Below are 218,367 nucleotides of genomic sequence, written 5' to 3'. Positions count from 1 at the left end.
TGTGCATTGAAGTCAACAAGAAGACAAAAAGGAGATGGTATTTGTTTTATAAAACCTTCCAATTCTTTAAACTTGTAGATATTGTTAGGTGGAAGGTATAATGAGACTAGAGTTATTGTTTGTCCCACTGCTGCACGTACTGCAACAGCTTCTAAGTGGGTCTGAAGTGAAATGTTTCTAGCTGGTATTTTACAATCCACTGAATTGCAACGCCTCCATGTGCACGGCTTTAAGAATTTTTGTTTTCTGTAGGCTGTATAATTTTTAATTGTATAAACTACCTGTGGATTTTAGTCTCTTGTAAGCAAATGGCTACAGGGTTATATCGTGAAATCAAATCGGAGATATCATCAGTGTTACTGCGTAAACCTCTGCAATTCCATTGTACAATGTGCTGCATTATTTGGTTTTAGAGAGGGAAGATGAGTCTGTCTGTTTCTTGTGAGAGGGAGCAGTTTGCTTTTTACGATCATATTTGGTCTTTTGCTTTCTAGGAAAAGAAGGAAGGGCATCCGTAATCTGTACTCTCTTCTACATCATCGGTTCCAATAGGTGCGCATCCGGTCTCCATGTCGGCTTCTGCATGAAGATCAAGGATTGTTTCTTCTTGTGCATTTACATCTTCGTTGTCCATGTTCCTTGAATTTAATTGTGGCGATTCAGTGGCGCGTTATCTTTGCGGTTTCTTTTATATTTTATCACATGATGTAATTTTAGATGGAACCGACATTGGGGTATTGTTTGTTCATCAACTGAAACAGGTTTGTTATTATTATTATTATTATTATTATGTCTAAGGTGGCACCTAGACTTCCGTCTATCTCCACCTGATAAGCTGACTTTGTTCAGAACCTCTGCAAAATAGACCTGTATGGAAGGTCTCTTTGCCACCAGGGAGCAGCTGGCACCTGCACAGCCGCTCCCTGGTGGCGAATATACCCTAATGGTCGCCCATATTCACTTGGTACTGGGCCTGGTCTTCTATTTTAAGTGCCTCATGCACAAAAATCCCGCACCCACAGGAGGTAGTGCTATACCGGTGGGTGCCAGCAATCCCGCTCCCACACTTGAGAGCCAGCAAAAAAAAAAAAAAAATAATAATAATAATAATAATATAAAAAATATATATATAAATAAATAAAATAAAATAAAATTATATACATATATACACACACATATAATATAAACAAACTAAAAATAAAAAAAAACACAGATAAAATGTATGTAACCAAATCTTAATTAGTAATCATTAGATTATTCCAATGTCTTCTCCGTTGAAAAACAGTTGCACAGAACTCTTGCAGTGCTTGAAATTTATCCTGATTAGCAATAAGATCACTTTCACAGCCTCTAACTAAATTACCAATCTTCACTTTTAGCCTTTCTCTAAGTTGAACATACAAACTACAATCAAATAATAAATGACTCCAAGTCTCAGGTTGACGGCAAGTACATAAAGGAGAGCTGACTAGACCAAAGTAATGTAGTTTAAAATTCAATGACCCATGGCCAGTTAAAATAAACGATGTTACCATAGAAGGAAAAAACCATTTGTTGTTACTATCATAAGTAAATGTAACTGTTGGAATGAACAATCTAGTCACCTCCCCAGTCAGACTAAGATCCCATCTCTGTTGCCACATACCAATCAACTGTGTTAGAACATTTTTCTTAGCTTTAGCTATCTCTATAGTGACATTAGATGTAATATTCATGAAAGAAACAACTATGCCTTTTTTAAGTAATAACAAAGGGCCCGATACACAATGTACAAGTCTAGAGGCAAATGCCCGGCCAAAACCTGCATAGCATTCGTTGAGACTGTTCTGCACAAATTAGAAATAACATAAAGCATTGAGCGCTGAATCGATAACAATTTCTGTTTAAATTTAACGTTAGTAACTCTGAAGTACCATGCTGATGCTCCGTACGCAACTTTGGGTAAGAAGACTGCCTTGTAGTATAAATTTAAAACTTTCCTTTTCAACCCCCAATTTGACCTAGTTAAACGAATTATTGCTGCACTAAATTTTTTTAACTTTTTCGTGTAAGTAATTTAAATGCGGGAAAAACGATAATCTATCATCAATTCTTATACCTAGATATTTCACCTCAGATACTAGGGGAATCTGCCTCCCCTTAATTAAAGCTTTTGGCAGTCGCGTATAATTTAGTTTCCCCTTAAGAAGCATCATAACAGTTTTAGTTGTAGATATCAATAGTTTATGCAGATCAGCCCACGACACTAGACTTTCTAATACCTGGGCCACTCTTATTTCAAGCACAGACCTGGATTTACCAGTAACACATAAAACCAAATCATCTGCATAAGCAATCTTATGCAGATTTTCAACTGATTGTTCTAGCCATAAATTAAGTACTAAGTTCCAAAGAAGTGGGCCCAATACAGACCCCTGAGGACACCCTCTCGAAAGATTCCTATTAAACTGTAGATGCTTAGCTTTCAGTATAATTTTCCTACCATACAAATAACTCTGTATGGTAGGACATTGCATACCCCTTAATGCAGACAGAATACTCTCATGCCACACCATGTCAAAAGCTCCAGTAAAATCTATAAAGATGGCTAACACATACTTATCCTCCACCTGGTTGGTGAAATTCATGAGATCATTAATGGCATCCTCCGTAGAATGCCCTCTCTTGAAACCATACTGATAAGGCAGGGTCAAACCATTTTTATCCATGACTTGGTTCAATCTTAAAAATAACAATCTTTCAAAAACTTTGCCAAGATTGGTCAATAACGAAATTGGTCTATACCCTCTTGGGTCATTTGGTTTTTTACCCAGCTTAATTAACAGCTTGATCAAACCAACTTTCCAGATCCCAGAAAAGGTACCTTGAAGTAAGCATTTATTATATAAGTTTAATAGGCGCCTCCGTAGCCAGGGTGGGAAGGAGCAGTAGTGCGTAGCACACGCTTCTTGATTAGACGGGGGTTCGAGCCCGTCACCACCAAATACGGAGGATGCGGAAAGGTCAGGGAATGACCACCGCATATCCCGGAGCAATATGGCCTTAGTTGCTAATGCTCCTAAAAACCAAATAACAAACAATAACCATAACCTGCATAAAAATTACAGGTGCATTGTAATCCAAACAACAAACAAACAACATATAAGTTTAATGTTAGGATAAAGCTCAATCACTTTAAGAACAGCGATATTCTCTACTAAATCGATCCCCGGAGTTTTGGAAATGTTAATTTTCTTAGAAACGGCTCTCAATTCCTCTAAAGTAAATAAGCTAATATCAACAGACCTAAGGTATGTTACATTAGAGTCCTTGATACCTTCTTGCTCTGTTGTCTTCCACCCCTTCTTCCTCATGAGGAAACAACTCCGATGTTATTGCCTGCATTGTTGTAATCCAATCAGTTGTTTCCACACCATTGACGATTACGGTATTCATTATCTCTCCAGATCTTACTTTATTCATACGTAGTTTATAAATTAATCCTCAAGGATCTGTATTGCCCACACTACTAACTAGATTTCTCCAAGCCTTTAATTTACTCTCATAAATAGCCCTATAATAAATTTTCTTTTTATTCTTATAACATGCGTGATAAAATTGAGCCTCATTCAGCTCCCACCGCCTATATCTCTGATATGCCAAACAGATTTATTATGTGGACATGTGTATATGTAATGGGCGGCATCTCGAACGTCTGTTCAACTCCGCCTCGTGTCTCTGTGAAGAACAGTATCACTACAAATGGGCCAGATATGTGTGTGACGTAGGTTTGTGTGTATTGTGTGTGTGTTCTGTTGTTATTTATGTTCTGGCCACTTTGGCTACCCAGAAGCATCAGTCACCTGGACAGATGATTCTGGGTACTCGTTCACACTACGGGAAGGTGGGCCAGTTCCAGTAGAGCACGTAACGCCTCAAAAGAGACTCTGACCCACCTGATGTTGCCAAAAGGTGAGTCAGATTCCTCCGGGGGCCCATTCCAGAGGAAAAAGGGAGGGAGAGAGAAAAGAAAAAAATAAATAAATAAAATAATAATAATAAATAAATAAAAAATAATAGTAATAAAAAAAGAGAAAATAATAATAAAGTAAACACAACCCGTGGTGCTGGTAAAAAAAAAAAAAATCATTAGCGAGAAAAAAAAAAAAAAGACACGTTGCAATAAAAAAAAAATACTAAATAAATAAAAGAATAAAATAAAATAATAATAAACTAATAGTAAAAGAAAGAAAAAAAAACCATAGTCTTCAATAAATACTCTTGTATCCAGAATAATTCAGATGTGGAACTGATGACCTTTAGGATCAGTGCAATGACAATTCATGCAGACATGAACCATAGAAGAAAATAAATCAGAGAAGCAAACTATTGTCCCGCTTACACAGTTGGATTTGGTGGATTGTTCTGGTGCGCTAATCTGGCGTTGATTTTTTTTTTTCTGCGAGCAAACACCTCGGAGGCAAAGTTCTGAAGAGCTGAGAGATGATTCTCATTATGCAGAAGCATTTCCTCTTTCCCCGGAGAGAGATCTGAAACGTCAGTTCGGAGCTTCACCCTAAGATCGTCGTAGATTGCACAGTTAAAGAGCAGGTGACTCCAATCTTCTGTATACCCGCAGCTGCAGAGATCGGTGTGATGCAACTGAAACTGAAAGTTTTTGATTGAGAGAGCCATGTCCTGTTATCAGAAAGGAAGTTTGCATAGTTAAAGAGCACCAGGTTTTAACCGATTTAGAGAGTAAGAAGGTCACATCAGGCAGAAATTTTCTTGTCATCGCTCCAAGTGCGGTGGTGTCCCATCTGGTCTGCAGGATGCTAATTAGCTCGTTAAACCATCTGGATTTCTCTTTTTTAGGATCTTCATTTAAATTTAGCTGGATACCAAGTAATTCTGAAGGTATTTGTTTTTTGTGTCGAAAGCAGATGCCACGATAGATGACAAATAAATCCAATGGGAGGGACCCCTCAATAACTTGCACTGCAGCGGTGGAAACTGTTCTACAGACTCTGAGAATAGAGAGGAGCATGCTCTGCTGGATGGAATTCAGTTTTAACCTCATTTTGGAATTAGTGGCCCGATGAAACCAAGCTCCTGCTGCATAGGTGACTATGGGCAGGAAAACAGCATTATAGTAAAGAGTGACTTCCTAGAGAGACTCCACTCCCCTCTGGAAATTCGAATAATTGACCCTGTGAACTTTTTGATTTTGGTACTTATGTGAATCAGATGACGATAGAAGGAAAGCTTATGGTAAATAATGACCCCAAGGAGTTTTGCCTCAGTGACTATAGGAAGTCGCTTGCCAAAAATGTTGACTTGGGGAGGCCGCTGAGATCTAATTCGGATTTAAAAAGCATCATTTTTGTTTTCGCTGGATTAATTTTAAGTTTGTTAGCCAATGACCAGGTGGAAAGGTCAGTTAAAATCTGGTTTGCATTCACCTCCAGCACTGCCCGAGAATTGGCTGAGACCACAATTGTCAGGTCATCGGCGAAAGCAAAAATTTTGCAATTCTGGAGAGAGTGGCCCAGCCAGTCTTGAAGCACAATGTTCCAGATAAGATGCCCCAGGACTGAACCTTGGGGGCACCCTCGAAAAACCTTCCTAGAGACTTGGAGGAATTTGGACTTGACAATTATTGAGCGGTCAGAGAAATTGTTTTGAAATAATTTGTACGCATGAAAGGAGCATCTGGCAGACCGGAGACGTTCAAGGGCGCTGTCCCACTAGAGAGTGTCTTCGAGGGCGCCTTTGACACCAGAGAGTGTTTTTTGATAAGATGATTTATCTGGTTTTTTGATAAGATGGAGCAAAGAAACCTTCCAAACAGAGGGAAAGATGCCTTCCATGAGGCATTTATTAAAGAGCAAGAGCAAGTACAGAGTCTTAATTTTAACAGCCGGAGAATGAACACATATTCAATCATATCCATTCCCAGACACTTCTTCACATTGATCGTCTTGATCACCGAGGTAAGTTCCTCTAAAGTAAATGGCTCGGTATGTTCCTCAATGGTGTATTTGTTATTTGCCTCCCGAATTGCCATATGTTCTGGAGAATCTTCAGAAGGATTATCCATAGGGAATAAGTTATCAAGAATTTGGTTGATAGAGTCTGTCCAGCCAGAGGTTTCATGAGTCTCAGTGGTAACAGTACGAAGGACATCAGAGGTAAATGTTCTCTCCCGAGCTATCTTGTACATGAGGCCCCATGGGTTTTTCCTGTTGGATTCTTTTACAAAGATGGTCCAGGTTTCTCTTTTTCTCGTTGCAATTGCTTTACAGAAGGCATTTTTTTTTGCAATGTAGTCATTATATAGTAGCATAACGTCGTAAACAGGTTTGTTAGTAAGTTGATTGATTTGCGAACAGTACAGATCGTGCCCATTCTGCAATGGATGTGTTAAACGGCATTGGCACCTCTGTTTGAGTCGCGACTGCTAGACAATTTTGGGTTGCAGAAGCATAGTTCCAATTTAGCATAGTTACCTTAACTTGCCTTCTTGTTTCTGGTTCTTGGTATGGTACTTTATTATCAATCTTATACTTTTGTATCTTTTTTTCCATTTTCCACAGCTTGCATGATTTCGAATAAGCTGGGTGATCCCTCTTGCAATTCGAACATTCAGGAGACTTTTCTGTACACTCTGCTTGAGCATGATTTTTTTTACCCACAATTAGGACATGTAATTTCGCCTCTGCATGTTGTTTGGGAATTTTTTGGCATTTGAAACATCTTAAGGGATTCGGAATATATGAACGAACTCCGCAGTGCAGATACCCTGCCTTAACCGAAGTTGGCAAATTAGTTGTACTAAAAGTCAAAATAATATTTCGTGTTGGAACAAGTTTATCATAGTTCCGGATCATAATTCGCCTTGCTTGCGTTATTTTCTATTCGTGTAATTCCACAAATATCTCCTCTTCGGTGATATTCAATAGATCCCACTCACTTATCACTCCTTTTGAGGAGTTCAATGTGTTATGTAGCGTCACTTTGATTTGGATTCCGCTTATACAGGACATTTTTAATAATAATTCTGAATGCCTTGCTTGCTTGTGCAGTTTCAATTAATACGTCTCTTGGCTGAAGTCTTTTTTACCGTTTTTGGTGTACCTGCCGCATTTTCGAGACATCTCTGGATAACAAAGGGTGGGAGTCTGCTTACTGGTTGAGTTGATAACGAATGCATTATCAGAAAAGTTGGTGGTTCTGATTTGTTAGAATCCGTTCTCGTTCTTTTTGAAAGACCTATATCGTGTTCCCTTTTACGGGTGTCAGTATGATGAGAACCTGTTGGCTCTAGTGGTGGATAATCATTTCAATACATTGTTGCTCCTTTTAATCCCCTGGGAGAGGGACTTCCTTCTCCGAGGTTACCGGCCTCGCCACGTAGAGGCAGGAGCGGTGCCAACCAGTGACCAAGCGATCAGAAATATAAGAAAGCAGTAAGTTGCTAGCGGAGGTAGATTGGGAGAATTTTTTGACTGGCGAAGCGTTCTATTCAATGACAAGTCAGGATTTAGAAACTAAAGCTAATTTATTGTCCAAAAAACACCTTGAAATTAATCAAGACCAATTTAAAATTGAAATTAATGCTTTAAACATCAAGTAATTGAAATATTAGAAAAAAAATTACCATTCAGTATATCAATTTAGACATTTAAAATATATTGGCTAAATGGGAGTAGCAAGAATCCTATCCCATTATTGAAAAAGCTCGTAAAATATTCCTTACAATGCCAACAACAGTCATTGTCCCACAGTAGCCACTGCCGAAAGAAGTTTCAGCAGGTTAAAACTTGTTAAGAATTATTTGAGATCGGCATCAGGCGAAGAACGCACATCACATTCTTGCTACAAACCGTAGCAAGAATGGGGAAAACGAGTAATCTAACGGAATTCGAACGTGGCATGATAGTAGGTGCAAGATGTGCTGGACGAAGCATTTCTGAAACGGCAGTTCTCCTGAATTTTTCACGCACCACACTTTCAACGGTGTATCAAGAATGATGCAACGAACAGAAAACATCTTCTCAACGGCACTCCTGTGGAAGAAAATCGCTTGTTGATAAAGAGGTCAGAGGAGGATGGCTAAAATTGTGCAAGCAAACAGACGGGCCACAATGTCGCACATCACGTCAGAATACAACCTTGGTGCGCAGAACAAAATATCGCAAGGACCACTAGTCGCACTTTGTCGAGAATGAGCTACAACAGCCGACGGCCACATCGCGTACCTTTGTTATCAATGAAGAACAAGAGAGCACGCCTCCTTTGGGCACAGAAACACCAGCACTGGACTATTGAGGATTGGAAAACAGTTGCTTGGTCTGACGAATCGAAGTTCCTGATGCATCATGTTGATGGAAAGCTCAGAATTTAGCGAAAACAACATGAATCCATGGACCCGTCATGTCTGCCGACTGCTGTGGAAGGTGGTGGGAGCAGTGTTATGGTGTGGGGAATATTTTCTTGGCACACGTTGGGCACACTGATACCCATAGATTCACGTCTGAATGCCACATCCTACCTAAACATCGTTGCTGACCAAGTGCATCCGTTCATGTTGACAGTTTATCCTCAGTCAGATGATTACTTCCAGCAGGATAATGCGCCGGTGCACAAAGCCCGAATCACTACGGAATGGTTCCAGGAAGATGACAATGACTTTTCTTTGCTGCAGTGGCCCGCTCAGCCCTACACCTCCGTCGAATCTCAAGGAACTGCGTGACACACTTATGTCTGCATGGTACTCCATTCTGCACGTTTTCAGCATCCTGTTCAATCCATGACGAATTCAGGCTGTTTTGAAGGCCAGCACGGTACTATGTAGGTGTACCTAATAAAGTGGTGGCAGCACAGTGTATATCTCCTTTTAATTGAACTTGCTAGCAAAATAGACTTCGATGAAAATATTACAAACTTTGTTAACACTAAAGCAAGAAAAATTAAGCTTTGGTAAAATTTTATAATTTTGTTACTATATGATAACTATTGCCTAAATTTCTTGAAGGCCAGAAGTGTGAACAATGCATACCCAGTTGTCTCGTAATCCATCGTTATAAGGAAATTTTTTTTTGTTCAATGGAAACTATTTAAAATATAATTACCAAGGGGAATTTTAAAAAAATCGCTAAATAGAAAAATTCGCTATAAAGAAGTTCATTAAACGGAGGTACTACTGGACCGCCCTCTACTTATTATTATTTATTATGATGTTACCATTTATCGAAAAAAGGCGTATAGCCACGAATTTGCAAAGGGCGCCAAAAATCTAGCTATGCCTCTGATCACAGGGATTAAGATCTGCTAATTGGGCTGGCTAGAATTGCGGAAAGGCTCTAGAAATGATTTCCGAATGTTGAACGGAGCAGTTCCTTCACTTGTCCTCCAACGTGGAGAGGGGCACTATCATTCATGAGCACTACGGTCTCCAAGCATTGCCTTTCTTGCAGAGCGGGAATAATGTGATCTCTTAGAAGAGCGCAGTACCGTGCACTAGTTACCCTAACTAGTGCACGGTACTGCGCTCTTCTAAGAGACCCTGCGAAGAGTCTAACGGTTACCTACGAAGAGTCTATACTTCATGCCCCCATACACCTTATGGGGGCATGAAGTATAGACTCTTCAAAGAAAAATGGTCCGATTATAAACTCTGCTGTGGATCCACACTATGTAACGTATGGACTTTGTAGTGTTCTTTCATGCACAGCAGATAGACAAGAAGTTCCCCATACACGGCAGTTTTGTGCATTTACAGCCCCATGAAGATTGAAATGTGCCTCATCAGACCACAGGATCATTCGAGCCCATTTATCGTCAAGTTCCACACGAGCCAGAAATCATAGAGCAAAGTCTATTCGTTGTTGCTGATCACAATACTTTAGTTCTTGCACTACGTGAACCTTGTACGGGAACCGGCGTAAAATTATTCGAAGCACTTTACGTACAGTAGGCCAATTAAGGTTCAAGTCTCTTGACCCACCTCTGGCAGCCAGAGGTGTGTCAAGAGACGCTTTTTACCTACGCTTTTTTTTTCTTTTTTTTTTTTTCATTATTTTTCAAATGAAAAAGCGTAGGTAACTATTTGTAGTTAATCGACGAGAGTTCCGGTACTATATTTTTTAGCAATACACCTCTGCTCTGGCACTACTGACTGGTAGTGTTTCGCATTCTGACCATTGCAACCGCCACTACATCCATTACCTCCGTTCCGATATGTGGCTGTCCCCTGCCTAATTACACCTAACTCCCCGGTCGCTTCAAATTTCTTTATTAGTTTTCGAAGCCCCACTGACGTCAATGGGCCTTTAAGTTTCCAATATTCACGTAGTGCTGCATTAGCGTTACTACACTGGTATAAGTATATTTGGGTCTAGCGGCTCCCGGGATTTCTCCCATCTCCACGTATGTACGTTGTATCGGACAAGCCAGGGATTTAAAAGTATATGGGTCATGTGGTATGTAGCATGTTGTGCCATTTGTTCATCCGGCCTGTTAGCCGCCGGGCCCCAAATGGGACCCGACGTTACCATACCTCACCATGGGGAGGCCGGCCCTGTGTTACCTATATAGTACTCTGGCGGGTCCTGCCACCTACTTTCCTGGGATTTCAGTGGCTAGAACCTAAAAAAAAAAAAAAAAAAAGTGCTCGCAGTTAGTTATTAGCGTCTGGTCTGGGCGGGTATCACAGTGGTATCGTCACTGTCCTCCCCACACCGGGTGGAAATGGCCCGGGTTCGAATCCCGTCGATGACGCGAGGAACTTTAATAGGCTTTTTTCACTCCGTGGCTGAGTTAGTCGGTCTCATGCGTAGATAGCAAGATTTTTCCCCAGAAACTGGGGCTTTTCGTCCAGCAAAACAGACAAATCGACCATAGTACGCATGCAACTAACAGACATAAGACACAGCACGGCAGATGAATTTAATTATTCGGGTGGCCTAAATATAAAATAAATAATAGTTTGGTGTTTTTCTACAAATCGTTTCCCCATACCCTAAATGATATACCCACTAATTTCACAGCGCTATAACTAACCGTTTTGGCACTGGGGTCTCCTGAATATGGAAACTTATTTTATAACCACCCAGTATAAGAAACTTGCAGGCTGATAAAATATAAATGAAATAGAAGGAAAATGATGAATTCAGTTATATGAACTAAGCAGAAAGAATGAATGAGATTATAGAATAGGGGGAAACAGTATTATAAAATAAAGACAATCAGATATAAGATATAATAACATCATGTAATCAAAGAGTTCAGTCCCAAGTCTCAGCGTCGGATTGGAGAGAGAGAGAACACCATCGAGAAAATCTTTTTCTACTGCTTGCTAAGTAAAACCTTAGTGAGGTCCCAGAAGAGGCAGATACCTCCTGAGAATTTTCTCACTCTCCGGACTCTGCAGGTACTCTTATATTATACATTTTTAAGTTTATTTTCATACTCTGATACTGTTCCAAGGTGGCTAAAGTTTACAAATCTATTCTAAATGCTAATTTAAGGCAGCTGCTGCTGTACCAGTGAAACTGTCGAAAATGGACTGCGCATTTTTGAGGCAGGGCACAAATTCGACTATGTATTATGCGTGTGCATAATCAGAGTCCACATACTTTACCTCAGGACCACATGCTAATGTTCTTGCATTAAATTGTTTTTAACGAGCTTATGTGCGCAGTGCGATAATAGTGCTGTATCATGCGTGCAGGTTCAGACTGAAAATAAAAGGCTCCTATTAATAAAAATATTTTTATTCAGATCTATAAGTAGGCATATTGAAAGTCTTAGCAAGACCCCAGAGGAAGTTGAGGGTTCCTGAAATTTTTATCTGTCTTCTCGGTCCAGTGAAGCTCGACGCATTTGATTAATTCTCACTTACAATAAATAAAATTTCCTGTATCGAGTTAACATAGCTGCTAAATATGTCTACGGTTGCTTGTTTTTAAGCTAATTTGGCTATGATATATCGGTGTATTGTCTCTGTAAAGTGTGTGTGCATATTGAATTCTACGATCGATTTGCCCTTTATTTTTAATGAAAATCCTGAGGTTACGGAAGGTGAAGGAGAGCGGTGCAAATCGCCAGATATCACCTAATTCAGCTGAGGTATTGAAAATTGCCCAAAAAGACTGTCTCGGTGTATGACTTGGTCACGTCCAGCACATGGAAAGTGCTAAGAGAATTTAAGAGGAATAACAGTTGAATGTCATGTGAAGAAAATACAAGGGGTAGACAAAATAAGTGACAAACTTGATACAAAAGTAATGGTTTTTCTAATGGCTGTATGCAGTGAATTTTTTTTTTTTTTTTGTTTTGTTTCTTGCAGGTAGTAATGTGAAGGAAAGACAATAAAAGCTGATGTTTATTTAAAGTTGATATAAAAAGCTACTTGAAGTAGCTTTTTATATAATGACTGACCTATCTGAATTTCAAAAGGGTCAAATTGATGGTGCACGTTTAGAGGAGCATCGACGACTAAAACTGCTGATTTGTTCATTGTATCCAGAGCAACTGTATTGAAAGTTATGCCTGCATTCACCAAGTATGGAAAAAATCTGACAAGACAAACTGTGGCAGAAAACCGAAGCTGACTGAAAGAGACAGCCGGACATTGAAAAGGATTATATCCCGAAAACATACAACTACTGCCTCAAAAATAAGTGTACTTTTTTTTTGCGCAGAGTGGAAAGTTCAGCTGTCCACCATGGAACTGTAGTATGCTTGCTAATTTTCTTCTTAGCGGAGCGTTCTGTAGCACGAAGTAAGGCAGCCTGTACATAGAATGCATATTCTGAGGAATTGAACTGGTTCAAAGACCGGCGAGTGTCAACGTTAAAATCCTGGTGAATTGAAGACATAAATAAAGGCCATTTGATGGTTTTGATAGAAAATCTTCTGAGATCTTTTGGAGGAGGAGAAGGAGGGGGACCTGTAGAATTTGGAAGGAGAGATACCTTAAAAGTGATTGCTCGGTGGTCACTGTTTGTGTAGTCAGTATGTATGGTCCAATCAGAGATCCTCGACGACATGGCGGACGTTGAAATGGTTAAATCAATGTTTGATTCTCCGTGGACATTTGAGAAGGTATGCGGTTGGTTGGGTAAGTTGTGCAGATTTAAATTGTAGGTGAATAAAAATTCCTCCAAAATCCTACCTCTGTTGTCCAAGACACTGCTGAACCATAAGAAAGATTTTGCGTTTGAATCAGTTGTAATTATTAAATATGTGGGATTTAAAATAGCAAACACCTGTTCTAGATATCTTTGTGATAAATTAATATCTGCTGATGGTGGACAATATAGTGACAGTAAGTAGAAGGAGAAAGTTGATGTAGAGACTAAAATACAGGTGGAATTTTGATTACATAAGCCAGAGATAACAGTGATATCCAGCTTGTTGTTGAATATGACGATGGCAGATTTAGGATTTGTTGCAGAAGACTGGATGATTCTTGTAGTCATGGGATATCCCATAACTTTGGAAGATTGCCCATAAATGTGCTTGGAGACATAAGGTTCCTGAATGCATATTATATCAAATAAATTTTCTGTTGCAATGAGCCTGATCTCATCAGCAACGCATCTAGAGTGTTGTGCATAAAAATAAGTGCAAGAGTCTCAGCAATCCCATTTCAAGCAAAACAATTTGGCAAGAACGTCATAAAACAAATTTATGGCAGAGCCGCTATTGCCAAACCATACGCTAGTGATGGTAATGCTAGAAAGCGGTTGCAACGATATAAAGAGCATAAAAAACTGGACGCGTGACGATTGGAAACATGTCATATTTTCAGAAGAATCGTCATTCAGACTTTTTCCAACAGCAGGGAGCGTTTACTTTTGGCGAATGCCAAAGAAAGTGCACCATCCTGACTGTCTTCTTCCAGTCATCAAACATGGAGGATCAACAATGGTTTGTGCAGCAATATCTTGGTATCCTTTAGGTCCGATCATCACCCTGAATGGACCAATTACTGCCATTGATTACTTTGATATTCTGAGTGACCAGATTAATCCCACGGTGCAAACACTGTTTCCCCAATACGATGCCATATTTCAAGATGATAATGCTCCAATAAAAACACACAGCCAGATGTGTCCAATCTTGGTTTTGAGGAGCATAAAACTGAGGCTAAACATCTCCCATGGTCTGCACAATTCACCAGACTTTAACGTTATTGAGCCACTGTGGGCATATTTGGAAAGGCGAGTGAGAAACAAATTTCCTCCACCTTCATCACCAAGGAGCTGGAAACGGTCTTCCATAAAGCTTGGTCCAATATTCTAATTAAGACAGTTCAAGATTTATTCAAATCTATTCGACATAGAATACAAGCTGTTTTAAAACAAATATTGGCCCAACGCCATATTATTGCACACCTGTCACTCTTATCACAGTTGTTTCCATTAATTCGACCCCCCCCCCGTAACTGTGCTGGTGATTGCTCAAGAATTAAACATTCCCAAGTTGACCTCTGGCGAATCAGAGGAATTGGAAGTACAGCGATAACATCGAGCCTTAGAAACGACCAGGTAGGCGTAAAATACTGACTGAGAAGGGTCTGTGTGCCTCGAAAAAGAATAAATGAAGATAGCTGACTAACACATATCGTTAGCAGAGCGTAGTATACTTAACGAGTGGGGATCCCAATGTATGGCTCATGGAGATATTATCAATGGCACGCAGAATCATCTGAAGCATTTCCTGACTTCTTAAAGGTTTCCCTAAAAGTACAGTATTAACTTTTTTTGACCCTCTCGGTAGCACAGTGGATATGTAATCACCGTCATCTCACAACGGCCGCAAAAACGTTAGGGTTCGAATCCCATCAATGACGAGAAGAATTTTAATGGAATTTTTCGTAATGTTATTATTATTATTATTAGCCATATAGTGCAAGGAAGCCTAAGGCTTATGCTGCACTAGTTAAAAAAAATTTCCAAGTTACCCAGAGAGAGAGGAGTAGAAGGATCTGTAGAGAGAGAAGTAGAAGGAGTACAGTTTTCATCTCGCAAACGGACTATATTTTGACTCGGTGATTCTTGTAGATTTGACGTTGCTAAATTCAAATATAGTAACCATATTGCTGTAACACCCACCAATTTTAAGGGAGAAGGGATTAAAAATCAAAAAATAAGTCTCTAGTAAAAACGATTTCATATATTTTAAGGAAATGTAGAAAATGTTAAACAATGGGTCTATTAATCTTATTCTATTTACAAAAATGTTTAACTGATAACAAAACACTTATTTTGTCGTTTTTTGCCTTTTATAATCGTCGATTGGTGTCTCCCGTACGAGATTCCAACTGAGTAGTCTGCCAACATATTTGAACTCCACTTTCCCTGGTAACTCTTTTTTCAGGTTTTCAGGCTCCCAAGTTTTCAGGGGAAAAAAAAAAATCTAAATGAGAATGTAGGAAATGAAGCTTTAACCACATGTTGCCAACTCTGTACGCTAAATTAGCTCATCTACAATTTCACTGTAATTTTGTGATTTTTCATTAAAACTGATCGTAAAGGCTTCGAAGGAAACCTTTACGATCAATTTTAAACTTCCCTGAAGGGGATTTACCTCTCATTGCCTAGAAAGTTCTGTCAGACGTTTTACAATGCCTTCCAGGCTCTTATTTCTGTAGCATTTAATTTTTTAGTGAATTCCTCATCTTGGAACAGTTTCATTTGAGCACCCACAAAAATTCCCTCTTTTATCGAAGAAACTTTTTCCTCAAACAGAAAATCCTTTTTTGTCCATCGCTTTCAAGTATTTTTTTATCAAACCTAGCTTGACGTGCAATTGAGGTAAATAGATTTTTGGCTTATCAACCAAAGGAGGATGCGTTACATTTTTCTGGCCTGGCGTAGTTTCTGAAACGGTCTGGGCATTTTGTTTTATCCTGTAGTAGCAATCCTTTGCTTGGCTATCCCATTTGCATAAAAAAATGCAGCAGTATTTAGCATATCCACCTTGCAACCCAGTCAGCAAAGCTCCACTTTTAGGTCGGCACAGATATTCCATTTGCATATTTGATAGCATAGTTTTTCAATTGTTCTCGTTCGTTTCTTTCACGTTAACTGCATAGGCCAATGGTATAGATGGATATTTATTTTCATTATGAAGTAAAACTGCTTTCAAACTGAACTTGAATGAATCAATGAAAAGCCTCCACTGCTCGGGGATGTGCTCCAGATGTAACTCTTTCATTAATTTCTGGACATTGTTACAACAAACCAATGCCCCATCCATGGAGTAACAGGTCGTTATGTTATACTGCCTCTTCCTATAAAAAAAAAAAAAAAAACCTTGACACCCTTTACAAGAAGATTTCACTGCTGGAGCCGTGATCCTAGTAATTGAGCCTTGGTTTTGGAGAAGTCAAAATCTCTGACCAAATTGGTAAATTATGCCTGAGTGATTATATACGGTCTTGCAGTATCAAGAGTTGAAAAGTCTAGATCTGTACTCATTCTGGGTTCTGAATCTCCTGGAGACGTTTCACTCCTTTTCCGATCCTGAATCAGAGTCAAGTTCATAAATTTCTAATGACTTTGGCACTGGCATTATATCATCTTGAGGAACTGGCCTTAGAGCAGAAGTTATGTTGGGATACTCTATTTTATGCTTGGATTTCCCAGAAAAACTAGAAATATTGGTCATGCAAAAATTACAATCCTTTATGTGGTCTCGAGGTTTCCGCCATATCACCGGAACAGCAAAAGGCATCGATTCACGACTACCTCTAAGCCAGCCTGTTAACATCCTTGAAAATGAGCTACAGGAAATCTTCGGAGCCCATACTTTATCATCTTGATCTCCGATTTTACATCCAAGACAGAGTTCATAACAGAGAAGTCACTTGTCAATTTGTGACAGTGGCTTCAGCTGCGATTTTAATACCACTTCTCCGCAAATGTAGCAAAAGCTATCAGGGCTATTTTTGCAATTTCTCAACAGTGTATTTCACGTACGGTTGAGGTACGTGCACAAAGAATCTACAATTAAAAAATTGTAGATTTTTATTTCTAATTTTAACACATTTCACTATTTACACTTATGCACACACTTGATTACAAACACTAATTCACTAAAACACTTGTCCATCACTCGCTCTCTTAAAAACCCATACACTTTTTTGAAATACGAAAATGCTTGCTTGGTGCGGAACCCACTCGTATATATACGTATAAAGAGGTTTCTAGAAGACTCAGAATGTTTCTAGAGAATTCTGTCGAAAGTTCGAGAACTTTCCAGAAACATCTCGACTTTTCTCCGCACATAACAATATTCTAGAACCTTCCGGAAATTTCTAGAATGTTGTAGTAAGCTCCCGAATTCTCTAGAAAAAAAAAAAAAAACTAATAAATATATAAAATACTGTAGTTGGAAAAGAGGATCAACCAACTACAAAACAGGTCTTGTGTTTCGGTCATTAACCTAAGACATTTGAAAACTGAAGGTGATGAGAACTTTTTTAAGCACATATCGGAGTTTTTGAACATATTTCCTACGAGAATCTGTCGAAATTATTTCAGTGAGGATATTGATGCCGATCAGTCTTATTGTGATTATCAACATTTTATACTTCCGCATAGAAAAGGGAGTTGAGAACTTGCAACTATTTGTCCTCCTTTATATGAAAGCTGACTTCATGTTCATGGCTTCGATGAGTCTTTATCGGTATCATATAATCATACAACTCGTTACGCAACTTTCATTTAAGGCAATTCTGCGACCCATCTTATTCGGAATGAGTGAAATTTAATTCACTCTTTCAGCCGTTTTATTCTTTTACTCGTTCTTCCTTTGTCTTTTCAAGGAAAATATTAATCTTCATGGAAGTGTTGAGACAACACAATGTCAAGTAAGATGTAAACATCAATCACTGTAAATGAAGTGTTGAGTGCTGGCTTCGAAGGAAACCATTACGATCAGTTTTAAACTTCCTTTAATTTAGGTCCAGAGTGCTGTTCGAGGTCAAAAGTAATTCCGGCGTTATTTATTCACCCATTATATTGTGAGTAATGTTTTGCCTCTTTTCCGCCCTTTATGAAGGGATCTTTTTCCGCTTATGATTGCGCAAAAATTTCTTTGGCAACCACCGTCTTGTTTGTCTGCATGTGATATAAGCGCACGCAACGACAACAGGTGGTTCATATTCCTGTTTCACATTCAGATTTTGGTCGCTTCGTGCCGCGCTTGTCATGCTTTCGGGTGTCACATTCCCTTTCTGAACACTTGAAGCTCGGTGGCATTAATTCTTACCACCGTCTAGTTATTACAGTTGAATGGACTGATCGCAGAAGGACATCAACTAATCATTAAAGTTGCCTTCGCTAATATTTATTGACTCATAAACAATGGTGACCGCCGATGAACTTGTTGCTCGTTTCGGAATTGCCGATTATGTGGTGTTTGTCCTGATGCTAGTCATTTCAACGGCGATTGGGATTTATTATGCTTGTAGTGGCGATCGTCAAAAAAGTACCAAAGAATTTCTTATGGGAAACAAGCAGATGTCGACCTTTCCGGTTGCTATGTCCGTACTGGCCAGTTTCATGTCGGCTATCACATTACTAGGAACTCCTGCCGAAATTTATCGATACGGTACACAGTATTTTGCAACTTTCCTCAGTTATTTTATGATGATTCCGGTATGTGCATACTTATACGTCCCAGTATTCTACAACCTCAACGTAACTAGTGTTTACGAAGTAAGTCATTTACTTTTCTTTGCTCCATTCCAATATTATCACCCCTCCCCAATTTTCAGTTTGAATTTGGAGAAAGCGATGTGTTTTGTGAAAGATTAAACAGTTCCTCTTCCTGTTAAGCTACTAAATTGAAGGGGATTTACCTCTCAGAGCCAATAGTTTAACAAATTAACTTCACAACACTCATGTAAATCGAATGGAAGACGATTTCCATGGAAATCGTCTTCCATTCTGAATTTGTACGTACATTTTATTTTAAGAATTAGATTTTTTCTTAAAAATTCAAAAAGCCAAGCTACAATTAGTTCTTTGTAGCTTGGCATAATTCTTATTTATTCTCGATTTCTTAATAGGATGTATTATATTACTCAGTGAGCAACAGCTGGAGTTGAACATCCAAGACTAAATAACAATGCCCTGGCAGAATAAAAGGAACACTCGGAGTTTCCTACCTGTAATAAGCATTATACGCGACATATTTCTTTAATACTACAATACTTAATCGTTGATTTTGATTGACTGATAGCATGGGATAATACTAAATAGCTGCTCTGAAATATAACCAAAATTCTTGTAAAAATATGTATTGATGGCTAATGTACAGCGTGTACCAGACGTCAGGAGCCAGAGGGAAAGTGAATCGGTATACAGTTAATTCATTTATTATTCAACTGATCGCCATTAACATACAATATACATATGAATTCTGGTACGAATCTTTCTTGAAGTTTCTCGAGACAGAAACCCTAATCTGAAAGCACGCATCCGAATGCTTTCCTTTAGTGTTAAAATACTCTTTCGTTTTGAAGCTATAAACCACGGACTTGAGGTACATCCATAAGAAAAAGAAGAAAGCCATCAGGATACTCCAATTCCTAAAACATATTTTAATCAACAGACATTAAATGTGTGTCTTTGTAACTTTAAGAAAACGCCGCATGAGTACAGATTTCTGGTAGACCAATACCAATATATATATTCAATATATCGAATATATATTGGTATAATAATAATAGGTTTTCCCAGAGAATACCTACAAGGAACTCCAGAAAGTTTTAGCTTATTTCCGTTTATTTATTTTTTTTTTTCATTCCTTTATATCAAAAATTAAACTAACATTGCGATGGAGAAGAATTACAGGTACTTTTTGTCTGCATGTTGAATTTCTAAGCTATTTAAATTTTAAAAATAATTTTCAGGAAATTACAGGCTATAAGTACGGCATGACAAATCGCTGTTTCATTATTCCGAAGGAAAGCGAAACCGCAACTGTGTATCCAAGTAAAATGAAATTTGAATAAACAAATGATACGTGGTAAAAAAATAACCGATTAAACATTGTGCTTTGACAAAATTAAATTTGAAGGTGAATATAACTCCTTATAAAGCACATCAGCAGTTTTTACTATACAGGTAGAAACTCATAATGCACTTATTCTGTTCTTTTAGAACAATGTACAAAAAATTAAAAGTTGAAAAAAATCTCAGATAAGGGATTAATAAGCCCGTACAAGGCAAATAAAATTTATATTACAGTATTAAGTATTAAGATATTCTTAATGCCTTCCTTCAGACAATAACTGAAGTTCTCTTTTCCTTTGTTTTATTCATAAGAATTAAGTAAAGTGTAATATCATCTTAGTCTATAGAACGATGCAGGCTTTTCTATTCTCAGGTAGGAGGGCCTTCTTACCTGAAACGCGAGTTGGAAAAAGAAAACGTTTCGAGAAGCAGTTAAAAAATCACATAGAAACATAAATATTTAAAAACAGAAGTCTGTAATTCAGTTGGGTAATATCCCATTATCCCAACTGAAAAAGAATAAGTAGACGAATGACGTACTTTCGTCTGTGATCACGTCGCCAGACTGATAAATGTTCACGTATTCTACTGTAACATAGGACCATAGGTATTGGATTTCCTTTTTACCCAGTATCTGTTACTGTTAACTTGTAAAAATACCATGTGCCACATTTCGGAAACAGCGTTGCACAGTAATTATTTCAAAAATTCATAAAATTCTGGTAGGCAAACGTTATCCCTCTTCCTGGTATTGTAAAAGAAAATATAGTTCATTAACGGTTATGCCTACTATAATACTGCACTGTCGTTCATTAAAATATCCCATTATTTTTATATTATAGCAGGTACATTGCATTGTCAAAAATAACAGCACACCGTGCAGGGCCGGATTAAGGATGAAACAAGTCCCCGGCCATATTTAAATTTGAGGCCCCTTTAATATATATACAGTGTATATATAGCACATACATATAAATACTACATGGGTTTTTATATTTATATTGTGAATAATAATTATCTGATAAAAATGTAAAATAAGAGGTCAAAAATATTTTATGCTTTTTGACTTGAAAAATAAAGTAACAATAAAACAATTTTAATAGAAACTTTTAATTTAATTATTGTGCAATAAAAAGGTATAAGAATAAAATTTAAACACTTAACAAGTTAAGTTTAAGTATGTTTTTATATTACACGTTTTCTTGGTTAATTATTATTATTATTATTGGAAATTTTTACACTGAAAATGAGGTTACTCTTCGGGTGAGGCCCCCAGCCATGGCCAGTTTGGCCGTAGCGTTAACGCTGCCCTCAGCACACCTATGTTTCAAATAACATTTTATCGATACAATATTTAAAGTTTTACACGCATTTATATTCAGTTTATATTTAATGTTTTGTAAATTTCCCCTAATACGATGAGGTGAAAGCTGGGTATTAAAGATTATGCGTGTGTTAAGCGACCAAAGCAATTAAAGCTAGGAGGCGTCAGTATATTATATCTGTAATTGCAAGTTTTCTTCGATTGGCTTACTGTTAGCTAAACGAAAAACAGGAACTGCCGGGAGAAAAAAAAAAAAAAAAAAACAGAAAGCTATGCCACCTTCGTCTGAAACCAAATACTAGAGCCAGTAACTAAAAAAGCTCATAAAAACTCCTCACGTCATTGACAGGATTTGAACTAAAAAGTTTTTCCATCCAGTACGAGAGGACCTAGGACGGTGATTGTATCCGCTGGGCTACTCATAAACTAGTAATGGAACAAAAACAATGTAATTTCTTTGTAGTGAAAATTATTTCAAGGGGAATGATATAAATTTTTAGCTTAAGCTTGTTTAGATTAGACTACGAGAAGTCTAAGGACACGAGGCGTCGCTATATTAGTATTAGTAGACGCATATGATACAAGAAAGTAAGCTTATACAGCATCAGCCAAAAAAAAAAAAAAAAACCCTTCCAATTTTACCCATCCATTCGCTCCAATTATTTGTATAGTTCTGCCTTGAATTTATTTAAGCTGTCCACTTCTATAATTGATAGATGGAAGTTTGTTCCAGTAATCAACCACCCGCTAGCTAAAGGCCAATTTCCGCACATCTATTCTACAACTGTCTTTCCTCAATTTGAATTTATGTCTCTTCAGGCGATTAATCTGGGCAAGAGGCAGAATCCCATCAGCATTCAGCTTGTTCAAACCATGCAAAGCTTTATACACCTCAATCAGATCACCTCGCAGGTGCCTAGTCTCCAAACACTGCAAAATTTAAGTCATACTTGGTAAGAACAACAGCAACCCTTTGTTCCACTCACCAATCTTGTTGTCCTTCTTTGTACTCGGTCCAGCAGCTATACATCCTTCCTAAAATAAGGCCTCCAGACCTGAATACAGTACTCAAGTTGTGGCCTGACAATTGCCTTATACAAGGGGATAATCACCTCCTTATCCCTGCTATAAAAATTCCTGTAAATCATTGACAAGACACCATGAGCTACTTTTGCAGACCGTCTGCACCGTTGAGAAAACTTAATATCTGATTGCCCAATTACCCCCAGATCCTTTTCATTTTCTATCACCCTGAGTGTGGTACCACACAGTTGATACGTTGCTTTGGGGTTACCGCTACCCGTATGCAGTACTTTACATTTGTCAATGTTAACTTCCGTTGCCACCTCTCAGCCCATCTGCTCAACTTTTCTAGATCATGTTGCAGTAGCGTACTGTCATTAGTGTCATTAACAACCCTGCCAACCATCGTATCGTCTGCAAACTTAGACATTAAGCCTGATATACCTTCATCAATAGCATTAATAAATACAGAAAACAACGATGGACGCAACACTGAACCGTGGGGGACTCCACTAATAACATTAGTCCACGAAGAGAAGCCTTCCTAAGATCGAAGTATATGATATCAAAATTATTCCTTGCATCCAGTTCCTTTGTGACCACATCATAGTATCCAATCAAATTGGTCAGACAAGACTTCCCCTTAACAAACCCATGCTCTGTCTGAGCTATAACTGAAGTCTAGTTTAGATGGTCCTGCAGTGCTTCTTTGACCAGTGCCTCCATTAATTTCCCCAGAACAGAAGTTAAACTAAACTGGTCTGTAAATACTTGTGTAATCCTTTGATCCTCCTTTGTGAATTGGGGTCACATTTGCACATGTCCAGTCTATGGGTACCTGCCCTGAGTCCAAAGAAGCTCTCATAATTATGGCTAAGGTTTTCCTTACTTCCTTTGCTGCCTCCTTTAATATAACTGGATAGATCCCATCCACCCCAGGTGCCCTTCTTATGTTCATCTTCAACAGTTTCTGCTCCACTTTGCGCTCAGTTATTACAAAATCATTAGCTCACTGCAAGAATTTGATACACCTCTGGCATTCCTCTCCCTGAATAACTCCTCATGTGTGAATGTAGATGCAAAATACTCATTCACTTTGCTAGCTACCAGAGCAGGATCATCTACGTCCAAACCATCGATATCAAGTGGACCAATCTGATTCATCTCCTTCCTTCTAGAGTTTACATAAGTAAAGAACTCTTTGCTGTTTTTATTTGCATCCTTTGCCGAAGATTTCTCGTAATCTGTCTTTGCCTGCCTAACGTCCTTTGTGACTTGATTACAGACCAGCTTTTATCCACCATAGGTTTCTGTGTCACCTGTTAATTTATATGTATACCATGCATTTTTCTTCTCTGCCACATGTCTCATTAGTTCATCTGACATCCATTTGGGCCTAAACCTTGAACAATATTTCTTAGTTGGTATGAAAAGCCGAGTAGCTTCCAAGATTAATTTATTGAATGCTTCCCATTTAGAATGTGCTGTTGGTAACATCACCAGTTCGTCCAACTGTATAGAATTTAAAAACTGTCTCAGACCACCGTAGTCACCTTTACGAAAGCAAAATCTCTTCCTTTTACCGCTAATGGTAGTTACCTCTTTGAGTAAATCCCACTTCAGCACACTGTGATCACTGCCACCTAGTGGTTCCTTTATCTGAAGATTCTTAATGCGTGAAGAATCATTACTGATAATCAGATCAAGAGTATTACTCCCTCTAGATTGTTTTCTACATATGCTGTGTAGAAAACAATCATCCAATAAATCCACAAAAGCCTTCCTAGTGTGTGAGTGACCAATCCACAAGTTCCATTCAATATCTGGAAAGTTAAAATTCCCCATTACAAGATATTCTGATTTACTGGCCCACTCTATTTCTGTGTACAGTTCTTCATAATACTCATCCGAGTCATTAAGCCTATGACACACTCGCAATTTTGCTTTGCCAGTGTTTATGTCACACCAAACTGACCCAATACTGAATTGTCCGCCGATATCAACTGGCTGCACTTCCTTAGATTTTGTGTTTCTTCACTAATAGCATAACCCTTCCTCCCTTCCTTTACCGTCTATCTTTCTTGTACATATTATACTCCCCAGATTCCAGTTCTGCATTCCTTATATCTGTGTGACACCACGTCTCTGAAATCCCAACAATATCTGTCTTTGATGTTTTGAGCAATACCTCAAATTCATCAAATTTATTTACTATACTGCTAGCATTGGTGTACACGCAAGTATACAACCACCTGTTCTTATTCTTAGCTACCTTAACACAGCCCATGTATTTACTTGTTCCATGATGACTCCCAGCAGTCTCTGAAATCCCACACTCCTTGTTTTCTAGGCTTCTGCTAGTTCCAATAGAAGCAGTGCAAGAATCACTTTCACCTCTGCCAGCGGCTACTGTTAATATATTATCTCCGTGTATCTCCCCCAAGCTAGCAATTTTCCGACCCACCTAACACTGCCTCGATAGCATCAGCAAATATTCTTGCGCCCTTTCTATTTAAGTGTGTCCCATCCCTGTAGAAGCAGTCCCTTCTGTTAACAGGAGAGACTGCTTCTACAGGGGTTTACGCACATATCGTGTGTGTAAACGGTATATAATTTCTGGCAAGCTTGGATGTTTTTCTGAATAAGAAAACTGTACTTTTAGGAGGTAACAACCATGGAACGTCTGCCCGAAACCAACTAACTCCGTTACAGTGTGAAAAAAAAATAGTTCCTCACATCGAAATGGAATTTATACCTGCTCCTTTTCGATAGGACGTAGAAGATCGTAATGGTGTCTATGCTAGCTGTAAATGCTCAACTGAAGATAATACCGAAAGTCGACAACAGGAAGGAAAAATACAGTATAAATACAGTATACTCTCTCCGTTCAGACTCTGTACTTACAGGCTGCCTCTGCCCCATAATTGTGGATCAGAGGAACGTCCTAAGATACCGCCTTCTAAGGGATCACTGTCTCCCGATAGCCGAGTGGTCAGATAACAACAGCACCACACAACTCAACACTATTCACAGAACTAACACACTTTAGTGATTGTTTTCTCGATGCTTACTAACTTCATAGTAGAATACACTGAGTGGACAGAAATCATGGGATACCTACCTAGTAACGGGTAGGCCCATCTTTCGCCCAGATAAGGGCAATCACACCACGAGGCACTGGATCCACTTGTTCACGAAAGCGTTCCACAGGTATTTCCATCCATGCTTGCTGCACAGCTGTCCATAATTCCTTCACATTCCTTGGTGGGGGATTCAAAGCTCGAACAGACCTTTCCGCAGCATACCAAAGATGCTCCGCAGGGTTCATGTCTGGTGAACGGGGAGGCCATTCCATGGTGGTAAAATCTGCGGAATGCTCTTACAACCATGTTCTAGTAACCACTGCTCTGTGGGGAGGCACATTGTCCTGCTGAAAGAGTCCATTGCCCTGTGTGTGAACGATCACCATGAAGGGATGCAGATGGTCTGCAAGGATGGACACGTAACCTGGACCATTCAGAGATGCGTGTAGACGTACTAGGGGTCCCGACGTGTGCCAGTTGAACACATCCCAGACCATTACTGACCGTCCACCTGCCCGAACAGTTCCTTGTTGGCACGTCGGGTGCATAGCTTCGTGCGATTTCCGCCAGATACGCACCCTCCCGTCCGCTCGAAATAACTGGAAATGGGATTCATCGGAGACCAGGAGACCCGTCTCCAATCATCCACGGTCCAAATCCGATGTTCTTTCTCCCGGTTGAGGCGTCAAGTCCTGTGTCGTGGTGTTAGTATTGGGACTCTGGTAATATGTACGGCGGCTCCCATAACATATTGCGGCTAATGATCGCCTGATAGTCTTGGTGGAGACTTTTCTGGCACTTTCCTCGCTGAAGTCGGCGGTGATTTGTGCCACTGTCGCTCTCCCGTTGGCTGAAACAGTACGAGACAGACGTCGACGGCCACGTTCATCCAGCTTTCTCCGCCCACAGCGCTGTCCACGATAAGATATTATTTTGGAAATGGCGTATTCCCGATACGCTCTTGATACTCTATAACGGGGATAGTTCAATTTCTGTACCACCTCTGATAGAGTGGCCCATGCATCCTTACCTTTTTCAAAGTCGGTTAATTCACGACGTTTATCCATACTGACATCGAATTACCGTCTACGTGAATTCAGTGAATCGATATACCTGCCAAGTGGTGAGTTCGTCCACTAGTGAGGGAGGGGGGGGACAACGTTGAGTTGCATAGGAACCAAGTATCCCATGAATTCTGTCCTTTCAGCGCACTGCGGCTAGTACTGGAATTCCCAGGTACTACGCTAACACGAGACACATACGTAACATAACACCCTGAACACCACAAAGAAAATGCAACAGAGCTCAAATAACGCCAATTTGATTAGAAGTGAATGGGAGGGAGTGTTGGGCCATTTGTACGAAAGGACAGATGGCCCAGCATTTCCCGGTATCCTGTAAAGTGCTCATCATCGAATTAAAGGCATTTACAGTGGTATTAAATAAAAAATAAATATATATATTTTTGTTTATACTCTGGGTCGACCACACAAGGACAGAGAGAGAGATTACAAAAATATTCTACCGCATTTAGTAATCATGCGGCTTGAACCAGGGTCTCTCAAACCGTGTATACGCATTTTTGTATTCTTGTGCTCGACCACTCGGCTACGGAGACCGTTTCTGATTAAAATATATTCACTGATGTTTTTCAAGCGAAAACCTATTTTAAAGCATGAACATCTCTGAAACTAAAAATTTACTTTTACATCACAACAATCCATGCTAGTGCAAATGTAATGCATGAAGTGGAATAGAAATTCTACACTCACATTATAGATTGGGCTTCCAATAATTTTTTTTCTGCCTGCCCAAATGAAAAAAAAAAAAAAAAAGCGTAAGTATTCATTTAAGGTCGGATGAACAACTGATGAACAGCTTGAGGGGCATATATGAGTATAAAACTATGGACATATCATATTGTAGCTCCAGCATTACAAGCACTTTGCAAAAAATGAATAAAAGTTGTTTCCACGTATCATTATTAAAATTAGATATTCAATTTCATTAATGGACAAATTGCGTGATTAAAACCCGAAGTCAGCACTATTCACTTTTTGTATAGTGTTCCTTTTTAGCCTAAATACTATTTTTATGCCTCCAAATGCATAAATTGATACGAAAATATTATTAGAATTAGTCGTATGGTGCAAGGAAGTCTGAGGCTTTTGCTGCAGCACCCAAAAAAAAAAAAAAAAAAAAAAAAAAATGTAAAATACCAGGAGTAACTGCGGGTAAGATTTAAAGAACTGCCTTGTAATGATTTCATTTGGTAATATATGTGTCTGAAAAGGCGACTGTATTCAAAGATATTTGAAAAGATAATTATAAATGTTAAGAGTAAGTACGAAGACCGTTCAATAAAGAATGATAATTTTTCATGAACAGCTGTACTGTTTTGCTATTTCTAGCTGGGCTGCGGAATTCAAGACCAAACCAAGATCAATCACATAGCAACTGCGCAGTTGACTCGTGAGCATGGTGTATCCTTGGCGCGGTCAAGTTTATGCCTGTTCAGTTTCGCCTACGTAACAATGTACGTGACACGCGAGGAACCGTATGCTGCTCTCGAATATTCTCTCAAGAAAACATCAGTTGAAGTACATGAAACGTTAAAAGACGCTTATGGTGAATCGAGGCTTCCATATAGCATAACTCGCAGGTGGTTTAGAAGGTTTAAAGATGGACGTGATTCAATCACAAAAATCGGCGCTCCTGGAACTTCAACCACTGCTGTCACCCCAGAAACCAAAAACACTGCTTCTGTAATCATGCGAGAAGATCGTCGTATAACAGTAAGGCAACTGGCAGAGATGTTGAGAACATCAGTAAGCTCTCACGGTATTCTCTATGACATTTGCATATGACACGTTTGTGCATGCGGGATTCCAAGGCTACTAACACCTGAGCAACAGTAAGTTCGCATGGAGGTTTGTCAGCTGCAACGGATGTTAATGAAGATGATGAAGTTCTGCACAAGGCGATAACGGCGGATGACACGTAGCTTCATCATTTCGATCCAAAGAGTAAGCAACAAAAGTCTGTTTGGAAGTCTACGTCATCGCCAACACCAAAAAAAAAAAAAAAAAAAGAAAAAAAAGAAGAAGCAAAAGTTGTGGCTTCTTCAGGAAAAGTTATGTCATCTATTTTTTGACATTGAAGAGATGGTTTACCAGCACGTTCTGCCACGTTTTACAGGACCTTACTACATAATTGTAAAGCGCACATTTTGCAGATCACATTCGTCGCAAATGACTACAACTGCACGTAGGTGGGTGGATGCCGCATCCTGACAATGCAAGACCTCACATTGCTCATACTGTCATCGAGTACTTAACCAGCATTAATTTCAAATGTGTTTCTCATCCGCCTTATAGCCCTGACCTTGCACTCTGCGACTTTTTTTTTATTTACAAAGTTAAAGGATCTGCGAGTAAAATGTTTTCAGTGTCAGAAGAAGTTGTAAAGATATCGGAGACGATTCTCAAACGCATGTCAAAAATTGGCTTCCACCATGTTTTTGAAGAATGGTAGAAATGTTGGAGTAAGTGCATTTCATCAAGTGCAAACTACGTTGAAAAGATGATTAATAACGGTATGTTGTGAAAAATAATTATTATCATCCTTTATTCAACAGCCCTCGTACTATGATTACACATTTAGTATACCCCTACAACACATACGCAAAAGTAGTTATTTTACTTTAGCTAAAAGTATGCTGAATTCGATTGTCTGTGATATCTGTGATCCCAAGCGGATCGCAGAATGCTGTCGAAGTTAGTTATAAAAGTCAAAAAAAGAAGGTTGCAGTTCAGTGTTCAGTGGTAAATATGGTAATGTTCTAGTAACTCTGTCTTATAAATCTTCTGACACTTCTGTGGTCGTCCCGGACTTTAAACAGAAGCTAGGTTACTCTAGCTTCTGTTTATAGTCTAGTGTTTTACCCACTACGCTATTGGTTCAACTCTTATGGTGCTTATAAAACGATAATGAACAACCGATTGGGCTAGCTGCGTGGGTAAAGTGCCTGCCTAACAACCCAAAGGTCGCGGGTTCGAATCGCCCCTCGCGCTTGGTACTACAAAAATCTTCGGAGGTCTATTATAGCCATAGAAGCAGATTCGCCAACAACTACAAGAATAAAAAAAAATAATGAGCAATATCAGTTGAGTCATTCCACAAATTATTTAATTCCATATTTTAATATGGCCTCATTAATTCTGGTTTATATTACAAATCCCATTCCTTTTTTGAGACTTTTCAATGATATATTATTTATCCTTGTAGATGCAAAAATCGAGGCTAACATTTTGAACAAACGTATATCAAGAACGGTTTTGATAATGTTTAATGGATTATCTTATTTTCATTTCCGCCTTAGGATCTCATTTCTACTCCTAACACCCACACACACATCCCATCTCCCTCCTCCAACTTCGACACTACTTCTCTTTTCTAAAACGTGTCGATATCCACACGTACTACTAAATTTGAGCTCAAATAAGATTTTCTTACTACAAAAAGATCCGCGAGTAATAATGATATCATCTTTGTGTTTACTCAGCCTTGCTATAATAAGCTCTAGTAACTACGGGAAAATACTAAGAAAAAAATCACTTTTTTTTTTTATTCTGATTGAATTTGGATTGATTTCTTTTTTCAATTTTAATTGTTTTTCCGTAACAATTAACGGAATGTTTCAAAAAACCAAGTAACGAAGTTTAATTTAAACTTAGTGTTAATTTTTAAGATACTAAGAGAGCTACTCATGGTACGCTAAGCCAGTGAATTAAAAACATAGCAATATGGAATAAACTCCATCGTTATTGCCATAATTAGATATCCGTTTATTGAATAAATTTGTTACAGGATATGAATTTGATCCGGACAGACGGCTATTTGAGTTTAATGTCCGGTAAACAAATTGAGCATATACCGAACAAGTAAATGTCCAGTAATTGCTGAATTTGTTTGAGTATAACTTTTGCAACTATTGTTGTTTGTTGTATTTCATAATCTTTATTATTCTCAAATAGTCGGAGTAATAGTTTCAACGAAATTACAATTTCTATGGACGGATGAACATAAGTTTCTGCATTGAATCTGTACGAAGTAACTTTGTTTTTTCTTTTCTTTTTTAATATACTGTACAGTACTTTAAATTATTTAGGACTGGAAGACGTTGTTTTCTATATAAAAACTTAAAAGTTGCTAAAAGATGCGCAATCAAACGCTTCAATCAGATTTAAAAATTTTATGATTGATAAAAGCAATCAGATCTAAAGATTTTAAAATTGATGAGGCCATGAGGCGTTAGTGTATATTACCTATAAATTGCGTGTATTCTATGGTTAGTTTAAATAAATAATAAACAAATGTCACACTAGTGCCACCCGGAATATCATTTCAACTGCCCAAGTGTATGTTCGTGAAGTACGTATATTCTCTGTTTTGCTGTACGAAAAACCCCAGTTTCCGGGGGGGGGGGGCTAGCTATCTATGCCTGAGACCGACTAACTGAGCCACATTGACGGGATTCGAACCTGGGCCTTTTCCATCCGTGTGGGAAGGACAGTGACAATGCCACTGTGTTATGGTTAGTTTGCCTGTTTTCTGGATTAAAAAAAACATGAGTTTCCAGGAGGGGACGAAACTGTGCATCCTAGATCGAGACCAAATAACTCAGCCACGATGTGAAAAAGCCTATCAAAATTCCGCTTGCCGTCTAGACGGGATTCAAATCCAGTCCTCTTACATTTCACGAGCGTGAATCAACAGCAAGTGCAACGGCGATGGTAAAGCAATTATGAATATACTATCTCTGTCATGCCTTAGAAATACGAAATGCAAGTATAGTATTATAGTGAAAATGTCAAAGTATAAGAATTGTTTAAATATTATCTAAATTGTTTAAATAATAATAATAACTAGGAGGCTTCGCCCCCTGCTCGCTTTGCTCACCTACTCCCGCGCACGCTTTTCTACGTAAAATGTAAAGGTATGACGCAACAAGTCAAATCTTTTCTATGCAAAAGACACACCTGTCGAAATGCACTGATCGATATCTAATCAGGAAATGACCTATGTAATTACTTACCAGTGCATTTGTAGTGACGCAATTTTCCCACCCACTTGTACCACGTGACCCACATCCCTCTTCTCCCGTTGGCTACCTTACCCCTACCACACGGCATTCTCAAGGTAAAATAAATATCACTATTTAATTGCTTACATAAGCCACTTAGGAAAAGGCCTTTTATTTCGGGTTCCATAATGCATGAGGAATATTGTTGCATCCGAAAGAGCAGCACTGAAATATTTACAAACTATACAAATATTTAAAATATTTACAAAATGCTAAACTATTTACAAATATACAAACTATATCGGGTCCCTTCATCAGCTAACATTACAATGGAACATCAAATGATGCCTGGTGTGGTCTTGAATTAGACAGTGACGCACGTGCACGAGGTTGGTGAACGTTATGGAGGCCATTATGACTCGAATAAGTGACGTAATTGCCCCGCCCTCTTCTCCCATTAGCATGAATAAATATCACTAGGAGAAAAACTTTTTTTAATGTATTGAGATATATCTAAATTGTCTAAATAATATCTAACTGGAAAAATTATTATTTCGTTAGACAACTTTTAAACTTTCTGATTACGATTATTCATCTTAGATGATAAAAGCTACTTTACTGAAGTTTACAGGGTATTAATTTAAAAATAAAAATAAATAAATAAATAAAAAACTAAAACAACGTTCATAATCTTAGCATTCACTATACAAGCAGCTGCGTTATAATGTAGTCAGGAGCGTGAGTGCAGTAGCACGCGGTGTTTGAGTGGACCGGGGTTCAAGCTCGTGACTGCTAAATACGATTAACATTTCTATTAATGATTTAGTGTGAACTCCACTATACTACAGCACGAGTCGTAGTATAAACAAGAAATATTATTTTTTTATCTGTGGTTCCCTTCCCTTAATTCTCATAGCAGCCTTTCGTGTCTATTCATTTCTTTTCAGAAATTTTACTTCATATTATTGCTCCTGGGTGTTTCTCCATTTTTTCCTAATAAAAGCATACAAAATATGATTTTATAAGTGAAAAAACAGAAACCAGAGCTTTTTTTTTCCGTAAAAATAAGTTTCTAGAGGAGATCGATAATTATGGAATAGCCCCCACCAGAGGGAAACGTGAGATTCTTCCCCGGCGGATTTCTCTTTATTTATTTATTTTTTTTAATTGGCGCCAAATGCTCAAATTTAAGGCTATTTTCATATTGCGAAAGTACAGTATAGTAAAAAAAGGTAGTATTTTGAATTGGATAAATGATATAAAACTTTAAATTAGTATTATTTATATACTCTCTTACGACAACAAAAAATAAACTAGCACGCAGTTTTACTTTAAATACAGTACAGTACAGTATACTAATTTTAATTTTTAACTACCGTTCCGGAAGTTAACAACCCTTGGGAAGGCATTTCGGCAGAAAAAAAGCCCTGAAAAAAAAAAAAAAAAAATACGCTACTACAACTCACGCTGAGTCATTGACAATACCCCGTGACATGCTCTGGCAGACAGGCTGCCAGAGGAGGTCATAGGGTATTGTCAATGATATACAGGAATTTTGCTAGTAGGGAAAAGGAGGTGATTATTCCTTTGTACAAGGCAATGGTCAAGTCACGCCTTGAGTACTGCGTACAGGTCTGGAGGCGTCATTTTAGGAAGGATGTAGAGTTGCTGCAACGAATACAAAGGAGGGCAACAAGATCGGTGAGGGGAACGAAGGGGTTCTCTTATCAAGAAAGGCTTAAGTTCTGCAAATTGCAGCGGCTGGAGACTAGGCACCTGCGAAGTGATCTCATTGAGGTGTATAAGGCCTTCAATGGGTTGAGCACGCTGAATTCTGATGGGATTCTTCCACTTGTTCAGATTACGAACCGAAGGGGTCATAAATTCAAATTGAAGAAAGACAGTTGTCGAATAGATGTGCGGAAATTTGCCTGTAGCCAGCGGGTGGTTAATTGCTGGAACAAACTTCCATCTATCGTTGTGGAAGTTGATAGATTAAATAGATTCAAGGCAGAACTAGACAAACGTTTGGAATGAATAATGTGTGAAAGAGTTTTGTTTTTGGCTGATGAGCTCATACGCTTCCTTTATTGCATCTCATGCCTCTATTACTATTAGTATTTACCTGCACCACACAAAACGGTTCGTTCTTTTCCAAAAGCTTTCTTTGCAGAAAATTGAAATAGCAGCCATTTCTCTTTGTCTTAGGATCCTAGAGTCAAACATATCTTCACTGGATATATTTGGGTAGATTTTTGATAAAGGATTCTTAAAAATTATAAAAACAGAAATGAGGCTTCGTAAATACATCAGAAATATCTTTAAAGCTAATTCTGGTGTATTTAAAGCTGTTAACAGGATCTTCAAAGCAATACCTAGATTAGGAAACAAGTCTTCACTGTACCAAATTACAATTTTAGCAAATATAATGGCACTTCCGGAAGAAAAACGTTCTGGTTTCTGTTACTTAATCGTATATTGTACATAATTACCTGATGTAGCTCCTGTTATGTCATTTTTATTTGCCAGGTGTGTGCATTTTCGTTCATCTCCGAAATAAATCAAAATTGTGAAATTGAGTTTAGCAAGCAGAAAAGTGATTCGTCATTTTTGCTACCAAATTGTCAATCACACTTTTTATGGTGCAACTAAGTTCTTCCTCGGCTGTCGTACCACCGTCAGATTTTTCTCTCCTGATATCCGTGTTATTCGCGTAATTTTATTGCCACTTTCAACCCCATGATTCACGTTTCCTTTTACCTGCATCACAACAAAACTTCGTACTCTCTTTGTAGAAAATTCAGGTCATCAGCCACTTCCTTGAGACTCACCTTTGGAATCTGTAAACGTTTCATTACGAAATAGATTTTGGATAAAGAGTGATGCATCAAAAATTCTACAAAAGCAGAAGAAAACAGAATGTGGGCATACACTGGAGTAACTGGCGAGCTCCTCCTTTTGTTTCAACTATGACGTCCACGTTTGCTAACTCGTCCTGCCGTTCTACCGATTAAGTTTTTCCTAAAAATATATCACGACTCTTTATCTCTCAGTTCAGCGAGTTTCAATTACTTTTTTTACCGTAACGTTAAGCCACTCCTCCCACTGGATCGAATCGATTTCCGCTTTTCTCAAGTAAAAGTTAATCCATTACTAATAATCTAATTAGGTTATTAGTAATAGATAAAACAAATTGTCCAGAGATATATCACAATTCCATTTATTCTTTCAGGTTAATTCAAAATGATGTGATTAATATCTGATTCATTTAGTCTTAACATCAAAATATATAATACTGCAATAATATCCATTATAAATTTGCTCATAATACTATTCCCTAATCATATCAAACAGCTAATTTTGACTAGAGAGTGATGTTTGGTGGCGTAGTTCAGAATATGATCTAGGATATGATCTTTAAAGGATAAGTAAAAAATAAACGAATTTAATACTACTAAAAAATAGACTATATATGTCAGTGACAGAGTGGCGGACAAAAAAACTACATCACTTGCGATTTTTGCAAATAATGTGTTTTGCGCTCAAATGTGTTCTGCAACTCAAATAAATGTGAGTTGCAGAAATGTTCGAAATACATTTGGGATATATATCTCTGTGAATGAAATCCAATAAAAAGACTCCACCTGATATACCTAATTGCCATAAATATCTTCCCAAAGGGTAAAATGCGTAATTAATGAAAATATGAGAAATCATGCAAATGGCAATCGTGAAAACGAAACACATTTTAATGCACTTACGTGTACAAACTCAAATGACAAGTTAACGTAATAATATTACGTACTGTAAATCAGCAAAATAACTCCTTGATATTTGGTAGTTCTTCCTCGAGCTGCAATTACAGCCTTGCAACGATCTGGCATAGAGTTAATCAACTTCTGGATATACTGTTGCCCAATTTCGTGGGACAACACCCTTACAATGCTCTCCTGCAGCTGAATCTTACTTGTTGGTTAAGGGAGAAAAACGAGGGAAAACATAGGTGTCTGTTTTAAGCCTTGTGAGACAAGAAGACAAACTCATCATTAAATCTAAATAGCATAAAACTTATCAATTTGCTGTGGGCCAAGGTGCTGAGTCCTGTTGAAAATTGCAGTTTTGGACGTCTGTGTGGTGATCCCTAATAACGGGTTTCAGGCACTCCTCCACGATAGCAGTGTAGGTTTCCGCATTCACCGTTCTGTTAAAAAACTTAATTCGCCCCACCCCTTTTGTTTTTATGCATCCCCAGACCATCTGACTGGCGGGGCACTTTACAGTCGGTATTATGCAGTCAGGCCAGTATGCCTCAGATTTTCGTCTTCTGACATATCGCTTCCCATCCGAGCCATGCAGGTTGAATTTCGATTCGTCAGAAAAGATGACGGCGTCCTATTGCTCTTTTGTCCACGAAACACGCGTTTTAGCCCAAGAAAGTCGCTTCCTCCTCATTTTTTGGGTCAACAAAGGCTTCATATTCTTCTCGGGCCGATAGGCATGCAGACCACATTCCGAAAGCCGTCTTTGGATAGTTCGTGCACTTGTTTCAACACCAGAGGCCATCTGAAAGTCCAGTTTTAGATCAAGAGCATTAGCATGGCGAGTACGAAGGCATAGCTGTTTCAAATATCGATCTTGGGAAGGCGTAGTCACTCTCTTACGGCCTAATCCAGGTCCTCTCTTCACATCACCGGTTTCAAGCTTTAATTTCAGTACACGAGATACTGTTGACTGGTGGCAGCCTATTTTATCAGCGATGGCACGGGTAAAAAGCTCTTCCTGGAACAGAGCAGCAGCTACACTTTTTTTTCTTGGTGTCAACTAAACATATGGAGCCATGCTTACACCTCCGCAAAACAGGATACTAATGAGCGTGTATACCCTTCCAACGCCGTATTTATAGAAACGGCTGATGCAAACCTTGCAATTACTGTCTGATGCAATAGAAGCGTTATCTGACGCAATACCTTTGTTTTGCAACAAACAAAATTACTATAATCAAAGAATTTCTTATACGTTTCACTACAAATGTTACTTTTTTTAAGGTGATTCAGTTTTTTTTGTCGGCCACTGTATATAGTCTATGTCTCCGGTATAAAATATTTTACAAAGATAAAACAATTATTAAATAAATAGATTTATTCTATACAAACTATAGAATGCTGCAATGTATCCAAAGCAACTAGACATCCGAATGGTGATCCATCGTGGTGTATAAGACCATAAAGGGAATCAGCAAAATGGCTAAAGGAGGTATCTTTTGTGTTGCTTACTCACTGCGCAGCTACACAAAAACCAGAGAACAGCAAACTGACCGAAGAATACACGCAGTTACAGACACAATACACTGAGGTTTTACAGCCTTAATTGCTTTGACTGTTACCACACGCCCTTAGAGTACTGAATTATTTGATCACATTTTTTAAAGACTGGTAACCATACCTCCGTAGTTGAGTAGTTAGGAGCGGGAGTACAGCAGCACACGCTCTTTGAGTAGACTGGGACTCAAGTCCCTGACTGCTAAATACGGTCGATCTACTAACCAGCACTGGACCAGGGTGGCAGATTATGGTCCATTTCCCTCAACTCAATTGTTGAGGAGGCTTCTGTCCTGCAGTGGGTTGATAATGGCTGCAGTTCCATTCTTCTTCTCAGTAGTGCTAAGAAAATTGGTTATTTTCAGGGATTAAAATAAAATACAGGCAGTTCTCGCTTTACGAGGTTCCCGGATTTACGAGTTTTTTATCCTCAAGTATCAAGTATCAACAAAATCGAAAATACCAACATTAGTTGCAAGAAATGAATGTTAAACATTCATAAATACCGCATTCCAAACCACGTGCGTAGCAATACAATACAGTGTACCCCGCTTTACGATATTAATCAGTTCCAGAGACACCATCGTATCGTTAAAATATCGTAATGTGAACCCAATAACAGTGTTTTTTTTAATTCGTTTCAAGATCTCGCAAGTTGAAATTTTCGCTGTATAACTAAGCTATTTATCTCTCTAAAATGTCATTTTTTAGATCACGAGCGTGACCTTTTAAAGTGCACTACCCTTTCATTGTTATCATATGTGTTCCCTTATAAGAATCAATTTTAAACGCCTTCGTCATATTCTTCTAAAGCACATTTCTGGAGGTCGCGACCATAAAACAATAAAAACAATTTGCACTTTCCGGTTTCTTGGCTTTTCTGTTACTGCAAGCAATTATAAACGGATACCAAACTCGATCTTCTTGCATTTGCAAAAATACCGATAGCTGGAATTGTGTGGGTTTTTACGTTATTACGGTGAAATGTGTTTACCCTTTACTGAAATCTTTAATCGTATAAAAAATATAAATAAATTTTCAGAATCTTCTCTTCATTCCTTTTTTAAGCTTCGTAAACTTGTTACTCCACGCGAATCGTGTTAGTTGCAATTTGTGTATGCCGTTAAAAAATGCTTATGCATGCAAAAGTTAAATTTATAATTAAAAGAGATTATCTTGGAAACAAACGCCTCTTGAAACATTTCTGAAGAAGACGATTCCTTGTGCAACAAACCAACGAGTGCCGAGCCAATAATGAGTGATCAACGAGTGTGCATTTAGTCGATGACGATGAAGAATAAACATAATCTTTAACATCTGTAAGTCGTAAATAATTTCACTCTTATTATAATTTGCTTGATTTTACAGGCTACATTTTCATTCCTTTGGATAAATCAATCATTGTTTAAATATAAACTAATTAGCTAACTAATTTCATTGTTGAGAACGTAACCCCTATTTTTAAACTTATGTCTATGGGAAATAAATTCCCGCTTTACGATTTTCGCTTTACGAGCGTGCGCTAGGAACGAATTAACTCGTAAAGTCAAGAACTACCTGTAATGTACTGCCGAAAAATGTTCGGCAATATTTTAGTTCTTCAGCGGAATACTATTCAGTGAAAAAAATAAATAAATACATAATATTTTTAAGGTTATGTAACCACTGCCCATGTGTACACACAGGTGGTGTTTCTCAGGGCACCAAAATAATAGTTTCGCCACCCCTTTCATATAACGAGAGCTGCCGTTTTCATCCAGGTGTTGCGATGGCTTGATACGATCCTGCATGCAGTAGGAATTTTTGCAGGGTGACACTACAATACCAGTTTATGAAATAAGTGAAATATGGTTGGTCAATACCACTTTATGGTCCAATACGGTTATTAAATAACATAGGACACTCCCGTAAAACCGACATAGCCGAGTGGTAAACAAAAGTGTGCGTGAGTACACGCTTTTGCAGTGACCGTAATTTAAGTTCTTGTGGTTGCTAAATATCATGCTATTTCTTTATTCTCTCTTTATCTTGTAAACTCTTCTGACCATTTGATTTTGATCATTCCGGAGTATAATCAGAAATTTTATTTATTTGGCGGTGGGGAAGCCAGAACTTGCAGTTTTTCGCCTTTGTGCATAACGCAGTTGGCAGGATCGCCGGCCTCCCCACACCGGGTGGAAAAGACCTGCGTTCGAGTCCCGTCGATGACAGGAAGAATATTTTTATGGGCTTTTTCACAGCGTGGCTCATTTAGTCGGTCTCAGGCAGGAGTAGCATGGTTTTTCTCCCGGAAACTCGAGTTTTTCGTCCAGAAAACAGAAAATCGACCACAGAACACGCACATTTACAGATAGTATACACGGAGCAATATGACATTAGTCATTGATGCTCCTAAAACCTTACAATAATAACCTGTAGTTTCGCCTCTGTAATTTTGCTTTTTTTTCTTTATTTCATTTAAGTATTTATATTAGCACGACCTCTATGCCATTATTTAAAAATGTCACGCACATTGTATAATCGACATCAAGGCGAACTTTTCATTAAATGTCCATTCCTTTGAATACTGTTCCTTATTAACGCATAAGCATTTTACTGAATAAAAATAAAATAAAATATCGGATACTCTCTTTTATCAATCAAATTATAAATAGCTTTCTTTACTTAACTGATTATTTAACGCGTGAAAACAAAACAACACGATGCCAAGTGCAAAAGCAAGCAGAACATACAGTTCGTACTATCGCTTTATTATAAGGTCCTCACACTCGGCAATGTTAGATGTAAAATGTACGCCTATTGCTGTTCATTACTATAATAATAAATGCCATGCTACATTAACAAAATTATATATTATTAATTTTAACATTGTTATATTTAGTTCACAAAAACAACTTTATATGAAAATTGGGACAGAACAACGTTCCCAGAATGTTTCTGGGGACACCGAGACATTACACACAAAATCAGTAAGTCTAGTCACCATACTTCGGCAGCATGTTGTAGATCAATGGAATCAGTGACTTTCCAAGGTAGTTCAAGAGGAGAGTTTTACAGTATTCAAAGCGGAACTGGATGGACTCTTTCTCGCATTGGAAATAAGTGATTGAGTTTTGTTTTTTTTAACTAAATAAATAAATAAATTTTCTGTTTATACTCCGGGACGACCAAACGGTCAGAGGAGTTCCAGCTGACGCAGAATAAGTTTGCTTCTTTTTTTTAATCTTTCAGTCAATGTGATACTAATAAGCGCTGCTGCAATTGAAAGCGGCGAATGTTAACGCATTGGTATGTGGCTTCCACCTTGTAATATCTTTTGCGTTATTTCTTCTGTTGAAATATCAGAAGACTGTTATTCGTGGAGCTTAAAAAATACAACATAATTGCATCGTTACGTACTGCAGATCCGGAAATAACCCAATTAGATAGCAGTACCAACTTTCGCACTGAGCTGCAGTGACGTGTTACAAACTAATCGAGAAAAAATTCGGAAAAAAACGAAACGGATGAAAGTAATGTATTTTAAAACACCGAAGTAATTAATTATCTGGTGGAATCCAATAATTTGTAATGCCATTATAACCTTGCGCGAATGTGTGCGTTGTTACCGAATGAGGTCAAAAGCATTCGGGAAGACAATTCCTTAGCCTTGTTCTCTTGGCATTTTCGTATCGCTTGCTTGAACTCAACAGCCTTACTTTCTGTAAATTCTGAAAGCATTCGCTTCTAAATCTTAACTGTTATTATCATTATTATTAATTTATTTATTTATTTCAATGTGACTAGAAACTACAGTATAACTAATTTAACTGTGTTATCACAGTTAAATTAGTGCACGTTCGTTCAGCTGTAACAGGGTATAGAATTCATAGCAATAATCGTCCTCTTTTTATTCATATAGGTATCAAAAAACAATCTGATTCGTTTACTGCAAATATTATTAGTTTTATATATATATATATATATATATATATATATATATATATAAAGAACATTTGCACCCAAAGACAGTAGATTATAGTGATTATAGTCACCGTCCTCCGACACAGAATGGAAAATGCCTAAATTCGAATCCTGTCAATGACGATATGAATTGATGTTTTTTTTTTTTTTTTTTTTTTTTTACGTAGCCGAGTTGTTTGGCTTCAGTCGAGGATGGCATAAAAATTTTCCTGGAAACTTGAATTTTTGTTCCAGAAAACAGAAAACCAACCGAAGATTACACGCAATTACAGAAGATGGCTAAAAATTGTTGATCTTGAAGAAGAAAAGGGAGAAATCAGCTTTTTTTTTATTGCTTATCCATCTAACCTGTGGTAAATTCCATCATGAGCACGGTATTAAGCTGTCATCTACTGCAGCGCGCACGTTTTCCGGTTGTGAATGAAAACTTGAAAGTATCGTCTGTTACCTAGAAGTAGTTTTAGGTTGTATCATGTAACCTATTCACACAATATCTTTTTGACCAGGCTTCGCACATTCTTTTAATAAAACTTGACGTCCTTAAAAAGAGTCAAAGGAACTTTGACTTTTTTCGTAAATTTAACTAGTAGATTTAAATACGAGTGCCGCGCATAAATAATACATCCGAACAACAAACAGGGCCATCAAAAAAAGCTTTTAGACTGATTCAATTTCGCACAAATGGAATTACACTATTGGAATGTATGCTTTCAAATTAGTCTCCTCGATTGAACAATTTTATTCCAGAGATAATGACACTTATTGAAGTATGCTTGAAACTCTATTTTGGAGTTTCAACAGCTCTCAGTATTCTCGTCGTGTTTTCAATAGTGTTCTCCACGTTGTAAAATCTTCCCCTAAGGTGATCTTTAAGATTAGGAAAGAAAGAAATCATACAGAACAAAAAAAACGAGGGGTAGGAAGAATTCGTTTCAGAGGAACATCCTTTCGCCAAATACTGTATTCAGTTACAGATAGGGCAATATGGAGGAAAAGTAGACTACACAATATTTTGCTGCCTTTTCCACCTATTCAACCAACTGTTTAGCTTCTGGTTAATCGTATTTACAATCTGATTAATCAAGGAAGTTCTTTCAACAGAACATTTGGGCATTCTTTAAACAATAAAAACTGTAAACTGAACATCCAGCTAAATATAATTTAATTAGCGGGGTAAGCGATCTTTTAAAGAAGAAGAATCTGGGGAGAGCAAAATTACATCATCTATGGTAAATGATATTGACACATTCGCTTAATAATAAATACGTAAAAATTTATTTGAAAACTGATTGATTCATCCAAAAAACATCCATAATGCACTGTTCAAATAAAACATAGCTAGAAAAAACGTTGAACAGCAAGTGCTAATTCTTGCGGATTGTGAATGTACCCTACCGTTGTGCACTTCTACACCAAATGGGTCCCCTCTAAAAATGAGAATTCCAGAACATTTTAAAGAAAAACTAAGAAAATTAAATATGAAAGCACGCATATATTTGCAACTTTACAGCAATGGCATCTTTAAGAGGGAAACGGCAAGAAGCATTTACACTAAAAGATAAGCAGGATAAACGAGTAATATTATGAGTAATACTACTCTTAATTAGCGTCTGTTTAAAAAGTAGCAAAAGTTTTGGAGACGAAATAGTGTCTTTCCGAATAGGGTGCATCAATAAAGATACATTTTTGTTTCTGGGTATTACTGCTGTTTTCATAGCTCCAGACCTTATCTTTGTATGAATGAAGATGGAAACTGCGTGAATTTCTTTAAAATTTCCAACTGGTATTAAAACCATTAAATATTTGGTTGCTACCCTAGAATTATTTTTATAATATGATTTCCTGTTAATCAAGGTATTATTTTGAGACATTAATTTTTCCAGTCCCTATTTCCCTGGGATACGCATGCGGATCGCAAGCTAAGGGGGTATCAGTCTTTGAAAGTGGCTAAGCCTTATTGCAAAAAATAAAATAAATAAAATGAATTTCAATTGTTCTAGAAATGCCCCACTCTTCTGTTGTTTCTTATACAAGCCACAATCCATGCTTATTTATGCTACAGTATCATTCATCTTTTTACTGCTCAACATCGTTTTCGTGACTTTCCCTGAATAATTCCCACTTTACTATAACATTTTTGTTTATTCAACGTTTTTTTTTTTCATTAGAAAGTAAAATAAAGAAAGCAGTAGTTAAATAAAAAGTATGAAAATAATAATAATCGAGGTATGCATTGTTTGACAATCACTCTACTGTAAAATCAACTTCTGCAGTCCTGCATACACAACGACACACACACGTAATTCCCGATGTAACTCCTGAATAATAAGAATTTGAAGATAGTAATACAATACTGATCTGACCTTGGCCGTGTACACGAACGTTCTACATGAAATGACATGGCGAACATGATGATACCTCAAACAGACCTTTGTCTCCCAGTGGAATAGAGCTTAAAAAACATTGCGTTACATTCCTACCTTTCTGACACGCAGTTTTTCATACTCTCCGACTTGCAATTCATCATGTCATCTGGCAACCGACGAATAATAACACCTTAGGGGAAACAAGTAACAATAGCAATTGGCGAGACTTATGCCATGGTTCTAATGGAAAGAAAGGAAGTGGCACAACGCCACTTTGCCATGTCCTCTTGTTCCCCCTCATCAAATGGATATGCTGTGTTTACTTTTCTTTCTTTCCTTGTGCGGTGCCCTCGTACAAACATATATACCGGATATTCTTCCTTCGCCTTTTCGTGAATTATTGTATAACACATTACAAAAAGTTAACATTCTGTTACCAAAACAGAATCTAAGATGCATTTCTTTGACAAGCGTTATGCGAAGTAATTTGACTTATTCCCTCTTTCATTGAGGAGATTATTGCGTGGAGTATTGTTTCCAACAAAATCACATGATCAGAAATAGATTCTTCCTTCTCCTTTATCGTATTTATTCTTGCTGGTTCCAAGAATAATTGAAACCAGCAAGAATAGCATTGAACAATTTATGTAATTATCCAATTAATATTATAAGCTATTATTTAAGATATATAAAAAAGGGAAAACCGCCAAAGTTGTTTTTCCAAGATGTCCATGCAGGCTCTCGATACGACTGGTGGTTGATTAAGTAAATGATATTAAACAATTTCCTGATAATGATTTATTTTCATCAACCTTAAATAATTTCTATAATAAAATTTCTGACTCCTTTCAAATTTTTTTATTGATAGGGTTAACAGAACATGACAATTTAGCCTAACTTACACTAAAGCTTGTTCCCACAATTCTTGTCAGGCGCGCTAGCAAATATACTCTTCGACAAAATTAACAGAACAAAAGGTTTTCATGAATACTTCACTGTGAACAGTGTCGCCAAAGACGATATGTAATAGGCATCCTGGGCTTAATAGGCTTCCGAGCATCCAATAGAAATCGATCTACCACCTAAAAGAGCCGCATATTATGCAAATTATTCATGCCTATAAAAACATGGATTGTGACCACATTACTTCGTTCACGGGTTTTTTTTTTTTTTTTTTTTTTTTTGGGATAGCCACATCCCCAATACTCAGGATGGCAAGTCATCGTCGTTTAGATGGTTCTTTGAAATATCGGGCAGTAGCAGGCGGAGGTGTCACGCTGGCTTAATGAGTTACGCAGAGTCGTCTCGGCACTATAGAAACAATTTCAGGAGACAGGAACCATTACAAGAAGAGCTGACCAAGGTTCCCCCGAGGCTACATCAACAAGAGCAGACCGCTATCTGGCTCTGACAGCAAGGCGGAACCCTATAATGTCCTGTCATAAACTGTCTGTTGAGGTCACTGCAGTCACACGTGAAAACATTTCCAACTGGATTGTGTTCATCATCATCATCATCAGTCATTTTCAATCCACTGCAGGATGAAGGCCTCTCCAGCAACTTTCCAGTTCCTTCTGTTTTGTGCAACGGCCATCCCTTTACTACCCACAAACTCATGAATTTCATCTATCCATCTCCGTTGTTGTCGTCCAGGTTTTCTCTTAGCTCCTCCTGGGTACCATTCTGTTATTTTCTTAGTCCATCTGTCATCATGTCTTCGAGCTATGTGTCCTGCCCAAGACCATTTTAGTTCTTTAGTTTTGATAAGAATGTCCTTTACTTGAGTTTGCTGCCTAATCCAAGTGTTTCTCTTCTTATCTAACAGTCTGATTCCCAGTATGATTCGTTCATTCTTCGCTGTGTAGTTCTCAGCTTCTCTTCCATTCTTTTGGTGAGTGCCCAAGTTTCACTTCCATAAGTCATGGTGGAGAGCATACATTGATTCAATATTTTACGTTTCAGACAAATTGGGATATTGCTCCTCAGTATGTGACTAATTTCCTGAATGCTATCCATCCAAAATTTATTCTTCTCTTGACTTCCAGCCATTTATCATTATTACAGATAATGACTTGTCCTAGATAAATATATGACTCCACCTTTTCAATTACTGCTCCTTCAATCATTATATCCATTTATGTGGCATACTTGTTCATCATTACTTTTGTTTTAGCCATATTCATCTTTAGTTCAAAATCCTTTCTAATTCTGCATAAAGGATTAAGATTTTCCTCTAATTCTTTGGGATCGTGGCTTATGACCACAATGTCTGCAAATCATAAATGGTTTAGGTACGCTCCATTCACATTGTCTCCTTTCTGCGACCAGTCTAATCTTCTGAAAGCTTCCTCAAGGGCAGCAGTAAACAACTTCGGAGATATTGTGTCTCCTTGTCGAACTCCTTTCTCGATTTTAAATTTCCTAGTGTCTTTGTCTAGTCTAATAAAGGAGGTAGCGTTCTCGCATATTTTCTTCAAAATCTTAATATATGGGTTATCTATGCCTTGTCTTTCCAGTGCCCGAAACATTGCCTTATGCTGTATGGAGTCAAATGCCTTTTCATAATCCACAAATGCCAGGCATAATGGTGTTTTATATTCATTTGCTTTCTCCATTAGCTGTGATATTACGTGAAGGTGATCCATAGTTGAGAATCCTGTCCTAAAGCCAGTTTGCTCTTTCGGTTGATTCTCATCAAGTATTCTTTCTAATCTGTTAGTAATGACCCTGGTGAACAACTTGTAGATGTGGGATAACAAGCTAATTGGTCTATAATTTCCAATTTCTGATTTATCTCCTTTCTTATGCAGCAAAACTATGATTTCATTATTCCACTCCTTAGGCACCACACCTTTCCTAATGTATTTTGTGAAGAGTCTTGCCAGTTTTTGTGTCATGCCTCTTCCTCCCAATTTTAATAACTCTACAGTAACTTCACCTTCCCCCGGATCTTTCTGATTCTTCATTTTCTTCAACGCATGTTCTACCTCATCAGGAAGGATATTAGGTATGCTGTATTATGTGTTACTAATATGCGATCCATCTTCCCCACTTCTGGCATCATTCCCTCGCTCCTTGTATAACTCTTTATAGTAGTCTTCTGCTATTTGAGTTATGCCTTCTCTGCTATTCATTAGTACACCATCGCTATTCTTCAGTTTCAGTATCATTTGTCTTTCTGTATTACTGCTCATGATTGCTGATTTAAATCTTTTGTTTTCCCTTAATGCTTGTTCTACTTTTCTTGTGTTAAATTTTCTTACTGGATTGTGTTAAGAAAGCTCAATTCAAGTGGATTCTACCCAAGGAAGCCAGTGGTTTGTGTCTTATTAATCCCAAACCACCGCAGAGTTCATCGAAACTGGTGCCATGAACGCGTGACTTGGAGCCCTGACAAATGGGCTCAATGCGTCCCGTTTAGCCTACAAACAGATTCTAGACGTTATTTCATCTGGAGACAACGAGGAATTCGGTACCAGATGGTCAGCACGATCACCAGACTTAAATCCGATCGAACATGTGTGGAACGCCCTTGGGCGTTGCATTGCACACCAACAGCCAACTCCTCGTTCACTTGGTGAACTAAGGTCTGTGCTGCGAAAGAATGCGATTTGTTGTCACAGAATCTTATAGACACCCTTATATCGAGCATGGTTCACCACTCTCTGGCCTGGTTAGCCGTTTGAAGGGATCATACGCTGTACTGGTGTCATGTGACCATATTTTCGAGCATATTGTATTGACTTCTGTAATGTGACCTTTTTGTAATTCTTAGACAACCCCTATAAATGTGCCTTACGCCTGTCCGAAGTTTATCGTTGTCTCCTCATTTTATAGCATCTGCCATCTGGTTAAATTCTATGGTTCGCCACCATACCAAAATTTGTCCAGCTTCATCGCAAGCTACATGAGTTATACCATGTTTTTTATGTCTGCTGCAAATTTTGTAGAGCAGTGTATGTGTAATGTGCCTATTGTCTTTATCATGTTCATCCATCTTTCCATAGATCCGCATATAATAATTTAACTCCTAGTTGACAAATCTTAAAATTTTTATATTTGGCTCTTTTATAAAGCTTTGCCTAGCCAAAATTTTCATTTAAATCCGTGCAATAAAATACGGCAATTGTTATTTCTTTTTGTCATATACTTGTTGGTCACATAGGCTATCCTTAAACCTAATACAAAAACACTGTAGCTGAAACACTTCATGTTATGTTTGTTTCCGTTCTTTGGTTAGAGGACTGGGCAATACAGCCGATGCGGAGAAACGAAATGTTCTCAGACTTCGCGTCTTTGCATTTTGCTCTTTTTTTGTTATAAATCACGAATTATTACTATTTGTTAAAGCGTCTGAAATGTAACGCACTGATGCATTTACTAATTTGTTAAAATGTGCTTTTCGAAAAACTTTTGGCGCTATTATTCGTCTTCTTCCGGCTGAAAGTTGATCTCTCTTAAAATCTTCCTGTTTCCAACAGTTGGGAGGTTACATATAAATTTCAATGTTTTGATCAGATTGCTATAGTACCGATAGATGTTGCAAACTCTCCATCTAGAGTCCTTTTGTTAGTGATGGCAGATGCTATATTGGACCAAATTATAAAGCACAAGATTTTAAGTGACACTAAGTTTACATTACATATTAAGCATATTTTGGAATGCCCATGAGTGACCAAGACAAGTCATCACCTTAGTTCTGTTGTGGTAACTGTCGATCAACATTATAAAGATGGCGACATGGTACCTGGAGTCTAATGCCTTTTATGATTCCTCAGATTGGAAGAGCTCTCATTAACCACCATGATGAATGCTATTTTTTATGGTGGCCATTTCAGTTATTGTTCCAGTTCTCTGTTGTTACAGTTGAAGTGGAAAAATCACCTGGAGAACAGGACGAAGTTTGTTATTAATAGAAGCAAGCTCAAGAAAATCTCCACATTTCATTAATCAGCGCGATCCGGATGACTCAGTCAAGGAATTAGGCTCCTCACTAGCTCCAATGAAAGAAAAAAGAATAACACTTTTGCATCTTTATAGGTCGTTGCTGATTCTTTGTGGTGCTGCTCATGTGTGGATGGTTTGTTTGAAGAAGTTGTTACTGATCAAACTGTAACAACTGTTACTGTTAGCTCAACAAGAAGTGCGAAGACTGTTTTACTTTTACTTCACAGCAGGTATACATTTCATTAATGAACGTGAGGCATTTGAGTCTGTGGGAGATCTCGAGATGACAGGGTTCCTTGTTGGGTGCAAAGTGATTACACCAATGCTTTCTCTGTCAGCAGAGCAATAGGCTGGCAAACACTAATATCAGAAGAGAATGTCCTGTCAAAAAATTAAATCCTGGTAAATAGATAGTGTAGTAAACGACACTCCGATCTAAATAGACAAGCCCTTACTGCTACCATTCCTCATTACGCTAGAGGTAAATAAGCAGCTGGATAAAGCTTTTTAGATACTCAAAGTGATACCTTCCAACACGTTTAATGTTTCCAAAATATCTGAAAAGAAAGTGAAAAGAAAGTGAAAAGTGACATATTCAGTTGAACAAACAGTTAATCAGATGCTGAAATTTAAATTTAGAGGAAAGGTTTCCGCTATAAAAGATAATGCACGGTAGGCATTAGGCCTGTAGGGAATGGGTTTTTAAGTAACAAGAGCGAAAACTACAAAAAAGCTAGTTGAAATTTTTTGTTTGAACAGTACGGAAGAGTAGAGTGCAACATAATCCTAAAGTTCCACTATTTTCATTGGCACCATACTTGGGTGATGTTAGTGAAAAGGACGAGGAACATTTCTAACAGATGTATGAAAGCTGTCAAAGAAGTTGGGATAAAACTATAACGGTTTGATTTTGGATACAAAAGGAAACACTCTCGCCGCAGCACAGTGGTGGTCATAATCACCGCATTCTCACAATGTGTGCAAAAAGGCAGTTTCCTGCTTCATTAAACCGCTATGGTCGTTAACGAGCCTGAATAATATGGTGCTGGTTAGGGTTGTAATGCTACAAGAACAGCATTTCCATTAAAAATTATTTTAACTTCATCTCGAAAAAAAAAAATTTGATCAGTTTGTAAACTTTCTTTTCCACTGCAGATTCTTATGTACGTGCTTAAGAATGTGATATCTCCAAACAGAACCTTTTTTTACACTCCACCTCACGCGAATCTATAAAATGTCGTTTATTGGTTAACATGTATCCAATGCCGTAGATTTCAAGTTATAAACGACCACGTGCTAGGTTCATCGGTTGACTTGTTTCGCGTGCTATGTGCTGCTCTCGGAATACATTTAAAATCTCAAATTTACAATAACTAGAAACACGGTTCTCTCTTCTCAGTCTATCTCTCTCTCTTTCTGGGCCGTTAGGCTTTTTTTTTTTTTTTTTTTTTTGAGTCTTGTTTAAAGAGTACAAAGAAGTTTCTGTCAAATGGAAACCGCAGAAATTGTTGCTCGTTTTGGTATAATCGATTACATAGTGTTGGTCCTTATGCTAACCATCTCAGCTGGAATCGGTATTTATTATGCTTGCACGGGAGGTCGTCAAACGACCACTCAGGAATTCCTCATGGGCAACAGATCAATGAGTATTTTTCCGGTGTCGATGTCAGTTTTAGCTAGCTTTATGTCGGCAATAGGCCTGCTAGGGACACCAGCGGAAATTTACCTGTACGGTACTCATTTCTTTATCATGGGGTTATCGTACTTCGCTATGATTCCCGCTGCTGCGTTCTTCTATATGCCGGTGTTCTACAATCTGGGCCTAACTAGTGCTTATGAGGTAAGTGATCCTCTTGACCTCTTTGGTTCTTTATTGTGATCGCTTCTGAAGCGCTGATGCGTTTCATCATGCTTTGAAAGAGCATGGAAAAGCATAAATTATGGGCGGCTGGATGTCCCCCCTCCCCCCCAAGAAAATACACTGATATTGCAATATCAGTGTTTTTATAATAATTTGTTATATAAGTATTTATTTAGCAAAAATTTACTAAGTTCACTAAAGTATTATCAAACATCTGTAATTAGACAAAATGTGCGATTTTAGGCACATTTGACATACGACACAAGAACTTATTTAGGTATTTACAGAATAAATAATATATTTAAAATATTTATTGCTTGTGATGTCAAAATTACCAGTTAATTTATTAGTGTCAGCTTCTGTTTTTTATACATACACATACAAAGGTATCAAGTTCAACAGAGATGGAAAATACTGTATTTAAATATCTTGATAAGAGTTATAAAATTAGCCAAAACTGTTAGAAAACTGGCCATGAGCGTGGGAGAAACATATACATATGTTTTTGTTACCGTGAAGGGGCAAAAGTACAACTGTGGTTCAAGATCGCGTAAGTACGGTAATGTTCTTGTATTATTCTGGATTCTTCTGTATTGTGAACCCTCCTGATTTCATTATTCCTTATGATGTGGTCGTCCCAGAGTATAAACCGAAATTTTATTTTTTTAACAATAAAACAAAATGTAATGTGTGATATGTAAATGAACAAAAACATAAAAACAGAAAAAGCATAAAACTTTAAAAAATATATATATAAAATAAAATCAGTTAAGAACTTGCAAAACATGCAATTTAAGAGTTAAAAATAGGATAACGAGAAGTGTTCAGTGCAAGGTTCTTCTTCCTCATCAGCTCAATGTGTACGGCAGTGCCGGCACAAAGCATTTAGGCACCCTGGGCGAAAAAACTTTTATGCGCCGCGTTTCGGAGATTTCCGAGGGGTACCACGCCTGGCGTATTCTATGACAGGGCACACCTCTTGTGGGTTAATTTTTAGACGACGAATCAAACAGTCATATAGCGCCCCCAAATTTCCGCTCTACTGGCGACCGCCCAGGTCGCCTAGTGTTCGGGCCGGTACTGGTATACGGCACCCTAAGCACTCCTCCCACGGGATCTCCATTTTGATGCGACCTTTTTTCTCCCTCGCCAAGTTGCTTGCATCAAGTCGCAAGCAACTTGATTCAACTTAAATGATTGGAGTTCCGCACATTAGGTCTGACTGGGAGACTGTCTTCAATCAGTCGTGAGTAACATGACCGGTGAGGTTTTTGATATTGTGAGGAGGACAAAATTGTAGTAGTAGTAGGAATTTAGGAGCAAGCATCGGTGACTAAGGCCATATTGTTCCGTGTATATTGTCTGTGTTCTGAGGTTGATTTTCTTTTTTGCTGGACGAAAAACCCGAGTTTCCTGGAGAAAAAAACCATGCTACCCTCGCTTGAGACCGACTAACTCAGTCACGTTGTGAAAAAGATTCATAAAAATTCCTCACGTCATCGACGGGATTCGAACGCAGGTCTTTCCACGAGGGCGATTCCACGAGGGCACAAAATTATCATTGCTGTGTTTTTGAAGTGCTGTAGTTGAAATGAAATACAATTTAAAAAAAACAAAAAAAAACGGCGATTTCATCCATACTCGTATATTAACTGTAAAGCGTTTACTGCTGTTAAGGAACTTTCATAATATGAGCGGTTTAAACCATTTTAAAGCATCTTCAAAGAAACTTTTTCCAATTAATTCCAAAAGTAAGTCCACGTATACAGAAAACAAAACGTATACACAAGCCCGGTCCTTAGGGAAGGGAAAGGGGTGAAGTAGGTCACTGCACCCTGTCCCTGAAAATGAAAAGGGTTCCAAATTCCAAAAATGTCACCTCCCCCGTCCTAATTCTATTGAGAATTGTATGTCCTTTTCCCCAAAATTAATTCTCGCAACCGGGTTCCTAATCTCGATCCTGAACACACACTGATCACATGACCGATCCTGAACATACACACACACACACACACATCATAGCTAACAGCTGGATGATAATTTCGTATTAGAAATAACACGTCACTAAAAATTATCGAAATAAAACGTTACAAATTTAAATTTTTTCTTTGATTTGTCATATTTGTTGAGAAGTTGAGAATCTTTATTTACTTATACAAAGGTTACGAGATTAGACTACAATGTAAATCACTGCTCAGTAATATTTGTTCTTTCGTGTTCAAAAGATAAACATCCCACAGTTTAGAAACATAAGAAATGACGAATACTGTTATTTCTAGGTAAACGCCAATATTAGATGGTTCTTGCTGTTGCTTTATTCATATAGCACATTAGCATCAAAAGCAATGTTGCGCTGTGTGCATTAGAGCTGAATCGCGTCAGGTGCTCTAATACACACAGCATATAATCAATTAATATAATACGACATTTAATATAATAAACATTATATTAAATGTAATCAATTTTATACACAAGGTCTGACTGGGAGACTTTTTTTTACTAAATTATCAGGTGTATCGTGTTTTTTATTTATTATTATTATTATTATTTTATTTTATTTTTTTTTTTGTGTGTGTGACTTGAATTACGGACAGCACTACTCCACTACTGAGATCTTTATAAATTGCGTGCATTCATTCGCCTAAAAGGTACGATTAGTTTTCCCGATTTAAAATTATTACTTTTAATATCGCATTTCGAAGCGTAAAAAAGTAAAGCAAACTAAGAGATTCGTAGACGTCCTTTTTTGCTTTCTGAATTATCTCTTTACGATGTTATTATGATGTTACATTATATTGCTTCTAATTATGCAATTTGCTCCATATGCGTCAAAATTAGAAGTTGAATCGATACGAAAAATAAAAACTTTCAGCACAAACCTAAAAGAAAAACATCAAAAAACTGTAGATTAAAAGACCACAAAATTAGAATGGCATTCATCGCGGTCAATTCAAAATTACTGTATGATTTACCAGCTTATCGTCATACATAGAAACACATCTGCATTTTCATTTTTTAGTATTTATTACAATTATTTATAAATAGTGCATATTCGATCTGAAATTTTATAGTGCATCGCCAACTTAGGCCACGATGCGCCAAGTCGGAGGACATAAAGAAGGCGCGAGATATATGAACATATAAAATAATAGCGCATATATTTAAGGAAAAAAATTGATTACAATATATAAGGTGTACAGTGGCGCATTATCCTATAGGCAAAAAAGACATCTACCTAAGGCTATCAGAGTAGGGCCACAAAATCACTGTTTCAAAAATTCATTGCTGTTTTTCGCAGATGTCTGTGCGCGGTAGCACAGTGGTATCGTCACTGTCCACCCACGCTGGTAGAAAAAGTCCGGGTTCGAATTCCGTCTATAACGCGAGGAACTTTAACATAATACAAACAATTTTTTTTTCGGTAATTAAGAAATTACCGGATGACTCTAATGTAATAGTTTTTTTGGTTGTTTTTTTTCTACTAATATTTTAAAGTGATTTTTATTGGAAACTGAACTTTCTACCTGCCAAGGTCAATGTACTTTACTTGAAGATTAATTTGAAAATTACATTTTTTTTTTCAAAAATGGTTTTACCAATTTTGATTAAATTTTATATTTAGTTCTTATGTCATATAATTTTTTTTTTTTTTTGTTGTCACAATAAATGAAATCGAAAATGTTCTCTATTGGTTTTTTCTTTAAATGGGGCCCCGAAATTCCATTTTGCCTTGGGCTCATAAAGGTATAACGTACCACTGTCGATGGATTGAATTGATCCATGTATACACCAACGCGCCTACGAAGTGCGTGTCAAGAACAATGGAGCTTTTATGCAGAAGCGCGTAGAAATTGCACGTCTCCCATCTCCCAGAAGAAAACCATCTTTCCCTCTCCCGACTGAACTCAGTTCCCTGTTTTCAATCTCATATGTGTGTAGTCAGGTGTGCCTTGTACAGTGTGAACATCACAATAATGGTTGAGTTGGACATGGAACGATTGTTTGACGAAGTTAGAAATCGGCCATATTTGTGGGATTCATCGTCAGAGCATTATAAGGATCGCCAAATGAAGAAGGATGGCTGGGTTGAGATATGTGAAATCCTCATCCCTGACTGGAATGAGAGGCGCAATAACAAAGGAAAACTCAGTTTTCCTTTGTTATTGCTTTGAAATGGTTTATTTTCATCTTATATTTAAGAGCAAGTCATAATAATTATTATTCATTTTAAAACAGTTAAGTAATAATATTACATTTCACGGGAAGGCGTGAAAATTATATGCGTGTATGCATACGCGTGTAAAATGTGTGAAAAATAAGTACATAAACACTGGAGCAAACAACCGCAGGTTACAGTACGCGTGTACATAAACAAACGCGAGCATAAATCAGTATATCATATCTAAGGATATGATATGCTGACGCTCCATTGCCTTATGCGCTTGGCGATTAATATGCACTTAACCGAAACGAGCTTAATTATTCTTGTGCTTTCTTCTTCACTTTGCGAAAAACATGAAGCACCCAATGAAAGCTGTGGTCCTCAACTTTTATTGGTGACTATAATGTCTCAATGTGAAGACCGCTAGTATTGTGGCACATGTCCTAGTGAAAATCATTATACGACCATTAACACCTTAAATCATCGGTCTACTGATATCCCTGTGTGTGGGGGGGGGGGGTTTCTGAAAAGAAAATTTAGTTATGTGTGAAACTTTATTCTTATTTTTACATACAGCGGCGGACAAAAAAACTCTATCATCTTAAAAAAAGTAACATTTGTAGTGAAACGTACAAGATATTGTTTGATTACAGTCATTTTGTTTGTCGCAAAGCAAAGGTATATCGCGTCAGATAACGTTCTATTGCATCAGACAGTAATTGCAAGGTATTGCAGCAGTCGTTTCTACAAAGTGTCTCAAAAATATTGGTACAAACTTTAGGGGAGGGAAGTAACATCTAAAGGAATGTGAATCGCATAGGAACCCATAACCGTAAGTCGGTACACGGCACTGTTCATCAGTTCGCGAGAGGGAAAATTTCTGGTTTACTCAATCAAGCAGTAGTCGCCGCACGAAGAGCATGCATCGATATACGAAGTGTGAGCTGGCAGACATGCACCTAATGTATAGATTAGCAGAGAGCCCACACGGTGTGCGCCCCCATGCGGCACAACATCGCTTCGCAATAAATGTGTGGGCAGGTATGGTCGGTGACTGCTTGGTCCATACCTGTTACCATCCCGCATGAACTCCGCTAAATATTGGATCTTTCTTGAACAAGTTCTACCAGGGTTACTTGACGATGTTCCAGCAAATGTGAGACGCAATATTTGGTTTCAACATGACGGGGCGCCTGCCCATTATGGAAGGTGTGTTCGTGACCATTTGATCAGGCGTTTTGGGCGTCGATGGATTGGCCGTGGTGGACCCGTTGCCTGACCCCCACGCTTACCTGATTTATGGAGCCTTGATTTCTTTCTGTGGGGGCCCTCAAATCTATCGTGTATGAATCGCCTGTGGAGACGGAAATGGATCTCGTGGCGAGACTCGTCTGCGCTGCTGCTACTGTCAAAGAAACTCCAGGTGTGTTCGACCGTGTCCGCCAATCCATGCTGCATCGGTGTCATCGCGTCTCATGGTGGAACCTTCGAGCATCTGTTATAACATCATGAAATGCATTCATCTCGTACTCCATTGTTAATATTATGCCAAATAAATGTTTGCCACTAATTACTGTCTTGTGTCATTTCTGCTTCTTGTGCCTCTGTTACTACTTTCCCGTGACGTTTCCGGTTATGGGTTCCTATGCGATTCACATTCCTTTAGATGTTATCTACCTCCCCTAAACGTTTGTAGCAATATTTTTGAGACACCCTGTATAAATACGGCGTTGGAAGGTATATACGTTCATAATAATCCTGTTTTGCGGATGTGTAAGCATGGTTCAGTTGGAAAAAAAAACAAAAAATTGTAGCTGCTGCTCTGTTCCAGGAAGGGCTTTCTACGCGTGCTATTGCTGATAAAATAGGCTGCCACCAGTCAAAAGTATCCTGGGTGCTGAAATTATAGCGTGAAACAGGTAATGTGAAGAGAAGAATTGGACCAGGCCGTAAGAGAGTGACTACGCCTTTCCAAGATCGATTTGAAACAGCTATGCCTTCGTACTCGCCATGCTAATGCTCCTGATCTAAAACTGGACTTTGAGATGGCCTCTGGTGTTGAAACAAGTGCACGAACTATCCAAAGACGGCTTTCGGAATGTGGTGTGCATGCCTATCGGCCCAAGAAGATGAAGCCTTTGTTGGCCCAAAAAATGAGGAAGAAGCGACTTTCTTGGACTAAAACGCATGTTTCATGGACAAAAGAGCAATGGGACGCCGTCATCTTTTCTGACGAATCGAAATTCAACCTGCATGGCTCGGATGGGAAGTGATATGTCAGAAGACGAAAATCGGAGGCGTACCATCCTGGATGCATAAAAAGCAAGGGGTGGGGCGAATTAAGTTTATTAACGGAATGATTAATGCAGAAACCTACACTACTATCATGGAGGAGTGTCTGAAACCCGTTATTAGGGATCACTACAAAGACGTCCAAAACTGTACTTTTTAAAAGAACTCAGCACCTTGCCACAGCAAAATTGGTAAGTTTTATGCTATTTAGATTTAATAATAAATTTGTCTTCATTTGTGTTTACAATTACAATTATTTATTTAAATTAAATTATTTCCTATTACAGTTATTTATTTAACTTCTGGCCACGATTTTTTTGTCTTGGTAATACCGTTGTTTCCTTTTGCACAGTCCTTATTTAAAACTCAAAAGTCGTAAAAAAGACTTTAGGAGGTAGCGTGGCCGAGCGGTCTAAGGCGCTGGTTTTAGGCACCAGTATCACTGAGGCGTGGGTTCAACTCCCACCGCTGCCAAAATATTGTTTTACCTTTAGGTTGATTCTTGGAACAAACTTTATTTTGTCACTGTACAAGTTGACAGCTTAAATAAATTCAAGGAAGAAGTGAACGAGCGAATGGATGGATGAAATGGGAAGATTTTTTTTTTTTTTTTTGGCTGATGCTGTATAAGCTTGCTTCCTTGCATCATATGCCTCTGCTAATGCTAATGCTAATGCAATCAAAAACAAAGAAATGTGAAATGAGTTTATATTTATTTAAAGTCCCACATTTTAAATTATTCATAGATATTTAAGCATAATATTACTGAATTATATAAGTTGTTCCTACGTTTCTTTACTAGGCTTAAAATACACTTATAAGGCTTAAAACATACTTACACCAATGTTTTCCCTCGTTTTTCTCCCTTAAGGTGCATTCATACCCCAGAAATGCTAGCATTACAGTTCTGATTTGAACCCTATTGAAAATTATTGGTACATAATGTCGTCTAAAATTGTTCAGAAGAAGAAGCCAACAAGTAAGATTCAGCTGCAGGAGAGCATTGTAAGGGTATAGTATCACGAAATTGGGTAACCGTATATCCAGAAGTTGATTAACTCTATGCCAGATCATTGCAGAAAAATAAGTCCTCAACAAAATATTGAGGACTTATTTTTCTGATTTACAGTACATAATACTACTACCTAATACATTACAGTACATAATACTATTACGTGAACTTGTCGTTTCAGTTTGTACACGTAAATGCAATAAAATGTATGTTTGGTTGTTATAAATGCCATTTGCATGATTTCTCATATTTCCGTTAATTACGCATTTTACCCTTTGGGAAGATATTTATGGCAATTAGGTATATCAGGTGGAGTCTTTTTATTGGATTTCATTCACAGAGATATATATCCCATCTAACAAATGTATTTCGAACATTTTTGCAACCCACAATACACGCAAAACACGTTATTTGCATAATTCACAAGTGGTGCAGTTTTTTTGTCCGCCACTGTACTAACTTTATCATCAATTTGCTATACATAGAACGAATTATTTGAAATACGTATACAATTAAAAGCACTAGTAGTGGGGATCGAACGCGCTCTGTTAGGGAAGCGACTTGTATATATACTAATCGTGTCGAAAATAAGTATTGTTCTATAAAACTCATTGTGATTCTATCAGTATATTATTAGGAACATAAACACATATTGCTTGATACCCCTTCTGAACGTTTCGTGGACCCTCTGGAACTGGTTTACGGACCTTAGGGGTCCGCGGATCCCAGTTTTGGAAACGCAGCCTTAAGTGTTACGCCGTCAATAACATCCCTGATGATGTTCTTCAATTGGTATAAATTTTCTGGTAATGGTTGCGAGATAAAGTCCAACGGGGTGATTTAGCGGATCACCTGCCCACAAAACTGAAGCACCTCATTCCACCTACAGATTTAGAAACTTCGTACCAAAAATTCGCAGACATTAAGAGAAAAATGAGGACATCTATACGAACAAAATTATGTGCCAGTCACAAGTGGGAGGATGTCTACTAGGAAGCATATTATGTGCAAAGAATTGCGTTGCAGCTGCGATTTTTCAAATAGAAAAATGCAGTGAGCTACTTGTACTCCACTGAAGATTGCAATTTTTTTTTAACATCTACCGAATAAAATTCCCGTATTACCTAATGCGCAGCCTAGTAACTCAGAAATTTTCTGCCTTAGTCATGAAAACAAAATTCTACCTTGATTTCGAGTAGTAACTGCCTGAGGATCGCCACTCCAGATCGCTCCACACAAGTTACCAATGCTGTGACCACTACCAGCACCCCTGACTGATAAGTGATAGCTAAAAAGACCAGTACGGCACGTTAGCACTGCTCTTTGCTCTCATATTTTACATTCCGCCAGCGTACAATTTTCACACATTGACGGTGGTCGTGACTGTCACTGTCTGAAAACTTGAAATTAAAATATATTGGCTTACAATAAAAGATGTTAGTCTTTTCCTAAGAAATAAAAACTCCGGATTCAATGCAATTTTATATGAACAAAAGTTAAAATAGGTAATATTAGTATTATAATGACTGAACGATACAAGGAAAAAGTCTTTTTGTATATCTGCCAAAACAAAAACAAACAAACAAAAAAAAAAAAAAACTCCACTCGCACTTTCCCCAATCAAAAAAATTATTAACCAGTCCCATTTTTCTACTTTATTATTATTATTATTATTTGTTTGTTGCTCGTTTCTGAGCCACCCTCTTGGACATAGGCTAAGGGGTGATATTTACTCTCTAAGGTTTAAAGTAGGGCATGTGTCGTAAGAACATGTATACTTGACTAGAAAGACGTTTGCATAGGTAAAATTTGCAGAGGGTATCATGGCACTTTTCGCTAATATGTACAATCGTAAGCTTTTTGTACGTTATTTACAATTACAGTTATTTGTTTAAATTAAATTATTTGCTATTCAGTTATTTATTTAACTTCTTGCCACGATTTTTTTTTTTTTTCCTGGTAATACTGTTGCTTTCTTTTGCACAGTCCTTATGTAAAAATAGAAAGTCGTAATAAAGGATTCAAGAGGTAGCGTGGCCGAGCGGTCTAAGGCGCTGGTTTTAGGCACCAGTCTCACTGAGGCGTGGGTTCGAATCCCACCGCTGCCAAAATTATTATTTTACCTTTAGGTTGATTGTTGGAATAAACTTTATTTGTCGCTGTAGAAGTTGACGGCTTAAATAACTTCAAGGAAAAAGTGGACAAACTTTTAGAGTTTGCCTGACGCTGTATAAGCTTGCTTCCTTGCATTATATGCTTCTGCTAATGCTAATGCAATCAAAAACAAAGAATTATGAAATAAGTTTATATTTATTTAAAGTCTCACATTTTTAATTATTCATAGATGTTGAAGCATAATATTACTGAATTATATAAGTTGTCCTTACGTTTCTTTACTAAATTAGGTTGACATTTTCTCTTCTATATATATATATATATATATATATTTATGTTCAATAACAATGACTTGTTTCCTCCTGCAATCTAATACCTAAAAGACCGGTGAACAACCTTTACAAAGGAGACTTTGCGGCAATTTGCAGGAAACAAAACTACCTGTAAGTTGTAACTTCCCATGTCGATCAAGTATGAATGACTAATGTTTAACGTGAATCACCGGAACATAATCAATCACGTAGTGCTTGATTACTATACTTAATAAATTATTATCTATGATTTCATATTTTTCAGAGATAACAGAAACCGTTACTTATTATTATTGCGGTTAGATTATCAGCTGAGAAACAAGATTTGCTCCACCGTAAGTCAAGGAGTTTTGTGCATGCACGATGGCATGTATTGTGTAAAGAATAATTAGGAAATTCAGAGAAAATCTTTTTTTCGCATTTGTGGTTGTACCATTTTGTATAAAGTACATTTAAAAAGAGCAAATTCATTCATTGGATGAAATATTAAATACATTTTCTATTTAAATGTTCACTGAGTCAAAGGAGTTTAAAAGATAGAGAATACAAGAACGGTACCGTATTTTGTGGTATCACATGGATTCAAACACGCAGCGTGAGTACTTCTGTAGAATATTCTAAGCGCAACCAAAACTAAATACCCTTTCATTTTTATCAGTTGTAATTTTAGACTATCCTTTATTAATTTTTCCATCATTAACATAAAGGGCCGATAATCTGAACTAGAACGAAGAGAGAAAGGTTTGTATTGGGGGTTTAGTGGCGCACGGTCATAATGAGCCAGTTAACATGGTATAGAGAGAAAGGTAAAAAATGTTACATCGATTAATTTTGACAGTAGATTTAAGTAATATATCACACTGGTATATATATGATTTTTAACATTTAAAAATCCAACTTTTTACAACTTCAAATATTTTGTCAAAGAATGTAGATAAAGTTCACAAAAAACATTCAAAAAGTGCCATCAGAACTGGTAACGCTATCTATCGTATAATTAAAAATAATCGACCATTTTCAGATATAAAATATTTAATAGAACTATAAAAAAAAAAGAATAATATCAATGTGGGCGTATCATTGCAATCTAGATTCATGGTCCCCCTTGTTGATATATGATACATAATCTACTGAAATGACAAAAACAATTTTTTGGAAAACTTATAAAACAAGGAAGTAGAATTTCAATCATTATCGACGAAGCTTCAACTGTTTCACATAAAAGTGTTTTCATCAGTTAATTAAAATGCGAAATTCAAGACTCTGAAGATAGTTTAATGGCTTTTGTCGATCTCGTGGAGCTGGAAGGAACAACAACTGAAACAATTTATCGAACTTTATGGCCGAGGTAAATGGTTATGCTCCGGATAAATGGTTTCAATGAGAAATATTTACATTAAAACCTTATAAGATTTTGTACAGAAGGTGCTAGTGTAATGCTGGTGAGAAAGTCTGGAGTTTCAGTCAAAAGTTTAGAAAACTTTCCCGATGTTTCAAATTGGCACTGTCTGAGTCACCATATTCAATAATCTCTGGTTGATGCAATAAAATATGGAAATCAAGTTAAATATTTTCTCGATAAACTTTGTATTTACTACCATACGTCAAATAAACATCAGAGGGAATTAAATAACATATCTGGAGAGCCAGAAACTGAAATAATGAAAACTGGAAGAATATTTGGACCTCTGTTGGCAGCGTGTAGTGCCAGAGCTGCAAAAGCAGTTTGGAAATCGTATCAAGCCTTGCATATTCACTTTAATAGAAACTGTGAAATATAAATAGTTAAAACATTTAGAAAGTGATTTTTTTTAGAGATTTGCCTTTAATAAACGACATGATAATAGAGACATCAATACTTTCTTTAGGTTTACAAGAAAGAAATGTTTCAGTTATTAAAGCTGACAGATTAATTCGGCAAACGATAAAAAATTATTGAACATATAAAACTAAATAAAGGAAACTATGAAAGGAAAGCGGAAGATATTATAAAAAACGAATAAATATGATATACCATTAAAAACAAAACATAAGAAAGTATCAATTTCAAGAGAAAAACTAATTAGATTGTCTTATAAAGTACAGTATATGAAAATACGTTTGTTGTTTGATGACAAAAGTGAAAAATATATGAACTTTTAATATGTGCTTGGATTGAATGTGAACAAAAATTAATAAAATTAGTCAACTACTTAAACACGACATTCCAATAAATGATTTTCGTGACATTGAATATATAAGTCTCAAGCAGTATTATAAGGTGTAGAAAAATTTTGAATGTAATTGCTGTTAGTTCAGAAGAAGCTGAGAGAGGATTCAGCACCATGAACAATATCATTGATGTTAAGAGAAATTTTCTACTTATTGAGACTAAGTCATCTAATGACTATCAATTTAATGGGGAAATCGTTGAAAGAGTTTGATGCAGTTCCCTATGTCAAATCATAGCTCAGACAGGGGTATCATTTAGCCAGCGACAGCCACGTCAAACAAAAGATCACACCAACAATTTCTAAAAATCATTTTAATAATTTGGAAATTATTAGAATGATTTTATGAACGATTACGCTACAACTTATGTCAATTGGTAAGCAGTTTTATAATATAACATTTATGTAGTTTAGTTTATTTAGAGAATAAAAAGGAAATTTTCCATATGCATATTCCTTACACCCACACGCACTCATATATATATTTTTTAATATTTGATTTATATATATGTAAATATATATTACCGTACCGATTATTAAATATTTTGAATATCAGCCCTGGCTGCACCGTCGAAATGTAAGGAAGATTGTATCTCGCCATAATGCCCATTATAACCTCAATAGACATTAATCATGCTGCATGATGGAAGAGATGGGCGGTAGGGGGTTGCTGGCGCTTCGCTCTGGAGACTAAACAGGTGTTTTACCACTTCAAGCTTCCAATAAGCAAAGTGGTGGTATAGGATCAGCCCATGAGTCGTCTACCACGTAGTATTGATTGGTAACACGGAGGGGTGGTGCCTCTGTGTCGTGTGCACGCCATACCTCGACCCCTGCCCTGCTTACTTTGGTTTACACTGGGTGGTCACCTCCTGTATAAAAGTTCCATCATCATGAAGGTGCAAGTAGAAGATTTGGTTATCGCAGAACGACCAAACTTCACCGAAATTCGGTCACCTTGAGTTCCGTGAGAGTTTTAGATTCCCTGGTAGCAAGCCCTAGCTTGTGATACTTGAGAGAATGTCTGTGCCAAGCCCTCACGTCCCGAAATGATCCTGTATTACTACTGTAACCATTGCCTCCATTATTTTCCCAACAACAGAAGTTAAGCTTACAGCTCTGTGATCACTCATTTCGTCCTTTGATCTTTCCTTCCCCGTTCGCTCATTTACAGTCTATAGAAGCCTCTCGTGAATTCACACTGGAGTTAGTGCACATTTTATCCATAAACCAGGTTTTTACACTGCTTTCGGTACATGAATGAAGAATTATTATGCTGTAACATGGAGGGCCTATTTTTACAGAACTGCCAGAGAGAGACACCACGAGAAGCAGCACCACACCACAATCCCTCCTCCCCTTAACTTCATTATTGCCACTATACACTTTGGTAGATAATATTAGTATTAGTATTAGTATTAGTAACGGCCGTATGGTGCAAGAAAGCCTATGGCTTATGCTGCACCAGCCAAAAAAAAAAAAAAAAAAAAAAAAAATCCGAACAAAACAATGATAAAAACAAAAATTAAATAAATAAATAAATAATAATAATTAATAAATAAATGAAAATAATAAAATGAAATTAAAAATTAAATAAAAAGGAAATTAATCCTATCATCCTATGCGCTTCCCTTACCCGAAAGTACTATCCAGATGACCTTTGAATTTCCCCAAACTGTCGGCCTCTACCACCCATGAAGGCAACTTATTCCAGTAATTTATAACTCGCTGGCTAAAATAAAACTTCCTGCAGTCCAATCTAAACATTTCCCCGCGTAACTTGAATTTATGTCCCCTAGTTCTAGCATCATTTATAATCTTGAAAATTTTGTCCTCATTCATTTTACTGATGCCTCTCAGAGCCTTAAACACCTCAATCAAATCTCCCCTAAGGTGTCTAGTTTCCAAACTCTGCAACCCACATATTCGAAGTCTTTCTTCATACGGACGCCCTTTTGCCGATCTCACCAGGCGAGTTACCCTTCTTTGCACCCTTTCAAGAAGCTCGATGTCTTTCTTTAGGTGCGGTCTCCATACTTGAACACAGTATTCCAAGTGTGGTCTAACATAGGCCTTATATAATGGGATTATCACGTCCCTATCTCTACTTGCAAAAGTTCGATAGATCATCGATAGGACACCATGGGCCTTCCTTGCAACCTGTTTACAATGCTCAGAGAATTTCATGTCTGACCGTATCGTAACACCCAAGTCCCTTTCCTCCAGTACTGGGTTTAGTTGAACTCCACCAAGTGAATACGTTATTTTGGGATTACTGTTTCCCAGGTGTAATACCTTACACTTTGTTGGATTAAAGCACAGCTGCCATTTTTCTGACCATTCTTGAAGTCTATCTAGGTCTCTCTGAAGAAGCTCAGCTTGACAGTGATCATTAACTACTCTACCAATTTTAACATCATCTGCAAATTTAGACATCACGCCCTCTATCCCTTCATCAATGTCGTTTATGAAAATTAAAAACAACAGTGGTCCTAATACTGATCCTTGGGGAACCCCACTTCTTACATCAACCCAATCTGAGGAATAGCCATTTATCACAACCCTCTGCCTCCTGCCCTGAAGCCATCCTTCTATCCATCTAAGGATTTTTCCAGTGATTCCAACCTGTTCCAGCTTATAAAGCAACCGCTCATGTGGGACTGAGTCAAAAGCTTTGCTGAAATCTAAATAAACAATGTCGAAATTATTCCCTAAATCCAGCTCGTGAGTGACCCTTTCGAAATAGCGAACCAGATTTGTTAAACATGATTTTCCCTTTACAAAACCATGCTGAGTATCCTTGAGAATTTCAATTCGATCCAAATGATCCTGAATTCCACCCTTGATCAATGCCTCCATGATTTTCCCTACTACTGAAGTCAGACTGACAGGTCGATAATTTCCCACTTCACTTTTAGAGCCACCCTTATGTATGGGAGATACATTTGCACTTTTCCAATCCAAGGGAATCTCCCCAGAGTCTAGTGATGCTCGCATAACCAGCCTCAGTGGTTCAATGCACTCGCTTGCCGCCTCTCTCAAGATTATAGGGTATATTCCATCAACTCCAGGAGCCTTACTAGTCTGTAGGCTTGAAAGTTTTTTCATTAAATAATCTTGCGAAATTTCAATATCATTAATTACATATTTTTTAACTTCGCTCCCACAATTTCCCATTGCCACAAAAGGCTTTTCATTTGTAAATATCGATGCAAAATAACTGTTGAGTTCATCTGCAACGGCAGCTGGTGTATTTATTACTATCCCCTTTCCCTTACGTAAAGGTCCGATCTGGTTTGTCCTGCTCTTCTTGGCATTTATATATGTGAAAAATATCCCCCAGAAATTCTCCACACTCATATGCGACCGTCTGATCCGAAGACTAAGTAACAAGATTCGTTGCTTAGCACATTTTCACTCTCCCATGTCCCAAGTACAATGGATTACATACCACGGCAAATAATGTCCCGCGTTAATTAGTAGAAATGGAGCTTGGGATGTAGGTTATTGCTACATCACACGGTGCGCTCGACATTTTCAGGTGTATCTGATCCACAACGAAATCGGATCTCATTGGACCACATGACCTGCCTCCAGTTCCCTCCCTGCCCAGCCTTTGCGTTGCTCGCACAAACGCAGCCGTATTTTCATGCTGCAGTCAGAGATCCATGGCTTCCGTGATGGCCTCCTACCCCCATATTGCATTCTTTGCAAGGTTCTTACACATGCCATGCTAAAAAACCTGCATTCTTTGCAGGGTTCTCAATACGGCGTGGGTACTGATGTCTTGTAATGTTCCTGAATTAAATCCAGAAGTTAATTGTTCCATCCTTTGGCAACAATTACACTTGACAGTTCTCTCCAGACATAAAGTTCCTAGCTTCGTCACCTTACATTTTCGTCCACAATGCATCTGTTTACGGTTACTTCCGGACGTTTGTCTAGTCGTTAAGGATTCGAATGACAGTAGTCTTTGAACACGCGACAAGTTCATGCTGTTGTTATTGTTGTAACTGTTGTAACAATAACAACAGCATGAACAGTTGTCTGTAACATACATGTGTTGTATGGTCGACTTTCCGTTTGTTTGCTGGACGAAAACGCTAGTTTCCGGGAGAAAAACCATGCTACCCTCGTTGAGACCGACTAACTCAGCCACGTTCTGAAAAAGGCCCATAAAAATTCCTCACGTCATCGACGGTACTCGAACTAAGGTCTTTTTCACCCGGTGACAAGTTCATGCATCCTCTCTGATCATCTGTACAACGCGCGCCGACAATCATACCTCTTCGAATGTGCTTGATATCTATCCTTTCCCCATTTCCGGAGATTTTAGTACCACCTGGTCACATAGATTTATAGCTCTTTCTATGGGCCTATGTGACTCCCGTGGTCCTAATAGAGTGGCCAGGAAGTAATTATTAGCTACTATTACACTCGTATAATAGTAGCTATTCCTAAAAGTACGTTTTAATGAAAAATCAAAGCATAAAATATTTACACGATAATTCCTAATATTCATTTTATGTTTTAAATCAAAAATTGATTTTAATTACTTGTAATCTTTTTTGATTTTTTAGTATTTGCAAAGACGATTCAATCGCTTTGTCCGATTTCTAGGTTCCTTCGCCTTCTCTATGCACATGGTAAGCTATACTTCAGATTTTATTTCTAAAATAATTAAGTAGGCTCTCTGGAAAGTAATTATTTATATTCAATAACGGCTGTTAATTATAAAATATGAATAATTATACAATAAAAAATAAATGAAATGTTGTCATCTGTGGCCGCACCAATCTCAACAGGCAGTTGATGACGAGATATCATAGGGTTCCGTCTTGCTGTTAGAGCCAGATAGCGGTCTGTTCTGGTTGGCGTAGCCCTCGGGCGACATTGGCCAACAAACCTCCTCTAGATTTCTTCTTGTAATGGTTCATGTCTCCTGAAACTGCTGCTTCCATAGTGTCGAGACGACACTGCGTAATACATTAAGCCAACGTGCCACCTCCTTCTGCGACTGCCCGGCTACATCTGTCCAACGACCCGCCATCTCAAAGAATCATTTAAACGACGATGACTTGACATCCTGAGTACTGGAGGTGTGGCTGTCCCACTGAACAAGCCAAAAAAACGGGAATGAAGTGATGTGGTTTTATTCATGCCTATAAAACAGGCAACCCGTGTTTTATAGGCATGAATAATTTGCATAATATGTGGCTCTGTAAAGTGGTAGATCGATTTCTATTGATTACTCGGAATTTGCATGTCATGGTACCTGTTACATCAAATATTCCCCTTGGGCGACACTGTTCACAATAAAATATTCATTAATATTTTAGTAAACATTTTGTTCTGCTAATTTTATGGAGCAGTGTAATTTATTATGTCTATTGTAAACTGCTCGTATTGTCTGTTCAACGAAAAGTCCTGGCTTTCCGGGAGAAAAATCCATGTTATCCTCACTCAAGAAACTCATTCTCAGTATGAATAAAGCTCATAAAAATTTCTTGCGCCATTGCCCTGACTTGAACCTAGACCTTTTCCACAAGGAGTGGGAGGACAGTTATTTAACCACTGTACTACTGCAAGGGTCGACAGTAGTTATAATGGATACAGCGTGACATTTCTATTCTAAATTTAGTTGTGAATAATGTCATCAAATGTAGCAATAGGTTTTCCGAATTTTTCAAATAGTGTTTAAATTTTTCCCGCCTTCACAAAGCAAATGCCATATACTAGACTTAGCGCTACGCAAAGTCATTAAAAATGGATTATTAAGAAGACTACTAGAAGATTAAATATGTGAATAAATTCGTATTGTGAATGTTTATGAGAATAATTGTTAAATTCATATGTAATGGAATACGATGAGAAGTAATGAAAAATCGTATTTATAATTTAACTGTAAAACTATTATTATTAGTAGTAGTAGTAGTATAGTAGTAGTAATATTAGCCATACGGTGCACGGGAGCCTGGGGCTTTTGCTGCACTAGCCAAAAAAAATTCTGAATTACTCTGAGAGAGAGAGAGAGAGAGAGAGAGAGAGAGAGAGAGAGAGAGAGAGAGAGAGAGAGAGAATCATCAAGAAAGGAAAGACTGATGATATTCAGCTCAGGACCTTGGGTGTGTCAAGCCCATACTCGCCAGGTTTTGTCACTCAGCCGTATCATAGGTAATGAAGCAAAATCCTGATTTTTTTTTTTTTCTGAAACAAATTCAACAGTATTCAACCGCCTCTGATTGCGCCCCTACAGTCATACGTAGCCTCAATTAACTGGAGTAATATGACCTAAGTAGCTCTTGCTACAGAAACTCCCATAACAACAACAGACAGGAACGAAAACAAATATTCATACTTCTGAATTATCTGTATGCTTGAGAATCCACTTAACTGTCGAAGTCTCTATTGCCACTGCAGAATGATCTTATTCAAAATCGAAGATAACTAAATCTCCTTTATGACTGATTATTAGGCTGTGAAAGGCTTGCTGGACTGTCTCAAATAGTTATAATACAAATGATATTTTGATGATATTAATGTCGATTATATCATCAAGGCGCCCAAAATTTTATTTGCTAACGGGAGTTAGTAACCCAGCGAGCCGTGCCTGGATGTTTCGGAAGGCAAATTAAAATCGGACTGAGACGCCGAAATTCTGTGAATGAACTAGCGCGGTGGTGAAAAATTCCCGTCTCCGCGCAGAAACCTTCGGGAAATGTACCCACAAAACAACTGTGGTCCTTAACTTATATATTCTTGTTTATACTCCGGCACGACTACCAAGGTCAGTGTAATTTACAATAAATCAATCAATGCAAATATTAATCGTATTTAGCAGTCACGTGCTTGAACCCCGGTTCACTCAAAGAGCGTATGATACTGCACTCACGCTCTTGACCACTCGGCTACGTCAGGCTTTATGCTTCTCAAACAGAATGTGTTTTTCTCGATGTTCGAATGCGGAAGGGGAATAGTGAATATTCTACATATATCACAAGGATGTCATGGAATTTCCTTTTCTAGACACACTGTATTACCGAAAGCATTTGGACACTAACGAATAGGTAATTTAATATAAATCGTTATTTATACAATACTGTCATAAATACTGCCACATGTGTTACTACATGTAGCCACAAAATAAAAAGACACAGGAACTCAAAACTCTGTGGGTTTATTCTTTAACATCCAACAAATGAAGCAACACAACACTCACTCAAAATGCTCCCCTTGTTTTTTACACAAGACCTCAAACGTTCCGGCCATTCATCAATAGAAGTGCGCAAACATCCAGCGGGAAATTGGCCACAGTATGCTCCAGTGATCTCTTCAGGCTCTCCAATGTGGCATGCCTTTTACCACAGACCATCCCTTCCAAAATAGCCCACAAACGGTAATCAAGTGAATTAAGATCTGAACTGGCAGGAGGCCATTTGTCATGCTTGAGGAACTCAGGCACATTCTCTGTCAGCCATGTTTGGGTGATCTTTGCCTTGTGTGCAGGCGCTGAGTCCTGTTGGAAGATCCAGTGCTGACCATCGAAGAGAGTTTGATTGAGGGGTCTCACATGCAGTTCCAGAATATCATTTAGATACGCCCTTGCACTGTTTCCAGTCCCCCCGAACACAAAAATGAATCTTTGTTACACCGTAAGAGACTCCCCTCCAAACCATCACTGATGCTGGATGATGACCCCTTTCAATCCTTTTAACGGCCTGACATGCCTCTGCAGAGTTATGGGCGTAGACCTTGTCATTTTGACGGTTTTAACGCTCCTCATTAGCCTGTGAAGAGTATCTGTCGATGCTTCCATTTATGTACCGACGTGCAGTGCCTCTGATCTTTTGCGCCTCCGTTCCATCAGAGTGCAGTTGGGAACTGTCTTGTTCTCCTGCGGTAGGCACTCATCCCTAGATCACTTTTGATTATGCATGACATCGATCTTAGTGATATTCCCATTTCTCTGGACATGATTTTCTGTTTTCGTAGGGGATTCCTACGAATTCTGTTCTCTACCGCCTCGATAGCTGCAGGGGTCCTCACAGTTCTTGATCGACCGGACTGGGGCCTTGTCATCAATTCTCTGTTGTTCATTGTACCTATCAATTGCCCTGTAGACAAATCTTCCGCTTATTCCAAGTGGTTTCAGAAGTTTGAAAATTGTAGGTGCATCATGTCCTGTCTTATGAAGACCTATGACAGTAGTCCCGTTTTCTTTGTCTCCCCATTCCATTTTTACTGGCTTCTTTTACTAGTTGACGATACCTGTTAAAGAAACCCATACATTAGTACTACACAGGATGCATAACCCAGCTCTGAGATATAATATTCAATTTTTACGGGAGTCTTACTTTTGTGACAGTATTTATGGCAGTACTGTGTATATAGAAATATTATAGATGACAGTCCTGTAACAGTACAGGGATATGAATGACGCTGAAGAAGACAAACTTATGACAGTGTCAGCGTATAACAGATTTCGGAGCCTTACAACATTCCGGGAAATATCCGCCTGGAATATTGTAGGCAAGCTTTATCGTTGCAAGGTATACTGCAACGATAGAACTTAATCGATGTCGTATGCGAAGTCTTGTCACAATTATGGCATCTCACTTACTTACTTACTGCATGGTGTTTGGGCCACGAGGGGCCTTGACAGCTAAATTCCACAACTCTCTATTATGTGCAAGCTCTCTCCAGTTCACCTTTCCTCAGAAAATTAAACTAATATCTTTCTTTATACCATCCTCCCATCTTAGGGGCTGTCTGCCAGCTTTTCTTTTCCCAGTTGGGATTCTTGTGAGAACTTTATGGAAGTCTATATTTTAATTTCTTTCTTTTTCATCTTCTATTTCTCCTTTAGTTCATTGTTATGTATCCTTCTCCAGCGATTTCATCTTGTTTTGGTCTGGAAAATTGTTCTTGGAATTCTATTTTCGAATGATTGTAATCTGTTCTCTGATTGTTTCGGAAGTGGCCAGGTTTCACATCCATAGGCTACAGTAGGTAGTATTACCGTTTTGTAAATCTTTATTTTCAGGTTCCTAGATATTTGTTTTGAAGTTAGGATTTTTTGAACCGCATAAAAGCACATATTTCCACTCTGAATCTTAGAATTAATTTCTTCTGCGATATTACTGCAATCATTCAGAATGCTTCCCAAGTACTTGAAGCTTGACGCTTTCTCGACTATTTGATTTCCAATGTTGATGTTGGGGTCCTCGTTATTCTTATTTCTACTAACTTTAAGGTATCTCACTTTAATGTATGGCATTTCACTATCTGTACAAATTTGCTGAGCTGTTATTCGCCGGACACGTCAATTGAAAACAACTCCTCTAGCTTCTTCGGGTTCATTTATATCTCTGTATCGTTAGTACACTGTCATTCACAATATTTTTATAATTAATAATTTGCATAAATTATTAATTTGCTTACTATTTGTACAGAAAAATTTCGCCTTATCGGTGATCTTTACTACGCTGTTATGATTCAAATTGATTTTTTCAACAATTACTTATTTTGTATTTTCAATTTAACATGCAAAGTAACAGCTGTAAATCACAACCCCACAAAATATAAATAATATTGCCTGTAAATATATTTTGTTTAAAATTTAAGAGTTTCTGATAAGTCAAGTTCAGATATTAAATTACGTTAAGCACATTATTTAAATAAGACAGATTTAGAGACCTTAAATGTTCTGCCTCTTTTTCGTTTCTTGACTAGATACTGTATATGGCTATTGTTCTGTATGCTCCTGCCCTGGCACTATCTCAAGGTAAGTAAACCTTTTATGTTGACCAACCTAATTTCTTCGGAGAATAGGATTATACTTTATAAGCGTTGTGAATCACTCTCTCTCTCTCTCTGTTTTATATGCTATAGTTCAGCAGACTCGTAATTACTTGGGTTGTTTTGAAATAAATTATCCCAACTAATCGAAAGCCCAGATAATTCGCAAAATGAAAGAAAAACAAACTCATAAATGTAACAATTTTTTTTTATATTCATAGTGCAGTCATATTCATAAAAGTACACTATGGCATGATTGCTGTAGCCTTTTAGGTGAATTAGGCTATGTTGCACCATTGTGTATTATGTCTGTACAAATGTTGTATTTATGGGCTGATTTGCATGTCTTGCGCGCTGAAAAAAACTAAAATAACTCAAGGGAGAACTCTAATCCCTCACCCTGAGATCGACTAACTACAGCCTCCAACTAAAGAAGTCGAGTCAAGTCTACAACGGAACTCAAACTCTAATGCAAGGTGGCAAACGACTCTCATCAACCAGTGCAATACCACCACTTTGCCTATTGGAGGCGTGAAGTGGTGGAATTCATGTTTAGTCGCCACGGCAAAGTTCGTGCAACCCCTCTCCATCTCTTCCATCATGCAGTACGATTGGTGTCTTTTAAGGTTATGATGGACGTCATAGCGAGATCCAACCTTTGAACGGTGTTCGAAGGCCGCCCGCTAGATGATCCACCGGACCGAACCTATTGGTAACTCTCTAGGAGGCTTCCGGATCAGATAGTATACAATCTCGCTGCCTCTAATCTGCCAGACAGTGTATGGAGGTAGTCGGAGTGGTGCGGGGGAGAGGCATTGTCGAGGCTACTATGTCAAGGAGCTGGGTACATTCTTGCCATGTGTACGCCATATTCAAGAATTTCATTACTTCATACAGCATAAATCCCCCACCTTTTCTTACTATTGAATACATCATGAATTGTCAAACTAACAGAAAACTTATCTGCGAAACGATCTAAGCCTCCAAATACTTCCCCGTTCATTTCAAAAATATACGTAGTCTCAGTTCCAATCTCAGTTATGTCCATTTCCACTTACAGACTGCCAAACTCTTTTCTGACAGAATCTCAATTATCAGTTGATTCAACCACTGACCCATCTCAGTTGTCCAAATTATTCACTGTATGATTATTTTCACATCCAAAGGTGGTACTTGTGCATATGTCTGTTTTGATATTCCCTGTCAGAGACTTAGTAATTTGCAATCTTCTCTTTTCAATCTTCTTTGGCTTAAAATCTCTCTACGACATTCTCTCAAATTCATCTGTTGTCTCTGTCGTTCTCCCAACTCCACTAACCACATGGCAGAACTCTTTGACTTCTTCTCTTTGAAAATTAATTTTCTCTAATCCAACTTTCCTAACTGTGAGGTAATTTTCCTTGGTGATTTTAATGTTCACAACTCCAACTGGCTTCCGATTTCTAGTCACATGGACCCAGCTGGTCGAGATGCTGAGGCTTTTGCTATTACTAATGACCTCGCACAAATTGTTCATTACCTACCAGAATACCAGACAATCATAACCCCGCAGCCAACGCGCTTGATCGTTTTTCTCACAAACAACCCTTCCTTAAACGATTCATTAAATGCTGCTCTTCTAGTAATTCTTCAGTGGGGCAAAGAAAACTTAGTTGATTTCAATCCTTCTAAAACTCAGTCTTGCCTTATATCTCGCAAAAAGGATTCTTTTGCTCCTATGCTTATCTTCGATGACGCTCTGATTTCTAGGCAAGATCACATATCTCTACTGAGGATTACCCTGACTTCTAATCTCTCTTGGCAAAAGCACATTACAAATATTGCTTCCTCTGCATCAAAAAAACTGGGTTTCCTCTTTCGCTCTCAGCGTTACTTTTCTTCCAAACAACTGTTCATCTGCACAAATATTGTTCCCACAACTAGAGGCGGCGCCCCCCAAAACCTCTCTCAGGCTTCTGGATTCCATCCAAAAGAGGGCAATTAGGTTAATTAATTACTCGTCTCTGACAAAGTCGCTCCACTCGCTGTCTCATAGACGTACTGTTTCTTCTGCATGCCTTTTCTACAGATACTTTAATGGGCACCGTTCTTCTGAATTCTCTTCTATAATTCCCGCTCTCTTCCAAACCAGTCCGAACACGTGCTGTAACCAGTCAACATCCTTTTACTATCCAACTTCAAACTCACAGAACCAACTTTTCTACTTCCTCATTTATTCATCCAACTTCTGTTTACCTTCCTTCATACGTATTTCCTGAAAATTACAGTCTACAGAAGTTCAAGTCTAATGTCAACAAATATCTTCTTTCACCTTCTCACTCTTCAACCCAAGCACGGTACTAAGTACTATAGGTTCTAATACCTCTCGTGTTTGGGGTTAAGTGGCGAATCCACTATGTTTTCAGGGAGAATCTATAACGTGCTGGGAAGATGGCAAAATTTAATATACATATTTTTTTGAAAAAGAAAATAACAAAATCGCCCGTCTGGGCTCTTCCCTTCCCCACTCCTGTGAATGGTATTACATAAATTTCAAAGAATTATCTTCTCAGCGTGAGCAGTATCTCCTTGTTATTATGTGTAGTCGATCAAAAACCACGCATAAGACAAAGCAGGATTAACTGGATCGTAGAGACCTCGGTTAATTAGCCCTCAGATAATCGGAGTCTAACTCCCGAATTATCCGGGAACGGATAATTGCAACTGTACTTGACTGTTAACGAAGTTGGTCAGTTCCATGAAAGAATTTTATTTTTAGCTACCAGGTTAAAATTAATGGATTTTAGAATTTTAGAGAAGGAGAGAGTTTAAGTTGCAAAATACATTAATTTCGCGCGACATTACAAAGACCCATATTAGAGTTCAAATAATAGAGAAAAAGTAATGAAATTATACTCTGAAATATGTAAAAAGAGATTTCAAAATAAATATTAAGTAATTTTCGGACGCATGTTTCGATTGCCACTGCTTTGGCTATTACTGTTTCACACCATAAAAATCCGAACAGCTTTACAGGAATATTTCTGAGGACGTCTCCACACATCTAGTGGAGTACAGTATTGACTAATAGCCGGTATTAGTCAATGCCTAGACTAATACCAGCTGTTTTCCATGAGAACAGTGCCCAACACGGTTATTAGGTAGGTTTTCATAATTCAGTGATCACTCAGTGTATACGAGTATTTATTGTTCTTCACCGGTGTGCGACCACTGTTGTAACCATGCCGTTGTATGGAAAAGGCCTTGGTTCGAATCCTGTCGAGACGAAAGAATTTTTATAGGATTTCTTCACGCCATGGCTGAAACTGAGTTTGGTCGGTCGTGGAGGAGGCTCACAGATTTAAATGAGAAGAAGTAGTAATAAAGTTCCAACTTAACATAAAGGAATACAAATTTCATCGGGGGGGGCCTCCGGAACCTCTTCATAACTCGGCGTTGTTCGTAAAGTCTGGAAAGCCTGATTAAGTTATCAGACACTCCTCTTTTCATTTTCTTTTCATTTTTTTATTTATTTTATCAAGGCATATGCTTTAATTTTAACGAATGAGAGGGGGAAAAGATTTCTTAAGCAGGGATATCTTTTAGTTTTTTTGTTTTTAATTTCGCTTCACTTCAGCTTTCATCATCGCAGGTAGGTTGTGTAAATACTCGAAACATTCTCAGCTAAAACTTGCCTTGCGCATTCCTTACACTGAAATTTCCACGTAGTGATAAATGATCACAGTTAGTGGTGTTACCCAACCAGTTTCCATCAGTCGTTGGAAACTGGTTGTTAATAAAATGTTTTATACATTAAATATGATTTGCTGACTTACTGTTTGCGAGCAAACAGTTCTCGCTTTAGTAGGTTCGCACGTCAATAGTTCGCGCATCAAGAGTTATGAAAACATCGAAACTTAACACAAAATGCAAAACTAGAATAAAATATAGTTGAGTAATAGTTTACAGGGCTATTTTATCCTGTCATCAGTTGCGGATTAAGATCGGTTGAGGCCCCGGGCGCAGAAGAAAATATTGGGCCCCTTAAAAAAAAGAGAGAGAGACAGGAAAAATAAAAATACATGTTAACCATTTTTTTAAATAAATAAAAATATTATGTACTATTAATGTTTTATTTCCAATAAAATTTGAATATAATATATGTATAATATAATTAATAATAGCATAATAATAATCACAAAGTTTTGAACTAATAGTTGAACATATTAGTTCAACTAATTTGTTGGGGTTTTGCGTATAAAGTTGGGGTTTTGCGTGGGCCCTTCAGAAGTCGGGGCCCAGGGCGCACGCCCGGTGAGCCCGCCGTTAAATCCGCCTCTGCCTGTCATATGTTTTTTGAGGCCAGTAGGATTTGAAATGCTTAGACAACACAATGGTCTTAACGTTCACAGCACAACAAACTTGATCTTTGTAATGAGTCGCCCTTGTATTGCACTACCGCTAGTGTAATACCAGTCCAGAAAGTTCTCAGGTTGAACACACAGATTATTAACAACGCACACATGAAGAATTACTTTAATTACACACAATTGCATATTTAGTCTTCATGAGACTAAATAGCCCTGTTCCAGCGATGCTGCCTTTTATTGAGGTATGCCTCAAACTATTCTTTCGGAATGCTATATCCATGTGTTTTAAATAATGATCTCCGTGTAGTCAAATATTCTTCCTTTAAGCGAACTTTCGGTTTATTTATTTTTATTTATTTATTTCAGTTTAAAAGTACTTATAGACATGTCCCAGGGCAACAACATGATAGAAGGATAAAACAACTGCAACCATATAGTTTTAACAAAAATTTCACATATAAATTATACAAAATTAAATCTATTAAAGAAGTTAGAGAAGTGTTAAAAAGAATTAGAAGTATTAAAGAAGTTAGAGAAGTATATAATTCAAAAATCACGAATGAATATAAGCCAATGTAGCTTCAAGCATTTGCATCCTGTATTTCTTTTGTGTACAAAATGTGAGTGAGGCGATCAAGCTATTAAATATGTCAAGGTATTATGTGCAAATATCGTGTTAATATATTTGTAATTTGCAAATAAATAAATATTCATTTATTGCAAATACAGCAAGCCCATCACATCACTTGGCTAGGGGCAGAAATTCAGTACAAAGGAAAAATGTAAAAAATACACAACAGAATTCATATATACATTAACAACGGATAGAAATTATACAACGAATTAATAAAAATATATTTTACAGAATAACACATTTGGCTCTCGGTTGCAATTACTGGGTTGAAGGAAGGCTGCTGTTTTCATTTTTATCATCTGATTGGAAATCAGACTCCTGTAGGCTTCACTTTTGAGTAACCTTTTGCAACCAATGTTGTTATGATTTATGAGGTGAAGGAATGCATTGGGAACTGGATCTAATACTGGATCCTTTTGAAGTAAGCCTTCCATTAGGACTGAAGGAGACAGTTGTGACAATCGAAGGGGCATCGATTCTATATGAATTGATTCTAATATGAAATCACAAAGACCGAAAACGAACGAATAGGGAAGAAAGATGTGATGTCACAGAAATGCTGTGTTTAAACAATACTCTTTTGTGGTCAATACTCTGGTTATGTTGTTAGTTAAGAAACACATAAAATCTAAGGAAGTGCACTCGGTTGACATAGATGGACAGTGCAATGCTGTGCCAGTTTGGTGTGACATAAGAACTGGTAAAGCAAAAATGAGGGTAGGAGTGTGTTATAGGCTTAAGGACTCTGATGAGTACAATGAACAATTACACAGAGAAACAGAATGGGACAGTAAATCAGAATGTCTTATAATGGGGGATTTTAACTTCCCACATATTGACTGGAACTTGTGGGTTGGTCACTCGCACGCTAACAAGGCTTTTGTGGATTTATTCGATGATTGTTTTCTACAGCAGCATGTTAGAGCGGCAGCCAGAGGGACTGATACTCTTCATTGATTATCAGCAGTAATTCTTCAGGCATTAAGAATCGGCAGATAAAGGAACCACTAGGTGGCAGTGATCACAGTGTACTGATGTGGGAATTACTTAAAGATTTAACTACCATCAGGGGTAAAGGTGACTACAGTAGTCTCAGACAGTTTTTAAATTCTATACAGTGGGACCAACTGATGATGTTACCAATAACAAATTCTAAATGGGAAGCGTTCAAGGAATTAATCTTGGAAGCTACTAGACTTTTCATGTCAATTAAGAAATACTGGTTTAGGTTTAGGCCCAAATGGAGGTCAGATGAACTAATGAGACTCGTTATTTTATTTGTTATTTGGTTTTTTTTTAAGGAGCATTAGCAACTAAGGCCATATTGCTCCGGGATATGCGGTGGTCATTCCCTGACCTTTCCGCATCCTCCATATTTGGTGGTGACGGGCTCGAACCCCGGTCTAATCAAGAAGCGTGTGCTAACGCACCGCTGCTCCTTCCCACCTGGCTACGGAGGCGCCTAATGAGACTCGTAGCAGGGAAGAAAAATACATGGGGTGCATATAAATTATTAGGCAACACAGAAGCGTATGGCAGATATAAGATATATAGTCTGTAATCAAGTCACAAAGGAGGCTAGGCAAGCGAAGACAGATTACGAGAAATCTTTGGCAAAGGATGCAAAAAAAAAAAAAAACAGCAAAGACTTTTTTACTTATGTAAAATCTAAAAGGAAGGGGATGAATCAGATTGGAACACTTGATATCGATGGTTTGGCTGTAGATGATCCCGCTCATATAGCTACCAAACTGAAGGAGTACAGTATTTTGCAAATGACATCACCACCTTACAAAACTGTGTACGACAACTTAACAACCAGTCAAGAGCGGAATCTAGACCCTGCCTGGCAACAACTGATCAAGCTACCGTGAAGAGATTACTCTCCACAAATGGAGAGTAATCTATACATGCTGCTCAGTGCCATATTGGCGATCTCCTGAGCCCGCTCCCTTGCTGGGCTCACCACTTTCTTCCCACCCTGCGACGGGGGGAGGCGACGTCTCCCATCCCCTCCCCCACTCGCCAACCCTCCCTCTATTTTTCCCTCTGGTGGGGCATGGCATTTCCCACTGATTTTCCAGAAGTTATTAATATCTCTATTGCAAGCAGTGAATGGTTACATGATTGCCTGATGCAATACAAATTTTCACTGGGGTCGTCTCCACTATTGACCCCATTCTTCCCCCAGTCTTCAGTCTCCCCCTCTCTACCTGCAACCTAGCGTACTACCCCACACGTCAAAATTTAGCCCAAAACCAAATTTTCGCCAACTACTCGGCCTCTTTTATACCTAAGGCTGCCCCCCCCCCCCGCAATCGAACATAAACTGCTCGCGTATAACAAATATCTTCTTTTTTTTTTTTTTTTTTTTTTTAGGTCCTAGCCACTGAAATCTCAGAAAATTACATGGCAGGACCTGCCAGAGTGAACTTAGAGACTATTGGGTACATGGTCTGCCTCTTATGAGTTGAAAGTGGAGCAACGTCGGTCCTCAGCAGAGGTCTGGCGGCTAAATGGCCAGAGGAACAACGGTACAAAACACCACACTTGAACATTATCCATACACTTTTAAATCTCTGGCCTTTACAATGCAAACTACGCGGAGATGGGGGAACCCCTGGAGCTGTTTGACCCTAAATACACTTTACACTTTACCTAAACATCATTGCTGACCAGGTACACCCTTTCATGGCAACGGTCTTCCCCTCTGGCGGTGCCGTCTTCCAGCACGATAATGCGCCATGCCACACTGCCTGGATTGTTCGAGACTGGTTCGCGGAACATGAGGAAGACTTCCAGGTATTGCCCTGGCCTCCAAATTCCCCCAGACATCAATCCTATCGAGCATCTGTGGTTTGTGTTGGAACAGCAACTCCGATCTGCGGCGTCTCAACCACGGACCTTACAGGAGTTAAAGGATCTGTTGGTTACATGTAGGTACCAGATACCACAAGACACATTTAGAAATCTTGTAGTTTCCATGCCTCGCCGGGTACGAGCTGTTTTGGCTGCACGTGGAGGACCAACATCATATAGGTAGGTGGTCATAATGTTTTGGTTCATCGGGTGTATTTCGATTATAGTGAATATCCCTTCCCATGTCCTTGTTTAAAATTAGAAAAAGATTTTACTCTTTTCTGATTTCGATTATTAGAGGCATAAGGGGTTGCCTGGCTAATATATTTACTGGAGTTTTATTATTTATAACGCCTAATGTATAGGGTGAGTCAAAAGATGTGGGCACCATGGAGTAAATTATTTTGATTGTAATAAATATTCAAAATGACAGCCTCCCACTTGCAAACACTGAACAGTACTTTAGTCATAATGGAAATGATTTCTCAAATAAGATTATCAAAAGTTCTTTTACCAATGCGAATTGCTAAATACAGTACTAGGATTTATTAGCTCAGAACAGTAACAGTCCGAAAAAAAAATGAAATGTATTAATATTTCCGTCTTTCACTGAGCAAACTGGTAAACCCTAGGATTTACTGAGTTCCGGGTTTTTACAGCAACATGCGTACAGCTTGTGAAGAAATACATAGAACGTTTTTGAGAGAAATCTGCGAAACGATTCTCTTAGTATTTTATATTATTATATTAAACCTTAATTCACCACCTACGAATCAAGAATTTCGTGAAATGAAGCCATACACAGCTAGCTCCTTTTCAACATGAATTCAACATGAAAGATTTCAACATTCAACACGAAAGATTTCCTCAGAATAAACAAGTACGTTGAATATCGTTTTAGCAGCCGCATGTTATAATTTTAAAAAAAAGAGTCCAAATCTAGAAACAAAAATGTGTCTTTGTGCTACGAGTTCGTACTTTTAACTTTGTCATCCTCAGAAAGCACTGGAAAAATGCCAGAAACCACCTGTCATCAGGTGGCCCTTAAATTATAAATGACAAGGCACAACTGGGAAGGTTAATATTATGTAAGGACTGCTGGTAAAATCTTTTTCTGGAAATCGGAAAACGTTATCTTCAGGCGTGGCGTGGTGTGGTCTTTTATGAGTTGAATAACATTTCTGAGTAAATAATTTGCAATGCACGCTGCGGGCAGAAAGATCCGTATTTAAATAGGATTTAGAGATTACTAAGAACTTCTAACCAGCTTTTCATGTTGCTGCATGACATTCAACTTCTACATACAGGAAAATTTTCTTGAATCCTGAAATAATACCGTGGAATAATTTATGAACGCAGACTTGCAAGACTTACTAAGAGTACAAAACAGCAGATATACTGATTACCTATACTATTACTTAACTTCACTTTACTTAACTCATCATACTGTGTTATTTCCGCACTGGCACGTATGTTATATTTATGTTTTTTTGTTTGATTATGCCGCTCACTGTAAATAGTCGTGTAGATGTGAACATAGTTAAATGTTACTTTAATTTCTTGTAAAATTAGAAATTATGCTTTAAATGAAAACAATTACTGTATAATAAGATAATGATATGTATAAATTATAAGTGGATAATGATATATATATATATAATATTATATATATCATTATATGTTGATATATAATGCACATAGACAAATATACAAATATGTGGTCCCCTTAGTCAGCAGCCGTAACCAGGTGTCTCTTAGGAGAAGATAAAGATAATAATAATATTATTATTACGAAAAAAAAAAAAAAAAAAAAAAAAAAAACCAGTAATACTACAAACTTTCTATCACTTTGATGATACTTTTTGAGAATTATCTCGTAACAATCATGAAAAAGACTACAAAAAATTAACATAAACGTGAATATTAAACATCATTTAATGTTCCTTTGAGCATATGCCTGCATTTAAACTTGTTCTAAAGTGGAGTTGGAAAAGATCAAGCCAAGAGATGGCGGTGTATTGTCAGTTAAAATCATTAGAAAAAAAATGCTAAGCTTGGGCTTCAGACTGACTAGTTCAATCCCTCTTGAAAACAAGGCAGTCAGCCTTGAAAACATCTCAAATAGGTTTTAACGTTCTTGACAGAATTTTTACCGAGGCCTTTAAAAACGAACAACAAATTAGGTGGTGGTGGTCGTGTGTGTGTGTGTGTGTGTGTGTGTGTGTGTGTGTGTGTGTGTGTGTGTGTGTGTGTGTGTGTGTGTGTGTGTGTGTGTGTGCCGACCGGGCTAGCCAGGTGGGTAAAGTGCCTACCTGGCAACCCAAAGGTCGTGGGTTCGAATCCCGCCATGGGCTTGGATCAGAGTAAAATGCAAAAACTTTGAGGGGTGCATTATGGCCACAGAAGCCGATGAGCCAACAATTAACAGAAATAAAAAAAAAAAAAAGTGTGTGTGTGTGTTAATAATCGCCAGGCTCCCGCGGTTATTACAGTGGCCATGATCAATATCCATCAATATCCTTCTACATCGTATAGAAATGGTCCCAGGGTTTTCGAATTTCATTGGTAGGGGAGGAATTTCATGCTTTTTTATAGACAGTGGCAGAGTTAGTGGGTCACGGGCGAGAATTTCATGGTTTTTCCTTCCAGAAAAGTCGGTTTTTCATCAAAAAGAAGAGGCAACTGACTACAGAATGTCTCGTAGTTTTATCTGCCTCAGTTGTTGCGGGGTTTCGGAAGTTATGTGGTCGATTTTCTGTTTGTTGAACGAAAAACTTGAGTTTCCGGGAGGAAAACCATGTTACCCTCCGTCCAGGAAGCTCAGGTTTTTGTCTCCGTCCAGGAACCTCAGGCGACCTTGGCCGAGACAAGCCAGAGAATAATGGGCAACCTGGCTACCTCCTAGCGATATATGCGGGCAACGTGGGGTTCCACCAGGAGCCCTGCGGCCAAATGCCATGACACACAACAGAACCCAACACAGAACACTTTTCTGGCATTTACAGTAGTATTGTATTTCTTCACAGCGTACATATGGCGCAGAGGGTTTGGCACCACCTGGGAAACCACAGGTGGCGCCAAACCCCTAACAGAATGCACATTATGCTACCCTCGCCTGAGACCGACTAACTCAGCCACGTTTTGAAAAAGGCCCATAAATATTCCTCCCGTCACCGAAGGGACTCGAACTCGAGTCTTTTCCACCCTCTATGGGGAGGACGGCTTTTCTACCAACTGTGCTACCCACGAGGGCTATCTGCCTCAGCTGAAATACTAAACATATAAAGACAGGAGAGCACTTCTCCAATCGTTTTGATCTTTACAACATTCTTTGAGAATTTTAATAGGTTTTTTATTCCACATACACAAACACATTCAATTTACAGATAAAAAAATAAATAAATGTCACAAAAGGATCACCCGAAACATTAGTTCAAATGCCTAAGTGTATTATGTTGGTGAATTTCGTGTGTTCTCTGGTCGATTTGCCTGTTTTGCTGGACGAAAATCCCCAATATCCGGTGGGGGGAACCTTACTATCTACGCCTGAGACCGCTTAACTCAGCTACGGAGTGAAAAAAGCCCATAAAAGTTCCTCTCGTCACTGACAGGATGCGAACTCGGGACTTTCCGTAGGATATGGGAAGGACAGTGACGATTCACTGTGCTACTCGTGCAGCCTCTTCAATTTACAGATACGATAAACGGACGTGAAATGGCCTGAGTTGTCATGAGAAGAGCCCAGCCCAGTCCGATAATGAGTTTAATCTAACCAATAGCAGGTTTCTGTTTTGATACCAACCACAGCAATCTATGAAAATGTTCCAAATTTTCCCTTATTTATGTTTTAGAAATTCTTATTTTGAGGCTAGTTCTCATGGAGTAAAAGGAACATATTTACTGTTAGGCGTTAAGTCATGGAATTGCTTAAAAACAGTGCAGATCTGTTGTATTGTATTTTACGATATTCACCATTAGCCATAGCGTAATTGTAAATACGTCCCTCATTGCCTTAGTACTCGCCTAGGGGGTCTGAAATTGATAAACAAAGTACAGCTCTATATTATCGCATGTGATAGAATAGGGAATTACCCAAGTTCTTGTCTCAAGGAGTGAATAAAGGAACAGAATAAAAAACAAAAGAACAGACAAAGCTCCATTCTGAAAATCAAACTGAAATTCCTACTGCGTAAAATATTTTCAAAAAATATCCCCAAGGCAGTAGAAGGAAATGAACAGGAAATGTAAGGTAGATGGTATCCACCTTACATTCCTGTGTCAGGTAGATGGTATCTACCTTGCACAGCCCTCACCAGGATGAACGGAAGAGAAACCAGACGCCAAAGGAAAACAAAACTCAAAGACACGAAATCACGCCTGGGACAGAAGGCTACAGCAGAAAATAGAAGAATAATGATAGGCCAAATGACCCACTACCAACGGGGTAACAGAGGAAGCTGATCAGAAAAGTGAAGATCGTCTTCAAGAAAGACAACATTTACAGAAACACAAGACCTATAATCAGAGGGTCGAAGAAGACCCTGACACTCTCAAGCAGAAACCAGTGGCTCTCAGAGAGAAACTTCGCCGATACAGGGAGAGTATCCAGAGGAACACAGACAACTGGATATTAGATCAAAACCAGAGAGTCTTCTACAGGAAAATAAGGGTCCGTTTGGGGAAACCCGTGGAGCAAAAAAGTTAGCCAAAGTTTTCTGTGCCCCAGCTTTTTCTGTGTCAGACCTAGAACGGAAGAAAACCAAGGGCATACAAGAGATGACAGAATGGGAGATTCAGGAAGCAGTAAAATTGGTGAACCCCAGGTATAGATAACATCCACAACTACTGATACAGGATTTTCAGCTGCGCACACATTCACACAGTGGAGCAGTTTACCCAGATGGTAAGGTACCCTAACACAATACCAGAATCTCTGAATCTGGGACTGTGTCAAGGGATCACTAATCCAAAGACTAAGGACAAAGACACAACAAACCCGGAAAAGTACAGACTGATTGCCTGTCTCCTAACAATGTACAATCCTGATCAGCTGCATAGCCAAGGAGATATCAGACCACTTGGAGAGCCAGAAATCGTTGCTGAGCAGTAGAAGGGATGTAAGTAGATAAACAAAGGGTGCAAGGAGCAATTGACCATTGACGCCCACTTATGGAGCAAGCCTGCAAGAAGCACCTCAACCTGTACACGGCCTACATCGACTACCGCAGAGCCATCGACTCCGTACCACATAGCTGGCTGATAGGGACACTGAAGATCTACAAATTCAACCCAACACTGACACACACTCTCTAGAAACAGCCATGACTAAATGGAGGACTACTATTAAGTTCGAGAACACCACGACCAGATCAACTGGCATCAGAAGAGGAATCTTCCAGGGATATGCCCCAGGACCACAGTGGTTCTGTCTAGCACTCAAACCACTGTCCCCCATGCTCAACAAGAACAAGTACAGATATATATCCTAAAAGAAGGGAAAAAGAACCTGTACACTCTCTCTAATCTGACGTACAAGGATGACATCAAACTCTATGCGGCAACCTAAAATTAACTCTAACAGTTACTCCGGATCACCCAAGAGTTCAGCACTGGAATCCGGGTGTAATTTGGCCTTGACAAATGCAAGACCCCATGGATACATCAGGGAAACCCGGTCAGCCAAAACTACCAGCTGAAGACTGGTGAAGAGATCGAAGAATATCTGGGGATAATGCAGGCTCAGCAGCTAGAACACCAGGAGGCCAAGGCCCGCCTAACCGAGAAATGCCATCAGAGACTGAGAAGCCTGCTAAAATCAAAGCTAAATGGCGGGAACATGGTCACATCCACAAATACCTATGCTGTTTCAGTACTAACATACTCCTTTGGGGTTATAGATTGAACCAACACTGAGCTACAGGAGATTATGAGATCGACAGAATAATGATGACCAAGAACTGCCAATAATACCGGAAGTCAGTCGACTATCGAGAGACTGGCCACAGCTCGGAAAAGAGAGGATAGGCGTTTGGCGGACCTCACTGAACAACAGAAGAAGGTGATTAAGAGCCTGAGGGATTACTTCAAGGAAATTACAACGCCAATCTACCAAGCCATAAGGAACACAGACAAATAGCACACACTGCTCAACCTTAACAAGGCGACCCCCACTCACATAGACAACAGAAATAAAGACAGAAAGATGGGCGACCAAGGCGATACATAGTAGACTCTACAGTGACCTCCATCAAGACTACATAGATACGTTGCCTTCGAACACATGGCTCACGAGCAGGAAGCTCTTCCTCGAGACCGAAGGATTCATGCTCGCTATCCAATACCAGGTAATCACCACCAATAACTACAAAAAAAAACCCATTATATTAGGGTCACCCGGTAAGTTATTACACATGTGTATTGTGTCTGTAAATTGTGTTTTCTGGTCTATTTGCCTGTTTTCGAAAAACCCCAGTTTCTGGGGAAAAACCTTGCTATCTACGCCTGAGACCGACTAACTCAGCCAGGGAGTGAATAAAGCCCATTAAAGTTCCTCGCTTCATCACCAATAACTACATAAAATACATCGCCAAGGACCGCAGAGTGACAGATGACACGTCCCGATAATGCATGGTTATCACAAAGACGGAGTACACTTGTAGACACGACATGGGTAATACATTAGAGCTAGCGCAAAAATAACCGTTCATTAAAGAAAGTTTACCATATTACAAGTACGAACCTTAGTCCATATGGTGACTCCTACTCACAAACTATACTTCGACCGTGCCATAATAACATATAAGATGATTCTGCACGAGAGACCAGACATAACCCTCATCCACAAGAAGGAAATGGCTGCCTGATCGACGAAGAGGTGCCCAACACCATCAACCCCGGAAAACCTACGAGGAAAAGATCAGGAAGTACAAATACCTAAAACACGAAGTCAAAGAAATGTGCATAAGGATCAAGTAAGGACCATACCAATCACCGTGTCGCACGGGCATGGTGCCAAAGAGCCTCCATAAGAATTTGATATCAATAGACCTCGCAGAGAGATTGTAGCTTTCTGGAGTTCCACTTACGTGGAACTCCAGAAAGCTACAATCCTGAACACCTGTAACATAGTCAGAGAGTTCCTTGACCAATAATAATAACCACCCCACGCACCTGGTACCAGAACACATTGCAAGATGGGGAAAACTCATTAGGAGCGTGGGGTGGTTACTATTATTGGTCAAGAAACTCTCTGACTATGTTGTAGATGTTCAGGATTGTAGCTTTCTGGAGTTCCACGTAAATGTTATATAATAATAATAATAATAATAATAATAATAATGCAATTTATTTTTATCAAGAGAATTTGTTTACAATAAATGAACTTGTTAAGAAAAGTAAATTTCTTGACAACAAGTTGTAATTCTTCATTTACAACAGTTTTTGCATACAAATGTGTTATCTAACAGAAAAGATAATGAAATCACAACACATAGTACATTCCGCACTGCAAACAGAGATAGCAATTTATTTGCATAGCAATTCTAATGTACTGTATCATTGAGTATCAAAAATTTTCTTATTAACAATTTTAATTTGGAGCTAGAATAACAATTGCTTTTGGGTTCCTTAAATTATGTGAGACATTTCTTTGCAGATTCTACTCTTCAAAAATAGTGTTAAGATTTTTGAAGATTAAATTTACCTTCAGTTTTTGAACTAGATAAAAGTGTTTTATATTTCAACAAAAATTGCCTTCTATTCAGGTCATTCCAAAAGTTTGTCCCGGTTAAACGTCCACTAATGCATAATATAAGGTAACTTTTGTTCTAAGATTTAACTTATTCTTAATGTAGTAAAAAAGTACACATAAAATCTCATTTTTTTCGTACAAATTTGTTATATGCATTGCCCAACTTAGACTGTAGTCAATCCATAACCCACGGTAACAATGATTTGAAACTTCTTCCACAGTTAGACATTTGCAATTCTGGAAATTCTGATCATGTAGGCATTCATGTTTATGTAATTTAATAGAGGGATGAATGTCCAAGGTTTGATGAGGAGGTCTAATTACCAAAAATTTTGTTTTTTCAAAGCTGAGTGCTAATTTATTATCACGCAACCAAGTTTGTAAATGTATTACATCCTGCTGTAAATCTTTGGCCATTTTTGTCAGGTTCTTTCCAATTGTATATAAGATTATATCATCTGCATAAATTTTTATAAAGGAGTTCTTTATTACTTCGAATATGTCATTTATATAGATGTTGAATATGATTGGCCCAACATGAGTGCCCTGTGGTACTCCTCTCTTTACATTATATGATTTTCCTTTTGTATTTTCTACTTCAACTGTTTTTTTTCTTTTGGTTAAATAACATGTTAAGATTTGATTGATTCTTCCCCTTATACCATATTTCAGTAATTTCTGTTGCAATATTGGGATATCAATTAAGTCATATGCTTTGGTCAGATCTATAAATAAAATCATTATGAAGTTATTGTTGTTTACATGTAAGTTAAAAGAGTCTACTAAATTCTCTAATAATGTCTGTGTGCTCTTGCCCTTCTGATATGAGAATAGAGTTGTTTAACAGTCCATATTGATGTAAATATTTGCTTATATGGGAAAAAATATAATTTTCTATTATCTTATTTATAACTGACTGTATTGTTATTGGACTATAATTGCAAAAGTCATCTGGTGATCCCTTTTTATAAATAGGAATTACCTTAAATGAAAGTAAATTTGTAGGATAGCTTCCCGACTCTAACATCCGTGGTATGAGCTCCACCAAGAGAACAGAGAACTGTTCTTTATTTCTCTTTACTTCGGTTACTGTAATATAGTCCAGTCCATAAGATTTCTTGTTCTTTAACTGTTCTATAATCTTAAGAATCTTAGTATCTTGCGGAGTTAAGACTACACAAGAGTTCCCTATCTGAGGAAGACTATCTTATTGATTGAAGGAATTTTGGCAATAATGAATATAATATCTGTTGAGATCTAATATAGCTTTGGCAAACCTATTTGCAGCCTCATATTGTTTGTTTGTAGCAGAAATCTGTTCTAATAGTGTTTTAATTTGATTTCCCCTTGATAATTTCTTCCTTGTACTTAACAGGTTATTTATAATGTTCCATTTATCCTTTTGAGTTATCTGCTTATCCACAAAAAGTTGATTGTAATAAGTGTTTTTTTGTTTTCTAATCGTACCTGTCAATTTATTTCTGAGTGTTTTGTAATTGTGATAATGTTCAATCTTTAATGGACAATTTCTATACTGCCTGAAGTATTTATCCCTTTGTACCATTAAATCTTCTATTTCTTTAGTCATCCAAGGTTTCTTAAGCTTAATCCTGCTACTCCTAGAATTTATGTTGCTAGCTGAGTGATTTACTTTTCTCTCTGTATTAAACCTCGAATTGTTTATCATTTGTATTATCTTATTTGAAAAGACATTTACATTTGTTGTGTAAGATACTTGCTCTTGTATTAACATGTTATCTATGTTCTGTTTCAGTTTCCCTGTCGATAAATAATTTTTCTTCGTAACATTTGTTAATTTTATATCTTCACATGGATGTTGTTTTGAGTACATATCCACTATTAGTATACATGTTCTGTGATCTGAAAATTGATTTAATAGTATGTAAGAATTAGCATACTTCAACTTTATATTTGTTATAAGGTGATCTAAACAGGAGCTTGCTGTTCTATCACTCTCCATCCTTTGTTGCCTAGTTATTCCAAAAGGTATGTTCAAATCCATAATTGTTTAAGATTGCAGAGTATCTGAGTAACACATTATCAGTTTCATCGGTTAATAAATTAATATTAAAATCTCCTGCAAGTATGGTTCAGTCTGTATGTCATCCCATAGCAGAATTGTGTTATCTAATTCAATTAGGAAACTGTTTATAGAATCTGATGGTGGCCTATAAAAAGCACAAATCATGAATGTGTTTTCTGGATCTTCTCCTAATAATTTGACACAAGACTGAGTTCAGTGGTAAACCTGTACTGCCTTAAAGCATATTCTATAGTATATTATTATTCCTCCATCACTTCTCAAATCTCTCAACATATAGACCTTATCATAATCTTGTATGTTATAATTAGAAATTTCATCACTTTTTATGCTAACTTCTGTTAAAACTATACATGAAAAAAATTATTTCATTGCATTTATATATTGCAAGAAGTTAACCAATTTTTTCTTAATGGCCTGATATTTAGAGCTACAAGAAAGAACTGATTTTTATCAATTATAAGAGCTTGAATATTCGGATTATTTAAAAATTGTAATGGTGAATTAAAAACCTGTGATTCCTCAAAAAGCATACCTGACGTCTTAATTTTACCTTAGCTCTAGATTTCAAGAAATTTCAATTATGCACAATAAAAGAGTCTATTTTATATACTGCAGATCTTTTGTGCTCAAAATTCTTATGGCTCTTGTTGATTCATTCTTCTTCACATAAATCCTTCCATGTTTCAACCATAAAAATTTGTAACTGTGAGTTTTTACTAATTGTTTTGTTTCCCAAAACAACTGCTTGAGGTGAGTTGTTAAGTGGTCATTTATGTACATTGGAATATTTCCATTGTTCTGATAGATATCATTTACTATCAGTCGGATCTCCTTTGCCTTTCTAATCCATTTTTCCTTTACCACATAATTTGAAAATTTCACAATTAGTGCAGGCTCGTCATTTTTTTTCTTATTGTTAGGTATATAATAGTGTACTACTTCTTCTTTATTGTGCTGTAGCTGCTAATCCAGTTAAACCTACTATTTCTACATTATTTGCTAACAATTGTTGTTCTATTGAGTCAATCCTTAAGTTAATTAAGTTGGAATTTTCCTCATTTTGCTTGAATGAAGCTTCCAAATCATTATTATCCAGATTAATAATAATAATAATAATAATACAATACACACTTTATTAGTACCCCAAAGGGGAAAAAAAACTTATTAAGAATAAACAAAATCCTTGTCAACAAGTTCAATTAACTAAACAATCATTATCATCAAAGAAAACTAAATAATACAAAACATATTTTTTGCTTCCATCGAACTAAGGAAGTAACATAAAAGAAAAATTATGCTTTTCAAGGTCAAATATTTAATTTCAACGTATTTATAACTTTATCTCAATTGTAAAATTTAGATTAGCCAAAGTTTCTTTGATTAATATCAAAGTATATCTTGCTCCATACTTATTTAAAATAACAGGATATTCACAGAATTTAATTCAGAACGCACATCAGATTAATTCTGAACGTCCATCAGGTTCTGGTCTTCAGAACCTGAAAACGAGAACCTGATGTGCGTTCTGATAGCATTGACAAGCAGGAATCTCTCAACAGCATGATCTGATGATGGATATCGGTAAGATGCCTGAAACGTCACCTTAAATGTATAGTGGTTGGGCTATAAGCTTAATAAACTATATCATTAATTTCACGTGGTATAACAGTGGTTATTAAATGTAGTACTTAATCTTCATGGAAAACAACCACGTAACGTCCTTCCCTAACTATATTACTCTCTGAGAATTTTATTTTTTCTATTCGGAAGATTAATTGCTAACTGCAGGACTTACGAAAATAAATAAATAAATAAACTGAAACTGTTTCCTATGCGTCAGAAGAACTTCCACTTGCTCATCGATGCTGAACTATGTCAAAAGGACAGGGAGATTAACGAACCAAACCCTCCGTTTAGTTTCGCATCATTAGAGCCAAATCAAGGATGAGGTTATCAGCTATCCAAACACAAACAACGCTAAAAAATCAGAGTACTGAGCAACTACTGAGAATGCAGATAATCAGGCAACAAAGTTGATGCACCAGAACGTAATAATGCTTAAAATACAGTGTTGCGGCCTTTCTCTAAGGTCATGAATTCAACATATATAGTAAATAAATGTATTTATTATATATAAATATAAAAATAACTTTATTATATATAATATAATAAAGTTATATTAAAGGAGGCGGCAAAGCAACTAAGCAAACCCTTAGCCTTAATTATGAGAGCATCCTTGGACTCAGGGGAGGTTCCCACGGACTGGAGATGTGCAAATGTATCCCCTCACAAAGGGGGATCGAACGGTGACGAGTAATTACAGACCAGTTAGTTTAACTTCTGTTCCGGGTAAAATAATGGAGTCACTAGTTAAAGATGCATTGCTGGATCATTTAGACAAGACCGCAGCAATAATTCAGACACAGCATGGATTTGTTAAGGGAAAGTCTTGACTGACAAATTTGATAGGATATTATGATTTGGTTACAAAGGAACTGGATGCAAAACATAATTTTGGTATCATATATTTGGATTTCAGGAAAGCTTTTGACACCGTTGCGCATGGAAGACTATTGTACAAATTGGAGCAGAATGGTATTAAGGGTATGTTGCTACAATGGATAAAAGGATGGTTAAGTGGGAGAAGACAGAGGGTGGTAATCAATGGGTGCTGCTCTTCGTGGACTAATGTTATTAGTGGAGTCCCACAGGGTTCGGTGTTAGGTCCACTGTTGTTTTGTATATTTATCAATGATATTGATGAAGGTATATCAGGCTTAATGTCGACGTTTGCAGATGATACAAAGGTTGGCAGGGTTGTTGATGACAGTAATGGCAGTGTGCTACTGCAACAGGATCTAGATAATTTGGGCAGATGGGCTAAGAAGTGGCAACTGAAGTTTAACCTTGACAAATGCAAAGTACTGCATATGGGTAGAAATAACCCCAGAGAAACGTACCAACTGTGTGGTACTACACTTAAGGTGGTAGAAAATGAAAAAGACCTGGGAGTAATTGTGCAGTTAGATATGAAGTTTTCTGAGCAATGCAGACAGGCTGCCAGGGCAGGTCATGGGGTTTTGTCAATGATATATAGGAATTTTGCTAGCAGGGAAAAGGAGGTGATTATCCCTCTGTATAAGGCAATGGTCAGGCCACGCCTTGAGTACTGCGTACAGGTCTGGAGGCCTCATTTTAGGAAGGATGTAGATTTACTTGAGCGTGTACAGAGAATTGGTGAGGGGAATGAAGGGATTCTCTTACCAAGAGAGGCTAACGTTCTGTAAATTGCAGTGGATGGAGATTAGGCACCTGCGCGGTGATCTGATTGAGGTGTAAAATGCCTTGAATGGGTTGAGCACGCTGAATTCTGATGGAATCCTTCCACTTGTTCAGATTACGAACCTAAGGGGGCATAAATTCAAATTAAGAAAAGACAGATGTAGAATAGATGTGCGGAAATTTGCCTTTAGCCAGCGGGTGGTTAATTGCTGGAACAAAATTCCTTCTGTCGTTGTGGAAGTTGATAGGTTGTATAAATTTAAGGAGGAACTGGACAGGCATTTGGAGGGAATGGTGTGATTTTTTTTTTTTTTTTGGCTGATGCTGCATAAGCACATACACTTGCTTTCTTGCATCAAATGCCACTACTACTACTACTATTGCTACTACATCTTCAACGTCTGCAAGTACATTATCACATACAGCTGAAAAAGGTTCTGGATTTTAGGCTGCATTTAAAAACATAAAAAAGGAAGGCATGTATTCAAAAATTTTAATAATTTCTTTCTTTTTTTCCTTTCAGTTACTGGTCTCCACGTGTGGTTCTCTGTTCTCTCCATTGGTATCGTATGTACTTTCTACACCACCATAGTAAGTATCTTCTATATAAAAACGACTCGCTTATTAAAATATTTCTGACTTTCAAAATAATTTAATCCCATTAATTATATGCAACTAAATATGTATACAAATACATAAAAAAAAAGAATGCTGAAGCATGCATATTAAAGGAAAATGGTTTTTAAAACCAAACTTATTAGTTTTGTCAGCGAGCTGTTTGAATATGTTTCTGTTATGGTTGCAAATTATCAATATATGCCCTAGATTTTTGACATCCTAGGGAAACGATTCATCATGTCCCCATAACTGAATTTATCTTTGTATAGTATAAATTTTTATACTGTTATTTAAAACACGAAAATGTTTTTTTCAATTTGCAATGAATTTTAATTCTTTAATACATACGTTTTGAGTTGAATTAAATCTTTTATATTTAAAATCCTTATTATATAAACAAAATGGTAAGTACACTCCCGCCAAAACGTTTGGAATAACGTTTCATTTGTCTTAATTTAAAAAAGAATAGAACCAACTTGTTTTCCAATTTTAAAAAAAATATTTCTTTATATATAAAAATCAAAAAAATTAAATAATATTAAATAATTAAGAAATATTATTTAAGAAATTTCTAGAATACAAACTACCATTCGACGATTCAAGGAGGCTGGCAATTTAAAGAACAAACCACGATCAGGACAACCTCGCATAACAACGGAAGCACAAGATTAGCATTAGCATTAGCATTAGTAGAGGCATTTGATGCAAGAAAGCAAGCTTATGCAGCATCAGCCAAAAAAAAAAAAAAAAAAACCACTTCCACTTCACCCCTCTGTTCGTTCAAAATACCTGTCCAGCTGAGCCTTAAACTTATTTAGGCTATCAACTTCCACGACAAGGGATGGACGTCTGTTCCACCAACCAAACCAACACTCGCTGGCTAAAGGCAAATTTCCTCACGTCTATCCTACATCTGTCTTTCCTCAATTTGAATTTATGCCCTCTCAGGTGATTATTCTGAGCGAGAGGAAGAATCCCATCAGCATTGAGCATGCTCAAACCATTTAATGCTTTATACACCTCTATCAGATCACCTCGCCGGTGCCTAGTCTCCAGACACTGTAATTTGCAAAACTTAAGCCTTTCTTCGTAAGAGCACCCCTTTGTTCCATTCACTAATCTTGTTGCCCTTCTCTGTACTCGTTCCAGCAGCTCTACATCCTTCTTGAATTGAGGCCTCCAGACCTGTATACACTCTAGGTGTGGCCTGACCATTGCCTTATACAAGGGAATAATCACCTCCTTATCCCTGCTAGAAACATTCCTATATAACATTGACAATACACCATGAGCTACTCTTGCAGCCCGTCTGCACTGCTCAGAGAACTTCATATCTGCCTGCACAACCACCCCCAGGTCCCTTTCATTCTCTACCACTGTCAGTGTAGTATTACAGAGTTGATACGTTGCTCTGGGGTTGCTGTTTCCCATGTGTAGTACTTTACATTTGTCAATGTTAAACTTCATTTGCCACCTCTCAGCCCATCTGCTCAACCTTTCCAGATCCTGTTGCAGTAGCATAGTGTCAGTAGTGTCCTTGACAACCCTGCCTACCTTCGTATCGTCTGAAAACTTCGACATTAAGCTTGACATACCATCATCAATATCATTTATGAATACAGAAAACAATAATGGACCCAACACTGAGCCCTGAAGGACTCCACTAATAATATTAGTCCACGATGAGCAGTGTCCATTGATTACCACTCTCTGTCTTCTCCCCCTCACCCACTCCTTTATCCACAGCAGCAATTTGCCTCCAATGTCACACTGCTCCAATTTGTGCAGCAGTCTTCCATGTGCAACAGTATCAAAAGCCTTTCTAAGATCCAAGTATATAATATCAAAGTTATTCCCTGCATCCAGTTCCTTTGTGACTGCATCATAGTATTCAATCAAATTGGTCAGGCAAGACTTCCCCCTAACAAAACCATGCTGTGTCCGAGCTATAACTGAAGTCTGGTCTAAATGATCCTGCAGTGCTTCTTTAACTAGTGCCTCCATTAATTTTCCTGGAACAGAAGTTAAACTCACAGGTCTATAATTACTTGTGTCAGCCTTTGATCCTCCTTAGTGAATTGGGGTCACATCTGCACATCTCCAGTCTGTGGGTACCTCCCCTGAGTCCAAGGAAGCTCTCATAATTATGGCTAAGGGTTTGCTTACTTCCTCTGCTGCCTCCTTTAATATAACTGGATAGATCCCATCCACCCCGGGTGCCTTTCTTGTGTTTATCTTCAACAATTTCTCCTCCACTTTACTCTCAGTTATTATAAGATTCTCTAGCTTACTGCTAGAGTTGAATACACCTCTGGCTTTCCCCTCGCTAAATAACTCCTCATGTGTGAATGTCGATGCAAAATATTCATTTAGTTTGTTAGCTACCTGAGCAGGATCATCAACAGTTGACCCATCGATATCAAGTGGACCAATCTGATTCATCCCCTTCCTTTAAGAGTTAAGAGAAAAACAGCAAAGAGTTCTTTACTTATGTAAACATAAGTAAAGAGCTCTTTGCTGTTTTTCTTTGCATCCTTTGCCAGGGATTTCTCGTAATCTGCCTTCGCCTGCCTAACCTCCTTTGTAACTTGGTTACAGATCAACTTGTATCTATCATAGGCTTCTGTGTTAATTTGTATGTATCCCATGCATGTTTCGTCTCTGCCATATGCCTCATCAGTTCATCTGATATCCATTTAGGGATAAACCTTGAACAATATTCCTTGGTTGGTATGTAAAGCCTAGTAGCTTCCATGATAAGTTCTTTGAATGCTTCCCATTTTGAATTTGCTGTTGGTAACATCATCAGTTAGTCCCACTGTATAGAATTTAAATACTGTCTCAGTCCATCGTAGTCGCTTTTACGAAAGCAATAACCCTTCCCTTTACCCCTAATGGTAGTTACCTCTTTGAGTAAATCCCACTTCAGCACACTGTGATCACTGCCACCTAGTGGTTCATTTATATCTGCAGATTCTTAATGCATGAAGAATCACTGCTGATAATCAAATCAAGTGTATTTCTCCCTCTAGCTGCCTCCCGAACATGCTGATGTAGAAAACAATCATCCAATAAATCCACAAAAGCCTTGCTAGTGTGTGAGTGACCAGCCCCCAAATTCCAGTCAATATCTGGGAAATTAAAATCCCCCATTATAAGACTCTGATTTACTGGCCCACTCTATTTCTCTGTACAGTTTCTTATTATACTCATCAGAGTCATTAGGCCTATAGCACACTCCTACTTTCAATTTTGATCTCCCAATGATTATGTCACACCAAACTGACTCGACACTGCACTGTCCAGCGATGTCCCCTGGCTTCACTTCCTTGGATTTTATGTATTTCTTAACTAATAGCATAACCCCTCCCCCCTTCCTATCCTGTCTATCCTTTCTGTAGACGTTGTACTCCCCAGATTCCAGTTCTGCATTCCTTATATCTGTGTGACACCAAGTCTCTGATATCCCAACAATATCTGCCTTTGATGTTTTGAGCAATACCTCAAGTTCATCAAATTTATTTACTAAACTCCTAGCATTGGTGTTCACGCAAGTATACATGCACCAATTTCTATTCTTAGCTACCCTAACACAACCCATGTGTTTACTTGTACCGCAATGACTCCCAGCGGTCTCTGAAATATCCTGAATCTTGTTTTTCAGGCTTCTGCTCATTCCAATAGAAGCAGTGCAAGAATCTCTTTCACCTCTGCCAGTGGCTACTGTTAATCTATTCATCTTTGTATCCCCCCAATCTAGCAGTTACCGTCCCACCTAACACTGCCTCGATAGCATCAGCAAATATTCTTGCACCCTTTCTATTTAAGTGTATCCCATCCCTGTAGAAGCAATCTCTCCTGTTAACAAGTACAGTCTAGGCTGAAAAAAATTCTACCCCTTGAGCCTTGCACAATCTTTCCAGGGGCGAATTGATCGACAAGGCTCTCATCATATACTCCCTCCTATCGTGTCTGGGCAGAATTGCAGACACTTTCAAATTCAGCCCTATTTCACGGCTTTTTTTTCAACAGTGACCTGTACTTGTTAAGCAATTCTGCCGGTCTCCTACTCTTGATAGCATTAGTGCCAACGTATACAACTATATCACCTTTTGTGCCCTTAAAAGATGATATCTGCTCTACAACGTCATCAACCTTTGCCCCTGGCAGACATACCCTGGTCCTGTTCCACCTATCCTTTTTACAAAGCATGTTCCCCGTTTCCCTGACAATCGAGTCACCAACAACTACTAGTTCCTTTGGGACCAACGCATTCTGCCTTGGGGGTTGCCGCTGTGTTTCACGATGACCAAGTGCAAGCTCTGGCGTTGATGTGGGCAGCTGAGAACTTGATGGGCCCCTCAATTTAGTTCCTTCGAGGGCATCCACCCTGTCCTTCAAGCTCTCATATAGGCCCATAAGAACGCTGAGTTGTTGCCTGATTTCGATACACTCCTTGTATCGCGCGCACACAAAGACATCCCCCATAGCAATATCATGTCCCGTACCTGAATGATCCACAAACATCATGCAAGCTGTGCATTTTAGAAGGCTGTGATTCAGAAGGCAACTGCCCCCCCTCAGTTCTCCTCTGAGCCACAGCACTTCCATTAGCTTGAGCCTTTTGTTTTGCTGCTCTGGTCTGAGTCATGATTACTTTTAATTTAAATAAAATTTCAATTTCAGTTTATAACCCTAACTTATCTCCCAACACAGTTATAACGGGATATATATTTTTTAGTGTCAAGTATTAATTATCTCCGAGTTCCCTTTATATGACTTCCGTATCAGTTATGTATTAATTAATTATGTTACGTTTGTAATCTAAGTCGGTATATGTATTTAGTTAAAAGTGCAATTTAAATGCCAACGAAGTTCAACGAGTTTAATAGATTTTACCGATCGCTGAAAATATTATAACCTATACTATACAAACGCTATCTAGGTTCGATATATAACGATCGTATGACAAAGGCGGGAAGTTACGGACGGTAATCTATGGACACTTAAGTATTAATTAACTTTCAAATCTCGCTGTCTCAATTCAGAATAAACTAACGATCCTTACTAGGTTTATAAGCTACTTACAAAAAATAATTTGATGTAAAAAATATTCAATAAGCGGCTAAATATGGCTAAAAAACTTCTCGTTCAGCGGAATTGTAACTTGTAACACGTGGATTTGATACCCTTACCGATACTTTTATGCAATTACAAGGCCGAGTAAAGAATAAATTAATCAGAAATTTCTGATTAATCACCAGATTAATCAGAAATATCACAAAATAATGCTATACTACTAAATTTAAATCAAAAGTTTTAGAAAAACAATAATTTCAAATCAATAAATAAGAAAAATCCACTTAGCGGCTTTTGAACATGTCTGGCCCCTACTAGCCTCGTCAGCAGACCTCCTAATGGGAGAAAAGAAAGGTTTAAAGCAAGATAAGACCGTAACACAGATTTCTAAACGCAATCGACGACTTACTGCACCTAAAATCAGATCTCAGTTCAATAGGAACAGAGAAACTCCCGTGTCTACATTCACTATAAAACTTAATCTTAAACAAGCTGGACTTCATCGTCGTGTCGCGGTCCAAAACCCTTATTAAAACCGGAAAATCGAAAGAAACGGTTGGCTTGGGCTAAAAGCCATCAACGTTGGACAAATGAGGAGTGTAAAAACGTACTAGGGACGAATGAATCCAAATTTTTGGATGTAAGTGTAGAGTTTATGTGAGACGATCGGCTAAAGAAATCTCGTGATCTGGGGTTGTTTCTGGAGTGCGTGATTGTCAGAATTGAAGGATTTTAAGGAAAAAGCGCTACAAAAACATTCTTGAACATAATGCAATATCTTCTGTACTTCGACTTTATGGAAGAAATTTTATATTACACCAAGACAAAGACCAGAAATTTTACATTACAACAAGACGATGACCCAAAAAACAGCTCTAGGCTGTGTAGGGACTCTCTAGCAACTAAACAACAAGAGGGGGTGGGATATTACAAATTATGGTGTGGCCACCCCAATCATCTGATTTAAACCCAATAGAGCTTTTATGGAATCGTCCAGACTAGTGGTTCTCAATCTTTTGTCAATCAAGTCATACTTGAAGTAAAAGGACGCATATTCATGGCAAGCCTAAATAGTGATTACTATTGAACTCAATGGAGTTTTTACTAATCTCGCGGCACATGTGGAAGGGGACAAGGCACGCTGATCTAGATACATCCGGTTCGTGAAGTCTGCTCATCTCCACAAAATTTATGAGAAACCTTGCAGAATGCTCGGAATAATGTTAGTAAAGACACTATTATAAAAATTAATCGCCAAAATGCCACGTCTGTGTAAGGCAGTAATAAAATCTCGTGGACATTTTGATGAAAAATCAATATAGTTTTTAATATTAATCATTTCAATGTTTTGCTGTAAATTTTTCAATGCTTAATTAAATACTGAATACTTAATAAAAAGCTTAAAATACATTGTAGTGTTTTGTTTTTCATATTAAACCTTAAATTATCATTGCTAATTTAAAAAAAAAATAACGAAAACTGTTGTCATACGTTGTAATTCCAAACTTTTAAGGGGAGGTTGTATAACCGTCACCCTTCACAGCCTGTCGGCTAATGATTCTACATAAATATGCAAAATTTCCAGGAAGTGAGTTGCAACAAGATAGCGAATCTTGGTATGTGGAATCATAAAATAGGTAATTAATGCAACTAATATTATATAAATTATGATTCTAAGCGTTGCAATAAAGATTCTTCTTCTTCTTCTTCTTAATGATTGTACATGAATTTCTCTTCCATGAAATAACGGTATGCCCTTCCGGGCACTACTCCAAGAGTTGATCGCCTGTATCCTGAGTAGACACTAGCGATGATCAGAAATTTAACAAAATTAGAAATGGAGAACAAAAATATAAATAACTGATTCTGAATAATCAGATATATTGACTAGTATTCTTTGTAATATATTACAGATTTATATCCTTCAATGTTGATGAAACGTTTCCTAATTTCGCCTTTAGTGGTTTCAGAAAACAACTATAAAACAGCTGATTTATAGAACGTCTTAATGTACCGTTATGTTTTCGACTAAATAATCTGATAATTAAACCTACTTCCTTACTGATTTAAAACTCAGATGTTGGTAAAGAAAATATAAGAATAGTAGGAGATTTAAATGTTTTTCCTGACAATCCTGCAAACAGAAAGGTGGTGCGTTTAACTCGCAATGCTTATTGCTATTATTATTATTAAGTCGATTACATAACGGTACATTAAGAAGCTCTATAAATCAGCTAAGTCTCGCAATGTATTTAAACATTTTAAGTACAATAACTATTTAAAAATTGTAATCTTTTAATTTAAAATAGGAAAAAGCTGATATTATTATCTAAAATATAATATATACGATGTATATATATATTATGGATGAACGTTGCATATTCTTTTAGGGCGGAATTAAAGCAGTAGTCTGGACTGATCTCTTCCAAATAGTCATGATGTTTATTTCTATGTTTGCTATTGTCATCAAAGGGGCTATCGATGTTGGAGGATTCGATTACGTGTGGCAAAAGAACATGGATGGTGAACGTATTGAATTCTTCAAGTAAGTAAATACAGCGCTGTTTCTAACATTCTACTTATAAAGGAAAGAAAATTGAGCTTGCGGATATGAAATAAATAATAAGCTGTGAAGTAATTGGGTAGAAAGAGGTTATTTAACTTATTAATATTTTTAATTATTAAATTTTCCAAATTCAATTTATATACGTATTTTAAAATATTTGTTCAATTTTTATATAAGGGAAAAGCTAAACCAACGAGGAAATTAGGCTAGAGGAAAGCAAAAAGAAATCTTTATTACATGCCTATTTCAATAAAGGACCTGAATTAAAGGAAATAAGTGAGAATATTCGATGAATAATGAAATTGGAAAATTATTTCAGTCTTTGATCCCCATTTGGATTTAAAGTTGGCTCGAATACTGCCAACGTAGCCGAGTGGTCAGGGGCGAGAGTGCAGTAGCACACGCCCTTTGAGTAGACCGGGGTTCAACCCCCCCCCCCGGACTGCTAAATACGTTCGATCTACCAACCCCCACTGGACCAGCGTGGCAGATTATGGTCCAGTTCCCTCAACATGAATTGTTGAGAAGTGGATTGACAATGCATCCTTCAGTAGATTGATAATGGCTGCAATTTACTTTACCTTAGAATACTGCCAGTACGTTTCAAACTTTCTGCTTTTTCAGTCAAAAAAGTAAGGGAATGTGTTGAAAGTGATGTTATATTCTTGCAGGTGATTCGAATGATTAATTTGTTATACATGTTAAAAAAGTATACCAGAAGCATTCTTCAACAAGATTTATCATAAATTCCAAGTGTGACTGTTTTACTTAATTTATTAGATGCTCATTTTATTCAGGTATTTTGCCCTCTTCTTTTACAAAGAGATTGTTAAATATTATGACATTATTATCCATTGCAAAACTAAAATTTCTCAATAAGAAAAAAGTTGTACAACTGCAAGTAATCAATGAGGCACGTCCATGATTGACTGATTAAGACTATACTTTTTGCCGTCGTTGGTAGCACAGTTTGTAGGATCGCCGTCCTCCCCAAACCGCGTGAAAAATACCCGAGTTCGAGTCCCGTCGATGATGGAAGCAATTTTTATGGGCATTTTTCACAACCTGATTGAGTTAGTCGGTCTCAGGCGAGGGTAGAATGGGTCTTTTTCAGCAAACTCGTGTTTTTCGTTCAGCAAACAGAAAATCATAATCCTATAGAAAGATTGCTTCAAACAAATTATCACATATATTATTAAGAATGTCTAATCAGCCGTTATGGAATACGTGTTGATTCGAAACCAAAATTATTTTATGTCAATATGAAAAAAAAAAGTGTCTGATGCTAACTGTAATTGAATACACTAAGCGTATATGACCAAAACTTTATTAAGATAAAGTAAAATAAAATTAAATTAATCAGGCTAAAATTTTTAATGTAAAACTAAAAATGCACTCACAACTGTTGATTTAAAAGCGATAAAAACAAGTATAATTAAAATGCATGAAATTAAAATATACACTAAATATTACAAAATAAAAGCGATAAAAACAACGCAGTAGCTTTAAAAAGCGACCGCCGCCTTTATCAACGGTGAAACTTTATGTCACAGCACATCCTTAGATAACATTCGCAGGATCGGCACGTGTTACTGAAGGAGCATGAGAGGAGAACCAACAAATTTCTCCAGGCAAGGCTGTTGATTTCGCATAGGTATTGGCACCAGAAATGGCTCGAGAGTTTGCGGATTTATTTTCGAAACTTAATACAATAAATAAATACAGTATTTATTAATTTCTCATATGTGTTTCAATTTTTGCATGTGTATCATTAATTATGAGCGTGAATATGTATTAATTATGAGTGTGAATATGAATATGAATATATATGAACTGTGTGTTCATGAACGGGTTAGTAATCTCAATCTTATGGCAGAAGGCTGCGAGACAATTCTAGCTGATAAACAGGAGAACCTCTTGGCTTTCCAAGCCTTTGCAACTGCAATATTTCTTAGGCGGAAGACTCTTCTGCATCTGGAAGCCTTGGATTTGTAATGCGACTTGAGTCTGCTATATCCACTGCAACTCCAGCTCCTTGTGCTCAATTACCTAAAGTTCTGTGATATCATGGAGGCTTCAGTCTGCTATATCCACTGCAACTTCAGCTCCTTGTGCTGGAATTTCTGCTCTCGGCAGCTCCTGGCGCTGGTATTTCTCTTCTCGGCAGTTCCTAGCGCTGCTGGCTTTCCAACAGACTGTGAACAGATGCAGATCTTTCCAATGAAGTTTGTACTTTGTCCGAAATTTAATTATATGTATATTTTATTTTTTATGTAATTTGATTATTTTTCAATTTGTTCAAAAAACCTCCCTGCCCAAGTACAGGGAGGGAAAAACTCGACATTCGGAACTAGAACAAATCATCCAAAATACAAACAAGTGCAAAAAAAGACAGTGGGATCACAAAATAAATTATAAAGAACAAATAAATTTACGAATAAAATATACTTTATTATTCGTAATTTTATTTTATTTTATTCATAATTCGTAATTTTATTTTTCGAGTTCCTTGATTTAATCCAATAGAATAAGGATTACAGCAAACACTATAGTCTATATATTAAAATTTAACTACTTATTACAATCATCACTTCAAGAATAATTAAACCATCTTATCCTCAGAGAGTTTGAAATTGGAGATTTCAACTTTCAAAGAACTGAAATCTTCAAATGAAAATTCTGCAATGAAGTATCTGAATCAGAGTTTATTTTTATATACATTTTGTTACTTTTCAGCTTCGACCTAGATCCCACAGTTCGGCACACAGTCTGGGGTTTAGCAATTGGTGGTTACTTCAACTGGGTTGCCACTTACGGATGCAATCAAGCAATGATTCAAAGATATTTAACGTTGCCATCTCTCAAAGCAGCTCAAATGTAAGTTGAAGACTTTTAAATATATTTCTCATCAACCAAACTTTTATCCACTGTAAATTATTTTTTAAAAAATATTTACTAATATTTAAAAAGAAAGTGTAATTACAAAGCATTACAAGAAAATGGCTTTAGGCTAAAAAACATACCAACAATAAGCAAAAACTGTATATGTCATACAACGAAAAATTTAAGATTTTTCACGGGTAATTCAGGGTGGCGAAGGCATACATAGACGCAATGAACGTTGAGGTATAAACAGTGACACTTCAGGTGAATTAGGTATACGGAAGAATATGCTGTTATTTTCATTTTTGAAAATCATCACAGTCAAAAAGACCAATGTTTATCTTAAGCTAACGGTTGTATCGCTTTAAGTGATATAAAAGAAGGACATAAAAGAAGAGCGTATTGTTCCTGAATGGCATCTACCGAAAGTTCTGACTCGAATAGCGGGAACTAATGTTGTTCTTGTCGTCGGAAAGATAACAAATATCTCGAACCCCTGATATACATAGATTGAATGGCAAATGGAGCAGAAGGAATTAAATACAATATATTATTACAATTGATTTCTTGTGAAAATATAATATTGGGATTTCAGAACAGCAGAGTGCAGTGATGTCCAACTAGAGGCCCGCGAGAGTGTTCTATTTCCCACAGTAGGAGTATGTGCTGATGCTTTCTCTTTAAAAAAAGGCATTGGATCATTATGGAAACACTTTACGAAAAGTGCTTACTGAATAATGCGTGTATTTTTTAAATTTTTTTCTCATGACATATAGTAAATAAATTTTTATAAGACCCAATTTCCTTAATTTTTTTCAATATTACGATAAATTAAATGTAAATAACCTTCAGCTTAGTTTTCTCCCAAAACAAAAGCTCACAAAAATTGTAAAACAATTATTACATCAACCCAAGCTCGATTTCGAACTATCTAAAAAGAAAACTTGCTTCTTGTCCAAATTATAGTCCTGTCTCTAGCCTTTTGTCAAAGCTATTATGGTTGCAACTTCTGTCAATCTACACTTCCATCTCGATCACACCCAATGGTTCTATCCTAAGCTAAAGATAAAGCTAACTTATTAGCATCCTACTTTTTCTTCTTACTCTTCTTTCAATAACCTTGGCATCAAGATCTGAAAAATCTTAATGCCAAGAAAGCTCTTGGTTTGCATTAGGCTCTACTCTACTCGTTCTCAAAACCTATGACCTGCTCTTTTATGTTGCCTCTTTACACGTTCTTATTCTTTTAAACTATCTAGAAATCTCCCATCTGGTCAATGATTGCCAATATGGATTTCGTCAGCTTCAATCTACTGGCCAATATATGATCATCAGTGTCGATCATATATTGGCTTACGTTACTCATCTTTGGATAAATTGTATGGAAAATTTTGGCGAAACTCAAGTAGTTGCTCTTGAAATTTCTAAGGCTTTTGATTGTATTTGAATACAGCTCTTCTAAACAAGCTCCAATCTTATGGATAGCCGACTGCTTTTTGCAACTGGGCATCCAGTTCTCTCTCACTCTCTGACTGCTACTACGGATGACAGCAGATGGCTCTCTGTCTGCTAAGTTGTCAACTAATGCTGGTGTTCCACAGGGTTCCATTCATTCTCTTACTCTTTTCCTTTTACATATTAATTACCTTCTACTGATTAGAAATCCTATCCACAGGCTTGTTGATGACAGCGCATTACATTCCACCTTCCATTTGGAGAAACCTTGCACAAACAGCTTCAACTTTTAAATAACCGCCACCAGTTTCTTAAATGCCAATCTCCGAATAAGCTGAGATTTGGAGCTGCTAATTGAGCGTGCGCTCTGACCAGGGTCAGAGCGCACACTCAATTAGCAGCTCCATGTTTTGTGGTGTGTGTGTTAGTGTATGTTTTGTGAAGTATTATGTATTCGTAGTTGAGGAAGAGACCCACATAGTATCGAAAGCTTCTGTAAGTATTTTATTTTATTTTATCAAAAGAAGCGAGCGCAGCGAGCAGGGGGGAAAGCCCCTTAGTTTACATTATTAAATTAATTTTTGAGCCATAATTGCCCAGTCAGCAATAAAATAAATTAGAAGTCAATCGTTTTACCCAATTATATTTTATTGAATAAATTATACATTTTGGTATATTATATTTAACAAATATTAAATATATAAAAATATATTTTAAAATATTATTAAATATATAAAAATATATTAAAAAATTTGCAAGATAAAAAATTTTGTCTTGCAAATTTTTCTTTCTTCCTGCACTAATTATATTTCAATTATACAAATATTTAAAAACTTTATAAGATGCTTAAAATATTATAAAAAGTATTTATAATATTGACAAAGTTATTTATATGTAAATAACATAATGGAATTAATGGTTTTTATATTAAAAATTGATTTCTGAAAGTGTTTTCTATTAATATCTGCATTATGCGCTGGAATGATAAACAAAAAAAAAACCACATTTTTCGATTTCCGAAGTCTTATTTTACAGTATTAACTTCTAATACTAAATATTTAAACAAATAAAAAATGTTTATGAAAAATTAAATGAAGATAAATAGAATATATGCACACAGATTTTCAAATATTCAATTTACTAGGTTCGGTTCTCTTTTTGTTACTACTCCTGCCACCTAATTATCTCAATGAAACGAGAAAAGGGAAAATTAGCAGTGTTTGCCCATGTTAATTGTAAAACTACTCGATATAATAAACTTATCCATCTGTTATTTTATTTTATTTTATTATCTTTTTTTTTCCAGCACTATTTGGTTGAATCTGCCTGGCTTATTTTTACTATTACTTGTGAGTGGCACCGCTGGACTCGTCATTTTCGCAAAATATTTCGATTGCGACCCCATTCTAACAAAACAAGTAGCATCTCCTGATCAAGTATGATTTGTATATTTTGTATGTATTAATTTGAATGCAATTTGGATAATATCTGAACGTAAATGTGAGAAATCTATTTCTCCAATATTTCATTCTAGATTTAATATGCGGTGATGGAAGTTCCAACTCACTTCATTATCTCTGTATACATTAAAAATGTTTTCAGCCTAATGATTTTTATTCGAGCCAATGGGAGAAGAGGGCGAGGCAATTACGCCACTACAAATGCAATTAATTATTGACCACTGTCTCCATAACGTTCACCAACCTCGTGCACTTGCTTCGCTGTCTAACATTTGATGTGACATACTAACGTTTTTTGTATATTTGTAAATACAGTAATTTAGTATTTTGTAAATATTTTAAATATTTGTATAGTTTGGAAATATTCAATTAAATATTTTAGTCCTGCTCTTTGAGATGCAACAATATTCCTAATGCATCATGAAATTCGAAGCAAAAGGCCTTTTCTTAAGTGACCTATGTAAACGCAGGTGAATAATTACATTGTGATATTTATTCCACCATGAGAATTCCGCGCACTACAAATACACAGGTAAATAATATCGATCATAGTGACATAGTGTTTTTTGTCTGGCGGCACCGGGGATCTTCCCCCAACTCCACGTGTTTACTCTGTGTAGAATACAATAATCTTCATAAAGCCAGGGTGTGTGTTAGTGTGTGTTTTGTGAAGTATTAGTGTGGGTTGTGTTGTTCTTCTGGTCACTTAGCCTTGGGGACCTGTGTACAGCCACTAACATCCTCGGTTTCCATCACTTCCCCGGGAGGCGGGCCAGAACACATTAGGAGAGAAGAGAAGACAGCTCTGGCGGGGTTAATCCTGGTGTAGCCTAGGCATCCAAGGAGAGCCCAAAAAAAAAAAAAAAAAAAAAGAAAGAAAAAAAATTTTATTGGAAAAGAGATAAGTGTCAAGTGTAAAGTGTGTTATTGTCATACCATACGGCACCAGGGGTTTCCCCTATCTCAGCGTTGCTCTCATTGTGGGTGTACCAGTTCTCTGGGAAATTCCAGAGATTTAAAAGTGTGCAGGAGTTGTTCATGTGTAGTGTCGTGTACCGTTGTTCATCTAATCGGGTTCCTGGTCTGCCGCCACGGCGCGTTAGTGGGGCAACGTTAGGCCTCAGCAGGGGTCTAGGCTAAATGACCAGATGAATACACACACACACACACACACACACACACACACACACACACACACACATATATATATATATATATATATATATATATATATGCACATGTACAATTATATATATGGGAAGATACAGTAAGGGGACCCTAGCACAGGACGCCCAACCTGGTCCAGAGGGTGGTGGAGTGAGCTACCACGCAAAAGGGAGTAGGGGCCACCCATGGTGAGGGAAGGAAACTCAACCACCCCAGGTGGTAGGAATAAAAGAACATAGAGAAAGAGTTTCTTATGGTGGAGCGTGCTTTTTGCAGCTCTTCTGTCCCACACTGGCCTGGGGGTTACCCTAATGGCCAGTGTCAGCATCCCACACCATGCCAGCTAGGAAAAGTTACAGCATGGTGTCAGCTTGGATAACCATGAGGCCTCTGAGGGCCTGCCTAGCCATCAGTCTGTCCAGTGAAGAGGCTAAGATAGAACATGCAATTAATAATAACTTTCATTCACTCAACCTTCACACAATTTTACTTTTTCTAGTTTTTTCTTTCACTTTCTATTTTCTTTTATATATTAGATTAGATATCGATCAGTGAGTTCGACAGGTGCCTTTTACGTACAAAAGATTTGACTTACTCCGTCTTACCTCTAAATATTAAGTAGAAATGCGTGAGCGGGGATTGGCGAGCAAAGCGAGAAGGGGACGAAGCCCCCTAGTTATTAATGAAAACATTTAAACAGGTTTCCCTGCATAGTATAAAAAGTCTGTTTATACTGCTCGAAGTTATACTGTTTATGGAAAAAAAGTAGTGGTAAATAGCTGTTTTTATGTGCAGCTTCATTTAAAGCAGTTTCATCACTAAGGATTTTTATAAAAAAATAAAAAGTGAGTTATTTTTCTTATAAAGCTTTTAGTAAAACGAAAGTTCGCTAGTTAAACTAGCCAACGTTCCTAATCTGAAAATTCTTAAAGTTTTAAAAATAAGTTCTTAAACAAATTGTAAATGTGGTGATTCCTTTTTTAATATCAGATATATCAGAAATAAAGTGTTCTTTATTGTCAGTTATGGCATCCTACATATAGTACTTATATGCAGGATGTATAACGTACTACAACCTGTACCTGTACAACCAGAATACAAAGCAACAAACGCAACTTGTCAAGAACGTCAGCAAGAGACGTAACTGAAAAAGAATACAACTTATCGTCAGCAAAACAGAGCAAGCCTTCTTCAATTAAACTTTTGGATTGTGTGTTCTGAGAGTACTTATTTTTAAGGAAGATCGACAGTCCATTAGATCTTTCTTCCGCTGTTCTAATGCAACTTCCACACCTGTTCTATTCATAACGAGGGTGGCACATATGCTGTTGCATAGTAGTACGTGGGGAAAATAAGAAGCGTTTATTAGAAAAAATGATAATACAAAAAATGAAATTTTTCGATAATAGCATAAAATATTTTGCTCTATTAAAAATATTGGAAATTCTACACACACACACACACTGGCCAAAAAAACACGATTATATGATCATTATCATTGATCATAATTATGATCATTATATGGGCGTAAATAGTAACATGTCAAACATCAAATTGATCCGTGCAATATAACGTGATCAATAACGTGCAGTGCCTTTAACACGTATGCAGTTAAAGGAGGTTAAAAGGAGTTAGATCACTAAGTTATCAGAAGTTGGTCGTGATGCCTGAACGGCTGGATGCTGTTGGTAACAATGGGTAATGGAAGGTACAGTACTCAAACACGTCACCGCGGTGCTGAAGGCAATCAGAACGGACGAATCCAGGGAATTCGTCAATTAGCGGCAAGAAACAGATTTGTCACAATCTGCCAGGTTTCCAACGTCGTAATACAATCCCTATCTGCAAGTAAAACATTCATTAATGCTTAATACTCTGCTTTGCTAAAAGAAATCACCATCTATTAGGTTTTTTGGCTGTAAACGATGCCTTTAAATACTGATATCTCATTATATCAGTATTTAAAGAGTGCGCAAGTGTGATGCCTTTCATCACACTTGCGCCATCAAATGTCTCAGCAACCAGTTTCTGAGTATTTCCTTAGAAATTATGTCTGATCTAGAATGCACTTCGATATTCCGTCAGCCGTTTGGTTTTCCGGAGTGAAAAAACCCCTAAAAACGCTCCAAAATGTGTCCATTCAGTTCATATCTCAGAACAATTACCATTTGTATATGTTCCGAAACATGTTGTGTCATCAGCCATGACAGCTATGAATGAAGCTTCTTTAAGTTCTCTTTTTATTTCATCCTGGCATGGCGCTTCCGTAGCCAGGTGGGCAGGAGCAACAGTGCGTAGCACATGCTTCTCGATTAGACCGGGGTTCGAGCCCGAAACCACCAAATACGGAGGATGCGGAAAGGTCAGGGAATTACCGCATATCCCCGGAGCTGCCTGACAATAAAGGAACCAGAGTAGCATGCTTTCTGTAAAAAGAAATATGTATTTTGCTCCTAATGTTTACTGGGCGTGGCATCTTCAAAATACTCTCCTGATTTTAGAAATACCAACTTCTCCGCAATGCTTAGAAACTTTGCGGAAAGTCATTTCTGGAACTCCTTTCAGAAGAGCCGTCACATCCTCTGGATGTGTTCAGGTGATTGAAAATGAGATCCTTTCATGGAGAATATCAGTTTTTAGCACATAAAAAGTGGAATGGGGAGGGATCAAAACAGTTTTTCTCGATATTCCAAGACTTATTATTTTTATTTTAGTTTATTTTATTTCTGGCCAAAAAATAAGAACGAGTAGGGCCATCCCACAAAGCAGAGCTGAATGACCTCTGTGGGAAACAGCTTTATAATGACCACTACCAGTAAATATGTCAGTGATATATATATATATTTTTTTTCTTATTTTAGTCGGCTTACTTTATTTTCAGACGTCATATATAAATAAATAATATTATTAATAAGATACTAGGGGGCTTCGCCCCCTGCTCGCTTTGCTCGCCATCCCCCACGCACGCTTTTCTACATAATATGTAGAGGTAGGACGGAGTAAGTCAAATCTTTTCTACGTAAAAGACACACCTGTCAAAACGCACTGATCGATAACTAATCTATTTTTAAAAGAAAATAGAAAGTGTAAGAAAAAACTATAAAAAGTAAAATTGTGTGAAAGTTGAGTGAATGAGTTATTATTAATTGCATGTTATTATTATTATTATTATTATCATCAGTTTATTTCTCTTAGGAGAACACCCGGTTACAGCCACTGGCTAGAGGGTGATTATACATATACAACTATGTTACAAAATATACATCTATGTTACAATTATAAAACACATGAAATACATAATATCTGATTTACAAGTACACTTTATCTGGAATATAGAATATTTGAGTTATTAATTACTCGCAAAGGCTTTTACTACTGTAAACTGGTAAGAACATAATACCGTGACAATTGAAGCATACCTTCTGCTTAAACACACACAAGTGGGAGTTTGACCATATTTACAGCCAAACAACGTACAGCATATGAAACAACAGGAATGAACGCGATACAGCAAAATAAAAATTTGAAAGTTCAATTTTCCAGCAGTCGTCTTCTTCTGTGGGGATTAGAGTTGTGTAGGTAGGACAATCCTGACACCTATTTCTTGATGAGGTCGGGTTTCCTAAAGCCCACTGGCTCGTGCCTGTTCTATCTTAGCCCCTTCAGTGGACAGACTGGTGGCTATGCAGGCCCTCAGAGCCCTCATGGTTATCCAAGCTGACACTATGCTGTAGATTTTCCTAGCTGGCATGGGATGCTGACACAGGCCAGTGTGGGACAGAGTTGCAAAAGCACGCTCCACCATAGGCTGTTATTTTTTGGTTTTTAGGAGCATTAGCAACTAAGGCCATATTGCTCCGGGATATGCGGTGGTCATTCCCTGAATGACCTTTCCGCATCCTCCGTATTTGGTGGTGACGGGCTCGAACCCCGGTCTAATCAAGAAGCGTGTGCTACGCACTGCTGCTCCTTCCCACCTGGCTACGGAGGCGCCCGCTCCACCATAAGAATCTCTTTCCCTGTGTTCTTTTATTCCTACCACCTGAGGTGGTTGAGTCTCTTTCCCCAATCCCCTTCTCCCACCCTGGGTGGACCTACCCCCTTTTGCGTGGTGGTTCACCCCACCCTCTGGACCAGGATGGGCGTCCTGTACCAGCGGTCACCTTACTGTTTCCCCTTTCAAATCAGGCGAGCGCCTCAACTATTGCCCCTCCTCTGTCCTCTGCCCCTTTTATCCCACCCTCTTCTTATCTCCCCATTATCTCCTTTCCAATATTTTTTTTTTCTTTTTTTGGGGGGGGGGCTTTCCTTGGATGCTTAAACTACACCACGATTCATCCCGCCAGAGCTTTCTTCTCTCCTAATGTGTCCTGGACCGCCTCCCGGGGCGGTGATGGAAACTGGGGATGTTAGTGGCTCTCAACAGGCCCCCAGGCTGAGTGGACAGAGGAACACCACAACCCATACTAATACTTCACAAAACACACACTAACACACACACACACCCTGGCCTTATGCAGAGTATTGTATTCTACACAGAGGAAAACGCGGAGATGGGGGAGACTCCCGGTGCCGCCAGACAAAAAACATTATGTCACTACGATCGATATGTAATCAGGAAATGACCTACGTAATTATTTACCTCTGCATTTGTAATGCGCAAAATTCTCAGTGACCTATGTAATCGCAACTGCGTTTACATAGGTCACTTAGGAAAAGGCCTTTTGCTTCGGGTTTCATAATGCATGAGGAATACTGTTGCATTCCAAAGAGTAGCACTAAAATATTTCACTGAAATATTTGCCAACTGTACATATATTTAAAATATTTACAAAATACTAAATTATTGTATTTACAAATATACAATATTCATTAATATACAAAAAACGTTATAATGGAACATCAAATGTTAGACAAGGAAGCAGGTGCACGATGTTGGGGTACGTTATGGAGGCAGTTGTCAATAATTAATTGCATTTGTAGTGACGTAATTGCCTCGCCCTCTTCACCCATTGGCTCGAATAAATATCACTAGGAGGAAAATCTTTTTAATGTATAGAGAGATAATGTTAAATATAATATAATTAAATAACATAAATAATAAATAAACCCTTTTGTATGTTCACTCAACAATATTAAAAGTGATTACAGATTCGGCAATACTTAAATCTGTTTAGATAGCTGTTTTGAGCTTAGCAAAAAAAATATATTATAATCGCAACTGGATTACAGAATCCTGTCGAAGCGCTTAATTATAAAGTCAAAAACAAATACACTGTATTGCGTTTGAACTTTCTGCGCTAGTTTATTTAAATCCATAAATATGGATAGTATTTTATTATATGGATTTATGGACAGCAACGAATTTAAATTTATTTAGCGTCCACGGTCAGATTTGAACAAACATACCAAGAAAACCTTTATCCACCACGTCATACTACCCTCTGATGGCTGCTTTACCGAGAAGCATAAGCGACGTAGTTTTTAAAAAATCGAGATACCAACAACTAAAAACAAGTGAAAATATAGAAAATTTTAATTTTTCAGAGAAAAATTAATAAATAAATTAATTAGAGTGTTAAAATTTTTAAAAAAATTTAGAACTTTATAATTAAGCGCTTCGACAGGATTCTGTAATCCAGTTGCGATTATAATATATTATTTTTTGCTAAGCTGTAGAACTTTAACTGGTAAAAATAAATTTATGCATTTTGGTTGGCATGCCAATATGTTCACATTCTCGCCCGTGGTCGTGTTGGTCTATCTCGGGCAGCGCAGTAAAAATACATCCAGGACAAACTGGAATTACATGTGAATTTTATTTTATTCACTACCCATGGTCTTCTGTATTTTTAGCCATCACATACAACGATAAAAAAATAACGCTACTGAAATGAGTAATATGTCCACCTTTAGTTATTCAGTATAATACTCTCTTTCAAGTGAAGTATTTTGCCACAGTTGTTATAGAAATAGCAGTTGTCATTAAAAAAAAAAAAAAAAAAAATATATATATATATATATATATATATATTACCTGATCATGTATCAATATTTGTTTCAGCTGACATCAGATTCTGCACATTTGCCTTACCCATATTCGACCATTATCCAAATGTTTCCCCCCACATCTGATGACAGCTGTACCACTTTTTATTTTTAATTTATTTTTTTATTTTTGTTTTATTTGTATTTTACTGTACTAATTGTACTTTACAGTTCACCCAGCATTGGCTATGTAATTCAGCCCATAATTTTCTTAATTCATCATAATTTTTAGGATATTAACATTCTTTTCCCTTTCACATATCTACTACACTTTCTTTTCTACTATCCTCGTCCTTCTAGCTTCTGGTACTCTGTGTAATTTTCACATCCATTTATGCATATTTTATTCAATATATTAATACAAACTTATATATACTCTTGCATCCTTTAATGCTGCTTTGCGCTTTTAGGTGCATCTGTCATACCTGACTTATTAACCTTTCATTAACTGAAAACCTTTTTTCATCGACTGTAACAATTAATATATATTTGTCCGCAACCTGTTCATAAATTTAATTTTCTGCACTTTGATGATATTTAATGGATAGCAATTCGATAAAACCCTTTCGCGTTGCTCATTATGCGTTTCAGCTCTTCAGTATTGCAACTTTGGGGAGGATGGAGGGGATGTTCAAGGGCCCATTTTCATCCCCCCTTCCCAAGATATTCATATATTTTATTATTATCAATTTAAATTATTACAAACATCCTACTGTTAGTTTTATTATTACCTACTTTAAGAGACTATAAAATAAAATAAAAGGAAACTGTGGTTAATTTTACAGGTTAAAAAAGAAGTCGATTTTTTTGTACGTGCAATATTAAATAAATTAACATAGCAGATATACACATTGTATCCCTCAATATGAATTTGTGGTTGCGCCTCTGAAACACTTTTTCACACTCGCTGAAAGAAGTATCAAAATATTTCAGTTTTTCTATTTCATTATAATTCAATATTCAGATTTTCATAATAAATGAATATAAACACTTAGAGGTACTCACCGTAAAGTACATCAATCTAGTAAAGCATATACTGTAGTTGTAGAATAAACACTCTTTTCACCAGGTTAAGCACTGATTACACAACTAGTAATTTTATCCTGCTTTAATGTCTGAATTGCAACTAAATAAATTCCGAAGTCAATATTACGCTCGCGTTGTAAAAGCAAACGAAAGTTTTTAGCGAATGGCTATTAACTGAAATCTTCGCGCGTGCAATACCTGTCGACATGGTAACTGGTTGCAATTCGTTTGACTCTATGTTGCTGGTAGTAAGATATGAATAAGATTAATTGTAGCTATAAACTTAAGTTTTTTTTTTTTTTATTATGTGATAAAAGAAAATTCAAAATAAAATCGAATAAAAAAAATAAAATCGCATAAAAAATAAAATAAATGAAATCAAATTAAAAAATAAAATAAAATAAATGAAATCAAATTAAAAAATAAAATAAAATAAATGAAATCAAATTAAAAAATAAAATGAAATGTAGCATAAAAAAGATTGTGTTTGCGCATGCAGTAAATTGCTCTCATACCCTATATAAAATTGCTTCACATCTTCCCTTTTGACTCCTTTAGCTTATTATTATTATTATTTACTTATTTTTATTATTTTATTTTTTTATTCCTCTTTGTCTGAGGGTCCTATTAAAACGGAAGCTTGGAGACAACCGCACTAAGGCGTAAGCTCAGAAAAAGACAAAATTAATACGCTATTCTGGGTCTTTTCGGTGTACCGGGAACGGGAGCATTTTCGGGCGTTAAATAGACCGGACATAGCTCTGATTAACTGATATTGTCCTTCTAACTTTACAAATCGATCCGAACTTTTTGGCCTTCTTTCCATAAATCGGCGGGTTAAAATTGGCTATCCGTCCACGCCGTGTGGGAAAGAACTTTCATGGGCTTTTTAGATACAATGGTCCAGTTACTCGGTCCGGCGAGGTTTGTATGATATTTTTGACTCCTATAATTTTTCATCCACCAAACAGGTAACTGGCCGTAGAATAATGCAATTTACAGACACGATATTCGGGTAGCTCATGGCTTTACTTGTCTCGGTTCACATTAAATAATACTCAAATCCAAAAGCATAGTCCTCCCCTCCCTCTCCTGCAGTGGGTAATTTTGTACTGTACCATGGGCGGTAATCATGGAAGTAGGAATAATCACCTGCAACTAGTGTTAGCGTTCTAACGTTTTAAATATCTTTAGAATTTTCCAGAATAAATACGTTGAAAACCTGACAACTATTTAAAAATGATATAAAAATATCTCTTCAATGAATATTTTTTATGTTAAATGCGTTTTTACAACAGCACGAAACAAATTATCTTTCTGCTTGTTGACTATCGGACTGCGATTCCTTATCACAGCTTCAGGCATATTTTTGAAAAGTAACAAATTCTAAAATCAGTTTACAGTAGTAATTCCTTGAATGTAAAAATTGGAGAACGAGAAGCTTATTGAACCATTGGAATCTTTATTTTTCGATACATTCAACATTTATACAGTGGTCCCGTCACACATTATCAAATTCTGAAAATTCGCAACACATAAAACGGCGTCAGCTGGCGTAGTGGCGCACAAACTTATTTCGCTTGCGACCCCCCCCCCCCTTTATTAAATATAAAATTGACGCGACCCCTCAATGTAAAGTTGATCACACTTACTGCATCTTTCAAAACTTAGTGCAAATCAGTTTGCATTTCCTTCGCTACTAAAACTACCCGGCGTATAATGCAATGATTATAAACTATATTTGGAGCAATTTCCTTTACTTTTCCTTTTAAACCTTTATTTTCTCCTGTTAATGCAGCCGAACCATCAGATCAAATTGCAATGCAGTTGTTCCACGTTAGATTATTTGTTTGAAAGAAAATATTTATAGTATCAAAAATCTCACCCGTCGTTATTCGTTCCAAAGCTTTGCAAAATAGAAAATACTCCAAAATATATCCCTCTTAGCAATAATCTTATTGTATACTGACATACAGTGTAAAATGAGATGAGCAAGGTTTGAACCATCTGCGGATTCATCAAATTCTAACTGTATTGCAAAATTTAAACTTTCTCTCAATATTTAAGAAATTGAAGTTTCTATTGTCCGCGATAACTGTAATACGTCGCGAGACTGTCTCTGGTTTTTAAATCGTTGGTGTACTTTTCGCCATGCATAATTGAAATAATTTTAATTGCATCAGAGAGAAGGCGAATAAGAGATTCAGCAATAGTATGTGATTTCAGATTTTTCGTGTTAAATATGAAACTTCCAGCGCTGCTCTTAAAGCTTTGCAAGGAACTGTCGTATGTTTCTTCATAAAAGATTCCAGACCTCGTATGGGGTCGGCGTGTCTTTCGAAACCGGATTATTATTTTTTTTTCATTAGCTCTGGATGTTTCGTGTGTAAATGTATTTTTAATATAACAGGTTTTATGCTTTCGTTAGCCAGTTTTTCGTAACATATTATGCACACAGGACGTTGCTCATCAGCAACAACACCAAGTGAAGCTGCTCTTCATAAATTCCTCTTGATGACGGCTCTCTACCAGGAACTGACGGTTGCACTACACAAAACGGCCGTTTTGTTCTGATTGCCCAATTGACCATGGTAAAATATATATATATTATTTTATTTTTTTATTTTTCTTAAAAACAACGATAATAACAATGAAACGTGCAATATAATAAGTAGCAGAAGAATGAAAAACACATACAAGTTGACATGAAAGCAGAATAAAGCGTGCGGGCAACACACTTACTATGTATAACACAATTTCTGCCACCGCATATTCACACCTCTGGCCTTTAGGCAATACAGCCAATTTGAGAATTTGTACGAATTGAGAGCTAAAGGGATTCATTGAGTAGTACTTCTCAGTACTACTCAACAACTGAGTAGTACTGAGAAGTATTAATACATCTTGAGAAGTCGCACTAGTCAGCCGCTTTTTGTGTGTCCATAGCCAGTGAGCAAATTAAGAAGTAATCCCGACGCGGACTAAGTAAGAACGCCACCTGCGTCACATGTATAAACCACCTTAACAAAATGAAGAGTAGTAAGGTATTAACAACAGGTTTTTAACTTTTATGTACATAAAAAATAAATTTATTTAAAAATTTCCGCTCCACAGTTTGCCTCCTCATAAAATCGTTTACCACTTAACTGTTTTTTAGTGCACCAAACAAATGGAAATCGCTAGGATAAAGGCCAAAACTATAAGGAAATTTCAACTTCAAATCATTAATGGTCTCTTCAGTTGTATGAACTTCATACAGCTTTGTGTTGTAATGCAGCAGACACAGAGTAGTAAGATACAGAGAGGACACTCTCATAGACGATAATGTTAATTTTTTTTACATGTTAAAACGCATAGAAAGTGGCGCCGCCAGTAGTGAACCCCTAGAAACAGGCCGGAACATTGCGAAGACTTCGTGGAGAATTTTCTACAGTTTTGTTATTACAATGGACAATATATCGAATCATCGATTATTAGTATAACATATTCACAATTAAGTATTGTTCCAATACAAAAAAAAAAAAAGCTACAAAAGACGGAAGAATAAGGAAATATTAAACATAAGTAAAGATAACGGCAAATTTAAATTAAGAGTTATGATAGCCGTATGGTAGCTTTAAATGAAGCCAATTTGTCCTTCCTTAGTTTAAATCCACTTTGTTTTTCCCCCTCTTTTTTTTATCCCTTCTTATACTTTAAATTCATTTCTAAAATATACATATGGTAATTTATTTTTTTTTTTCACATATATATTTAAATATATAAATTATTATTAAATTATAATTCAATAATTATTTTTAAGTATTTTGAATGGTTTTTATAACATAATGGCCATACTAACTAAACTGCAGCCTAGAAGTAGCTTAATATGACATTCATGTGTGCCAGTTACAATAAACATTAATAAATAAAGAATTTTATATACATACCACTGGGTTCAGGTGAGTAATAATAGCAGGCTTCATTACAGTAAGACCAGTGCACCTCTCTCACTGTACTGAAACCTTTTATTATCATCCACCTGAACCCAGTAATGTGTATATAAAATTCTTTATTTATTAATTTTTATTGTAACTGGCACAGTATTGTCATATTAATCTCCTTCTAGGCTGCATTTTAGCCAATCGTCACTTTGACTAATCTCAACTGTTTATTTCAATTAGCATTACAACACAAAAAAAAGACAAAAACACACTTTATAATTCAAATTTCTTTAATTTATGAAGTTTCTCGTTACATATTTACTTATATGAAATATATCTGAATTACACGTAGTCTTCTGTAATTTGAAATATCAATATCATTACATGAACTGTCCTGTAATATATATAACTTGTTATATATATATATATATATATATATATATATATATATATATATATATATATAATATACAGGTTATAATATATATAACAAGTTAATGCCTGGTTCTATCAATTATGATAAATTACCTTAAATGTTCCTTCGAAAAACGGTGCAATCGCACTCCAGATTTCTTACATAAGTAACACTTCTTCCTGTTCATGATGTCACAAACAATGACACAATAAAAACTGAAAAAAAAAAAAAAAACACACATAATAATTATACGCAAATAATAATAATAATAATAATAATAATAATAATAACCAAAAACGCTATAAAAAATGAACTTTTTTTTTTTTTTTTTTTTTATGTAAGCCCCAAACAAGAGAGGTATTAGAACCTATAGTACTTAGTACCGTGCTTGGGTTGGAGGTTGAGAAGACGAAAGAGGATATTTGCTGATATTGGATTTGAACTTCTGTAGACTGTAATTTTCAGGAAATACGTATGAAGGAAGAAAACAGAAAGCAGCAGTTGAATGAATAAACGAGGAAGATGAAAAGTCGGTTCTGTGAGTTTGAAGTTGGACAGAAAATGGATGTTGGCTAATGGCGGCACGTATTCGGACTGTTTTGAAAGAGAGAGCAGGAATTATAGAAGCCAATTCAGAAGAACAGTGCCCATGGAAGTATCTGTAGAAGAGGCATGCAGCAGAAACAGTACGTCTATGAGACAGCGATTGCAGAGACTCTGTTAGAGATGAATCATTAATTAACCTAACTGCCCTCTTCTGAATGGATCAAGAAGCCTGAGAGAGGTTTTGGGGGCACCACCCTAGACGTGGGAACAATATTCCATGGCAAGGCAGATTTGCGATTTGTACATAGCGAACAGCTGTTTGGAAGAAAAGTAACGCCGAGAGCGAAAGAGAAAACCGAGTTTTTTAGATGCAGATGAAGCAATATTTGTAATGTGCTTGTGCCAAGAGAGATTAGAAGTCAGGGTAATCCCAAAAGAGATATATTATTTTGCCTAGAAATGTCACTAAAGATAAGCATAGGAGCAGAAGAATTGTTTTTGCGAGATATAAAACAAGGCTGAGTTTCAGAAGGATTGAAACCAACTAAGTTGTCTTTGCCCCACTGGAGAATTACCTAAAGATCGGCATTTAAGGAATTGATAGCAGATTTTCGAGAAGTTGAAGCTGATTGAGCAGGGCAAAGTTTCTCAAAATGGAATGCAATGCGCTATCATCAGCAAAACTATGGATAGGATTTCCAGTCAATGGAAGAAGGTCATTAATATACAAGAGAAAAAGAGTGGGGCAAAGAACTGAACCTTGGGGGACACCGACATTAATGGAGAAATTACAAGACAGAGAGCCATCTACCATCACCATCAATGAGCGATCAGAGAGAAAACTGGATAACCAATTGCAAAAAACAGTTGGCAAACCATAAGATGGAAGCTTGTTTAGAAGTCCTTTATGCCAAACACGATCGAAAGCCTTTGAGATGTCAAGAGCAACTACTTGTGTTTCACCGAACATTTCCATTGAATTAGTCCATAAATGGGTAACATAAGCCAGAATATCACCAGTGGATCGACACTGGTGATATTCTGGCTTATGGATTCCGCCACTGGGAATATCACCAGTGGCGGAATCCATACTGGCGATCGTTATCAGACGGAAGGTTTCTAGGTAGTTTAAGAGTTGGCGGTTAATTGATTTCTCCATTACTTTAGAAAGAGTAGAAATAATTGCAATGGATGAGAGGATAATTGGATGAGAGGGATTTGTCACCCTTTTTAAGAACTGGCTGGATATGAGCAAATTTCCAAGCAGAAGGAAAAACACTTTTGGAATAAGAAAGTGAAAAAAGGCGGCAAAGAATAGGAGTAAGTTCAGGAGCACAGGTTTTGAGAACAAGTGGAGAAATACCATCGGGACCTGGAGCTTTCTTAGCATCAAGATTCGTCAAAATCCTTCTGACATCCTTTTGACGGAAGACCACAGGAGGCATTGAATGGATCGTGTTGGGAATTGTAGGAGGTGTTTTACAAAGATCATTAATACATGAGTTGGAAGAAAAATGGGATGCTAGCAGGTTATCTTTATCCTTGGCTGAAGTGACAGCAGAACCATCTGGTTTGGACAGAGGTGGGAGCAGAGATGGGCAAAAGTTGCGGCCAATAGCTTTAGCAAGAGACCAGAATGCTCGGCTACCATTAGGGCAAGAAGCAAGTTTTCTACTCTTAGCCTGTTCAAACTCTAGTTTGGACTGATTACAACTGATTACACTAATTGCTTTACAATTGTTGCGAGCTTTGGTGTAGGCAGAAAATGAATCTGAAGAATTAGAAACAAGCCAATTACGATATGCAACGTTCTTCTCTTGAACAGCCTTAGCACATTTATTGGAAAACCAAGGTTTAGATAAAGGACGAGATTTTAAAGTGGAGTGTGGGATAAAGGATTCCATTCCTGCAAGAATAATTTCACTGAGATGATCTGAGCAAACGCTGACATCAGAAGTTTTGAAACAGTAATCCGACCAAGGAAAAGAAGATAAGAAATCTCGTAGGTTATCCCATTTTGCATTCCTGTAATGCCATCCAATACGAGATTGTGAATAGCCATGAGATAAAGGCTCCACTGGAGAAGAGACAATCCACCAAGTTGCGATCTGAAGTGCCTAAAGGACCTCTCACTTCAACCGTGTACTTAGAAGGGTTGTTTGTGAGAAACAGATCAAGCGTGTTGGCTGTATGATTAGGATTGTCCGGTATTCTTGTAGGTAGATGAACAATCTGTGCAAGGTCATTAGTAATTGCAAAAGCCTCAGCATCTCGACCAGCTGGGTCGGTGTGAGTAGAAAACGGAAGCCAGCTGGAGTTGTGAACATTAAAATCACCAAGGAAAATTACCTCACTGTTAGGAAAGTTGGACTGGAGAAAGTCAAGTTGCAAAGAGAAGAAGTCAAAGAGCTCCAAGTGATTAGTGGAGTTGGGAGAACGGTAGAGACAACAGATGAATTTGACACAATGAGGTAGAGAGATTTTAAGCCAGAGAACATCGAAGAGAGGAGATTCCAAATTACCAAGTCTCTGACAGGGAATATCAGAACGGACATATGTACAAGTACCACCTTTGAGGCGAAAGGAACCATACATCGAATAATTTGGGCATTTGAAATGAGCAGTAGTTGAATCAACCGATAACTGAGATTCTGTCAGAAAAAGTACATGGGGTTTGGCAGACTGCAAGTGGAAATGGACATCGTTGAGATTAGAATTGAGACAATGTATATTTGTGAAATTAATTAGGAAGTGTTTGCTACGCTCAACGAATACTAATCTTTTCAAATACAATAACAGCGTTTTTTAGCAATGGGCATGCACGTTAGTACTCTGTGGATTTTGATCGCCGCGTTAATTCAAGGGTCTGCTACACGTGGCGCTGGTAGTAATTGAGCAAGTGTCCACTCTGCATCTTACTACATCTGTGGCAGCAGAGTACTCTGCTAACCAGTAATTTAGGCAATGCGAAGTACGTTTTTGAATTGACAGGTTCGAGCTCACGTGACCACCAGATACGGCGATGTTCTTGTATTCGCTATTTTGCAAATTTCCCTGACCCTTCGTGACTGTCCCACACTATAAACCGAAATTTCACTTGTTTTTATTTAATAATCCTGGCCGTTGTCTACGAATTGATGCAGTATTTGCGATATCCCCCATGCTTTTGAAAATGCACAAGAAGAACAATGTTTTTCAATTAGACACTCTTACAATACAGTTGCCATCATTCACCATGCAAGATTAACTGTTAAATGACGCGAGTGCAAAAAACCGGTACTTTAGTAACACCGTGAAACAGTCTGCCAACCATTTCTAACCATTCCCAATCGTTCATGTAGGACCAAGTGGTAATAAAATAAGTTTCCCTATTCAGGAGACCCTAGTGTCAAAACGGTTATTATTATTATTATTTTAGGGTTGCCCGTAATTAAATACATTAACCCGTATATGTGTCTGTAAATTGCGTATGTTCTATGGTTGATTTGCCTGTTTTGCTGGACGAAAAAAACCCCAGTTATTGGGGAGAAAAACCTTGCTATCTACGCCTGAGACCAACTAACTCAGCCACGGAATGAAAAAAGCCCATTAAAGTTCTTCGCGTCATCGACGGGATTCGAACCCACGCCTTTTCCACTCGGTGTGGGGAGGACGGTGACGATACCACTGTGCTACCCGCGCAGACAGTGTCAAAACGGTTAGAGATAGCGCTGTGAAAATCGATGGGTATGTCATTTAAGGTATGGGGAAGCGATTGTGAAGAAAACAAATTAGTTCAAATTTCCGCCACCGGGGGAGAAATTGGCACTGTAAACTTGAGATGGAATACTTAACATAGGATTAGATTTTAATATGAGAACTTAGAAATCTACAGATATTGTTCTATGTGCTTTCCTTCATTTGAGATAACATTCTGAAAACGGGGGACTGCGTGCGACAGAGTTTCGCGTAGCATCTCATTGGGAATATTGGCTACATATGGTTTAATGTTTGCTTTCAAATCGTCAAGCGTCTGTATGCCGCCACGTTAAACTCTGTCTTTTAAGTATCCCCATAGCCAGAAATCACAGGGACTGAGATCTGTGATCGAGCTGGCCAGAACTGCGGAAAGTCTCTATAAATGATTCATTCATTTCCGAATGTTGAACGGAGCAGTTCCTTCACTTGTCGACCAACGTGAGGAGGGGCATCTTTTATGAACACTGCGATCTCCAAGTATTGCCTTTTTTTCAGAGCGAGAATAATGTGATCTCTTAGAAGAGCGCAGTACCGTGCACTAGTTACCGTACACCTCACGGGGGCATGAGGTGTAGACTCTTAAAAAAAATGGTCCGATTATAAACTCTGCTGTGAATCCACACCATACTGTAACCTATGGACTTTGTAGTAGTCTTTCATGCACAACAGATGGACGAGTTCCCCATACTCGACCTCGACTGTTTTGTGCATTTACAGCCCCATGAAGAGTGAAATGTGCCTCATCAGACCACAAGATCATTCGAGCGAGCCCACGTATCGTCAAGTCCCATAAGAGCCAGAAATCGTAGAGCAAAGTCTATTCGTTGTTGCTGATCACAATACTTTAGTTCTTGAACTATGTGAATCTTGTATAGGAACCAGTGTAAAATTATTCGAAGTACAGTACTTTACATTCAGCAGACCAAGGAAGGTTCAAGTCTCTTGACACACCTCTGGCAGGCACTACTGACTGGTAGTTTTTCGCATTCTGACCATTGCAACCGCCACCTCATCCACTACCTCCGTTCCGAAACGTGGTTGTCCCCTGCCTGGAATTACGCCTAACTCCCCGCCCGGTCGCTTCAGATTTCTTTATTAGTTTTCGAAGCCCCACTGACAAGGCCAAAGGTCCTTTACACAAACCTTTAAGTTTCCGATATTCACGTAGTGCTGCATTAGCGTTGCTATTATTGTGGTAGAACAGTTTTACTAAAAGAGCACGTTCCTTTTTTTGTATGAGCCATAATGGTTATTGACGGTGGCGTTGGCCTTCTTGCTTTATCTAACAGGACGTCATTTGCGTAAGCAGCATGTCTTGAAGTAAATGACAACTTTTACATATGTGCAGCGCCTTTTTCCCCTGGTGGCGGAAATTTGAACTTTTTGTTTTTTTTTTTCTTCTACAAATCGCTTCCCCATACCCAAATGACATACCCACCGATTTTCACAGCGCTAATGTTAACTGTTTTGACACTAGGATCTTCTGAATAGGGAAACTTATTTTATAACCAGCCGGTATTTATGGATTTGTATTTGTTTATGTCTTACTAACACACTTCGTATTGTCTTACTGTGACTCTTCAAATGAAATCAGTCGGCGTTCTCACTATTAAATCGACGCTATCTGAGTGATACTGAAGTATTTATAAGAAATGAGCTTTGTTTGTAAATCTTATAAAAAAATAATCGCTAAAATACCTAACGTTCAGATTATTAACTGAACTCACGATTAGATTTTAATATGAGAAAACCTCTGTGCTAAAATAATTTCAATAATTAATTCATTATACTCATGTGAGAATTAGAATATGCGTGAGTGTGACAATATTGCCATGTGACAGCCTAATAAAACTTCCTTTCCATAGAAGAGGAAGTTGAAAAACGTATTCGATCTATTTTAGCTTAGCTCCTATTGTAATTGGGGTTTTTTTTATATAAATGAGGCCTGAACCACTGTTAAAAAGCACTACATCTTTAAAATCTGTAGACTGGTGGAAATAATCTGAAAATACCTCGAGATCTACAGAAATATCTGTAAAATGTCAGCATTTGCTTACAACAGCATAAGGCCCCTGATCACTAATGCAGGAACTCCGGAAGCCCAACATTGTGCTGATAGCATACTAGGATTCCTATTTTTACCATTCATACGTTCAGCTGTAAACTCAATATTCCCTCAATACATTATTTGTCTACATTCCATACAAATATCCGTACACGTTTTATGAAAAACGGCGTTCTTTCCTTGTAAGGTCACTATCCTCCGTAAGGCCTGAGTCATGATGAGACGTACACTTTTCTCTGCGCTATGATTAGCTAAAACTGCTGCCTAGCCCAGAACAATAGAACAGCGAATGATGAAGATATGCTCTACAGATGCTGTTAACCGCTTCATAGAATCGCAATCACGACGTTTATCCGACTTACATATGCATGTGTAAGCGCCAAAGCAACTGAGGCGCGTGTTCTTCAGTCAGTTTTCTGTTTTATGGACAAAAACCCGAATTTCCCAGAGGGAAAAAACATTTAGTGGCTTATATCACTATTTATTGCAGCCATACGTAGTACTGATGTTGTCAATGGTGTGGCATTCTGTAGTTTTAGTGGAAAAGCTGATTCGGGGGGGCTTAACCCAGGGAAGCCCAAAAAGAAAAGAAAAAGTTACACGAAAAATATCTTACACCAGGACCAGCTCGTGGTAATACACCACTCGATGAATGTAGCTGAGATTTTGAGAATAAATATCTTATTTGTGTGGATATCCGTTTTTGTGAATAACTTAAGCTAAATCTATAAACTCCTTCAAAGTGTAAAATTTTCAATGGAGCGGTACATGTTTATATCAAAAAGGCAGCACACATTCAATATGGACGACTTCCATAGTTTCATCTCATTCACATACATACGGAATGATATATTTAGATTTTTTATATCAGTATAATTTACAAGAATATAGTACATTAGTTTAAGTTCTTGCTGATGAGTGTGTGTAGTCCTCTTTTCTGTTTATACTTCTATGTTTTATACGAAATGCTAGTATTTCACTTATTAGCTCTTCCATTTGTTATTAGATTATTAGTTTTGTATTTCTACCAGAAAAAACACAGTTATAATTCTAAAACTTCACTTAACTTTCCAGTTGTTCCCACTATTTGTTATGGACACACTTGGATTTTTACCTGGTTTGCCTGGACTGTTTGTATCTGGGATTTTCAGTGGAGCTTTGAGGTAATTACTCTCTATGTACATAAATAATATATATTTACTTATATATATAGTTACCCTTTATATATGATTATATCATAAGAATAATTATTAATCCGATAAGTGAATGTGGACTTTTTATTATTTATTATTAAACTAATTTTATTTGCAGTCATTTAAAATCTCCCACGTATAGCCTTTTATGATGAGTAATTTTGTCAAATATGTTCAGGACTGTGTCCAAAGTTTAATTACTAGAATTGTACATAGAACCAAAGCTAAAGAAATACGGGATTTTTATTTATTTTATTGGTTTTATTACGATAAATCTCTAACTCCTAAAAACATGATTTATTTTTCATTCATTCGACAGAGAGAGAGAGTCTTCATCGGAGGATTGCAGACAAAGAAGTTTGAAAAAAAAAAAAAAAAAAACGATTGATTCGATAACCTTACAGCAAAAAATAAATAAAATAAAATAAATAATAATAAAACGCAGAGCGGCTGAGGAAAAAAAAAAAGAAAAACTTATTTTAATAACGGATACAAAATAAATAAAAATGTAATACAAAGCGTGTCGATCTTAATATATTACAGGACTGATATTCAATTTTATATAAAGCAGAATATTCACTACGCAACACTTCGCATTAGTCTTAGAGCTATCCACAACCCCGCTCCCAAAAAAACGATTACACTTTATTTTGACAAATCTTCCTTAATTAGCAAAAGAGGGAACTGCACGGAAATGAGTGGTGATGCAGTAAATCTGGTATTCTTTCTTACAATGCTTGTCTTACAATTTACAATGCTTGTCTTACATTTTTTTACCGTTGCTTGTCCCAATATGAGATAAGTACGTCTGTCCTTCTTACATAAAATAAAAGGGATGGTTTTGTATCAATGATGATTTTACGGCAACTGTCTATGCATTATCTGTTAAAAAGGTTCCCTCGCATATGTTTGCGTAGCGAATATTCTTCAGAGGACCGAGCAAATTAAATCCAAGAGAAGCAAGATCTGGACTATATTTGCTGTTGTTCATTTTAATCCCCCAGAGGAATTGTATTCTTTAATCGGTTTGTCTGTTTTTCTATAAGATAAAACCGAATTTTCTGAGGGAAAATGGTGTTGCCTTCCCATTTGACTGACTAACGGTGTGAAAAAAATATAAGATATTAAAAAACGTTAATAAAAATAAGCAGATATGTACCTAGTAAAATCTTTATTCATGCTATCTTCGTATGTGTCTATTCTTATTTATGTTTTTTTTTTAATTTTTTTACCATTCAAAACCCGTAATCATTTCTTCAAGCTACCATAGTAACCCGTAATCGGACGCATATTTATATATATATTTTTTTCTTATTTTGGACAAAGAATACGCCCCACAATTTTTTTCACATACTTTTGAAACACTCTCTATAGGTTTATATTTTTTCAGTTAATAGATGGCGTTACCAACGCATAAGAAAACATGGTCGCATGAACATAGAACCACGTCAAGACCCACCTGTCTTGAACGAGATTTGTACCCATGCTTTTTTATTCTATGTGGAAGAACAGAATTGCAATGACTGTGCTTCACGCGAGGGTATTGGCTATGTGGTGCATATTCCCGTTATATTTCTTATAACGTTATAACCAGTGCTGTAGTCGTAAAATTAGCAGAAAGTATACTCTATGTGGTAGGCAATGGCATACCACCACATTATCAGATGCCACAGAGACCATAACAAAACAAACTCCAAAAACTGCTGCTAAAGGAAGACCTGCAACTAGGTGGAAAGATGGGATCAGTGAACTTTTGGGCGTGACATTTTGCGATGACGCTGGTATATCACATAATCGATGCAGTTGGAGGAATTTCTTGGTGGCCACAACAGCTCCTCAGGGAACTATGTGACTGGAAGAAGAAGATACTCTATGAATGTTACGAAAACAAGAGAGTATAGTGCGCATATCAGGCTTATTAATCGAATTCTCTTCTGTCGCATAGAAGTCGCATAAAACTATAAGTATTGCCTAAAAATCAAATTCTAATAAATTTACTTTTTAATTTTCAGTAAATATTTTAATAATATTTGTTTTTTCAAGTCTTTCAAAAACCAGAAGGTATACGCTATTCACCTAAAAAAGTCCACAGGGTATACGGCGTACACCCTCCACTACAGCCCTGGTTATAACCATACTCTTGTCATGAAGAGACGATGATTAATTTCCCAAGGGAATCACATATAGTCAGCACAATTCTTGCCGAACTGATGTAAATCCCTGGAGAGAAAAACAAGTTGGGAGGGAATCATAGCGGTTACAAAATAAAAAAAACAAAAACTTGCTGAAGCTTTATTGATAGACGGAACAGTTCGAATTTCTTGCAGGCTATAAATTCAGAACGTTTCCACTCCATTGAATCTATCTCTGTTTCCGTAGTAACGTGATTTCCCACACTTTCCATCTCCTCTTTTCAGGAAGCTTTCACCCCTACAGCATACCGTTGCATATCCTGTACGCTTACTTCCACGTGAATGCCGTTGTACGTATTAGTCAATTACTTCCACTCCCAGCATGCATTTACTTACCCAAATCTGAAGGAGTCACACTTCGTACTTCTGCTCGTGTTCGTGTCTCAGTGCTATCATCTGTACTTTTGTTGGTGCGCCATCTAGTAACGAACAACAAAAATATCTGTAAACCTACACAGTGCGTTTCAAAAAAGGTAATAATTATTTCTAAATAAATCATAATAATATACAGCAAGCAGATAAATATTATAGATGAATGGGTAAGTTTGTTGGCGGGCAGAGTGATGGATGGTACAGAGTACAACTGGGGCGCAAAATGTTTAAGTCTCGCCTAAACCCTTGCGCCGACTCTGTACACAAGTATCCGATTCTGAACAGTAATGGAGCTATGGCAGCTTGAATAAATAGCTATGACGTTTTTAAAGGCAAAAAGGTATTTTATATACTTATAAGTTTTTTATTATTTTATTACTTTTAACATTCAAAACTCCATGGCAATATTTTCCTTTAAATTTAAAATTTAAACCAGCCATAGCTCCGTAACCATTCAAAATTCGAAAGCATTTTTTTTTTTTTTTATTCTGAACACTAGAATACGTCCTAGAATTTTTTGCATATATATTTTAAACATTTCTGTATGTATATCTGCAAACTCTCGCGAGGAGTATGATAATGGTTACGGTTGGTATCTTCTCCCACCGTATGGAAAAGGTTTGAGTTCTAATCTCGTCAAGATTTTCGAATCTTCAAAACTCGTTAGTTTTGCACGTTGGGTAATGCGTTTCATATGTTGCTAAATGAAGTATTGCACAGTTACCACTGACATGAGTACAATGCAATAAAATTAGTAAATAACAAAATCATTGAACAGTTAAAATTATAAAAAAAACGATCCACGATCATGATCGTGGAATTTATGTTACATATTTCCTAAAAAAATAGAAAAAGCTATCATTGCATCCTTCGATATACATTTAGGTGTAGCTGTCTGAGGCAAGAAGAGTGTAGGACTGGTCGATTACTCGATAAGAATATGTAAAACAATAACAAATAATTATTTGCATTAACTGATACTTTAAGGACAGAGATAGATCATATAGGCCTAACGCAAGACGGCAAAACATTATTAATGACATTTTCCATATAACGTTTTCGTCCTACTTAAAACTATATAAAAAAGGGAGTTATTTCGCCTTCCCACGACTTTCTCTTATATTTTTTATACGTACCTATCAGACCGTTATTCTACCCCATAGCCTTATTGCTTAGGAATGGTTTTGAAATTAAGTATTGTACTAGCACTAATATAAGCATAATGTTTACAGTTGAGTTTCCTTTTAACTGTTCTTTTCCCTTTAACTCTATTTAGCACCGTTTCATCAGGAGTAAATTCTTTAGCAGCCGTTACTCTTGAGGACCTCATTCGTGCATATATCAAACCCGACATCTCGGAGCTCTGGGCAACTAGGATTACCAAAATATTAGGTATAGGGCTTTGAACTTCAGTAAAAAAATGTAAGCTTTAAATAGATGCTTTATAGACAATTAACAGGTTCAAATAGCTTTTATATTTAATTCTTTTTATTATTTGTCAGAAAATTTTGATTTTTTTTTCTTCTTGAGTAAGAAATGTGCTCCTGTATATTATACTTATCTCCACCCTACTCGTCATTAAAAATTCTCTATTCAGAAGTTCTAATTTAGACGTGCATAACCGTGCATGGAAACAGTTTATGTAAATAAAACCTACATTTGAAATCGAAATAAGCTTATTTGCTCTAAGTATACGAACAATTAATAAGGAATATGAGTTATTATGCCACCAGCAGCTATACTCAGGGTAATGAATGTCATGCTTTCGGTCATCAGTTCATGTTGCTATACTTGTACTCTAGGCTGAAGGACGGTTTAGGCAAGCGGAGGAGAGAAGGTAAAGTCACTTCCGTTATGACTCAGGCATATTCCACTGGAAACAGTTCGGGTAAGACAAACAGACGTATTATTGTGGTAAGGTATATATGCCAATCTTTCGTATGTGAGTGATGTGCCCTCATACCATGAGTAGTGTTGGTATGGTAAATTTGGCGCTTTCTGCTGTAGTCCAGAAGTGTGTCCAGAAGTGAATGGGCCCATATCTAACTCCCACACAGAATCGAGACGCGTTACATTAACTAATACTAGAAGGACAGAGATGGACCATATAGGCTAATACATCACACCATTCGGCTCTTTCCTGCCACCACAATAAACACTGACAAGATATAAGGTGCAAGAAGGATTGGACAATAAGAAAGCAGCAAAAATTTTCTATTGTTTGTTAATGGTGCACGTTAATACGTTTCCATGCCAGAACTGCCATCACGAGGTTGAAAACCTTTATTCTCGGAATTAAACAAGTTATTATCAATTCGATTGAGGCAGTTAAGCCTCAATCGAATTGAGAAGTTTTGTCAAACTAATCAACTGAACTTAGCAATAATTTCATATGCTAAAATTTTTCTAACACCGCACATAGAAAAAAAAAAATCATAGTGGATTGAATGAGTAGCTAGCCTAATACAGAGACTAAGCATGGTATTGCTAGCATTTTACAGAGATGTATTAGAAAATAAATCTCTCTTTACTTTGTCATTGTATACAACCATGGCTACTGCTTACTCACAGCACAGTCTTAATAATTGAAGACTTTGCTGTGTGCTACCTCCCAATGGACTGCATTCTTCAAATCTGAAAGATTAGAAGGAGAAGGGAAATCTCTTTAAACAAGATATTTCAGGGATCCAACCAAAAGTGTACTGGAGTTTAGGCGATCTAATAGGACAAGGATGTGTAAAATGGAGACTGGTTATGGCACTCTTCCTTGAAAGCTGTTTGACATTTTCAACATTGGGCATAGACCATCCTGCATAAAAATTACTCTTCCATGTAGACTACGCTCATTAATCTCTAGGATGACTTTGGTCCGCAGTTGTAAGCTATGATATCGTGTACCATTAATTGTGCCATTTCTAAATGCTCTCTATTTTAATGGTTTCAAAGAAAAAGGAACCAATAATAGCGTGTGCCGTAAATCCACACAACGCCTTTAATGGATGGAGTAATTCTTCAACGCTTAGCTTTAAGGCTTTGTGTACTATGTTTCCGGGAATACCAGTTACACTTGATGTATGGCAAGCACCACTGATAATCTCAAAGAGTTTGATGGGGCTTATTATTGAACTTCATCAATTCTTTGTATCCCTTCGTGTGATGCGGACGGACGACCACTTCTAGGCTTAGGCGTTAGGTAGCCTTCTTCGAAACGCGTTACAACATTTAATAAGGTTCTTCTCGAGCAAAGAGGCCTTGAGACATTTTTTGTGTCACTCTAAGGGCTGAAATAACACAATCTCCGTTCTTCCAATAAAGTACTTTATCTTTAGGCTACGTTTTAAAACGAACATCAGCGGACTTTGGTTACTTAAATTAGGACAACAGCTTCAAGCTTTTTATCTTGAGGAAAAATAGCACCATGACAAGCAGACACTCGAATTCTCAGATCCCAGAGTCATTTCTTTATATAACGAACGCTAAAGCTAATTTGTTTATTGGAGTAAATAAATTGCTTAGCCACCTGGTGTAAAAATTTCGAACTAATTTTTATTGGTTAAGAAAATGCCACATATATTGATTTCGAATATAGTTGATTGATTTCATATATAGTTTTCAACTTATTAATTTTTAAAAGTGGGATAGGATTTCACATAACACATAACACCCTGTATAATAATAAAAACAAATACATTACGAGTATTATGCTAATTTTAATACAAATTCTTTCCCAGCAAAATGTTATTCTGGAATTTACAGTAGTGAAAATTTTTTTTGTATATGTGTGGGCTTGAATTAAACTTCTTTCAACAGTTTTAATATTATTGACAGTAAATCATGACTGCTATAGTTAAGGGATACATGTGGAGACCACCTGTTACTCTTCATTTCCTGTAAATTGTGTAAGAAGTTATATTAACTACTTCAACTTATTTTTTCAGCTTTGTCCTATGGTGTAATTGCAGTCGTCCTTGTAGCTGTAGCCCAGCAGTTGGGAAACATACTCCAGGTGTGTACTGTTTTTTGAACCCTTCCCTAAAGTTTTAACACTTGCGTGAATGAGTGCTCATCAAGTTTCATTAGCTTTGTGACAGCACACGTTATCTATTCACAGTTTATTTTCCAGGCCATACCATTTCTTCTTGAGCTTTCTTTCTGCGGTGAAGCAGTCATCTGGTTGATATGTATCTTGTGTCTGATAGATTTTTGACCCAGATTGTATTCTCCATCGTACTCAATTTATATTATCTTTGTGGTGAGGCTGCAAAGAATGTGTAGAGCGACTGTAAAATGCCGAAAAAATTAACGGCAGCCAAACGGCTTTCTGCGGTTGTGGTCCCTACTAAATTAAGACTGTGTGAAGCACATGTAAACCATACTGCTTGTTTGTTGACTTCCTTGAATCTGACTTGGACTCCAGAATACATCCTACTCATATTAGCAGCGTTGTCATATAACTGAGATCTGCAATTTGCTACATCTATTCCATGTTTATCAAGAACAGATACTACCGTATCAAAAAGATATTTTGCATCATGCTTTTCAATGGGAACAAACATCAAGAAACGCTCGTATACTTCGCCACCTTGATACATAACGAATAATGACCGACAGCTGATCTGTGTTGTCCAATTCTATTACTAATGAAATTAAGTCCCGTATCCTGAGTGGAAACAGATGCTTCTTTGCACATGAAAAACTAATAAAGTCCAAAGTACTGAACTTTCACTTAAAATTAAGAATATACAAAAGTCTCATTAGACTAGTTGTATCGGTTGCGAAGCTTGGACATTAACGAGTAAAGATGAGCAGTTGTTGAAAGTGTTCGAGCGTAGAATTTTGCGAAAAGTCTTTGGGCCCGTACAAGACGTTGATGGATCCTGGAGGATCAGAATGAACCATGAACTTGGCCATCTGATTCAGGGTGCGGACATCGTCAGATTTGTGAAGAGCCAGAGACTTGTCTGGTTGGGACATGTTATGAGAATGAATGACAGCAGAACAATTAAGAGGATAATGAAATGGAAACCTACCGGTAGGAGGGCAAGAGAGAGACCGAGGAAAAGATGGATGGATGACGTAGAAGAAGACTTAAAGATCATGAGAATAATAAGTTAGAGAAGTTTTACTTCTGGGAGGGCTTACTGGTGGAACTGCGGAGATGGGGGAACCTCTGGTGCCGTTTGGCACTAAGCACTGGTGGAACATCGCTGAGAAGGCCAAGGTCCACCTGGTTTATAACGCCAGAAGAAGAAGAAGAAGAACTGATCTGTGTGTCTTATATCAGGAGTTGAGTCTTCATTTTACCCAAAGAAGAAAGAAGAAGAAATCTTTATTGCAATAATAATGATAATAATGATACAATTCGATAGATTGCAATGTTGCCCTTCACGGCCACCAGGCCAGGGGTTAACAGTAATAATACAATATAAATAGCGAACATTGATATATAAAACATAGGAAATGCATATGCGGAAGTACAATTCCAAACTCCAAGTATCATACAGTTATTTACAATACAATATATAAAGAAGATATGAACGGAAACGGATAATTTCATATACATATAGTAGTATAAACAGGCAACGTTCTTTGCACTGAACAGAAGTAGTTAGTCCATCATTACTAACTGTCATACTGAAGAGTTAGTATACCGTCTTCACATCAGGTGGTGTTGATGGCTTGCAGCATTAAGACAAGCTTCGAGGAGAAGGATCAGGGACAGGGAAGTACAATTCAAGGATGCGACATCTGTATTCCCTGTAAGAAGCGAACTTGTTAAGGTCAGCATCCAAGGACTGGGCACACGAAAGTAGCTGAAAAGGCAGAAACCTATCAGATAGGTGGAGACGGCTGTGATGTGGGCATAGAGTTGGAGTCGCTCTGAGGGAAGACTGAGGGATTCTCCATGAGCACAGGTCCCAGAATGATGGTGCCGAAATCTCGCCAACCATCATTTTGGTAGTCGTGGTAAGACGTTTCACCCTAATCAGCGTGGGGAGCCTGTGAATTTGAATTAAGCTGGCCATTTCAGTTGTCCTGAGCTGTGGAGGCAGTTTGTGTTTGTTTATGGCCCATTTTAAGAGCCAATACTCAGCAGAAAAAAGTGGCCTGATTGTGCTAGTTGCAGCTGATGCCCATATCTCTGCAGCGTATAAAAGCGGAGAGTATACAGTGGTTTTTATATATTTTCTAGTAGTTGTGACTTCATTTATATAATGTAGATGCTGTTTGGCAATCCATCGGAGTCGAGCTGCCAGGGTGAGGAGCTTGTCTATGTGGTAACTGAAGCAGAGCTTAGGATCAAACACAACCCCGAGATCAGTATGCTTATTGACGATGGGAATTGGAGAATTACACAGCTTTTTCTTTTCCTTTTTTCATAATCAGATTCGTGTTTTCGCATATATCCGTCTGGCATTTTAAATCACGTCAAACACAGTTAACACAATAAAGTATTCTGAGATCAGAATATTAAAAATTGAAAATACAGCTCACTAGTCTTCTTTTAAAATTCGCACTATTTTCTTTAAGCGTCACACCACAAACTTATTCCACTATTTACTATCGCTCTCTTTACATATAACTCACATGTACATATTTGTGAGTACAACTTTTTTGAACAGGAAAGTGCACGTTTCTCTACGAAACAAGATAAGCCTGAGACAACAGTCATAGACGTTTATACACGTTCATAGATGCGCTGCTGAGCTCATCAAATGCTTATACTTGTATTACATCAAAAGATGTAATTCACAGTCAGTATATTAATACAATATAATTTATTATAAGAAATATTTTACTCCTCTTTTCCCATTTTCAGAATAAAAGTGCCTAGGGCCAACAAACATTAAAATTCGGCCCTGTCTCGTCCTGTCCTGGTTCTCAGAGTCTGCTGAGCCGGATATGTCCGTTCTTGTGGTTACACTTGGGACTATACATCATGTGTCTCGTCCGATGTATACTGTTCACTACGGCTTCAGAGCTTTCAGGTCTGGTCGTTATGTGTGTGTGGTTATCACTGGGCTGTGTCACTAGTAGGGTTCTCTCCTGTTATTTTGTTCACGTCTGGCAAGTCAAAGTTAGGGATGTACGTTCAGTGCAGTCTCACTTGAGAGCAAGTTTCAGGGTTCCCGTCCATTTAGTCGCTGGGTCAGCAGAGCTGCCAGTGCGTAGCACACGCTTCTTGATTAGACCGGGGTTCGAGCCCGTCACCACCAAATACGGAGGATGCGGAAAGGTCAGGGAATGACCACCGCATATCCCGAAGCAATATGGCCTTAGTTGCAAATGCTCCTAAAAACCAAATAACAAACAAACAAACAGCAGCGCTGCATATTGTCAGAGTTAGTGAAGAGTCTAAATCAGGAAGGTCCAAAACAGTGTTAAGTCATACACGGAACAGAGGCTCCGTCCAAATAATGATGGTAATCAGGTTGCTTGAATTTGGGCAAGACGAGTTAGTCAGATGTATGTTGTCGTTCCAGTAGTAAGGATCTTCTTCTTGTGAAGAGCAGTATTGCGAGGCCTTGTACTCTCTGTCGCTGTGAACAATAGTGCTCCTGGTGTTTTGGATTGAAGTTAATTCTGGTAATCAGGATGCAGCGAGGGTCCTCGTACAAAGGACAAGTTATACTTTAGGTGACTCCAACTCTCCAGCTCTCCGCAGTGGCAGAGCGGGTCATCAGTAATTCCAAGACTTGAGAGCTTGGCTCTCACGGATCTGTGTCCTTAAGCATGAAAGTTGCGTGCAGGCCGGGGGAGAACCATGAAGGAAACTTGGGTTATACCTTGGTGATATGTGGAATGAATTTCCTAGTGATGTCTCCTTTAGTGGAGTTAGCCCATCTATCGTGCCAGGTCTGCTGGAAAGATAGATGGGCTAACTCGGCAGGTCTGCTGTAGATGGAGATTAAGGCCCCCCTTTTCAGCCTTCAAGTTGTTAGTGGACTCAATGGTATGTTCCATGACGGTTACCAATGTGCCTTTTGATAGGTGGTGGAGCAGCCCGCATCGTATCACCTTCAGGTTCATCATATCACTTTCAGGTCAGCACCCACCCTTCAGGTCCAGCACCTGAAGGGCATGGGTGCTGAGTAATGGTAAGGAGGATAAATCTTTGAATAGTTTCGAGCTTCTTTCTGTTTACTGCTATTTTTGCTCTAGAATACCATATCCCTGCAGCGTATGCGTATGTAATCTCCGGTAGAAATAGGGCTCTGTAGAACAGAGAGAGAGTGCAGCAGTTGAGGCCCCAACCCCACCACGTAAGTCTGACGACCAAGGCAGTTTAGCTCCTTATCTTTGTCTGCAAATATTTCAAATGTGGGAGGAATGTAAGTTCTGATATCTTTGAAAATATTGTCGAGGATTTTTCCTAGATATTTCAATTCAGTATTGTGGTCTCGTCTATCTTAATTTGTGGGCGTCTTCTGAGGGCGCCTTTGAGTAAGATGGAATTGGTCTTCACTGGAAAGATTTGAAGATTACGATCCCTTGCCCAGTTTTGTAATATCGAGAGAGAGCCTAATTTGCAGAATTTTCTAGTTGTGCTCTGCTGTCTGCAGCCATGGCCAGAATCAGATCATCTGCATGGACCTAGAAGATAACTTCATTCAAGTTAATGGTGAGAAAGTCGTCAAGTACGCCATTCCAAAGGAGCGGCCCCAGTACCGAGCTTTGGGGACAGTCCCTGTAAACATGGCGTTTGACTCTGCAGTATGGTGCATTGAAATTTATTGCTCTGGCTGTGCGGTAGCTTCTTATGGTATTATAGAGGTTTCCGGGAAGATAAGCATGTCGTAGACGACTGAGGACGCTCGCCCGCCAGAGTGAGTCAAACGCCCCAGCAAAGTCTATGGTAATAATCTATTGGGGATTGTGGCAGTTGTAAGGATATTCTGGAGTGTGTCAACTGTTGAGAATCCTTGTTTGAAACCATATTGGCTTGTAGAGGATAAATTTTCTACATTATAATGTACTGTAATTCTACTGTGTAGGAGGTATTCGAAAAGCTTGCTTAGCACAGATAACAGGGCAATCGGTCTATATAAAGATGGGATTTCTGGAGGCTTAGTTGGATTTTTCAGAATCAGGCATAGGTTAGCTGTCTTCCAATCAGAGAGGAAGACTCCTGTCTGCATCATTGTTGTACAGAAGAGGAGGCCTGTACGTAATTCCCATTACGGCCCTAAAGCCAGAGGTTTAAAAAAACTGAATGTTCATAGGCGGTTTTGAAACCCATGATGAACGTAGCTGTCTCTAAGCTAAACAGTCGCATTAAAGTTAATATGTGGTTTAGTCGATATAGCAGAAAAATTCCGATTTGATACAAGGAGGTAACTGCCTCACAGCAAGAAGTAATGTGTCGAGATAAAACGATATGGTGTGAAAATATATCTGATTCTCCTAAACGGTGATGTAAAGGTTGCTAAATATAAAACAGAAACACCCAACTGAAATATAAAATGGAAACACCAAATGTTAATTATCTCACTCTCTGGAGGTGACTAAATAATAAGTTTGAGATTTGAAAATAAATCTTAAAGCATTTATGTATGAAATTTGGTTATTACCTTTTTACACTTACTTTTAATAAGAATTCTCAATAATAATAATAAAACATTTTCTATAATTTCGCTTTCATCAGGGCTCTAACTTTTGGTTCTTCTTGAACAGACGCAATTATTACTTGTGTGCAAGAAGAATCTTTTTCATCTTGTTCGTGTTCAATTTTTTTTTGTGATTTCACTGATTTAACTTTAATGACTTTTATTATCCCCACAGTTTTCGAGAATAATTTTCTAAGATTTCCAAATAATGTTTATATTTCAGGCAGCTATTAGTATATTTGGAATGATCGGAGGACCGCTCCTTGGCATATTCACTCTAGGTATCTTCTTTCCTTGGGCGAACAGTATGGTAAGATATTGTTTAGTTTGGTCAATGTCAGAATTAGTCTTTACTACTTGCTCCAGAAAAATTCTTACGTTAAGAGTTTATACTTATTACCTTTGTTAACGGCATCACCTTCCAGAAACTCTGCCATTTCATTGGTCACGTGTATAATAATCTCGATTATCAGGATTTACTGGAAAGTGAAAAGATGAAGTCATAAGAGAGTGATTGAATGAATTTTAGTCTTTATGGGGATTAGTTACTTTTTTATTATATACCTACCTTCTGTTGCTTTCCAAGATATCTTGATTATCGAGATTAGTGGTGCATGTGATCAAGGAAATAGAACAGGGCCAAGGAACCTCTGCATCACGTTGCAGAGATTCCTCAAAGTGATGCTGTTAACCATCCATCGGTAATAACTTCGGTGTATTATTGTAATGGTAAAATAATGATCAGTAGTTAACTCTTAATGGAAATAACTCGAAAAGTAAATTATTCTTTTAAAGTCATCATTAGAGATTCTTACATTGTTGTTAAGAGTTACCCTACACGTAGTTTACTGGTATTTCTCCTTGTTTTTAAAAACTTAGCAATGAATACTTTTAATTTGGACTGCGAATTATGTTGCAGTCTTATAACTGTTTATTTTCGTTTTCTTTAGCTGAATACCGTTTGTTTATCAATTCTAATTTCTTTCTTCAATACTTCTTCAAAGTTGTATATTGCCTAAGAAAAATGTTCAACTGACTAAACAAATATTAACATTATTTCAGGGTGCTATACTAGGATTGATAGGAGGATTAGGTGTTAGTTTTTGGATTGGAATTGGAAAATTCATCTTTAAGCCCTATACACCAATGGCTCCGTTTTCCGTTGAAGGTTGTCCTGAGCTATATTTCAATGCAACTCGAAAACCATTCAACTCTAGCAGCCTAATCTTCGTATACCCGCCAAGCAAAGAGTGAGTTATGATTTGCATAAAGTTACTGTTTTACTTTGATTTTAAAACTTCAGGATGCATTTTGAGGACCTTCTGTGTGTCTTTGAACTGGAAAGTGAGAGAGAGAAAGAGACATGCGAAAGCTTATAACTTTTTTGTTGCTGTTGTTATTGTCTTAAAAGAATCTTTCAGATATTGAATAATTTTAACGTTTTTTCTTAAATTACATAAATGAAATCAAGCTGTTATACTCTTGCACTGCCACGCCCTCGTGAGTAGCACAATTGATAGAATCACCGTCCTTCCCATAGCGCTTAGAAAAGACCCGAGTTCGAGTCCCGTCTGCGACTAGAGGAATTTTTATGGGCCTTTTGCACGACGTGGCTGAGTTAGTCTGTCTCAGACAAGGGTATTTATGTTTTTGTATGGGCGACTCCAAGAACAAAGGTTCATCTCCACCTTGTTGCTCTGTTCAGTTTTTACAGACTCTGTCAAGGTAAGGTCAGTGTGTGTCATGTAATAAAAAAAAAAAAAAAAAAAAAATCCGTTCCCGCACAGAACGAAGGGTCTGTGCCGGTTGAACTGGGATAGAGGATAAGGAAGCAGAAAGAAAAAAATAATAATAATAAAAGTTTTTCATCCCGCACAGGAGAATTACATCCCGCACAAGAGAAAGTGATAGGACAGAAAAAAATTGTCTGTGAGTTTGTGTGTTCTGTAGTGTAGCGTTGTGTATTGGCCTTTTGGCTAGCTGGAAGCAGTGATTACCTGGACTTCCGCCTCCAGGTACTCGTCCCTAGCCGCGGGAAGACAAGGCCTCCCCTACTATTTGCTTGCCTCTCACCCTGGGAATGAGTTTTCGAGGGTGGAAAAGAAAACTAGAGTAAGGTGAAGAGGAGTGAGACTCCCCCGGCCCAGAGGGATAAATCCCGCCCGGCTCAGTCCAGGATAAATTGCTAGGAAAAAAAAAAGCGAGAGTGGGTGAGAGGTTCCTAGCCTGGCCTCGGGAGCCCCAGGTCAGGGCAGAATGCGAGGAAAAAAAAAAAAAAAACTTTAATCCCGCATCCTGATCGCGGAAAGGAAGAGAGCATTGATCGGGTGCCAACAACAGGTAGACAGAAAAACAACGTTTTTCATCCCGCGCGGGACAGAAAGGAAAAAAATAGCAGGAGAATGCTATGCTACTCCGGATCCAGGAACTAGTCCCAGACCCAGAGCAGAATGCGAAGAGCGAGAGAGAGAATTATGATAGGACATTTGTCATTTTGCAGTCAGCTCAAGTCCTAGGTTGGTGGTCAATAGTTCTAGTCAGGTTTATGTGTCTGCGTCTGGTGAAAACTTCCTTAGCAAATGTTTGGAAAGCCCTCGAGTTGTCAGTCGTCATAATAAGTTGATCAATATAGCTAGGGTCACGGTTTGTCACAATAGTTTTCAGCTGCGCTCGCTGCTCTTCATATTGAGTGCAGTCGAAGATTGTATGGAACCAGTTTTATTTTTCCCCACATCCGCATCGATCCGTTTTTGAAGTCCCAGCTGAAATAGCTTCTCATTAAGGGAACCGTGCCCCGTTACCAGGAAAGATGTTTCAAGGCCCAGTGAGAACCACTTTGCTACTACTTTAGTCGTTGTAAATGTTACGTCTGGGAGGAATCTTTTATTCGCAGTCCCTAGGTTCGAGGTGTCCCATTTTGTCTGCCACATATTGACCAGCTCGTTGAAGCACCTTTTTCTTTAGTGATATCTTCCTCAAGGGAGATCTGCATATCCAGAATAGAAATGGGGATTCTTTTCTTGAGTCTAAAACAGAGCCCTCGGTACATAATGAAAAGATCTAGGGTAAGTGTCCCTGCAAATACCTGGATGGCAGCCATGGATAGAGTGTGACAGATCCTGTGGGTGGCAAGAATCATGTTTCTCTGGATGGTATGGAGTTTATCTCTCATTTTTACCAAGACTGCTCGGTGAAACCATGCTCTTGCAGCGTATGATACGGCGCAATACGGAGGAAATCCGCTTTATAGTATACCAAGAGTGTTCTTTTGGAGAGGTCCCAGTCACTTCTGGATACTCTAACAATGGCTGCAGTGAACCTTTTAACCTTAGTGGCCATTTGCTGCAGGTGCGACAGGAAAGACAACTTTTAGTCAATTACCACTCCTAAGACTTTGGTTTGTGGTACCAGGGGAAGTTGGACGCCATTGATATTGACCTGATGAGGATGCCTGATATCTAGTTTAGTTTTGAATATGATGTCGTTTGATTTGGCAGGGTTGATTTGTAGTTTGTTGGTTCTAGCCCAGGTCATGAGATGATTAATTACCCGTTGGGCATTTCTCCCTATTGCAGATCAAGATCTTCCTGGGACTGTGATTGTTAAATCATCAGCAAAGGCTATGATTTTTGTGTTGTCAAAGGTATTATGTAGCCAGTCTTGTAAGACCATATTCCATGTCAAGGGCCCCAGGACGGAACTTTGGGAGCAGCCCCCGATAGATGGACTGCTGCACTTGGTGATGTCTTGACTTTACTATTATTGATCTGTTGGAGAAATATGATCTGAACAGTTTGTATAAGTTGAGGAAACATCCAGCCGCCCGGAGGCGATCCAGGGCGCTCTCCCACCATAGATTATCAAAGCCCCCCCCCCTCGAAGTCGATGAAGATCGCTAATTCGTATTTAGATTGAGACATTTCTAGGTGGAAGACAAGATCGATAAGTGCCTCCTAACAAGACCTTCCTGGAGTGAAGCTGTACCATGAAGGAGAAATGAGCTCTTTGTCAGTGAAGAGATTAGTGATCCTTAAGGCCATTAGGCGTTCTTGTATTTTGCCCAGTTTAGCTAAGAGTGCAATTGGCCTAAACAACTTTGGATCAGTAAGCGGTTTATTGGGCTTAGGTATGAGTTTAATCAGTGCCACCATCCAGTCATTGAGGAAGCACGAGCAAGAGAAACACTTGTTGAAAAGGAAGAGTAGGTGTTCTGGTTTTAATCTACAGAAGTGCATTATGAAGAAATACTCAGTACAGTCAATACGTGGGCATTTATTCGTGTTGATTCTTTTGAAGACTGATTCCAGCTCCTGCAAAGTAAACGGTTCCGAATTGTGTTGCGAGAGATATTCTGTGTTCCTCTTCGTGATTACTGTATGGTCAGGGTCGACTTCAGAAGGGTTTTCATTAGGGAAGAGCCAGTCAAGGATAACATTTGTGGAGTCTGTGCAATTTGTTGTTTCCTGGTGTGTAATCCTGACTGGTCCGTGCATGTCTGCAGTGTTCCGCTATGATTTGGTATAGAAGTCCCCAGGGATTTGCATTATCAGACTCTTTGACAAAGGTAATCCAGGTTTCTCTCTCTCTCTTTCTTGTGGAAATAGCTGTTGTATAAGCATTATTTTTGTGGATGTAGTCATTGTAGAATTGGGCCGCATCTTCAGCAGGCCAATCTCGGTGGTTTTGATATTGTCTTCTAGCCTGATGCATTTGTCTTCTAAGATTGACAAGTTCCCTGTTTCACCAAGAGCACGGTTTATTGTGCAGTTTTTTCTTACTAGTTGAGCGGTAGGCTGCTTTTGTCAGGGAGTTTTGTATGAGTTCAGTGAGTTGAGTTGGCGTTAGACATTCAATTTTGTGAGGTTCGGTGCTGGGAAGTCAGCTGGATGGTCTTATCAAAGGCTTTCCAATCAATGGGTTTGATAGAGAATCTTACAAATTCCCTCAATTCATTAGGAGAACGGTTAGTCGTCGTGTTAGGTGGAAGAGTATGACCCTATGGTCACTCGTGGTCCAGTCTGGGATGGTGACTCAGTTGCTTACCCAGGTGCGTAGATCATTGGTTGTGAGTGTGACGTCTATGTTTGATTGATCCGTACTGCTGGAGTATGTGGTCAGTTGGTTAGGTTGATTATGTACTGTTAGATTTCTAGAGATGATATGATCCTCAATTAGAAGCCCTCTGAGATCAGAAGTGGGAGAATACCAGTAGATGGACTTTGCATTGACATCAGCTGCAATTACAGTGCTCTTGTTGCCTAAGAAATCCAATCCGTGCCCCAGGTAGTTCAGCAGCTCTGCAATGTCTCTTGAGGGTGGACAGTACAGTGAGATAAGGTAGAATGAATATTGTTTTGTGGTGAGTTTGGACACATGTCGCGAACTGTGTACAAAGTCCGTGGATTGCCAGGATTTCCAGCTTTTTATTGAGTATAACAATAGAACAATAGTCTTTGGGGTCTTCTTTGGTAGGCTGGATCAGTCTTGTTTATCGTGAGTAGTCTGTGATCTTCTGACTGTTTCCAGCATGTGCTTTGGACGCGTACGACTCCTGGACACAGATGACGTCCACTGAGTTGTCTTCCACTGCCTTCCAAATTTCATCAGCAACGGCTCTTGAGTGATGCCCATTTATTTGCATTATTTTGAGTGAGCGAGTTCGAGTTTGGTTGGATCATTGATTACTAACTGTCGAAGCAGTCTGGGAGAGCTGAGTTAGGATGAGACAAGTTTTACTGACTAGCAGTCCTTAATCTTGCCATTTCTAATGCTCTCTGATATTCTGGGCACGCCACATCATTTACTGAGTGGTTGTGAACTCCACGCCTTCTTTTGCAATTGGTGCAGCAGGGTGGGTCCTCCTTGCTTGGACACTCAGCCTGTACATGTCCACTGCGGCCACAATAGAACAATGGCCACAAATTTGGGACTTGTGGGAGCAGTGCAAGGATGCATGACCATACCCAAGGTAGAGGAAGCATTTCGTTACCATGGACTCCGCTCCTCTAATAATTCTGTCCAACACCCTCTGGGGGTAGCCGCATTTCTTGAGGTCTGCCGTGACACGAATAATTTCGTTATCTCTGTCCTCGGAGGTGCTACAGTGGGACCACACCCTATCTACTAAAGCCTTGACAACACTACCCTTGTGTTGGCTGGCTTGTGCCGAGGTATAATGAGTATATTGACCTCGGCACATGGGCTTTCTAAACACCTTGGTCTTGAGCCTACAACCATCCCTAATAACCAACACGTCAAGGAATGGTAGGGTCCCCTCTGCTTCCACCTCCTAAGTAAATTTAATGAAAGGGGAGAAGCTATTAAGTACATCAAGTATCTGATTCTCCCTCCCCTTTTGTATAATGGTGAATGTGTCATCAACAAATCTTTTCCATTTATGCATGGGAAATTCCAAACCCTCAAAAATTCGAACTTCCAACTCTTCCATAGCTAAGTTAGCCACTATGGCACTAATGGGGGAACCTATGGCTGTGCCATGGATCTGCTTATACATGACTTCTTGGAAAACCATGGTGGTACTGGATAAACAGAACTCCACACCCTCACAATTATCATTAACACTAAGAAGAGACCTAGAACTTAACAAAACATCCTTTTCTAATGCCATTCTGACACACTGGACTCCGAATTTAATAGGGATACAAGTGAACAATGATGTAACATCAAAAGAATTAGTGTTAATGATATTTGTGAGGGTGTGGAGTTCTGTTTATCCAGTACCACCATGGTTTTCCAAGAAGTCATGTATAAGCAGATCCATGGCACAGCCATAGGTTCCCCCATTAGTGCCATAGTGGCTAACTTAGCTATGGAAGAGTTGGAAGTTCGAATTTTTGAGGGTTTGGAATTTCCCATGCATAAATGGAAAAGATTTGTTGATGACACATTCACCATTATACAAAAGGGGAGGGAGAATCAGATACTTGATGTACTTAATAGCTTCTCCCCTTTCATTAAATTTACTTAGGAGGTGGAAGCAGAGGGGACCCTACCATTCCTTGACGTGTTGGTTATTAGGGATGGTTGTAGGCTCAAGACCAAGGTGTTTAGAAAGCCCATGTGCCGAGGTCAATATACTCATTATACCTCGGCACAAGCCAGCCAACACAAGGGTAGTGCTGTCAAGGCTTTAGTAGATAGGGTGTGGTCCCACTGTAGCACCTCCGAGGACAGAGATAACGAAATTATTCGTGTCACGGCAGACCTCAAGAAATGCGGCTACCCCCAGAGGGTGTTGGACAGAATTATTAGAGGAGCGGAGTCCACCCGTACTGAGCCGTTCGCCCCTGTGAGCACTGCATACATTCCCTACTATCCGGGCCTTTCAGACCACATTGCACGAGTAATTCGGGGGTGCCAGATACGCTGTGTGCAACTCCCGGGACGGAGGTTGTACACAGTGATATCTTGTGTCAAAGACCCCATAACGAAAGAAGCCAACAGTGGGGTGGTATACGAGATTAAATGCCCGGATTGTGGGGTGTGTTATGTAGGTGAGACGGGGCGACGACTGAAAGACCGTCTGGGGGAGCATATGAGTGCAATAAAGTCCGCAAATTATGGGAAGTCTGCCGTGGCAGAACATTTCTGGGAGAAGCAACATCAAATCTCCCTGGAGGATGCTGTCATCACGGATCATGCACAGGGGTTCTGGGACCGTAAATGGCTTGAGAGTTTACGTATTGGGGCAGCTAGAAATTCCATTAATAGAGACAAGGGTGTACGTTTACATCCCCTCTTGGAAACCATGGTTCTTGGGCGAGATGAACGGTTTCAGCTAGCGCACTCCCGAGCCATTTCCGGTTCCGGTGCATAAATGGGAAATTCCGGTCTTACTCCCAAGGAACCATGTGACGAGTGCCGTGGATCTGCTATTTAAGGATGTGCCACACAGCAGAAATATGCTGTTGAGAAAGGGGATCGCTATCTCCGAAAGCTCCAGTTGTTACGGTATTTTATTAATTGTTTTTATCGCTTTTATCATCATATTTTATATTTTTGTATTTTATTGTAAATTAAATCACATCAGTTTTAGACTATTATATATTTTATTTTATTTCATTTTATACGCTGGTATTTTATTTTATTGTAAATAAAGTGTTTTAGTTGCAGGATTGGAATTTTTTTATTTGAATACCGGCTGTGTAAAGTCTAATTGTTCAATAGGTAATGTATGTCCCAAGTCCGTCAGGTTTTTGTAATATAGCTCCTCAGCCAATTCCTCAGTCGTGAGTTTACTTGGGACATCATAGATGAGGATGGACGGGTTGGTGAGTTTTGGTAGGCTTGAAGAGACCCCAGCAGTTTGGAGTCTGGTGGCCGCTTAAATATTTTCTAGGTCTTCCTTGAAAATGATTTCCAATAGCATTCCTCGGTTTCTGATGGGTCTCAGTGCTTTTACAGTGTGGTTTTTTCTCCCGGAAACTCCGGTTTTTCGTCCAGCAAACAGAATATCGACCACAGTACACCCGAGGAAATATGGCCTTAGTCGCTGATGCTTCTAAAACCCTACTACAATAACAACAACACATCACTGCCATATTTACGATTTTGTTTTATTTGGTTTTCCCATTCAGCGTTTGCATGTATCTCACACTGCTTTTGCCGTAAGGTGTAATATCTCAGTTATAGCTGCTTTTAGGCTTAGTTTTCTTTTCCTCCTCCCCCATCCCTTCGAGCGAAGGGAACTTCGATTCATTCCCTGAAGGAGTGGCTATTTAATAATATCTAAATTTTCACTTGTCAAATTTTGTGAAATAGAAGAATTGTAAAAGATTATGCAATAAAAATAATTTTACTAGTGTTTTAAAACAGGAATTCAGATTACAGTACAGCTAAAGAAAAAATGTTTTTATAATTATTAAAACAGCTTTTATCCATCTTAGATTATCCAAATTTCAAGTAAAACAAACGAGAGCAAGCAAGGAGCTGATTACTTCTGGCCAATTAAAAGACTGCACTTTTCAGTAAACCAATGAAACTCGGATTTTAAATACATTGTTCTAGGATCCACAAAAGCTTTACTTCCTTCCGATACAATTCCATTACAATTTCCTTGCAATTTTATATTTCTTGCGATTGATATTTATATTTAAAAATCTAATTTTTAAAATTAGTATTATAAAACTGCTTAACCTTTAGTATTAACGCCAATTTCATTCCTTTTAATTTTCCAGGGAGGATATTTTATCTGTGTATCGTGTATCATACATGTGGCTCAGCGTAATAGGCTGCTTATTCACCATCATTTTCGGACTTCTCGTCAGTTTTTGTACAGGTCAGTTTGCGAATGAAAATACACTGTATTTCTATAATGGACTTTTTATTATTTAAATTTTTTTATGTATGTTTCAAATTTATGATATTTCTACGACCAAATGCTTAGAGTTTCTTAAATGTAATGTGTAGAATTAATTTGTTTAAGCTTTGTCTATAATGAATGATTTCGTAGATGTTTATAGCAAGTTTCTCATCCATCCTGGACAGTTAAGGAGTATTCTAGTCATACTAGCGTACCACTTTTATGAAGTCAACGGCACTTTAATGCAAAATTGAACTTGTAAATTTCCAGCGCATAATTAACATAAAATCCATGAATATTTTTATTCGTTGAATTGCTTATTATTATCATTATTATTATTAGTCATATGGTGCAAGGAAGCCTGAGGCTTATGTTGCACCAGCCAAAAAAAAAAAAAAAATTCCCACATTACCCTGAGAGAGAGAGTCAGAAGTAGAAGGGAATCATCAAGAAAGCAAGAAAGAGAATAATGATGATATCCATCTTAGCACTCTCGGTTTGCCAAGTCCATTCTTACCAGAAGTGAGCTCCTGGGATAATTGCAGAGGTTATGAAAAATTGTCTGTCTGTGTGTGTTAAACTCAAAAGAAAATGTATTCTGTCGTCGATTTGCTTGTTTCCTCGACGAAAAACCAGTTTTCGGGAGAAAAATCCATGAAAATTTCGTCTGAAACCGACTAAGAGCAGCATGGTTTTTTATACTGAAAGCTCTAGTTTATCGTACAGCAAACAGCAAGTCGACCACAGAAAACGCGCGGTATATAGACATATTCGTGTATACGACGCAATATGGCCTAATTTGCTGATGCGTCTAAAAAAACCCTACAGCCAACCTCAGTCAATGCAGCCACCATCACAACAATAATTCAAATGCTGTATGAAAATTTCATTTATATTTTCATCTTACTGAACACCGTTTTTTGGATGTGTAGTTGATGTCGGGGTAAGGGGAACGTTTGAAAAAATTTTTCTTTGAAATATCTTTGTTTTTGAGTAAAAGTTAATTTTCTCGGTACTAAATGAATAAATGCTATTTGAATGGCCATGACTAGTGATGGAAAAAAATATTGTTATTTCTCTATGGTACATACAGATTACCTAATAGTTTAAATCCCATCATCCTCTTCTTTTCTTTTTCCTATAATTAACTGAAATATAATTTCTGTAGGTCACACAAAGCCAGAATCTCTGGATCCTAAACTTATAAGTCCTTTGGTATATAAGGTGTGCTGCTGTTTGCCTAAACGACTCAGGCAGAAGTTAAAATTGTGGGATGATAGTGTAAGTATTATTTATGATTTAATCACTTTAACTGCTGACTTTTCCGATGACCTTTTTGACCTGTAATTGAAAACCACGAGATTCAATCAATCTGAATTGGGGAGGGACATTTAGAGCCTCATTTAGGTTCATTTTTGGGCTTTCTTCTCAGTATGATTGGAGTATCCAGCCTCCGGCAAAGGTTGCCTGACAAAAATATCCGGTTTTTCTTCTGCCAAATCGGAAGAAAAAAAAGTGCTAAAATACAGGTGGTTTTCTTCCAAGTGCAGGGAAAACCATCTGAATCGAAGGAAAATCCGCTGTTGCATATTTGTGCCATGACGCAGTCAACGCATTATTTTATTATTTTATTTTTTTCATAGGTAACGTGTTCTCTTTAAACATGGTAGTCTGTTGCATGCATGCGCACACATTTAAGTAAACTGAGCATAGAGTACAGCTGTGCATATGAATATGCTAATAAGAGTTTAAAAATTAACTGTGCTATCAGTGAGAGGTACAAAGGCTCGGATACAAAAAATAACAGGTGAAAAATGTGACATCGCTGCTGGTCAAGGCCTCATTTGCATATTGGTTAATAGATACCAATTTAAGTTATCTCTCAGGACGTCACACATACTCTCGCCCTGTGATCAAGGGGTTGTTTGATATTAAACAAGAAAAAAAGTCCATAGTGAAAGTTTGATCGCCAATTCGAAGAGTATAGGACTTGTAATTTATTTTGCAAAAAAGGTCCACTGATATATCAAAATATATCTGAAGAAAGACCAGAGAGTACCAATAAACATGGTTACACAGTCCATATAGGCGAATTAGGCGTTTGCCTAGGTCGTCAAATTCGCTTTTTTTTCCACTTTAATTTTAATCAAGTAAAAATTAAAGTGAAAGAGATGAAAATGTTTAAAAAACATTTTAATCTTTTTTACATTTTGCTAAGACAGTGCACACAACTTATTGTAATCACGGTTGATATCATTCGTTTGATGTTATCACAATACAGTGCTGTTTCATGTAAAATGGCGAAACTCTCATGATTGTGAGAAGTAGATTAATTTCATTATTTGTTAGCAATCTGAATGGAACAAAGGCCAATGATACAAGGCTATAGTCGCTGAAACTATGATAATTGAGAGCAATAGCAATTTTAAGATTAAAAAAGCATATTAAAGAAATTAAAGAATGTTATATTAAAAAATTATTTTAATGCTGATATATATATTTAATTTTATAATATAATAGTAAATTTGTATTAAATATTTTAAAAATATATTTATTCCAAAGATTTTTATTTCTTATTCAGTTCTTATTATGTCAGGTATGTATTATATACAAAGTATTTATATACCATATAATTGCATATCATTGATATTTACTAGATTTTAATTCGATGTTGTCAAAGCTTTGGCTGATAGAATTTTTGGTATGTTCATAATAAGCCAGAAGGGTCGCGATAAACGCAATAATTTCTGTAAATTTACGAATAATTTATGTAAATAATTTATTTGTCATCTTTAACTAGTGCTGTGCAAACTTCAATTTCAAAATGAATTCAAATTCTAGAATCAAAAATATTGCGCATATGCCAAGTACGTATGATGTTCTCGTACTGTAGTTCTTTCTTGTTTGACAACGTTTGTTGTAATGTTTTGTTCTATAGAGAAACTCTCTCATTTCTTCGTTATTACCTCTTATAGATGGCTTCTTCGAGGGAAATGGCTTCCATTCCAGAGGACTCAACATTGAAATCTGGAACTCTTAATCATGCTTTTGCATCTAGTTCATCTGAACTAAATGAGCATAAAACTTAAGGAGGTGGAAAAATTACATCATAAAGAACAAAGGAATATGCGCTTTTAATGACCACCATGATGGCTTTTGAAGAAAGATACAGAAGAGGTACTGCTGCTGCTGCTGCTGAAAGGCTTGATTAAGGTGTTGCAGTTTGCAATCCTATATGTCATTCTGGTAGAGTCATCATGATAGATAATACTTAGAACATTTATTTGATCTAATTAAAACATTAAACAATAGACCTCCCATTTATTATTATTGGCAGTAGCCATATAGTGCAAGGAAGCTGCAGATTTTTGCTGCAATTCCCCCTCCACCAAATAATAAATAATAAAGATATTGTTATTATTATTAGAATGAAAATCAACTAAATAAAAATAGATAATAGGAAATAAAAACATATAAATATTAAAAATTAATAATAAAATATAAATATACATAAAAATTAAAATAAACAACCTATGTGGTTTCCTCCTCACGTAAGTAACAATCCAGTTCACCTTTGAATTTCCCCAAGTTGTTATCCTCACCTATGAAATTGTTGGACACAGTACAGGGCAAATTTATTGCAGTAATTAATTAAAAGGCTGCTCAAAGAATACTTGCTATAATCCAGTCTAACTCTCTCTTTCTCCATAATTTGAATTTATACTCCTAGTTCTGGAATCGTTCATAACTGTAAAAATTTTATCCTCATCCATTTTACTGTTTCCTTTCAGAGTTTTTATTGACCTCAGTCAAGCCTCCTCTAAAGTGCCTGGTTGCCAAGTTCTGTAACCCACAGATTACATGTTCGAAGTCTTCTCATATACATATTGGTGCCCTTTCGCAGATCTCACCAAAAGGGTTGCCCGTCTTTGTACACTCTCAAGAAATTAGATGTCTCTTTTCAGATGCGGTCTCCATATTTGGACAGTATTCCAAGTGCAACATTACAATAGCTTTATACAGTGGTATTATGATCTCCTTATCCCTACAAGCAAATTTTCAATAAATCATAGATACGACATGATGGTCATTCCTTTCCACCTGTGTACACTGCTCGAAGAACTTCATATTCGGCCGTATAGTAACTCTCATATCCCCATCTTCTTCTTCTTCTATTGTTTTTAATTCAATTCCACCAAGTATATAAGTTATTTTGGAGTTGCTGTTCCTCAAAATTAAGACCCTTGCATTTTGCTGCATTAAAATGTCGATACTACTTTTCTGACCATTCTTGAAGCCTATCCAAGTCATCCTGAAGGAGCGTTGCTTGACGCTGATCATTTATCACTCTCCCAATCTTCGCACCATCCGTAAATTTTGACATTGCGCCCTCTATCCTTGATCGCTGTCATCTATGAAAATTAATAATGTTGTTCTCGGGACCGATCCTTGGAAGATCCTGCTCCTAAAGTTACACCAATCTGAAGAGTAACCGTTAATCATAATGTTCTGCCTCCTGCCCTGCAGCCACCCTTGCAATAAATATTAGAATCTTGCCCATGTACCAACAGCTTATACCCCTCATGAATGAGTCAAACTCTTTTCTAAAGTCTTAATAAAGGATATAGAAGTTATTTTTACATGCAGATTATGAATAAATGACAAAATAGCCAACAAGGTCAGTTAACCATGACTTTCCCTTTCCCCCCCCCCTTAACAAACTTGTGTTACGTATGCTTCAGAATTCCATTTCTGTTTACATGTTCTTCTATTGCACCGTATATCACTGCCTCCATGATTTTTTCTACCAGTGATGTTAGACTGACATCATCTGTATTTACCCACTTCCCTCTTCGAACGATCTTTATGTATTAGTGATACCTTGCCACTTCTTCAATCCAGAGGAATCTCTCACGAGTCCAGTGATGCCCTCATAATTAAGCCTAATGGTTTAATGAAATCTCTCGCAGACTCCTTAAACATCACTGGTTATACATGTATATCAGTTCCTTATTTGCTTTTAAAGTTGTTTTAATAAATAGTCATCAGTAATTTCAATATCGATAATTTCTTACTGCTCAGCCTCATTCGCCCAGCCTTTGCATACTGTGAAGGATCTTTCGTCTGTAAAGATAGATGCGAAGTACCTGCTCAGTTCTTCAGCAGCATCAGCTGGGTTATCTATGGCTTTACACACTCATCAATCATGGTCAGATCCAATTCGTTTTCTTCATCTTTGTATTCACATATATGAAAAACTCCCTGACTCCGTTCTTTGCTCCCTTGGACAGTGATTTCTCATAATCAACCCATGCAAACCTAACCTTTTCTGTGGTAATGTTACAAAAATTGTTATATTAGAACCACCGATAATAACCTCATCTACTCATACATATTATGTCCATAAACTGTATTCTCTGGTCGGTTTTCTGGATGAAAAACCCGAGTTTCTGGGGGGGAGGGGAAACCTTGCTGTCCTTGTCTGAGACTGACTAACTCAACCACTGAATGAAAAATTGCCCATAGAAGTTTCTCACGTCATTGATGGGATTCGGACCTGGGCCTTTTCCATTTTGCTTTTCCACCCTGTAGATCATGTACAAATTATAGAAACGAATTTTTTGTTGTTATTTTTTCTTAAAATTATAATCACAGTCCTCTCCCAGAGTGGAGAGAATTGTGATTATAACCAATTGTGGGGGAAGGCTTCATCATTTGAACTATGATTATCGACTATGTCAACCTTTGAATACATGCAATAGGCTATACAAGCGATGACCTCATGATTAATCGCGTACTGCCATTTCGGTCTTCATTATATCCTCGGACGAAGTGTTGTCGAGTAGTGAAGAACATTGAAATTAGCAATCCTAAATGCACATTTTACACAACTGTATCATATTTGTTTCATTTTGTTTATCCACCCTGTAGCTCATGTACAACTGTAGAAACGAATTTTTTATTTGTTTTTTTTTTCTTAAAGAAATGCTGAACGTTCAACAAACGATTTTTATTTTTTAACTATAGTGGCATACTTTGTATTCTAAATATATTTTCTACAAAAATTTTTATTCACTTCTACTTGGTGTTTAACTATCATTTTGTAGTTATTTTTAGTTTAAGAGAAAACAGAAATATTTTGTCATTTAGTAGAATGATGTTCTCATTTTCCTGTAAACTGAAAATACTTTGATTAAAATTAAAGTAAACTTAAATTTTATTTTATTAAATGTTATCTAAATGAGAAAAAAAATTATAGTACTTATGTAATTTAAATTTACAAGTGTATTCATAATAAGGACTATTACGACTTCTGAAAAAGAAATAGTAAAGTTTAATTAATTCTGTATTGTATTATCTTTTGATTTTTCACAATTACCTCTTTGAATAAGCACATACGTGTTACAGGATATGAGTTTTTTTGTGTTTTTTTTTTTTTTCTCTACACAGCTCATCAGTCCTCCGTGATAGAATAGTGGTTTCACTACTTGTCACTCTCTTTGGGAGAGGTCTGTGTTCAGATCCTGCTGGTAACATTCCTGGCTTTTCACAACATGCACATGGTCCTGAACCCATACTTATACAGATATAATTTGTACATTATAACCCATAGGAATTGAAATGCTATATCAACCTGTATTAAAAAAACTAATTGATGTGCCAAGAAACCCCATTGCTCATTATGACAACACAACAAAATACAAGTACAGTACATGATAACATATCTGCACACCGGGGCAAAGCATATTCCGATGTTCATTGCAGAATGACAGTGTTGAGTGGTATAGTTTCATATCCAATGTTTCGTTCCTATGTAACAATTTCGGTGTACTTATTGTGGTGCGCTTTGTATTTTAAAAATCCTACAATAAATCAGAAGTGCAAAACCGGGTTCCTGGGAAGATCCCCGTTTTTGCAGCTCCAGGGGACAGTAGACGGTGTCTACAGATCCTTATTAATGACTCTTTTCCTACTGCATGTCGACTGCATGGAGCGAGCCCTGACGAAGTTCGATGGTGTGAAGCTGGCTAATTAATTCATTAAAAAGTTACAAAGACCGGTATTTAGCCATTGTTGAGTAAAAACACGGCTAATAATTCGTGATGCTATCATCCTGCAATAGTCACTAATCTTCTGTGGATGCAGAAATGTTACATGCAATTTCGTGGGAATTTTTTCTGCTCAAGGTCAACTCTCTTTTTTGTTATTTTCGAATTCTATTGCGTAAAGGAGCCAAATACGAAACCCAGTTTTTTCACACCAAATAACATGAAAATAAAAACAGATATTTATTTGATCTAGAAAACAAATTTTAATAAATTTATTTCTTTAAAGATACAAACTTTCATTTCAACGGAAAAAAAAAAAAAAAGAAAAGAATGGGATCTTAATACGAGACCCTACAAATGGTGGTCAAAATAGTATTTATTTTTTTCCCTCAGAATCTTTGTTTTGCACAAATGCGGTAAACAAATTGTAAATGGGCCCACAGGTAACACTTCCGATATTGCTTCATTGCTCCTCATGACTGTCCTGCCGATAGAAACCGCCACAGAACCAATGTTCCACGTCATCATTGATTTTGTCAGAACTTACATGTCATTCACAAGTCGTTATATACGTTTCCCAGAATGAATCGTAATCTGAAATCTATGGTTTTTAATAAAATTTCTGTTTATTTAAAAATTAATACTCCCTAATATGATACCCTATTTAGTATCGGCAACCTCCAGTCTCGTTTTAAGAACTTTATAATAGCAAGTATGAGACACTCTTCTGTAGTTCAGCTCTTGATAAGCGAATTATAAACCAATTGCAAAAATAACTACGTTTCAGTTACTGTCAGAGTATGATTGGAAAAATAATTGTCATTTACCTTAATATTGATATTCCATATGAAACAGGTCAGCTTCTAAAACTCAGATAGCGTAATCTCATATTCAGTTCGTTTACCCTATGTGACAGTTTCCTACTAGTAGCATATGAAAATAAGTCGAGATTTGTAAATAAAATAATTGATGTATAAAACATTTTAAACAGGGTATGTGGAGTAAAGAATAAAATAAAATAAAAAGAATATTGAAAATAACATAAAAACTATTTAAAAATGAATAAAATAAATTGGAAAATGTGACAAACTTTACATAACCGTTAAGGTGAAATGATTTCACCGAAACGGTTCCACATTTTTTGGAAAATTTCATCAACTTTCCAACAAATGTGGAACCATTCTGTACTTTAAATACGGAACAGTGTAAAAACTGTGAGATACATTATTATAGGCCCGGTGCTATTGCAGGTGATACGTATGGAAATTCCACTAGAACACTTACTATTTCTGAAATTATTATATTTTTTCTGTTTTATTACCGATCAGAATAATATCAATCATGAAGCTGATAAAGACGCAAGGAAATGCAGTGCTACTTTATTTTCAGATGTTTTTAACGCAAAGAAGATCCCAAATTAAATAACAAGGGTAGAGTTATTCGTATTTTTATATTTCAGTTAAATGTAAACTTAAACAGTTTTTAGTTTATACTATACAAAAAATAAAATATTTACTTTTGGTATAGGATAAACTTTTTGCACATTTTAAAATGGCCCCAAAAGCGCATTGTTTTCATTCGAACGGTGATGTCCAAGAGCAGGGCCGGTTCTGGTAGGTGTGCAGTGCATGCATGCACGCAGGCGGCCAAATCCCTAGGGTGGCCGATAGTGCACTTTAAAGAATAAAATTAAAATGTAATTTAATATTATTTTAATATAGTGGTCGGCCATGAAATAGCGAACGTGGCATTGTTAATAAATAATATTTTATTCTCTAATGGCCAATTCACAATGAAAATTAAAAATAAAAATAACGTAACAAACGTTACCATAAAATTGAGAAGTCACACCAACATTCACAATGGGAACATAAACATGACCGTAAACATATTTGATACAGCCTTAAATTCCATTCAGGAAAGGTTTGAAAATCTAAATGAATGTAATAATGTATTTAAATTTCTTTGTGAATTTGGAAAATCACTGAGGAGGAAATTAAAAAATTTTGTTTTGATTTAGATGTTTCCCTTCAAATTAATAAAGGAAGCACAAGTATTAAGGATATTGATGGTCTTCAGCTCTTCAATGAGCCGATAACATATAGAATTTTTAGCAATAGAATTGCAGACCCATTAAAAAAACTTGACATATGCTACAAAAAATAACTTGATGTCATCATTTCCTAATCTGTTTATAACTTTGAGAATTTTTCTGACATTACTAGTTAGTGTAACATCAGGTGAAAGGAGTTTTTCGAAACTGAAACTTATAAAAAACATATTTAAGAACGTCAATGACTCAAAAAAGATTTAATGATCTAGGACTGTTAGCTATAGAAAAGGAAATGTGTGAAAGTTTAGAATTATCAGATGTTATTGATGAATTGGCAAATAAGAAAGCAAGAAGAGTGCAGTTCTCACTTTATGAGTATATTTTGTTACTTTTGTTTTATATATCTTGTACATTTTTGATTTGGATAAAATTAAAATAAATATATCAAATATTTTTATGGATTTTTTTACCCCTGTCAACTATATGGAACTGTCATAAAAACATACTAGTAGGCTCCCATGAGTTGGGTTAGGTTATGAATCTACTCACGATCCGCATTGATAGGGGGGGCCAAATATCTCAGCATGCAGGCGGCTAACAGCCCAAAACTGGCCCTGTCCAAGAGATCGTGACAGATTGTTTTCGCTAGCAACTGATAGAATGGTACTCCGAAGGTATACCCCCCCCCCCTTTCCCACTGTTACACTGTGGTACAGATGTCTAAAGGCTTCAGGTGATTTAAGTTAAATCTGTACATTACAGGACCGACAATTCCAGAAGTCTGTGTTTTATTTGATCCATCCTTATTGTAAAGAGCTCCAGATAACACCTTGGCTGAAAGCGTTAGAAAGACTTTTTTTAACTATCAGGAAAGTATTGTTCCCCCCCCCCCCCCACCACCTCTATGCGACACTTTTCCATAATTTTGGACTGGTAAGTATAAAATATCTTCTAAACAGCAAACCATAAATTTCGGCTGTAAATGATCGCTGAAAGTGAGGAAAGTGATGAAAAGAGGCTACAATTTTAGCAAGAGAGCATATCAGATGTTGCAAATATGACATGATTTTTTTTTACATTTGAAATGAACTAGCAGTCTTAACCTATGTACACTCTTTGAATAAGTGCAGCGTGATTTGGAAAGGGAAAAAAAAGTGATTGCGATGACAAAAGCAGGACGCAAGAAATTGCACTGCAGTTTCTTGTGTCCTGAGCCATTTGTTTTTATTGTTCGACCTTATGGAATCAGCAGGCAAAATAAATCATAAATTTTATATTTTATAATAATATTGCATGTATTTAATTAAGTTAAAAATTGCACGAATAAGTTTCTTCTGTTTCTCTTGTATGTAGTAATAGCTAAATGAAAATCTATAAACATATTCCCAGAGCTTTATTATTTCGTTCATAATTGAAAAGAGGTAGCCCATAAAATGCATAAAATTCTCCTTTTCCTTGTTGTATGTTTAGTTTTCAATTTCTTTATCTGGTATTAGGTCTAGCTGTTCATCTGTATCTGACTGCATAAATGAGACGTTGGCATTATTTTGATATTTTTCTTCAGAGAATATGTGATCGTCTGGAGCAGATATGGGAGAAACTAATGTTGGAGAATCACCAAGTTTTTCATCTGCTGCTGCTGCAAGCGCTAGTTTCACAACATCAGTTTCATTTTTATCAGTCGAAGCTGAATCCGAAGTCGCGGCAGTTAATTGAGGAATTAAGGTTGGAGTCAGAAGTGGCTGCGTCCAGTCAATACTGACATTGCCAGGAAAGCAAAGATTCGATAGCTGAACAGTTGTCATGTTAGGAAAGGAAAAGGTCACGTCAGGTGATACAGATGATTGCTGACTTTGTAGAATGGAAGACAAACCGTACCATGAAAACACGTCTTCAGTTTCTGACGAAGTTAAAGTTTCTACCAACGAAATACAAACAATTAGTTATGTTACTGGTATTCAATTGCAATTTTATACAGCGCAACTGAGTAGCTGGTGTCAAATTTGGGGAGAGCATAGGAGGATCAATGTAATAATAATAATAATAACAATAAAATTTATTCACAAGTGCTCGAAATGTCCACATTAAGTCTATATGTGTGTCACATTGGTGGCTGAGTGATCTTACAAACTATGCAGTTGCTGTGGGAAGTGGCATACCTTATCAGTAACATTTATATCGGCTTCCCACTCTCCGGACCTAAATCCCAATATATATATTTTTTTTTTTTGGAACAAATCCAAAACAACTTGTATTAAGAAATGAGATGTCACTTAGAACAAGTTACTTCAGCAAAATCAGCATGCAGCTGAAGAAATCGTCAGCAATGCAAAGGGCTAATGGCGGACATTCTGAACAATTGTGAATTTTTTTTTGTATCACAAAATGAAATAAATGAATAAAGAAATATATGACTTAATATATAAATTGAAAAATGTTTGAATAGAAATTGCACTCAGAAAGAATGCAATTTCTATTCAAAATTTATCCATCTTGCTAAAAGGCAAGCTTGATATAAGTAGACCGCCATAAATAAAGGTGGGACCTACCACAATAAAACTAGTGACCCAGTTAAAATATTTAGGGGTTATACTGGATGGTAATCTTTCCTTTAAACACTATCTAACTTATATCAGAGCCAAAATACTTTTTCGAAGTTAGGTATAAAAGTTCTAAATTACTATGTATAAGTACATATAGAGGAAAATTTAGGTTTCAGTAAATTTATGAACATTTAGGACATTTAGTTATTCTGAATTGTCTAACTCTAATGTAGTATTATTCATTAAAACAGATTAACTTGGACTTAAATCGAACAAAGTAAAACGAATAAAAAGCGCGTGAACGTGTGGATTTGTTTACTGATTAATTAAATATGTGAAATTAAAGTATTATAAATTTGAATGATTTTGAACTAATACTTTTAATATTTTAATATTCTTATCTTTCTTTCTCAAAAAATCAGTTTAATTTAATTTAGTTTTACTCTTAAATTCCGTTTATTTTTGCAATGCACAACTTGGGGATACATATTTAGGACACATTGAAATACAGTACACAGAAATTAAAAATAAAACAGGCAAAAAATAACTATCTTGCCTACGAGGCGGAACTTTTAATGAGCAATCTCTGGTGTACATAAAAAGTACGGTAAGTGTAAGAGTACGCAATGGATAAGAGTATCTTCTCGTATAGCCGCTCCTGCGGAACATAGTTCTGGACGGGTTCCTGGCTTTGGACCTCGGCGATGTGCACTCCCAGGCCTTTGCCGATGATTTGGTCCTCACCATTGTTGCGGATAGCAGGGCCCAGCTAGAGGAAAAGGCAAACCAGGCGATGTTGATATTGCAAAACTGGACCAGAACCCACTGCCTGACGATATCACCATCAAAGACGTCTTCCATCTTGCTAAAAGGCAAGCTTGATATACGTAGACCGCCACAAATAAAGGTGGGACCTACCACAATAAAACTACTGACCCAGTTAAAATATTTAGGGGTTATACTGGATGGTAATCTTTCCTTTAAACACCATCTAACATATATCAGAGCCAAAATTAAAAGATACTCTGGATACTAAAAGATACTAACCCCCAGTCCTGCCTGGCTACGATCGCCAGGCAGGACTGGGGGTTAAACCAACGCACCCTGTCATTGTTTTGTAAAACAACCTTTCTACCGATTATCACGCCTCAGCGATATGGTTTCCCAAAACAGCAACTACAGTAAACCGACTCATCCTTGATGCAACACAAAGAACCATCCTACTGACAGTTACACGTGCTTGTAGAACAACCAGTACCCACGCACTGCAGATCTTGGCCGGGGCTCTCCCCCTTGACTTAGAGACCACGCGAAGGGGAATAAACTACCACATAGAGAAAGGAATACCCTATACATACCATGGCTATACTTTTGACGCAAAAATGAAAAGATATGACTGCAAAAACACCTGATGCGAATTTGGCAGGAGCGCTGGGCCAACTCAAACAAGGGAAATATCACCAGGAAATTCTTTCCGAACATCGACAGGATGTACTCCAGTCCCCCACTTGGTTTCGCAACCCGGCTTATACACCGCATATTTACTGACTTTAGCGCCTGTTGGGAGCTTGAGTGCTGGGAGCACATTATGTACGATTGCATACATTATGAGGACCTCAGGTGCAGACTTATCACCGCGATACACTACCTCCCCAAGAACTTGCAATCACATCTACTGGACTCACTAGAGGAATATAGGGCGCTAAAGGAATATGCACAAAAACTATTTGCTGGGCGTAAAACACTGATAGCCATCAACAGAAGAAACAGATTTTAAAAAAATGAGACACGCGTGGAGAAGACTCAGGGAGAACCTCCTTCAGGAACCTGCTCACTACTAATAATATCTAATACCTAGCGAACGCAAGAATAACCCAATGGAGACAGATGAGGATCTTCCCAGGATGAAGAGAACCACAGCCATTGATAACGGACCTGACCAGTATTCATAGTTGAGGAGGACAAACCTGGATACTAAAGACTACTGATGACAGAGGAGACCGAAGATATAGAAACTCAAAGTTTCCGCCTTGACGGAGCCATATTAGCTCAAGACTCTGCACTCTCTTGTGCGGTGCAACCCCTTTTTCTCCCACACCCGGCAGGTGGGGAAGTGACGGCTCGCTGTCTCCTCTCTCCCCTGCCACACCATTCCTTCCCTCTGGTGGGGCATACCTCACTGAATAATAGGGGGTTACCTACCCGATCGACCTTCTTCTTCCTATTTCACCCCCCAGCCTTCACTCTCCCCTCCCAGCACTTTCTCTTGCACAGCGCATAGTCCAAATTTAAAATACACCAAAAAAAATTTCGCCTGACCTTTTTAGGAACTTCAGCGTCAAACCCCATGTTAGCGCCTTAATGTAGCTGATCTAAAATCAACCGCGCTCTTTCCAATTTTATTTTAGGTCCTAGCCACTAAAATCCCAGGAAAGTAAACGGCAGAACCTGCCAGAGTACAATTGTCTCGCTGGTAACACCCGGCTAGCCTCCACGTGGCAAGGTGTGGGCAACGTCGGGTCCCATTAGGGCCCTGGCGGCCAATAAGCCGGATAAACAATGGGCACCACATATAACATTACACATGACCCACACACTTCTAAATCTCTGGTTCTGACAGGGTAATGTCACCGATACACGGAACATTCGCGGAGATGGGAGAAATCCCAGCAGCCGTTAGACCCTCAACATACCTCATATCCTATTATATATCTTGTATATGAAAGTATATTACGTACTTGTTTCTGAATAACTTTGCCCAGTTTTAATAATCTGTATTGTCTTGTTTTACCTTCCTCAGTACCTTTGTCAATCGATCTCAGGGTTGAAATTTTATCCAGAGATTTCAGTTTTATCTCAATGAACACGCGAATTACTCCTAACTTACATTCCTTATTGTAGATAGTCTTTGACTAGTAGAATTAAAATGAAAATTCTTTCACGTGAGTCCACACCAAAAATTCTATCAAATTTTTCGATATTCCTTATTATATCAAACTCAATGACGGCTGCAGCGAAAATTGTTTCGTTACTTGATTGATTTGTAAAAAATATCTTTCTTTATTTTTTGTTTTTTGAGACGCACCTGATATACATATAATTTCGTAACAGAAAAATATTTCGGAAATTACACTATTTGCAGTTCTTAAAATATTTAGCAGATAATTTTTGCTTTTCATATTTCTTTTTTTTTTTTTTTTCGAGAAAGTGATATGTAGCGATTATAAAAGGGATGTTTCTCACGATACGGACTAAATCCATATCATTCTTCGAATAATGAGTCTGATATTCTGGGTAATTCAGTGTGGCCTACATTGTAACGGTTTTTATGGAAACGACCCTTACTCCTTCCAGCACGATAACACCAGCATCAAAAAGCTAGGACTGTGAATGCGTAGTTTGAAGAGAATAACATCGAAACATTTCAGTGGCTAGTACAGAGCCGATCTCAATCCAATTAAACTTTTTTTGAAATGAAGTGAAACGCAGAATTAGGGAATGGCCGTCTTTGTCTTACCCTAATGCTTACGAATGCTTATGAATGCCTTAAAAAGGAATGGAGCACAATATCCCCCTGCTTTCTTCCAGAAACTAGTAGAAAGTCTTCCATGACGCATTAAAGGAATTATTACAAAGGTGGGTCAATACTCTATTTTTTATATAAATATTTTTTTCATACGTACAGTTGACCTATTTCCTTTTTTAGGACAGTGTATTATTTTATATACACTCATGTATGTACATTCATGAGTTAAAACATTATAACTACACTTGTCTCCACGAGTGAACGCATCCCACAGCACCTGGAGTGACGTCACCGACTGGCATGGCATATATAATGACGGCACGGTAGTGCTTGTCATTTCGTCAGAACGAAACTCGTGCAATGGAGAAAAGGAAGGACTTTACGGAGTTTGAACGGAGAATGATTTGCGGCGCTAGGAAGGCAGGAACCTGACCATGGTCATTGTTAGATGTTCTAGGGTCACCGTAGTGAAGATATGGCCCGAAGAAGGACACACAACTACCCAAATGTGGCGGGAACACCATTGGTTGACAGTCGAGATGAATGGCGGTTGGCACGTGCTATTCGGGACAACTGGCGGCCCATGATCCCTCAATTAATGGCAGACTACAAAATCAGGGCTCACGGAGAAATGATTTTGAACAGACCATTCAGCGGACGCTGTTGCGGATAGGCCTAAGAAGTAGGAGACCTGTTCATGTGACCGTGTTCGCTGACCTTCGACACCTCCACGTGCAATGGGCACGGGAGCGCTACGTTGGACTACTAGAAAAGAGTCGCCTGGTCTAATGAACCAAGGAAGCTCCATCATACCAATGGATGGGTGCGTATTGGAGAGCCAGCAGGCTAACAACTGCAACCAGACTGCGCGGTTAGACGAAAACAGGCCACTGGCGGTGGTATCATGGTTTGGGAAATGTTTTCATGGACATCACTGGGTCCCTCATCCCCATTGAATACACTCTCACTGCCAGATCCTACCTCGGCGTCGTGTTTTTTTTTTTTTTTTTCCTCTCTCTTTCTCTGCTGGCATCCTGACTTATCTCTTCCTCTTCACTGTAGCCGGGGTGCGAGATTAAATTTATTTAATTATTTATTATTTTTTTAATTATTATTTTTATTTTATTTTATATTATTTATTTATTTTATTTTATATTTTTATTTTATTTATTTATTTTTTTTTTTTACTCGCCCTCTGTTCTGGCACCTGGGATTTGGGCTGTCACTCGGCCGGACAGCTCTCCTTTCTTTCTGTTTTTTTAACAATGGTGAATTTATTTTATTGCACCACGGGAATACTTTTCTTTTCTTTGTTCTTCTTTTTCCCCTCCCTCTTTGGAGTGGGCCCCCCCACAGAGAAATCTGGCCACCTTTTGGCAACATCAGGTGTGTCAGAGTCTCGTATAGAGACATTACGCGCTCCATTGGGACTGGCCTACCTTCCTGTGGTGTGGGCGAGTACCCAGTATCATCTCTCCAGGTGATTGATGCTTCTGGGTAGCCAAGTGGCCAGAACATAACAACAGAACACACACATAATACATACAAACCTACACTACTCGCATTTCTGGTCCTCTTACAGTGTTCTCTGTCCTTCACAGAGATACGAGGCAGAGATGAACTCACGTTCTAGGAGCTGCCCCTTACAAAAACACATGTCCACCTCGGCATCGTGGAGAGTGGAGAGTGGCATCATCTGATGTTTGACTGCGAACTCCACGAAGACATCAGATGTATTTTCATCACAAAAATAACATACCTGCCACGAAATATGGAATCGCACAGCATGAATTGTTGAGGAGGCTTCCATCCTGCAGTGGGTTGATAATGGCTGCGCTTTACTTTTACTTTTACTTTACCTATACACGGCGGATGAAGATAAGACCTTTACAAAGTTTGCGCGAAGAAAAGCCCTCATAGCGGCAAACTTGTAACTCCCGAAAACGACCACCCCACTTATGCCCGCTGTTGATTGACCAAAGGGGACTCAACACTGGATTACTCCGACTCCAAACGTTACACTACCCAATGTATGGGTTGCACAACGGCCTAGATGACTCAGCAATGCCACAAGAATGAACTCCATGGTCGAGACAACATTCCCATGCAAGACCTGAAAACCAACTTGAAAATTCTTGGATACAGTCCCAGGAACTGCAACCGGACTTGACCTACTTGATTTGACTATGACATCTGCAGCTTTGCTGTCAGCACCATTCTTGCGATCCGTACCGACTCATTTGCTTGGTATGTTTACTCCCTCCCCTAGGCGGGGAGAAGGGGACGGGCTCCTCTGCCCCTCTCCAACGCCCCCTTCTTCCTCTGGTGTGGCGTGCCCCTGGTGAGGCATGTCCCTTCTGATCTGTCTAGGGTCGCCTTCTCTATCGTCCCCATATTTCTGTCTGTCTCCCCCAGTCTAACTAAAACGACAGCGTACGGCCCCCTAAATTAACATAGCAAATTACTAGCGTCAAAATTCCAACTAATCAAATTAGTATTTATTTATTTGTTTTTTTTACAGTGGACCCTTACCACTGAAATCTTCGGAAACTAGGTGGCAGGGCCTGCAGAATATGAAATATAATATACTGGGTACTTGACCTGCCTCTTCGTGGCAAAGTGTGGTCAACGGTGGGGCCCATTAGGGGCTCAACGGCTAAAAGGTGAGAAGATACATCGCACCACTACATTACACTACAGAACCATATCCATATACTTTTTCAATCTCTGGCCTCCACAGAGTACTGTGTTTCACAAACAGTATATACAATCCGGAGATGGGGGAAATCCCTGGTGCCGTTAGGCACTAAATACTTTACACTTTACCTCGGCGTCGTTTGGGACTAAGTTTTGCCCAAAATGGTCACCCGTGTATTCAGATAGCATTGGATCTGTTTGTTGTTTGTTTATTTGGTTTTTAGGAGCATTAGCAACTAAGGTCATATTGCTCCGGGATATGCGGTGGTCATTTCCGGACCTTTCCGCATCCTCCGTATTTGCTGGTGACGGGCTCGAACCCCGGTCTAATCAAGAAGCGTGTGCTACGCACTGCTGTTCCTTCCCACTTGGCTACGGAGGCGCCTGCATTGGATCTCTTTTAACAAGACAACGGCCCGGTTAACAAGGGCACGGTTATGTCCAAGCATTTCATGTGCTTCTCTGGCTGCCAAGGTCCTACGACAACAACCCCTTGGAACATTTGTGGGATACAATGGAACGCAGCATTCGCCAGTTCATGCCAGTATCTTGCTCGGTTGCCGAACTCTCAGACGTCCTTCTGTTCACTTTATCCAGGATACCTGAGGACACCTTCCGAGGTCTCGTGAAGTCGATGACACACCTGGTGCAAGCGGTTATCACGGCGAAAGGCAGCCGAATGCGCCATTAGATAGGTTGTCGTAATCTGTTGGCTCCTGAGTGTATGTAAATATAGCAGCTACACGTACATAACTTTTCGTGTTGAATTTAAATTTTTAGATTGATATTAGCTAATCAGCATACAACAAATTGTGAAATGCAATTTTTATAGAGGCGTTTATATATAAATAAATCTGTGTTGATGCATTGGATGAGCATTGTGTCCGAAATTTAATCGCTCTGCATTTTTCTTTAATTGTTGCATGACAGTAGCAATTGAAGAATGTGTTACTCTCATGATTCCTTCAGATGAAAATAGTCATTCGGTTGGAATATTTTAAAACCTACAGAAGAGAAAGAATGATAAAGTAAAGATCGTATCCACGTTCTACTAAAGCACTCATTGCCTTGGTGAAAAAAAAAAAAAAATGAAAGGACGAGACGTGTATGCTGCCTCTACAAGTGGAAGGCCAAGAAACCTAATTAGGCAAACTGTTCAAGAAATTGCTTCAAATATCAAGTTTAGGTATTTCAGTGCTAGGCATGTCTAGACGTTCCACAGAAGACGGTGGAATGTTCAGGCATCGAGAGACATGTTTTAAAGTCCACGAGACAAACTTTAAATAAATAAATTTTCTGTTTATACTCTGGCACGACAACCAAGTCAGTAGAGTTTACAATAAATCGTCAATACAAATATTTATCAGTCACGGGCTTGAACCCCGGTCCACTCAACGAACGCATGCTATGCACTCTCGCTCCGGACCACTCGGCTACGTCAGACCTGAGGTACATCTCCACAAGATGTAATTTGCTTAATCCGAAAGAACAAGTGAGCGGGATAAATTTTGCTAATATTTGTTATCACAATTACGTAAAAACACAAACTGGCTATGCGTTTAGACGAGACTCATTTATGTATTGGAACTGTCAACCTCTACATTGCTACCCATCTAACGTGAAAAAAAAAAAAAAAAAAAAAAAAAAATCACGCATTTCAATCCCATCAAAAAGGCAGAAATTTTATGGGCGTTTGCAACCCATCACCTAAACCGACTTTTTCAGTTTGTTTTAGATGATGATTGCCCAATTTTTCATCCAGAAACCACGGTTTTTTTTTGTTCAGCAAAGCATAAAAACCGATCATTGAATATTGACAATTTCAGGCATAATATAATAGGCGACTCCGTAGCCATGTGGGAAGGAGCAGCAGCGCGTAGCACACGCTTCTTGATCTAGACTGGGGTTCGAGCCCGTCACCAGCAAATACGGAGAATGCGGAAAGGTCAGGGAATGACCAACGCATATCCCGGAGCAATATGGCCTTAGTTGCTAATGCTCCTAAAAACCAAATAACAAACAGCATAATATAATGTCGCATAGTGCTGTCTTAACCATTGAGCTGAAAGGGCCGCCTTAACCATTGAGCTAGAGGCGTCTTCCTCTTTCGCGCTTTCATATATTTTATTTCGAAGTTTTTATAAGAATTTCCATTGTTTATATTTATGAACAATGGATCTATATTTATTTTTAAAATAAATATTTAGCATTACCCACTAAAATATGCATTACACCGACTATAAGAGGGCGTATCATGTTATTAGCCCAGGGCATCCAAATTTCTTGCGATGGACCTACTGGCGCCTCATTATCTTCGTTGCTTTACCTCAAAAACAAAAACAGTGATATTTCATAGGCATTGCTTTTTGTTAGAATTTGCAATAAAAATTCTAGTTTGAATCAGGTTCTTTGCACCCTTCGAAGTAAATTGTTATGTAATCCCCACGAGTGTCAGAACTTTAAACGAACGGATGCAAATATGAAAATGCTACCCTCCCTATTATATGAAATGGCCCAATAATACTGTATTCATTTCACTGTCGCTGATAGCTAGCGTTCGAATGTGTTCGCTTCCAAGCTTCCTGACACTGCTTGGTTGTACATGTGAAACTCATTAAATATTATTTCAATGCTGTTCTAAAATCTATCAATAGTATGTAATTACAATTTAACTGCAAATGATGTTGAATCCCTGTCAGTTGAATTTACTGGATCATTGGTAAGATTGCAAATTTTACAGCATGCCTGAAAAATTGATATTAGGAAGGATATTATTTCTTATCTTTCTCGTTTTAATTCTTCCTATGTATACATGTATAAGTAACCTGTTATGTGTTTGGCTTATTTCATGCTCTTTTCTCGCCCGTCTACAATAGTTTCTGTTGTGCTCACGTTCAAGAGGGCGCTTTTGTGTGGCGTGTTTTAGATTTTTTTTTAATTTAGTTTCAGACAACGGGAATGAAAGTGCTGAAATTATTTAATTTGTGTGATTACTGTTATTTGATACTATATCTTTTATTGCATTATTACTGAATTAGTGTCGCAAACATCCTTTCAAGTATGTAAATTATTTGTTTATGTTTCAAGTATATTTATATATTTCACTTTTCTGAATTGATTCGTTCATTTGCCTGTACATTATAAAGTGCATTTTCAAGGAAGAAATGAGGTAGGTTGTCCCCAAAACGCTATGTTACTTAATTTTGTTACTTTTTATTTTATTATTTATCATTTATTTGTATAGGTAGATATACAGACATTTCACTGATAAAGAAGGAGTAAAATATTTAATGCTCTCTTTTTGCATTAATTAAGAAATGCTACTACTTACGTGATTAATCCATAACACAATGCCTTATGAATAAGTACAAGCGGATTTATTGATGTATTATTTACGACTCTCGTTTTAATGCTATTAAATATAGAATGTAGGCATATTATAACATTAACTACCATGCCAAATTAATAAAATTCTATAATACTAATTATAAATTCGTATATTTAGTTATAAAAATTAACTTTATATGAAAACCGGAACAAAACAGTAACTCTCCTAGTGTTTACCACAGTTGTTATATCGTTTTCTGCTTTGCTCTGCGGCAAAGAAGTTTTTTGAATTCCTTCCAGACGTAAGGAATATTTATGGGATTTTGTCATCCCACGGGTAAGATTTCCTGGCTCTCTCTCTCTCCTTCTCTTTCCCTCCCTCTTCTGGAAGCTTGGAATTTTTTTATTCCACTTAACAGGAAATCAACCACTGACTACATGCAATTTACAGACACCATATATGGGCACCTCATGGCCCTAATTTCCCTTGCTCCAATTTAAAAAGCAACAACAAAATAGAGTTCCGAAAACGTTTTCAGGGCGCGCGATTCATTACGCCGAAAATTGATTATTAATCTTACTTATGAACCTTAGCGATAAATATACAAAGATTGATGATTCACAATGACATCAAAAATTTGTTGCTGCAAGGAAACTGGACTGAGAAGACTGAAACCATTTGAACTTTTGATGGAGTTTGATTTTACAGTTGTGTATTTCTTTTACACGTAACTTGTGTCTCCATGACTAGCATATAAATACGCAAATAGAACAGAAAACAAAGCAAAGATCTTTCCTATATATAGGCTGTAAGCATCGACGTTTTTTTTTTTTTTTTGTACTTACATATACACTGGTGTTCAAAGAAAGCGTATCACTTAGGAATTTCACATTTCTAATCCTTTTTCGCAATGGTATGTTACATTAATGACTATCATCACAAAAGTGTATATTAATAGTTAAGGCAAAGCTAAGTAATATTTGACAGGTGCTCTCAAAATATTCCAAAATGAGCATTTACAACCTTTATACAACAGTTTTGGTAAACACGACAATTATATCTGAAATGTTATCAGAATCCCACAATTTGCTTCAGTTTATCATTTTAAATGGAAAACAAAATGAAAAGTTCACCAAGTGCAAATTAATATTTAGTTGAACCGCCTCTGCCCCTGATGACAGCAGCACACCGTCGAGGCATTGACAAGATCAATTTCTGAAGATAATCAACTGATAGTTCGTGGTTCCAAACACGAATTATGAAGTTCACGAAAGGTTTTTGGTTTATTTCTGGCAATTGCAGATTCCATACGATGCCAACAGTTTTCTATAGGATTCAGGTCCGGCCTGTTTCCTGGCCAGCTAAGAGTTGTAATGGACCGTTCTTCCAACCATTTTTTCACCTGTAACAAATGTAAACACATTACTGTCGAACCTCTAATGCAGAAGTGAAGCTAAAGTAACTACGGAAGTGCCGACTTACACTTTTCGCCCGATGACAAGGAGCAGAGTCGTTCTGAAAGATGCAGTTACTTGGCAGGTTGAAATGGTCTCTAATGGTTGTCAGCAATTTGCCTTCCAATATAGCCAGGTATCCATCGGCATTTACGGAACCTTTTATAAACTGCAGGTGACCTACTTCGCGATACGAAATGCACCCCCATCTCATTTGGCTGGTAGGGAATTTCACTATAGACACCAAACAGTCTGGATGGTATTCTTCACCACGTCTACGGCGAATCGTTTGTCTCCCATCAGAGCCAAGCAGGTTGAATTTCTTCTCATCCGAGAAAATAACTGACTTCCACTGCTCGGGGGTCCATTTGACATGCTCCTTACACCAAATTAATCGGACCTTTTTCATTTTTTGTGTGAGGAGGGGCTTCTTCTTAGGACGACGTGCTACAAGTCCATTTTTGAAGAGGCATCTTCTGACTGTCACTGCACTTGCTACAACTCCTGTATGTTCTTCCCATTCTCTTTTCAGCTCAGACGAAGAAGCTTTACGTTTTTAAGGGATAAGCGCTTCAAAACACGGTCCTTCAACACACAGTATTCTTGAGTTTGGAAAGAAATCTACTCACTGTCGACTGATTACAAGACACTCTATAAGCAATATGACGGGAAGAACATCCTTCCTCACGTAAAGCAACAATAGAATTCTTTCTTCGTGGTGTCAACTGCACGTAACTCGCCATCCTGACACAAGCGAGGAATGACTGCAACTCTTGCAGAGCTTGCTTATATACGTATCTGAAAGTAACAGCTGATTCAATAATACGTAATCACCTACGCGTGTCAATCTTATCTGATGCAATTTGTAAGAAATATTGCCATATACTTACGTTATTCGGACTACAATTACAATTTTAAGGGGTGATGCACTTTCTTTGAACACCAGTGTATGTCTGATGTAAATATAAATATGAGCTTATTCTTAGTCAAGTTTTTAACTGCTATTATTTTTACTAGTATAATGATTAAGACATTTCTCTTGTGGTATCAGCTTTCGCTACTATGAATTCTGATGTGCTGTCAATTGCTGTTAAGTGTCGCATGTCTTATTTGGGCTGGTTAATCTAGTGGCGAAACTACAAAATACCACCAAAGTCCGCTCTGAGGGAAGCGAAGTTAGTTTGGTATGGCCGCAGGTGGGGAAGTTCAAGAATCTCGCCGGAGGTGGAGGGTTACAATTTTTACTTTTGTTATTGTTTAGGCCTGTAGTTTACTTGTTTGGGAAGAATAAAATTGTTAGTCTTTCTTTAAACAGGGAATAAAAGATTAGAAAAATCAAGACAGCGGGCTCAGATGTGGGAGAGATAATGACCTTTAATTTCTTTGATGAAAATTTAAAGACTTAAAATTGTCAACAATAATGCTATACTAATAATTCCGCAACGGAAGCTGGTTCAGATGAGGAAAGTTATTGAAAAGCAGATAAGACACGAATCCAGGAAGCTGTTGCGAGACAAAATTTTGCAATTGCGCTGGCAATGTAGTGAATACTTTTTAAGCCGTATTTCTTACATGAATTTTACGAAAAAATATCGATATCGCCCAGAGTGAAACAAGAATTAAGCAGCCTACCTGTAATAATGTTTCAAAAATATTTGCCGTAATAGTCTTCTAAGATCGAAATTACGTAGCTTATAGTGTCACTGTCATTTTTAATTTAAACGAATAACTTTGTTTTAATATGCAGGGAAAAAATTGTCATTTACGTTACTGAAAGATGCGGTCTTTAAAAATAATTATGCATAACTTTTTTCATTGACGTAAATATAAAACCATTTTGTCAGAATAGCTAATAGAAAATCGAATTTCTTGTAGCCACTCGCAAGTTCTGTCGTTCGAATGATATCACAGAAATGACGATATAAATGTTTTATAAAGGCTGGTAGTTGATGTCGACTCCTATCTCTATGATGTGGATGTTGGGAATTTTCCACTCATCCAGCCAATTACACATTTATTTCTCTGTTAATCTTGTACTATACAAACGGGATTTTGATTTTGTCTGATAAAGATTTAATTTAAAATATTAAGTGGGAGAAGTGAAGGGACATGCAGGGAGCACAGTACGATAATATCTTGTTACTTAATATTAGGAGGAAATATAACAATTTTGTTGATTGTACAGCTTAGTATGTTTAATATATTTCCATGTAATTGTAAAGAAAATTATTGTTTTTTTTTTTAGCAGAATTGTTATATTTTTCTCATATTATTTAGTTTCATGGTTTCGTCAAACTCGTACGGTAAAAGTTGAACCTAGAGCGTGATACACATTATTTACAGTTTCTTTGATTAATTTTTATTTATAAATTATAAAACAGCTTTTAATTACTTAAGCAGTTCCTAGAAAATATTTTAGAAAAATCTTAATTGTTTCTAAATTATTTTTCAATTTATTTTTACCTTGGACCTCTTTAAAAATATCTGACTCTGCGTTATCTGCAGAAGTTGAGGGGTCATTTGAAACAGCTGTTGATTCACATATGTTTTCTTCATCCATAATCGTTAACAGGTGAGATGGGATTCTATTGGATAATCTCTCTTGCTTTCGCCATTTTGCTCTTCGATTCTGAAACCATACCTTGAAAAAATAATAAATCAATAAAGCATCTTTCAGTACGGAAGTAATTAAAAAGTGAAGTTGCGCTTAATGCTACAAAAAGAAAGAAAAAAATCGTTATCTAAAAAAATGTATATAAGTAAGCAAAATGTATATAAGTAAATCTAAAATCGGTTATGAGCGGTGAACTTTAGTTTCTTGTTATCCTCCCACTAAAAAAAAAAAAAAATCTAAAAGGGATTCGTAAGAGTTTTAAATTACATCCTTTGATTGTGGAATGTCCCTTTTCGAAGTGGGGCCCCGCGCTTAAAGATTCTTTATTACAGTAATTACGAGACTGATTTAACATGATATGATTACAGTACACGTTATGTGCTTTCACGGCGATAGCCTCCAAATTCACGGTACTTTTCTAGTCTTTTTTTCAAGATTTTAAAATTTTTCGAATGGTCTCTGCTGGTACGCTAGTATTCCTGTTTAACGTGTTATGTTTTCTCGCAGGTCATTTTGGTACTTCATCACAAAAATCATTTTGTTTGATAATTTCCTAGAAGTAGGCATCTGCTAGCGTTAAATGAGGCGATTGAGGTGGATGGGGATAGCGATCCTTCTCTAAATATCCCCGAATTGTTGTCCTAATAACTCCATGGTTAACCTCACAGTATGACTGTTGCGCCTGTTAAAATCATTGCCGTTTGTAATTGATTTGGGGTGACCAAATCAATTCACTTCATTGATGAATTTGATTACAGTAATGTGAACCACAACGCTTCTGGCTAACAGTAACAATATGTCCGTCCTCATCTGCGATGAAGTTTGAACTAATCCCATAAAAGAAATGACACTCTATATTATCACACGTTCGTATGAAAGAGCATCTCAACACGTTCAATTGACCTCTTGAATTCAAGGAACCGCTTTGTTTGTCAGCGTATCCAGATAGAAGCACATTACATTCATTAGTAAAAAAAAAATTCTCATTTTCGTACATCTCTAGAATCAATATCAACTTTTCTTTGGAAATTTCAGAATTTTGTCAATGACCTTTCCCTTAGACTTGTCAGTAACGCTTTTCTTGGACTTGAGTTGCCTGCAAAATACGTCAAAACACTATCAATTTATATAAAAGTCTGTGAAGAGGGAAATAAGCTGAAATGCGGCTGTGTGATTTATTTATTATACTGCATTGAATTAGAGGAACTATTTTTGAAAATGGGGCTGTTTTGGAAAGCACAAAAAAAAAAAAAAACAACAACAACAACACAAAACACTGTAACTCTCACACATTTCACTGACCACAGCCGTATTACAGGACAAAAAAAGATCTCACGGACATACACCCCCGCCTAAAAGATTGGAATCACGTTTCATTTTTCTTAATTTAAATTTTTTTTATTTAAATAGGACTAACTTGTAAGACATTTATAGAATATTCGAAAATATTCCAGAAAGGTGTAAAAGACTCCTGAGTGTGGTAGAACATTGCAGAACATTCCTGAATGTAGAGAACATTGTGAAATATTCCTGAATGTAGAGAACATTGTGAAATATTCCTGAATGTAATAGAACGTTGTAGATGATTCCAGAATAGTCTATAAAGTGGAAGTACAGTATTGTTTCAATATCATAGAAGATTGTAGATGATTCTAAGTTGTTTTTCAATAATATTAATCGAGGAGAGCTGTAACTTATAAAATCGAACACCCGTCATTCAGAAAGATGTTTTGTGTAAGTTTTGTTGTTTCGTGATAAACATGGCAAGAATTAAAGAACTGAGTGCTGACAAAAAGAAGTTCTATTATAACTCTGTATAAAGAAAGTTAACCCGTGAGAGGCATTGACAAAAACTAGGTGTTTCATTTAAGTACAAACTACCATATGACTATTCAAGGAGACTGGCTGTTTAAAGGACACACAGTGGCGTAGCTACCATGTGGGCAGGCAAAGCAATTGCCTCCGGGCCCGGGCTGTTTAGGGGCCCAGCGTCTTTGGCTAATTTTATTTAAGCATAGAAAACGGTGTAGCGAATTCTGTCGATTTCAACGAAATTATAGATATTTTTTCTACTAAAAAGGCTAGGAGACAAAATTTTCATTAAAGTTTAAAATATTTGTTATAAAACTTTTTTTGTGTAAGTAGACTAGATTTAACAGTTGGTTACTTATTACAATGATTTGTTTTAAAATTACCCCAAAACTATTATATGTGTGTATGTGTATTTTTTTCCTGCGGTGTTTATTTACGTTTCTGTATATTTTATTATGTGGTTTTTTTTTTTTTTTTTTGTCATTTATATCTGTATGTAATACATAATAAATATATACATAAATACGTATATATTTATTATTGTTACTGAGGTTTTATGTTCATGCATATTTTAATTCAAATCTTATTATTTATAGATATTATTCATTTACTTGAATAATAATAGGCTTGAATTTTTGTTAATGTGAATAAAGATTGCTTACTACCTAGTTAGCTTTATTTACTTCGTAGATATACAGTAATTTTTTTTCACCGATCATTTTGTATGTATTTCTGTTGATCTAATCTGTAATTAAAGCTATTGGGTTTTGTTTTACAATAATAAAAAATAGGGTTTGATATAAATTCGATATTTATTTTTTAATACATCATTTATACCTTCAAAAATGTATTAATTATATTTATTACATGTCTACAGAGGCAGAGGAGGAATTATTATGGTTTCAATTTTTTTTAATCTTCTCGTGTTTATATTTTTTACTCCTGTTTTTGCAATTTTCATTAATTAAGTAGGGGTCCGAACGTGTTCTTTGCCTCCCGGTCTGAAAAAGGGTAGCTGCGCCACTGCGCACCAAGATCAGGAGGACCGAACGTAACAACGGAAGCACAAGATAAGACCATAACACGGATTTCTAAACGCAATCGATGACTTAATGCGCCTGAAATCTGAGCTGAGTTCAATAGGAACAGTGAAACTCCTGTGTTTACATCCACTGTAAAATTTTGTCTTAAACAAGCTGGACTTCCTGTTCGTTTCGCCGTCTAAAAACCCTTATTTAAACAAGAAAATCGAAAGAAACGATTGACTTGGGCTAAGAGCCATCAAGCTTAGACAAATAACGAGTGAAAAAACGTACTGCGGACCAATGAATCCAAATTTAAAATTTTTGAATCCAAGTGCAGAGTTTTATGTGAGATGATCAACTGAAGAAAAATGGTGTTGTATTGTTTAGTGATCTGGAGTTGCTCCTGTTTTCTGGAGTGGGTGACATCGTCAGAATTGAAAGAATTTTAAGAAAAGAAGGCTATAAAAACTTTCTTGACCGTAATGCAATATACTCTAGACTTGTATTATAAAATTTCTTTGTGAAAGAAATTTTATATTACAAAACAATCACCCGAAGCACAGTTCTAAGCTGTTCGGGGACATTCTAGCAATAAACAACAGGAGGGAGAGGAGTATTGAGGGAGTATATGATGTGGCCACCTGAATCGCCTGACTTAAAACCAATAAAGCTTTTATAGGATCATCTAGATTCTAGACCGTCAAGTCCGTGAAGTCTACTCATCTTCACAAAATTTATAAGGAAACCTTTAAGATCGAATAATGTTTTATTCGATCTTAAAGGAATAATGTTTGTCCAGTGCACTATTATAAGATTAATCGACAGAATGCCACGTCTGTGAAAGGCAGCGATAAAATCTCGTGGAAGATGTGTTGATGAAAAAAAATCAGCATAGTTGTTAATATTAATCATTTCAATTTTTTTTTCTGTAAAATTTTCAGTGCTTAATAAAAAAATCTTAAACAATTTTGATAGTTTGTTATTTTTTAATATTAAACTTTCCAAACTTTTAGGCAGTAGTGTATCTTATCTCTGGCATGTGTCCTGTTACTTATAAATGATGCTAGAACTAGGGGACATAAATTCAAGTTACGGGGGGAAATGTTTAGATTGGATTGCAGGAAGTTCTATTTTAGCCAGCGAGTTATAAATTACTGGAATAAGTTGCCTTCATGGGTGGTAGAGGCCGACAGTTTGGGGAAATTCAAAGGTCATCTGGATAGTACTTTCGGGTAAGGGAAGCACATAGGATGATAGGTTTAATTTCCTTTTTATTTTATTTTTTTTATTTATTAATTATTATTATTTAGTTATTTATTTATTATTATTATTTTTTTTTTTTTTTGTTTTTATCATTGTTTTGTTCGGATTTTTTTTTTTTTTTTTTTGGCTGGTGCAGCATAAGCCATAGGCTTTCTTGCACCATGCGGCCGTTACTAATACTAATACTAATACTAATATTATTTCAGCAGTTAATGCCCCTATTATAGAGAACATATAAATAAATAAATAAATGTGATCTTTATTGTAAGGTTCCTAGGTACACGCAGGTACCCTACCTTTACAAACCCTTCAAGGCACTAAGCCAGGGGTTAACAAGCGACAGAGATATCATCTCACCGGAAGTGTAGTAAATAAATAATAGGATAAATAAATAATAATATACTATATAGATATATACATTCTTATGCTGTACGGCGTCAGTAGTTTTTGATAACCGTACTGTATTTTTGTCATTGATATAGCTCGATATTTAAGTACATTTTGTATGGGCTGATTCGATTTATTATGGCAGCTTAGTCAACACGATATATCGCTATCTGGCTCGTTGAAAGAGGTCTGTGTTCGATTGTCGCCACTGAGTGGAGGAATTTTCGAAAGTCCCCTTTAGTACAGGCTGTAATTAGCCGATCTCAGTTGGGGTTTCCGTGAATTATTCCATATTTTTCAGCTCGCACAACATGCACATATCTGCTGTGAGCACACACTTCTACCTCTGAATGAAAAAAGCCGATAAAAGTTACTCGCATCATTGACGAGATTCGACTCAGGTGTGTGGGAGAAAGTTGATTATAACTGTGCCACCCATGAAGACTGCTGTCGGCGGGAAGGGAATTTAATTCTTAGATTCAAAGATTTCTCTATTTAGCTCTTAACTTAATAAATATTTAGCTTTGTTGTTGTTGTTATATTTTTGCGCCAAAGCAACTAAGACTATGAGATATCTTCGTATTTTGCTGTCAATTGTGTGTATGTCTGGGCTGCGATAAAACTAGTCACAGCCTTCAGCACTTCGTCATCATGATGGAATTATCATGTCTTTAATGCCTTTCATAGATGTCCAAAGGTATAGAAGAAATTGCCTGAAGAAAAATCAAGTTGTAAGGGGATCCTCTACCACATCTATTTACACATAATTAGAGGTGGTAGAGGTCTTGATTAGGATCAAGTGACATCCGATCACCTACAGCAGAATACATGTATATTCTTCTGTAGGTGATCGGGTGTCACTTGACCAAATGATCAATTAACACTATAAACCTATAGCATGGAATGACGGAGTATCCTCGAATGCCATCCGAATTTCTGTGAACGTGTCGTATAGTTAAGCATTAACTAATAAAAAAATTTAAAAAATGAGTGAAAATATAAAAACAGACACAAAAAATTCACGAAAACTGAGCTATCTTGAGAGTTTTTCTTTGAGGGAAAAGCCATGAATGGTTAGTCTGTTCTGTAATAATACAGAATCAAGTTCCTGAAGAAAATACCGAAAGAGGGGAAGTTATGTGCATGTTCCCCTCATCCCAGGCTCGATTTAGAAAAATCTTAACAACGAACGCTAATATTTGGCACTAAAATCAAGATTAAATATATTTTTTGTCAAAAATTTATCCAACATAATGCAAACATTATACATCAGTTCTCTCACAGGTTCTGACATCGGATTACACGATTAATTACGAATTCGCTCGAAACTGTAATCGGCAGTGGCCATCGCAACATTTTGAAAAAAAAAAAAAAAAAAAAAAAATTTGGAACTTTAACGACGGAGTGTCTTGAGTTTAATTTTATACATAGATTTATCAGCAGCGCTTCGTCCATTTAAATTCTAAATACTTATCCTGTCTTTCTCCGTATCTGCAGCTTACAAGATCAAGCCATTGAAAATTTCACAAAAGATGCTACTTGTCCACAAAATCTGAGTATTAAATATAATTAATTTCAAGGTATAATTAAATTGATTCTGATACCTGTACCCTTGCCTCCGTCAAATCGATCTTCATTGCTAATTCTTCTCTACAAAACACATCTGGGTAGTGGCTTTTCTGGAATGCTTGTTCAAGTTCCTGCAGCTGATAAGGAGTAAACGTTGTCCTGTAGCGACGTTGCTTTCGTTTACCTGTGCTTGGAATTGAACTAGGAATAAAGAAGGCTTTTTGGAGAATTCATTTGATAAACATATACAGTGCACGCCGCTTATTATAATCACGGATATTATCCTTTGTTTAATGTAATCGCTTTTAATGAAGTCCCAACTAATACATAACCTAACCAAAAACACCGTTTATTGTAATGAGTTCTTCGGTTTATGTTATCCCTTTTTTACCTTATCACGGTTGCAGTGAAAGTGATTATATAACATCCCGATTTGTTCTTCAACTCCCAGTTGTGGCTAGTTACTGATTTTGTTTAATACCGTTCTGTTATTCCGTGAAAGAAAGAAAGAAAGAAAAAACTGTATGTGTACTTTAACCCTTTCCTAATCCTTGATTTTAATATTTTCTTTATTTTATATTGCGTGATTTGAATGTTTTCTTTCTATACGCGTCCACTTTATGTACACATTTCTACTCTGCATGAATAAATAATGCTGAACAGCTCTATTATTGTTGTCAATCGCTTATTGCTATTATTTTAGCTGAGTCCCGAAGTGATTACAAATAAGCGGCATCTACTGTATTTTAAATATTTCATAAAAACTTGAAAAAAATGGAATGCTATAATTCTTCAAAGAAATGATAAAATACAAGATAATCGGAGTTAAAGTACGTGTACTCTCTGTGTTATAACTGTCGCAGGAAAAAAAAATGTCCATCTTTAATGTTTCTTGAATTTCTTTTCTACTATTCGTTTTCTGCTTAAATGATTTTAAGCAGGAAAGGAGGGGTATCTGGTCGAAACTTAATAACATCTGGCAAGATCGATGGACTGCGTCAGTCAAGGGCAGAATCACGTACTAGTTCATCGATGATGTACTGTTTGCTTCTGATCGGCAAATTTCATCTTGGTTCTCTCCTAGTATCTACACGCCTTTTCTCATCACTGGGCACGATTCCATGAAATCAAAACTTGTTCAGTTCGGTTTAGAAAATAATGAACCTTGCCTTTGTCAGCAGCGAGAAGACTGGCCGCACATTGTCTTCCGCTGCCCTTATTATTGTTACTTTAGAAATTTCCTACTGGAAAATGTTCTGCAATTCTCGCCTGATAATATAAAAGTTTTGATTGAGACTGTCCCCAATTTCAACCATTTTCAACAGAAGAAAGCAGTTACTGGCAACTTCCACGACGAGTTCCAACGACGCATCATTGTGAATGGATGCTTTCTTCTTGCATCCTGCTTGCCTTTCAGGATTATCCTTAGTAATACTGAAATTCATGAAGCCTTCAGTGGCTTCTTTATTTCCTTTTTTTTTTCTCTCTAGTATGGGTAACTAGAGAAATCTGCTGGCACCCACCGATTTAGCACTCACTGATTCGATGGGTGCGGAATCTGCCCTTTTTTGGGTAATTAAGTTAATACAGGCCCAGCTCCTCGTGCTGAGGATGGGTACCGCTTTGCTGCTGCCCAGTTAAGGTGACGCATACAAACCACATATGATCTACCATTGACCAAACTGCAGAATTCTGTTAAAAAAAACGATGTAAACTGGTGGAGTTGAACTCTGTTCCAGGCGCCGCCGCTACACTGAACAGTTGCATGTATACATGTATATTTGTATATATTTATATATACTGAGTGATCACTGAATTATAACCATCCCTATGAAAACTGAATGCGACCCGTTGACCACGTGAGGTACGAGAGTGCGCAGTTAGTCGACCTACGTAGCATAGATAAGGTGTCAGTAGTTCAGTAGGTAGTAAAATTCTGAGGGGTAAAAGGGAAGGATTTATCGGTCTTTGATAAAGGACAGATTCTGGGTGCTTAACGAGCTTGTGCCTCGATTTCCCAAACGGCTCAACTGGTGGGGTGTTCGAGAGCCGCCATAGTTAAAGTGTACCAGACTGGCGTAAAAATGGTCAAACAACGACCTGATGGCAAAACTGCAAAAGTTAGCGAAAGGTTGATGTTAGAGGTGAGCACCGGGTCCGACGACTCGTACAGGCGAAGAGGCGCAGCAATATTGAAGAGTTGACTACCCAATACAACATGGGCCAACCCGGAACAAAATCGGGCATGACCATGCGTCGCATGCTCGCATGTATGGACTATATCAGCAGACGATCCCTACGGCATCCTCCCCTAACCAAGGTTCATCGGCGTAAAAGACTCGCCTGGTGCAAAGAGATGCAAGTCGGACGTTAGAAGATTGCAAGAAGGTGTGCTGTCGGATGAGTCACGTTATTTACTCCACACTGTGAATGGTCGTGTACGGATTTGGCGTCAACAACATGAGCCCTTGATCCATCATGCGTGGTATCAAAAGTGCAGGCCGGTGGAGGCGGTTGTATGGTGTGGGGCATGTCTTACTGGCAGGAAATTGGACCCCTGGTGCATGTGGAACAACGTATCACTGGTCTCCGCTGTCGTCAACTGCTTGCTGACTGTGTACATCCCGCTATGTTATACTTTTCCCGAATGGCGATGGTGTCTTCCAAGATGACAATGCGCCGAGCCATTGGGCACTTGTTCAGGAATGGTTTGCAATGTGCAGCATGTGCAGGAATGGTTTGAGGAACACAGTTCTGACTTCCAGCTTATCGATTGGCCTCCGAACTCCCCCGATATCAATCCCATACATAGAGCACTTGTGGGACACTATGAAAAGGCATATCAGACGTCTGGATACACCAATCACCTCCATACCTGCATGCTGACTGCATTACACACAGCATGGTTGGCCCTACCTCCAGAACGCTTCCGACATCTTGTTGAATCAATGCCACGTCGAATAGCTGCTGTACTAAGGGCAAAAGGAGGACCTACAAGTATTAGGTAGTGATCACTCAGTGTATGTAAATAAAAAAAATTGAAATTGAATTGAAATCTACTGCCATGGAGCTCAACAAATTGCCATTTCTGAGGAAGAAAATCCTTTTATCTACGGGCCTTGGATTCAAAATAAAGATGCCTCCTTTCTTCTGTTTTGTTTTTTTTTTAACCCTAGTTAACTCGGCTTACATGCTTCTTTGAACTCGTTAAATATACAATATCAATTTTTTTTGTTTGTATTTCCTGTTTGGGCGGCTCCTACAACATAGGTTCATCTCCTCCTCGTTACCCTGTTCATTTTTACAGACTCTGTTAAGGTTAGCGTGTAATGTTAAAAAAAAAAAAAATTTTTTTTTTCATACTGCAAAAGAAATTCCCGTGTCGGATGAAGATAGAGGAAAAGAAAGGGAGGAAGAAAAAAAACGTTTTTTATCCCGCTTAGGAACTTTTCATCCCTCGCGGGAGAATTACAGAAAAGGGGGAAAAAATAAAAGAAAAAACTGTAGTGTGTGTGTTCTGTGGTGTAGTATTGAGTTTTGGCCTTTTGGCTACCTAGAAGCAGCAATCACCTGGAAGACTGCGTCCAGGTATTCGTCCCTAGCCACGGGAAGGCAATACTTGCCCTACTACTTGTTCGCCCTCCTCCATGAGGAAAGAATTAATTCCAGTTAATGAAGAAGAGGGGGAAGAGAGGAAGGGACTTCCCAGCCCAAAGAAATCCCAAACCGAGACTGACTGTGAGAGAGGGGGGAAATAAAAAAAAAAAAACACTCCTTAGAACAAGAGAGAAAGAGGGTGAGGCTATCCTGGTCTGGGGACCCCAGGACAGGGAAAAACTATTAAAATAGACTATTATTTTTAGGCCACCCGAATAATTAAATTCATCTGCCGTGCTATGTGTCTTATGTCTGTTAATTGCGTGTGTTCTGTGGTAGATTTGTCTGTTTCGCTGGACGAAAAATTCCAGTTTCTGGAGGAAAAACCTTGTTATCTACGCCTGAGACCGACTAACTCAGCCACGGAGTGAAAAGAGCCCATTAAAGCTCCTCACGTAATCGGCGGGATTCGAACCCAGGCCTTTACCACTCGGCGTGGGGAGGACGGTGACGATAACACTGTGCTACCCGCGCAGACCCCAGGACAGGGAAGTATGCGGGGGAAAAAATAAATTCATTAAATTTAAAAAATAAATAAATAAAAATAAGTGAGATTCCACACCCGGCCGCAGTAAGGAAGAGAGCAGCAGCCGGAGTGCCAGCTAAAGAGAAAGTGTGAGAGAGAGAAAAAAAAAAAAAAAAGTTTTCGATCCTGCACAGGAGCTTTTCATCCCGAACGGGACTGATAGGGAAAGAGTGGCATGAGTGCTATTGCTACAACGGCTACAGAAAGAAGTCCCAGAGCCAGTGCAGAACACGAGGAGAGAGAGAGAGAGAGAGAGAGAGAGAGAGAGAGAGAGAGAGAGAGAGAGAGAGAGAACTTGTTTTAAACCCGGGGCTGGTCCGGGTTCGCCCTCAGAATAAGCCTCTTTCTCCGAGCGAAAGCTTCTTTTACAAAGGCCTGGAGTGCTGCAAGATTACTTGGTGTTTCAATTAGTTGTTCCACTGCAGTTTAGGAAACCTCTGGATGCTATTCCTCAGCTGTTCCTCTGGATTCATCATATATTGCACAGTCGAAGAGTATGTGGGACCAGTTTTCCTTCGCTCCACAAAACCAGAGGTCTGACTCTGCAAGCCTAAATTGAAACACTCTCATTGAAGGCCCCATGTCCTGTGAGTAGATAGGTTTCCATTATGAGAGTTAACCATTTGGTAACAGATTTTATTCATACCGAATGTTACATTCGGTATGAAGTTTTTCGTGACTAGTCCCTTGTTGGTTGTGTCCCATCGCGTCTGCTATATATTAACCAGCTCATTATAGCAGCGCAGCCTCTCTGTTTTCACGTCCGTGTTTAAGTTAAGGTGGATGCCTAGGATTGTTGCAGGAATCCTCCTCCGTATTCTGTAGCATAGTCCCTTATAAACTACTAAGAGGTCCAGTGGGAGAACCCCTGCAATGACTTGTGTTGCCGCTGTGACGACTGTTCTGCAAATCCGATGGGTGGGTGGCCAGGAGAATACCCCGTTGGACAGAGTTCAGCTTCTCTTTAATTTTACAATTAATTTTCTTGTGAAACCACGTCCCTACAGCGAATGTGACTATGGGGAGGAACACCGCCTTGTAATAAAGGAATATTATGCGCTTGGAGCGCCCTAGTCACTCCTGGAGAGCCTGACTATTGAGGCTGATATGTTTCTTACTTTTATGTTGAGATTCTGAAGATGAGGGAAGAAAGAAAGTCTGTGGTCAGTGATGAACCCTAAGACTCTAGTTTGGGTCACAAGAGGTAACTGCGTGCCTTGGATATAATGTCGTTTTTTTAAAAAACGTTATTGTATTATATTATTATATTAAGATTACCCGTAATTTAATACATTAACCCATATTTTTGTCTGTAAATTGCGTGTGTTCTCTGGTGGATTTGCTCGTTTGCTGGACGAAAAATCCCTAGTTTCTGGGGAGTGGGGAAAGACCTTGCTATCTACGCCTGAGACCGACTAACCACTCAGCCACGGAGTGAAAAAAGCCCCACTAAAGTTCCTCGCGTGGAATCCACCAGAGATTTGAAATCAGGCCTTTTCCATTGGTGTGGGGAGGACGGTGACGATACCACTGTGCTACTCGCGCAGGATATAATATCAGTTGTCATTTCAAGAAACAACAAAAAAAAAAAAAAAAAAAATTTTCTGTTTATATTCCGGGACGACCAAATGGTCAGAGGAGTTCACATGCTAGACAGAATTCAAGAAACAGCACCGTATTCAGCAGTCACGGGCTTGAACCCCGGTCACTCAAGGCACGTGTACTTATGCACCCGCGCGCCTGACGAGGTATGTTCGTGTGTTCGTGTCAGACGGCACCTGGGATTTCTCCCATCTCCGCTGCGCTCCTGACCACTAGGCTACGGCGGCATGTGTTAGTAACGACATCTTTTGCTACTAACACATATTACCTAGCTAGGCCGGTAGATACGTAGGGTAGGTTGCGACAAAAGTGTACCGGACATACACCTGAGCGACCACTTTATTAGGTACTCCTGCCTGATAGCAAGTAGGTCCCCCGTTGACCTTGAGAACAGTCTGGATTCGTCTTGGCATCGACTTAACAAGATGTCGAATGTATGCCATAGGGATGTTGGTCCGTATTGACTCAATTGCGTTCCACAGTTGACAAATGGATGGCTGCAGAGCCGTGGCTGTCGTAGCCGAGTGGTCACGCGCGCTGGTGCATAAGTACACGTGCCTTGAGTGACCGAAATTCAAGCCCGTGACTGCTAAATACGGTGCTGTTTCTTGTATTCTATCTGTCTTGTGAACTCCTCTGACCGTTTGGTCGTCCCGGAGTATAAACATAAAATTAATTTATTTATTCATGTTGTTTGAAATGACAACTGATATTATACCCTGCGCGAATAGCACAGTGCTATCGTCACCGTCCTCCGCACACCAGTGGAAAAGGCCTGATTTCGAATCTCGTCGATGACGCGAGGAACTTTAGTGGGGCTTTTTTCACTCCGTGGATGAGTCGGTCTTATTACACCGTCAGCACCACTAGACTGCATTGTTGACGCCTGGCAGGATGGCTCCCTGGACTGATGCTGTTTTCATCATATTCTGGTCCTCCCAAAAGCGTAAAACAGCATTAATTGGGAATCGTCAGAACAACGTGTTTTTAATACTTCACTGCCCAGCTCGGTATTCCTGGATCCACTGTAACTTTACCGCCTTGTTTTTTTTTTTTTTTTTTTTTTTTGCTGACAAAGGTGGAATGAACCCGATTTGGTCGTTTCCTGGGTTACCCCATCCGTGACAAGATCCGATAAATTGTGCATTTCGAAATGCCTCTTTGGTTACAACTGTTGTAATAGATTGTTATTTGAGTAACGGTTTCCTTTCTGTCACCTGCACAAGCATTTGTCCTTTGGCCTCTCACATCAACGAACTGTTTCTTATCACAGGATCACCTTTGTCTGAATGTTATTTGGTTATTGGACCAATCTCGATACATCCGAAATACAGTCGTACATGAAAACCGTAACAGAGTTGCAGTTTCCAAGTTATTCATATAGTCGCGTCTGTTACTAACTGCTATGCCATATTCGAAGTCACTTAAATCTTTCGTCTTGCCCATTCTCTCGCTGAATTGCATGCATACAGCATCTCTACGTATCTGCCCATCTACTTTATATCACATGGTATGAACACGTGATGCTGTTCTTGAAGGAGCGCCCCATTTCATGTTAAGGGTGGGTGTACCTAATAAAATTGTCACTCTTTGTATGAGATAAAGTTCTTGTATGCATTTGTTGTTGTTGTTGTTATTTGGTTTTTAGGAGCATTAGCTACTAAGGCCATATTACTCCAGGAATATGCGGTGGTCATTCCCTGACCTTTCCGCATCCTCCGTATTTGGTGGTGACGGGTTCGAACCCCAGTCTAATCAAGAAGCACTGCCGCTCCTTCCCACCTGGCTACAGAGGCGCCCTTGTATGCATTCTTTATCATCCTAGTAAGCATTATTTTGGGCAGGAAATTTATTATTTTTATGTTTTTTTTTTTCTTTGTATTGCTTACCTGTTATTAATAAAAGCGATATCCAAAGCAGACTCGTTTTCTCTGGAATTACTAGACTGATTACAAGTCTGGCTGATTACTGATCCAAGAGTACTATCTGAAGGATCACTGTTGAAACCAACTTCGGGAAAACCTAAGCAAAAAAAAAAAAAAAAAACAGTAAAACAGCATTTATTTGTAATATTATTTATATAAAGTAATTTTGCATGCAGAATATCCTAGTATTTGTGAAGTGTTCATACCATGACTATTTTAAGCCAGTAAATGAGAAGCATAGGACTACGTTAAAATAGAGTGTATTATATGAAGGAAATGGTCTAACTTTTCACCTTATGAGAAATATGTCTCGTACAGGAATGTACAACGGCAATGAAATGGAGATGAGAATTTTCTAGAAAGGACCTTTTAACAATATTAATGTGCGAAATTTGGTCTTTGTGTCTTCTTTACTAGAACTACAAAGCTCGACTAATACTGCTCTTGGCATACCGGAGACTACTTTAGAGATGATAATCAGCAAAACGTGCCAATTTTGAGTTTACATGCTTCATTCAGGAGTTAACACTACTAGTTGGGGAAATAAAAAGAAAAACCATCAGAGGAGGCGAACGTATGGGAAATTATAATATTGTAGTCTGTCTTCAGATAACGTTTAACGCCCCTTTAATAGAAAACTATCAATAAATACCTGTTGCACCGCAATAGTAATCACAGTGTAACGGTGTATTTATTGGTAATTATCTCTTAATGGAAATAACCCTCGAAGGAAACGACTCGTTTAAGTCGTGATTAGTTTAACGCTCTGTTTGTGAATACTGTTTTCCTATAAGGTTGCCAACCGACCAATCAGGAACCTTACAGCCATCAAAGTCGGAACATTCGTTATTGCGTCAGACCAAGGTGAGCGGGCAACCAACCCTTTCCCGACGCATAGTGTTTGTTAGTGAGCAGCTTTCCTTCCTTCTACAACTACTTCCACAGCTAGGAGGCAAGTAACACTTCTTTCGCAGATCCTTACTTACCGATAGCAGAGAAAAATGGCGGAGCATTAATAAACCAGGAACAAGCATTGATATTTTTTTTCGTAGTAACATGTAGATTCACTGCATTCCAGCCGCATAAAAAAATATACAAATATTATGAAATTTCGGAAGTTCAAGGAACAATAAATACGTGACCTAAAAAAAGAAGGAAAAATGGTCAAAAACTGTTGCTTGCTATCTCATGCCACGATGTTTTGTAGTAGCTATTTGCCATTGGATTAGTATGTGATAAGAAATTGTTTAAATCACACTAAAGGTATAGCTTACTTTTCATTACGTTTTACTGAATTTATGGTTTATAAAGTCAGTAAAACATAAATTTACGAAATTTATGGTATATTGACTCATTAGTTGGAGTTCATTCGATTTTTTGCGAATCTGTTATCCTGTTGGCAGCATTTCTATGTTTTTATTGATATTTCATTTACAATTTGAATACAGTTGGTCATTTTCTTTCTGACAGTGCAACATTGATAACAAACAGATATTAACAGTCTTGATAATAATCCTAGTACACTAGTGTGCAAAACTTAAGGACCGACACTATTTCTAAAGGTTACAACCACAAAATCAAACGAAACAGCCTGTGGCGATTTGCATAACTGTGATCGTTCAGTGGAAAGCTGGTGTACGTGCAAAAATTTGAATCGTAATGAGAGGGCTCACATAGACAGATAAAAGCAGCAGTTATGTGCAAATTATCGAATGGTGAGCACGATTATTACAGACGTTCGATTGGTTTCATACAGTGCTACAGACAACGAAATGGCCAGTAGACAACATCTGGATGACTTTACCCGGGGTCGAATAATTGGGAAGCTCGAGGAAGGTCGAAGTGCGAGGAGTGTGGCTGCAGAGTTCGGTATCGCCCATAGCATCGTCTCACGTGCGTGGTCGACCTTCATAACGACAGGTACAGCTGTTCGAAAGACCAGTGGTGGCCATCCACGAAAAACAAACCCCCAGTGATGACATATACTCCTACTATAGGTCCAAGAGGAGCTATATACTCCTACAGGCCAAGAGGGACCAACACCAGACAGCGGGATCCATTGCAAACCAGCTGCACAGGACGCAGGATATCGCGGTTTACTGGCCAGGCGACTCCAAAAAGGCAAAGGTGGACTGTTTGCCCGACGGCCAGTACGCTGTGTCCCTTTAACACCTGCCCATCGGAGACACCGTTTACAGTGGTGCATCGAACACAAGGACTGGACAGCAGCGCAGTGGGGTAAGGTATCCCTTACTGATGAGAGTAGATTCAGTCTCAGCAGCGATTCTGGACGTCAGCTTGTAAGGACCCATCCTTACAATAATAATTAATAAAGTCTTGTTAAATATTGGGAGAGTTAATTGTAGAGTAAATAGTTAGTTTTCAGCTCAAATATCATGGGTTAGGAAACACTGGAATTTGAAGATTATTCCAGACACTCCCAGTTAGTTATATCTCGGTTGTAAAGGATTCCTTAAGCGAGTCGGTAAAAGTAATAGACCGAAACAAATCCCACTTAAGACAGGAGCATATACTCTATAGAAAGGGCACTGAGTGCGGAAGTGGCCCTCTTAAAAATTTCACGGTGCGACTACTAGCAGGTGTGGGCGACATAGTAATGGATGTGAGTATGAGGTCACAAAGAAGGCCTGAAACTTTCTTAGTTGACCGGAACTTACGTTTTACCTTCTAGAATGATCCCGAAATTTCTAGACCAACGGAAGTTCGGACATAAAGGATGGAAAAACACGCCCACGGAAATGAAAGGAGACGAATAAGAATCACGAAGGAAAGGATGTGGAAGTCAACGATTGGCCAGGAAGAAAGCGGAGGGATTTTTGAGAGAACGTAGAGAAGGGTCTGCAAAAAAAATTGATACTGGGCAGATTCGAGGAGTTTTGTTTTGGGGTGATTCGAAAAGAGTCGTGGTCTAGTTTGGGTGGTGGATGCAGTCCTGGGGCAGATGGAAGTTGTAGCGGGAGAATTGTGATAAGAACTCTAGGTAAGACTAGAGTAGGAAGGAATGTTCACTTGTAGATATTGAAGCAGTATGGAGGGAGAAAGGAGAAACACACTCAGAGAATTCTAGAGGTAAAGTTTAATCAAATGAGCTGCCGAGCGACTGGCCTACTCGGAAAGCATCTCAGTCCAGGGGAAAAAATGCAGACTAAGAAAGAATATAGGATCCTGAATTAAATCCAGCTGCGTAGTACCCGGTAGGGAAACATCAGAAAGATTACCGTGATCCCCGGATGGGCGACCTTCCGCATTCCAGTCCACGCCTAAGGCAGATAGGAAAGTAAACCGAGCAAGGAGAAAAGCCCAGAAAAATCACGTAAGTGTTAGGAAGTTTTCTGAGAATAAATGAACCTGAATTAGTAAGGGAAGGACTACAGGAGAATGTTATATAGTTATGGAGGGATGTCTAAGTGATAAATATATATATAAGTGTACTAATGTAATACATAAAGAAAGATAATCAGCCTAGAGGGTGGCATAAGAGTAATGTAATTAAGGTGTAAGTAGTCTATAATTGGAAGTGAAGTTCTGTATTAATGTTTGATAGAAAGAAATGACCTATTAAGTAATTAAGCATTGTTAACGATTGGGTAAAGGTTTCCTAACTAGTGTAGAGTTAAAAGTTGAATTTTGAATTATTGTGAATGTTGATTTATGGTGAATATATCTGATTGGAGTAGGAATTGATTAAACAGGTAGGCTATTATGGAGTTGTGGATTAATTGATTGGAAGGGTACTATTTAATTTGGTTGATTAATGTTGACTGTTAACCTGGCTATAAGGAAATGTTTGATTGAATAAATGTACTTTCCTTACAATTTTGGAAAACGAACTCTTCATGAATTTGTTAGCCAGCGCATTGGCTGATAGTTGGTCGTTCATTTATACGGACTGTTTAGGAGTAGAGAGAAAGAGGGATTGTGTGAGGTGAATACCATGACCTATCGAAGCCTATGTAGAACATGAAGAGACACAATGTTATAGTATATAAGATTATGTATTAGAAATGGATAATTGTTGGTGAAATGATTGATTTGATATCACGATATATACACATTTAAACGTTAGTATGATAACAAGTCTCCAACTAAATATTGTATTCAGTTAAATATTATTGCAAGTTTTCTTATGTATGATATGTCAATAAACAATGTTATATTCTACATTCATGTGTGTGTCTGTCATTCCGAAACTCAGCCAGTCCAGTGGAAGAATACCTAATATAATTGAGGTCCCCTTGAGTCTGGGATTTTCTGAAATCAATCAAGTCAGGTGTTAAAGTGGGAGGGGTTAAAAAAAAGGGGGATAAATAATATATATATATATATATAATAAATAAATATAAAAATAAAGATAAAAACCCCACCCCCACAAGCTAATCTGGTGAGAGGTTGGCACACGGTATCACCCCGTAAACATCACTGAAAGGGATCGATATGGCGATCATGGTATTCTCGTCTAGGGAGGCGTTATCTTGATTGGGCGTTCACAACTCCAGATACTGGAAGACGGTACCGTAACCGGTGCGCGTTACTGTACTGGGGTAATCCTTCCCCGTGTGCGTCTGTTCCGAGGTGCCATTGGCTCCGAGTTCGTGTTTATGGATGATAACGCCACACCCCATCGCACTGCAGCTGTTGATATGATTTTGGAAAGTGAGAACATTGTTTGTATGAATTGGCCTGCTCGTTCCATCGATCTAAATCCCATTGAACACATATGGGACGCTCTAGGGAGACGCCTAGCGTCACGTACACACCCACCAGAAAATGTTCACCAGCTGAAGATAGCGCTGACAGAGGAATGGACGATGTTACCGCAAGAACTTATCAACAACATTGTTCTAAGTATGGACAGGCGGTGCAAAGCCTGCATCGACATTAGGGGTGGCCATATCTCCTACTGAGGACCACCTCTTCCCTTTGTTCCATCTTTGGCAGTGATGCAACTGTCAGTGCTATGTTGCCATTTTTGAATAAAGTCCCTCTGTACCGTTTTGTTTCCATTGTTATGTCTGTGTTGTTTCCTTCATCAATTCTGTACCTCATGAGGTTCCTTTGGTATGCTTTTCCCATATCCAGGCCACTCAATGAGAAGCTACAGATGAAAACCTGACTGGTCCTTACGTTTTGCACACTAGTGTACGATGTGGTCACTAAAAATAATTTTGATATCATATACTTGGATTTCAGGAAAGATTTTAATATTATTGCACATGGAAGACTGCTGTACAAATTGGAGCAGTATGGCATTAAGGGCAAGTTACTGCAGTGGATAAAGCGATGGTTGAGTGGGATATGGCAGAGAGTGATAATAAATGGACACTGCTCTAAGTGGACTAATGTTATTAGCGGAGTCCCCCAGGGTTCGGTGCGGGCCCATTGTTGTTTTGTGTATTTATCAATGATATCGATGAAGGTGTATCAGGCTTAATGATCATTTATCATTAAGCCTTCATCATTTCTGTCTGTACTTCACGAGGTTCCTTTGGTATGCTTTTCCCATATCCAGGCCACTCCTATGAGAAGCTAAAGGTGAAAACCTGACTGGTCCTTAAGTTTTGCACACCAGTGTAGTTTTGTTAAAAATTCTGTATTTCAGAGTTCGAATTTCTTGTCACTTCTGTCATTGTACTTTTGTTGAGTAAATGATTCCACCATTTAATGCCAAGATGCTCATGTATATTGAGGTGGCACGACATCGTCATCAGACTTTGTCGCTATGAAGCATCAATATCGGCAGTTTTGAGATATCAGACAACGGGTAAGATGAACATATGTATGTTCAAGAAACAGGAACCACAGTTAGATACAATGCTAAAAAAATTCTAGCTTTTAATATATAGTAAATATACAGAAAAGATATAGCGAAAATTACAGTATTTTTGATGAATGTCTAATTTTTCTACTTTTTGTCAGCAAGATATACGAAGCTAAGATACAGGAAAGAACAATTTATTATATCACATAGTCAACCTAAAACTATTCTCACAGGAGAAATTAACGGTGGTGGAGAAAAGGGTATTTATAAATAAATACACTCCTCTAAACATGTATTGGAACACTGAATGAAAAAACTTGGTTAAAAATACGCTTTTAATTTGGAATATAATCCCACGGTCTTTAATGACCTCAGTGATCATTTAGAAATCACTTTCTACATGTGTTTGGTTTGTGGAGACTGGAAATTTTCTCCTCATCCCGTGAGACTGTGGCTAGTTCTCTGCTTGAATTACAACACCTTGTTCTGGTTCTCAGTTGCTGTTCCAACACGTCCCAGAGGTGTTTATTAGATGCAGATCTAGGCTATGGACTGGAAATGGCAGGTTTATTACATTGTTCTCCTCAAAGCACTGTCTCACTGCCGTGTTTTGTGACAGAGCGTTGTCATGTCGATACAAATACATCCTTTTACAAATAATTTCCACAGTGCAGGTAAGGAAGAATTGATAAGAATGTCAAACAGACAGCTAACCATCAAAACAAAGGCCCATACCGTCACACTACTACTACTACCACCAAACTTTATTGCTGGTGCAATGCAATCTGAGTGTAACCTTTCTTTTGACATACGCCATACCCATGTGCTCCCGTTTGATTCCTGGACGGTATTCATCATTCCATATCACGTTCTGTAAGACTGTGATGTCCACTAGTTCCATTCTCTGCATTGCAATAGGTGGCGATGTGCATTGCTGGGGGGCTGCTTCAGCTTAAGCTCAGCTGTGCAACCATGGTAACCCATTATTATGTGCAGCGTTTTTAATGGCTGTTGGCCCTACAGTTATCCAAATTCTCTCTTGTTTAAACGTAAATTTTTACTGTTCTATACAGCACAGTACAGTATAATATATTTTAGTCTGATGTGATTTCAGTGTAGTGTGCTGTACTGACGATTTCTATTTTTAATGCTTAATATTGATAAAAATCATAAATATGTACATTCGTTTATTAACCGAGGAGCCGCCTGTACTGAAAATAACAATTCGCATTTGAAGTACATTTTTTGTGTTTTCTATGCACGTGTCTGTATCTGTTGGGTATATCTTTTACTGCTTAGTGCCATCCTTCGCTCAGCTTCAATCACTCTTAGGCCTGATGTAGCCGAGTGGCCAAGTACGAGATTGCATTAGCAGACGCGTTTGAGAGGATCGTTGTTCGAGGCCACGTGACTCTAAATACATTTACAATTATATTCATTGTCAAAATGATTAATTGTAAACTTCTCTGACCTAGTGGTCTTGCCGGAGTATAAACAGAAAATTTTCTTTATACGAATATTTTACGATTCAGCTATACTGTTTGATTGAGTGTGCCCCACAGATACACTACCTGCTATCCTGCGTGCTGTAAATGAATTATTCCAAGCATTGCTATTGTGATTCACAATACCACCGCGTTTGGTTCACAATGAACGATATATTGAACAAATTATCACACTATGCAGTGATATGGCAGACAATAAAAGTCGCACCCAATGACTGACCAAAAGTCATACTGTTTTTAATATTGTATTTTTAAAATGTGTTTTAGCAATTTCATAAATTTACAAATATTTTACAATTAAAAAACTTCTAAGTATTTATAAAATGTATATATGAATATATACTTATTTTTTTAAATTTAGACAATGCGTCAGTTCGATGAAACAAGCTAGTGTAAGTAGGGAAGTTTTTACAGCACTGCAACTTTCTGTTACTAAAAAAATTTTTGCATAGTTTTGGAGAATATTCCACTAATGACAAATGTTGCAAACGTCATCAGTTAGCATCAGGTGTCTAAAAGAGTTGTACTGAGAAAGGCTAGAACATCCGACTTGAAATGAATGATGATTGGTCTTCAGAACAGCTAGGATAAAGTTTATAACGTAATACAGCGTAAGTGATTGCTAGCCCTTTATAAACCAGTATTAGACCTCGTATTCGGTGCTAATTTAAACATACAAGTAATTCTGTTTTATATCTTTCTTTACGAGCGTCCTTCCACCTCCGCTCACGAAATTTGATGGTCTTCCGCACTTTCATGAGAAAGGCATTAAAATCGGAAACCCAAAACTGATTTGCTTATTTTTTTTCCCCTCTTAGTGTACCTCTCACTGTGCATTTTGCTTTGCGCACTCCATTATTCCTACACACTAATTGAATTTTCTCGACTTCTGCACAAATTAAGTTACACGCTCAATGAAACAAACCACTGTCACAACGCTAGCTTTCACAGTACCGTAACTTTCAATTACTGAGGTTGTCGATGGTTTTGAAGAATATTTTACTAAAAACCCGTGTCACAGACTTCACTTAATATCAGTGACTGCAGGAGACCGTTATTTATGAACCCGAACTAAAATTCAAATAAGGTAACAAATTCGTTTTTCTTTTCAATTGCAAGCAGTATTTTATGTAGGTAAGAAAAGATCAACTAAGTGTAATTTTCTCCTAACAACAAAAAATCTAATGAGAATTTCGGTATTTTGGTTGAAATGTTTATAAACTAAAAACATTAATTAGCAGATAACTACAAGATAGACTTTTTATAGCATTATAAGCAAGGAAATTCATAGATACAATTCTCATTAATGTAAGGATTATATTTATGATATGTTTGTTTATGTTTTATGATACGATTATTTTATATTTGTTATGATATGCATGTTTTATACAGCAGTGGTTTTACAAATTCAGGCGAAATGGTATTTAACCATGTGCGTCTCCAGCCAGTAAAATAGCAATAGGAATCGCTTTCGTATAATTTCTAGAAAAGGGCCTGGAGGAATATTAATCTATAATAAATGGAATGATTGAGTCCCATGATTATATTTACAGCAGTTAACCTTAATGATGCTGAAATTTTTTTCCACTTTTATTTTGCTAATAGCAGTAATCTACTTATCAAATACTTTATTGCATGTATCTAGGTTTACATGAAGACTGTGCAAAAGAGCCATAGCAATAGTACCCGTCACAGCCCGAATAATCGTGGCCAGGAATTATACTTACAATATATACAAGAAAGCATGTAGATGCATGTTTCGTAGTCCAGGTTCCTCTATCCCTTTAATTTATAAAAGTTATTACAATTATATAATAATTGTTCAGAAATAATAATAATGTATTAATAGAGAAAATATAACTTACTGAAATATTTTCCTGAAAGAAAGGTCAGCTGTTCTCCACTTTCAGCATATGACAAAGATTGCAACTGAGGTAGGTTTATAGAGTTGTCAGTAAGAGGGCATAAAAAGGAGGGAAGGGTCAGCACAGTCGAAGGATCCGGATTTGAATCTATCAAAGCTGTCACTGGTATTACCGGACCATTATCTATTATCTGATCGTTAATATTTTCCAAATTATCGGTCGTCCCTGCATCGCTAGTATTCGAGAGAATTTGAAGTTTAGTTTCTTCCGATAACGCGCACTCCTTCCCTGACATATGTGCATGGTTCAGGTGCATGTACCGCTCTGCTGTCCCTATGTTGTTGCCATTAGCAAAGCTTTCACTACACGTGCTCACCTGTACGGCTTCTCATTCTCTGACTGTTCAGGACTTCTCTCATCAGCATTCGATTCTAAACTTATGTCCTCATCTACCTTGTGTTCATCTAACTGATTTTAATAATAAGCAGTTTTTGCTATCATCGAGATATAATCAGAACATGAAGATTTTCCCATATTCGGGTAATTTCCGAGTACTTTTTTAATAATATTTAGTGAAAAAGATGACATATTTTTCTCTAATATCTTAATTTTTATGATTAAAAAATCCTCTAACGTGATCGAAGGAATAAAAAAACCGTCTTCTTTAAAAATATGTAAAAAATATATATGTAGATATGTAAATATATCTTTAAATATATGCAGATATGTAAAATATTTTAAAGTGTTTCAGATGTTCTAAATTTTATTGTTTACTAAATCATTAATATTGGTAATAAATTGCTGTTCTTTCTAAATTCACAACAATTTTTGATGAAAAAAAACAATTTTTATTTCATCAAAACAAATGTTTGATGAAATAAACACCGCCACAGTAGCGCTACATACGTGGTTACGGTCACCGATTGAGTTTATGTATTACTAATTTTCTATGTCAGGTCCATGTAGTCATTTATTACTAATTCTCCAGGATATGGAGAATTAGTCATGTATATGCGTTACTAAGTATCTAAAGATTATGGGCGTATGAAACTTGCAGTGCTGGTTTTAGGTGGTTTTTGGATACTGCTGCACATATTTTTAAAGGTCCTAAAAATAAGCTTGTGGGGGTCCCATTGGCCAACAGTAAATTCATTGTTCCATGGCCTTTTAGAAACTATAGCATTTCACTTCAGTAAGTCCGGCTTTGGAAATTTGGCCGATATAATATGATGAAATAAATAGTTTGATGAAATAAACACCGCCACAGTAGCGCTACATACGTGGTTACGGTCACCGATTGAGTTTATGTATTACTAATTTTCTATGTCAGGTCCATGTAGTCATTTATTACTAATTCTCCAGGATATGGAGAATTAGTCATGTATATGCGTTACTAAGTATCTAAAGATTATGGGCGTATGAAACTTGCAGTGCTGGTTTTAGGTGGTTTTTGGATACTGCTGCACATATTTTTAAAGGTCCTAAAAATAAGCTTGTGGGGGTCCCATTGGCCAACAGTAAATTCATTGTTCCATGGCCTTTTAGAAACTATAGCATTTCACTTCAGTAAGTCCGGCTTTGGAAATTTGGCCGATATAATATGAGCCCATTTAAAAGTGTCCTAACTGCATGACTTTCTCCGTCCATCCACCTATGCAATATGAATGAACCCTAGTTTATGCCAGAAAAAATAATAATAAACAAACATAAGTTTTTAAATTATTGCTGAAGAAACACTATGTACTTGTCCATATATAATAACAAAAAGTTATGAAGTGCAGTACCAATTAATAGTGTAATTAAATTTATAATTTTGTTTTGACATCGGTATAAAAAAAAAAATAACTCTTGGCTGAACTCGTAAAAAAATTAGGATGACAGGTTTCACTGTACAATGTATTTCGGAAGGATATGAAAAATAGAAGTCGTGATGGGGTCATGCTTCTTATTAAAAGCTGCCTGAGCGCGAAAAACGCCTGCCAGCAGAGAATCTGCGTGGTGTAAATTAGAAGTAAAAGTGTAATGGGAATGGGAGAAATCCGCAAACTAGAAGACTAAAGAGTATGATGCGAGTCACTATATGCAATAGTTATAGGTAAAGAAACGGGTTTTAACCTCAGAAAAAAGGGACTATGGCAGTTTAAGAGACTACATGGCATCAGTGAAATGGACATATTGCAGAGGGAGGGCAAATATATTAGAATTATGGAAAACTTTTAAAGCAATAATCACAGAATCGATGAACGCATACTATTAAGAAAATATAGCACAGATGGAATAAACGAGTAAGTGTTAATGTCTTATTATGAGTAATTTTAATTTGGCCCTAACTGATTGTAATAAATGCGAGGGAAACGTTCCATGTGAAACTAAATTTTTAAATAACCTAGATGACGTACTAAAAAGTGTTTAGAGCTGAAATCCTCAGTACGAGAAATTCACTAGATGAAGACGTTAGTGCAAAGCATCATTTTAGTTCGTAGCAAACCACCAAAGTGGGTGAAATGGCATCGGTTTTGTTACATCTCATATATTGTGAATGCCATCGCAACGAGTTTCACCTACTTCAGTGATTTGCTACGAAATAAAATGATGCCTTGCACCAACTTGTTCGTCTAATAAACTAGATGATTGTTATTTGTACCAGCATATTACAAAAATACTAGTGGTAAGAATATTCTAGATCTCATCATTACTCACGAATCAGATGGCATCACAGGGCTTACAGTACAGGGGCCATTGGCAAGAAGAGTGATCACTCATTAGTTAGTTTGAAGATGAAAAAAGATGTAGACTTAAAGGTTTTAATTTCAGAAAAGAAGATTATGTGTAAATGAAATAGGACGGATTGCAGAGGGATGGCGAATATATTAGAATTATGGAAAACTTTTAAAGCAATAATCACAGAATTGATGAACCCATACCATTAAGAAAATACAGCACAATTCGGATGCCGAGATGGATGAATACGGAGCTGGCCAGTCAGAAAACAGAAAAGAAAAAAAAAAGATGAAATGGGAAAGATAAAAAGTACTGAAGCTTACAACAGCTACAAGTTCATCTGTAATAGTTCCACGGGAAAGGTTAGGGCAGCTTAGGCTGAGTATGAGAAATCAAAGAGTAGGGAGTTTTTTCCCTATGTGAATACAAAGAAGAAAGAAACGAATCAGATCGGACCCATGTTTACTGAGTGTGTAAAAGTTAGTTATTTGGTTTTTAGGAGCATTAGCAACTAAGGCCATATTGCTCCGGGGATATGCGGTGGTAATTCCCTGACCTTTCCGCATACTCCGTATTTGGTGGTGACGGGCTCGAACCCCGGTCTAATCAAGAAGCGTGTGTTATGCACTGCTGCTCCTTCCCATCTGGCTACGGAGGCGCCTTGTGTAAAAGTCTTAGATAAAAGAGTTGATGAGTTGAATAAGTACTTCGCATTGATCATTACTGACGAAAGACTCTTCATAGTGAGGAGAGGCTGTGCGAGTGAGGGTGGAAAGCATGAAATTGGTAATACTGAAATTTCAGAAGAGTATTAGAAAAACTTTTGAGCCTAGAGGCAAGTAAAGCTCCTGCAGTTGAAGGCACATTCCCAATAATTTCAAGGGAGGCAGCCAGGACTATTTAACCACTACTTTTAATTATGAGGACATCATTGGACTCGGGAGAGATTCCTTTGGATTGGAGAAGTGCTAACGCATCGTCAATACATTAAGATGGTTCTAAGAGTGAATCCAGTAACTACAGACCGGTTAGTCTGACCTCATTTATTTAATAGAGAAAATCTTGGAAGAAATGATTAAGAATGCATTTCAGGGACATTTGTACAGAAATTGCATTCTGAAAGTCACACGTTATGGATTTGTTAAGAAAAAATCATGTTTAACTAACCTGATAAGCTATTTTGACACAATTTGCTCATCAGCTGGATGTAGGGAATAATTTCGACATACTTTATTTGGATTTTAGCAAGACATTTAACTCAATCCTTCATGGAAGGTTACTGTATGAGCTGAAACATGTTGGATTTATGGCCAAGAGTCTATCAGGGTAGCTGCAGGGCAGGAGGCAGAATCGTAATTAATGGATAGTCATCATATTTGTCTAATATCAGTAGGGTACACCCCAAGGATTGGCCTTTGGATCTCTGTTATTACTGAGTTTCATAAATGACTTCGATGAAGGGATAGATGGAGCGATGGTCAGAATTTGCAGATGATGTAAATATTGGGGGAGTCGTTAACGATCAGTGCCAAGCAGCACTCCTCCTTCAGGATGACTTGAACTGACTTCAAGAATGGTCGGAAAAGTGGCAGCTGTTTTAATGCAACAAAATGCAAGGTCCTACACTTGGGAAATAACAACCCCAAAATAATTTATACAGTTGGTGCGGTTAAATTTCTCTGAGCAGTGTAAACAGGTGGCTAGAAAAGCACGCGGTGTCTGTCGATGATTTTTCAAATAATAACCTATAGAGTTAGAGAGAATAATCACACTGTATAAGGCAATTGTAAGACTGCACTTCGAATACTGGGTCGAAGTATAGAGACCTCATCTAAAAAAAGATTTTGCGCTTCTTTGAAAAGGTCCAAAGATGGATATACAAAAACTTTGCTAGCTTGGATAAGGAGGTGATTATCCCTTCGTACAAGGTCATGGTTAGGCCGCATCTTGAGTACTGTATACAGGTCTGGAGGTCTCACTTTAGAAAGGATATAGATCTGCTGGGACGGATGCATAGAAGCCTGACCTGTATACAGGTCTGGAGGTCTCACTTTAGAAAGGATATAGATCTGCTGGGACGGGTGCATAAAAGCACAACCAGATTGGTGAAGGGAACAAAAGGGTGCTCTTACCTAGAAACGCTTAAGTTCTGCAAATTGCAGTGTCTGAAGACTAGGCACCTGCGGGGAGATCTGATTGAGTGTTGAAGGCCTTGAATGTATTGAGTAAGCTCAGTGTTGATGGCATTCTTCCTCTTGCTGAGACAACACACATGAGGGGCATAAATTCAAGTTGTGGAAGGATGTTTGCAGGTTATATGTGTGCGGAAGTTTGCCTTCAGCCGGTAGGTGATTGATTGCTGGAACAGGATTGCATCCGTCGTTGTGGAAGTGGATGGTTTGAATAAATTCAAGGAAGAAGTGGCGAAATTCTTGGAGGCTAATGTTGGGTGAAGTGTTTGTGTGTTTTTTTTTTTTTTTTGACTGATGCTATATAAGTTTGCTTTCTTGCATCAATTGGCACTACTGCTATAAAATAGGCGCCAAGTGCTTTTACATGTATAAAATCAATTTCCCTTCCGAAATGTACCTAGACAATGACCTCTTTTTTGTTTTTGAACCATCGTTTACAAACAGTCTAAGAGGTTGTCAGTGAATGCTTAACGTCAGCGTAATACTTCATACAGAAATCGTGAAATCCAGAAATTGGGTATCCAAATGCTAATTACCAATAAGCGTCACATCTTCTTTACAGTTAGCAGTAGATAGTCCCATTTTGACAAAATTTTAGGATATGGATAAAGTACAGTAAAAAGTAACCTCGAGAAATAAATTTGCCAGTTATTTTTGCCAGTTTCGCGTATTTTCCTGCAGACGTCGGAGAAAAGGGGGTTCAGCTGGAATGCACTTTTTCACAATATTCTAACATCTTCGGCGACTATATGTATTTCTTTCGAATTTAACGATTGTCGGATTTGGCGTACAGGTCTTAGCTCCATATAGTCTGTTAAAGCGAGGTTTACTATATGCGTTTTTAACCCATGTTTATTAAAAAATAATATCCTGTTTTAGATTTGCACCGAGTTTCGTCCTGATCTTTATGAAAAATATTTCATGAACGCTATATGTACTGTATTTTGTTAACCTCCATTTTGTTGCCAAATACCAGCGTGACGGTTGTTAAATTTTACAATTCGAGCACTGAGCACGAACAGGTATTTATCGAGTCTTATATTGTGGAAGTAAAACCAACAAAAAAAATGGCGAAGCCATAGATACGCTTGACAGCTGCTGGTGTTACTAGGTTCATTATTTTTATGGCTTCTTTAGTCGGGGAGCAGATAGTACGGTATTTACTAATCTGCATACTCGTATCAGGAATTAGCTTCTTCCTTCTGCTAAATTTCGAATATTTTGCAAAAGCTCTGGTAAAAACCACCATAAGGTAAAAAAATGAACAGCAACTAAAAAATATAAATAAAAAACAGACGCATTCAAAGCATAATAAAAAGTGAGTGCGAATCGCAGAGTTAGGTATCGAAAAGTTAAATTGCATTTCCAGTGTACCAAACTTTATACGTGTGATATATGGAGATACAGTTTGCACTGAAATAATGCTCGATTAGTCTCTCGACATCTTGTAAAATGCTTGTAAAAATAAATGCCAGCCTTTCATGTTCCTCACCAGGGCCAAATTAACAATTTTAATTCAAAAGCATAGGCAACATGAAGAACATTTTGCCAATTTTTCCAGATTCACATTTCTAATGTGAATCTGGAAAAGAATATGAAAATAATGTTGAAAAAGAATATGAAAATAAAAATGTGGAAAAAGAATATGAAAATAAGAAACAGAAAATAAAAAAGTAAGGTTGCGAATAGTCTCTTATGATCTGCGAGGTGTACATCACTGCGAAAAAAATTATTAAGTCAAGTTATGTAATCATAAAATCTGCCCATTTACATTGATATACACTTCACTGTATTTCAGTAATCCATTGAGCTTGACAAAAACCCCTTGCCCAAATGACACTGCGAAACTGTTGTGGGATATCACTATGACGGCACCAATGCATGCTTCTAAAGTTCGTTGAGCTCATAGACGTCTGTTTATAAGGCCACGGAAGATGAAGGTTTGAGATTATTAATTGATACAAAACAAAGCTGGAAGATTTACTTGACCATACGGTAAGACGTATCACTTCTTATCTCCTTTCTACTTTATAAAGAGAACAGTGGACAATCTAAGGATATTTTATGGAGAAATCAACGACCGTCTTCTAAATTCTGTACAGTGGGATCAACTGACGATGTTACCAACAATAAATTCTAAGTGGGAAGCATTCAAGGAATTAATCATGGAAGCTACTAAAAGTTTCATACCTATTAAGAAATATTGTTCAAGATTTAGGCCTAAATGGTTGTCAAATGAACTAGTGAGACTCGGAACAGAGAAGAAAAATGCATGGGATGCATATAAATTATCAAGCGACTCAGAAGCCTATGGCAGATATAAGTTAATCTGTAATCAGGTCACAAAGGAGGTTCGGCAGGCGAAGGCAGATTACGAGAAATCCTTGGCAAAAGATGCTAAGAAAAACAGCAAGGATTTCTTTACTTATATAAACTCTAAAAGGAAGGGGATGAATCTGATTGGTCCACGTGACATGGATGGATCGACTGTTGATGATCCTGCTCAGATAGCAAACAAATTGAATGAGTATTTTGCATCTACATTCACACGTGAGGAATTATTAAGGTTTGAAAATGGCAGAAGGTTATCAAATTGTAGCAGGATACTTAATGATTTTGTATTAACTGAGAGCAAAGTGGAAGAGAAATTGTTGAAGTTAAACGGAAGAAAAGCACCTGGGGTGGATGGGATCTATCCAGTTATATTAAAGGAGGCGGCAAAGCAACTAAGCAAACCCTTAGCCATAATTATGAGAGCATCCTTGGACTCAGGGGAGGTTCCCACGGACTGGAGATGTGCAAATGTATACCCAATTCACAAAGGGGGATCGAAGGGTGACACGAGTAATTACAGACCAGTTAGTTTAACTTCTGTTCCGGGTAAAATAATGGAGTCGCTGGTTAAAGATGCATTGCAGAATCATCTAGACAAGACTGCAGCAATAATTCAGACACAGCATGGGTTTGTTAAGGGAAAGTCTTGTCTGACAAATTTGATAGGATATTATGATGTGGTTACAAAGGAACTGGATGCAAAACATAATTTTGATATCATATATTTGGATTTCAGGAAAGCTTTTGACACTGTTGCGCATGGAAGACTATTGTACAAATTGGAGCAGAATGGTATTAAGGGTAAGTTGCTACAATGGATAAAAGGATGGTTAAGTGCGAGAAGACAGAGGGTGGTAATCAGTGGATGCTGCTCTTCTTGGACTAATGTTATTAGTGGAGTCCCACAGGGTTCGGTGTTAGGTTCACTGTTGTTTTGTATATTTATCAATGATATTGATGAAGGTATATCAGGCTTAATGTCGAAGTTTGCAGATGATACAAAGGTTGGCAGGGTTGTTAATGACAGTAATGGCAGTGTGCTACTGCAACAGGATCTAGATAATTTGGGCAGATGGGTTAAGAAGTGGCAACTGAAGTTTAACCTTGACAAATGCAAAGTACTGCATATGGGTAGAAGTAACCCCAGAGAAACGTACCAACTGTGTGGTACTTCAATTAGGGTGGTAGAAAATGAAGAAGATGTGGGAGTAATTGTGCAGGCAGATATGAAGTTTTCTGACAATGCAGACAGGCTGCCAGGGCGGGTCATGGGGTTTTGTCAATGATATACAGTAATACCCCGACTTACGCGAACTCGGAGTTACGCGGTTCTTGATTTTTTTCGTTTGGCAACGCTGCCGCCCACTATCTTCAAGGTCGTTTTTCATATGTTATCGATATACGGTGCGACGGCGGAGAATGAGAGCGAAAGATGAACAAAATTCAACTTTGCTGCTTTTATGTGTTTTATATCAGTGAAGGGGAAACATAATAACATTTCACCATAATAATGTAAAAACCAACACAATTCCAGCTATCGGTATAATCGCAAATGCAATTAGATCGAGTTTACTACCAGTTTAAAACAGATTTCACTAGCAGAAATGCAACTGGATTTTTATTGTTTTATGGTAGTAACCCCTAGAAATGTGAGGTGTTAATAGTGTATCTCTGCCTTTATGTTTATTCAGTTGCTACGTGCGCCCAGCTTTGTTTATGCGTATCAAGCGTGCCTCCTCGTTTTGAAACTGTGCTTTATTCCCTAAAAATGAGTAAACTACTTAATTAAAAGGTGTGAAAAGGAAGCGTCCTGGTGAAGACACTGCAGATTCAGAGAGAAAAAGAAAAGCAATTACCGATAAACAGAGGCGGACTGGGTCAAAAATTCTTACCCTGGAAAATTTATAGTGGCCTCATACTATGGTTTATGGCCAAAATCACACTGGCCCACCGGGGTTTCCCCGGTAAGGCTTATGGCCAGTCCACCTCTGTCAATAGAGAAAAAATATGAAATTGTGAAACGCTTTGAGCGAAATGAAAGACCATGTGATATTGCACGTGCTACACAGACATTGCACAGGCCTAAATGAAGCAACGGCGAAAAGCACATGACACTTGCAAACTTGACGGGTTGAAAATTGAAAAGGGCTCAATTGTAAAGGGCTTAAAAATTTTAGAAAACATAGACTCCAACGAAGAACGCGTTATAGCTACAAAGCAAGGAATAAAAAAATTATTAGCTTGCTACGAAGAAATTCTGCGTGAAAAAAAGAACGCGCTGTGTCGTCAGACGAATTTGTTAGATTTTATGAAGCCATCGACATCCGAAATAACTTTTTTACGTAAGTCATTTGTTTTTTTAATACATATTTTGTATTAATATGTATAAAGAACTGCAATTTTATTAATATTTTTCTTCTAAACTAGTGTTTTTGTTAGTCCTAGGTCCAATTAAGCAAAATGTATATGTATTTATATGCAAAGTTGTACCCCGACTTACGCGAATTCGACTTACGCGATTTTCGTCGGACCCACCTATCGCGTAACTTCGGGGTACTACTGTATAGGAATTTTGCTAGCAGGGAAAAGGAGGTGATTATCCCTCTGTATAAGGCAATGGTCAGGTCACGCCTTGAGTACAGCATACAGGTCTGGAGGCCTCATTTTAGGAAGGATGTAGATTTACTTGAGCGTGTACAGAGAAGGGCAACAAGATTAGTGAGGGGAATGAAGGGATCCTCTTACCAAGAGAGGCTTAAGTTCTGCAAATTGCAGTGGCTGGAGACTAGGCACCTGCGCGGTGATCTGATTGAGGTATATAAAGCCTTGAATGGGTTGAGCACGCTGAATTCTGATGGGATCCTTCCACTTGTTCAGATTACGAACCTAAGGGGGCATAAATTCAAATTAAGAAAAGACAGATGTAGAATAGATGTGCGGAAATTTGCCTTTAGCCAGCGAGTGGTTAATTGCTGGAACAAACTTCCATCTGTCGTTGTGGAAGTTGATAGGTTGAATAAATTCAAGGAAGAACTGGACAGGCATTTGGAGGGAATGGTGTGATTTTTTTTTTTTTTTTTTTTTTTTTGGTTGATGCTGCATAAGCTCATACGTTTGCTTTCTTGCATCACATGCCACTACTACTACTACTACCTGCAAAATTGTGTTTTTTTTTTTTTTTTTCAGTTTCAAGTGGATTTGTCTGCAGTCTGTTTGCAACTGAAAATGAAACAGTTGATTTTACAAGACAGGAAGTCAGTTATAAATTCAGGAGCAAATAAATAAGCAGCGACCAAGTGTATTAACTACTGGGATTAAAGTAACACGCAAGTTAATGTTGATTATGATAGACTGTAAAGTGTATAATGCTTTGCTTGATAACCTTTCATCTCAGATTTGTTGTGCCTTTTCAAAACAGATAAATGATGGTGATGAAGTAAACAGAAGACCAGTAGATCGTTCAACTTATAGTTTTGGTATGTCGACGTTACATGAGTGGATATGGTTTTTCGATTGTCTGTTGTTGTTTCATCTTCTGTCGATTACAACACGGAAAATGGCAGGTGAGAAAGGAAGATCAATCAAAATTAAAGTTAAAAAAAAAAAGGAGCGAGGTGTTGTAAGCCTAGTTTAATGAGCAAGTGAGATTGTTAGTTGATCAGTCCAAACCAGTTCTTCCAAATACGGAAAGATAGCAAGTTTTTTTTTTTTTTTTCCTTCCCAATTCATGAATCAATCTATCGTTAACTAAACTTAAAACACTTATTTGACGATTTACACTAATACTGCGGATCATTTCTTGGGTGAGAAAAAACTGACTAAATTATTTGATAGTATTCCATGGCCAGATATTTTCTAGCAAGATATTCACGGCTTCTTTTATGTATATAGACTTCTAATCCTGCTAAAAACTATACAGGCAGTGCTTCTTTCAATTGGATAGTATCCAAGGAAGTACAAGAGGTATGGAATAAAGATCTGTGAAAATAAGTTTTAAGCAGAAAACTAACTAAGGCTATGAGGTGACAGTATATTGTATCTGTAAATTGCGTCTATGCTATGGTCGATTTACTTGTTTTGCTGGACAAAATCCAGAGTTTCCGGGAGAAAAACGATGCTACCCTTCGCTTGAGACCGTTAACTCAGTCACGTTTCGAAAAAAAGCGATAAAAATTTCCCGCGTTATTAACAGGATTCAAATTCCAGCATTTTCCGTGAGGTATATTGTGTTGCTTGTCAAGCGGCAGCGGGAATCTCCCCCAGTTCCGCAATTTAAAACGCGGTAGTGGAAATACGGTGATTAGATCCACTGTGCTACCGCATGGGGGGGGGTAAAAGATACAAGAAGCTCAGTAATGAGATCGGACTGAACCGCATATATATAATAAAAAAAAAAAAAAAAAGTGGCTTGTAACCTTGCTCACATCCATGCACATTGAGAGACTTGATTAATGATTTGTTAATTTCACCTGATAATTTTTTGATATCGAAAGTTTTTTTTTTTTTTTTGGTAGTTGTTGGCGCATCGGCTTTTGTGGCCATAATACACCTCCCAAGGTTTTTGCAGTACTTTGATCCAAGCCCGAGGCAGGATTCGAACCCGCGACCTTTGGGTTGCCAGGCAGGCACTTTACCCACCTAGCTAGCCCGGTCAGTGATATCGAAACTCTGCAAGACATATGGCAAATTGAAAATGGATTTTTATGATTATGGCAAATGTCTCTAAACGCTTTGAATCTAGGCTATTCAATCATTCATTCATTTCCATTCAATCATTTCCATTCAATCATTTCCATTTCCTTTCACGTTATCATATGCCTATTATGATAGGCATATAATGACGTGAAAATGTATAGTAATTTGTAAGCATGTTTTCTAAATAAATTTCGAATAAAATAATTTTGTTCAATTTTAAGTTCATTTCTGGACCACTGTGCACTGGGGTAGAGCTTAAACAAGTAATCTCCTTCTGTACAACCTACTAAGCCCGCCACATGATCTACGGATGGTAGGAACAATAATTGTCGTGTAGTTATGTTTAATAATAAAAAAAAAAAAAAAAAAACGTGGCTCGCAAAATTTTGGCATATCAATATAAAATCATGTTGTTATCTCAAATCCTCAGTTACTAAAGGTACTGTACCTTTAGGACTTCGAAATAGCAACGCAAAGCTACTTTCCTAGTAGTTTGAAAACAGCACCACCAATGTTGTGTGTAAGTGCGTGTAACCGTCGCCACCGTATTATTACGGTGGCGACGGTGTAACATTTTTTTTATTTATTACGGTGGCAACTGTTATTACGGTGGCGACGGTGGAACACAGTGGCATTGTGGTATCGGCACCGTCCTCCCCACACCGATTGGATAAGGCCTGGCTTCTTATCCAATCGGCGTTTTTCACTCCCTGGCTGAGTTAGTCGGTTTCAGGCGTAGATAGAAAGAATTTTTCTCCAGAAACTGGGGGTTTTCGTCCAACAAGTAGAAAAATCGACCAGAGAATGTGCGCAATTTACAGACACAATACACATCGGTATTTGAAGTGACTTTCTAGGTGACTAATATAATAGTTTTTAACTTTTTTTTCCCCTTACGTTTCATTTTTCGTTTTTCATTTCAAATCATGTTTCATTTAACAAATAAATCAGAGGGAATTAAAAGTAATCGTCTTGACAATGAGTTCAATCATTACCATATTTAGCACTAACATGGTTACGAACATCGGTTGCCTCCAGCAAGTGAATAAATTCAGGGATTTCTCAAACTTTGGGTTGCCACAACCCCCTAAATTGATAAATGAATTTGAGCAATCCCCACATGAATAATACATATTATTTCATTTAGGTTAGAATTGGACAAGAAATAAATATGCCACTTTTAATAATTAAATATAAACGAAACAATAGATCCTTACAACTTTATAAAATAAAATTATTTCTTTGAAAAAAATAAACATTTAAAACCATATTTTTTTAAATAGGAAGCTTGAGCTTGCTTTCTTTTGCATAACTCCTAAAATGCGGGTTTCATTTTTCGAGATAGCTATTCTCTTTTTCGTTCCTCAATTATTTTTTATCGAAATTTTCTGTTTATAGCACCAACTGTAGAAAAACTTAACTCGCACAAATAGGGTGTTGCAAACGGAATCAGTATGTTCATAGCTTCTCGGTTAATTCTTTGTATTCATTTTACAATAATTTTACAAAAATTCAGAAAAAGACAGTGTGGGAATCTAATATTCATAGAAATCTATATTATATTGTAGGGAATTTTATTACAGTATATTAGTATTGGTAGTGGCAAATAATGCATTTATTCCAACGATCAACTATCCACTGGCTGAAGTAAAACTTTTACACATCTGTCCTTATAACCGTCCTTCCTCAGTTTGAATTTCGGCCCCCCTCAAGCGTGTAATATGAGCAGGAGGAAGAGTGGCATCGACATTGAGTTTGCTCAACCCATTCAAAGCTTTGAACGCTTCAATCAGATCACTTGGCAGATGCCTAGTATCCAGACTAGTGCCTAGTAACCCCCCCCCTTTTTCTCCAACACAAGGAAACAACACTGTCCAAGCAGAATAATGTAACATGTGAGATGAATAGGTTGTATTTCCTCATATCAGAAATCAACCCATAGCACTCTACATCATAGAATGAGAAAAATCATCGGAATTCTGTCAATGCAAAGTGTTTTGGCACCTTGGAAATGGCTCACCATTTGCATTTAAACATTTGCATTTAAACATTTTACACAAGAAAGGCACCCGGGGTGGATGGGATCTATCCAGTTATATTAAAGGAGGCAGCAAAGGAAGCAAGCAAACCCTTAGCCATAATTATGAGAGCTTCCTTGGACTCAGGGGAGGTACCCATAGACTGGAAATGTGCAAATGTGACCCCAATTCACAAAGGAGGATCAAAGGCTGGCACAAGTAATTATAGACCTGTGAGCTTAACTTCTGTTCCAGGAAAATAAATGGAGGCACTGGTTAAAGAAGCACTGCAGGATCATTTAGACAAGACTTCAGTTATAGCTCGGGCACAGCATGGTTTTGTTAAGGGGAAGTCTTGCCTGACCAATTTGATTGGATACTATGATGCAGTCACAAAAGAACTGGATGCAGGGAATAGCTTTGATATTATATACTTGGATCTTAGAAAGGCTTTTGATACTGTTGCACATGGAAGACTGCTACACATATTGGAGCAGTGTGACATTGGAGGCAAATTACTGCTATGGATAAAGGGGTGGTTGAGGGGGAGAAGACAGAGAGTGGTAATCAATGGACACTGCTCATCGTGGACTAATGTTATTAGTGGAGTCCCTCAGGGCTCAGTGTTGGGTCCATTATTGTTTTCTGTATTTATAAATGATATTGCTGATGGTATATCAAGCTTAATGTCCAAGTTTGCAGATGACACAAAGGTTGGCAGGGTTGTCAAGGACACTACTGACACTATGCTGCTGCAACAGGATCTGGAAAGGTTGAGCAGATGGGCTGAGAGGTGGCAAATGAAGTTTAACATTGACAAATGTAAAGTGCTACACATGGGAAACAGCAACCCCAGAGCAACGTATCAACTCTGTGGTACTACACTGACAGTGGTAGAGAATGAAAGGGAATTGGGGGTGGTTGTGCAGGCAGATATGAAGTTCTCTGAGCAGTGCAGATGGGCTGCAAGAGTAGCTCACGGAGTATTGTCAATGATATACAGGAATTTTTCCAGCAGGGATAAGGAAGTGATTATTCCCTTGTATAAGGCAATGGTCAGGCCACACCTAGAGTACTGTATACAGGTCTGGAGGCCTCATTTCAAGAAGGATGTAGAGCTGCTGGAATGAGTACAGAGAAGGGCAACAAGATTAGTGAATGGAACAAAGGGGTGCTCTTACGAAGAAAGGCTTAAGTTTTGCAAATTACAGTGTCTGGAGACTAGGCACCAGCGAGGTGATCTGATAGAGGTGTATAAAGCCTTGAATGGTTTGAGCATGCTCAATGCTGATGGGATTCTTCCTCTAGCTCAGAATAATCACCTGAGAGGGCATAAATTCAAATTGAGGAAAGACAGATGTAGGATAGACGTGCGGAAATTTGCCTTTAGCCAGCGGGTGGTTGGTTGGTGGAACAGACTTCCATCCCTTGTGGTGGAGGTTGATAGCCTAAATAAGTTTAAGGCTCAGCTGGACAGGTATTTTGAACGAACAGAGGGGTGAAGTGGAAGTGGGTTTTTTTTTTTTTTTTTTTTGGCTGATGCTGCATAAGCTTGCTTTCTTGCATCAAATGCCTCTACTAATGCTAATGCTAATGCTAACATTTGTTTATACATTTGCATTTAAACATTTGTTTAAATTTCATTTAAAAACATTTGTTTCTGTTTGATCAAATTTCAGTACTGATTATCGCCCAATTTTTGTAAGCTGTTAATTTGGAAACTGAATTTGAGAATAACTGAAAGCTCCAATGCCCATTCATCATCTCAGACACTTGAAACTTCACAAGTATGTTCAAGAGATTACATCTCACCAGTATTTTCAAGAGATCACTGATTACATCTTGAGAAATAGTCAGATCATCCATGAATGAATAAATGTTCTCTGATTAAAGCCACACATTTGTAATTTTATAGTTTCATTGCAGCTGAAAAGACTCATATTGAAAATTCCATGAACTAAAAGTTATGGTTCAGCTTTGGGGAAGATCCTTTATAATTTAAGATAGTATTTTTAAATAAAAGAGGTTTGCTGAAATAAGTTTTAATTTTGGTATCAATGGTATTAAGGTGAATTTCTCAGGAGTTCACGTTTTTATCCAACTGATAACTAGACAATAGCTGCTAAGCTTCCCCTAAGAAAATTACAGTTAGAGAAGAAAATAAAAATGTAGAGTCCTGAGACAGAAGAAGCACCACAGAATAAATCAATGGTAATCCTTAATTTCAAAATATAACTACCCCATACATAAACAAGCATACATTTTTGTTGCTACTATTTCTAATTTTGCACTACCATTTTTCGTCAGTTTTAGTATCCATGGTTTCCAGAAGTTTTCTCCTTTTATTTGACATTATTGGTCCAAAAAAAATTTTTTTTTGTTGTTGTTTGCATTAGCAACTAGTTATACTGAAATAGATTAAATAAACGATAGTTAATTTATTGCTATTTTTGCATTTTTAACTTTAATTGGAGAATTTTATGTTGAATTGTTATTCATATTTTGTAATAATTTTATAATTTCATCACAGGTGAAAAGACTCCTATTGATACTATGTTACTCAGTCCTGTAATGAGTCGATACTATAAGAATTTAAAATCTTTCAGGAGGTATGTAACTCACTTCTGGATTAAGAATTATAGTTTGAACATTTTATAATGAGTACCACTCCAATATTTTGTAAGACTTCCACTTTCCTCCAGACTATCAGTAATTTTTCTCAGCATGGACTCCACAGAATGTTCACGTTTCTTGTATATTCAGCTTTGCATCTGGTAAATATTGTACAGAGGCAGGTCCATTATGTCATATGACCCTTTAAATCCATTCCACAAATGCTCTCTCTGAAACAGATTTGATTCTAATAACCACACATTTGACCATAGTTGTCAGGAATGTCTGTCTTTACGAAGCACAAATGAGAGGACCCAATGGCTTCAATTGTTTCTTCTGTACATTTTTTCTGCTATCTACATGTTAAAATTGGAACTGGAAATTGTTAGACAACAATCCTGAGCTCAAGTTTTGCTTTCTGTTATATTGAAATAGTAGTGGTGCAAAGTAGTAGTAGTGGAAAGTGATGCAAGAAAGCAAGTGTATGAGCTTATGCAGCATCAGCCAAAAAAAAAAAAAAAAAAAATCACACCATTCCCTCCAAATGCCTGTCCAGTCCTTAAATTTATACAACCTATCAACTTCCACAATGACGGATGGAAGTTTGTTCCAGCAATTAACCACCCGCTGGCTAAACGCAAATTTCCGCACAACTATTCTACATCTGTCTTTTCTTAATTTGAATTTATGTCCGCTTAGGTTCGTAATCTGAACAAGTGGAAGGATCCCATCAGAATTCAGCGTGATCAACCCATTCAAGGCCTTATACACCTCAATCAGATCACCGCGCAGGTGTTTAGTCTCCAGCCACTGCAATTTGCAGAACTTAAGCCTCTCTTGGTAAGAGGATCCCTTCATTCCCCTCACCAATCTTGTTGCCCTTCTCTCTACACGCTCAAGTAAATCTACATCCTTCCTAAAATGAGGCCTCCAGACCTGTACGCAGTACTCAAGGCGTGACCTGATCATTGCCTTATACAGAGGGACAATCACCTCCTTCTCCCTGCTAGCAAAATTTCTATATATCATTGACAAAACCCCATGACCTGCCCTGGCAGCCTGTCTGCATTGCTCAGAAAACTTCATATCTGACTGCACAATTACTCCCAGGTCTTTTTCATTTTCTACCACCTTAAGTGTAGTACCACACAGTTGGTACGTTTCTCTGGGGTTACTTCTACCCATATGCAGTACTTTGCATTTGTCAAGGTTAAACTTCAGTTGCCACTTCTTAGCCCATCTGCCCAAATTATCTAGATCCTGTTGCAGTAGCACACTGCCATTACTGTCATTAACAACCCTGCCAATCTTTGTATCATCGGCAAACTTCGACATTAAGCCTGATATACCTTCATCAATATCATTGATAAATATGTCCTAGAAAAACGTGTGAGCCCACACCTGGAAACCTCAGTATACCTTAATCAATTGTGGCTACCCAACACACGTACTAGACAAGTGCCTATTGCAAGCACAAGAACTCACAGTCCACCTGAGACCACCAACCTAGGACAATATACCTACTGCCTATGTTCCCTACTATCCAAGCGTGTCAGGCCGGATCTCTAAAATCCTCAGGGAATACCGCATAAAATGCGTACAGTTACCCTGTAGAAGCCTACATTCTCTAGTCTCCAGTGTAAAGACCCCTATCACCCCTCTCTTACGCAGCAGTGTAATATACCGCATAACCTGTAGAGACTGTGACAGCTGCTACGTAGGAGAGACTTCGAGACGTCTTCAAGACTGCCTTGCGGAACACGACAGAGCAATCCGCCTTGCTGAGACCGACCAGTGCATAATCGCACAGCACTTCTGGACTACCCACCACGACCTCAATCCCAAACGAGACTACGAAATAATAGACCACTCCAGGCACTTTCACCACCGCCTATGGTTGGAGTCACTCAATATATTGAGCAATTCGAAAGCCACGAACGGCTGCAAGGGCATGAGATTGCACCCCATCTTGGAGACAACCGTTTTATACCTCGGCAAGCGCTGGAGAAGAACTGCGTGTCCCTGCAGCAACAATGAACGCCAGTTTAATGACTGAATAACGTGCCTTCACACGTCTCACTGCACGCATAACTGTATCCGTTAAGTTTAAACTCTGTTGAAGAAGAGACACGATTGTCTCGAAAGCTCCAAAGTATTCATAATTAAAGATATTTACTGGATTTACACTTATCTTATTTCATTGTACCATGGATCCCAGTACAATAGGCCCATTTATACTTATATAAAATTAAAGCGATAAAAGTTGTTTAAAATCACTAGAACCACTAATACAGGAGCTTTTGGCTGCAGCAGCCGCCTTCATCAGATATAGTGGTTGCAGGATGATCGACAATCTATATGTACCACACATCTCAGCAGGTCATTCGTAGGAATCCCCTGAGCGGACTACAACGAGTTAATAAGTTGGTCCAGAGTTGGCTTAAGGTAGGAATAATATCTGAGGAGGTTTCTTGGAGGTTGCATGCATCGGGCTGTCACTTACCTAGATTTTATAGTCTGCCTAAAGTGCACAAGGCTGGGGTACCTCTCAGACCCATTGTGTCGTTTATTGGCAGTCCGACGCATGCACTATCCAGATTTCTGGGTGAACTTGTATCCCCCGTTATAGAACACTCGGACTATACTATTAAAAACAGCAGGGAATTTGTACAGTTCGTCCGTGCTCAAGAGGTAGAAGAGGGGGAGATTATGGCATCCTTTGATGTCATTTCGTTGTTCACATGTATACCTGTCGAACACGGGTTGGATTGTGTGTGGAATGCTTAGAGATGGTACTTTGAAAGATAGGACAGCCCTAAGTGGTGAACATATTTGTGAAGGTGTTGGCTTATGTTTATGTAGTACCACTATATTATTCCAAAAGGCTATGTACCAGCAGGTTTGCGGAGTGGCCATGGGTTCATCTATTAGTGCAATTATAGCCAACTTAGCCATGGAAGAATTTGAAGATAGGATGTTGGGGAGCTCTAGTCTTCCCCCATTACGTGCATGGAAGAGATGTTGATGACACGTTCATGGTGATACAAAGAGGACACGAAATAGAAATACTAGAGTGGTTGAATAGCGGTTCGCTTTATATTCGGTTTACTTCGGAGGTTGAGCAGGGAGGCCTTCCGTTCCTAGATGTGTGTGTGTGTGTGTGTACAGAGAAGGCCGACACTTGAAAACTAAGGTTTACAGAAAACCTATGTGTTGGGGCGAATACACACACTTCAAAACAGCTCAGGCCAGTTGCCACAAAAGTAGTGTGGTTAAGGCCTTGTTGGAAAGGGTGGGGCCCCACTGCTCCTCGTCTGAAGAGAGAGGAAAGGAGATTAAACGTGTTACAGCGATATAGAACCTAGTAACGTGCAGTTATCTCCAGAGCATCATTGAGAGGTGTTTAAGATGTATGAACAACAGTCGCATGGATGCTTTTACACCTGTTACATCCCCTACTATCCGGGCATTTCGGAAGCCATTTCCCGTATCTTACGTTCGTGTAAGATACGTTGTGTGCAGCTGCCAGATCGGAGGCTGCACACAGTAGTGTCCGCAACTAAAGATCCTATTGCGGGTAATGACACTAGTGGGGTCATAAATGAAATTGAGTGTCCTGATTGTGGGGGGATGTTATGTGGGGGAACGAAACGCAGACTGCGGGATCGCCTGGGGGAACACAATAAAGCCCTTAAGCTGCAAATTACGGAGGTTCTTTGTAGAGCTGTAGCGGAACATGCCTGGGAAACTGGACATGGCATTACTGCTAAAGAAACCTTGATTGTGGATAAGGCACATGGCTTTTGGAATCGAAAATGGCTGTAGAATTTAAGAATATGTTCGTCCGACCGCTACAGTCTTAATAGAGGTAAGGGCTGTCGCATTCATCCATTCTGATTCACTTTTTATATATTAAAAGATAAAAAAAGATAATGATGATAAATTGTTTTCCCTTGATGTTGTCTCATTGTATACTAAAGTAGATGTTAAATATTCGCTCGACACATTATGGGATTTGATTAATAGTAATGTCATAATGCTGAATAAAACCAAGTTACTTATAGCTGAAATATTTCATTTAATCAGATTTCTTATAGAGGCTAATTACATTGATTTTCAATCGGACATTTATAGACAAATTTTTGGCCTTCCAATGGGACTTAGCCTGATGGTTTAGTAGCTGAAATTTATCTTAACTGTATTGAGCAATTACACCTAAATCCGTACATTCCCAGATTAACATTTTATGGTAGGTACTTAGATAATATCCTTGTTATTTCACATGAAGACAATGTAAATAATCTTGTGTTCTTTTAATAATATACACACAAGACTAAACTTCACTTTGGAAAAAGAACAACCAGGTGAGAGCTCTATAAATTTTCTTAACTTAACGTTAACAAAGATCAATGATGACTTGCACTTTAAAATATACCGTAAACCTAATGATACAGGGTAATTTTTGCATTATTCGAGCTACCACCCTTTAACGTATAAAAGGAGTATCATTTTTAACCAATTTTATAATGAGTACAGATATAGTTCTACACAAGAAACTGTCAATGACGAACTCAGGGAATTTACAATAAGATTTTTAAACAGCGGATATACGCTAGGTATAATTAGGAACATTCAGCGAGAGGCGAAACAAAAATCCGAATTGGTTCCGCTTAGTAAGAAAACTACACATAAATATTTAATTAAAGTCCCGTACGTACAACAGTTTATTAACATTTTTTAAAATACAGAACTCAAAATAGTTACACAACCGACAAGTAAACTCCAGACAATATTGAGGGCGAGGAAACCAACCTCAGTCTCTAACATGGAATGAACCAATATAGTCTATAACATTGCTTGTGGGGAATGCAACTCCTTTTACATCGGTTCTACCCAAAATTATCTTTCGATGCGTTTACAACAACACGGGCATCTGTGAGGGCTAAAAGGACAGGTGCATCTGAACTGAATGGCCTGAAAGGAACTTTCCTTTCAGGCCATTCAGGAGAACCATGTTTTTCTTTTTAACGAGGCTAAAGTAACTAATACACAAAATGAATACATAAAACTATTAATAGCTGAAACACTTGAAATGAAACTAAACTAATTCTA

The 218,367-nt window shown here is 37.8% G+C and overlaps 2 protein-coding genes and 2 non-coding genes across 4 annotated transcripts; 3 read left to right on the top strand and 1 right to left on the bottom strand.

The window, feature by feature from the left end:
• Positions 1 to 18,259: 18,259 nt before the first annotated feature.
• Positions 18,260 to 151,592, top strand: LOC150090939 (sodium-coupled monocarboxylate transporter 1-like). The gene is made up of 15 exons (XM_090378322.1): positions 18,260 to 18,716; positions 66,671 to 66,736; positions 71,823 to 71,874; positions 93,351 to 93,418; positions 100,915 to 101,069; positions 103,827 to 103,967; positions 106,735 to 106,864; positions 126,891 to 126,979; positions 130,850 to 130,965; positions 133,512 to 133,579; positions 139,405 to 139,491; positions 140,244 to 140,431; positions 148,379 to 148,479; positions 149,672 to 149,784; positions 151,479 to 151,592. The coding sequence occupies exons 1-15, from the start codon at positions 18,363 to 18,365 to the stop codon at positions 151,590 to 151,592; spliced, it is 1,842 nt and encodes a 613-aa protein (XP_090234448.1). The 5' UTR covers positions 18,260 to 18,362.
• On the top strand, positions 56,836 to 56,916 carry TRNAL-UAG (transfer RNA leucine (anticodon UAG)). Its single transcript has one exon. It is a non-coding gene; the product is annotated as a tRNA-Leu (tRNA).
• On the top strand, positions 59,482 to 59,562 carry TRNAL-UAG (transfer RNA leucine (anticodon UAG)). Its single transcript has one exon. It is a non-coding gene; the product is annotated as a tRNA-Leu (tRNA).
• A 7,479-nt stretch (positions 151,593 to 159,071) lies between the features above and the next one.
• On the bottom strand, positions 159,072 to 196,996 carry LOC150090938 (uncharacterized). The gene is made up of 5 exons (XM_090378232.1): positions 196,683 to 196,996; positions 187,498 to 187,630; positions 179,859 to 180,024; positions 173,617 to 173,794; positions 159,072 to 159,523 (listed from the first exon to the last, which is right to left on the bottom strand). Exons 1-5 carry the CDS (start codon positions 196,975 to 196,977, stop codon positions 159,072 to 159,074), a joined length of 1,224 nt encoding a protein of 407 aa, XP_090234358.1. The 5' UTR covers positions 196,978 to 196,996.
• Between the last annotated feature and the right edge of the window lie 21,371 nt (positions 196,997 to 218,367).

Source organism: Mastigoproctus giganteus, chromosome 1, assembly GCF_048544385.1.
Source record: "Mastigoproctus giganteus isolate SK-2022 chromosome 1, ASM4854438v1, whole genome shotgun sequence".
In the NCBI taxonomy this organism is placed as follows: domain Eukaryota; kingdom Metazoa; phylum Arthropoda; class Arachnida; order Uropygi; family Thelyphonidae; genus Mastigoproctus; species Mastigoproctus giganteus.
The sequence above is the reverse complement of the archived record's forward strand: the minus strand, read 5'-3'. Positions and strand labels throughout refer to the sequence as shown.

Bases quoted from the DNA above. Each gene is read 5' to 3' on its own strand.
- LOC150090939 (XM_090378322.1), top strand. From the start codon at position 18,363: ATGGTGACCGCCGATGAACTTGTTGCTCGTTTCGGAATTGCCGATTAT. The intron at 133,580-139,404 runs GTGTGTACTGTT...TTTATATTTCAG, and splicing joins AGTTGGGAAACATACTCCAG to GCAGCTATTAGTATATTTGG. The intron at 149,785-151,478 runs GTAAGTATTATT...TACCTCTTATAG, and splicing joins TAAAATTGTGGGATGATAGT to ATGGCTTCTTCGAGGGAAAT.
- LOC150090938 (XM_090378232.1), bottom strand. From the start codon at position 196,977: ATGTCAGGGAAGGAGTGCGCGTTATCGGAAGAAACTAAACTTCAAATT. The intron at 187,631-196,682 runs GTAAGTTATATT...TTTTTTGCTTAG, and splicing joins TCTTTCAGGAAAATATTTCA to GTTTTCCCGAAGTTGGTTTC. The intron at 180,025-187,497 runs GTAAGCAATACA...CTTTATTCCTAG, and splicing joins ATCGCTTTTATTAATAACAG to TTCAATTCCAAGCACAGGTA.